Raw genomic sequence first — 243,793 nt, 5'->3', positions numbered from 1 at the left:
GTAAACAAAATCTCTCTCGGCCCACCAGCGGATTACCCTGATGGGCTGCGTACCGAAGGTTGCCGACCCCTGGACTACAATATTAAAAAAAAAAAAAAAAAGTTACTGTAGTGACAGTTTTCACTGTAAATAGCAAATTGTTATTGATTTATAAAGCTATATTAAATGTTACTTTTCATAAAAATAGTGTTCACTATATTGTATAGTTCTTTTACTATCATCATAGTTACTTTACAAGCTTCAAACTATGTCCCTGATGCTCCCACTAGATCCACATGGGTAGAATACAATGGGGTTCCTCACAAGAGCAGCTTCAACTGCAAAATTAGAGCCTATATCCATTCTGTTCACAATATAAATGATGGGTACGTCCTTAGGCAGTTAAATTACTTCCCCTATTTTTATATGCAGATTACTGTAATTATCTGCTAAGTGTCTGAAGATGATAAAACTCTAAATGATTTTTGTTGTGGCTCCTGCACTGTGGAAGAATCTACCACAAAGAAAATATTTATTTGGCTTGTATCATGAACACAATTTTTGGTGAGGTTGTTATAGACTATAATATATATTAATGGCATGATCTTAGCCAATATTTAAAAAAAATAGTAAAGGAATACTGTCCAAGAGATGTAGGAGACCAGTTACTGTATACATCCCTTCCTTGTTTTGACTCAATATTGATTATGGGATAATTCAGAGTCTTATTAATTCTTTAGAATTGTTGACAAAGTTCAAAAAGATTAACTCAATATATGTAAACTGTCTGAAAGACAATCCAGTGTTACCAGTGGAATTTAATTCAAAGTGAATAAAGCAAAAAAAATCACCTTGGAACAAGGTGAACTGATAATGTCATTACATGTTCGAACATGTTTTAAGTCTAGTGTAGACAAGGCACTGTATACTTCAGCATGATATAACTGCTCAAGTTTAAAATCTAGGCTCCCCAGTAGGCTTTAACTTTATCAGTTTAGCACATATTAATAGCAGAATGCCTTAACTGCATTAGATTTTTAAAACTAGTTATTAGTATGTATTAGTTAACACATTTTATCATCATACTTTTTAACTTAGTCTAGACAAGGCCTAAGAGGTCCTGCTGCCATCTCTGAGTAAAACAGATGCCCCAGATGAGGTTATTAGGGGTGGGATGGACAAAAGAAGAGGCTCAGGATTTACAGGTCTATGGGAGGGAATAGCCATTGTAGTATTGCAGCTTTATCACTGTGGGATAATGTTAGCATGTACTCTTCCTCCCATGTAGTCTTCCATACAAAACTCAATTATGCCGAGGAGTGAATTTCACCCTTTGTAAGTACATATAGTTGGCCGACGGTGACCTCTTTTTTTGCTATTTAATACTTTTATTTAAAGCTATAATCTGCAGGAACTCTATTCATTGTAAACAGATGCCTGTGTACATGGCCATTCTTTTTCCATTTTAAGATATAACTTGCTCCTTAATTCCAAAGATTTGACTGTTCACAAGTTATGACATTATAAAGGCCACTGAAACTGATTTCATTTAAAGCACTGTAATATCAATTCTTCCAGCTTAATCAAATGTGTATAAACAATTTGGATAAGTATTAATCATAGTTATTTATTTCAATAATGTAAATTTTTGATTTATATTTATTTTCAGTACCCACTGCATGAGCAAGAGGATGTCAGCTTAGTCATTTCCTCCTGTGGAATGAGAGGATTTGATAATCATTTTTACCAATGATTGTTCTAAAACTTTCTATTGGCTCTCCTAGGAAAGCAATAAATAAAGAGATGTGACTCAGTATGTGACCGTGGATGGAAAATTGTTCTCTGCCTTCTGGTAAGTAGTAATGACAGCCCACCAGAAAATTATTTACAGATTCTAAAGCAGATCACAAAGAACTTTGACTCACTTTTTTTTTTTTTTTTTTTGGTGAATGACAGCATTAAGAATGTAACCCCTCTTAACTCTGCTATACCCTGCTAGAATATAATTCACTCAGAACAAGAGGATGACATTGACAGCCTTCTCCAGGAACTTGTTTCACACCTACAAGTTTTTTTCTTCTTATCTCAGAGATTACATAGCACATTTAAGCAATATTCTGCATTAATCTAACCTCTGCCATTTGGACCACATTAACACACCAAGACAGGTTTATGTACCTCACACGTCAGACCCTATCAAGGAACTTGGTAGTGGCGGTTTGATAAGGACACCATTCCCTACTGAACTTGTTCTAAAAACGACAGCAGCAAAACACTCAACTACTCTCACTTTTTAATGACCTTGTTGTCCCCTTATTTAGTTGTTACCAACTGCTTTACTATATGTATGTGTAGCTTAGAAATTTATACAACCAAAAATGCCATATTCCCTGGGATTTCAGATATATTTTTCTTTTATACACACTTCTATTATGTGCTAGAGAAAGCTGCGTCATGTACGGTTATTTAAATTTGCAGCTTCCTCTAGTGGCTTTAAGGTCACTACATGCTAGCTGTAAAGTCTTTAAAAACAAGAGTCAGAGATTAGTTTTGCAATTTCTGTATCTCAATATTGAGATAAATAAACTTGCAATACTGACAAATCAGTAGAGAAGATGAAATTAGAGGAAGGGTACTTTGTAATAACTACTCTCATTCTGGGAGTCTAAGTTTCTTATGAACATGTGATTTAAATTATTGGTTTTTTTTCCATATTAATTGCTATTTAAATTTGGATTCTAAAATGTTCTCAAGCTTGTGAAATAACATTTCCAAACTTGTAGATTATCATGTCTTTCCAAGTAATTTTTTGGATATGTTTCTCAAGATGAAGAAAATTTAACCACACCCTCAAATTAAATTTTGATTGAGTTTCAAGAGAGCTGGGAACACTGTACACTTTGTGCTGGAAGTCTGGAATTTTTAAATCTATCTTCTGAACTTTGTGATACAATGAAGAACCCAATTGCTTAACTAAACAAAAAAATCAATCATCTGTAAATAGATTTAATCTTACAATTTTAAAAAATTAAATCTTAAAAAAGCCTGTACAGCTGGTGGGAATATTTTTTTTCCATTCTTTAACGTTTTCATTTTGGCAAATATCTTTTCTTCACTGTCTTGAAAACATACCTTCTAATTACACTATTCTCAGTATTTAATTGCTATACATTGATTAAAACGATGACCAAAACTATTATATATTTATTAAAATTTCAAAGTGTTTAAAGAGAGCTTGGATTATGCACTGAGAGCACTTGCTTATTTTACTGCACAATTCATAAAACAAATAAGATAGCTGTATTTCAAAATCAGACAACAGGTTCTTGAGAGATTCCTTTTCACACTTGCAAAGTGATATTTTTAGGAACCACAGCTATTAAAAGGCCAATACTTTATTACACTTTCCAAGCCAGCTCTGGACAGCTTTACATTCATTTCATCTCCTTTCTTTTTTCTCCCGCATTATCCTTTTGCTTTGTTCTCTTCTCCTCTTATTTACAGGATTCCGAGGATCATAGATTTCAAAAGTGTCTTCATCCTGCATACTTGCATCTTTCACTTTTCTGCTTCTGTCCTCAAACTGAAGTACATGTGACAACCTAAAAAAAACCCAAACAAATCATAGTTCAAACTTGCTGTGTGAAAGAAGTGACATTAGAAATTGTAATTACAATATCCCTGGCAAAATGTACTGTTGTGAGATGGTCATCAAATGCAAAAATGAATTTACTACTACTTCATATCACAGGGTAACCACTTTTACTTTCAAGTTTAAATGTTCTCATATCAGTGTTGTCTGATGGGCTTTTATTTCTAGTATGGAGTCCTTTTGTCTTGTTTCTATTTGATGCACCTTCCCAGATGAGTTAAATATAATCTTTCCAGAAACTGGGAGTGTTTTTCAAGTTTTCCTATTAGTCACTATGGACTTTCCTTTTAATACCTATGGTCAGCATGATTGTAGGCCTATTTCTATTTTTGCATTGAAAACTCCTACAGTAAGTTCAGGGAATGCATTCTACGGGATCACAACCTTTAAGATTAAACAAGGAATGCATCAGTCCTCCTGTTCCACTTTAAACTGAACATGCTTTCTCATTCATAAATAGGTTTGGAAGGCTCAGATTTTTATTGGTAAATGTTGGTAAACCCAGATTTCACCATACAGACAAACCCATGACAAAATGTTTCCATTGATAATCAAAATTTACAATAGACAAAGTCAGAAAAATGCTGCTTGAGAACTTAGGGTTTGATTTAAGAATATTTACTCTGTGTATTATGATGTGATTTTGACAGTTTGTTTTAATGCTTATAAAGCTTTAACTTTTTGCATTTCAGATTCTACGGTCATTAAATAAATATTGTCTGACTCCCTTAATTTCTCACAACCATGAAAACTTAAATGGATAACATTGAAAAAATGCATACATAAAATGGATATTATCTATCAACATTATAAAACATAAAAACTGAATTCTGCCAAGCCTTTTCTTAGATTAAGCTCTAATGCTGCTCTTCAAGTCAACTTTTTCTTTCTACTGTTGATTTGAAATCTTGACCACACCGATAGTTCTCCATTTAATAAACTTCCCAGTGGTCTGAAAATATCAACATGTTCTGGAGTCATAGATATCTCGTAGGCATAGTCGGTGGCAGGAAAGCCTGGACTTGATCAACTCTGGCCTTATTAGTAGGTGTCACTGAAGTGGGAATTAGTATGGAAGATGTCAGAAAACATGAAATTTTAGGCTAGCAAAAATAAAATCTTTAAGGGAATAAAATTCAATTGTTCTACTCTACTGAAAAAAGACAAAATGAACCATGCATATGTACGACAAGTTTACCAGTTGTAAAACAATGCTCTTTACTGACATGTCAGATACTTTTCCACCTTGCAACATGCTGAACTGGATGCGATTTAACTTTATACACTTAAGCTTGCCTATTGATTGTAACATTTTAAATGAAAAAACCTCCACTCCATTAATTTCTACTTCTGCCCACTCAGAAGAGAGATTTGCTATGCAAAACTGGTATTTTAGAATCGGTAACAAAAGACAACTTTAAAATTTGAAAGTTCCATACAAAAGGTGACAATTTCATTTCCATTCAATGTATAAGAATGAGTATAACAATGGAATACACTTAAATCTGATATATAAATGTTGTGTTCTGTTTCCTATCTGTGGATCCAGTACTGCAACCACTATTAGTTCACACTTCTGTGAGTAGTCTCAGGCCTGGGCTACACTAGGGGGCGGGTTCGAACTAAGATACGCAACTTCAGTTACACTATTCGCGTAGCTGAAGTTGAAGTATCTTAGTTCAACTTACCTGGCTGTCCTCATGGCAGCGAGTCAGCTGCCGCGGCTCCCCCGTCTACTCCGCTTACTCCTCCTGCTGAGGTGGAGTATGGGCCTTGATTAGCGGATCGATTTATCGCGTCCAGACGAGACGCAATAAATCAATCCCCCATACATCGAACACTACCCTCCGATCCAGCTGGTAGTATAGACGTACCCTCATTAAGTTTTTGGGCACTACTGGCAGTAGCAAGAACTACACTTAAAAGTAATGGCTTCTCTGCATGGGCACTTTAGTCCATACTAACTTGTGTTAGTGAGGATTGAAAAAGCCTGTGTACATGTGATGCAAACCTTTAAAGCACACCCTCTCCCTAGTTGGTGCAAGTTCTGGAGCCCTGTTATCTAAGTGTACTAAATTTGACACGAATTAAATTAGTGCAGATTATTGTTCATGTACACAGAATGCTGCTGCAGACAACTTTGATAGCCCTCCAGCAGCTTTACAATAGTTCTCAAGCAGCTGCTTGCAGCTGTAGTCAGAACCTTGATAATCTAGCCATCTGGGGAGAAATGGGGGTGCAGGCAGCTTTTGTGGCCAGCCACCATAATAAGAAACTGTTAGAGGAAATCTTAAAACAGATGGTTGAAAAGGGTCACTACCAAGATGCCTCTCAGTGCTGTATAAAAATCAAACATACAAAGACAGCAAGGATGACAGAAGAAGATCCATCGTTGGCCATTTGACCTGTCCATTTTTTAAGGATGTGGAAAGGCATTTTTAGCTCACATGACGGCCTTGCAGAGACTCAATGCAAGAGCACATGTCGGAGGAGGATGACAATGAGGAGGACAGAGAAGATATCTCCCTGAACAGCCAGGATCTCTTCAGAACTTGGGACTCAGAGAGTGGCCATACAGGAAGCCAGCCCAATTCCCAGTTTCAGACACAGGAAGAAGAACCTACAGAGCCTGTCAAGGGGACTCGGCATGTAAGTAATCATCCATGTTGTTATGTTATACTGCTGTGCTAATTTTTTTTCTAAGTGCCCTCTGGCTATTGCCATTTTGTGTGGATGTGACCTGGGGGCCTTTCTGAGTTTTTGGCCCAATCACCCAGGCATACTCCTTCTTCCAAACCTGTCCCGCTTCATTCTGTCATAGGTCTCACCCCCACTTAGAGCTGTTGGGTTCAAAAATGGGGACCTGCACTGGTTTCCTTCTAAACTAAAATCCTAGTTTAGATCTGGTAAAAGCTGCCACCACCCAATCAGGTACGTGGATTGGGACACAGTCCTTCCCCAAAATCCTTGGGGATTCCAAGAGCCCCAAATCCATGGAGTTCTTACACCCAGGAGAAATAAACCATTCCCCCCTGCTTCCTCCCCCCTCCCTTTGCCTAGGAGAGATACCGGGATCCAACTACAGAGGGATGCTTCCCTCCTCCCCTTTCCCTGAGAATCCACCCAAGAAAAGATCAACCAAGTTCTTAACAGAAAAGATTTATTAAAAAATAAAAAGAAAGTAACTGTCTCTGTAATACCCAGATGGAACAATACACAGAGTCTAAACTTATCAATCTCTGAAGAGAATCCCCCCTCCCTTCTTTCTCAGTAAAAGCAAACTAACAGCAAACAGGAATAAAGAATTTCCTTCAGCAAACACACAATTGCAAATGTAGAAATCAAATTATAAGACTAATCCGCCTTTCTATACTCACTATTGAATAGTAGGAACTACTCCAGGAGAACTTGGAGACATGACTGGCCTCTCTTAGATCCAAAAAGAGAACACTCTAACAAAGAACACAGACAAAGGCTTCCCTCCACAGAGATTTGAAATGATCTTGTCTCTGATTGGTCCTCTGGTCAGGTGGTCATCAGGTACTGCATGTTAACCCTTTACGGGTAAAAGAGACCTTAACCCTTAACTATCTGTTTATGACACTGTTCCCCAACACATTTATGAAATGACAACTGAGCCTGCAAGGCAATCTGTCACATTCTGAGGTCCCAGTCGTCGGCTCTTTTCAAACCCATGCCATGAAATGGGGGCACTTATCCATCTACTAATTCCCTTCTCTCTCCCCACATCTCTCCTGCCCAGTGATCATAGCCCTACCCCCAGCCTCTGGATAAAACAGGGTATTGGGAACACCAGCAGATGTTCCCATCTGTAGCCCTGCTCCTGTGCTCCCAGGGTCATTCCCGCCCCAGCCCCAGCACAAGCACAGAGCAGTGATAGCACCGTCATGTGGAAGCTCAGCATATTCAAGCTATCCAATCCACTTGGCAATGTTGAGCCCTAACACTCAATCTCAGGAGGACAAGAAGCAGCAAAGGCAAGTTGTTCACTCATCTGTGAATAGGAATTGCCCCCATCCACCACACTATATTTGAATTTTGAACTTTTTCAATTTAAATCTTTGTTTACAATTGTTAGCAAAATGTGTACTGTATTCCATTCTTGGCAGTTACGTACTGGCATATATTGAGCAATAAAAAAACCCTGAAAATTACAAAGAATCTGCAATCCAAGCATAGTACACAATAAGTACAAATTTTCATAGGTAACGTGGTCTTACGAAGAGTAACAACATAGGCTCAAGATAAAGAGTGTGACAGCATGCCACTTTTACCACCCAAAAAAGCAACTCCAGTGCTCACAATTCAACACCCTGCCCCACCATCCCTCAAAAATGGATAACAACTGCACATCTTCAGGCACCAAACTCCAGGTAAGAACAAAAAGCATCTCTGACAGCATTAACCTGGTGGTTTACACTTTTCAGTGGATGCCTTAATGGTTGCTTATGGTGTTCAGCAAATCTCTGTACCTCCACCTCCCACTCATTGTTAAGACTTTCTCCCTTTCATAGATATTGTGCAAAATACAACCCACAGCTATTCTCCTAGGCAAGTTTTGTTCTGCAGCTTCTAACCCAGTCATAAAGACAGCACCATATAGCTTTGTGACTACCCAACTACTGAGGCGATAGGTAAACTGTTCCTTTTCTTCTCTCCAATGGCCTGTGAGCAGCTTCATAAGCTAGAGAAGCAGATAATATGCTAAGGGCTCTCACAAAGACTGGAGCAATCTCTATACCATTATTGTCCACAGTGATCCTGGGGGGCAAACTTTCCACTGTTCATTAAAGGTAACCTGATGTGAGTTCTGAAAGATCCTAGCATTGTGGACCTTTCCAGAACACCCAGCATTTATGTTTGTAAATCTGCCATGGCAGTTGACCAGGCCTTGGAGAAATAGTCTTTTCTGTTTATAACCTCCAAGGTCTGATGCGGCAGGGAAAAGATAAGCACTTGGCTCTCATCAATTGCTCCAATACAGTTTGGGAACCCCACATGTGCAAAGCCATCAATAATCTCCTGAGCACCAAGCTGTACAACCTGGTTCAACAATACCTTCTGCACAGCAGCACACACCTTCATGACAATGGCCCCAACAGTCCATCTTCCCACGCTGAATGGTTGGCAATGGACCAGTTAACAGTCAGGAGTGGCTGTCTTCCATATGGCAATGGCGACATCTTCTCAACCGGTATGGGACACCGCATGTTGGCATGCTACTACTGTAGCCCCAAGGCCAATTCAGCACAGATCTCCAAAAAGCTGCCTTCACCCTGAAATTCTGTCGCCACTGCTGGTCATCCCAGGTTTGAAGAAAGATTCTCTGCCACCAATCAATGCTGGTTTCCTGGGCCCAGAAATGATGCTGCACTGTGTGAAGCTGCTCCAGGAAAAGCTTGTGTAGTAGCAGTTCCTCGTTGGTGTCCCCGCTTCTCCTACATCCCCTGTTGCTTCTGGAGGAGCCACTGTTGTAGCCACATCATCTGCTTGATGGCATGGCAGCTGAAGTCCAAAACCAAAGCCACTCAATGCCAACAGCTTATATAAAGCACAAACAGCCTTTGCCTATTTGCAGCTGCCAGCATAGCATATCTGCAGAGCATTCTTGCATCCATGCTTGCCAACAGGACTCTCAACTTGGTGCAAACTAAGTTCCCATATAGACAAGTGCTAAGTGTTTACAGGATTGTGTAATAAGGCTGTTCATGTTTTTAGTAATTTGTATTCATTAGCAGGTGCTTGGGAAAGACATGAAATCTTAAAAAAATCAGCATCAGTATGAAAGTTTCATCACAGGAGGAAATATTGTCTTATCATGCTTATATAACATACTAAAACCTGAATGAAAGAAGCCATTTTCCACAAAAGCTTGAAGCACAAATCTGAACATGTAACACTTTTTATGGATAACTTCTCTATAATTACATCTAATTTTCTCATTTAATAGAAATCAAAGTGTTTTAACTTGTTTTTCTTTCAACATGTCTTTAAAAAAAAAATCATCCATGACAGTGACTGATTTTCAGCACAATAAACTCCTGACCTATGTGCTTCTATAAATCACTGATTGTACTGAATTGAAAGCATGCCTACATTTTACAATGTCCTATGAACATATACGTGCATATTTGTTAGACTTGTTCCAATATATAACGTGTCAGGGGGTTATAATTCTGTGCATACTAATAACTCTACAATTTATTTTCTTTATAATATCTAAAATTCAGTACAACTTAATTTGCCCTTGTGGTGACTCATGATTGCAAATTTCTAGTTTAATTCTAAAAGAGACTGAACAATAATTTATTTTAGTTGACACACTTACTGCATTTGTCCTTCTCAATTTATTAAATATGGAAATTAGAGTACTGTTCTCTAAAATTAAGATACAACAAGAATGACAACATTCTTTGGAAGTGTTACATACACTTTGTATACATTTCATAAATTGGTGCTTTCAATTTTAGTAGATAACACCACATGTTTGCAGTACAGGATTGATAGAAAATGTGGGATTCTCACACAGGGCTTCTTCCTCAGCTTGCTGGGCTACTGATGCTGAGCTGGGTGTAGACTAGGTACAGTCTACTCTTTCCCAAGGCTGGGGGAAACCAGGAAGGAGATTGTGATTTTGAGTCAGCCTCTATCCTGAGACAGAGGAAAGAGAGGGCCAGGGAGAGAAGTATGAGAATGGCTCTGTAGCCTGGTGGTTAAAGCACAGTTGTATCAAAGGTGTTAACATAACTCAGTCACTGGCCAACATGGTTCGGGTTTAGTATACAGAGACTGCAATCTGCTTGGTAGCATGGCAAACACATAATTAAACATCATTTTTATTAAAATGACCTTTTATTAAAAACTCCTTGACAGTCTCTTAGATGGTATTAAAGATTGTAATTGCCATCTTTTTGGGGGAAAAGAGAAGTTAATTGAGATGGGTTATTGCTGTTAAAGTCTGATTCTGCTTCCTAGAAAATAAAACAAGACAAAGCACACAAAAGGGGAAAGAAAAGAATAACAAAGATAGAAAATGCACCTTCTATATCTGTGACACTCTGTGCCTCAAAACAGCACCCTGGAACCCCCCTATTCACCACTGGCATATAATTATGATGTTTTATACAAAGTATGCCTTGTGGGGTGTCATTTTAAAAGTTGATCTGTTGAACACTAATGTCCTATTGGATTATATGTACTATCATTGTATGTGAAGTTATGAAGTTTTGCTGTGTGTGTGATATTGAAATACGTTGTGAGGTTGGGATCACCCACAACTAGTCTTTCAGGTACAACAATAGAGTAGCCAGATGCGCTGATAGCCCATTAAAGGGAAGCCACTGTCCCAAGAACTGTATACAATGGAGACTTGTCAGAGAGAGCGCGTATACAGTGGAAACTGCTTGACCCATGTCATAGCAAAAGATCTTTCAAGCAAGCTGGGAGAAACTATGAAGTGGGGAAATGACATCATGGCTTGGCCTCACTCCCCCCACAACTCAACACTTGGAAATACGTCTAGAGGACAAAGACTTTGAACTGGGGAGAGTGGTCCCAGCTTGTGTACTGAAGATCTCTGACTTGCTAGTACCACCTATCAGGGTGAGACACTGCTTGATTCAAATCTTGTTTAGTTTATAACTCAGATTGTGAATTTACTTTTATTACTTAGGTAACCAACTTTGATCTCTACATGTACTACTTATAATCACTTAAAATCTATCTTTCTGTAGTTAATAAATCTGTTTTATATTTTATCTAAAACAATGTTTTTGTTAAAGTGCTTGGGAAATCTCAGCTTAGTTTACAAAGGCTAGTGTGTGTCTTCTCCACTTTGAGGGAGGGGTGGACTGGGTAATGAACTTACACTGGTCAGGCTTCTGACCAAGGAAAGACAGTATAGTTCTGAGGGTGCAGGGCTGGGGAACTGGGAGGAATTGGCTTGAGCCTCTCTGCTGTTGGTTCATGAGTGGCTGGGAGAAGCATTCATGTAACTCAGTCCCTGCCTGTGGATATCTGTAAGTACAGTATCTGCCAGAGGTCTGTAGCTTGCCAACAACATCAGTGTGAGGGATACCGCAGGTTGGTAGGACAGTAGGCTCAGCGGTCCCACAGCAGATTGCACCCCGGGAATCCCGTCAGAGTGTCTGTTGTTTATTTTCACTTACAACCTCACTGGTGGAAAAACAGGCATGAGTCAGTCTTGTCAGCCACTCTGAGACCTGGTAAACTTGTACCAGCATTGGGTTGTTTAAGTTGCATTTAACTGCCTCTTTCTGGTCATAGGCTTACAGCAGTGTAGCAAAATATACCGTCTTCTCCAGCTAAGCCAGAAAAAATAAGAGGGTTAGTAGGACAGAGAAGAAATAAGATGAGGAAGAGAATGGACAAAAGGAAGGAGGAGGAAACACAGTCTCACTGCTCCGCTGGTGTTCAGGATTCAGTCGGAACTGGTAGAATTAGCGGAACCATCTGGATCCCGCTCTTTGGCCTGATCTGGATCTCTCAGGATCAGGATGAAGGTCCATCATCGCAGGAGATGGTGGTGGTGGCAGCCATGATAGTGAAGCTCACTCCAATGGCCAATTTTTCTTCCAAAGTCTCTTTAAGGACCACAAAAGGGAATAATGCGTGGAATAGCCTGTCCTCCCATCATTTTGTCCACAATAGGTCTAATTTCCAACACACCAATTTTGGTTCACTGATTTCTGGTTCCACGTGTTTCTTGTTTCCCAAGCATGATCTTAACACTGTCCTTGAGTTATATCTATACTCCTTTTTGTTTGGACCAATCCAGTCTGTCTTGCTTTTGCACCTTTTACCATCAACATTTGTTGTTATAGGTAGCTAATTGTGTCATCCTATTAATGTAGTACAGTTGAGCCCACAATTAGGGTAAAACTGGAGGTCCAATGATCACAACAGCACTCCCTTGGGAGGTGGGAGACCCAGGATCCAGTCTCCCTGCTCCAAAGACTTTTTAAATTGTTTATCCACAGAAGAACAGAGACTGAGAGAGCCCCCACATCAGAATATCCCATAGTCCACTGGTTAGAGCACTCACCTGAGAGCTGGTAGATCCTTATTAAAATCCCCTCTCCTGCTCAAATGGAGCAGGGACTTGACCTGGGGATCACCATCTCCCAAGTGAGTATGCTAACCACTGGGCTAAAAGTTATGAAGGAGATCCCCCTTCTCCTCCTCCTCCTGCTGCTCTTTTGCTCCTTGCAAAAGTAGAGGAGGTGCCTAATCCCAAGAGTTTGCAACTGAGAATCTCAAACAGAGGGAGGCACAGAACTCCCTGAAAGGTGTAGCGTTAGGGGCACAACCCTCACCTTGGCATCTCCCATTGGTTAATTTAGTCAAGGAGCTGCTAGTGTACTGGCTTTTGTGAATGTCATTCACAGGTGCCTGTCTTTCCGCATTCATTGTATAGGGAGCCCAGGTGCCTCGCTCACACGTTGTGAATCCCAGTGATTTGCTAAGTATCAGAGGGGTAGCCGTGTTAGTCTGGATCTGTAAAAAGCGACAGACTCCTGTGGCACCTTATAGACTAACAGACATATTGGAGCATAAATTTTCATGGGTGAACACCCACTTCGTCAGACGCATGACATCTGTTAGTCTATAAGGTGCCACAGGACTCTTTGTTGCTTTTTAGTGATTTGCTAGGCACCAAAAAATTAGGCATGGTGATGCCGAGTAGCTTTGAATCTAGCTTGAATCTAGCTCCACATTTGCATTGCCAAGCAATTGGCTAAGTATTCTGTTCAACAAATATGCAGGTGGTCTTAAGAAAATTTTACATAGATCAAAACCCTGTATTTTTTTTGTGAAACAGCTAGTTGCCCTGATAATTTGTCTACAGTCACTGTGCTGATGGCTCCATTTTTTCATCTCCCAGAGTTAGTACTTTGAAAACCCCACTCTGCAACTTATGCTTATCACCAGTAGCTGACAGTTCACTCTATGCTATTATGACACACATGCCAACTGTTTGTTTTCTTCTGTATTTGAAAAGTGGAAGAAATCAGTTTCTTTGCAGAAAATTCTAGAAACGGATGAAGCACTTTACATTTTCAGCTCACAGTTGACTTCTAGTAGAGAGCTTGCTGAAAACATGTGCCAAAATATTCAGACCACGGAGCTAGATCAGGGGCAAACTATGGCCCGTGGGCCAGATCCGGCCCATCAAGGCTTTGGACCAGGCCAACAGGATTGCCACCTCTGTGGCGCTGCGGGGCTAAGGCATGCTCCCTGCCTGCCTTTCCCCGCGCCACTCCCAGAAGCAGCCAGCACCACATGCGGCCCCTGGCGGAGGGGGAAGGAGGGGCAGAGGGCTCTGTGTGCTGCCCTTGCCTGCAGGCACCCCCCTCCCCCGCAGCTCCCATTGGCTGGGAATGGGGAACCGTAGCCAATGGGAGCTTCGGGGGAGGTACCCGCAGGCAAGGGCAGCGCGGTGAGCCCTCTGCCCCCCGCCCACTCCTAGGGGCCGCAGGGATGTGGTGCCAGCTGCTTCTGGGAGCAGCACGGGGTCAGGGCAGGCAGGGAGTCTGCCTTAGCCCTGCTGTGCTCCGCTGCCACCCCGGAGCTGTTCAGGGTAAGTGGTGCCAGGCTGGAGCCTGCAGGTCGCCTGCACCCCCCACTGCAACCCCCTGCCCTGAGCCCCCACTGCACCCCACACTCCTGCACCCCAACCCTCTTCCCTCAGCCCCCTGCTGCACTCCTCCTGCACCCCAACCCCCTGTCGAGCCCCCTGCTGCACCCCAACCCCTTGCCCTGAGCCCCTTCCTGCACACTGCACCCTCTCCCACACCCCAACCTCCTGCCCCAGCCTTACATTCATGGCCCTACATGCTATTTCCCCACCCAGATGTGGCCCTCAGGCCAAAAAGTTGCCCACCGCTGAGCTAGATACACAAATGGGCTTATGTGCCCAAGTCCAACAACTAGGTGCCACCGACATTCTCAAACCCCTCCGCTCAGCTGCCACTTAACCTTGCAGGTGCCTAAAGTCTACTAGCATCAAGTTCTGCCATCTTTCATTTTGAGTGCCTTCAAAATTTGTCCACACCAATGTCTGCATGTCAAAATCAGGCCATTGTACATCTATTAAAGCTAAAAGCACAAATATGAATTTTACCTAAAAGTAGGTGCATATACAAAACCAAGACTGGCTAAGAATGTGGCTGTTGTTTCCGCTATCAAGAGACACTGAGGTAAGCAAGGCACAGCTTTTCACATTCTAATTAGCAATAGTCCCCCTATGGACCTGAGAGTTAAACTCCCACTAGCAGATACATACACACCTAGAACATGTACAAAAACTACAAATCCCTTCCACATTTAGATCAAATAAGTTCATCACAATAAATACCAAAGACATGAATATTGTAAATTACCATCAATATTTTATATGGATTGTCAGTTCACTCCGTCAGTGAGGTAAAAGAGAAAACAGCTGGGGTTTATAATATTCTGATCACTGTTTGAGTATACTTTTGGATATAACTACAAGGATTTCTAAATAATTTGTTAGGTAGAGCCTAACATGGAACTTAATTTTCTTCTATTGTTTATGTTTCTTCAGTCCAACGCTGACCACAAGCAAAATGCCAATTTTTTCAGAGTGATATTTGAGTGATTCCTCTTTCTTTAAATTATGCCCTGCTTATAACATAAAACTTTCCTGAAAATACTGTGAAATCAGAGTATTCAGAAAGTACAAGCATGAACAACAGAGAAAATGTTGCAACATTTTCCTCCTGTCACCCTCATGATATATAGCCAGGAGATAGAATTGTAGCCCATATGAACAGACAGACAAAACAGATGAGTGAGTCCACAGATCAAAGCAAAAGAGGTTTCTCTTCCTAGGGAAAAAAAAAAGTTAGCTGTTCTGGAAGAATGAACTCACTGGCACTCTTTTCACTTCCAGCAGAGTAATGAGTGGCATAAGAAGAGGAGAAACAGAAGAGACCAAAAAGAAAAATAAATTGAGGAAGAAAGGTAAAGAATGAAAAAGGAAAAGAATGAGTAACAAAAACAAAGAATAAAGGAAGGCTGACCCAAATGCAAATAATGGAAAATAAAAAGGAAGAAAAAAAGCCAGAGAAAAGGGTGAACGAATGAAAATCGAAAACAAGCAAAGAATTCAAATCAAGGAGAGAAAACACAGGACTGACACAAAAACAAACAAACAAAATAAAAACCAGAATGGCAAAAGAAACGTGAAAAACCAGAAGGTTTTAAAAGAGGAAATGTTATATAAATGTAAACCAAAACTAAGCCTGCAGCCCCTCTCCTCTAAGCTGATGTACCACAGCTAAGAACAAGGTTCTTAGAACTGCTCTGACTGCCAGTATACACTAGTGCTCCCACCATTGCTAGTACCAGTGGAGCTGATCTGGTGTTACAGCAAGTTAGAGAACTGTACAAAAATCTGAGTGTAGGCACAGCCCTGGTTTACTGGGACAGGCAATAAATGTGCCCTGTTCCCAGAGTCTGCCTTAGGGAAAACGGTGCCCTGGGAGAACTTTCTTTGGCACCCTTTATGTACTGCTTCCCCAGCAGCGGGCAGCCGCTCAGCAGGCAGAGCAGCAGCAGCTGGAGTGATGGTGGTGTTGCAGTTGTCATGCTGCTGGGAGGGTGGAGAGGGTAGGCATGTGAGTGCCTGGCTCCTGCCCAACAGCCCCTTTTATCCCCTCCCACTGCCTCCCAGGTGGGCATAGCCCTTCTGCAGCCTCTTGACCACAGCGCCCTGGGCAGTTGCCCATGTTGGCCACCCATAAGACTGGCCCTACCTGTTCCTAAGGCAGCCTGCATCCACCACTATTGCTCCTTGCAATAGAAGACTCTAGAGGAGTTCCATCACCATTTCCCATCTGTCATGTTTTAACATTATCTAGCTATCCATTTGGCTTTGGATGCTATACCCTGTGTGTGTGCACACACCACAAACTCCTACTTCCAAAATAATTAAACTATTTTCCTGAAAGCTGTGGAGAGAGGGAGGGAGAGAGAGCGCGAGCTTGTTAATCTCTGTTCTTAAATGCTTGGGAGGTGCTTAGATACTAGAGTACTGGGGTGGGGGTGACACACATAAGTACCTAGACCAGTAGACACCAAATCTGAACCTCACCTGAATACATCTGCTTGAGCGTGATCTCACTTGTTTATGTGAGCCATGTGGTGTTGTAAAAACCATGTCCCCATGCAGCATTCCTCCAGGACTTGCTGCTTCCTGTCCATCCATCCATCCACAATATCAAGCTATGAAAGCCCTTACCCTAGTAGCACCCATTCCATTGCCACAGAAGCAATATGGTCTCTCCCTATATCACGTTTCCATACATCATGGACATATTTTACCAATCACCATCTTATCATTTCCATAAGTTTTGCAGTTCACTGACACTAATTATCTATTGTCACATAATTCAATTGGTGACCACTATCCACTGCCAACTGATTTTACTTTATCTGTCTTGTTACACTGTCCTTAGTTTCACCTGTGTCCATTCCTGTGTTCCTCTTCCCCACTATCAGATTACCTCTCCTCTCCTCCAAGTTCTTGTGCTGTCACAGAACCTTCCAGCTCCCTTGCCTCAGTTTCACTAAATTGACAATTTCATTAAAAAGAATGAATTAAGGCTTTTTTGCTCACAGACAGCAGAATACTAATTTTCAGTCACTACATAAAGATGTAAAAAATATTAATCATGGTACCACATGTCCTGCAATGGTTAGAAAAACATTTCCAACATCAAGTAGTATGCTTTTCTAATCTTCCAGACTATTGAATTAATGCTGAGGCAGAATGTTTTTAGTCCTCTATATAAAATGATATATAAAATGATTAACGTGTGGAACTGGCTTTATTATTCCATATCCCAATACAATATTGAATAGTTTTTACCTCTTTTAAACAAACATAGCTCATTAACAAATAAGCCTTAATTTAGTAGATGGAACTAGCATATATTTTTTTGGATTTTAGACTGACCTCAGAGGATCATTATAATACTTACTCACAGAAATCACCTTAAATTGTCATAACAATTTCAGTCTAGACAAAGGTGCAATTTAAACACTGTTGGTGGGCTACATTACTTCTGCAAGACCTGAAAAGCTGAGCGCATATTAAAAAAGGCAAACTGGGTGTACTTACTTAATAAAAAGGCAATAGACTTTGAGTACAAAAACTGTGAAACATAATTAGTCGAACTAAAATAAAGGATGTACAGTGTCTGAAGTCCAAACAAGAACAATTACTGAATAGAAGATAATTCAAAACTAAAAATCTTGGGCTATTATTAAGGTTCATGCACAGAGCAAAAATCTCCCTAATTTTTACGTAAGGAAAACTGAAAAATTAATTAATAAACTTATATCTGTATTAAAGTCAGATCGTAGATGTCTCATAGCATTGACTAGCACATTGGAAGGGAATACTGTATATAACAAACACTGGTGAAAGATCAGATCAACTTACTTTCTTCAGAATATTTAGCATATAACCTCAGAAGAATGACTAAATATATCCATTTGGATCAGTTAATCATCAACAACTTTTGTTACTACTTCCTTTAGAGGAAAGACTTTGGTTTAGGCTGAATGAACATTTTTCTTTGAAGTGTTGAACAGATGATATCACCTAGGCTTGCTTGTTGAAGTAGTTCATTTTACTACAAGTCTTTGCAGGTGACTCCACTGCCAGAATGGATGCTGGAGGAAACAACATTATCACACCTGCAATTTGTAGGTCCTCTAAAATATCAAGGAAGGACCCTGAAAAAAAAAAGTTTTTTTCTGTGTTTTCTCCTGGCCTGGGCCTGTAGCATAAGATGTACATATCTTTTTGGACAAGTACTTTTTTAGGGATTCTTAACATAACATTCAGCTCAGATATTTTCATCAAATTACATGAATTCTCAGTTTTCACCACAAAAGTATTGCAGAATTAAAATTGAGAATTTGGAACGTTATGTGATCTCCAGGTTAAAACTAGAAATAGTCCATTGTTTGCAAAGAACAAGGTTGATGAGGGGGGAAAAAAAGCTTTCCTTTATAAGGATTAATGCACCAGAGGCTTGTTGCCTCATTTTAATTTTTTTTTTAAATGTTACTCAACATGGTCATTAAGGACTATTTTTCTCTTAAAATAAGATTAAAGTTGTGAGTAACCAGTCTACTGGGATACTGCATTTATCCACAGAAAGTCCATTAGGTCCAAAAGACATGACATGATGCTAGTGAGAAAATGTGACTATTTTGGTTTTGTAATGACCTCAGAATCACCCATATGTAAAAACAACAACGATTAGTTCTCTGTACAGCATGGAGACTACAGCTCCTGACCCAAAAGGGAGTTGCATGGGCGTCACTAGATTATTTTAGGGAGGGGTCACAGTATTGACATTCTTACTTCTGCGCTGCTGCCTTCAGAGCTGGGTGGCTGGAGAGTGGTGGCTGCTTGCTGAGGACCCAGCTCTGCAGTCAGCAGCACAGAAGTAAAGGCAATACCACACCATATAATCCTTACTTCTGTGCTGCTGCTGGCGGTGGCTCTGCCTTCAGAAGCACAGAAGTAAGGAGTAGCAGTATCGCAACTCCTTTTTGGGTCAGGACCCCAACAATTACAACACCGTGAAATTTCAAATTTAAAATAGCTGAAATCATGAAATATAAGATTTTTTAAATCCTATGACCATGAAATTGACCAGAATGGATCGTGAATTTGGTAGGGCCCTACTTATCAGTAATAATCCACACATACAACATATTTACTGCATTTCCCTATCCTCCTTCACAAAGTATGTTAAGTAGTTTGATGAAAGAAGAGGGGTGCTTTAAACAGAGAACACATGCTTGTAGAACAGATCAGTATGGAATACTCTAATGTAAATTCCAGATTTTGTCCCAGACAGTGTACAAATGTAGAGAAAATTTACAGCGTTTACTATAAGAACATGTGAACTGCCATTCCGGAACAAACCAGTGATGCATCTAGTCTAATATCCTGTCTCCAGCCATAGCCTGTACAGTACCTGATACTTCAGAAGGCAGCAAATCCCCTCCCCAAATGAACCCAGCCAACTGTGCAACACTATATCATGTGGGCCACAGGATGGGGAAGAGGGTAGCGTTTCCTTGGAACAAAATCACATTCCATTTAAACTGCATTCTGTTCTAGTTTTCATAACTTAAAATTCAAAATTTTATTTAGCACACCCCCACCCCTAAAAAATTCTGTATATAGCTAAATGCATGTTGCCTACATATGTTACAAAGCCAGATAATGTTGTGAGTGTATGTAGCAAAAATGGTATACAATACCTCGGATGCTTAAATTGGGCTGTTAGACACTGAAAATATATTATTTCTTCATCTTTCACTAGCTTAGCAATAAATAAACCATAAGATTTTGAGGCAGTAAATGCAATGCTAGACATCCCTAGAGTAAAGCGTGGATCATCTCTGAATGTGTTAAGTGAACAAGGAGCCAAATCCAAGCCCAGATGCCTGGCCCAAATAAACTTAGACATGGAGAAATAAAAACTGTATTTCTCTGGCATGGACAACTGCTAGAAACATTAGAATAAGTAGTATACCTTTGGCAGAAGGACCATTTTGATCAAATACAATCTTCCATACATTCAGCAGTGGGAGAACAATTAAATGATGGAGGTTTTGATCATATGCTGGCAGTGTGAGGTTGGGGTGGAGCAAGGATGAGGAAAGAAAGGAATTTACTGCTTATTTTTTACCAGCTTAGTGGCAATACTAAGACCCAAATAAACATTTATTTTTTGCCAAACAGAGTAGAAATCCCCCTCTTTCCAATGTGTTTTTAATACAGATCTCTGGCATTAATTTATTCTTTAAACGGGCCTGTAGCAATCAAAGAAATATTTTGATAATTCCTTTTTTAAAGGTAGCTTGGTAAATCAATAGCCTTAGCAAGAGAGATCCAATATGGGGCCTGATTTTCCAGTCTAGCCAAGGTACGTTTGCTTCAGTCTGAAAAGGAGGGGAACAAACGTGACTCTAATCCATCTTTGTGTTCATGAACTAGAGCAGCATTTTCTTTTTCATTCCCCAGGCTAGAGTAGGCATGACAAAGCAGCCTGACTCTTGGTTTTCAGGAACTGACTGCTGAGAGCACACTTAGGGTATGGCTACACTGGCGATTTGCAGCGCTGGAAAGCCTCTACCAGCGCTGCAATTAGTAAGTGGCCACACCTGCAGGGCACTTCCAGCGCTGCAACTCCCTGGCTGCAGCGCTGGCCGTATACCTCACTCGGCATGGGGAATAAGGATTCCAGCGCTGGTGCTGCAGCGCTGGTCATCAAGTGTGGCCACACACCAGCGCTGTGATTGGCCTCCAGGGTATAAGGTGTATCCCAGAATGCTTTTATAAATTACTCTCTTTGTTTTGTTATGCAGCCTCTCTTTGTTTTGTTGTGAACGAGCTCCGATCGGAGCTCCGAACAGAGCTCCTGTTTGCTGTGATCATCTGTACCTGGCTGTAAACAATCAAATGAGAGGCAGGGAGAGTGAATGAAACAGAACCAATCGGAGCTCCGTTGAACTGCTAATCTAAAACAAACACTGATCACAGCAAACACCACAGGGAGTGAAACAGCGGGGGGGAGTCCGTGTTGGAGGCAGGCTGTATGCAATTAAGAGTTAAGACTAAGGGCTCATGAACATTTTGTGATTTTTCCAATCCAGGAAGCTAACACACAACAGTGTTGGCTCCAAAAATCCACTCTATCTTCCCCGCTTCCTGTCACAGTACACCACCCTCACCCCCCTCTTTTGAAAAGCACGTTGTTGCACTTGAATGCTGGGATAGCTGCCCATAATGCAGCACTCCCAACAGCGCTGCTAATACTGCAAATGTGGCCACACACCAGCGCTGGTAGCTGTGAGTGTGGCCACACACCAGCGCTGCTCCTACACAGCTGGATGACCAGCGCTGCAAACTACCAGCGCTGCAAACCGTAAGTGTAGCCATACCCTTACCAAACTGAGCCCCAAAAGCAGCATAGGCAAGGGAACATTGTGAATCCCACTAGGGTTTTGGTGTGAGTTAGTGCTGAGTTGCTGGGTCCTGTCCAGCTCTAATTAGGACACAGAATGCCAGACCTAGCAATTTGAAGGTTTGGTTTCAAAGCTGTTTCTGAATCAAGTGGACAGTGCTGAAGATATCCTGGAATCTGTGCTAAGCCAAGTAGATCTTTGTGATAATACAGCCTGTAACTGGACATGATCTGCTGAGATCATGAATTGTGACTTTTCTAGGTTTATCCTCAGTCTTAGAGATTGAGCGAGCTGTCCATGTGTTGCACAGAGCAGACTGGAGCTCTTCTAGCAACCTTGCTTTTATGAGCAATATGGAAATATGTGGACACCTTGCCTTCTTAGGTGAGTTGCTGCCATTTTAACACATTTGTTAAGTACTTGTAGAGCAGTAGATAAAAATGAAAATTGGGCTAATTGAAATTTCCTCCTGCAAAACAGAGGAATTGTGAGGATTACTACCTACAAGGAATGGTGGCTCTAGACCTGGAATTGGATTCAGAATCTGTGATGGAGTATGAGGAGACAATTAATTGGGCAACACCATAGAATTCAATATCCACACCAAGATGTGCTTCTGCCATACAGAACGTGGTTCCTGTGAGAGGCTTTCCCTTCAGCTGCAATAGATCTCTTAACACCAATGGACTCATGGTTCCAGTCTTCTTGGAACCAGAGGAGGCATGTACACAGTCTTGGGAATGCTGCTGCTATCTCTTCTTTCTCTTCTCATAGATTCTTGGCACCAACGAAGAGCATCTTGGACCAGGGTCTGGGATTAGTATAGGCCCCTACAAGATAGTGTCAAAAAGGCCCGGAGAAAGTGTCTTTTAGCACCGGATTCTTTTTTTTACACTTCCAGGAGTGTGGAGAAGGAGGTGGAATCAGTCCAGAGTCCAGATCCATCGTACATTTCATCTGTTCCATAACTGGATCCCCTTGACTGATAACGCTTTATCCTCAGCTCTCATGCACTTTGGTGGAGGCTTTGTGATCTGTGTTGTACTGAGGAGCACAGGCATTCCATGGCAGTTCATACATTGAAATGAGGTCTTTAATGTAGCAGGACATGATCCATTAATTGCCTTGAAAATTAGGACCAAAGCCTTGAACTGTCATTGGAAGCTGACTGGGAGCAACTAGAGGGACCTGAGCATGGTTCTGATGTGCACACAGTGGCTTAATCAATGGAAAAGGTGGGCAACCACATTCTGTACTAGCTGGAGCTGGTGCATCATCTTTACATTCATCCTCAGACACTTTTAATTACAGTAATCCATGGTAGGTGGAGATGACAAATGTATGGATCACTGTGACCAGGTCCTCTTCTGCTATCTGGCTGTCCAAGGTTAGTGAAGAGTCAAACTGGACCCCAAGGCTTCACAGCACTTTGATGAATGGAGGCTGCATGCCTTCAATGGAAGGTGGAAACAGCTTCTTGACTAGTTCTTCAAAGCATCTCCCCTTTCTGACTGGTGTCACTTAACTTTTGCCTTGGTTCAGCTTGTACCAACTGCTCTTCATCCATAAACTTATTTCTTGTAGGTGTTCTGATATTTAGTAATGGTGGTAGTTGCATGAGTTGGCCATGAGATATATAGCTGAGTTTCATCAGCACACTATTCACAGCCAAACCCAACACATCTCACTATCTCTCCCAGTGGTGCATGTAGATGTTGAAGAGACGAGGGGACAGTATGGGTCACTGTGGGACCCCACATATGAAGGCCTTTAGAGGAGGGGGAACAGTCACACTTCATCACTCTATGGAGAGGAACAACTGAAGCCAATGTGATTGGCTTTGTTCTATCTACTGTTGTACCCTCCATGATCTCTGAGAGAGAAAAAACGTAGCTCCATCTGCTCCCTTCTATGGCAGGGGTGGCCAAACTTACTGGCCACATACAACAATTTTCAGAAGTTCAAGAGCCGGGGCATATCTGCCGGGGGCCGGGACTTGGGGCTAAAGCCCTGCTTCTGAGGAAGCCCTGAGCCCCAGCAGGTGCTGCCTGCTGGGCAAAAGCCCCAAGACCCCCTTCCCCGCTGCTGCAAGGCGGAGGTCCTGCGCTCCGCCCCCCCAGTTTGGTATGTGGAGAACTGAGGGATGTGGGGGGCTCCGCGAGCCGCACTTTAACGGTAAAAGAGGTGCATGTGGCTCGCAAGACACAGTTTGGCCGCCCCTGCTCAAGGGTCAGCAGGTAAGTAAACAGGACCTCATGATCAATGTTATTGAGGGCAGCTGATAGATTTAATATCAGCATGGACACCTGATCCTAATATACCAGCATCAATCAATGCAAAAACTGCAGACTCTGTGCAAACCACCCAAGTCTGTACCTAGACCCACCTACAAGCTTCAGCCAAAGCAATCTGACTTAGGCATCTAGGTGCTATGAGAGTTTTCTTGCCAAAACCTAAAGCACAACATGGTCTATTGACTTCATAGATATGGTCAGGAGTATCCTTTCTATCATTATGTATGGTGTATTTATATGCAGTAGAAGGTTTTTTTAATTATATGGCTACAGATAGGGTCCATTGCTGGTTGTAAAAATGTGAGACTCCCTGAATTTTGTAGAGAAGAATGGATTCTGCTGCTGCAGACAGTACATGTAATCACTGCCACAGAACGGTCATAAAGTTCTGAGGACCTCAGTATATGTCCCGGTAAGGATTCCTAAATTTAAAATTAAAACTATATCACGTATTTCTCTTTAGCTCTCTTAACAACACTCCAACTGCCTTGTTAGACAGTAAAATCTGGTAATAATTATCAAACACCATGCACACTATTTACAATAGAGTCATATTTCTTTTATTTCTTTTTTTGCATAAAAAAGTAGAATGCTGCTGAAAAGTACCCAAATGTCTGCTGTGCTCCATGCCAATACAGCAGCTCAGCCAAAAATGCAAAGAGAAAAGTTTGCCAAATAAAAGAAAACATAACAAATTTGTAATGGTTTCTATCTTGACAGAAAATGAAAATTATGCCTCAATGTGTGGCCACTCATGTGGACACATAAAAATATCTTAGAGACAATAATTTTACCTCAGATAACATACCCTGACAGTAGAGCACAGCATACTGGCTAGCTTTCACTTCCCTTAAAAGCAGCAACCATGACTGACAAAATGGCTTAGGAATCATATAATTTATGCCTATCACACAAGCACATGCCATGCACTCATAATATTTACTAGAAATCATCTTAAGAACAAACACTGCCTTTTGAGGGGTGGGCTGCAAGTAAGAGACAAGGAATTTTTAATGTGAACTTGCCACAGTTGGATCAGTCCAGCTGAGGACACTGAAAGAAAAGGAAAAGAAAGAGCAAACCTTTCTCCCAATAAAACAAAGTTTAATTTTAGTTTCCAAAACACTCTAGTGTTTGTGTATATATATAGTTTATATACTGATTAGGGCTTATCTACATTGCTCCTATCTGTGTACTACAGGAGTGCAGACGTTGCCAGTGCAAACTTAAAGGTTTATGTATTATTGTGGGCCAGGATTGTACGTAACCTCTCGAGGCGGGAGATGTGACAGATGTGAGTCCAAGGCTTTCAAAGGACTACACTGAACAATGTGCCAGACAACAACAGACTTTTGAAACAGAAAGTGTTAAGTGGTTTTCCTGGGCAATATGTAGGGGGAAGTGAATTCAAATGCTCCATCTTTGGTTATACAAAAACCCAACCTTTTGAAACTATGCCCTGTGGAGAGGGTCTTGTCTGCTGATTACCTGTTACAGAATACCAAGTTCAGAAGCCTGAGCTGTATTAAAAAATGGCTGCTCTGCCCAGCTTGGGTTCTGGTTCTGAATCTGAGACAGTTATGAACTTATAACCACGGGGAAAACCAGTGGATTTTGAAGGACTGACACCTACCACAGTCCCACGTTGGAGTTGGGTTGACTTCTAGTAAGCTTTTTAGCATGTGTGGAGGTTATTTTATGGTTTAATATGTTTTCTCTGTAATGCTCAACAATAAACATGTTTGCTTATAAAGAGCTGCTGTGTGGTAAATTATAACTACGGGCAATTGCGCTGTTCATAACCTCTAGAAAGAAAGCAAAGCACAGACACTGGCCTTTTGGGTGGTCTGGCTTGCTGGGGATATCACAGTGTAGGCAAGGAACTGTGCAGCTTGGAAAAAGCCCAATCAGGAGGAATAGAGATGCAGATCTCTGCCCAAGAGAGGTGACAGCTGAGGACCCAGGAGCCTAGACTGGGAGCCCTGAGGGACCATGGAGAGGAAATACAGAAGTAGTTGTCCTGAACTGTGACACACATTTACACAAAACTGGTGTAAATTGTCATTGTTCCTTTTAAGTCTATGGAGCTATACCAGGGGTGGCCAAACTTACTGGCCCTCTGAGCTGCATACGACAATCTTCAGAAGTTCGAGCAACAAGGCACACATGCCGGGGGCCGGGGCTTGAGGCTTCAGCCCCGAGGGAGGTGCCTGATGGGGCTTGGAGCTTCAGCTGGGCTGAAGCCCCGAGACCCACCTCCCTGCTGCAAGGCAGAGGTCCCAAGCTTCCCTCCCCTCACCCCGTCTAATAGATGAAGAATGGGGTGAGGGCCTGTGGGGCTCCGCGAGCTGTACTTTAATGGTAAAATAGCCAGATGTGGCTCATAAGCCACAGTTTGGCCACGCCTGAGCTATACACTAGCTGAGGATGTGCTTCCTGGCTTCTTAAATTAACATGCCTAGAACCCCGACCAGGAATATTCTATTTGCTACCCAAGATCCATAACCCTGGAAATCCTGGACGCCCCATCATCTCAGGCATTGGCTCCTTAACAGCAGGATTGTCTGGCTATGTGGACTCTCTCCTCAGGCCCTATGCTACCAGCACTCCCAGCTATCTTCAAGACACCACTGACTTCCTGAGGAAACTACAGTCCGTTGGTGATCTCCCAGAAAACACCATCCTGGCCACTATGGATGTAGAAGCCCTCTACACCAACATTCCACACAAAGATGGACTACAAGCCATCAGGAACAGTATCCCCAATAATGTCACGGCTAACCTGGTGGCTGAACTTTGTGACTTTGTCCTCACCCACAACTATTTCACATTTGGAGACAATATATACCTTCAAGTCAGTGGCACTGCTATGGGCACCCGCATGGCCCCACAATATGCCAACATTTTCATGGCTGACTTAGAACAATGCTTCCGTAGCTCTTGTCCCCTTACGCCCCTACTTTACTTACGCTACACTGATGACATCTTCATCATCTGGACCCATGGAAAAGAAGCCCTTGAGGAATTCCACCATGATTTCAACAATTTCCATCCCACCATCAAACTCAGCCTGGACCAATCCACACAAGCGGTTCACTTCCTGGACACTACTGTGCTCATAAACAATGGTCACATAAACACCACCCTATACCGAAAACCTACTGACAGCTATACTTACCTACATGCCTCCAGCTTCTATCCAGGACACACCACTCAATCCATTGTCTACAGCCAAGCTCTAAGATACAACCGCATTTGCTCCAATCCCTCAGACAGAGACAAATACCTACAAGATCTCTATCAAGCATTCTTAAAACTACAATACCCACCTGCTGAAGTGAAAAAACAGATTGACAGAGCCAGAAGAGTACCCAGAAGTCACCTACTACAGGACAGGCCCAACAAAGAAAATAACAGGCGCCACTAGCCGTCACCTTCAGCCCCCAACTAAAATCTCTCCAGCGTATCATCAAAGATTTACAACCTATCCTGAAAGACGATCCCTCACACTCTCAGATCTTGGGAGACAGACCAGTCCTCGTTTACAGACAGCCCCCTAACCTGAAGCAAATACTCACCAGCAACCACACAACAAAAACACTAACCCAGGAACCTATCCTTGCAACAAAGCCCGATGTCAACTCTGTCCACATATCTATTCAAGTGACACCATCACTGGACCTAATCACATCAGCCATAACATCAGGGGCTCGTTTACGTGCACATCTACCAATGTGATATATGCCATCATGTGCCAGCAATGCCCCTCTGCCATGTACATTGGCCAAACCGGACAGTCTCTACGCAAAAGAATAAATGGACACAAATCTGAAATCAGGTATCATAACACTCAAAAACCAGTAGGAGAACACTTCAACCTCTCTAGCCACTCAGTAACAGACCTGAAGGTGGCAATTTTGCAACAGAAAGACTTCAAAAACAGACTCCAAAGAGAAACTGCTGAGCTTGAATTGATTTGCAAATTAGATACCATTAACTCTGGCTTGAATAGAGACTGGGAATGGCTGAGTCATTACACTACTTGAATCTATTTCCTTATGATAACTATCCTTACACCTCTTGTCAATTGTCTGTAATTGACCATCTTGATTATCACTACAAACGTTTTTTTTTCCTGCTGATAACAGGTCATTTTAATTAATTAGCCTCTTAGAGCTGGTATGGCATCTTCTCTGTATGTATATGTATATACTCTTCTTATATATTCCATTCTATGCATCCGATGAAGTAGGCTGTAGTCCATGAAAGCTTATGCTCATATAAATTTGTTAGTCTCTAAGGTGTCACAAGTACGCCTGTTCTTTTTGCTGATACAGACTAACACGGCTACCACTCTGAAACCTGTCATATTAGCTGTGGAATTCCAGATGCAGGTAATGTAAATTTGCATGGGATTAAAGTACAGAATATGACTAAGGGCTTGTCAATACAGTGATTTCGTGCATGGCAAGCCAGAGGGTGAATCTACAATGCTGTAGCCTGCTGCATACTAAGTGGTCATGTGTTGCTTGCACTAAAAGTTCCCTAGTTTTTTCAAAACAGCAGTAGATCAAAGCATACTAGGGAACTTTTAGCATACAGCGGCAGGGTACACATAGCCATTTAGCACATTGCAGGATGGTGTGCTGTGCATTAAATCACTGTATAGACATGCACTTGTCATAGGTCTCACCCCCACTTAGAGCTGTTGGGTTCCAAAATGGGGACCTGCATTGGTTTCCCTCTAAACTAAAATCCTAGTTTAGATCTGGTAAAAGCTGCCACCACCCAATCAGGTACGTGGATTGGGACACAGTCCTTCCCCAAAATCCTTGGGGATCCTAAGAGCCCCAAATCCATGGAGTTCTTACACCCAGGAGATATAAACCATTCCCCCCTGCTTCCTCCCCCATCCCTTTTCCTAGGAGAGATACCGGGATCCACTACCGAGGGATGCTTCCCTCCTCCCCTTTCCCTGAGAATCCACCCAAGGAAAGATCAACCAAGTCCTTTACAAAAAAGATTTATTAAAGACTAAAAAGAAAGTAACTGTCTCTGTAACCAAGATGGAACAATACACAGGGTCTAAACTTATCAATCTCTGGAGAGAATTCCCCCTCCTTTATTTCTCAGTAAAAGCAAAGTAACAGCAAACAGGAATAAAGAATTGCCTTCAGCAAACACACAATTGCAAAGGTAGAAATCAAATTATAAGACTAATCCGCCTTTCTAATTAATACTCACTATTGAATAGTAGGAACTACTCCAGGAGAACTTGGAGACATGACTGGCCTCTCTTAGATCCAAAGAGAGCACTCTAACAAAGAACACAGACAAAGGCTTCCCTCCACAGAGATTTGAAATTATCTTGTCTCTGATTGGTCCTCTGGTCAGGTGGTCATCAGGTACTGCATGTTAACCCTTTACAGGTAAAAGAGACCTTAACCCTTAACTATCTGTTTATGACAGCACTAAATTTGAAGGAAACAGAATCTCAGCTGAGATGCTACTGGTTCCCGCTACTTACTCTAGGGAGAGGGCGACTGGCAAAGACAATGAACTACCTTGCTTCCTTCTGAAGAGGCCCTGAAGTAGGAATAGGGAAGCAGACTGTGTGACCTTCTACAGAAGAGAACCTACCACTACAGGTAAGTGAGATGGTGGGGGAAAAAAAAAGGGGGTTCTGGTTCAAAGATGAGTGAAAATTTGGAGTAGGCCTTATTTTTCCCTAATCAGATTTGCCCTTCCCTAATATAATGCATTAAAAATCCTTACCATCCTTCATCATCCTCTACTTCAGGTTCAGACATTTCATTTTCAGGAGTGTCTGCTATTGCCTGAGTCAGCTTTGATTTGAATCGGTCCAGCAGTGCCAGCGTCTGAAATGAAATATCTTTTGTTTTACTAAAGTTTTGTAACAATAAAATATGCAATACACTTATGTTTGGATTACCTGAGGAATAGTCAATTGAGGTGGATAAGAAATTGTTCAAAAAACATATTTGAGGAAGATACTCCCACACAGTTCACGAATTCCCCGTCCCCATCAGTGATTACCATGTTGCCTTTTTGACATGACCATAAGATGTAAGTGTTGGGAGGCAAGGTCTGGTGTAACAAACTTAATGAAACCATTGGCTTTTAATGTGGTCATTCAAGGTCATTTATTATCATTTTAACAAACAATAGATGATAAATTAATAATCCTTCTGCAAAGAACAACCTCCAGATAATTTATGAAAGTGGATATAAACAAACTATATATTGCTATTGGTATATTAGTAAGAGTTATAAATATTAATACCTAGAAGTAATGTAAGGAATTTGTTATAGGTTATGAACTTTGGTCAGTCATCTACAATGCCTTAAGCATATTTACTTAAAGAATCAATTACTTACTAAGAGTAAGATAATCAATAAACAACGCAGACTACTGAGGACAATTACACTGTGGAGATTTGTCATTTTTCTCAATGAAATCAATGAAATAAATTCAGGCTTTGATGTCGTAATTTGGTTGACATTTACATACTATGTTTTACAGTGCTGATACAACCATTCCTATTCTGTACTAACATTTTCAAAAAATTGTAACAGTATGTGAGGGGAAATATTGTGTGTGCGTGTGTGTGTGTATATATATTTTTTGTGATATATATATCACAAAAAATTCTCAGAGCAACGTAACTGACCAAGTATTATTTTACCAACTACAATTGGTTAATAACTTAGATAGGTTAATAACTAAATCACACAGTGTTTTATTAGCATGTGCTGCAAAGAGCCGCAGGGGGCACATTAAAGAGCCACCTGCGGCTCGCAAGCCTCAGCCTGAGTATCTCTGCTGTAACTGTACTGATACATTATATCATAATCACAGTCACTTAAAGCTGTTATTTTGTTCTGTAAAAGACCTCTGTATGACTGCTTTTATTTTTTAAATCTAGTTCTAAAAGTAAAAAAGAAAAAACTTTTTGAAGCTTATGAGTTCTTTCACTGCTTTAGTGTAGCATTAACAATGGGTTTTTTTTGTTTAGTTTGGTTTTTTGTTTGGGAAAGGCAGTTGCATTTAACGTCCATATTTTGTGTTTAAGAAAAATGGGAGGGGAAAAGAGAGAAGAAAAATTTCAGAACTAAAGATTTTGCACAGCATAATAGCTCCACAGCTTTCTCCAGGGATGCAAACAAGTTGCTTCCCTCCTCCCACTCCCCCAGTGGAGGCTTTGTCTGTGTGAGCAGGGGAAAGAAACCCCCTGGCCACTTTAAGGGTTGTAAAATTCATTTTGTTGCATTAGCAGATATCCAGTACAGGTTCAACAGGGGGTCTAGCTCCCTCATAAACTGGAGTTAGAAGTGGATTAGGAGAAGATTAGTTGGTGTTGGTCCTGCTTTGAGCAGGGGGTTGGACTAGATGGCCTCTGAGGTCTCTTCCAACCCTAATCTTCTATGATTCTATAAGACATCTCATAAAGAAGATGGGCAAAGAGACTGGGGCTCCTCATGTGTGGTACAGTGAGGAAACAATCTCCTTTCCCTAGCCCATTGACCCTCTGATGAGGGCAATGTCATCCCAATAGCAGTACTGGGACCCAGCAGAAGGGAAAGATGTCTGTGTGGCAGGAGGTGGGTTGGAGGGGGGCTGATGGCCGTCCTCCTCCAGGTAGTACACTCTATAAAGGAAGAATGACCTACACTGGATAAGTTATTGCTGGATAGTTCCCAGATATGTTACTTAATAAAGTTGTGGCCTTGTTAAACTATGTTCCTGGTGTCTTGCCTGTCTTCCTGCAGAGTCAAGGACAATGATCGTATTGTAGGTATTCACCTCAGCTGATTATGATCCACTTTGCCAATGGAGCTTTAATTTCTTTCACTGAGAGTTAATAGCCTTTGGAGCTACAAATTTCCATGAACTTTTTAGTTCAGAGCTAAATCGGCTTCATGAACTAAAAGCTCCATCATTCCTTGCTATGAAGTTATTAAACTTCAAGTTTCCAATCTCTTTCGGTAGCAGAACATTTATATTCATAGAATCATAGGACTGGAAGGGACATCAAGAGGTCATCTAGTCCAGTCCCCTGCATTCAAGGCAGGACTAAGTATTATCTAGACCATCCCTGACAGATGTTGTCTAACCTGCTATTAAAAATCTCCAATGATGGAGATTCCACAACCTCGCTAAGCAATTTATTCCAATGCTTGACCACCCTAACAGTTAGGAAGTTTTTCCTAATGTCCAGCCTAAACTGCCCTTGCTGCAATTTAAGCTCATTGCTTCTTGCCCCATCCTCAGAGGTTAAGGAGAACAATTTTTCTCCCTCCTCTTTGTAACAACCTTTTATGTATTTGAAAACGGTTATGATGTCCCCTCTCAGTCTTCTCGTCTCTAGACTAAACAAACACAGTTTTTTCAATCTTCTCTCAGAGGTCATGTTTTCTGGACCTTTATTTTTGTTGCTCTTCTCTGGACTTTCTCCAGTTTGTCCATATCTTTCCTGAAATGTGGCACCCTGACAGGACATAATACTCCAGTTAAGGCCTAATCAGCATGGAGTAGAGCGGTAGAATTACTTCTTGTGTTTTGCTTACAACACTCCTTCTAATACATCTAAGAATGAAATTTGCTTGTTTTGCAACAGTGTTGACTCATATTTAGCTTGTGATCCACTATGACCCCCAGATCCTTTTCTGCAGTACTCCTTCTTGGGCATTCATTTCCCATTTTGTATGTGTGCAACTGATTGTTCCTTCCTAAGTGGAGTACTTTGTATTTGTCCTTATTGAATTTCATCCTATTTGCTTCAGACCATTTCTACAGTGTGTCCAGATAATTTTGAATTTTAATCCTATCCTCCAAAGCACTTGCAATCTCCCCCCTGCCCTCAGCTTGGTATCATCTGCAAACTTTATAAGTGTACTCTCTATGCCCTTATTTAAATAATTGATGAAGATATTGAACAGAACCAAACAAAGAACTGATCCTCACAGGACCATACTTGATATTCCCTTCCACTCTGGGAATGGTTTTCCAACCAATTATGCACCCAGCTTATAGTAGCACCATCTGGTTTATTTATGAGAAGGTCATGCTAGACAGCATCAAAGTCAAGATAGCACATCTACTGCTTCCCCCCCCATCCACAAGGCTTGTTATCCTGTCAAAGAAAGCCATCAGGTTGGTTTGACACAATTTGTTCTTGACAAATCCATGCAGTTACTTGTTAACTTATCATCTTGTATCACTCCATGCATCTGAAGAAGGGAAAGGTGTCTGTGTGGCAGGAGGTGTTATTCTGGGTATTGAAGTTAAGATGACTGACTGGTCTGTAATTCCCCAAGTTGTCCTTATTTCCCTTTTTACAGATTGGCATATTTTCCCTTTTCCAGTGCTCTGGAATCTCTTCCGTCTTCTATGACTTTTCGAAGATAATCACTAATAGCTCAGATATCTCCTCAATCATCTCCCTGAGTATTCTAGGATGTATTTCATCAGACCCTGATGACTTGAAGACATCTAACTTGTCTAAGTAATTTTTAACTTGTTCTTTCCCTATTTTAGCCTCTGATCCTACTTCATTTTCACTAACATTCACTAGACGTACAATCGCTACTAACCTTTTTGGTAAAAACAAACAAAGAAGTCATTTAGCACTTCTGCCATTTTCACATTTTCTGTTATTGTTTCCCCCCATTACTGAGTAACAGGCCTACCCTGTCCTTGGTCTTCCTCTTGCTTCTAATGTATGTTTTCTTGTTACCCTTTATTTCTTTAGCTAGTTTAATCTCATTTTGTGCCTTGGCCTTTCTAATTTTGTTTCTACATACTTGTGTTATTTGTTTCTATTCATCCTTTGTAATTTGACCTAGTTTACACTTTTTGTAGGACTCTTTTTTGAGTTTCAGATAATTGAAGATCTCCTGGTTAAGCCAGGGTGGTCTCTTGCCATACTTCCTATCTTTCTTACACAGTGTGGTAGTTTGCTCTTTTGCCCTTAATAATCTCTTTTAGGCCTAGTCTACACTACGAGTTTATGTTGAATTTAGCAGTGTTAAATCGAATTAACCCTGCACCCGTCCACACAACAAAGCCATTTTTGTCGACATAAAGGGCTCTTAAAATCGATTTCTGTACTCCTCCCCGACGAGGGGAGTAGTGCTGAAATCAACATTGCCATTTCAAATTAGGGTTAGTGTGGCCGCAATTCGACGCTATTGGCCTCCAGGAGCTATCCCACAGTGCACCATTGTGACTGCTCTGGACAGCAATCTGAACTCGGATGCACTGGCCAGGTAGACAGGAAAAGCCCCGCAAACTTTTGAATTTTATTTCCTGTTTGCCCAGTGCGGAGCGCTGATCAGCACAGGTGACCAGGCCGTCCCAGAATCAAAAAAGAACTCCAGCATGGACCGTACGGGAGATACTGAATCTGATCTCTGTATGGGGACATGAATCTGTTCTATCAGAACTCTATTCCAAAAGACGAAATGCCAAAATATTTGAAAAGATCTCCAAGGCCATGATGGACAGAGGCCACAACAGAGACTCAACACAGTGCTGCGTGAAACTTAAGGAGCTGAGACAAGCGTACCTGAAAGCCAAAGAAGCAAATGGACACTCACAGAGGGAGGGGTGACTGACAACTGTAGCTATCCCACAGTTCCCGCACTCTCCGAAAACCATTTGAATTCTGGGCTGAGCTCCCAATGACTGAAGGGTCAAAAACATTGTTGCGGGTGGTTCAGGATATATGTTGTCAGCCCACCCCGTGAAAGCAAAGGGAAAAAAACAGTTTCTCGCCTTTTTTCAATGTCACCGTGTCTACTGGATGCTGCTGGTAGACGCGGTGCTGCAGCGCTACACAGCAGCATCCCCTTGCCTTGCAGACAGTACAGTATGACTGGTATCCGTCATCGTTGTCCTGTGGATGCTCCTGGCTGGCCTCAGTGAGGTCAGTCGGGGGCGCCTGGGCAAAAATGGGAATGACTCCAGGTCATTCTCTTTTTTAAGTTTTGTGTAATGGAGATTCAGTCCTGCCTGGAATATCATGCCAGCTGAAGGCTTCTGCCTCCGGTTGCTCTCCCAGTCAGCAGCACCGCGCGGTCATGCCTACCCCCGTCTGCCCCTTGCTACCAGTGCTCACAATCAGATACTTAGACCTCTACATTTTGCTGCAAATAAAAAAATTAAGCTGCCATTTAGAACTGTCCCCCAACATACATATCCTGGGACATTTTGTATTTTGCCAGTGTCAACCAAAGGCCCACACACAAATGGAGATTCAGTCCTGCCTGTGCTTCTATCCTAGTGCTTATCACAGATTCCCATTTTCAGCTATAGGCTGAGCAAGTGTAGAATGGTGGTTCACTCTACTTCGCTGTAAGCCAACCGCCCTGGTCCCCCCCCTTTGATCTCTGCTTGCAGAGGCAATAAAGTCAGCGTTGTTTCAAATTCATACATTCTTTATTACTTCATCACACAAATGGGGGGATAACAGCCACGGTAGCCCAGGAGGGGTGGGGGAGGAGGGAAGCAACGGGTGGGATTGTTGCAGGGGCACCCCCTAGAATGGCATGCAGCTCATCATTTCTGCGGGATGTCTGGGGCTCTGACCCGGAGTAGCCGTTTGCCTCTGGTTCTTTAGTAGGCTTGCCTGATATTCTAGGCAGGACAGACTCTCCATTAGACAAAACTTAAAGAAGAGAATGACCTGGGGAGTCATTCCCATTTTTGTCCAGGCACTCCCGACCGACCTCACCAAGACCAGCCAGGAGCACCCATGACGGCAGCAGACGGTACAGTATGACTGGTAACCGTCTTTGCTAACTTGCAAAGGCAAGGGGATGCTGCTGTGTAGCACTGCAGTACCGTGTCTATCAGCAGCATCCAGTAGACATACGGTGACAGTGAAAAAAGGCTGAATGGGCTCCATGGTTGCCGTGCTATGGTGTCTGCGCGGGCAATCCAGGGAAAAGGGTGTGAAATGATTGTCTGCCGTTGCTTTCACGGAGGGAGGATTGACTGACGACATTTATCCATAACCACCTGTGACAAATTTTTGGCCCCATCAGGCATTGGGATCTCAACCCAGAATTCCAATGGGTGGGGGAGACTGCAGGAACTATGGGATAGCTACCCACAGTGCAACGCTCCGGAAGTCGACGCTAGCCTCGGTACATGGATGCACACCACCGAATTAATGTGCTTAGTGTGGTCGCGTGCACTCGACTTTATACAATCTGTTTCCAAAAATCGATTTCTGTAAAATCGGAATAATCCCGTAGTTGGACATACCCTTAGAAAAACTGCCAACTCTTGAACTGTTTTTCCCTAGGCTTGCTTCCCATGGTATCTTACCTACTAACTCCCTGAGTTTGCTAAAGTCTGCCTTCTTGAAATCCATTATCTTTATTGTGCTGTTTTTCCCTCCTCCCATTCCTTAGAATCATGAACATAACCATTTCATGATCACTTTCACCTAAGCTGCCTTCCACTTTCAAATTCTCAACCAGTTCCTCCCTATTTATCAAAATCAAATCTAGAACAACCTCTCCCCTTGTAGCTTTCTCCACATTCTTAAATAAAAAATTGTATCCAATACATTCCAATAACTTGTTGGACAATCTATGCCCTGCTGTGTTATTTTCCCAATATATGTCTGGATAGCTGAGGTCCTCCATCACCACCAAGTTCTGTGCTTTGAATGATTTTGTTAGTTGTTTTAAAAAAAAGCCTCACCCACTTCTTCTTCCTGGTTAAGTGGTCTGTAGTAGACCCCTAACCTTTGTATTCAAATACATACATTTATAAAAAGTGTAATGTATGCATTTAGGACACATTATTTTCTGCTTCACAGTTTCACGTTTTAAAATATTCCAAATGTTGTTATCTAAAAGCCCCCTCTATTTTAAACTTAGCAAAGCACATTTGCAGAAGTGCATGGGAGGTCATGGCCACCACACAATGGCAACTCTATGTGGATAGTATCAGAGGGGTAGCTGTGTTAGTCTGTAGCCACAAAAACAATGAGGAGTCTCCAGTGGCACCTTAAAGACTAACAGATTTATTTGGGCATAAGCTTTCACGGATAAAACCCCCCACTTCTTCAGATGTATGGACTGAAAATTATAGATTCAAGCATATCTGTAATTTTCACTCTATGCATCTGAAGAAGTGGGGTTTTTTTACCCATGAAAGCTTATGCCCAAATAAATCTGTTACTTTTTAAGGTGCCACCGGAGACTCCTCGTTGCCTGTGTGGATAGCCCTTCTCTCCAGAAGTTTTTTGGGGCAAACTCATGGCACTTTCAAGCATAGCAATACTGAGGTTCTGACTGAAGAACTGACTGGAAACTTCACAGATTTTCCCAGCACCTATGCCTGAATAACCCACATAAGGGATCACTCAGTCCTCTTTTTTTTAATTAAGCCAACCTTTCTCTTGGATGAAATTTTGTGTAATACAGTTGAAGAAATAAGAAACTTTTCCAGAGTTTTCGGTGAAACAGATTTTCTTAGTGTCAGTTTTATTATTTTAAGCAACTACCTGCTCTTCACGAGATATCCCTTTCTTGGGCTGCTGCTTCCGCAGATCTTCATACTTTTTCTTCTCCTGTAAATATTCCGTAACTATGCTGTTTGGATCAGCTTCTTCCTCTGAAATAGAAAACAATTTTTTTTGCTAAACAAGTGCAGTGAAAGTATACTTTGTGATTTAATATCAGTCTCCAGGCTTGTCATGTCTTCTGAATTACCAGACAAAACACCTCATGAAAAGCTTTTGGATATATAACTTCCTCATCATTTAAGTCTCTTGCTGTAAGTCACTCTCTCCACCCTCAAATCATTTTTGTAGTTCCAGCTTACCAAATGATCCAGGTCAATCTATATGACTCCCCTGTCCTCATTATTTACCATTCCACCACCATGTGCATTATCCCAAATTTCATCAGCAATGATTTTATATTTACTTTGAGATCACTGATGAAAATGTTGAATAGCATCAGGCCTGTCCTGACCCCTGTAGGACCCACTAGAAACCCCATTCAATAATGATTCTCCAGTGACAATTACTTTTTAAGGCTGGTCAGTTAGCCAGTTCTTAATCCATTTAACGTGTGTAATACTGAGATTGTATAGTTCCAATTTTCTGATCAGAATGTCACGCAATAGTCAAATTTTTACAAAATTCTAAGTATATTACATCCATGCAGATACCTTTGTCAACAAAACTTGTAATCTCATCAAGCAATGAAATGAAGTTTGTTTAGCAAGAGCTGTTTTCTATTAAACCACATAACTGGCATTAATTATATTCCTATCCCTTAACTCTTTATTAACTGAATCCCATAACAGTGTGTCCATTATTTTGCCTAGGGCTGATGTCAAACTAACTGTTCTACTGTCCCTCAGGCCATCCTGCTTGCCCTTTTTGAATACTGGCACATTAGCTCTCTTCCAGACTCAGCTTACAATATAAAACAAGTGTATGAGACAAATTAATAGAGAGAGGGGGTGGGAAAGAAGACAAGAGTAAAAGAAATAAGATAGATAACTGACCGGCTAAGCCAAAAGTTCCTGATTGTTTCAGGTATTGTGGAATGTTTGGTTTTTTACATAGATAATTCAGTACAGGTTTGCAAAATAATATCCAATATGCAGCAGATGAAGTTTAGAAGCAGAAAAAGACTTGTTAAACTAGATAATCTATCTCCCTGCCGAAGACAATGCAAAGTGAAGTTTGCGTTCACAGTTAAGATCAAAGCATCCAGCCCAGCATGCCTGATTTGATCCCACAAATTGTTGAGGTCAATAACACTGGCTACTAATGTTTTTCACAAAGTACAGTCCCAACAAAATGGAAAACACACTGGATAAGCACAACCAAATTCATGCAGAAGCACAACCAAATTCACAGTACAACAATCTTTTTCTGGGTGTCAAATTTAAATCCTTTGAGAAGGTTATTCAAGCGGCCATATCACCTGTCTAGTTTTGCTGCTCACTGGTTCTTGGTCTTTTGAGAGATTAGTCACCTGGTTTAATAGGTTGTTTACACATCTCCCTCTGCCCCTCAATACATTTTCATTTCCAGCCAAAATGAACAAGCAAACAGCTTGAGAACAGCTGGGAGAACTGACTGCCTTTCATTATTGTGCATCTGTGATATCAGGATTAAATCCTGCCTTAGGGTCCATCTGGAATGCATAGAAATGTAGTACTGTTGAAATACTTCTACATGGTGCAAAGAAAAATTAACAAGTAAAGGCATCACAGTTTGGCAAACAAAATGCATAACATACATTTTTGCCCTATACAGTGGACTTTTTAAGACAATTTTATAAAGGGCAATCTTTTTATTGGGACTGCCACGGTGAAGACGGGGAAGTTACTTCCTCTATCAAAGATGTCTGTGAAAGTCTTTTGTGATGTTAATTGGAACTTCTATGGCAGTAATAAGGTCTTGTCATTTAGAATCTGTTCAAATACAACTGTCTTTTTGCTAGATTGTATGGTATGATTTTCAGTCATGTTTGAGGATTTGTGAATGCTTTGTTACCAAAAAGTTTATACACACACCATCAACAACTATTTAAAACAATCCTCAGTTCTTGACTGCAAAGAAAGTTGCTAGCTTGTTAGAATAACTTTCAAAGGATTCCTAACTATCTAGATAAGGAATACTACAACAAACATTACAATTCAGGTTCTGCTTCTCTGGCTATGAAATGGGATGGGCTGGATGTGGAATGTCTTGTAGGTAAAAAGGAATATCTATTCGCTGCCTGGTGTAAAAACCCATTTGGACTTTCTGCATTGCAGCATGTGTGGGGAAGGAAAGGCTAGGCTATGGGTGCTCTGGGGGAGAGACAGGGTTTGGGGTTCCATTGCTACTTGGTCCTCTTGTCTTCTGTTCTGCGGGGGATGGGGCAGCAGAGCCTACTTCAGCCAATAAACTAGACCAGGTTTTGTAGCCACTTTTTTTATTACTGACCTTGGCACAAAAAGTGGGAATGTGCTAATAAAGTTTGCGGATGACACAAAGCTAGGAGGTATTGCCAATACAGAGAAGGACCGGGATATCATACAGGAAGATCTGGATGACCTTGTAAACTGGAGTAATAGTAATAGGATGAAATTTAATAGTGAAAAGTGCAAGGTCATGCATTTAGGGATTAATAACAAGAATTATTGTTATAAGCTGGAGAGGCATCAGTTGGAAGTAACAGAGGAGAAGGAGGACCTCGGAGTATTGGTTGATCATAGGATGACTATGAGCCGCCAATGTGATATGGCCGTGAAAAAAGCAAATGCGGTCTTGGGATGCACCAGGTGAGGTATTTCCATTAGAGATAAGGAGGTGTTAGTACCGCTATACAAGGCACTGGTGAGACCTCATTTGGAATACTGTGTGCAGTTCTGGTCTCCCGTGTTTCAGAAGGATGAATTCAAACTGGAACAGGTTCAGAGAAGGGCTACTAGGATGATCCGAGGAATGGAAAACCTGTCATATGCAAGGAGACTCAAAGAGCTTGGCTTGTTTAGCCTAACCAAAAGAAGGCTGAGGGGAAGATATGATTGCTCTCTATAAATATATCAGAGGAATAAATACCAGGGAGGGAGAGGAATTATTTAAGCTCAGTACCAATGTGGACACAAGAACAAATGGATATAAACTGGCTATCAGACAGCCTTCCAAGGGAAGTAGTGGGGGCAAAAGACATATCTGGCTTCAAGACTAAGCTTGATAAGTTTATGGAGGGGATGTATAATTGGATAGCCTAATTTTGGCAATTAATTCATCTGACTATTAGCTGTAAATACGCCCAATGGCTTGTGATGCGATATTAGATGGGGTGGGATCTGAGTTACTAGAGAATTCTTTCCTGGGTGTCTGTCTGGTGAGTCTTGCCCACATGCTGAGGGTTTAGCTGATTGCCATATTTGGGGTCACGAAGGAATTTTCCTCCAGGGCAGATTGGCAGAAGCCCTGGGGGGTTTTCGCCATCCTCTGCAGCGTGGGGCACGGGTCACTTGCTGGAGGATTCTCTGCACCGTGAAGTCTTTAAACCATGATTTGAGGACTTCAATGGCTCAGACACAGGTCTGATACAGGAGTGGGTGGGTGAGATTCTGTGGCCTGCATTGTGCAGGAGGTCAGACTAGATGATTATAATGATCCCTTCTGACCTTAAAGTCTATGATTCCTTCACCACAGCAGCCTTGTGCATCTGCTTAGCATCTAACCTGGCTAGTCAGCTGGCTGCTGGGCAGAGATTTTAGCTTTCAGGGCAATTAGAAAAGTTCTGTTACAGTATTTAGAACCCACCAGAAAGAGTGAACAAATCACACAAAATCTGTTACTGCAATTCAACTAAACAAAAAACAAAAAAAACAAAGAAAAGAAAAGAGAAATACAGGTATCCAGTTGACATGCCTTATAACTAAAATGATCAAGGCAGGAGCAAAGAGGGTAACAAATTGAACTGGTATAGTACCTGTGCATAACTCTTTACTAAGAAGCAGATCAACTGTGATATTTTTGCTCTCATTATTGATACTCTATAATTCAGCTAATGTATATATTATATTAGACACACACACGATAATTTAAAATCCTGTTGTAGTATGAATAAAAATTCTAATTCTAGGTCACTGTTAGAAGTTTCTAACATTTTTTAGCTACAAACAGGTAAGTTTCTTTCCTTGCCAGGCCTGTACATCTTTACTCATGATACAAAGACACCCTGGTTTTAGGTGAAGGTATATGAAAGAGTCCTTACTTTTTTTTAACTCTCTAAAACAGTTCTAAAGGAGATTTTCTGCACAATATATGTAATAATATCAGAATACATGATGGTATGTTATGGAATACATGTTTTATTGACATTCATTTGGAATGACTATATAACTCATCACATTCATGGATACTTTGGTTCCTGCGCTGCAAGCTTATAGGGACAAAATCAGAAAGGCTAAACCACAAAAGGAGTTACACCTAGCAAGGGACATAAAAGGCTATAAGAACAAGTTCTTTAAAAACATTAGAAGCAAAAGACATGAAGGAAAGTGTAGGTCCTCTACTTAGTGGGAAAGGGAGAGCTAATAACTGATGAAATCAAGAAATCTGCATTGTTTATTGCCTGTTTTGCTTCAGTCTTCACTAAAAAGGTTAATGGAGAGCAGATAATCAACACAATAAATATTAACAAGGCGGAAGGAACACAAGCCAAAATAGAGAAAGAACAGCTTAAAGAATATTTTGATAAATTAGCTATATTCAAGTTGGCAGGGCATGATGAAATTCATTCTAGGGTACTTAAGGAACTAGCTAAAGCAATCTTGGAATCATTAGCAATGATTTTTGAGAACTCCTGGATGATGCATCCAAGAGAACTGGAGAAGGGCAAACATAATACCTGTCTTTAAAAAGGGAACAAAGAGGACCCATGGAATTACAGACCAGTCAACCTAACTGCAATACTTGGTAAGAGACTGAAATAAATTATTAAACCATGAATTTGTAAGCACTTAGAGGATAATAGGGTTATAAGGAATAGCCAGCATGGATTTGTCATGAACAAATCATGCCAAACCAACCTAATTTCCTTCTTTAACAGGTTTGCTGGCCTGGTCATGGGGGAAGGAGTAGACATGATATATCTTGATTTTAGTAAAGCTTTCAACACAGCCCTACATGACATTCTTTTAAATAAACTAGGGAAATATGGTCTAGATGAAATTACTAGAAGGTGGGTGCACAATTGGTTGAAAGCCATAGACATTACCATAGAACATCTATAGACATAAATTCTGTGCTTGAAGAACAAGTGTATAGCAGTAGGAATATTCTACCAACCATCTGACCAGGATGGTGATTGCGACTGTGAAATTCTCAGGTAGATTAGACAGGCTACAAAAATCCCAATAATAAGGGGGATTTCAACTATCCCCATATTGACAGGGTACATGTCACCTCAGGATGAGATGCAGGGATAAAATTTCTAGATACCATTAATGACTGCTTCTTGGAGCACCTAGTCCTGAAACTCACAAAGGGAGAGGCAATTCCTGATTTAGCCCTAAGCAGTGCACAGGATCTGGTCCAAGAACTGAATATAGCTGAACTGCCTGTAATAGCAACCAACATCTCTGTGGGGGGAAATTACCAAAGAAACCTATCACGATAGCACTGAACTTCAAAAAGGAGAACTACGCTAAAATGAGGATAGTTAAATGGAAATTAAAGGGAACAGTCACAAAAGTGAAATGCCTGCAAGCTGCAAGGAAACTTTTAAAAAACCACCGTAATACAAGTTCAAACTACATGTATACCCCAAATTAAAACAGTAAGAGAACAAACAAACAAAAAAGCCACCATGGCTAAACAACAGAGTAAAAGAGGCAAATAGAGACAAAAATATATCTTTTAAAAATTGGAAATCAAATCCTACTGAGGAAAATAGAAAGGAACAAACTCTGGCAAGTCAAGTATAAAAGTTTAAATAAGCAGGCCAAAGAAGAATTTGAAAAGCAACTACCAAAAGACAAACAACTAACAGAAAAATTGAAGTATATCAGAAGCAGGAAGCCTGCCAAACTCCCAGAGAGGACACTGGAAGATTGAGGTGCTAATGGAGCACTCAAGGAAGACAAGAAAACAGAGTAGGAATAAGTGGTCAGTTTGTGCAATGGAGAAGAGTAAATAGTGGGATTCCTCAAAGATCTGTGCTGGGACCAGTGCTGTTCAACAGGGAGGTGGCAAAACTTGCAGATGATACATTACTCAAGATAGTTAAGTTGAAAGCTGACTTTGAAGAGTTATAAAGGGATGTCACAAAACTAGGTCACTGGGCAACAAAATGGCAGATGAAATTCAAAGTCGATAAATGCAAAGTAATGCACACTGGAAAACATAATCCCAATTATATATAAAAATGATGGGATCTAAATTAGCTGTTACCACTCAAGAAGGAGATCTTGGCATTATTGTGGATAGTTCTGGAAAACAGTTGCTTAATGGGCAACAGCTGTCAAAAAAGCTAACAATGTTAGGAGCCATTAGCAAAGGGATAGATAATAAGACAGAAAATAATGCCACTATATGAATCCATGGTATGCCTACACCTCAAATACTGGGTGCAGTTCTAGTTGCCTCATATCAAAAAAGATATATTAGAATTCTAAAAGGTGCAAGGAAGGGCAACAAAAAATATTAGGCGTATGGAACAGTTTCCATTTGAGGAGAGATTAAAAACACTGGGACTGTTCATCTCAGAAAAGAGACAACTGAAGGGGGGATATGATAGAGGTCTATAAAACCATGAATGGTGTGGAGAAAGTTAATAAGGAAGTGTTATTTACTCCTTCAAATAACACAAGTACCAGTGGTCACCTAATAAAATTAATAGGCAGCAGGTTTAAAACAAACAAAAGGAAGTACTTCACACAACACACAGTCAACCATTGCCATAGGATGTTGTGAAGGGCAAAAGTATAACTGGGTTCAAAAAATAATTACATAAGTTCATAGAGGATAGGTTCAACAATAGCTATTAGTCATGATGATCAGGGCAAAACCTCATGCTCTGGGTATCCCTAAACCTTTGACTGCTAGAAGCTGGGACTAGATGACAGGGGATGGATCACATGATAAATTGACCTGTTCTGTTCATTCCCTCTGAAGCATCTGCCACTGGCCACTGTCAGAAGACAGGATACTGGGCTCGACGGAACATTGGTCAGCATGCCCATTCTTATGCTTTTATTCAGAGTGGCTCTCAGTGGTTCACTGTCAAACCGTGAGGATCTATCTAGTGGGGTCAATCTTGAGTCCAGTACTATTCAATATTTTCATAATGACTTGGATAATGGGGTGGAGAGTATGCTTATAAAAATCTGCACAAGGAACTACGCTGAGAGGGGTTGCAAGCACTTTGGGGGACAGAATTAGAATTCAAAACCACCTTAATAAATTGTGAAATTGATCTGAAATCAGCAAGATAAAATTCAGTAAAGATAAGTGCAGAGTATTTTACTTAGGAAGGAAAAATCAAATGCACAGCTACAAAATGGGGAAAAACTGGCTAGGTGGTAGTTCTGCTGAAAAAGATCTGGGTGTTACAATGCATCACAAATTGAATATGAGTCAATGTGATAGAGTTGTGAAGGCTAATATCTTTTTGGGGAGTATTAACAGAAGTATTGTATTTAAGACATAGGAGGTAACTCTCCTGCTCTTTTCAGCACAGGTGAAGCCTCAGCAATAGTAATGTGTCCAATTCTGGGCAGCACATTTTAGGAAAGAAGTGGACAAATTGGGGAGAGTAACAAATATGATAAAGGGTTTAGAAAACCTGACTTATGAGGAAAGGTTAAAAACAGTCATATTTAACCTGAGGAAAAAAGACTGAGGGAGGGATCTGCTTACAGTCTTCAAATATGTAAAAGAGTGTTATAAAGAGGATTGTAATCAATTGCTCCCCATGCCACTTAAGGAAGGACAAGCAATGGGCTTAATCTGTAACAAGGGATATTTAAGTTAGATGATAGGAAAAACTTCATAAGGATAGTTAAGGTCTGGAACAGGAATCCCCTTTATGGGAGGTTTTTAAGAATAGGTTGGACAAACAGCTTTCAGGAATGGTCTAGGTTTACTTGATCCTGCCTCAGAGCAAAAGGCTGGACTTGAGGACTTCTTCATGTACCTTCCAGCCCAACATTTCTATGATTCTATGTTTACCTTGCAAAGTGATGACTAATTTTAGTTTTAAAATTTCCCAAATTCATAATGGGAGTTTGTTTTCATTAAAATATGTCAACTTTTTGTATCAATGTGATAATTTAGTTTACAATGTCATAAGAATTAATAAACTAAAAGTTATTTGATCAAAGATTTCCAAAACAGCACAAAATACCCAAAAAAAGACCTATTAGATAGGGGATAGCTATTTAATAGGCCAAGTTAAACAAAACAAAATTAGGGCTATTTTGTTCCTTATCCCACAAATTCAGGCTCTTATATATGAATTTAAGACAAGTAAAGGCAATTCTATTTCTGTCATATAACCTGTCTACAGTTCAATTTCCTCATCTGTAAAGCTGAGACAAATTATATTTATAAACCTTTATAAAAAGCATTGAGAAACTAGGGGTGAAAAACAATATATAAATGCTTATATTATTATTATATTGTTTTATTTGACCATTTAAAGAGCTAATCTCTTACTATTATAGCTGTTTTTTTAGTTACAGTGAAATGTGAAATGTCACATATGGCACGTTAGCTTTTAAAATTTGCTTCTTGGTACCGGGGAAAATGTTTTTCATTATTTTTATTTATACAGGCAAGTGGTTTTCCAGAGGTATATGAGAACATGGTCCCTACCATGAAGAGCTTACAATTTAAACAGTTCCAATGAAGGAACATAGAGGATATAATGAAATCAGAGTGATTTACTAATGAAGTTTAGCATGCATCATATTAACATTTCTCTATTTATTTTAAATATAGAACTAATTTAATTTATCCTTTTTTTTCTTTTCAGGGAGGAGTCACATTCTTGAAATAAATGTGTAGGTTAGTAGGTAGGCGGGAGGCAAAGATAATGACAAAATTTCAAGCCTGAGAAATTGGTAGGAAAGTAGAATTACCAGTAGTAATAGGGAAGTAAAAAACTCGAAGGATTTGGATGAAAAGGCAATTGTATTATATATTCAATTAGACATATGTCATGTGAATTAATACATTAGGGCTGATTAAAGATATCATATAGAACATTGTTACAGGAAGTTAAATGACAAATGTCTCATTTTTATTTTCAAGGATTCCAGCTGTCAGAGATATTCCACATCTTTGTCTCAACCCTTTTTACTTTTTCATTTAGTACTTAAGACTAACATACAGGATGTTGAATGATGTTGCCTGAAGCACCACCGCTCCATCTGTTGTAACTACTGTTCTGTAGTTTGATGGTCTTATTGACAACTTTCCTGTTATGTCCTGTCTCCCAGGCTGAGGAAGCTACAAATCACATTCTCAGTGTTGTGGCAACAAGCAAAAAGCCCCTCAAAATTCTTTACCATAAACAGATTTCTTCTTGCCAAAAAGTAAAAACACCGAAGTAAAGTAATATTATCTAGAATAGCCTAAGGCTACTCTTTATATATCCAATTGAAGAGTTTGTTGTAGAATGTCAGTGTGACAAATATGCACATTAATTATTCCAATTGTTTGGTTACAGCATTCCTATGATATTGATTAATAACAATTGATAATTTAATAGTATACAAAGCAAAATTAAGAATATTGATCAGTATCTTCTTTTTTGATTTGTACAGCTAAACTATTTTTTTCCTTGGAAGATACTCAATAACATGTGAAATGTCTTAAAATGCTTACAAAATATTTTGCAGACATGAATAAGGCTTTTTTTTTTCAAGCCTGTCAGTTCCAATAAAGAACACAAACATAAATTTAACCCCCCCTAAACTCTCCAGACTCCTGTAGCAGAAGATCAAACAGAATATAATTATAGGGCAAAGTTGGTGCACTAGGTTTCAGAAAAGACAAACACCACTGAACTGTAAATCTAAACCAAACCCTGATTGTCAAGCCTTTTGAATGAATGGCAGAAAACTTAAAAGTTGACAGCTGTCTAGAGAAATTTTTTTACTTTGGAGTCAGAAATTGTTCTATTTACTCCTCCTATAATTTTCACACACCCTCCCCCCCTTTTTATTTCCTCATTGCTCCAGCTAATATGTTGAAGACCAACAGCTAATATCTGAACAGTCCATGCCACATGAGAGTTACAAAGAAAGATCTGGAACTGGAAATCTATCATATAGAAAGATCAGAAAAAATTAAGGTATAATAATACACAGAAACTAAAGGGAGGGAAATTGCAGCTGAATGGTATAAAACAAAATCTACCAGAAACTTCATGCACTATGAGATGGAATGAGCTGAAGAGTGTAATGAAGTATAGTATTACACCACTACATTATAATACTATGATCCTACCTCTTCTGTTTGCTTAGGTCTTGTCTTCTATGGAAAAAAAAGAGTAGTTCTTAAACTAGCTAACCTGAGGTAGAATCCTAGTGAAGACAAGACAGATGCAGTTTTCACATGAGTTAGCAGGTCAACTTAAAGACTATAGGAGAGTCTAAGCCCTGGTCTACTCTACAGGGTTAGGTCAAATTTAGCTGTGTTAGGTCGATTTTATAATGAATGCGTCTACACAAGCAACCCTGTTCTGTTGACCTAAAGGACTCTTAAAATCGACTTCTGTACTCCTCACCGGCAAGGGGGGTAGCGCTAAAATCGACCTTGCTGGGTCGAATTTGGGGTAGTATAGACGCAAATCGACATTATTGGCCTCTGGGAGCTATCCCAGAGTGCTCCAATGTGACCGCTGTGGACAGCACTTTCAACTCCAATGCACTAGCCAGGTACACAGGAAAAGCCCAAGGAACTCTTGAATTTCATTTCCTGTTTGGTCAGCATGGAGAGCTCAGCAGCACAGGTCACTATGCAGTCCCCCCGCAGAATTGCAAATGAGCTCCAGCAGGGAGCAAACGGGAGACACTGGATCTGATTGCTGTATGGGGAGAAGAATCTGTGCAGGCAGAACTCCAATCAAAAAGAAGAAACGCTAATATATATGCCAAAATCGCACAGGGCATGATGGACAGAGGCTACAACAGAGACACACAGCAGTGCTGTGTGAAAGTCAAGGAGCTCAGGCAAGCCTACCAAAAGACAAAGGAGGCAAATGGTCGCTCTGCATCAGAGCCCCATATATGCCACTTCTATGATCAGCTGCATGGCATTCTGGTGGGGACCCTACCATTACCCCACCACTGTCCGTGGACACCTACAAGGGGGGAGTCTCACGCAACATGGAGGAGGATTTTGCGGATGAGAAAGAGGAGGAGGAGAAGGAGAATGCGCAGCAGGCAAGTGGTGAATCCGTTCTCCCCAGCAGCCAGGACCTTTTCAACACCCTGGAGCCAATACCCTCCCAAGGTGGGATCCCCGACCCTAGAAGCGGAGAAGGCACCTCTGGTGAGTGCACATTTGTAACTATAGTACAGGGTTTAAAAGCAATGGTGTTTAAATGTTTTATTTGCCCTGAAGACTTGGGATGCATTTGCGGCCAGTACAGGTACTGGAAAAGTCTGTTAACATGTCTGGAGATGGAGCCAGAATCCTCCAGGGACATCTCCATGAAGCTCTCCTGGAGGTACTCTGAAAGCCTTTTCAGAAGGTTTCTGGGGAGGGCTGCCTTATTTCGTCCTCCACGGTAGGACACTTTACCATGCCAAGCCAGTAGCAAGTAGTCTGGAAGCACTGCAGCACAAAGCATGGCAGCAAATGGTCCTGGGTTTTGGTCACATTCAAGCAACATTCAGTCTATATCTTTCTGTGTCAGCCTCAGGAGAGTGATATCATCCATGGTCACCTGGTTGAAATAGGGGAATTTTTGTAAGGGAACAATAAAAGGACCCCATTCATGCTGGGCTGTTTGCGCTTGGCTAAAAGGGATCATCCCTGAGAATAGCCACGAGGCGGGGAGAGGGGTGAAGGGATCATCCTAAATAGCTATGTGGAGAGGTGGGGAGAGGAGTGTGCTGCACATCCACCCAAAAACTGCAGCCCCTCCTTTTAAATGGCAAACCCAACCGACATTGCTTGCTATGGGAAAGGAGGGTGCTGCAGTTTGAAAACATTCCCATATGTTATTAAGGTGTTAGAAGCCAAACCTGCATACCCTTTGGCTGACCATGGCGGCATGGAAACTGAATTCTGTTGCCCAGCCATGTGTAACGTGTCACAATACCAGCAGGTGCTCAATATAAAAGGTAAAATCCAACCTTGTACCTAAAGCACATGTGCTATCTGCTGTGAATTGCTTGATTCACTGTTAGTCTCCCTTTTGTTTTCAGAAATGTATCATCTTAAATTTTACTCTCCCTTTTTATCCCCTCGCAGGTGCAAATGTTTCTATGCTCCCCCTATCATCTCTGTCCCTGAGGTTATTGTAGATTAGAAGGCAAAAAAACCACACTCGGGATGACAAGTTTTCTGAGCTCATGCAGTCCTCCTGCACTGATAGAGCACATCTGAATGCATGGAGGCAGTGTCAGAGTCCAGGAAAGCATTAAGTGAGCTTGATGAGAAGAGGCAGGATGCAATGCTGAGGCTAATGGGGGAGCAAATGGACATGCTCAGGCATCTGGTGGAGCTGTAGGAAAGCCAACAAGAGCACAGACCACTGCTGCATGCACTGTATAACTGCCTGCCCTCCTCCCCAAGTTCCATATCCTCCTCATCCAGATGCCCAAGAATGTGTGTGGGGGAGGAGAAGGCTCTGGGCACCCAGCCACTCCACTCCAGAGGATGGCCCAAGCAACAGAAGGCTGTCATTCCAACAGTTTTGATTTGTAGTGTGGCTACAATAAGCAATGCAGCCTTGTCCTTTCCTATCCCATCTGGGCTACCTTATCATAGAATTGTAGAATATCAGGTTGGAAGGGACCTCAGAAGGTCATCTAGTCCAACCCCCTGCTCAAAGCAGGACCAAACCCCAGATAGATTTTTTTTCCCCAGATCCCTAAATGGCCCCCTCAAGGATTGAACTCACAACCCTGGGTTTAGCAGGCCAATGCTCAAACCACTAAGCTATCCGTCCCGCCCCGCCCCGCCAGTTATCTCCCTTTTTTTAATTAATAAAGAAAGAATGCATGGTTTCAAAACAATAGTGACTTTATTTCCTTTGCCAGCTATGATCAAAGGGGGAAGGGTGGTTGGCTTACAGGGAATTAAAATCAACAAAGGGGGGGGGGGTTACATCAAGGAGAAACACACACAACTGTCACACCGTAGACTGGCCAGTCATGAAACTGGTTTTCAAAACCTCTCTGATGCGCAGCATGCCTACCTGTGCTCTTCTAATCACCCTGGAGTCTGGCTGTTCAAAATTGGCAGCCAGGCAATTTGCCTCAATCTCCCACCCCACCATAAATGTCTCCCTCTTACTCTCACAGATATTATGGAGCACACAGCAAGCAGTAATAATAATGGGAATATTTTGTTGCGCTGAGGTCTAACTTAGTCAGCAAACAGCGCCAGCGAGCTTTTAAACATCTGAAGGCACATTCTACCATCATTCTGCACTTGCTCAGCCTAGAGTTGAACTGCTCCTTACTACTGTCCAGACTGCCCGTTTATGGCTTCATGAGCCATGGGAGCAAAGGGTAGGCTGGGTCTCCAAGGATAACTGTTGGCCTTTCAACATCCCCAACAGTAATTTTCTGGTCTGGGAAGTAAGTCCCTTCTTGCAGCTGCTCAAACAGCCCAGAGTTCCTAAAGATGTGAGTGCCATGCACCTTTCCCGCCATCCCACGTTGATGTCAGTGAAACGTCCCTTGTGATCCACCAGTGCTTGCAGCACCATTGAGAAGTACCCCTTGCGATTTATGCACTGGTTGGCAAGGTGGTCTGTGTTCTATTGCCCCACCATCATGCGCCATCCATGGGTGTCTAATTGTAGTGTAGACATAACCGTAGAAACTTCTGAAAATCCCTACCATTGTGATTATTTCAAAACCACAAGTATAATTTATTTCTTGAACATAGCCAAAATATTATTTTTTGTGAAGTAACACATTTTTGTAAGCAATATTTTTTTGTCTATACTAAAGAAACAAAACCCACTGGAGAAATTAACAGACCAAAGAAATGATTTCAGAGCAGATAGCCCTTGGAAGGGAGAATGCATATATGCAACACAGGCTTGGGGGCAACTAGTACATGTATAATTCTCCAAAAACCTTTTAAAATTGTGCAGAAAAAAAGAAGCACCAAAACATCATATTACGGTGTTTGTTTTTTAACTAGGCTCTGCTAACTTGTGACTGACTCATTGTTGATCCAGCAGAGGGATCGGATCATCCCTACATTGAAACACTGTAGTTTGGCTTCTGACTCCTCATACTTTGAGCAAAGGATTCCTTCACATAAAACAGTGCTGGAAAATGGCATTGAAGATGTGCATGGCATTGGAATAGCAATGATATTTTTCCATTCTTATCTTCAAAGAACTCCACAGCATGGGCTCAGGATATCTAAAATGCTGCCTAAAGGTCCACGACGAAGATTGTGATTGACAGCTCCACTCCACTGGCTCAATGGAACTTTCAACAATAAAGGTAAAACTTGTCTGTACGGGAGTCAGAACTTCGTGGAATGGGATAAGACTGTGGATTGAACTCTCCCAAGAACTAAGGACTATCACAAACCTCACCACTTTCCACTCCAAGTGCAAGGTGCATTTCTTTGAGTAGGCCTCTCTCATATAAACACATAACAGTATATTTATAAAAATCAAAACAATCCTCTCTCCTACCACAACAAGGTGCTCCTTTACACGTGCTTCTCTGGGGAGAGGATGAGAGAACAAACAAGACATAACAGATGTGTAGTCACATTGCTTAATGCCCTACTGGAAGGTGCTCAGGTACTATCGTGATGAGCTCAGTACAAGAGCTTACACAGAATAGAATTTTTACAATACTGTAGGATGCCAACAAGGCTAATTTAGATAAATAAAATAACTAGGTGAGATTCTTATATTTCATTTATCTAAATTAGCCTTGTTGGCATCCTACAGTATTTTAAAAATTCTATTCTGTGTAAGCTGTTATACTGAGCTCATCACAATAGTACCTGGGCCCCTTCCAGTAGTGCATTAAGCAACGTGACTACACATCTGTTACATTTTGTTTGTTCTCTCAATCTCTTGCCAGGGGCAGAAGCGTGTGCAGAGTGTCTTGTTGTAGTGGGAGGGGGAGTTGTTTTGTGTTTTTTATAAATATAGTGTTGCTGTGTTTACATGAGAGAGATGCCTGGTCAAAGAAATGCGCAATACCATTTTCCAGCACTGTTTTATCTGAAGGAATCCTTAGTTCAGAGGATGAGGAGTCAGAAGCCAAACTACAGTGTTTCAATATAGAGATGATCAGATCCCTCTGCTAGATGAACAATGCATCACAAGTTAGCAGAGCCTAATGAAAAGATCAAGTCCATAATATGATGCTTTGGCTCCTCTTTTTTTCTGCCCAATTTCAAATATCTAATTAAGGAATGATGAGAAAACACCACGTCTCATTTTTAGATTTACACTATTAAAAGTATGTTGTCTCTTACCCACCAACCTGATGCTAAACAGGGGTGTATGCCATGGGGTCCTTTATTCCTCTGGAATGGTGACTTCAGAGTTTGAATTAGTTTGTTTTCTTTTAAACAGATTCTGCTCTCCTAAGATATTTCTTCAAGGCATAACAGATGCTGGCCTCATGGTGTAATCTGTCCTAAAACCCAATGTCTGGGACAAAGTTTCCATTTATAGTCTGGAAATGAGATGATGTTTTAGAATTCCCTAAATAATATAGGAAATGATCAAATGGGGTTTATTTCCCTCACATTTACAGCAATAAAAATAAGGAGTAGTTCAGCTGAAGTCAATGCTGTTGCATACATATATATATATATATATATTTATATAGCTATATATATATATAAATCATATATATAAATATAAAATATATATATATATATAAATCATATATATAAATCAGTGTGAGGACCTTATCCAAAGCATATTGAACTCAGCAGGAGTCTTTTTATTGACCTCAGTGGGCTTTGGATCAGACCCTTAATTTCCAACTTATCTGATTAATTTAACAGGGAAATAAACGTGGACACCAAAATTCACATTATAGCTTTGCATTCACAATGCTACAATTAAGGTCTTGTTACAATTTCCATTAGAGTCAACTTTAAAAGAGGCAAAAGTGAATAAACTATTTATTTTAAAGGTTAAAATGCTTAATTCTTTGGTGCTGTAACACCAGGGCCGGCTCCAGACCCCAGCGCGCCAAGCGCGCGCTTGGGGCGGTGTCCCAGCGGGAGGGCGGCAGGCGGCTCCGGCGGACCTCCCGCAGACATGCCTGCGGAAGGTCCGCTGGTTCCGCGGCTCCGGTAGACCTCCCGCAGACGTGCCTGCGGAGGGGCCGCTGGTCCCGCGGCTGCGGTGGAGCATCCGCGGGCGTGCCTGCGGGAGGTCCACCGGAGCCGCGGGGCCAGCGGACCCTCCACAGGCACGTCTGTGGGAGGTTCACCGCAGCCGCGGGACGGCGACCGCAAGAGTGCCTCCCGCGGCGTACCGCCCTGCTTGGGGCGGCGGAAATGCTAGAGCCGCCCCTGTGTAACACAAACAGATTTTTAAAACAACTTTGCCGATGATTAGGGCTGAATGCTCAAAAGGAGTTAGGCACCTATGTCCCTGTTTAGGGATCACTGTGGTGCACAAAACATCTGTTGAAACCATATATATGCCCTCACTTCGTGCCAAAGTTTTTATAGAAAAAGTTCCCTGGGCGCTGAGGTTTCTGCCCGAGCATGCGCACACCTGCCTTCCTCTGGGATGTCTGAAAGCTCACCTCAGCCCCAGAGTGATTCACAAACCAGGATAGATAGGTGTCTGGCTACTTAACTCACTATAAGGCCCCTTCTAGTAGGCATGCTCAAAGGCTGCCTACCGGATTGCGGGGGCAACCCTAACCCTAACCCTCATAACTTTTAGCCCAGTGGTGAGGCTACTCACCTGGGAGGTGGGGAGACTGGCTATCCCTTCTCTCTGGCCTAAATTAGAGAAGTCATGTGTGTTTGAGAGAAAGCACAACTGAGAATAACTTTGTGGCTAGAACACTTAGCCATGATGTGGGAGTGCCAGGATCCAATAACCCTGCTGCAATGATTCTTTCATTATTTATCCACAGTTTCAACAGGAGATACTGAAGCCTGGGCGCTAACTTGGGCTTTGTGAATTGCAGCGATATTTCCAGGTCTAGCTCCTAGCATGGATTTGTCAAATTTATTTATTTTAATAAAAACTACTACTACTAAACTAATTTCATTCAAAACTAATGAGATCTCATAAAAGTGCATTGAAGTCTGAATCTTTTGATTCCTTCTTTTTAGAACATAAGAACGGCCATACTGGGTCAGACCAAAGGTCCATCTAGGCTAGTATCCTCTCTTTTGACAGTGCCCAATGCCAGGTGCTTTAGAGGGAATGAACAGAACAGGTAATCATCAAGTGATCCATCCCCTGTCGCCCATTCCCAGCTTCTGGCAAACAGAGGCTAGGGACACCATCTCTGCCCATCCTGGCTGACAGTTATTGATGGACATATCCTCCATGAATTTATCTAGCTCTTCTTTGAACCCTGTTATAGTCCTGGCCTTCATAACATCCTCTGGCAAGGAGTTCCACAGGTTGACTGTGCGTTATGTGAAAAAATACTTCCTTTTGTTTGTTTTAAACCTGCTGCCTATTAATTTAATATGGTGGCCTCTAGTTCTTGTGTTATGAGAAGGAGGAAATAACACTTATTTATTAACTTTCTCCACCCCACTCATGATTTTACAGACCTCTATCATAACCCCCTTAGTTGTCTCTTTTCCCAGTCTTATTAATCTCTGCTCATACAGAAGCTGTTCCATACCCCTAAATCATTTTTGTTGTCCTTTTCTGAACCTTTTCCAATTCCAATATATCTTTTTTGAGATGGGGCGACCACATCTGCATGCAGTATTCAAGATGTGTGCGTACCATGGATTTATATAGAGGCAATATGATATTTTCTGTCTTATTATATATCCCTTTCTTAATGATTCCCAACATTCTGTTTGCTTTTTTTGACTGCTGCTGCACATTGAGTGGATGTTTTTAAGAGAACTATCCACAATGACTCCCAAGATCTCTTTCCTGAGTGGTAACAACTAATTTAGACTCCATCATTTTGTACGTATAGTTGGGATTATGTTTTCTAATGTGCATTACTTTGCTTTTATCAACATTGAATTTCATTTGCCATTTTGTTGCCCAGTCACCCAGTTTTGAGAGATCCTTTTGTAGCTCTTTGCAGTCTGCCTAGGACTTAACTATCTTGAATAGTTTTGTATCATCGGAAAAAAAAGGTTGTAGTAAATGAGCTTTTTTTTTTTCAGCTGAGGGAAGTGTGAAGGGACATGCCCTCAATCTCATAAGAAGGCTAACAAGCTCCTCTGGGCCTGTTCCAAGCTAACGAGACACACCTGCAAGGCTTGCTCAGCCGGGAGGGAGAGGCACTTAAAAGGGGGAAAACTTACCACAGGAAGTGTGGTGAACGGGAAGAAGGTTACTCTACCCAGGGACGGTTGGGAATAGAGTGAGCCCAGTCAATGGGGGAACAGCTGCGAGACACACCACTCCCCAAGTTGCCCTGACTGAGGTCACCTAGTCCAAGCCCCTCCTCAAAGCAGGACCAATCCCCAACAAACCCCAGCAAGAGGGGTAGAAGGTAAACCCCGTTAAAGGGCAATAGACTGTCAGGCCTGGTCTACACTAGGACTTTAATTCGAATTTAGCAGCGTTAATTCGAATTAACCGTGCACCCGTCCACACCAGGAAGCCATTTAATTCGACATAGAGGGCTCTTTAGTTCGAATTCTGTACTCCTCCCCGACGAGGGGAGTAGCGCTAAATTCGACATGGCTATGTCGAATTAGGCTAGGTGTGGATGCAAATCGAACTTAGTAGCTCCGGGAGCTATCCCACAGTGCACCACTCTGTTGACGCTCTGGACAGCAGTCCGAGCTTGGATGTTCTGACCAGCCACACAGGAAAAGCCCCGGGAAAATTTGAATTCCTTTTCCTGTCTGGACAGTTAGAATCTCATTTCGTGGTTGGACATCGGGGCGAGCTCAGCAGCACCTGCAGCGATGCAGAGCTCTCCAGCAGAGGAGTTCATGTAATCTCTGAATAGAAAGAGGGACCCAGCATAGACTGACCGGGAAGTCTTGGATCTGATCGGTGTGTGGGGCGATGAGTCTGTGCTTTCGGAGCTGCGCTCCAAAAAACGGAATGCAAAGACCTACGAGAAGGTCTCCAAAGCCATGAGAGACAGAGGATACAGGCGGGATGCAACGCAGCGCAGCGTGAAAATCAAGGACCCCAGACAAGGCTACCAAAAAATCAAAGCGGCAAACGGACGCTGTGGAGCCTGCCACCACTGCCCCACCAGTGACCATGGACTCTGACGATGGGACAGTGTCGACGGCCAGTTCCTCGGCGATGTTCGCGGACGGGAAAGATGAGGAAGGGTTTGTGGAGGACGAGGCAGGCGACAGCGCTTACAACGCTGGTTTCCCCGACAGCCAGGATCTCTTCATCACCCTCACGGAGAGCCCCTACCAACCCTCCACGGCCGTTAACCCGGACCCTGAATCGGGGAAGGATCACTCGGTAAGTGCTTTAAACTTTTATTCTTAATATAACAGGAAGCTGAAGTATGTGAAAAGGAGGTCTCTATATATATGGGGATAGAACAGAAATCCTCCTGGGAGATCTCCACGAAGCTCTCCTGGAGGTAATTGAAAAGCCTCCGCAGGAGGTTCCTGGGGAGAGCTGCCTTATTGGGTGCTCCGTGGTAGCACACTTTTCCGCGCCAGGCTTTCATGAGGTACTCAGGGAGCATTGCCTCCCCGAGCACGGCTGCATAGGCCCCTGGTTTGTGCTGGCTTTCACGCAGCATGCGCTCTCTATCTCCTTCAGTGACCCTCCTCAGGGCGATCTCACTTGGCGACTCCTGCATCTAATTAGGAAAATTACCATAATGTTACGCCTGGTCCAAAGTATTTTAAAAAAATCTCCGGACAGACGGCGTAGCAGAGAGTCAGCACGCTGCTGCGTGACAAGCGTAACGGGAAGCCAAAGAATCAAATGGACGCTCATGGAGGGAAGGAGGGGGGGGGGGAGCTGAGGACGCAAGCTATCCCACAGTTCCCGCTGTGTCCAAAAATCATTTGCATTCTTGGCTGAGCTCCAAATGCTTCTAGGGTCAAACACAGGGTCCGCGGTGGTTCAGGGCATAGCTTGTCAATGTACAGCCACCCCCCACCCCCAGAAGGAAAAGGGAAAGAAATCCTCTCTTGACTCTTGTAAATGTCACCCTATGTGTACTGAATGCTGCTGGTAGATGCGGTGCTGCGGCACGCTACGATAGCATCCTCGCCTCCCCTGCCTCATGGGTGACTGATGGTGCAAAACGACTGGTACCCGTCCTCATCATCAGCCTTGCGGTAGATGATGTAGTGCAATAGGACTGCTACCTGTCCTCATCATCAGCCCATAAGTAGACGGCCTGCTAACCGTCTTCATCATAGCAACAGGGGGCTGAGCTCCATCAGCCCCCGCCCTTCATGTGTAAAGAAAAGATTCTGTAATGCCTGGACTATCATAGCAGCTGGAGGCTGCCTTACCCTCATTTCATTTCCCTAACAAGTCACTGTTTCTTATTCCTGCATTCCTTATTACTTCAGCATACAAATGGGGGGACACTACAACGGTAGCCCAGGAAGGCTGGAGGAGGAGGGAAGCAACAGGTAGGGTTGTTGCAGGGGCACCCCCTGTGAATGGCACGCAGCTCGTCATTCCTGTGGGATCTGACACAGAGCGGCTGTGCTCTGTAGTTCTCTGATATGCTAAAACCCTAGTACAGTTGCCCCATATTCTAGGCGGGACTGTTTCTATTTTTAGATACCATAAAGGAGGGATTGACTCGGGGAGTCATTCCCAGTTTTGTCTTTTGCGCCCCCGGCCGATCTCGGCCAGGGGCATCTATGACAGCAGCAGAAGGTGTAGTGCAATAGGACAGCTACCCGTCATCACCTTGCCAATTTACATTGGCGTGGTTGATGGTGCAGTATGGCTGATAACCATCTCTGCTGTCATGCAAAAGCAAATGAATGCTGCTGTGTAGCGCTGCTGAATCGCCTCTGTCCGCGGCATCTAGTACACATACGGTGACAGTGACAAAAGGCAAAACAGGCTCCATGGTTGCCACGCTATGGCGTATGCCAGGGCAATCCAGGGAAAACGGGCTCGAAATGATTGTCTGGCATTGCTTTCCCAGAGGAAGGAATGACTGACTACATTTACCCAGAACCACCCGCGACAATGAAATTTGCACCATCATGCACTGGGATCTCAACCCAGAAGTGCAAGGGTCGGGGGACACTGCGATGGGGTAGAACAGGGGCAGAGTTTATGCTTTCCGGATTGCCTGCTGCAGGAGTGCGGACGAGATAGGTGCTGTGCATGGTGTTGTTCACAGACACAGACTAGACTGTGTTCATTGTTCGCAGAAATGTATCTTTGCAAGGAATTCACTCCCTCTTTCCCATCACACAGCTTCGACTGTCTCCAGACCTGCCACAGCATCCCCCTCACAGAGGCTGGCAAAGATTAGGTGGCGAAAGAGAGAGACACGGGACGAGATGATCGCTGAAGTTATGGGGTGCTCCCGAGCCGAGGCGGACCAGCAGAGCCAGTGGAGGGAGACCCTCTCTCAGCCGCAGCGCTCACACAGCGAACGGGAGGAGAGGTGGCTTGAGGAAGACAAGCAAGCGACTCAAACGCTGCTTGGACTAATGAGGGAGCAAACGGACAGGCTCCGGCGCCTTGTGGATGTTCTGCAGGACCACAGCCAGGAGGACACAGCCCCCCCGCAGTGTATCTGCAACCGCCCTCCCCCGCCACAAAGTCCCATACTTCCCGTCACCCAAAGTAACCAGAAGGAGTGGTGCCAGGGGCCGTGAAAACTGTCACTGCACCCCAGCAGAGTGCTCAAGTACCCAAAAGCTCTCATACCCTAATTTTTGAGAATTCCTTCCCTTCCTGACTCACCCTAGCCCCAATCCCAGTTTCATCCCCTGACTGTCTGGTTAATTATTAAAAATACTTTGCTGTTAATTACTGTTTCCGTCATGCTTTTTTACACAACGCTGCGTTTGAAGGGGTGGGTGGGGAAGGGGGTAGGGTATTGCATAGGACAGTCACCTTTAGCAGGGTACAGAGACGGGGGCAGGATCAGCAGCAGGTCACACACACAGTGCAGTCAGTAGGCACCCTGGTCGGTATGGGAGGTGGTTTGCAGGTTCTGTGTGGGTGGGGGGGGGTACGTGACTTTGTAGCGGGGGAGGGGGGTTACAGATCTCATGCAACGGTCCCTGTCCTGGACCACAGAGCCACGCAGCAGAGGAATCTGTATCCGTCCTCCCCCGCCACAAGGTCACATAGCCCCCGCACACAGAGTCCCAAAAAGGAGGGATGGCAGGCTCCGTTGAAAGAATCAGTCCGGCACTGCAGACCGCTCTGGGAGCAGGAGCCTGTCATTCCTCGAGTTTAGAGGTGGTCTTTACATCACCCCACACCCTACCCAGCAAAGTCTGCGTCCCAGTTTCAACCCTTTAATGCAAAGTCATCAATAAAGAAACCTTTGTAAAGTTACAGTGGAACATGTATTTTATTTTTAAACGTGTGTTGGAAGTGGGGGAAGCGGGGTGGACGGGGTATGTAACTGCAGATGCTGGTCAACAGTAACTTGGTAAAGAAACAGGGGCAGGTTCAGCTTCTCTGTAAAGAAACTCAACAGTCACAGGTCACGCTGCTCGCTGGTACTTGAAGAGTTCATTGTCGCTGTGCAAGGTGCCTGCATAGGGCTTCACGAGGCAGGGCATTAGCGGGTAGGCTGGGTCCCCGAGGATCACTATAGGTATCTGCACATCCCCAAGAGTTATTTTGTGGTCCGGGAAGAAACTACCTTCCTGCAGGCGTCTAAACAGAGCAGAGTTCCTGAAAACACGCGCGTCATGAACTTTGCCTGGCCACCCGACGTTGATGTTGGTAAAACGTCCCCCATGGTCCACCAGTGCTCGCAGCACCATTGAAAAGTAGCCCGATTTCTCAGCAGCTGACTGTGGAAGAGGTGGATGATAAGGTGCGAGGAGTTGACAACGGCCATAAGTGCAGCGATGATCGCAGCGGGCTCCATGCTCGCAGTGCTGTGGCGTCCGCGCTGTCACTGACCAGAAAAGTGCGCTAACAGATTTCCCGCCGGCGCTTTCAGGGAGGGAGGGCGTGATTGACGGTTCAATGATGACAGTTACCCAAAACCACCCTCGACACATTTTTTCCCCCAGCAGGCATTAGGGGGAAATCCCAGAATTCCAATGGGCAGCGGGGAGTGCGGGAACTGTGGGATAGCTTCCCACAGTGCACCGCTTCCAAATTCGACGCTGGCCCCGTTACTGTGGACTCACACAGTCGAATTAGTGTTTTTAGTGTGGATACACAAATTCGACTTCGTAAGGTCGATTCCACAAATTCGACTTAAGTTGATTCGAAATAGTCTTGTAGTGTAGACATACCCTTAGACTGAGCCCTTAGATTGACTCTGTAGAAGAACTGCCTGAGAGATTGCTCCTTGTTCCATCCAGATCTTCCCCCAGCTTGCAAAGAGGAAGGAGGAACAGCCGCCAAACCCTGGCCTGGGAATGATAGCCTGCAGAGAGATCTCCCCCAAAGACTGCAAACTGGAGGGGGTAAACGAAGGTCAGTGGGGACCTGGGAGGGGGGGCCAGAGCGCCTGTCCTCCCCCACCTCACGATGCAAACCTCTGTTTTTTTGTGATAAGAGCAGATTATAATATTTGCTGATGTAGCTGTTTATAAAGTACAGAGCATCATCAGAAGCATTCTTTGCTAGATGAAATCCAAAAAATCTGAGTTCTAGTCCTGCTGATTGCAGTAGAACAGCAAATAAGGTTACTGTTCATGTTGAAGCCGGTATGAAGCTTATGATACTGACGTAAGTAACTCTGGCATCAGTGCTGGTAAGAATATAATTTCCAGAATTAAGGTGTGGCAAATATGATTTAGCATAAAGCAGTGGTATGAAAATGAATACTAGCATTGATGAAGTGACAATGATTTTGAACTTTCCACAGGTACTTGTATTCCTGACATCATACACATCATCTTTTACATTGCTTTGTTATCTAATTTACCCGTGTTGACAAAACTTGAAACAATGCCAGTCCCTATGATAAGGCAAGAGATGAAACTTGTGCTGGTTCCACAGATTTTGTTTCCTTTTTAGGATGAGGCAATCAGATAACGCATGAAACAGTTGTTAGAATAACAACCAACCTAGTTTTCTCAAAGTAAATCCCAGAGGTTCTGATTACTAGAAACAAAATGAATTGCAAAGTGAGGCTAATCAGTGTGCCAGTCTTCATAAATGTGAAAGAATATATTTAGATGAAAATAGCTGCTGTCCCTGTGGCTACTAATATGGTTTGCACAAATCTTTAGCTAAAATCGCTGATTAATTTTTGCTAGTGCCTAGACTGAATACTTTTGATGTGTCACAGTATCAGTGACACAGATGAAGCATTTTTTTAAAAAACATTATAACGGACATATTGGAAAGAAGTATCAAGAAGTTTAAAGTACAACTCGAGTAACCATCAAGAGAAAATGCAAACTAGAGAAGTGAGATACGTAGGCAACTTTTTCTTAGAACTGGAAAGGAGTTACGTCATGGAAAAAGGAAAACTTATTTTTTCCACAAACCTCTGATCTTCCTATGCTCAGAGCACAATTATGCACTTAGGGTAAAATACTCACCCCTGCTCTAGTTATTGTATGCAGGGTAAAAGGACCAGAGAGGTATAAAGGACCCTAAAAGAGGAAGTTACTTACCTGTAACTGGAGGTTCTTCAAGATGTGTGGTCCCTATCTGTATTCCACTGAGGATTATACGCATGTGCCATGTGCCTGGAGCCGTAGCTTTTCAAAGTAGTATTGCTCAGTGGTCCGCACATGCACCCTCGTATTTCACCCAAAGCAATTATGGGTGAGGTGGACTGGCTGCATCTCCAGTTCCTTTTCCACTGCAGACCTACGGAGCCACAGCAGAGGGGAAGGATCTTCAGAATAATCCTGTACCCAGACCCCAGAGCTTGTGGGGAGGGGAGGAAGAGGATTGTCCAGCATGAAAAATTGCCGAAGCAACGTCCCAAAAAGTCCTTAATTCTAAAAACTGCTAGGAATTGCCAAAATACAACAAAAAGCAATAAAATCCTAACTGTGAATGAAAATAAGAACTCTTTTTGTAAAAATTTTTGAAAATGAGTCACTAAGAACGAGAGAGGTTAGCAGAAGCTCTGACTTGGACCATGCAGCAGTGAGAAGAAACTGGAGACTCGGCCATTCCGCCTTGCCCTTCATCGCCTTGGGTGAAACCATGAGGTAATATAAGGACGCATGTGTGGACTGCCAAGCAATACTTTGAAAAGTTCCGGCTCTAGCTCCGGGCACATGGTGCACAACCTTCAATGGAATACAACAGAGATCATCACTTGAAGAAGCAGTCTTGGTTGGCCTCGGAGAGAATTCCCTGGCATAGGTACTGTAGAACAGTGGTTTTCAAACTATGGGTTGCGACCCAGTACTGGGTCTCGGAATGGAAGGCACTGGGTCACAGCGGCTCTGGTCAGCACTGCTGACCGGGCCATTTAAAGTCTCGTTGGTGGTGCTGCCCGGCTAAGGCAGGCTCGTCCTGACCTGTTTGACACACCGCGCTGCACCCCAGAAACGGCCAGGAGCAGGTCCGGCTCCTAGGCAGGGGGGCCACAGGACTCCGCATGCTGCCCCACCCCGAGCACCAGCCCCACACCAGCCAACAGGAACTGGGGGGAGTGAGGGGGGGCGGGCCTGCAGGTGAGAGCCACACGGAGGCACTTGCACTCCTCCGCCTAGGAGCTGGACCTGCTGCTGGCCGCTTCTGGGGCACAGCGTGGTCTGTGGTGCCAGGATAGGCAGGAAGCCTGCCTTAGCACCCCTGCTGACTGGGAGCCACCTGAGATAAGCCCAATCCCCTGCCCCAACCCTGAGACCCCTTCAAACCTGGAACCCCTTCCTGCACCCCAAACCTGTCATCCCCAGCCCCACCCGAGAGCCCTGACCCTCTCCCGCATCTCAACCCCCTGCCCCAGCCCAAAGCCCCCTTCCACACCCTAAACCCCTCATCCCCAGCTCCGTTAGGTTGTGGGCATCAACAATTTTCTTCAACTGGTTTGCCAGAAAATAAGTTTGAAAACCACTGCATAGAAGACAATCATAAGGTTGTATTCTGAGGACCTCCTCTCAAGTTCAGGTATATGAGATATACCAGGGGCAGGACTGGGAGTGGCATGTCAGGTGATGGTGCAGTAAGCAGCACTGCAGAAACTCTGGGTGGTCCTGGGATGCTGCTGTAATTCAGACAAGCCCCCCAGGGTGTCTAAGGTATTCTGCGAGCCTGTCTAGCTGCCAGCACGTCACACAACAGGAGGGGTCAAAGATGCCTTAAAGCCACCTCAGCCACATTCATCCTGGGCTGCAAGTTCTTTGCTTCTAAGAGGCACAGCACATAGAATCATAGAATATCAGGGTTGGAAGGGACCTCAGGAGGTAATCTAGTCCAACCCCCTCCTTAAAGCAGGACCAATCCCCAACTAAATCATCCCAGCCAGGGCTTTGTCAAGCCTGACCTTAAAAACCTCTAAGGAAGGAGATTCTACCACCTCCCTAGGTAACCCATTCCAGTGCTTCACCACCCTCCTAGTGAAAAAGTTTTCCCTAATATCCAACCTAAACCTCCTCCACTGCAACTTAAGACCATTACTCCTTGTTCTGTCATCTGCTACCACTGAGAACAGCCTAGCTCCATCCTCTTTGGAACCCCCTTTCAAGTAGTTGAAAGCAGCTATCAAATTCCCCCTCATTCTTCTCTTCTGCAGACTAAACAAGCCCAGTTCCCTCAGCCTCTCCTCATAAGTCATGTGTTCCAGCCCCCTAATAATTTTTGTCGCCCTCCGCTGAACTCTCCAATTTTTCCACATCCTTCTTGTAGTGGGGGGCCCAAAACTGGACATAGTACTCCAGATGAGGCCTCACCAATGCTGAATAGAGGAGAATGATCACGTCCCTCGATCTGCCGGCAATGGCCCTACTTATACAGCCCAAAATGCCGTTAGCCTTCTTGGCAACAAGGGCACACTGTTGACTAATATCCAGTTTCTCGTCCACTGTAACCCCTAGGTCCTTTTCTGCAGAACTGTTGCCTAGTCACTCAGTCCCTAGTCTGTAGCAGTGCATGGGATTCTTCCATCCTAAGTGCAGGACTCTGCACTTGTCCTTGTTGAACTTCATCAGATTTCTTTTGGCCCAATCCTCTAATCTAGATATATACTAGACTCACCCTTTTCTTTTGGTCATGTTTAATATATTTCTACATGCTGTTAGGCCTTATCTAAACCAGAAAATTAGGTTGGCATAACTAAAAGTCGCTCAGGGGTATGAAAAATCTACACCTCTGAGTGGCATAGTTAAGCCAACCTAAGTTTCCGTGTAGACAGCACTAGGTCAACAGAAGAATTCTTCTGTTGAACTAGCTACTGCCTCTCAGTGAAAGGCCTAAAATAGTGTATGCATGCATTATGTTACACTTTCACATATTCACTGATACTAGGTTATCTCATTCTTTAAAGTCAAGAAATGCATCTCTCTGTAACAGTAGAATGCAATTTAAATCAGATTCCCACATCAAATATTCCCAAAGAAAAAAACTGAATTTTTTAGAAAACAAATCTTTGCATGTTTTTATAGGTTACAAACAAAAAGTTCCTGATACTTGATGTTTTGTTGATTTCAATGGAATACCCTTTAATAATGGTATTTCAATATTACAGATTGGGCCCTATAGTGAAGGGGTAAGAATAATAAAATTAAAATCACGTTTAATTCCCTGAATGGGATTTAAGAACATGCTTAAATTCTTTGCTGAATCATTGCCAGTATGAGGATCAGTCGGCATTCTGCTGGTTCACAACTAGACCTCTCTTCCTCTTCTGCAGTGAGAAAGAAAAATGCATTTCATTCTTCCCAGCCAGTGGTGGAGAGAGAAAGGGGTTGACTGGGGCCTCTGGACACTACCTTAATAGCAATTAAACAACAACAACAATCGGAAAGTGGAAAAAGTGGAAGAAGTGAGGAGATCCTAAACCTTTTTGACAATCTCAAGTTTGTTCTTAAACTAAGCAACTGAAAATTCAGTTAATTTGTGAGAAGCCTAGAATGGTAAACTGGATTCTTAAAATGACTAAAATCAGTGCATGTGTTATATTTCATTTACCCTATTGTTCTTCCTGTGGTAGATTGCATTCACCTCTTTGAGTGCTCCCTTGCGTTCAAGAAAGGTATTGCCATTCTCTTCAGCTCCCAACACCTCCTGCAGGCCATCAGTCAGCCTCATCAGGTCTTCCATAGCTTGTCCCTCTGGACAGATCACTCAGTCCAAAACCCCTTCTGGGGTATAACACACACAAAACAGAAGCAGTTCCTTGCTCTTCAGGGCCAATTATAAACAAAATAGTTTTCTCACCCTTCTGGGCTGAATTCTCTCTCTGGAATTGAATCACCAGGGTTCTTTCTTGTGGCCACTAAAGGACCCTGGCCTAGCCTGGTTGCTCTCGCTGTGGCACAGGGAGCATCCTTCTACACTCCTCTGGCTCCACCTAAGAATTGTCTTACTGACAGCATCTTTTATTTTGGACAGCTGGACCTTGATTGGCTGCTGCTGATCCCCAGTCCTTCTGGCTGCTGGAAGATCAGATCTCACAGGTTCCCACAGTGGCTGCACTTTTTCTCACAGAGAACTGTTTCCCGGGGCAAGGTGCATCAGAGCAGCAGAGCCTCCAAGGTCTGGTAAACCCTGTCTCACTTCCAAAGAGCCTATACAAATTTTACCTAACCAGAGTGGAGAAATTATGCTACTGCTGGCCAGAAACTGGCTTCTTCAATCATCATATTTGATACCTAGAAGCTATGCTAATGGGTGCCTTAGAAATACCTACACTGAAAGAAATTTTTTAAAATTAAATAATGACAAAGATTTAAAGGCATAGGATAAAGACTGAGCCTTTACTTCAAAATGTAAGTTGTAGCTTACATAACCACGCCTGAAATATTGAAAAGGTTTCATAATAAGGACTGCAATCATCTTAAAATGTACACGTTTAGGATGTATAACCCAGGTACAGCTAGAATTCTGAATTTCTTATATTCACAACATTCCCTAGGTCATGGTAATTTTCTTATCCTAAAACCTTAGGCCTCAATTCAAGAAAGCCTCCATCTCTTCAGGATAGCACTTAAACACAACCTTAAGTCTTACTGAAATCAATCAGACTTAACAATAAAATGAATCATGGAACTTAAGCTCAAACTTAAATGCTGCCCTGAATCAAGGCCTTAGTTATTATACACTATTCTCTGATGCTATTACCATAGTTTAAACTTCATTATTATAACAGAAAAGGTTTTGTACCTAAACCAAGATCCTTAGATTTTGTTGTTAGTTTCTGAAGGTTTCACTGTTTCTTTTCTATTTATGGCATTATAAATATGCCCTATGTGACTATTTCATTTTTATTATTTAGAGATTAATGGGTTATTTTAAGTAAAGGTACTAATGTTCAAAAGCTGCAACTGAAACTATGACAGTTAAAGAAGATAATTTGATTTTTTTAAAATATATTCCTTTAAAACGGTCAGCATGTTGAATAAATAAAAAACTGTATAGATTAAATTTGTCTAAAATAACTTTCACTGTAACATTCACAGTTTTAGACTACAAAGCTATGAAACGAATGATAGATTTTTCAAATATTTGATTAAGTACTGGCAAAATACTGAAGAAATTCAGCATTCGAATGAATTATATGTTTGATGTAATTCTTGGCATCACTACAGTAAATGTCAGATAAAAGAAAAACATCTTATTTAATGTAAGGTCTTGACAGCAGTCTGGCATAGCTAACAACCTTATTCTCAAATTGGAAGGCTGGTTATAATCAAACTTGTAAGGAGGGAATTAGGTTTTTGCCCTCTTCTTTAAACCATGTAAACACTTAAATGCGCTCTCCTCTACCCCCCACTACCACACCACTCTAATTACGCTAATGCTTTGAATCTGGAACAAACACAAGTAGGCAAATACGTAATATGTATAGTTTAAAGTATTAATACCAAATGTGCTATTAATATTAATAAAGAACTGTCAGCAGCTGTCAAAGTAGATGTGTGATGGAAGCACAGACATCAGCCAGTAGCCTCATAACAGAATTGGGCCCTAATCCTGCAAGGAGCTCAGTATGACTAGACCCCTGTGCTTACACAGATCTCTAATGACTTCAACGAGGATCATCTCTTTCTCTCCCAATACAGTTATAGTATCTGACTTTTAGTTCTTTAATGAATGAAAAAGATTGGTGGCCTCCATGAACAGTATATATAATGTACGAACCTTCATGAGGAGAAAATATCAGCTACAATAAGGCTTTTAAATATTATGGAAAAAGGCATAACAAGAACCAGTGGCTGGAAGCTGAAGCCAGAAAAACTCAATTAAGCACAAGGTTTACAAGTGAGGGTGATTAACCTCAGGAACAAACTAACCAGGGAAGTGGTGGAATCTCCATCTCTTCATGGCTTCAGATCAAGACTGGATGCTTTTCTGCATGATATACTTTAGTCAAACAAAAACAACAAGGAGTCCGGTGGCACCTTAAAGACTAACAGATTTATTTGGGCATAAACTTTGTAGGTAAAAAAAACACTTTTTCAGATGCACTGAGTGAAAATTACAGATGCAGGCATTATATACTGACACATGAAGAGAAGGGAGTTACCTCACAAGTGGGGAAAAGACAGTTACCTTTTCTGTACCTGGTGTTCTTCGAGATGTGTTGCTCATGTCTATTCCACAATAGGTGTGCGTGCTCGCCATGTGCACCAGTGCTGGAAGTTTTTCCCCTAGCAGCACCCGTAAGGAGGAGCGCCCCTCGCGACCCCTGGAGTGGCACCTGCCAGGCGCGGTATAAGGGGAGCTGTGCGCTCCCCCCACCCTCAGTTCCTTCTTGCCAGACAACTCTGACAGAGGAGAAGGAGGGTGGGATGTGGAATAGACATGAGCAACACATCTCGAAGAACACCAGTTACGGAAAAGGTAACTGTCTTTTCCTCTTCGAGTGATTGCTCATGTGTATTCCACAATAGGCGATTCCAAACTATATCTGTTGGAGGTGGGTAGGAGTTCACAAGTTCCCAGGATGAAGGACAGCCCTGCCAAACCTGGCATCATCCCTGGTCCGAGGTGAACGTGTGAACCGAAGATCACGCGGCGGCCCTACAAAATGTCCTGGATGGGGATGTGGGCCACAAAGGCAGCCGATGAAGCCTGCGCCCGAGTCGAGTGTGCCCTCACAATGGGTGGTGGGGGATACCCACCAGCTCATAACAGGAACAGATGCACGAAGTGATCCAATTGGAAAGCCACTGAGTGGAAATCTGTTGGTCCCTCACGTGCTCAGCCGAGGCAATGAACAGTTGTGAGGACTTTCTGAACGGCTTAGTCTGCTCGAGGTAGAAAGCCAGAGCCCACCACACATCAAGCGTGTGGAGACAGCCTTCCTCACTGGATGCGTGAGACTTGGGGAAGAGGACCGGTAGAAAAATGTCCTGACCCATGTGGTAGGCGGAGACCACTTTCGGGAGGAACGCGGGATGTGGGCGGAGCTGAATCTTGTCCTTATGAAAGACTGTGTACAGCGGCTTGGAGGTCAGGGTCCTGAACTCCCATGAGAGGCGAGACCAGGAGCATGTGGCCACTGGTTCAAAATGGGGGCCCCATGAGATGAGCCAACACCAGGTTTAGGTCCCACTGTGGGACCGGGGGTCTAGAATACGGAAAAAGATGGTCCAAATCCAGGCTGGCGTAAGATCTGCTGCTGTCTCTGGACTGGGAGGAGCAGCGGTGCTGGGATCTATGACTGCCACGGGACTGCAAACTCGACATGGAGGACCGGTACCAACAGTAATAGCTGCTCCATGAACAGCCTCGATGGGCGGACTCGCGGCAGCGAGATGCCAGCAATCGACGCCCAGGGTTGCGATGTCTTGGTGGAGACTTGGAGCGGGAATCTGAGCGGGAATGGCATCAACAACCGTGCCGTGACCGACTGCAGTACCCTCTCCAAGACGAGGACCGACTGTGATGCCTGCTGCGGTCCAGTCAATATTCGCTCCTTGAGGATGAGCGCTGCCACGAGTCCTGGATGGACAGGACCCAGCCAGACAGTCTGGTCGGTGTTGAGGGCGATCCACTTGGACTCTGCCCCAAGTGGTCACTGGGCAGTGATTGGTGTCGAGACCAGTACCAGGCCAGAGGCGACTGTGGAGATGCCAGTGGCGGCTTGCCTCTGGAGCACAGGGCCGACATCAGTGGCGCTCTGGGCATGGACATGACATCCCGGGCCGCCTGGAGGGCTTGAGTCAGAAGCCTGGGACCCGGTGGGGATCAAGGACTGCCCGACACGGGCCTGGCCTCTGTCCCAGACTTCCCTTGGTGCCGCTGCAAAGAGGGAGTCTTTCTGGCCCTCTTGGTGTGCCTTGTGAATGGGGAGCGGTGCCAGCTGGTCAAGGGCACCAGCGGGTTGCGGCATACCGATGCTGTAGTGCCGGGTACCAGTTCAGAGCAGCATGTCGGGGCCGGGATCAAAGCCGACACCATCAGGTTTGCCCGGAGCCTAAGGTCCCTTTCTCTTTTGGTCCGAGGCTTAAATGACTTGCAAATCTTGCACATTTCGCTGATATGGGTTTCTCCCAAGCAGCGCAAACAGTTTGCGTGTGGATCACTTCTTAGCACAGAACGCCTACAAGAGCTGCACGACTTAAACCTCAGGGCGCAGGGCATGCCCTGGTCCGGGTTCACTGACTAACTAAAAACTAACTAACTACAGGTACTAACGCTGAACAAACCAACAGTTCTGGGGACGAGCTACAACAAAGCTGGAGCATAGGAGTTCCGACGCACCTTCACTGGCAGCAAGAAGGAACTGAGGGTGAGGGGAGCATGCAGCGCCACTTATACCATGCCAGGCAGGCGCGACTCCAGGAGTCGTGGGGGCATTTCCCCCCAAGGGTACTGCTAAGGGAAAAACTTCCAGCACCAGTGCACGTGGTGAGCACGCACACCTATTGTGGAATACACATGAGCAATCACTCGAAGAAGAACCAGTGCTGACAGGGCCAATTCGATCTGGGTAGATGTAGTCCACTCCCAATAATTGATGAGGTGGTGTCAATTCCAGGAGAGGCAAAGCTACTTTTGTAGTGAGCCAGCCACTCCCAGTCCCTATTCAAGCCCAAATTAATGGTGTTAAATTTCCAAATGAATTTTAGTTCTGCAGTTTCTCTTTGAAGTCTGTTTCTGAAGTTTTTTTGTTCAAATATGGCTATTTTTAAATCTGTTATAGAATGTCCAGGAAGATTGAAGTGTTCTCCTACTGGCTTTTGTATGTTACTATTCCTGATGTCTAATTTGTGTCCACTTATTCTTTCACGTAGAGACTGTCCAGTTTGGGCAATGTACATGGCAGAGGGGCATTGCTGGCACGATGGCATATATAATATTAGTAGACATGCAGGTGATGAGCTCCTGATGGTGTGGCTGATGTGGATGGGTCCTCTGATGGTGTTGCTAGAGTAGATATGGGGACAGAGTAGGCAATGAGGTTTGCTACAGGGATTGGTTCCTGGATTAGTGTTTCTGTGGTGTGGTGTGTAGTTGCTGGTGAGTATTTGCTTCAGATTGGGGGGCTGTCTCTAGGCAAGGATTGGCCTGCCTCCCAAGGTCTGTGAGAGTGGGGGATCTTTTTCCAGGATAGGTTGTAGATCGTTGATGATGTGCTGGAGAGGTTTTAGCTTGGGCCATGTGGGTATTGTAGTTTTAAGAATGCTTGATAAAGATCTTGTAGGTGTTTGTCTCTGTCTGAGGGATTGGAGCAAATTCAGTTGTATCTTGGGGCTTGGCTGCAGACAATGGATCGTGTGATGTGTCCTGGATGGAAGCTGGAGGCATGTAGGTAAGTGTCACGGAGTGTGGGGGAGTCCGGCCCTGCACCCCTCTTCCTGGGACTCACAGTGACTCTCAGCCAGCCAGTAAAGCAGAAGGTTTATTGGACAACAGGAACACAGGTTACAGCACAACCAGGACCCCTCAATCGAGTCCTTCTGGGGGTTCAGGGAGCTTGGTTCCCAGCGTGGGATTCCCTGAACTCTCCCCCCCAAGCCCCAAACTGAAAACTGACCTCACCCTCTCCACTCAGCTCTTATCCTTTGTCTAGCTCCCCTCCCCGCTCCTAGCTCATATTACAGGCTGACTACCTGTCTCTCACCTAAACTGCTCTCTGGCTCTCCCATCTCCCACACAAACAGCCCCTGCTCCATCACAGTAAGTACAGTGGTCAGTAGGTTTCCTGTACAGGGTGGTATTTATGTGACCATCACTTATTTGCACTGTAGTGTCCAGGAAGTGGGTCTCTTGTGTGGACTGGTCCAGGCTGAGGTTGATGGTGGGGTGGAAATTGTTGAAATCCAGGTGGAATTCTTCAAGGGCTCCTTCCCGTAGGTTCATATGATGATGATGTCATCAATGTAGCGCAAGTAGAGGAGGGGCGCTAGGAGACGAGAGCTGAGGAAGCTTTGTTCTAAGTCATATTGGTGTAAAGAGCTTCTACATCCATGGTAGCCAGGATGGTGTTTTCAGGAAGATCATCAATCAGGAAGTCGGTGGTGTCTCGAAGATAGCTGGGAGTGCTGGTAGCGTAGGGTCTGAGGAAAGAGTCCAAATAGCTAGATAATCCTGCTGTAAGAGTACTGATGCCTGAGATGATGGGGCGTCCAGGGTTTCCAGGTTTATGGATCTTGGGTAGCAAATAGAATACCCCTGGTCGGGGTTCTGGGGGTGTGTCTGTGTAGATTTGTTCCTGTGCTACAGCAGGGAGTTTTTTGAGCAGATGGTGTCATTTCTTTTGGTACTCCTCAGTGGGCTCAAAGGATAGTGGCCTGTAGAATGTGGTGTTGGAGAGTTGCCTGGCAGCCTCCTGTTTGTAATCCGACCTGTTCATTATGACTACAGCACCTCCTTTTTCAACCCCTTTGATTATAATGTCAGAGTTGTTTCTGAGGCTGTGGATGGCGTTGCATTCTGTACAGCTGAGGTTATGGGGCAAGTGATGCTGTTTGTTCACAATTTCAGCCTGTGCACGTCTGCGGAAGCACTCTGTGTAGAAGTCCAGTCTGTCATTTTGACCATCAGGAGGAGTCCACACAGAATTCTTCTTGCAGTGTTGGTAGGAGGGTTCCTGTGGGTCAGTGCACTGATTACACAATACAGGAATAACTGGTGAAATTTAATGATATGCAGTAGGTCAGACAAGAAGATCCAATGGTACATTCTGTCCTTAAAATCTATGAATCTGATAAAGTATGTCACAGCTCACGTGTACTGAGAAGAGATCCCAATGTCCATCCCACATACTCTTCCCAAAAGATTAAGAGAAATCAGGTGGTAATGGAAAGATCTCTCACTACAAACAAGCAATTATTTTTTGTGATAAGAAGCTGTTTTTAAGACACACAGATATTATTTCTTAGTCTGTGGATTAAAAAGAGTCTAGATGCACCAACATTTATTCTGCAAATTTAAATGCAAATAAATTTATTATGTGCATTAAAATTCAGATAGGTAATCAAACATGACCAATCGTAAGAACTAAATTATGGCTAGATATGAGCATACTGTTTGTTGGTCATAAAAAACTTTGAACATTTGGGCAACCAGAAGCAGTAGTTAAATTTTTAAAGTGAAATAAATTGGTAGGTTTTTATTTCCTCAAAACAAAGCAATATAAAGACGTTTATATGCCTAATAACTTGCAAAATTTAATCTTATTAAAAAGAGGATTTTTTTGGAGTACCAAACATACAACTATACCGAAACGCCTAATTTTGGCTCCTTTCCAAGTCCCAAGTATTTGAGACTGAGTTGTACAAACTGCAAAATATCATGTATACAAGTCTACACAGAATCTCTCACCCCAGATCTCAAACTGGAGAGGGAACATGGGAGGCCTTTTGTCCCCTACTGCCAGCAAGTCTGATGAGTCACTTTCACTGATTATCAGTCAAAGAGAAAAAACATCATCACTGGGCCATGTCACCTATTTAAAATTTTTGTTGAAAAAATACACATCAAGCAGGGATGAATCAGAACCGCATGTTGGGATATTACAATGAATACAGAAGTTAGAAAGCGAAAAGATCTATTTATTGTCAAAATTTATTTCTCTGCCAACTGAAAGTTGTTACAATACATTTTCTAATATTTAATCCAGTCAATTAAACATTTCAAGTGAATGGACATCCACTATCTCCTTGGGAGACTGTTTGGCAGCCTAGTATAATTCAATGTTGAGAAGTTTTTCCTGATATTTTACTTAAATGTCTTAGGTCAGGTCTACAAACAAAAGTTAAGTCGACTGAGCTACATCACTTAAGGGTGTGAAAAATCCACCCATCCCAGCAATGTACTTAATGTACTACCTCCCCGGTGTAGACAATACTAGGTCAACAAAAGAACTTTTCCATCAACCTTGCTACTGCCTTTTGGGAAGGAGGATTAATTATGCTGACAAAAGAACCCCTCCTGTTGCAGTACTGAGTGTCTACAGTGACGTGCTACAGCAGCACAGATGTACTGATACAGCTGTGTTGCTGCAGTGTTTCAAGTGTAGACAAGCCCTGAGATCCTCCCGGTTAGTCCTTCTTATACATGTTCATTTGAAACTTAAAAAATTCTTCTCTCTTCTTGGTGTTCACATTAAGTGGCACACTAACAGATAAACTAATCTATGTATTGATATCTATATACAACTTAAAACAAAGCAAAACTTTTTGTTCTTAAATGAGTCCTTCTAATCCTCTGATAATTTGTTACTCTTCTCCAAACTCTCTAATTTTTCATTGTCTTTCTCACAAGCTGCCATGAACTGAATGCAATAATTCAGGTCCTTCCTCCTGGGGGAATTATGCACCAAAAATTAAAAAATTATGTGCACAATATTTTAAAATTCTGCAAAATTCAGCAATTTTATTTGTCAAAATAACACAATATAATCACGCCAGTTTCAATTACAGGAACTCCTGACTTAAAGTCGTCCCGGTTAACGTTGTTTCTATGTTAAGTTGCTGATCAATTAGGGAACATGCTTGTTTAAAGTTGTGAAATGCTCCCTTCTAATGTCCTTTGGCAGCCACCTGTTTTGTCCACTGCTTGCAGGAAGAGCAGCCGGTTGCAACTAGCTCCCCACTCCCTAGCCCAGGCACTTGCACCCCGCCTCCCCCCGAGCCCAGCTGCACACCCCCAGCCAGACAATTGCACCTCCACCCACTCAGACCCCAGGTGCACCACACCCCACATCCCCACCCAGACACTTGCACTCCCTCACCTCCAGCAGAGCCAAGTGATCCAGAGGGAGAAAGCCTTATGCTGGGTACTGGGCTTGTGTGGAGATTTCTGCACGTCACCTCCTTTCTTCAGGGTGTGCTGAGAAATGCAGCTGCCAGAAAGCCTCCAGTTCCTTCCCCTCAGCAATGTCTTCTACTTGCATGCGCGCTCTTTTGGGTTCAACAACCCCTAGGGGTGGCCAGCAAATTTGCAGCCCATTCTTTGGAGGAAAAGGAAATTCTGCGCAAAACCTATTAATTTCTGCACAAATTCTGCATGTGCAGTGGCGCAGAATTCTCCCAGGAGTATTCAGGTGCACTCACATCAGACATGTAAATGAAGGAACTAATATTCCTTTGCTTCATGAGTACTGCCTCTGAAGCACACAATCACACTTTTTTTTAAACAGCCATAACACACTGCAAATTCATGTATAATTTGCTGACCACTACTATCTCAACATCTTACATTATCATTGCTTCTCAGATTTTCCCTACTGCTGGGTATGTGTCAATTTCAGTATACTTAACACAGTATATCCAATTTGAATGCTTGGATTCAACATCATTCCCTTAACTTACCAGCCATATAATACAATTTAGTGGGGTAGAGTGACTTATAGGGAGAGGTCGTAGATACCACACTGGTCCAGATCTTACAAAGACTTATATGCGTTTAAACTTATATGTATTATATGTGTTGAAATTCTGCTCACTGAGTAGGACTACTCACAATGAATAAAGTTAACCAAGCAGGTAATTCTTTACAAGATCAGGGCCACACTGCCAAATTAACATTCTAAAGCATCTAGCATGTGAGGCAAACGGATGCTCTGTCATGAAGGAGGGGCAGCTGGGCCAAACCTGAGTGGTGCTGCTACCCTATGCATTACAGAATAAGTGTGGGGTGGGCTTGCTCCTTCACTCCCCTCCTCACCAGGCAGCGATTAGGGTTGCAGTGTCAAGGTGGAGAGTGCTGCTGCAAGTGGTCAGTGCCCCTTGGTGGAGTGAGAAGGTGGCAGTGGTGTGATTTATGTATATTGTATTTACAGCAATAATTGAATTTTCATACCCGTGACTTTACACACTATTTCCTCCCTAAACTGTGACCTTTTTTAAGGTCTCCATGATTTTTGCTATAGAAGTGCTGAGAAAAATCTGCAGCCCTAATCATAACCAAGATTTTAAATCCTTTCTTTATTTACAAGCTCAGATTGCCCCACGTTGTCTGAATTTTGGCAATATTCACAACTGAGGCATTGTTTTGATAATATACCAGAGATAATCTGATACTTCATCTTTCAAAAGCAGATTAGAAAATTTGTCTAACCTTGCATCTCTGTATGGCTTCATTTTACTTGTTGAAGGTTCTGATAAAATATTTAAACTGAAAGAAACCTGTAGAGGGATTAGAGAAGCAATTTAGCTAAGAGGATTGGGAAAATTTATTAAAACACTGGACAAGGCCAACCCAGAAAAACTACTTTTGACTAACTATAAACCTTCACACAGAATTTATTAGACTCTAGAAATTCTTTCAAGGTAGAAATGGAAGATTGCAGTTTTTGTTGAATAGACTACAAGATACTGTATGATTTGAGATTATCCTACAGTGCCCACCCTCTCTTCCCCCTTGGCAAAACTATTTTTTTCCCTGGTGCTATAGTAATAGAAATAATAATACAAGAGAACATGATACTACAGTAAAGGTTTGTTATCTGGCATGTTGGAGAAATGGGGGTGGGGTGCTAATTAGTCAAAAATTCCAGTTAACTAAGAGTTACACATTACCAATAGAATACCAATTTTCAAAGAATCAGAACACAATAAAATTAATAAAGTATAAAATAATATGCAGGTACTCACTAATGCAGTAGTAGTACTGCACTGCAGAGTAGTTGGTTTCTTGAAGCGCTTAGTGTATACAGGTAAAGTTTTCTATACAGTAAGCTATCTTATGACACTACATATCACTATGGGCAGTGCATGGCGTACACCCAGATCACTAAAAATACACTTAACACTAAAACTATACTGAACATCATTTAATCTTTCTTTGATGATTCAAAAGGCACTTCAGGATCTTGCAGTGCCTCAAGGTCATCAATAGCAACATCAATTATCACTGTAGATGTAGAAGGTGTAGGAGATTGGGCTGAATCTGTAATGACCCAATGACACACCCTGGAAGCTGCTTTTTTGCGTAAGTCTCTTTTATCAGCTTGCCTATGTGTCTTCTGCCTCTTTTGCATAAATGGAGAGTGCAGAATGTGCAATTGCATAACCTCCTGGGCAGTATACTAGTCCCAGTTACTAGACTGAAGTCTAGTACTGGGAGATAGCAGAAATGTTGGTTAATAGAGTTTTCTGGTTGATAAAGTGCCAGATAACACAGCTTTGTATCTAGTTACTGTATTCAAATTATGGATTTGAGGTTTCATATAGACTTCGTTTTGCTTTTCCCCCACCCCTGAAATGGGTTATATTTTACATTTCTTTCAACCACAGAAATAACTAGAAATGTCTGCAAATTGATGTGTTGTTCAACAAGTGCTTGGATCTTTTCTAAAACCCATTTAATCCTTTGTAGAAAGTACATCCTGATTCTTAATATCCTCCTGTTGGTTAATCCATCACCTTGCAGGCTCACATAATGCATATAATTCAAAACAAACAAGTATTATTTTTCATGTAATATTTAAAAGATTTAATATTGCAGTAAGTTTATTAAAGAGATAGTTTGGGAATTTCAAAATGTTTTAAAACAATTTCCTGTTACTAATTTTACCTTTGACTTTTAAAAAGAAAAATTCAATTTATTTTCATTATGCTGTTTATTTATTACACTTTGGATTTGACAATGAAGAAAGACTATTCAGTTCTACTTGTATCTAGTTAATTTATATTCTCAGTTTAGGTTCCAAATTCTCATGGGATTGTATAATCTTGCAATGCCTGAAAGTGCTGAAAATTTAAACTGTTTTCACTTAAATTAAAAAAAGATTCACAATGACATTTCTATTAGTATTAGATTTTACAAAATTCATGTCCAAGATTAGGGAGATCCCCCCCATTTAAGGGTCTAAGCCGATTGCCTGCTCAGGTCAAAAGAACCCCAAAACTAAAATTGGGGTACGTAGTGTGATCATCAACTAGTTCATATACTGAAATGCTTTTTTTCCTAACACATAGCTATCGAATAGCGATAGTGACAATACTGAATGAAGGTTGCAAGAAACCGTTCTAGAATACATTAAGAAAAAGCTGGAGGAAAAAAGAAGTTTCTACTGAAGTCTTATTCCTATAGCTTATATCATGTGATATGAAATGAAAAAAAAAAGTTGTGCTATTGAATTATAACAATGTTGCACCAACTGCCCACGTGCCAAATTGTATAAGAACAATGCCATATCAAAAAAACATATAATTTATGATTTGTGTACCTATAGTGACCTGGTCAGGGAGGGGAAGTTATTCAATGCTGGGTTATAAGATTTTCCTGTCAATGCATTGGGCCAACTTCTATTGGGGCTTTGAGAAATACAAACAGGGAAGCAACACAATGGCTTCCCAGATTTAAGAAAATCTAGGTCAGGGTGGCCAGTTGTTTTAATCTGACCCTCAAGCTCCTGCTGGGGAGCAGGGTTTGGGGCTTCCCCATTCCACGTGGCTCTCGGAAGCAGCGGCATGGCCCCCCTCCAGCTCCTACTTATGGGGCAGCCAGGGGGCTCCGCTCTGAGCTCTGCCCCCATTCCAAGCACCGCCCCTGAAGCTTCCATTGGCCAGAAACTGCAGCCAATAGACTCATAGACTTTAAGGTCAGAAGGGACCATTATGATCATCTAGTCTGACCTCCTGCTCAATGCAGGCCACAGAATCTCACTCACCCACTCCTGTAACAAATCCCTAACCTATGTCTGAGTTATTGAAGACCTCAAATCGTGGTTTGAAGACCTCAAGCTGCAGAGAATCCTCCAGCAAGTGACCTGTGCCCCATGCTGCAGAGGAAGGTGAAAAACCTCCAGGGCCTCTGCCAATCTGCCCTGGAGGAAAATTCCTTCTCGACCCCAAATCTGGCAATCAGTTAAACCCTGAGCATGTGGGCAAGACTCACCAGGGGTGGTGCCTGCAGAAGGGACAGCATGCAGAGCCCCCTGGCTGCGCCTCTGCGTAGCAGCCGGAGAAGAGACATGCCTTCTGGGAACCGCTTGAGGTAAGCGCTGCCTGGAGCCTGCACCCCTAAGCCTCACCTCGTGCTCCAACCTCCTGCCCGAGCCTTGATCCCCCTCCCATCCTCCGAACCCCTCAATCCCAGCCCAGAGCACCCTCCTGCACCCCAAACCTTTCATCCCCAGCCCCACACCAGAGCCCGCCCCCCCAGGCGGAGCCTGCACCCCTTCCCACACCCCAGCCCCCTGCCCGAGCCCTGATCCCCCTCTCGCCATCCGAACTCCTTGGTCCCAGCCCGGAGCACCCTCCTACACATCAAACTCCCCATACCCAGCCCCACCCCAGAGCCTGCTCCTCCAACCAGAGCCCTCACTCCCCCACACTCCACTCCCCCACTTCAGCCCGGAGCCCTCTCCTGCACCCTGAACTCCTCATTTCTAGTCCCTGGAGCCCTCACCTGCTCCTGCACCCCAACCCCAATTTTGTGAGCATTCATGGCCCACCATACAATTTGTATTCCCAGATGTGGCCCTCGGGCCAAAAAGTTTGCCCATCCTTGATCTAGGTTCACACTGGACGGACAATGGGGCCCAGCTGTTAGCTTCAATGATCCTTTATCCTTTTCCCAACATGCTGTAAATCTTGCTTTGCAATGCTGAGATCTACTAGATTAAAGGACTACAAACTGTTAAAAAGGGTGCTGATTCCTGCAATGGTGGGGACACTTGCCAAGAAGCTGTCTAAGGGGACATGCTGATAGAGTGCAAGGCTCTATGAGTGAGTCTAAAGGAATTGGGCCTTCTCGTGCATTAGAGAGAAGCAGGTACTGTGTTTAGGCTTGTTTGTTTTTCATGATACATTTTTTCTTAAATGTTTTTGCATGAAATAAATTATTCTTTGCTTCAAGAAGGCTGTTTGGTTGCTGATTACTAAGCCTACATTTATGTCATGGAGGTCAGGGAAGTCATGGAATCCGTGACTTCCAGAGACCTCCGTGACATTCTCTGCCTCAGCCCCAGCAGCTCTGGGACTCTGGAGCTGGCAGCCAGCAGGGCCCTGGCAGGGTTCCAGCGACAGCAGTGACAGGCAGCCCTCTGCAAGGTTCCAGTGACAGACTCCTGAGGGGGCCTCCTCGGGGTTCCAGTGACAGGTGACAGCCTCGCGAGGAGGACGTCTCGGGCAAGCGGTGGGGGGTGTCCAGTTCTCTCTTTGGGAAATATGGTCACCATGCAGCTCCCAGCTGCTGTGGGCTGAGGGGGGTCCCCCTGGCAGCTGGAAGTTGCCGTGGGCGGAAGGGGAACCCTTCAGGTCCCAGCCCCCATGGTGCCATAGCAGCAAAAGTCAGACAGGTCACGGCTTCTGTGAATTTTTTATTGCCCGTGACCTGCCTGTGACTTTTACTAAAAATAACCATGACAAAATCTTAGCCTTACTGATCACCACCGTCAGTCTAGATGCGCAGTGTCTGAGCCTAACTCAGATCTGCTGAGATAATCACAGTTGATTACACAGGAGACTGCAACCCAGTAACTGTCAGAGTGGGAGAATCATGTGATTTCCATCCCAAGCAAAAGGTGATGGTCACAGACCCTGAGAAGGTGACCAGGAAGGATCAGAAGTGCAGGTCACCTGGTAACTACCAAATACATATATCTATATCAAATCGTGTACCATCTTAGTAATTTTCCTGCGCATCCACCTACAAACAGTTATATAAAACATTTCTCTACTGCAGAGTTAGATTACAACATATGTTACTAGTAATTCTAGGTACAGCAGAATAGATGCTCTGAATGTTTTCTTCATACTTTCTATTATCAAGGTTTATTATTTGTTACTTGTGTTACCGTAGCACCTAGCAGGATGAGCTGACCGCAACATCTCTTGTTGACATTATCTAACTGTTTCAATATTGTGCTTCACTTAATCACGCATTAATCAACATTTCTTCTTTGACTGGAACATACTCATGTTTAACTTCTTTCATACAGTAGTATCTCTGTTTTAATCTTGGGCTCGGTGATCCTGCCATGGACTTTTGAATGTTATTAAATCTTTCACAATCAATGAATACATTATTCTAATACACATTTGATCACAGTTCTTTGATATCAGTATAAGGAATAGATCATCAAGATAGTATTATAGTTCACATGGCCTATTTTTCATTTATCTATATTTTAATTCTACATCAAAATCTAAGCTCTGAGACAAGAGTATAAAGGGAGGAGCTCTCCGCCCATCCTTCTGTTCCTCTGTACCAAGCTCTTAGATGATGGACTCCGATGCACTGGGGATGGAGAGTGGGTCAGGTAATGGACATATGCAATACATCTTGAAGAACAACAGTTACAAGAAGGTGAATGTTTTTTCTTCGAGTGATTTTGCATATGTCCATTACTAGGTGACTCCCAAGAACTTTCCCTTTGAGGTGGGGTTAAGAGTCTCGTTGTAAGAAGGACTACAGAACTGCTTTTTTACATTCTCATCTTCCTTTGATGCGGTAGTAATCACATATCATCTAGCAAAGGTGTGGGCCACGTTGCTGTTCTGCACATGTTCCACGACAGGGACATTTCCCACAAAACCATAGAGGTTGAATGTGCTTGTGACAGGTATGACAATATCCTGGGCAAACCTTATAGAGTTAAGTTAAACTACTAAATTAAGTTTAATATCTTTGGAGTTCATTATATTGTAAATGCCAATGTTTGTGTACTATTATGGGATTTTATAGATGGAAGGATTTTTTTAGGAGGAAGGATTAATGCAATCTCTGGAAGATAATGTGAACTTCAAAAGACTACGCTGAACAATACAGTAGACACAATTGATCTTTTACGACAATGTGTGTGAAGTGGAATTCCTAGGAAGTATGGGGGTAGAAAAGATTGCAACCCCCCACCTACAAACTCATCCTTTGAAGCTTTTCCCTGAGGAGGGAGCATTTTGTCTGATGATCCCTTGTTATATGAGGGCAGTTCAAAGACCCAATATGGATTCTCCAGGGACCAATAGACTAAAAAAGGACTACTGAAAAAATAGCCTGAATTTAAGATGACTCAGAGCCTTCTTGCTGATCCAGCAAATAGACTGGACTTCTGGTCCACAGAGGGCTCCAATATTAGGGAAGCATTGGAAGGACATGGGCTACTGAGGCCCCATAAGATAGCATTCTAAATCTAAGTTGAGGCTGTTATGAACTTCTGACCACAAAAGGCCCCATGGGGGGTGGGGGGCAGGGGCAGGTTTGAAGGACTTGCCTGCCAGAGCCCATGTTGGAGCTAGTTGGGTGGATCTCTGGAAACTGGAAAGCTTAATAGCATGCATGTAAATTCTTTTGGATGTAAAGAACAATTTGGATGTTTGCCGAGTACTAGCTTCTCTGGTAGGACTTAATCATCTTACCAGAGAAGATGATTTTCATACCAGGGCCTCACCTGGTGAAGAGGACAATGTGATCAGAGGAGGCAGGTTAGAACCCACCTCGGACTGGACTTTCACTATTGATGCTGGAGGCCTGTCTGAAGCCGGTTGTGACGGTGTACCCCATAAGGCTTCATGGGAATATGCTTATGAATGTATATATGATATAACTGGCTTGGTAAGAAACTCCGTCATGCATGGACATTTGACTTGTCCATGTGACTCCAAAACTCCATCTTTGAGCTGGACTTTGCATAGGAGAGAGGAGGGAGTCTCCACCCACAAGAGGAAGTCTACTTAAACCCCTGAGAGACCCCTCCATTTTGTCTTCAGCTGGCTAAAGAGATAGCCTTTCCACCCCCAAGGATACCTGAAGGAAACTGGAACAAAAGACAGTAACTACAGAGGGGTGTGAGTGATTGCTGGACCCAGCCTAGAAGGAGACTAATCTGTAAAAGGAAGCTTACTGGAATTTCTCTAAGGGTAAGATTTTTATCTGTAGTCAGTTTTCTTACTAGATTAGACTCAGAATTGTGTGTTTTATTTTATTTTACTTGGTAATTCACTTTGTTCTGTCTGTCACTACTTGGAACCACTTAAATCCTACTTTCTGTATTTAATAAAATCACTTTTTACTTATTAATTAACCCAAAGTATGTATTAATACCTAGGAGGAGCAAACAGCTGTGCATCTCTCTCTATCAGTGTTATAGGTGGTGAACAATTTATGAGTTTACTCTGTATAAGCTTTATCGAGGGTAAAACCGATTTATTTGGGGTTTCGACCCCACTGGGAGTTGGGCATTTGAGTGTTATAGACAGGAATGCTTCTTAAGTTGCTTTCAGTTAAGTCTGCAGCTTTGGGGCATGTGGTTCAGACCCAGGGTCTGTGTTGGAGCAGACTGGTGTGTCTCGGGTGGGAGGGATAGCTCAGTGGTTTGAGCATTGGTTTGCTAAACCCAGGGTTGTGAGCTCAATCCTTGAGGGGGCCAGTTAGGGGCAAAATCAGGACTTGGTCCTGCTAGTGAAGGCAGGGAGCTGGACTCAATGACCTTTCGGGGTCCCTTCCAGCTCTATGAGATAGGTATATCTCCATATATTTTATTTATATTAAGACAGGATAAGCAGGGGCAGAAATAGTCTTGGCACATCAGATGGCAGCCCCAACGGGGTTTCTGTGATCCAACCCATCACACCGGCAGCAAACAGTACTGACCCTCGGTGCCTGACAGAACCTCAGGGATTTATTTCTGTAGTGTACTGGTTGCCAGGTACTGACTTTGGATGGTTTTTGGTATCAGAGAGACTTCCCTTCTTGGTAACTTATTTCTGTAGTACAGAGGAGACAAGGCTTTAGATGCTGGAGGCATTCCCCAGTGTAACCAATAGGACCAATGATGGGACTGGTGTGATACTAGAGGCCAATTGTTTCTAGATCAAAAAATTCCATTCAGATGACATCAGGGGCTTCCAAGCAATTGGTAGCATGCGCTGCAGCAGAACAGTTACTGTTAGTCTTGGAGTTGGCACTGAGATTGATGGAAGTAGTACCAGAAGTTGCTGGTGCCATAACAGATCCTCAAGTGGGAATCAATGTATGCACCACATGTGACAGGTCTGGCAAGGCACTGTCAGCCTGAATAATCAGCAAGGCTGGTACTGAGAGGCTTAGGAGATCCTTCACAGATGTGTATGCCTCTGAGGCAATCACTATTGAAGTGAGCCTGTGCCTTGCTTGGAACAGAGGTGAGGTTCCAGCATCTGTGACAAGAAAGTAATCCGTCTTGATGGCCCTGGAATCAACACTCCGACCTTGTCAAGCCACTAGTATATGGCTGTGACAGATACAATATGCTGCAATATCCTAGACAAACCTTATGGGATTAAGTTAAACCTTACTGAATTCAAGTATTTTAGGAGTCCACTGTATTAAAAATACAGAAGTTTATGTACTATAATAGGATTGTATGGAATTTCTTTCAGAGAAAAAACATCTCTGGGAAGTATTAGGAACGCCAGAAGCCTTTTTGGGACAATACGTGTGAAATGAATTTCCTAGGAGAAACTTGAGTGAAGGAATGCAAATGACCCACCTCCGAATCCATCTTTTTGAAGCTGAACCTTGAGCAGAAAACCACTGTATGGCTGATTGCCTACTCACGGTTTCTTCAAAGCCCCAAATTGGATAAATGAGTGACTTACAGAATCATGAGGGTTCTTGTTATGAGCCAAGGGTGTTATGAACCTGAATCTGTGAAAACTTTTGGGTGGGGTTTTTTGAAGGACTGCTCACCTGCCAGAACCCATGTTGGAGTTGGGGTGATCTCTGATAAGCTTATTAACATATATGTAGGTTCTTTTATTGTTTCTAATGTGTTTTATTTTCAATGTTTTCACCTTTAATGCTTTCTTAGAAAGAGCTGTGTGGTAACTTACCCTGTGGCAATTACACTGTGTATCATCTCTGAAGAGAAGACAAATGAGGTCTCTTTAGGCAGCCTGTCTTTTGCTGAAGGTTTCACAGTATAGTCAGGGGATTGTGCAGCTTGGAAATGCCCAGTCAGAAGGAAGAGAGATGAGTGTCTTCAATCAAGAGAGCCAATGATGGGGAGCTGGAAGCCTAGAGTGGGGGCTCTTGCTGGACCTTAGAGGAGAAATACAGATGCAGTTGTCCTGAAATGTGATGGCAGCACCAGGGAGGAGTGGGCTGAAGAGCGTGTACTACTTTTGGTACCTGAGTGGCTAGCCTCTTGGTTGAGGAGTCCCATACCAAGGACTCTGATGTGGAAGTCATTCTCTGTTTTGGCAGTTGCAGATGCCCCAAGCATTTGTCCCTCTTTGAGGTATGGCAAAGGGGATCTCCTCCCATCTCTATCCCCAGATAAGGCCGGGAGAGCACTCCTGGAGCGGAAGGAACTCTCTCTAGTCGACTGAGGCTGTACCAATGCTGGGCAGAGAGGGGCCTCCAAGAGGAAATACCTGGGGTGTTCTCTCTCCTCCTTAGTTCTTGTCCTGGGAAATCAAACACCTGTCCCTGATGTGACCCTCCCCTAAGCACTTCAGGCTAGGAGAGTGAGGGCCAGTCACCAGCATCAGTTTGTGACTCTTAGAGCAGAGTTTGAAGCCAGGGGACAAGGAGGTGAAGCGATCATCCCAGAGAATGGGGGAGGTTGGATTGTGCTGCACGTTCACCCTAAAACCACAGCCCCTCCTTTTAAATGGCCAACCCAACAGGCTTTGCTTGGTATGGGAAAGGAGGGTACTGCTGTTTGAAACCATTCCCACTTTATGAAGGTTGAAGAAGCCGAAACCCTTTGCCTTACCATGGCTGCCTCCAAGCTGAATTCTGTTGCCCAAGGCAAAATGCGACCTTGTATCGAAAGCACACGTGCTATGTAACGTGAATCACTTGATTCAGTGTGAAATAGTCTTCCCTTTGTTCACTAAAATGTATCTTTTTAAAAACTACTCTCTCTTTTTTCCCTCCTGCAGCTGCAAATGTTTCTACGCTCCCCCTATCATCTCTGTCCTAGAGGCTAGCGCAAATTAGAAGGCAAAAAAAATGCACTCGCAACGAGATTTTCTCAGAGCTCATGCAGTCCTCCTGCACTGAAAGAGCTCATCAGCAGAATGCCTGGAGGCAAACAATGGCAGAGTCCAGGAAAGCGTTAAATGAACGCGATGAGAGGAGGGAGGAGGCAGCAGGTGCACAGACCACCACTGCAGCCGCTGTATAACCGCCTGCCCTCCTCCCCAAGTTCCATATCCTCCTCACCCAGACACCCTAGAATATGTGTGTGTGCATGGGGGGGGGGGCACAGAGGGGGAGGCTACGGGCACCCAGCCTCTCCATCCCAGAGGACTGTCCAGGCAACAGAAGGCTGGCATTCATTAAGTTTTGAACTGTAGTGTGGCCTTGCCCTTCCCTCCTCCCCTCATCCACCACCCCAGCCGGTGCTTCCCTCCTCACCCACGCCTCCCGGGCTATTCCTATTTGTGTGATGAATTAATAAAGAATGCATGATTTTGAAACAATAATGACTTTCTTGCCTCTGAAAGCAATGATCGAAGGGAGGAGGTTGGTTGGCTTACAGGGAAGTAGAGTCAACCAAGGGGCGGGTTTTCATCAATGAGAAACAAAGAGAACTGTCACACCATAGCCTGGCCAGTCATAAAAATGGTTTTCAAAGCTTCTCTGATGCACAGGGCGCCCAGCTGTGCTCTTCTAATCATCCTGGTGTCTAGCTGTGCATAATCGGCCACCAGGCGATTTGCCTCAACCTCCCACCCTGCCATAAACATCTCCCCCTTACTCTCACAGATATTATGGAGCACACAGCAAGCATTAATAACAATGGGAATATTGGTTTTGCTGAGGTCTAACCTAGTCAGTAAACTGCGTCAGCGAGCTTTTAAACGTCCAAATGCACATTCTACCACCATTCTGCACTTGCTCAGCCTATAGTTGAACTGCTCCTTACTACTGTCCAGGGTGTATGGCTTCATGAGCTATGGCATTAAGGAGTAGGCTGGGTCCCCAAGGATAAACTATAGGCATTCCAACATCCCCAATGGTAATGTTCTGGTCTGGGAAGTAAGTTCCTTCCTGCAGCTGTTCAAACAGACCAGAGTTCCTGAAGATGCGAGCATCATGCACCTCTCCCAGCCATCCCATGTTGATGTCAGTGAAACGTCCCTTATGATCCACCAGTGCTTGCAGCACCATTGAAAAGTACCCCTTGCAGTTTACATACTGGTTGCCAAGGTGGTCCGGTCCCAAGACAGGGATATGTGTTCCGTCTATCGCCCCACCACAGTTAGGGAACCCCACTGCAGCAAAGCCATCCACTATGACCTGCACATTTCCCAGAGTCACTACCCTTGATAGCAGCAGCTCAGTGACTGTGTTGGCTACTTGGATCATAGCAGCCCCCACGGTAGATTTACCCACTCCAAATTGATTCCCAACTGACCAGTAGCTGTCTCACGTTGCAAGCTTCCAGACGGCTATCACCACTCGTTTCTCAACTGTGAGGGCTGCTCTCATCTTGGTATTCTTGGGCTTCAGGGAAGGGGAAAGCAAGTCACAAAGTTCCATGAAAGTGCCCTTATGCATGCAAAAGTTTCGCAGCCACTGGGAATCATCCCAGACCTGCAACACTATGCGGTCCCATAATAGTCTGTGCTTGTTTCCCGGGCCCAGAATCGGCGTTCCACGGCATGAACCTGCCCCATTACCACCATAATGTCCAAATTGCCAGAGCCCGTGCTTTGAGAGAAGTCTGTGTCCATGTCCTCATCACTATCTGGATCGCGCTGTTGTCGCCTTCTTGCCTGCTTTTGCAGGTTCTGCACATATTGCAGGATAATGTGCAAGGTGTTTACAATGCTCACAGCAGCAGCAGTGAGCTGAGCTGGCTCCATGCTTGCCCTGGTATGGCGTCTGCAGGAGAGCAGACTTGCAGCAGAAGCGTTGGGGGGATGACTGTTACCACCGCGCACATTTCCCGAGGAAGAACACACATACCCAGGAGCCCATGACAGACAACATGGATAAATTCGCAAGGCAATAGCAGCAGAGCAGAGTTGCAGTGGAAGTGGTGTAGGATGATGGTTTGCAGACCTACTGCACCATCTCCTGCCAGCAGCACCCAGGACACAACAGCAGCAGTGTCGGTGAGTTGAGCTGAGCTGAGCTGAGTGGGCTGCATGCTTGCCATGGTATGGCATCTGCACGGAAAAAAGGCGCAAAACGATTGTTTGCCATTGCTTTCACGGAGGGAGGGGAGACTGATGACATGTACCCAAAACCACTTGTAACAATGTTTTTGCCCCATCAGGCACTGGGAGCTTAACCCAGAATTCTAATGGGCAGCGGAGACTGCGGGAAAGCTAACCACAGCGCACCGCTCCATAAGTTGATGCTAGCTACGGTAGTGAGGACGCACTCTGCTGACTTAATGCGCTTAGTGTGGACATACGCAATCAACTGTATAAAATCGATTTCTAAAAATTGACTTCTATAAAATTGACCTAATTTCATAGTGTAGACATACCCTTAGATGCATCTAAAGTCCTACCTCTTTTGGGGCAACAAAAGCTCAAACTATTAATCAAAGTCTCTCAACAAATCTTCCTCTCTCTGGTCTTGGTCTTCAATCCACTTCCACTACTCTGGAGTCTTCTCCTCCAGCTCTGAGGTTGAGTACTGGCTCCTCAGAATGAGTCTCTCTGAAGGCTCTGCTCTTTGCAGATTCTGGCTCAGGCTCCTTCACTGGAGTCCCTTTGGGTTCTCCTCTTCAGACTGAACCATCTCCCCTTTTATGAGCACCAGGTATCTGTTTAGTTATCATCTGATGCCTTCCAGTGCTACTCATCTGGTTGAGATGCAAGTAATTAGGTACATATGACACCTGTCATAATTAATTAGCTATTAAATCCTTTCCAGCCTGTGATTGGGTTACAGTGGACAATTGGTAAAGAAAAAAAAGGACAAAAGAAAGAGCTCAAAGACCTGAAAATGAGTACCACTAAATAACTGACAACAAGAAACTAACTAAAAATGGTTTGTTTGCTGAAGGAACAAACAGACAACATGCTTTGACCACCAGCCATGGACAGTAAGAAGGAACTGAAGGATGGGTGGGGAGGCTCCATACTTTATATCCTCGGCTCAGAGCACGAGAATACCAGGGTAGAGGTGTGGCCCCCATTATGGGTACTACTAAAGAAAACTCTCCAGCACAACCTAGTTTAATGGACATACGCAATCACTCAAAGAAAAACGAACAGATTCAGGGGTGGCAACCGAACTGGATTCATGTTATATCAAATGTTCTTCCAGTTAAATTTTGCACGTAGGTGGTTTCAGCTGAACAAAATCATATTACAGCAATGAAAAATTTTAAGGATACAACAAAATACATTTTTCATTAACTTTGCCACAGCAGATATTTTCTATGGTCCCTATTCAGCAAGATACTTAAGCAATTGATTTTACACATGTGAACAGTCCCACTGCAATCATTCATAGGAGTTGTAGCAGTTTGAAGTCAACGGAACTATTAACATGCTTAAGGTTAGGCACCTGCTTATTATCTTGTTATACAGATATACCTTTTTTAGGGACTACAGTAATATAGAGTAACAACAATGGAAATTTCAGCTGCAGCAGCTCTCCAATCAATGTATATGCATGGAACAAACATACAAATACATTTGTTTGATATAGTTTTGTCATTTTATATTTTTGTACACTTGTATATTTTTGTTGCTACTGTTGTAAATTTTTAAGGAATTTTTTTTTCCTTGTAGATTATCCAATTCAGCAATCCTATTTAAATTCATCCACATGATACCCAATCATCCTAGATGTTGAAGATGAGAAATTAACTAAAACATTTACAGTTACCACCTTCTATGATATGTGCTTACCTTCATCTTTCTTTTCTTTTGATTTTGTAGAATTTTCTTCTCTCTTTTGCTTTGCTTCTAGTAGTTCACGTTTCAGCTGGCGTACTTCTTTGCGTAGTTCCTCACTGCAAAGAGAACAATATTTACATGAGTCTAATCTTCTAAGAATGTAAAGCCACTCAGGAGAAACAGAGTCAAAGTTAATGGGCAGTAAATCTCTGATGTAAACAAAGGGAATGTATTGCCTCACTCTTGTTAAGTTTGGTATGAAGAACTTGGCTTAAAAGTCAATTGGAACCTTAAAAAAAGCTCTTCTTTACATTAGCAAAGACAACAAAAGAGTATGATAAATGGTTTCTTTTAAGAGCCCATTAGAAATATGTCAAACGCAAAAGACAACCAGAACAGGGACCCTACATTTACACTTTGATTCATTAATTTAACATTGTATCATCCATAATACTTAACTACAAGAACCACACTTAAAGGAAATAAAAACCAGAGGGATCTCAAAACAAACATAACATTGTCTTGTGAAATGCAATTTACTGAAGTGATAATTCTTCCAATCTAAGATTTCGTAAATGGAGTTGATGAATCTGCATAAATATGATCCAATACCAGATTAAGTATTTTTTAAAATATATTTTGAGTGTTATGAACTTCACAAAACAATGAACATCTGAAAAAGGAAGAATGGAGAAAACCAAAAGGGTGAGACAGACGTTATATTAGCACTGAGTGATGAGCCTGTTTTGTTAGTTTATATGATGTTTTAAACGTTTTCTGCTGAACTTCCGTATTATGATCAGAATGATACTTGTTTTCTTTCAATTACTTTTTCATGGGGGATTGTTTCTTTGGTTCTTCAATTATTAATAAAATTACGTAGATGAATTATTGACTGTCCAAAGTTATCCCCCAAAAGTGTTTGTTCAATTCTTGCAAAAGACAATCATACTGTATGAAGGGATAATTCATTGAGTTCCAAAATGAAGTCTGGTTAGTGATAGAAAAAGCGTGAAAGCCCTGATTACTGGTCACTATATTTCAAGTTTTTTTGGTATTCTAATTTATATATTCTCTGTTTTGCTTTTTAAGTTGTAACTGATTTAGTGTTCATGAAAGTGACTGAATAGCAACATTGGCTAGAACCGAGCATAATGCAGGAATGTGCTGTGCAAGCTTCCCCCCACAGTTCTGTCAGTGCACTTTAATTCTGATCTGTAATACCCTGTTATTCCAGTCCTGGGCCTCTCGAGTCAAAACTTGGAATTATGTGCTGATTAATTCTTTTGATTTTTATTTTTAATTGTGTGTGAATGGGATGCTTGTGAAAAGTAGCAGAATAACTAGAATATGAAATCCCTGATTTATTTACAGAAAAGGTATAGCATGGTCAGGAATAGTGCAAATTCTGCCCTATTGTCTGAAGGGACCACTTAGACTTAGAGGACAGTCTCGACTCTATGTTTATTCTGTCCTTCACATCTGTAAGATACTTCTGTTGTTTCACTTTGCTAACAGGTGCAGGAACTCTTCAGGGCAGCTGCAAGTTAATTCTTGCTGACTCACTTAGGCTTTTAATGTTTACTCTGAATATAAAGGAGATTGACATATCCCCAAGACAGAAAGCTTAGATCTGGGATGCACAGACCAAGGAAGGACTCCTAAGTCAGCTAAAACTGGGCCATCTTTAATAACGCCAGCAACCACTTCCTCCCCGAGGGTAGCTTCACCCGATTTGCCGACTGGAGGTTTATCAAAAGGGGCCGGCTCCATTGCGTCCCACTGAACAGAACCGTCCGCCACAGGAATTGGGACAAGCGAAGTGTGGCTACACCAACAAGATGCTATCCCACATCCTGTGTAGCTGCAAGCCCCATTCGAGAGCTTGGTAGATGCGACACAATGCCATCCAAGATTACATGGCCAGAGCCATCCCGCCACCTGTGGGGAAGGTTGCCATAAATTCCGCCATCCCCAGAACCAACAGCCAACTGCAGCTGGACATCACCAACAAGGACTGGAAGATGATCATCATGATGGACGTCACAGTGCCCTTTGAGAACAGGACCCCGGGCCTTCTATGATGCCCAAGCTCAAAAAGTAGGGAAATATGCCCTTCTGGCTGAAACCTTGAGAGCTAAGAGTTACCAGGTCCAGACACAGGCACTGATCATCGGCGCCTTAGGTGCCTGGGACCCCAGTAATGAGCGAGTGCTGACAGAATTTGGAATCAGCCAACGCTATACTCAACTGATGCATCAACTCATCGTGTCAGATGCAATCAGGTGGTCAAGAGACAGCTACCTAGAACACATCACCAGACACTGGCAATACCAGGAGGGATGAGCTGGAGTGCCGATGAGAAGTGCGGTCAGGAAAGTAACAAATACTTTCCCTCATGGATTGTATTTTCTAAATAGACAACCAACCGCATTCTAAATTACTGAGAGAGACAATCTCCACTCATTGATATATTTTGCTTTCCACAACCAAATCCCTGTGTAATTTTTTAATGAGTGATGTACCTTGTGAACGAGCAGTATCGGTGGAAATGCATATAGGAGAGAACCTCCCCAATGGAGGAGGAACACATTGGCACTAGAGCCCAGGCTGTGATTCTGGAAGGAGCAGAACTGCTGTCACTTCCTGTTGCATCATGGGGCGATGAGGTCTATCAGAGGAAACCCCCACCTCTGGAAGATTGAAATTGCGATGTCTGGGCAAAGGGCCCACTTGTGGCTGTGGAACAACCTGCTGAGGTGGTCCGCCAGCTCATTCTGTACCTTGGGGAGGTATGATGTCTGCAGGTGAATTGAATGTTTTACACAGGAGTCCCACAGCATAATGGCTTCCTGACACAGGGGAGAGGAGCGTGCACTCCCCTGTTTGTTGATATAGAACACTGCTGTCGGATTTTCCGTCATGACTGATACACATTGTATAGTTAGGTAAGGACAATGTCTGACATGCTAGGCGCACCGCTATTAGCTCTCTGACATTGATGCGGAGAACCAGATCTGCTTGCGACCAGAGGCCTTGAGTTCTGTGGTCTCCCAGATGAGCTCCCCATCACCAATGACAGAGATGGCTGTAGGGCAGAAAAGGGGCCTGAGCACACCTCCTGAGCGTCAATCCACCACCAGAGGGAAACAAGGACTGGGTGAAGCAGGGTCACGATCCTGTCCAAGCTGTCCCAGGCTGGCCGATACACTGACATGAGCCAGGACTAGAGCAGTCGAAGCCTGAGACTGGCGTGCTGCACCACATAGGTACAGGCAGCCATGCATCTGAGCAGTTTCAGACAGTTTCTCGCTGTAGTGGTGGGGAACTGCATGACGCCTTGGATTATGTCGCTGAGGACCTGAAACCTTGCCTATGGCAGGTATGCTCTGGCTTGGGTCGAGTCCAGCACTGCGCCTCTGAACTCTATCCTCTGGACAGGAGACAGAGTCAATTTCACATTTAGGAGTAGACCCAGGCTGTCGAAGGTGGCTCTGATAAATGTGACCTGAGCTTCCACTTGGGTCCTGGAGCAGCCTTTCATCAGCCAGTTCTCAAGGTTTGGAAACACCTGTATCTGATGCCGCTGCAAGAACATAGTGGCAACGACTGCCATGCACTTGGTGAAGACTCGAGGTGTTTCTGACAGGCCAAACGGGAGGACAGTAAATTGGTACTGGGTACCGCTGACCACAAACCTGAGGTACTTCCTGTGGGGCTGAGTGATTGTGATGTGAAAGTACACGTCCTTCAAGTTGAGGGTGGCATACATATCTCCTGGATCTTGTGAGGGGATGATGGCAGCTTTAAAAGTGTTTTGGATAGAGGGGGATTCCAACTCCTCCACCTGTCACTGTCTGTCCAGGGAGTCGCTGGGCGCCGGGCTCAACGGTCCCCTCCAGGGAACCAAAGTCAACGGTGCCGATTCCTGGTCTTTGGGTGCTGAGTGCTCCTTCATGGGACGCATTGCTGTTGCGCTTGGCGCTGCCTTCGGCACTGGGGAATGACCAGTCAGTTGTCTTGTGCTGCTTGTGCAGCACTGGTGAGTGCGAGCAGTGCCTGGTTTATTTGCGCCGCCTGCAGTGCTGGGGAGCACCAGTGCCGAGGAGCACCAGTGCCGAAGGTCTCTTGAATCAGAGTCTTTCCTCGGCGCCATGTCCTGCACCAAGGCTGGGGTGCTACGCGCTGCTGCACTCTGTGCTGGATCCCGGTGCACCATGGTGTGCTGTGGACAGAGAGCGGACTCCATCAGAAGCTGTTTCAGAAAAAAATCCGGCTCTCTCTTTGTCCTAGGGTGGAAAGACCTGTAGATTTTGCACCTGTCTGTTTGGTGCTCTTCCCCCAGACGCTTCAGGCATGCGTCGTGGGGGTCGCCTGTTGGCATGGGCTTACCGCAGGTCCTGCAAGGTTTAAACCCTTGGCCCTGAGGCATGCCCCGGACCCGAGGGGAGGTAAGGGACAGGGGAGGACCCCGCACCCTTATCTGAACTACTTATATACATAGACATATATATAGACTCAAGAAGAAAGCTAAGGGAAGCACTTGCTAGGCAAGCGAATGCAGTTCCAACAGCCGTCACAGACAGTAAGCACAGTTGCCAACTTTCACGCGGTAAATACCGTATTGTTCCGAGTATAGGCCGCTCCTGATTATAAGCCGCACCCTTAAAGTTTGGTGCTATTTTAAAAAAATTAAATTTTTAACTTTTTTTAACTTAAAGAAAATATACACATTAGTAGAACAGTAAAACAGTATTTTATTTAATGAATAGGAAGACATGTACCAGTATTTTTAACACTTTTAACACTTTTGGTAGTCCTGCTTTTGACGGCATATGTTATATACTCAGAAATATTGAAAACTATTTTGTAGTTATACTGTAAATAAAGAAGGGAAAAGGAATGGACAACAAGGAGACTGATGGGAACAGTTCTCACCCTCTCCCCTGCACAACAATCAACAACATTAGCAAATGTTCTTAGGGTTAGGAATCATGGCCCCCCCCCCGAACTCCTGCCCCATCCAACCCCCCGCGTTCCTTGACACCTCCCCCCACCCCAGGGACCCCTGCCCCATCCAACCACCCCTTCTCTCTGTCCCCTGACAGCCCCTGGAACCCTTGCCCCTGACTGCCTCCCACCGCCCCATCCATCCCCTGATCCTTTCTAACTGCCCCACCAGGACCCTTGCCCCTATTCAATCCCCCTGTTCCCTGCCCTCTGACCCCCCCAACTCCTATCCACCCCCCACCCCGAACTCCCCTGCCCTCTCTCCAACACCCCCTCCCTGCCCCGTTACTGCGCTGCCTGGATGTGGCTGGCGGCACTACAGTCCGGCCGCGGCTGGAGCCAGGAGCCCCGGGATGCGGGGCCGGAGCCGGGCGGCGGGGGACGCGGGGATGGGGACGGGCAATGCGGCGCCGGGCGGCGGGGGACGCTCGGCCGGGGCCGGCGCCGGGCGGCCAGGCAGGGCCACCCAGAGAATTCCGGGGGTGCCCCCACTGCCGAGTTACCGCCCAAGCGGGACCCGCTGCCGAAGTGCAGCCCGGTCTTCGGTGGTAATTCGGTGGCGGGAGGCCCCGCCACGGGTCTTCGGGGAACTTCGGCGGCGGGTCCTGGAACGGAAGGGCCCCCCGTCGCCGAACTACCGCCGAAGACCGGGCTGCACTTCGGCAGCGGGTCCTGCTTGGCCGGTAACTCGGCAGTGGGGGGTCCTTCCGCCCCGGAGCGGAAGGACCCCCCCCGCAGGTGAAGACCAGGAGCAGAAGAAGCTCCTGCGCCCGGCCCCGCAAGAGTTTTCCGGGCCCCCGGGAGCGAGTGAAGGACACCGCTCCAGAGGCCCCGAAAAACTCTCGTGGGGCCGGGGGCAAATTGCCCCCTTTGCCCCCCCCTCTGGGCGGCCCTGAGGCCGGGGCCGGCGGAGGCGGGTACACGGGGCTGGAGCCAGGCGGAGGGGGAGGCGGGGACGTGGACGGGGTGGAGCCGGGCGGCAGGGGAGGCGGGGACGTGGCCGGCAGAGGCAGGTACGTGGGCCTGGGGCCGGGGGTGGGGGGGGGCACGCGGCCGGGGCCGGAGCCGGGCGGCGGGGACGTGGCCGGGGCTGGAGCCGGGCGGCGGGGGGCCGGCGGAGGCGGGTACGCGGGGCCGGGGCCGGGCGGCGGGGGAGCGGCCGGGGTCGGAGCCCGGCAGCGGGGGAGGCAGGGACACGGCTGGGGCAGCCCAGAGCCCTCTGATTCCCCGCCGCGGCTGGGATTTAAAGGGCTCTGGGCTCCCCGCCGCGGCAGGCAGCCCAGAGCGCTCTGATTCCCCGCCGCGGCTGGGATTTAAAGCGCTCTGGGCTCCCCGCCGCGGCGGGCAGCCCAGAGCGCTCTGATTCCCCGCCATGGCTGGGATTGAAAGCGCTCTGGGCTCCCCGCCGCGGCGGGCAGCCCAGAGCCCTCTGATTCCCCGCCGCGGCTGGGATTGAAAGGGCTCTGGGCTCCGCACCGCGGCGGGCAGCCCAGAGCCCTCTGATGCCCGGTCACGGCTGGGATTTAAAGGGCTCTGGGCACCCCGCCGCGGCGGGCAGCCCAGAGCGCTCTGATTCCCGGCCGCGGCTGGGATTTAAAGCGCTCTGGGCTCCCCGCCGCGGCGGGCAGCCCAGAGCGCTCTGATTCCCGGCCGCGGCTGGGATTTGAAGTATTTTTATTGTTGTTTTTTTTCAAGATCCCGATTATAGGCCGCACCCCTAATTTAAAGACTTAAATTAGGGGGAAAAAGTGCGGCCTATACTCGGGACAATACGGTAAGCACTCCAACTTTCACAATAAGCCAAAAATCAAGCTAATCCCATTTCAAAAGAAGGCCAAAACAAGCCAATCCCTAAGAACCCCAACACTCTATGTGATTAGACACCCCGCCCCCAGTGTGCAGTCTGGGACTGTGGTTGGCCCGCTGTGCACCCCTGACTCTCCCCACCCCCGCTTGCCCCTGCTTGCCAGAAGCCGATCAAAAAAAGAAAGAAGCAACAAATCTACAACAAGCAACTCACAGGCCAATTAAGCCAAAAACAAACCCAATTTCTACGTTTTTTTTCACTGGTTTGGCACGTCTGATAGTAAGAAGGAACTGAAGGGGGGTTGGGTCAACAGGGTCATATATTGAGCGTCATGAAGGCACTATTCCAGGGGTCTCCACAGCCGACCTGATGGGAGCTGCTAAGGGAAAACTTTCCAACAACCATGCATGTGGCGCGTGCACATCTGATTAGAATTGACACGAACAAGCAGTCGAAGAAGAATGTTATTTACATGCACAAGGTTAAAGTAATTGCCAAACAGAGATAAAGAGAATTTTTTCCCCAGAGTGTGATGGGGATTAATTTTTCATTGATTATAGGTTTGGATCAGGTAAATGTAAGTGTATTTCACATGATCAGTGCTCTGTGATTATACACAGACATTGCTGAAATTCTGTCCTCTCCACTTTCTTCTTCTGTGTTTGCATCTAATTTGCTTTGGAATGATTGTTCAGCCTTCATCTGAACTTGGATTGGCATCTTCAAAGAAAAATCCGGGGACTACAGGAAATAGGACCTCAATTTGTGGTGAATCAAGATTCTACATTTCTTTGCTCAAGATTTCAGGTGTCAGCTCGTGTGTCTTCATGACATTTTAATTACAGTAATTTGCAGTTGCATTTTGCTGATCTAAATTCCCCGTGCCTATTCTTCATTTACCAACCTAAAACACACGAATGTAATGTCCTTGGTACAGAATGGTTGCCATATTTCCACTCAGAGAACAGAGTAGATTACTGACAGTAAATAAGCCTAATGTAGTGCATACAACATTTAGAGCACTTTAGGATAATTTATCTATCTTGTCTATACTGAGTTAAAGAACATCATGCCTATGTGGCAGGCCTTGCCACACTGCTTCTGCAAATTATAGCGAGATATTCCAGAGAATACCTCTTAAATTCATTAATGAACATTAATCTTACCAACAATTATCACATTTAAAGAGCTTGCCATTTATTGCTGGTGATATATATTTCTATCCTTCCTAACAGTGCACTGCACCACTTCTGTAAGTGGATGTATATATTTTTTTTATTTTGAGGGGTGCTAAGTGGTTCTTATGACCACTGTAATAATTTTCAGATTGGATATTGAAATTACTATAATTAAACAACTGCTACTTTAGATGTTCAAAAATCACATTGTACTCCATGAATACAAGAATCTCACTTTATCTTTGGGACTGGCCAAAGGTACCTTTATTTTAAACTAGTGATATTACTCCTATTCGGTTATTAATATTTTAAGGTGGAAATATATTTTTCCCACAGTACAGTATCTGTAATTTAGTTCTTGTCTCTCTCAGCTTCTGTTTTTTAAAATACTTTTTTTCATAAAAAGTGGTTTGGTTGTAATCCATCCTTATTTATTTGCTATTTCACCAAACTTTAAGAATCTTTTTGGTATTTTGATCCAGTTGTTCATCCAATGCTGTTTTCTTCTCTAGAAATAAGAGTAGTAGAATCAGTTTCCAACCTGATTTTTTAAAATCTTGCAAGAGTTTAATTTCCATGAGACTAAGATCAAAAGAAAATAAGAAGTTAGTAAATGAACTCTTTTCATTCAGATTATAAAAGCAGACTATGGCTGCATAGTGAGCAGTTCTAAAATTTGCCCTGAGGTGATTACATGGTTGCCTCATCATCTGGCATTGATAACATTTGTAAAATAGGTTTGATGCTGTTCTACAACTCGGGCATTATGTACTTCCTGTGTAGATTATTGTTGCAAGAACAATGTTTAAATCACACTTTGTGCGCACACCATGCGGTGCTTTCATTTCTTCATTGGCAGTCATAAGGCCCTGATTATTATCTATAGATTAATGGGCAGTCACAAAAACACTTTAATTTGAGATACAGTTTCCCCCTCTTTTGTACAACTTATAACATATTGTATTTTGAAAAATTACATGATAGAAACAACTCTATGATGTTCGACTTTTTCACATTTCCAGGATATGACTGTTGCAGGACTAAGTCAGGACTATAGCAATGCCATTATCTGTTGACATGACCTTCCAAACTAAAGCTCTATTATTACATCATCTTTGTGTAAATTGCATTTTCCCCAGTTTTAAAAGACAACATTTGTAGAGCACATGGCTAACTTGAGCAGGGCACCCAAGCAAACATCAAGTTTCTCCTACTTGGCTGAGGCATAGACAGGACTCAGTTTTTCTCTAATCACATATTTCCCAGAATACTCAATGGCATGAATTCATCAGACGTCAACATTGTATCAGAGCAGTAGATAAAAGATTCAAGAACACATATAATTATTGACGGGATCATTATTGGCAGGTGAATCAGAAGCATGCAGAATAACTGTAGTGTAATCCTATCCATTCTAGTTTCACATTATTCATCTTAACATTAATACACAAATAACTACAACTTTGTCATATGGTAGATGATATAACACTGTAGAAATAAAGCCAGCCTTATTTCTGAATGTTTCAAAACCTGACTGTAAAACTGGCACTTTAGACGAAAGAGACTGTATTCTAGGTGCAACTTCATCAACACCTCTATGCTGAAATTCCAGCATCCTAATTATACTCCCCTAATCTTACATGCCAAACAACAAATGACTGTTTTAACACCACTTGCAAGGATGGTATGTAGCAGTGTTACTATTTTATTTTAATACCCTCTTATGTTAGACCATAAAACTCTGAAGTGGGATAATTAATTCAGTGGCTGTAGCACTGCCTGAGTGATATAGGACATACTGTTTTCTTGGCTGAGGATGACAGGAGAAAAAAATCACACACCTCAGCACAGCTAGGATTTATTTATGCCCTGAAGGCACTGGCACATGCTGGGCTGAAATGTAAAATACCTCCTGAATTTCCCAGGTGCAGAATAAACAATCCTGTCACTACTCCTCTTAAGGGAGTAGCATACACCTCTTTTCAGAGCCAGGGCCCTATTCCCTATCCTTTTTGGCTTGGTTAGTTCTACTAGCCGCACAAGAGCAAAGAGCAATCCTTTCTCACCAGAGACTGCAAGGATTGCAGTTGTGGGTTTCCTGTACAGAAGAGAGGCTTCTTGATCACCTATACTGGGGCCAACCACAACCTGGCCCTTAAACCAAAACCTTAAACTTCTTCTGATAACTATGAATAGTTTATTTTTTATATTGAATTGCCATCACTGAACAGTAGAAGTGTCGCAGTAGTAAACTGATGCTTAAGAACAACAGTATTCAATGAGGGTTCCTTGTATCTGAAACTAGACCCCCCATATATATGTGTATCCAACACAGTGTTTTTCATTTCAATTATCTATAAACTTGAACATTTATGACCTGCTTATGCCAAGAGATTTTTTTAAAAGTTGATATTTAGCCCCTTCTTTTTTGCAGTATTCCACCCACCTACTGTTAATGTATTACCAGGAATTCATCCAGCATTGCAATATCTTGTCTAAGCATTGTGGCTCTGTGATCACAGGACTGAACAGCTTTTACACAGAAGACTTCAACCAGAACCAACTTTTCTTTTTTTTGTTTGTTTGTTATTTCCACAGTAACTGTTAACTGCTCCTTTATAAGTCCCACAAAATCAGAAGCTTTCAATCATCAGCCTCCTGTAAAGTGCTAGTAAAATTTAAGAGTAATTTTAAACTGTTATGAGATCAGTGCAAGAAGAGCTTTAGAGTAATATTTTCATATGTGCCTATGTAACTTAGCAGCCTAAGTCTCAATTTAAAAAAACAACACTTAGTTCCTTTTAAAAAAATTACCCTTAATTTCTATTATTTTGTAGGCATGTTTCAGCTAAATATCATAGAGTAGGAATCCAGAATAAGCATTAAGTCCACTAAGGATTTGTCTACATGTTCGGGTAATGCCCACTATGGGGCTGCAATTTCTAAAGTGCACTAAGTTGTTGCACATTAATAGGTCCATCAAGATCCTGCTGGTGCACGCTAAATGTTCCCTAGTGCACTTTAACATAGGGCTATTTCAAACTATGAACCCGGTAGAGTGCATTACCCCACCACATAAACAAGCCCCAATTCTAAGTGGTAACTTTTTAAATACTGGCATTAGTATTCATGTAAACAGTTTGAAACTCTTTTGCTTTGTTTTTTTAAAGGAAACTTACCCTAATTATTTTTCTTAGAAAGCAGTGACAGTAGCTTCTAACCATGAAGCTCTTGCTTTCTGTGACTCGAATTGGATCTTAATGAGTTGAAAGATATCAGCCATTAAACTGCTTTATTAACAAGTAACTAACACCAATCCATTGCAGATGTATAATGGTCAGCAACTGACCATTTTGAATTTTATCACAGAACCAAATAAATGTATGGCTAGATGGGACCTGGAGAAGTCCAGCCTCCTACACTGAGACAGGACATAAGAACATAAGGACCAAGTAAACACAGTGTGCAGAGTTCCTCACTGAGAATTAGAAGTGTAAAAATTTCTGTACAGTAATAATAGCCACAGACTGATAAAGACCTGTGGGTGTGCTTAGAAAAGGATTACTACATATTATTTACTTTTTAGAGATCTCTTAACACTGGTTTAATTGGTTTGTGTGTGTGTGTGCATATTGATCAATAACTGTGGTGTTCCATCTTTATATTACCAAAATATCTTCAGTTCTTCATAACAGTTTGGTGAAGCTTTCTTCACAAGGCAGACTGTTCCATGTTTCTGTTTTTATACTAAATAAGCCTCTTATATTTGTCATCAATGTTTTGTATGATTAATAAAGGAATAATGTCAATTTGAAAATTATTCAACATAAAAAATAAACACCTGTCTCTAACTGACACATAATGGAGGTCTCATGTTGTATTAAAACATCCTTGGATTGTCTAAAAATTATGATTTAAATTTTTTTAACTCAAGTGTTGCATTCAACATGGGATATTCTATATTAGACTTTACGATGACTGATAAAAAGGACTGAGTCACAGAACTAAAATTTAATGATGGCTTGGGTGCAATTGATCATGACTTGATTATATTTGTTATGTGCACACACAAAAAAAGTCCCAACAAGTAACAAATATTCCTGGTACTTTAAAATGGATAATTTCATAAAGCTAAACACAATTAAGAGTTAAATCACCTGGGAAGAGAATGACATTTGGAAACTTAAGAACATTTTACTAGACACTCAAAAAGGCATAACAACACAATTGAAAAAGAAAGCCATACTGGTTAAAAGAATCTATGTGGCTTACAGGAGAAGTAAAAGCAGCTATAAAAAAAAATAAAAATATATAAAACCAACAGAAAACAGAGGAAGTTGAAAGCAATAAATATAAATTAGAATCTAGGAATTGTTAAATTGATAATGGAAGCAAAATGGACACAAGGAGAAACCTATGGTCAGCGGCGTTAAGGACAATAAAAAAGAGGTTTTAAACATATAGTAAGGACAAAAGGAATCATAACATTGATACTGACCATTACTAGATGAAAATGGTAGAACTGTCAACAGTAATGCAGAAAATGCAGGAGTATTCAATAAATATTTCTGTTCTGTAATGGGGAGGGGGATCAGAGACAAGTGATGTAGTCATATCATATGATGATGAAAAATACTTTCCATTCCAATAGTAACTCAGGAGAACATTAAAAAGCAGCTATTAAAGATACACATTGTAAAATCAGCAGGTCCAGATAATTTGCATCTATGTTTTAAAAGATCTGATTGAGAAGCTCTCTGGACCGTTAATGTTGATTTTCAAAAAGTCCTAGAACAATGAGAAAGTTGTAGGAGTGGAAGAAAGCTAATGTTTTTTAAAAGAGTAAATAGGATAACCTGGATATTTATAGGCTATCAACCAGACACCATCCTGGACAAAATAATGGTATTGCTGATAAAGAACTCAGCTGACAAAAAATTAAATGAGAGTAATACAATTAATGCCAATCAACATGTCTATGAAAATCAGATCTTGCCAAACTAACACCTTTTTTGATGAGATTCCAAATTTGGTTTACAAAGGTAAATGTGTTGATGTAATATACTTAGACTTCGGTAAAGCATTTGACTTGGTATCACACAACAATCTGAGTAAGAAACTAAAACCATATAAATATCCAGACGGCACACATTAAGTAGATTTAAAAAAACAGCTGATAGGTCTCAAAATGTAATTGTAAATGGGGAAATCATCGAGTGGGTGTATTTCTAGTGGGATCCCAGAGGGATAAATTCTTAGCCCTAGGGTATTTAATCCTGGGAACACTAGGACCCAGGTGGTGCATTCCCTCAATCCCACCACAAGGCCTTGGGAAACAACTGCAGACTGGATCCAAGCAGAGACTCCAGATGGTGGGGCTCAAACACCCAAAGCATACCTTTGGTCCTATTGACATTCAGAGAACTTTCTACAGTTTTGACTGGACTTTCTTTGCCCTATTTAGATTGGCTGCCCGCTCCAACAAATTCAGACGAACAATAAGACAAAATATTTTTAATAGTGAGAGTAAGTAATCATTGGAATAATTTACCTTCTGAGTTATGGTGGATTCTCGATCATAAGAAATTTTTAAATCAAGTTTCGGTGTTGTTCTAATAGACACACTTTAGGTTAAATAGCAATCAATATTTAAGTATTATGGCCTGTCTTATGCAGGAGCTCTGACTAGATAGTCCCAATGGTCTCTTCTGGCATTATAATTATGAATCCTCTTCTACTTTTATGGTTTTATAACAATATTTTCTTATTTTAAAAAATGCTATTTCTCTCCCTTGCTTCCATTGGTCTTTCACACACCAACATCAGTAGAAAATGACTAAGGGGCTATCATGACACCATCGTATCACTTATAAGGTGGATAGAAGGCTGGCTAGATCGTCGGGCTCACCAGTTAGTGATCAATGGCTCGATGTCTAGTTGGCAGCCAGTATCAAGTGGAGTGCTCCAGGGGTCTGTGCTGGGGTCGATTTTGTTCAACATGTTCAGTAATGATCTGGATGATGGGATGGATTGCACCCTCAGCAAGTTCGCAAGATGACACAGCTGAGGGGAGAGGTAGATACGCTGGAGGGTAGGGATAGGGTCGAGAGTGACCTAGACAAATTGGTGGATTGGGCTAAAAGAAATCTGATGTGGTTCAACAAGGACAAGTGCAGAGAACTGCACTTACGATGGAAGAATCTCATGCACTGCTACAGGCTGGGGACTGACTGACTAAGCGGCTGTTCTGCAGAAAAGGACCTGGGAATTACAATGGACGAGAAGCTGGATACGAGTGTGCCCTTGTTGTCAAGAAGGCTAACGGCATATTGGGCTGCATTAGTAGGAGCATTGCCAGCAGATCGAGGGAAGTGATTATTCCCCTCTATTTGGCAATGGTGAGGCCACATCTGGAGTAGTGTGTCCAGTTTTGGGCCCCCCAACTACAGAAAGGATGTGGACAAATTGGAGAGAGTCCAGCAGAGGCAATGAAAATGATTAGGGGGCTGAGGCACATGACTTATGAGGAGAGGCTGAGGGAACTGGGCTTATTTAGTCTGCAGAAGAGAAGAGTGAGGGGGGATTTGACAGCAGCCTTCAACTACCTGAAGGGGGGTTCCAAAGAGGATGGAGCTAGGCTGTTCTCAGTGGCGGCAGATGACAGAACAAGGAGCAATGGTCTCAAGTTACAGTGGGGGAGGTCTAGGTTGGATATTAGGAAAAATTATTTCACTAGGAGGGTGGTGAAGCACTGGAATGGGTTACCTGGAGAGATGGTGGAATATCCATCCTTAAAAACTCATAAGGCCCGGCTTGACAAAGCCCTGGCTGAAATGATTTAGTTGGGGTTGGTCCAGATTTGTGCAGGGGGTTGGACTAGATGATCTCCTGAGGTCTCTTCCAACCCTAATCTTCTATGTTTCTATGCAGAAATGATCAAATGTATTATACACAAAGTGTTGTCCATGACCAAATAAACTGAAAAACAGAAAAAAATATTTCCTCTCTAATCTTACAATTACAGTCATCTTAAATGTTATAAGTAACAAGTAGGTAGAAATTTTCAAACAGAAGTGTTATTTTTCATTGACACTGTCCTTTAAATATATTTTTTTGTACCTAACACAAGTTTTCCCTTAAACTATTCCCTAGTGTATGATATTGTGGAAACACTAAAAATAATTAATAAAATAATATGATGTCATATTTTAACATTGTGTTTTTGAATTTCACAGCTGAACTAGGTATACTAATTTAGTCTACATAAGACAAGGCAAAATGACATTGTGATGCAATTGCGATTGTCAGCTCTTCAGAGCCAGGACTTTTCAGTCTGTGTTTGTACAACCCAATGTACAAACACACTGGAGTCCTGGTCCATGATTAGGACTCATAGATGGTACAATGATGCAAATAATGAACATCATCTTCACATCATGTCAGAGGTAATAGAGACAAATTAAATTATACCCAATATATAGCTTTTGGGTTCTGCAAGATGAACTTGAAAAATGCAGGCTAGATCCATGAAATTCAGTATTGGTGTCAACTTTTCCTGAGAAACAGATAAGACCTAGAGATAACTGACAGACATGAGAATATTCTAAATAAAAAAATAGTGTTTAAAAATGTAGAAACTGAATGATATAACAAAGTGGGATCCAGAATGACACATTTGTAGGAGATAACCAAAGTACAACGTATGGAGGGGGGGAAAAATCAACAGATACTTTTTCTATAAAGTCATAATTTTGAAGGCTATCAGGCAACACCCTTAATGGGTACTTATGGAATGTACACTTCTTGGAATGAGGAGCAAGTTTTCACATTTGGCATGTAGATCCGAGTTTAGTTTTTTGGGTTCAATAATTTATTTTATCTGGATTATAGTACTTTTTGTTTTTGGCACTGTAAAACTGAGAATGAAAGTTATGGGTCTGGAAATATGTGCTGCTTCTTCCTGCCAAGCTAGGAGTTTGCTGTGGAGGTCAGACATACGTCTGTCCTTCTCCTGCAGATGCTACAGTATATCTGCATCTGAAATAAGACGACAACGTGAAAGTGGTGGAAGATATGGATTTAGAGGACCCATGAACAGGAGTTTTATCAGCTACACAGCTCTACACAATTCCTGGGGTTTGTGTGTACATGTACAATAGTTTGATACTGCCTCTTGAGTTTAACAGCATTAGACGATAATATGTAATTGCAATTCGTACAGTAACTTTTATTATTGTGTTAAAGGGGTTTTATGGTTAATTGCCAATATTACAGTTTCAATGATGCAGTTCATGCAACTGGCAGGCTTATGGCAGAGGATGCTGGCAGCCACCAAGTTTTACCCAAACTCAGGTTTACAGAATGGGAAAGTATCTCAAGGTTATTTAATTTTTCCATTTAAATAGTCAACTAATACTTTCTCCATTTGCGATTTTCCTTTAGAAACATTTATATCTAAATTGCATAATATAGAAAATTATATATTTATGTATATTTAACTGGAAACTATACATTTTGTGTACTTTACCAAGAAATTTTTGTGGCGTTGAATTTAGATTAAAGATTTCATTAGTCCATTCAATGAAAGATGTATCTTTGCTTCTAAGTTAATGAACAAAGCTCTGAGCAAAGAAACTGGTAGTTTGCAGCTATTTGGAGCATGATTTCACTTTCCCCCATGTGGTGGATTGGTTCACCATGTCACTGAAAGATACCAACAACTGGCATGCAGCAACACTGAACTTTTGAAAGGGAGATTTTAACAAAATGAGGAAGCTGGTAAAACAGACCCTAATGTCAAAAATAAAGGAAGAAAAAGTCTCAGAAGGCATGCATAGTTCTCAACAAAAAGGGAACCAGGAGAGCAGGTAGTAAACTTGTAGAACTAAATGGCAATTTCAAGATGTCATTCAAAACAAATAGAAAACCTTCAAGATTAGGAAATCTAACCTTAGTGAAGTCTATAAAAGGGAGCATAAATTACAAGAGGCAATTTGTAAGAAGGAGTATAGAGGGATAAGATGAATTTCATAGAGCAAATAGATTTTAAACCAACATAAAAAATTATTTTTAGTATAAAAGAACCAGGAAATCTGCAGAAGAGTCAGTTTTTGCTGAGTCCCAAAGGTTAAAGGGAACAATTAAGGAAGACAAAGACATGGCTGAGAAATTAAATGTTTTCTTCGCATCAGTCTTTACCACAGAGGATGTTGGGGAAGATACCTGCTTGGGACTTGCTCTTTTCTGGCAGTAGAGATGAGGTAGTATCAGAGATTGAGGTGTCAGAAAAAAAGGGTGCTAGAATAAATTTAAAAGCAATAGATCACCAGGCCCAGAATTGCTCTGAAGAAGCTTTAGGGAAGGTAACATTAATGATGGGGGAACCCCACTCTCTGCCTGCAAGATATTTGTTCACACTACATATATTAAGGCTGTGGAAATCACTGCAAGATTTAAAGAGAGACTGGAAGATGAAGAGGGATGACAAGGATATCCAATTATAACAGGTAATGCACAAATGAATTTTGGAAGGGTTATAAAACTTGCTGATTCAGGAATGAGAATAATCTCTAACTAATAGTGGTTAGGACAAAAAATTAATTCAGAGGGGTTGGGGGAAGAGAGAGTTGCACATTCATCTGAAGCATCTGGTTCTGGCCACCAGCAGAGACAGGATACTGGACTACATGGAGGATGGATGTGAGCTAATATGGTAATGTCGATTTCCCTATCTGTATTCTTTGCTCAGTGGGTGCAGCTCATTTTCCTTCCAGAGCACTGCACTTTCAGATTAAAGTGCAACAGGAATGGAGCATTTTAGCAGCAATGTGACAGAGCGACATCTCCTCCCCACCCTAAATAATGAAGATAATTAATTCAAGTGTGGCTTCACTTTATTTTAAATGGACTGAGATTCAGGGTGACTAAATAGCCAATCTTGCTCTCTTTGTAAAATATTTTATTTTTATGTTATTGTTTTATTTTTTGAGGGCTTAGACTTACCATCTATTTTTTCTCCTATTTGTAAGCCGGACACACCCACCCCCCAACCCAAATTGACTTTTACATCATCAAGAGAGGGCAGCTGTAGATGCTTGAAGAAGCTATTAGTGTAAGACTCACTCTGACTCTCCTTTTTATGAAAAGTATCATCAGTGATTAGAACCACACCTTAATTACTATGGTACTAAAATGTTGGAAGCAGCATCATATTCATCAAAGATAAAAAAATACACAAAATTAGATTAAAGTAGGAAATAATTTTTATATACTCTATTAATACCTAGATACCCTAGTCAGTGGATACATTGTAAATACCTAAATAGTAGATCAAACTAACTGAGAGCACAATCTATGCTTTTTACATATCACTGTTTCTTGGGATTTGGATGGAGCACTTACTGTTAGCTTATGTCTGCTGTTTCCCAACATCTGATAAGAATTTATAACACATGGAAATGATTGCAAAGTGAACAGCACTCCCTTCATGTTCTCTATTCTGCTGATTTAATCACAAACATACTGAATCTGATAGTAATGAAACAATAGCCTCGCTGTTGATGAGATCACCAAATGGCTTCCATAAAAACCTATCAGACACTGTAAAATGTAGTCCCTACAAATGTATAATCTTTTTCAGACCTGCAGTATCACCTATCTCTACAAAACAGTAAAACCTCTGCCCTAGAAAAGATCATACCTAAAAAGTATAGTTCAACTTGAGCTAGATTATAATCATGGTGGGAAAAACTCAGAATTTGCAAACAGAAAGACAGGCCAAAGAAGATTTCTCTAAGTTAGTAGGTCAAGAAATTTCCAGACTTTAGCAATAATGTATAATCTTTATTATGAAATGGGCACATTACTCCCAAAGAGTATAACCTTTATTCACCACACAATTATGTATTCTGTAAATGCCACAGGCAAACTACTTTCAAAGGCCCTGATACTGCACACACTTAAGCACATGTTTAAGCATGGAGTTGTCCCATTAACTTCAATATAACTACTCACGTGCTCAAAGTTAAGCATGTGCCTAAGTGTTTGTAGGATCAGTGCAAAAATAAATTAGAACCATAAAACATTACATTTGATCTATTTATTGTATCACTCCAACTGTAATGCCAGATTCTCTTAGTACTGTGAGTCTAATTATACAGACCTTTGAGAGAGAGAGAGAGAGAAAGTATAATTTTTTAAAACCTCAACATCACATACAATTGCTTTCCTTTACATACAACATCATCAGTTTAAAGCCTGATATCACAGACTTTCCAAATTTAGAAGCAATTGTTGTGTCTCATTCAAATTTAATGGAAATCTCTTCCTAATGTTACAAATGGCAGTTTTTAGCCCTGAAGGGCCACAAGATGTTGGATCTGAAAAAGCCATTGGTCCAGTACTGGATATTGCTCAACCTACCCCTCATACAAAGTGTAAGCTTTTTTCCCAAGTTTTAGGAGCAACAAGGAAAAATTACAGCTGTTTAATGCTGCTTAAAGGTGTGGAATATTAGAAACAGTCCCAGGAGAGATAGACTAACTGGCAGAATGCAGCTGAGGTGATCAGAAGTGCACAATGCATGTAATCTATCATTTCCATCCAGATGAAGAAATACAGGTACATATATGATGCCTCATTAATTCCTTCACAATATGTATACTACATATGTGGTGGTGATAATCATGTTAGTAGAGTCATTTAAATAAACTGTATCACATATTCAGTAATTTATGATATGTCCTTGATGTTTCACCTGTCCTCTGCCCCAATCGCTCTGCTCCAGTACTACTTCTAACTTTCTAAGTCCCTTGAGCAGCTTCAAACCACAATGTGCTTAGTGAGTTTCCTGTGTCTTGTTCTTTTGTTTGTTCAACTACAGAAATTCAATACAAAACCCACCAATATCAGCATAATGGTAAGACTGTAACTGCAATAAATTCAAATGTTTGCACCTCAGCAAACATAATTTTGTCATTTTGTCCATATATTTTAAGACAAAAATGAAAATCCATACCTCCCAAGAAAAGTCAGATACGGCGACACAGTGGCAATTATAATTTGAATTTCTGGCTCTTCTGCATTTATATTCTCTATTAGATCAAGGTATTTTTATAGCTTTTTTGTTTGTTTGTTTTAGCAGGGACACCTGAGTATCTGTGGTGGGTTTTGTAATGCTGACAGCAATCCAACAAACAGTAATTTGCACCTTAGATTAATTTGCAGTGGAATATGTGATATGATCCACTCCACAGAGCAGATAAGTTTCTCTTTTTGTAAGAGTAACTAATTTTTTAACCTCTGTCTCTAACCCATTCCCTTCCTACTTGACAAAAGAATAGTTCTAAGGAGTGTCTTGCTTTGACCATTCTACTCATCAAGTAAACATGGGTTAGATGTGAGGGAGAAGGGGAAAAAAAAACTACTGTGGGAACCATTTACACCAAATAAGTATTTTTAATTCAGCTAATGAGACTCTTAAAGTGACTCAGTACAAATGGAAATGATGGGGTTTTTTGTTGGGTTTTTTTTGCATAGAATCTTAAATTGGACTTGAATCATGGCTGATGAAATGAAAGGCCACTTAAGGCAATCTATATATCACTGCTAAATGTAATTAAGTGCACTTTTCTAGACAGAAAATGGACCAATAAATTGATTTTAAAACACTGATTATCATCTGTATCAGACAGAATACATATTGGACTCCATAAATCCATACTATGATACTCATTTAAAAAAAATTAATTCTACTTAATCTATTAATATATAACTAAGATGTACTAATTACAGCATAGAAACAATAAATGGCATTACTAGTTAATTAACCATTTACATTATAAATATAGGCCCCAATCCCACAGACACTTTTGCACATGCTGAACTTTATACAGGACTACTCCCATTGTATTTAAAATGTTTTACCTTAATACATCTGTACCCCAAAATAAAATTTAAAAATAACTGTAGAAAGAATATTAATGGTGTATCTTCAAGACACAGAAATTTGGAGTCCAAGACCCAAAATCTGAGAACACTTGGGGACATGCTTAACTTTAAGCACATAAGTAAAACAAAAAGTAAAGCAATTCACATGTATTTGCAGGATCAGAGTCCAAGGTGACTCACCCTTCTTATTTTATTTATATAAATATAAATGTGAGGTTCTTCTTAACGATTCTTACATATCACAATACTAAAATCAGTTACAAATGCAATTTCATCCTTAACTCTAAATTTTCTTGCTTTTATAAGTATTAATCCGACTCTTAACATTACTTTAATGTAGTTTTTTAACAGTCAAATTTATTATCAAATATGTTGTCTGAATCTATTTAAATTGGCTTAGAGAATATTTTTTTATACACAGTATCATACGAATAGTTCTTGTAACCTTGCCACTGGAGACATTAATTTGATCAAGGCTGTTATCACAATGTGTGGAAAAATAAAATGTAGAACTGAAGGAGTCTGATTTGTCAAAAGATAAACATTTTATTATGCAATTAATAGTTTTAACATGTGTAAGCAATATGTGCATAGTCAAAAAGCCAGAGTATTTTGAATAACGTCATTGTTTTACTATTGTTTAAATGATATACTATTCAGACTTATTTATGGTTCTACTTTTTTTTTTGTACTCTTTACAAATTCATACAAGTTTACTTTCAGCACAGATTAGTTACACTGAACTTGCAGAGAAAAGCACAGTTAAAGCAAAATTCTAATAAAATGTTTGTAGGAATTACTAAAGGTGGTCATAACTTGTAGTAAAAGAAAATTAACATTTATTATTTAGACTCCACAGTAGTCCTTGTTTGATTCTAATTTAAAACAATTTAACTATGAATATTTCAGTCTACAAATAAACCAAATAAAATATTCACACAGTTTTTAAGTGTCAATCAAACAAAGACAATAGGAAGTGATCTGCCTTTATAAATCAAAGGTCACATTCTTAAAACATTTTTCACTTTTCTGATCAAAACTATTGAGTGGTGAAAAAAAGCCTTGTTTCCTGTCCAGATTAACAAAAGAAAATTGTTTTACAAAAAAAAACATGAAAAGCAAAAACCAAGATATCATTGCAAGTGATATCTCTTATTGACACAAGCAAAAATAAAAAATGGAAGTTCTTGAGAACAACTCTCTTCTAAGGGCACATATTCCACACTAGCACTTTACCTGATGCAGCATACATCCCTTAGGGCTTATCTCCATTTACCAGGGGATCAACCGCAGATCACTCTCCCATCAACTCCGGTATTCCACCGGAACAAGAAGCATAAGGTAAGTCAATGGGAGAGTTTTTTCCGTCAACCCAGTGTGGTTTAGACACCGCAATAAGTCGACCTAAGGTACGCTGACTCCAGCTATGTTATTTACGTAGCTGGAGTTAGGTAACTTAAGTCGACTTAGACCTGCAGTTGTGTTGGCTGGAGCACTGTGAGGGCTCTTTCCCATCCATATTAATTGGGAGATGAAACACTGTGGCTCTCTTTGCAGGCTGTCCACTCTGAGGCGGTGGTCTACACTACACAGTTAGGTCAACATAAGGCAGCTTATGTAGACCTAATTATTAGTGTCTACACTACAGTCTTTCTCCCGCCAATGTAAGTGCCCTACTACATAAACATAATAACTCCACCTCCATGAGAAGCATAAGGCTTATGTCGGTGTAGTTAGGGTGACACACTGTATAGCCACTGTGTCCCTTATGTTGGCTGTCTTGTCAATCTCATGGCAGGAGCCATGAAATTGACAAGAAAGCTGGGCAGCTTCAGCCCAGCTGCCTCTGTTCCCCTGGAGAGCTGGGAGGCTGGACCCTGCTCCCAGCTGGAAGGCGGGGTGTGTGTGTGTGGGGGGGGAGGGTTGGGGGAATGGACTCTGCTCCCAGCTGGGACAAGAAGACCTGGCAGCTTCGGACCCCACTTTCTGTCAGGCAGCCTTGTCAAGGTGAGCTGTGAAATTGACAAGGCTGCCTGCTCTTGGTGGGGAGGGGGCCAAGAAGCCGGGGCAGCTGGACCCCACTCCCCAGGGGCAAGAAGCCCCGGGTGGCTTCCCCCGGCTCCTGCCAGGAAACAGAGGCAACCTGCAGGAGTCCGGGAGCCTGTGGGGCAGCTGAAAATGCTCATTCCATGAATCTGAAACATTCTGCGGAAATATATCAGTGTTGTTAAAATGTTCTATGGGAAGTTATATTAATGTTGAAAATACTTTGATATAATATAATATCTAAATATTTTAACTAATATATTATATAAAATCAAACATTTCAATAACGTTGAAAAGAAAATTTTGGAATGTTTAATTTCACAAAAATTTTCAAGCTTTCAACTTTTTGTCCTAATTTCAAAAGCTTGAATTTCCTGAGCAGTAAAATTTCTATTTTAATTCCGCCTCTACTGCCATCCGTGACACAGGCAGTTGGTGCAGAGGATTCCCCTGCACGGCTACGCTGGAAAAGCCACAATATGGCCCTAATGGATAACACACACACAGTCTCCAGCTTGCTTTTACACATCAACTTGCTTTTTTTCAAATGTAGGGCCAGAGTCCCAGTTACATTCCAACTACTTTGCATCGCTAAAGTGAACTAGAGAACCAGAGCGCACTAGAGAATGTAACCCATAGTCTCCAATAGCATGTTTTTCTTGCATCAAGAAAATGTACTATAATAAAAATAATACTATAGTATTAATAAAATGCTTATATTCCTACCAAGATTATAAAAGCATCACAATATCAAAAGCTTTTATAACATGTACTGATGACTTTCAATGTTATGGATACTCATACAAATATTAGGTACTTCTGCGCTGATCACAACAATAAAAAATTTAGCACTTTGGCACCTCGCTTTCAACTGGACATCAGTCTGTATGGTGACATTTCCACTTCTAATGCATTGTCACTGAAGTATCAGAAAAGAGTATGAAACAAATGCTAGTGGTTCAAATTTATCACAGTAATCACATTTTCTGTAAAATTCATCCTACAATATTTAAAGTAACCAGAAGTCACATTTGCATGAAAACCTGAGAGTCTTCATTGTGTTTATTTTTACTCTCATTTCCAAACTTATCCAAGGTTGTTTCCATGGTTGTAAAGTGCTGTGATTGTTTTTTTATTTGAGGTATTCCTACTCCAACTCTACTTTTAATAAATTCACCACATTTAATGCATGTGTAATATCCTTTCATTTTCCCTAGAAGCTCCTGATTGATTTCATTCAGCATTTAAAATGCTGCTCCTGTACAGTTATATAAGATGTGACAGCCCCTGCCCTAAACTGTTTACAATCTAATGAGATACAAACAGATGAAGGGTGGGGAGAGAGAAACACATGTAATTAGGCACATGACATGCATTTGTCTTGTTAGTACCATGGATTTGTTTTATGTATTATTTAAGTGCAAATATATTCACCTAACAGTTAACAGTCTCTTACATAAGAACATAAGAATGGCCGTACTGGGTCAGACCAAAGGTCCATCTACCCCAGTATCTGTCTACCAACAGTGGCCAATGCCAGGTGCCCCAGAGGGAGTGAACCTAACAGGCAATGATAAAGTGATCTCTCTCCTGCCATCCATCTCCATCCTCTGACGAACAGAGGCTAGGGACACCATTCTTACCCATCCTGGCTAATAGCCATTAATGGACTTAGCTACCATGAATTTATCCAGTTCCCTTTTAAACATTGTTATAGTCCTAGCCTTCACAACCTCCTCAGGTAGGGAGTTCAACAAGTTGACTGTGCGCTGCGTGAAGAAGAACTTCCTTTTATTTGTTTTAAACCTGCTGCCTATTAATTTCATTTGGTGACCCCTAGTTCTTGCATTTTGGGAATAAGTAAATAACTTTTCCTTATCCACTTTCTCAACATCACTCATGATTTTATATACCTCTATCATATCCCCCCTTAGTCTTCTCTTTTCCAAGCTGAAGAGTCCTAGCCTCTTTAATCTTTCCTCGTATGGGACCCTCTCCAAACCCCTAATCATTTTAGTTGCCCTTTTCTGAACCTTTTCTAGTGCTAGAATATCTTTTTTGAGGTGAGGAGACGACATCTGTACACAGTATTCGAGGTGTGGGCGTACCATGGATTTATATAAGGGCAATAATATATTCTCAGTCTTATTCTCTATCCCCTTTTTAATGATTCCTAACATCCTGTTTGCTTTTTTGACCGCCTCTGCACACTGCGTGGACATTTTCAGAGAACTATCCACGATGACTCCAAGATCTTTTTCCTGACTCATTGAAGCTAAATTAGCCCCCATCATATTGTATGTATAGTTGGGGTTATTTTTTCCCCAATGTGCATTACTTTACATTTATCCACATTAAATTTCATTTGCCATTTTGTTGCCCAATCACTTAGTTTTGTGAGATCTTTTTGAAGTTCTTCACAATCTGCTTTGGTCTTAACTATCTTGAGTAGTTTAGTATCATCTGCAAACTTAGCCACCTCACTGTCTACCCCTTTTTTCCAGATCATTTATGAATAAATTGAATAGGATTGGTCCTAGGACTGACCCTTGGGGAACACCACTACTTACCCCTCTCCATTCTGAGAATTTACCATTAATTCCTACCCTTTGTTCCCTGTCTTTTAACCAGTTCTCAATCCATGAAAGGACCTTCCCTTTTATCCCATGACAGCTTAATTTACGTAAGAGCCTTTGGTGAGGGACCTTGTCAAAGGCTTTCTGGACATCTAAGTACACTATGTCCACTGGATCCCCCTTGTCCACATGTTTGTTGACCCCTTCAAAGAACTCTGATAGATTAGTAAGACACGATTTCCCTTTACAGAAACCATGCTGACTATTGCTCAACAGTTTATGTTTTTCTATGTGTCTGACAATTTTATTTTTAACTATTGTTTTGACTAATTTGCCCGGTACTGACGTTAGACTTACCGGTCTGTAATTGCCGGGATCACCTCCAGAGCCCTTTTTAAATATTGGCGTTACATTAGCTAACTTCCAGTCATTGGGTACCGAAGCCGATTTAAAGGACAGATTACAAACCTTAGTTAATAGTTCCGCAACTTCACATTTGAGTTCTTTCAGAATGCCATCTGGTCCCGGTGATTTGTTAATGTTGAGTTTATCAATTAATTCCAAAACCTCCTCTAGTGACACTTCAATCTGTGACAGTTCCTCAGATTTGTCACCTACAAAAGCCAGCTCAGGTTTGGGAATCTCCCTAACATCCTCAGCCGTGAAGACCGAAGCAAAGAATCCATTTAGCCTCTCTGCAATGACTTTATCGTCTTTAAGCGCTCCTTTTGTATTTCGTTCGTCAAGGGGCCCCACTGGTTGTTTAGCAGGCTTCCTGCTTCTGATGTACTTAAAAAACATTTTGTTATTACCTTTGGAGTTTTTGGCTAGCCGTTCTTCAAACTCCTCTTTGGCTTTTCTTATTACACTCTTGCACTTAAGTTGGCAGTGTTTGTGCTCCTTTCTATTTGCCTCACTAGGATTTGACTTCCACTTTTTAAAGGAAGTCTTTTTTATCTCTCACTGCTTCTTTTACATGGTTGTTAAGCCATGGTGGCTCTTTTTTAGTTCTTTTACTGTGTTTCTTATTTTGGGGTATACATTGAAGTTGGGGCTCTATTATGGTGTCTTTAAAAAGGGCCCACGCAACTTGCAGGGATTTCACTTTAGTCACTGTACCTTTTAACTTTTGTTTAACTAACCCCCTCATTTTTGCATAGTTCCCCCTTTTGAAATTAAATGCCACAGTGTTGGGCTGTTGAGGTGTTCTTCCCACCACAGGGATGTTGAATGCTATTGTATTATGGTCACTATTTCCAAGCGGTCCTGCTATAGTTATCTCTTGGACCAGCTCCTGCGCTCCACTCAGGATTAAATCTAGAGTTGCCTCTCCCCTTGTGGGTTCCCGTACCAGCTGATCCATGAAGCAGTCATTTAAAGTATCGAGAAATTTTATCTCTGCATTTCATCCTGAAGTGAAATGTTCCCAGTCAATATGGGGATAATTGAAATCCCCCACTATTATTGGGTTCTTAATTTTGATAGCCTCTCTAATTTCCCTTAGCATTTCATCATTACTATTATTGTCCTGGTCAGGTGGTTGATAATAGATCCCTAATGTTATATTTTTATTAGAGCATGAAATTTCTATCCATAAAGATTGTATGGAACATGTGGATTCGCTTAAGATTTTTACTTCATTTGAATCTACATTTTCTTTCAGATATAGTGCCACTCCTCCCCCTGTACGACCTGTTCTGTCCTTCCGATATATTTTGTACCCCAGAATGATTGTGTCCCATTGATTGCTCTCAGTCCACCAGGTTTCTGTGATGCCTATTATATCAATATCCTCCTTTATCACAAGGCACTCTAGTTCACCCATCTTATTAGACTTCTAGCATTTGTGTACAAGCACTTTAAAAACTTGTCCCTGTTTATTTGTCTGCCCTTTTCTGATGTGCCAGATTCTTTTTTATGTGACTGTTTATCATCTGATCCGGCCCTTACATTATCCTCTTCCGTCCTCTGCTCCTGACTATAACCTGGAGATTCCCTATCATCAGACTCTACCCTAAGAGAAGTCTGTGTCCGATCCACATGCTCCTCTGCAGCAGTCGGCTTTCCCCCATCTCCTAGTTTAAAAACTGCTCTACAACCTTTTTAATGTTTAGTGCCAGCAGTCTTGAGATAGATGTGGGAAGTTCACACTTGATTTGACCAGACTGCATTAGGTTATGTCTACACAATGGGCTTTACAGCGGCACAGCTGTACCTCTGCAGCGGCGCAGCTCTAAGATCTCCTGTGTAGCCACTCTATTCCAGCTGGAGAGATTTCTCCTGCCAGCATAATTAAATCATCCCCAATGAGCGGCATTAGTTATGTCGGCAGGAGATGCTGTCCACACCAGTGCTTTTGTCGGTCAAACTTATGTTGGTCAAGGGCGTATTTTTTCACACCCTGACCGACAAAAGTTTTGCCAACAAAAGTGCTAGTGTAGACAAAGTTTTAGATGACCTTCAATGGGAGAGTGAGGGGAGAGGGAAGTTCTTCTTTAACAAGTTAAAATGTACGTGTGAGAGGGGCTCTATTAAGCAGGCTAGGAGATGAGAGTATTAGCATTCACCACATAACTCCATTTTCTTTTTAGCTTTGCAGTTCACCTTTAAAACAAAAGCTTAAATTCTGCTGAAAACAGCAAATATGTGGAAAATCCAAGGGGAGACTCCAAATCCTTGGGATTTGTGGGTTTTCTGTATGAACAGATTTCTATTGTTCCTGAAGATTGCCCACACATTCAGGCATCAAGCAGCATGAGTTATATTATCTGTGGGCATTTAAACAATACCAGCAGGTACCAGCTGGGCATTCCAACCTCATTTTTCCTGGAATGTAGAATGCCAAGTAACTATTTTGAAAGATGTGAAAATGTAAAAAAGAATGATCTTATCAGTTTTGTTAATTTAACTTGGTTTAATCACTGCCACTGACTTACTAGATATATTAAGTTACAAAAATATTTTTATATGGACTGGCACTTCTATTTTCATTCTTTTGCCATTGCCTGGTCATATACTATAGGTAAATGACTATGTCTGGGCCAAATGCCCAGAACATTTACAGAATTTCACACTGAAACAGTAGTGGTCTTTGTTGAACACCATCTGCTAACAGAAAATATTTTCTTAAATTGTGCATCTGTTAATACAAATGCACTGCACTTTCACAAACTGAATTACATTTATAGGCAGACTAAATACAAGTCATTTAAAAAGTGCTTCGCATTATGATTGATCTGCAGTTATGCTGTCTCATGAACACGGCACATATGAGATAAGGACACTGTATGTGGTAACATTCCCTTAGAATCTCCTTGGTTATAGTCTATTATATTAAGGTTCTTATTCTGCACTTTTCACCATGTTTTTTATAACTCAAGTAACTAACTTTATCTGGTTTAAAATTTAGCAGCTTTGTCCGACGCTGTTTATGTTTGTTCACTCAGTTACATAGTGAATTGATCTCGATAAAGTATGAATAGGCTTGATAAAATTCAATTTTTATTTTTTATAATTTTGATGGGATAATATAGATGTTAATTTTTAAGCTTTTTTATTTTTATCCATTTAAATTTTCACAGTTGCGGGTAATTATGGAGGATCAGACAATAATTAATGACACTAGATGTTGAGATTCAAAACATTAAAGTGTTATAACTGTTAAAACACAAATTATCAACATCACATCAAAATACACAAAGTGAATATCCTTAAAGCAAACTAATAAATTCTCAGGCAGCATTTTTCTTATTTTTCCTATCTATAAATATTGATTATTATTGATGGAAATATTTTTTCATTGGTTTCTACATGCACAGTGAAAATGACATTTATTGACGTTTACCAATAAAAATTGAATCCTTCCATACCTAAGTCAGCTGAACCGTGCCAGTCATAGGTCTTTTATCGCAGTGGAGATGTATCCTAAAAAGAGATTGATTTCTAGTTTGGTGCAAACAAATGAACCCTAGAATCAGAGAAGCTGGAGAATAGAAAAGACCTATTTGATTAGTTAGTCCATCTGCCTCCTAATGCCACACTGTCTCCTACAGAACAGTGTTTTGTCTAGTCTAATTTTAAATCACAGAAATTATAGAAATGTGGGACTGGAAGGGACTGCGATAGGTTGTCTAGCCCAGTCCTCTGCATTGAGGCAGGATTTAAGGATTATCTAGACCATCCCTGACAGGTATATGTCTAAACTCTTCTTAAAAACCTCCAAGGACAGAGATTCCACAACCCCGCTAGGTAATTTGTTTCAGGGCTTAATTACCCTTGCAGTTAGGATTTTTTTTTCCTAATGTCTAACTTAAATCTCCCTAGCTGCAAATGTCCCTTACAATAGGGCTTCCACTATTTCCTTTGAAAGATTATAAAATATACTAATATATTTCAATTATGAAGATTTTCCTGATATTCAGTTTAAATGTCCTCTTTCTTAATTTCCTTCTTATGCTTAATTACACCCCTTGTAAAAAAACTGAACTATTCCACTCCACTCTTCAAAAATCTGTAGGCTATTTTCAAAACTCCCTACTTATTAGCTGCTTTGCCATACTATACATATTCAGCTCTTCTAAATCATTTTTTGTCAGCCAATCCCTATCAAATATTGCCAAAAGACCTATTTCATGGTATTTATGAAGTGATCAGAACAAGAAAATATGTCAGGATACCTGGGAAATTTCCAGCAAAATTTTTAGACTAAAAAGGTTTGGATACATTCTGAATGCTTATTCAAACAGAAAATTTAGATCTTTTTGAGGTTCTCTCAGCCCTCATCGGTATTATACTGTTTTGAGAACACAAAAATAGAAAAATCAAAAACTCATACTGTTACTGGAAATTTTTGTAAATTACTCCTTCACGGGGAAATTAAATTAGTAACATGTCATGAATACAAAGAGTATGACAGGTTTGCTAAGCTACTAAACTGAAACAATAAAACATATACACAAACTCCAAATTATAAAAAGCAGTGTATAATCATATTTAATCAACAAACTTAAATACTTTAAATGGCCTATACAGAAGGATAGTCCTATTAAGTTACCCATACCTAATCTCAGAAATCACTAATAGTCAAGAATTACAACACAATTTTGTGGTTCATCTATCCCCCCCCCGTTTATGCTTCCATCAGTTTTTTCTACGTGTCTGTTATACTTCTCTTCAAGCTGTTCTATTTTCTACGTTCATCTTTAACAGTCTGCTCATATGCAAACTGTTGTCATGTGTTTTGTCTTCTCTCTATATATTTTTATCTTCCGTACAAGAAGACTAAGCTATTCAGGACAGGTAATATAACTATCACAGCAAAGTAGTTTATGGTGCTATGTAATTTTAATATTAAAAGCAAAGTTATCTGATGTTTGTTAAGCTTGCTGTGCAAAGGACGTAGGAAAGTTTGAAAGACCACTTTCATAACAGTAGGCTGTAGGGGCCATGAAAAAAGAGGAACAAGACAGAGTCTAAGACATTAGGTTGTGTATTTCTGTATGAAACACTACAAAAGCACTTATTTCTATTTTTAGTCATCGGCATTACTAAAAGTACTGTTATGGCTAATAATAAAAATGAATAAACTGAGACCTATCTATGCCCAGTAATAGTTAAAGATAGGTAGCTGTAAACAAACAAAAAAAACCCCAACAGAATCAGTCAGGAATTCTGTAGCAATACACCAATTGATTTTCCCGAAAGGCACCACAACTGCCTTTCTCACCCGTCACATGAAATAGAAATTTTGTAACCCTCTGTTAAAATAAAATAATTTCTGTCATGTTCTGGTGCAAGTAATCACATTTATTTAGATACAAATGCAAAATGAAATACTTCTTGTAATGGGTATATTTAAGGCTTATTTAATGCCTATGTCTTATAAATCCTAGGAGTCTAGTATGGAAGCAACCTTAATTAAGATAATGCACTACATCCTCTTGCCAATGCAGAATATTCATCATTCCCCAGATAAAGGATGTATCCAGTATTAACAGATGATACTTCTCTGGAACTTAACTAAAAGGCATTCTATGCCCCTAGAAAAGGTGTGAGGGCTTGCCTTGGAACAAGAACAAAACTCAAGTAATCAAATACAGCATTAACTTTGAGAAAATTTGATTAGCTTTCACCTTGAAACTTAAACCAAATGCAGCACATGAATCACAGAAGATAGGGGGTAGGAAGAGACCTCAGTACATCATCTAGTCCAACCCCCTGCTCAAAGCAGGACCAACCCCAACTAAATCATCCCAGCCAGGGCTTTGTCAAGCCGGGCCTTAAAAATCTCTAAGGGTACGTCTATACTACCCGCCGGATTGGCGGGTAGTAATCGATCTATCGGGGATCGATTTATCGCATCTCATCTAGACACGATAAATCGATCTGCGAATCGACGCCTGTACTCCACCTCGGCAGGAGGAGTAAGCGGCGCCGCCGTGAGGACGGCCATTTAAGTAGAGCTAAGATATTTCGACTTCAGCTACGTGAATAGTGTAGCTCAAGTTGTGATTCCACCACCTCCCTAGGTAACCCATTCCAGTGCTTCACCACCCTCCTAATGAAATAATTTTTCCTAATATCCAGCCTAGACCTCCCCCACTGTAACTTGAGACCATTGCTCCTTGTTCTGTCATCTGCCACCACTGAGAACAGCCTCGCTCCATCCTCTTTGGAACCTCCTTCAGGTAGTTGAAGGCTGCTATCAAATCCCCCCTCACTCTTCTCTTCTGCAGACTAAATAAGCCCAGTTCCCTCAGCCTCTCCTCATAAGTCATGTGCCTTGGCCCCCTAATAATTTTCGTTGCCCTCCGCTGGACTCTCTCCAATTTGTCCACATCCTTTCTGTAGTGGGGGGCCCAAAACTGGACACAATACTCCAGATGTGGCCTCACCATTGCCGAATAGAGGGGAATAATCACTTCCCTCGATCTGCTGGCAATGCTCCTACTAATGCAGCCCAATATGCCGTTAGCCTTCTTGACAACAAGGGCACATTGTTGATTCATATCCAGCTTCTCGTCCATTGTAATCACCAGGTCCTTTTCTGAAGAACTGTCGCTTAGTCAGTCAGTCCCCAGCTTGTAGCAGTGCATCAGATTTTTACGTCCTAATTGCAGGACTCTGCACTTGTCCTTGTTGAACCTCTTCAGATTTCTTTTAGCCCAATTTATCTAGGTCACTCTGGATCCTATCCCTACCCTTCAGCATATCTACCTCTCCCCCCATGTCATCCGTGTCATCTGTGAACTTGCTGAGCGTGCAATCCATCCCATCATCCAGATCATTAATGAAGATGTTAAACAGGACAGGCCCCACGACCGACCCCTGCGGCATTTCGCTTGATACCATCTGCCAACTAAACATTGAGCCATTGATCACTACTTGTTGAGCCCAATGATCTAGCCAGCTTTCTATCCATCTTATAGTCCATTCATCCAATCAATACCACTTTAACTTGCTGGCAAGAATACTGTGGGAGACCGTATCAAAAGCTTTGCTAAAGTCAAGGTATATCACGTACACCACTTTCCCCATATCCACAGAGCCAGTTATCTTATCATAGAAAGCAATCAGGTTGGTCAGGCATAACTTGCCCTTGGTGAATCCATGTTGACTGTTCCTGATCACCTTCCTCTCCTCCAAGTGCTTTAACATGGATTCCTTGGGGACCTTCTCCATGATTTTTCCAGGGACTGAGGTGAGACTGATTGGTCTGTAGTTCCCCAGATTCTCCTTTTTCCCCTTTTTAAAGATGGGCACTATATGTGAAGACCGAGGCAAAAAAGCATTGAGTACTTCAGCTTTTTCCACATCCTCTGCCACTAGGCTGCCTCCCCCATCCAGTAAGGGTCCCACCCTTTCCCTGACCACCTCCTTGTTGCTAACATACCTGTAGAAACCCTTCTTGTTACCCTTCACATCTCTTGCTAACTGCAACTCCAATCATACTTTGGCCTTCCTGATTACATGCCTGCATCCTTGAGCAATATTTTTATACTCCTCCCTAATCATCTGTCCAAGTTTCCACTTCTTGTAAGCTTCCTTTTTGAGTTTAAATTCACCAAAGATTTCTCTGTTAAGCCAAGCTGATCGCCTGCCATATTTGCTATTCTTTCTGCACATCAGGATAGTCTGTTCCTGTGCCCTCAATAAGGCTTCTTTAAAATACAGCCAGCTCTTCTGGACTCCTTTCCTCCTCATATTAGCCTTCCGGGGGATCCTGCTCATCAGTTCCCTGAGGGAGTCAAAGTCTGCTTTTCTGAAGTCTAGGGTCCGTATTTTGCTGCTCTCCTTGCAACCAAACTCTACTTCAGTTGTAACTTTGGCAATCTGGCACTCCAGGCTAGTGAAGTGGTTTGTGCAATGTAGGTGCTGTTTTTGGACTCTTAGCATTCTTCTACTTGATCCCCCATCATATTCACAGAGTTTGAAGATCTTTGTATAATAGGCAGGGGAAGAGAAAGCATATGGGCTATAAAGACATTGCTAACTAAACAGCCTGAGTTTTGAATGTGTGTGGGGGATGGATTCAGTAGGTGCTATCATGTAAAGGTATATTTTGCTACATAGACATTTTGAACTTAGGCTCTGATTCTATTTGGTATTTTTTTGTTGGCACCATTGCTTAGTGCTGGCATTAGATCATCATGAATTTAGACCATCAATTTCAACTGTGGTTGATTTGACTGTTAGTGTACTCTCCACTTCCACATTTGGAAATTGCAATTGCATTGGGGAAAATTTTGTACATTAAAATTAAGTATACTAAATAGAAATTTTAAAATAAAGCATTATTTTCTGGTTCACATTCTTTATTGAATTCCAAACCCCAAACAGAAACATAAATATGAGATAAACAATGTTGGAGGTGTAATACAGAAAATGCTGATTTGTGTAAAACTACAGAACTATGACAAAAATATATAGACACTATTGAATGAACTGCTGGATCAAGAAGATAATTATTCATTGGAACCAAGGGTAGTTCTTTTGAGCAGCATTCAAACAAAAGACTTTGCTGTGTTTGAGAAGTAATTTCTCTTGTCCAATTAACTGTATAGAAATAAGCACTGCCTTGACAGTACATAAATAGATTAATAAATTTTAAAGTGCATGATGGACTATCAATTTTATAGTGCACCATTGTTGATATGCTGGTTTAAAAAAAATGTTGAATCCTTGGCTAGATATATTAGCATAAAACAGAATTCTGTGCAGCTAGATGAGTCAGGATTCTCTATGATTTCCTTGTACACACACAGATTTAAAAATTAATCTTTTAAAACAAACTGACTAGTTAGAAATACATAGGAATAAATATATCACTACATTTGTGCCTTTTATCCTTTCATTTTTCAGCATCGTCATTCTCTAGGTTTTGTTTTTAGACTGGCCGCGCTGCTTTATTTTATACCCACTCCATGCACAAATGCATATCACTTCCCTAAATCAAGGGGTAAAAAAGCAAAGTGGAGAAGAGTAGCTTTTTTCAAAATGTTGTGACTTTCCTGTGCTCAATATCCAAGACATGAACTTCCTGATAGTATCTATATTTCTTAACAAAATACAGATTGAACGTCAACAAGGTGATTACTGTGGTATGTTCTATACAATGTATAATTATTCTTTTCTTCACCCATGGAAGCAAATGATCTCTTGCACATAAAGATGGCTTGTTTCAAAGACAAAGGAATAGTTCATTACATTTATAACTAACACTTGCACCTTGTTTTTTTTCCCTATAACGCTCACAAGTTGATAAGATTTAGCCAACATTGCAGTGATGTGATTTAAACTTTCTCCAACTATATTTAACAAGTTGTCTATACATTCAGCAATTAATAACATGTGCAATGTTTGTGCTAATTCTTTAACAAAGGTAACATTTATTGTATTTTCAAGAAAATAAATAAGGTGACTTTCAAAGTTCTTAAGTATTGTGTAATGTAATTATGACTAAGAAATCTAATATTACTACTACACTAGAAATGTGCATATTCCCCTGTTCTAAACAAATTGTTTGTAATTTAGAAATACATATTTTCTTTGTCACAGGTTAGCCACTCCTGCTTTCTCTGTCTTTGTCTCTTGCGCTGCTCAGAAAGATGCAGAAAGTTTCTTCTGCGGAAAGATAATATTTTGGGTGGTCAGATGGTTCCACAGGTCTTCAAATAGATCAACTCTGTCTCTCATTCTTCACTCATTGTGTCTTTCTTTCAATACATATAGGCAATGCCTCATCAGAGAATGTCTCCGTCCCTACTTCACAAACTAGCAAATCTAGCAATCTGATTCAGACCCAGTTAGAATTATTTTTAATAAATGGAGAAAAATATACAGAAAATAAAATATTTAGAATTGGCTGCATTAGTCAGGTTCATAAAAAGGTCTGGAAATCCTGTAAGAAAGCATGGTTATAGAAAAATGAATGTTAACTGACTCAAAGCGTTGCTCAGACTCATTCCCTTCAGACAGCATTAGCAGTCTTTTTCTGACCACACCTGTCCCTTAGGAGTCTCCAGTGGAGTAATGATGTTATGTTTTTGGTCTCAATTCATACAGGGGGAAAAACACTCTTTCATCTTCTTGGGGGGGCGAAGCAAGGACACGTGGGAGACACATTTCCAACATACATAGTGAGTTTTCATGAAAATGCATCCTTTCCCAGTAACTTCATTTCCTTGAAACACTCCAAGTTCTTCCCCCCACCCGCATCCTCTGCTGGGTGTTTATGTATTTCGTAAAAAATTCCAACACCTGGAAACTGTTTTGTCTGCCTTTTGTCCCAGGATCTTAATTAACAAGCCTCCACTCTTACCCCCTGACCCCGAAAGCCTCGCCACTTCAACTATCCAGCAATTATTGCTTTTTTGTGTGAGGCTTTCGCTGAGTGTTTTCAGTCTCTGCCATTAGGCAGATCTTTTACTACCCTCCTAATAGAACAGGATAAAATTGATAATTATAAGTGCAAATAAAATTGTGAACTACTGCAATGAAACAAAGCAATTACTTCAAATAAATTTCTATGAATATTCATCCAAATTAAAGAAAAAAAAACTTGTTCCAGCTGTGTTCGTGCCTCTTTTGTAACTGTTTTCTATTATTAATATAGCCAGCAAGTTTACTGCCAGGAGTGTTCATGGAAACAACAAACTTTACGTGAATATTTACCAAAAGCAAATTTTCTACTTGCAAATTCAGTTAATGGCATTTGGACCCTGATTCTAAAACAGAGAACAGAAAAATATCAATGTGTAATCAAAACTATATGTCACACATTATAAATACTTGCACTGAAGTGCTCATGACTGATGTATAACAATTATAAATATTTGAAAAAACATTTTGACTAGCAAATAAAATTTAGAAAATTGTGATTTGATTATAGATAAAAGGAAATTTTAAAAATTCTTCAAAAGATGTGTATGTGAAGTTGCTCTTACCCATGTGCAGATATGAGTTTCTGAAAACACACACACACTAACAACAAAACATTTACATTAAATGTTAGTAGGACCAAGTCCTGGAGGTTACCAGATGTGTAAAGAATCTGTTCAGCCAACAATTAATCCATTGGGTGATTTAGAATCAACACTGACAACAGACAATCAGAACAAGTTCAATCTGATCTTCTGTGGCGAAAGGGTGATGGCAAAGACATGGATAATAAGAAAGTGTTCATGATGAGAAAGAGAGAGAGAATGAATGAATCCTCAGGACTCCAACAGGGAAACAGAAGATTTCTGTTAGAAAGCTAGGGTAAATCTGTCTGGACTTCACAAGGTTCGTCTATCTAATAATGAAGGGGGAGGCACCTGACAGGAAATTGAATAGGTAGCTTTATTTCTAACATAGTTCACTCAGAGCCTCAAAGAGACCAAAAGTAAATAGAAGCTTAAAGTTGAGGTTCATTTAAATAAAAAAATCTACAAGTATTAGTGGATACAGATATCAAAGACAGAAGATTTTTTTGGATAGTAAAAGGAAGTATATAGCCAGTAGAAGTGAAATTCAGAAATTCAGAAATGGGAAATTTACCCTGAACAAAAAGTAACTATTTCCTGGCAGTTAAATAGTTAAATTAGGCTGTGGAATAATCAAGAGGAGTGGTGAAAGCCCCAATAATTAGAGAACTTTTTTTTCCTAGAATGAACAAAATAGTAGAAATGTACAGAAGAGAACACTCCTTCATAGGAAAGGTGATAGACTAGATGACTTAACAGATCTCCTCTGTCTTTAGCTGACATGAGTCTAATGTCATGCCCTTACTTGTAACTGGAATGATCTCATGTTCCAAGTACTTAGTGAGGTAACAGTAATTGGTATAATTGGTTAACTGAAATAACTGGCATTACTGAAACTTGGTGGGATTATATGGATGATTGGGATGTTAAAATCTCTTCTTATAACCTGTTTAGGAAGAATAGTGTGGGTAAAACATGTGGGGGGCACTCTATATTAAAGACACTTGTTTTACAGTTATTGAGAACTGAAAACAGGAGGATCTTGAATACATATTGATCAATGTGCTAACTAAAAAAGCCCAGAAGGCGATACTGGTGGCGGCCAAATTAAACTAATGAACAAGATGAGTTTCCCCTGAAGCAGCTGTATAATGCATGGAAAGAAAAAAATGTATCATTATGGGGGACTTCAGCTGGGATATGAAGGCTGGAAATCTCAAGCAGCCAGTTGTAAAACATCATTAGAGTTTCTAAAAATTATAGAAAATTTTCTAGCACAAAAAGTATTGCACCATTGCTCTGTATTTGAAAAGAAGCAGGAAGATGTACTCTTGTTATATGAGGATGATTAAGTATTTTCCAGTCTATTAGTAACCAAGGAAGATGTTCAACAACATCTACTACAGATAAACATTTTTAAATCAGCAGGCTCAGATAACCTGCACACAAGAGTCATTAAAGAGCTGGCTGAGGATACCTGTGGCATATTGATGTTCACTTTCACTAAATCTTGAAATATCAGAAAACTGGATGAATGCCAATGTTGCACTAATATTAAACAGGGCATGCAATATAACCTGAGTAACTCTTGACAGGTTAGCTTGACATAAACCCTAGGCAAAATACTGGAAAAAGCTGATATAGGATTCAATTAATAAAGAATTAAAGGATAAGAATGCCAGCCAACATGATTTTTATGGAAAACAGGTCTTGTCAAACAAACCTGATTAATTCTTTGATGAGATTAAAAGTTTGGTTGAGAAGGTAACTGGGTTAGATGTACTATACTTACACTTGTGTAAGGTATTTGATTTGCTGCATGACGATTTAAAAATTGGAACTATACATTTTCAAGAAAGTACTTCATCATCATGTCATACAAGCACATTTTTCTGCTTCTTTCCAAACACAGAATCGAAATACTTATTGAACACTTTTGCCTTTTCTGAATCATTATTAATAGTATTTTCTGTTTAGTTAAATGGATTAAGAACTGGCAAACTGACAGATCACAAGTAGTGGTCATCCATGGGGAATCATCACTAATGGGGGATGTTTCTAGTGGGGGTTCTGGTGAGAAAGGTACTAGGTCTGACACTATTCAACATTTCCATCAATCACCTGGCAGTAAATACAAATCACTGTCGATGAAATCTGTAATGCTGCAAACATTGGCAGAACAGTAGATAATGCTGAGGACAGTGCAGTCAAGCATACCTACTGGACCATTCAAACAAAATCCATTTTAATATAGCTCAATGCAAAGTTATACATTTAGGTACAAGGAATGCAGGCTGTACCTACAAGCAGGAGGACTGTATGCTGGATGCTTGGATGTATAAACGGGGGAATAGGGAGCCGAAGGGAGGTGATTTTACCACTGTATGTGGCATTGGTTAGATTAGTACTGGAATATTGTATACAGATCTGGTGCCATGTTAAAAGAAAAAAAAAAGGGAGGGTGTAGAAAAGAGCCACAAAAATGTTTTGAGAGCTGGAGAAAATGCTTTAAACAGTGAGAGACTTAAAAAAGAGGATGGGGAAGCAACTTGATAACAACGTGAAAGTATCTTCACAGGAAGAAAATATTTGGCTCTTTAACCTAGCAGAGGAAAGCATGACAAGAACCAATGGCTGGAAGCAGATGCCAGACAAATTCAAATTAGAAAATAGGAATGAACCACCAAGGAAAATGGTGGATTCTTCATCTCTTGATTTCTTCAGATCAAGACTGGATGCTTTTATGGAAGATATGATGTGACGCATGACCAGAAAGCATCCCGCAAAATAAATGACCGAAATTCAACACTTAAAGACATATTGATAGATAATGTTTGTGTTTTTGTGTGTTTACATATATATTGGTTGCACAGTTGCCAACTTTCACACAGTAAATAAGCACCCCGACTTTCACAATAAGCCAAAAATCAAGCTAATCCCATTTCAAAACAAGGCCTAATCAAGCCAATCCCTACGAACCCCAACACTAGGGGACTAGATCCCCCCGGCATGCAGTCTGGGACTGTGGTAGGCCCACTGTGCACTCTGACTCTCTCCCCTTCTTGCCCCTGCTTGCACCCCCTTGCCCCTTAATGCAGGGGAAACTTCAACCCAAGACTGAGATCTCCAGTCTTGACTGGATCTCCCTGAATATGAACTTTGGACTATAACCTATGAACTAATTCTGAAAGAACGCTTTGCAACTACAAAGCTTACCACCTCTACTATGAGCCTATATTCATGTCTGTATGTATACACAGATCTTTTAACCAATTCTCTCTCTTTTCTTTTTAAATAAATTTTAGTTTAGTTAAGAATAATTGGCTGTAGGCGTGTATTTGGGTAAAATCTGGAATATATATTAACCTGGGAGGTAATGTGTCCAATCCTTTGGGATTGGTAGAACTTTTTTATATGATGAATAAGATTTTCAGTAATCCTCATCATCTTTGTCTTGGGTGTCTGGGTGGAGGCCTAAGGCTGAGTTACTTTAAGGGAACTGTGTTGTTGGCTTCTGGGTAACCAGTGAGGTATTAATAGAAGCTGTTTTGTGCTGGTTTGGTAAATTAAAGTATTGGAATATCCACCAGCTTTGGGGATTGTCTGCCCCATTCTTTGCAGTTCACCCAAATTGAGTGACCGCAGTTGGCTCCCCTAGGAGTCTGGTCACATATGCATTAGTCAAGCACAAGATATTGGGCTCAATACAGGATTAATTGGGTGAAATTTAAGGACCTATGATACACAGGAGGTCAGACTAGATGGCTCATCCCTTTTGGCCTAACGCACTATGAATCTATCAACCAATCTATGACCAAAAAAACATGCAATTTTTTTCTATTTCTTATTTACAAGATGGAAAAATGTAAATATTTATGTTTCCACAATGTAAGACAAAATATATACACTGTTTGACAAACATTCAAGAATCTACAGAGCCCAAATGCAGGAAAGATCCATAGACAGGCCAAATTTAATTTATGCTCCCTTTTGTAAAAAGAAAGGAAGGTTTTTTGCCAAATTTCTGCCGCACACCAATCCTATAGCTCTGTTTTGGTTGCATGAAGGTGATGGAATCTGGCTCTATGTACTTTGTTTTGGAATTATCAGGAAGCACAGACCCAGTGTAGCCAACTCCTTCAGCCAACATCTTCCACAATTCCCAGAACAGATTTAGGAAGGGGTGCGACTGAAGGATAGCAAGAGCCTTTGGTAACTGCTGTCAGATGGAGCACATTAGAGAAGCACACCGGCTGTTCTAATCTGTTCTAGGACTGGTGTCAAGCAGAGAAACCACGAGCCATAACTGGCTCCCTGACATCCCACCCTAGTGCCTAGAGAGGAACTTAATGAAGCAAAAAATATGGACCTTTATCTACAATTGTTTGTAAATTTAATTTCAATTGTTAAGCACAATGGGAAGATTTCACTTACAAGATGATTTATAGGGCCCTACCAAATTCACAGCTGAAAAACGTGTCACGGACCATGATATCTGTTTCCTTCTGTGAAATCTGTTCCTTTGTGTGCTCTTACCCTATACTATACAGATTTAACACACACACACACACACACACCCCTCTCCTGGAAGGGGAGGGGGAGAAGACCAGCGTTTCTCAAATTGGGAAATTGGGGCTCCTGACCCAAAAGAGAGTTGTGTGTGTGGGGGGGTCACAAGGTTATTTTAGGGGGGTTGCGGTATTGCCACCCTTACTTCTATGCTGCCTTCAGAGCTGGGTGGCTGAAAAGTGGTGGTTATTGGCCGGGCGCCCAGCTCTGAAGGCAGCACCCCGCCAGTAGCAGCGCAAAAGTAAGGGTGGCAATACCATGCCATACCACCCTTACTTCTACACTGCTGCCTTCAGAGCTGGGCAGTTGGAGAGTGGTGGTTGCTGACTGAGGGCCCAGCTCTGCATGCAAGAGCATAGAAGTAATGGTGGCAATGCCATACCATGGCATCCTTACTTCCTCGCTGCTGCTGGCAGCAGCTCTGCCTTCAGAGCTGGGCTCCCGGACAGCAGCCGCTGCTCTCCAGCTGCCCAGCTCTGAAGGCAGCGTTGCTGCTAGCAGCGGCGCAGAAGTAAGGGTAGCAGTACTGCAACCCCGCCTACAATAACTTTGCGACACCCCCAACACTCCTTTTTGGGTTAGGACCCTTACAATTACAACACTGACATTTCAGATTTAAATAGCTGAAGTCATTAAATTTATGATTTTTATAATCCTATGACCGTGAAATTGACAAAAATGGACCATGAATTTGGTATGGCCCTAATGATCTACATGTAATTTGTGTGTGAGTTACAGATTTACTATGAGAAAGCAGTGACAACCATATTAATGAAGAGAAAAGAGGATCCTTTAAATCTTTCATCTATATTATCTTCAAGATTTCCCTCATTGAAAAGACCTGAAGCATATGAAAGCAGAAATATCCCTGTATCCAATGATCATTCAGGTTGAAGAGCTATGCTAGGCTTAATGAACAAATGAAAATGGCAATTTTGGGAAGTCCACAGAATTAAGGTGACTAACTTCAGTTACACCCTGAATGGATGGTAAGGATGAGTAGAAAATCTGGTTGCTGTTTTTCCACTAAGATGTTTCCCTTTTTAATATCAGCAATAAGGCCTCCTGATGTCAACAGAGATGTCTAAACTAGGATTGGAGGAGAAGCTGGGGTTGTATTTTGGTTTTGCAAACCTACAGGCAACCTTAAAAAGATACCTATTAAGCAGGCATATGAGGATGGGTATGGAAGTGCTTCCAAGAAGCAGTAAGACATAGGATTGATTCAGAGACATGTGCACAGCCAGAGACATGAAGAGAGAAACAAAAGAATAAAAGTTAGCTATGTGGACACCTTAAGGTAAAAGGCAATGCAGCGAGCTGCATCACTGTTTATGCAGCCTATTGTGAATAACTGCTCTTGCACAGAAGTCCCGTCTCCTCATATTTTTCCAGATACTTCATCCCATAGAGGGACTAGCTTCCACAAGACACAGACTATGTGTACACTACAGCCTATGTTGACATAACTCATGTCACTCAACGGTGTTAATAAACCACCTCCAAGCGACATAATTTACACCAACATAAGCACTCACCTTTGCCTGCTGACATAATTTCTGCCGTTCAGGGAGGTGGTTTTATTATGCTGATGGGAGAGCTTTCTCCCACCAGCGTAAAGCATCGTCACCAGACACGCGGCAATGGTGCACCTAAGAGTTTCTTGGCAATAGGCCTATGACTGGAATTCACCACCCCACAGGATCTCAGAATTATACAAAGCTTACACTCTTCAGAGCAAAATGTAAAACTCGCATTTTTGATTTTGCTTTCAGACATTTTAATGAATGAAATGAAATAGATCAAGCCCTGTCTTTTCACAGGAGGAGGAGTCCTAAGGAAGACAGCCTGTATTACACATTTTTATAGGATATTTTCTGAGGTATCAGACTATCTGTGTTTGTACAGCAACTAGCACAGTGGGGTCCTGGTCCATGACTGGAGTTACTAGGCACTATGATAATACAAATAATTAATAAACGTAATATTGGTCCTGTATGACTATACACCTATAATAAATGTTCAAGTGGCAGAACAAGGTAAACAGAAGTCTAATATAATGAAGAGAAAAGACAAATGAGCTTTAGGATGCTATGGAAGTAGAACTCGGACAAATGCAGTCTCCCTCTGTGAAAGCTGAATGTCAAATGGCATTGTTGTCTCAACCAGACAGCTAAATCAAGAACCAGAAAACCTAATATGTGACGTATAACTTCTTGAACTAAGTTTCACAATGAAGCCACAAAAGTCAATTTGCCTATCCAGATATGCAAAACACAGTTTTGTTATGATTAATCATTCACAGGCCGAAACACAGTTTCTGGCTTTACTTATCTGGCTTTGTTTCTGTTTTCAAAAATGGAGCTAGATAATTTCAGACAGAGGTTTCCACAGCACTTGAGATTTTCAGGAGCAAATAGATATTAAGAAAAGTATTTTATACATACATGTAAGCGACCTCTTTTCCAGGCAAATCCGCAATACAAAGCTAGCCTGCATACTTTTACGATTGTATTTTGAAAACCATCCCTTTATTCAAAATACATTAGGCTTCAAATTATGAGGCACTGCGCATGTATGTAGACAAGTGGGAAAAAGGGAGGCATTTAAGGTAAAAACAGATCAAATTTCTAAACCATATTTAATCCAGAACAGTCTTAATTTATGTTCCTAAAGTTATTTGAAAACCTTAGTCCCAGCCAAACATAGAAACCACAAAACCCACAAGATGACTGTTTTTGATATTTTAATTTGTAATATTTTCAATACACAATAGAAAGTATAATTTATTCAAACTGATTTGAGTGTTTATAATTAATAGTAGTGAATAAGGGCACTTTTATTGGCATTTGAAGACAAAATCACAGACTGGTTAAAAGGGTAAAAGTTCTAGAAACACAGTAAAATTAAGTTCCATAGCATTGTTTGGTGCTATGGAATACTGAATACCAATAGTCCAGGTATTTATTCAAAGCTGGGAAATAATTACCATAGATAAACTGATCTTTTGAAACAACCATATGCTTCTTTTTTTAAAATAAATATTGTGGAAGTGGAAGTAGAGCTATTTCTAGAGGAATTAAATTTCTCACTGAGAATTCACATGCCTGGTCCCATGTGTTACTTGCCTGAGCTCCTGTTCTCCACTAGCTTCCCATGCAGCTCAGGGCTTAACTTGGCAGCTCTGAAGGTTCTCACTGAAACTGGTTCAAACTGTTTACCATCACATCCATCCACCCACACACTAAAAGCCCAGAATGTCAAGTCATGGATATTTTTTAAAAAACATGAAAAATCATGGAATCCATAACTCTTGTGACAGTCATGACAAAAATGCAGTTTTTGTGACGGGATGCCAAAAGGTTCATGTAACCCTAGACTTTTGTGAAGGGTGAGTTGGAGGGCATAATATGGTTCATTCTGAATCCTGGAAATTTTCCCTGTTTTATTAGCTACAATTGTTTAAAGACGTGAACATGACTGGCTATTGAGTGCATACAAAGCCCATTTTATAATTTGTTTTGCAATTTTTTTTGAAGGATTAAGGGGAAAAAATAATCAATTTATATACCTCTTGCTACAAAAATTAAAGCCATAAAATATTTAAAATCTGTGACAGTAAGAGTTTAATGCATACTAGATCACTCTGCATATGGAGTTAGCTCCCAACTAACAAACTGATACAGAAAAAATTCAATATATTTTTTGACATCAACTCCCATAAATGGGTAAGTTCTGGAAGAGCAAACCAGTTTGAAAAAGTAAAAAAAATAGTTACAAAACTCATCTAAAAATGAAATAAAAACAATCAGTGTGATAAGCAAACCATGTATAAATGAAAACAAGTGGTATAGGGACGTGCGGCTGCCGCTTCCCAGAGATTCCATTGGCTGGGAACGACGAACCACGGCCACTGGGAGCTGCAGGGGCCATGCCTGCGGACGGTCAATGTAAACAAAATGTCTCACAGCTCACCAGCGAATTACTCTGGTGGGCCGCGTGCCGAAGGTTGCCAACCCGACTTACAACATTGACAGATTGCTTAATGGATCACCTTCCCTACCACTGCAACTGTGTGGACTAACTTTTTATTCCTTCTCAATTACATAATATTTCTGTTGGTAACTACAGCAATTGCTTTAATTGAAAAGTAACATTAGGAAAGTACATAATTTTTATTTTTTACCTGTTAATGCAGTTTGGCAGCTGGAGAGACGGAGAACCAGTGACCAGCTAACGCCCCATAAACTACAAACTGAGAACTGCTGGTATATATAGTCATTTTTTACAAAGAGTTTCTAATAAGATCTTGCTTTCATTGAGTAATCTGGTCAGGAGTATACTTTTCATATTTTAAAGTCACGCTGTAAGTCTGAAGAGACCTAGCACTGGGTGGTTTACAGTGTCTTCCAGTGTTGGTTTCTGTTTCACCTATATGAACCTGTATTCAGAGAATGCAGCTTTTGGCAAAAGGATGGAAAAAACAAGAGTCAGAGTAACTATCTGCAGCTAGCACCATTTTTTTCATTATACCGACATAGCTACTGTATACTACCAGTCAATGCATTAAAAGAAATTAACTATATTGCCATCTTGATTTTAATGGTGGAAACTATCAGTTTAATTTCCAAGAACCACATTTATTCTCCATTTCAATAACACATGAATGACTACTGATATGACTAGTGGGAAACCCATTTTGTTGACATTTAGAATCATGCGAATGGTGAGAAATAGGTTTTTTGGCTGTTCACATGAATGAATATTGACATGAAACATTTCCTGGCAGCTTGATGAGGAAAAAAGGAAGAGGAGATTGTAGGAAGAGACCTTGAGACATCACAGTATAATAAAATATATTTACTTATGAACCACAGAGGCTGGGAGTAACACACTTGTCCAACAACAATAATGCTTCATAACTTCATCTATGTATCCATTTTGAAAACTTTTTTTCTTTCCATTCCAGTTATAAGGCCTCAAACTACACAGACATTTTACCAAAATTAAACACAAGTAAAACATATTAATCTAATTAGTTCATACATTCTAAAGTGGAACAGAATTCTCCTGCTCTCTCTCTCTCTCAGTATGAAGTGGAGCACGGATTTGAGTGCCTTTTGTCCTGAGGTTCTATTGTCCCTAGCTCTAGGAAGTGCAAGATGCCCTTCAGAATGACTTGGCATTTCTCATCATCTCTCAAACTTGCAGAGAGGATAAAAAGGTTTTTTGCCAACACCATGGAGATCAGGGCTTTATTCACCATATTTAGTAGTTAGAAATTTTTTTTAGTATTAATTTGAATTTATCCCAATTCTGGTGTTCAGTGCTTTTTTTTTTTTTCGGTTATTTAATCAAGATACTGCAACTCTAGCTTAGTGGCTCTTAACTTCCCAGATCACTGTACAGCTTTCAGAAGTGTGATTTGTCTTGCATTCCCCAAAGTTTCACCTCACTGAAAAACTACTTGCTTACAAAATCAGACATAAAAATACAAACGTGTCACAGCACACTATTACTGACAAATTGCTTCCTTTCTCCTTTTTATCATACAATTATAAAATAAATCAGTTGGAATATAAATATTGCATTTACATTTCAGTGTATAGAATATAGAGCCGTATAAACAAGTCATTGTCTGTATGAAATTTTAGTTTGTACTCACTTTGCTAGTGCTTTTTATGTAGCCTGTCGTAAAACTAGGTCAGTGGTTCCCAAACTTGTTCCGCCACTTGTGCAGGGAAAGCCCCTGGTGGGCCGGGCCAGTTTGTTTACCTGCCGCGACTGCAGGTTCGGCCGATCGCGGCTCCCAGTGGCCGCGGTTCGCTGCTCCAGGCCAATGGGAGCTGCTTCCCTGTACAGACAAGCCCTCAGGCAGGGCAGAAAGGGCTTGGGCAAGCTCTGAAGCGTTTTTCATACACTTGAACTGTCTCCAGTATTTAAAGAAAGAGAGGTGCAACACAAATATCTCAACCTCTCACCAGTCTATCACCTAGAAAATGTTCCAGACTAAGATTTCAGTCATGGTCCAGGAACCCAAAAAGGCTTACAACTGCAAATCTGTGTCTATGTATAAATCTGAGATGTGTTTAGGTATACATTTCTCTGGAAATGAAGTTATGAGTTATATTCCATCTGTTTAGAATATAACATATAGTATTTGATCTAGAAATAAGAATTAGCAATCACACATATTAAGCCATTAAATTTACATAATGGGATTTCATCAGTGTAACTTAAGGCAGAGGTTGATTGAAGAACTTTAACTGTACAACAGTAAAAGCATCTTAGGTAACACAGAATACATTGATTATTTCTACTGAGAACAGTAATTTCTTTTAGCATTATATTTCTTTTGCATCGTTCAACATATTATTTGTATGTAGCCACAGCAGGGAACTTTTCAATTTCATGCATTTCAGTAAAAATAATGTACATGTTTATTCATGTGTTTGGGATAGAACATGAACAATAATTGCACTGTGTGAGATAGAAGACAGAGGAAAAAAATGATGCCAGTGCCCTAACTCAAAATGCACTCATACATTAGCAAGACAACAGTAATTGTTATAATCATAACCCATGATAGTGCATTCTTTAGATTAGCAGTGATCCATGCCTTTAGAAATAGTATAGCATTGTCAAAACTATGGTCTGCTCATAAATGTAATCTATTTTAAAACAGTATATGCAACTACAGTGTGCTGAGAAAGTGACAATGTTTTAGATGTGAAGCCATCAAAATATACAGATCCAAATAATTACAGATTATTATGAACAATTCTGTCAATTTTACTTTGTGAACTTAAAATCGAGCACAGTACACTGTAGTACTGTTTTGGCAGGCCTGTAAAAATGTAGTTTCAGCATTCCAATTTACAGTCCTTTTGGTGCCCCCATAGGAGACTGATCTCTGAGTAGAATGGCTAATTGATCAGCTGCCATTTAAAAAGTCTATTTACAACTCAAACAACAAATAAAAGCAGGTATAATCCAACCCCTTTATGTATTTTATTATTCCCTTTGTATTAAAAATGACACTTTTCTTAACGCTGCGGATCTCCAAGATACTCTTTCGGGACTAGTGCCAAGAGGGTAGTTCTACTTTAAGTAAAATATATTACATAACCACTCCATATATTTATATTTACATATACACAGGCTATATTTTCCTGCAGTATGTTATGGAGGAACCAGTCATGCACTTAAAGCAGCAGTTTTGAAACATTTTGAGCTGAGCCCACCTTTTGAGTTACAATTTTTGGTTGCGCCCCCTCCCCCAACCCAGACAAAAAAGAGGTGAGTCAGGGGATGGAGGTGGCACTCCCACCCTGAAGCCCACTGGATTGAAGCCCAAACTGCCTGATGTCACTGCTCACCCCCTCGAAACATTCCTCCACACCCCCTTAGGAGGGGATTGTCCCACAGTTTCAAAACCTCTGACAAAGCAAGTATTCAACATCTTTATTACGAATGAAAAATGCACTCATATTCCCCAAATTTACACTACTTACTCAGAATATTGAATTAATTTTCTGAGAATTCACAAAGCTGTTAGTTTCTGAGTTAAAATTAATTTAAAATGTATCCTATAATACATTTAACATCTGTGTCAGTCTTTTCTTTGTCCCAAAAAATCTTAATAACAGAACAAGTCAGATACTTCAAACTTTCCATAAATTTAAATGAATTATAACCTTATGCATAAACTATATGTGAAGAAATTAGATCATAATTAAGATAGGTTATTAATAATTAAAGTATCTAATTACATAGGTTATAGACAAGTCAGGTCAAAATCTCAGGTGACTCCTAAATGGGACCATTGTGACAGAGAAAACAACCACTCACCATCCTTCATCTACTCTTAATTTGCATGCAACAATTCTATTGATTGTAATGCTTCAGTGGTACGACACACAATGGACACTTATTGATGGATTAGTTGCCCCAACTGTCCCTGCTCTTTAAGTAATTCCATGGCTGCATGCTAGCTTGGGCATCAGTGTTGAAAGTCAAACAATCATTTAATAAAAATTACGTGCCTCCCAGTGTTCAGAGGATTAGTTAATGCCAAAAGACTGCGATAAATCCCTACTAGTTGTAAGTACTTCTAGAGCTACACAATATAACATATGCTATGCAAATAATAATGTCGTCATTTAAACAAGGTATGATCAGCACAGAACATATTTAGAATTCAAAGTCATAAATTTATTACATTTCTTAATACTTAAAGGGTGAATTAACTTTCAAGTGTAAAGCAAGGCTTTAGCTGAGTAATGTATTAAGGATATTGTAATCTCCCCCGCACTCAGCTCCGAAGGCTTTTCATAGTGTTATAATTCATTAGCAAGTTATTCTCATGAAATAGAGACATTGTCACTTAGGTTTAGCAGGCATTCTTGCTGATCCTGTAGCCAGAGGGCTTTAAGACCAAGAGAACAATAGCCACTATTCAAAATCCCTCTTCTCTGCCACAGGCAGGAACTACCATTTCAGCAGTCATTTAAAAAAAAAAAAAAAAAAAAAAAAACAAGAACACAGTGAGCCTAAAGGGCATTAGACAGTAAATTTGTGGAGGAAATGCCTGAACAAAAAGACAGACACCCGTGAATAAAGTTTTGCCAATATTGTGCAATTTTATTGATTATAGAGCAATCAAAACAATTGTTTAACCCACACTACTACTGCCTGCTGGGTGGTTTTAACTATAATTCTAAAGATCCCTTAGACCCATCTTTCCTTACAATAACTTCAGTGCTGTGCCAAAGTTCTGGAACCACTTTGTGCAACTCTTATGTTAAAAAATGTCAATCCCTCTTCTTGAGCAAGTAGGTCCTCCCTAGCGGGGGCACAATACCTCTCTATCCAATGGTTAGGATGACTCAAAGACACTGTCTCTCCCCCACCACCCTGGAGATTTTAAATGGTGTAATGTTATGTCCTCTCTCTTAACCTGGTTTGGTATGTGGGTTTAAGAGGAACAGATGCCCTTTTTGACAGCGTTCGTTTTAGAGTAAATTAACTGAGACTCTCTCCAAAAAACTACCTGAACAAGGTGGATTCCCAAGTGGAAGTTCTTGAGAAAAATGTATAAGTTAGTATGCAAAAATCATAATATCACATGAACCCTTACAAATACGACAAGACTCACAATAAAACTGCAAACATTTGTGACACTGTCTTAGGGAGGGGCCAAACACTGTTAAGCTAACTCTAAAATGAAAGAAAAAGCTTAAACTAGCCATGCAGGCATAATTATTTTTACTTCTGTTGATTAAAAGAGCATCAAACTACCAAGAGGGATGGTCAAGGCAGATTATCTGGATGCATTTTTGATCCAACCATATATATCAGGGGTCGGCAACCTTTCAGAAGTGTTGTGCCGAATCTTCATTTATTCAGTCTAATTTAAGGATTCGTGTGCCAGTAATACATTTTAACGTTTTTAGAAGGTCTCTTTCTATAAGTCTATAATATATAACTAAACTATGGTTGTATGTAAAGTAAATAAGTTTTTTAAAATGTTTAAGAAGCTTCATTTAAAATTAAATTAAAATGCAGAGCCCCCGGGGCCGGTGGCCACTGAAAATCAGCTTTTGTGCCGCCTTCAGCACGCGTGCCATAGGTTGCCTACCCCGATATATATGTATGATAAAACAGTCAATACAGAGGCAATTCAAGTATAAACATTGCCAAGTACCTTTAATACTAATTATTTCTTTGAAATCTGCACTGCTTTAACTAATTCTAAAATGGTTTTGCTAAAAGTAAGAGGATCAAAAGGATGGAGAATTTGAACAACAGCCTTCAGATTTTCTAATCTGGAACATACAGAAAATAAAGCCAGTACATGTCCTGGTATGTTACAGTATTATGGTATATATCAGGATTTTTAGCAGGAACACCATATGATCTGAGGAAAATTAAGACTAGTATCCACCAAGTAATGCAAAATAGTACAGCTTGTGTAATTGATAGTTTTGTTGTTTTATTATTCAAGTTAAGACAAATCATCCATACAAAAGAAGCTATATTTTATCATGTCTTTCACACAGCTCTGGTCTTCCAATGTTTGCCATATAATAAGTACTCCTGGGGGAATTTTGCACTATAGTGCATGTGCAAAATTCATGTACCCCCACAGATTTCTTTTTCTCTGCAGAAAATACATTCTGCTGGAGAGGAGCTGCTGTTACGTCTTTTGCCCACCAGGGGCTGCTGTGACACCAGAACAGAGGGCAGCCAGTAGCAGTCAGCAGCTGATAGTGAGGAGGAGAGGATGCATTCCTCATAGCACCCTGTCCACAGGACCAGGTGAGGAGACATGGGTTATGGGGAGACAGGGTGACCAGACAGCAAGTGTGAAAAATCGAGATGGGATGGGTAGTAATAGGACCCTATATAAGAAAAAGACCCAAAAATTGGGACTGTCCCTATAAAATTGGGACATCTGGTCACCCTATGAGGAGAACAGACAGAGAGGGGCACATGGGGCTGATGCAGGGGAATCACAAAAACTGGGGCAGGGGCTGAATGGGAGTGGGGATGCAGGGCCACATGGGGATGGGGGGCAGGCAGTGCAGGGCCACATGGGGATGGAGGTATGGGGTGGCTGCATGGGGCTGCAAGTACACATGGAGATGGGGGAGGGGTATGCAGGGCCAGATGGAGACATGGGTAGATGTGTCTTACTAAATGGGAAATGTTAGGGGACAGCCAGGGCCTGCATGGGGGATGCTCCCAAAAATCTCTCTATTGTCCCCCTCCCCTCAAAAAAAACATTCCATATTTCTCCCTCACATACCCAACAACCTCCCAGATTCACTCCCAGGCTCCTTCCCAGCAATTACTTCCTTCTCCCTCAGCTCCTCCGTTATCTTTGACTCTCCCAAGCCACTGCACTGATTGCCTGGGGTGTGGCAAATATGGTTCTTTATTGTAGTTGAAATGAATTATTACTCAAAGTTCTGTATTAATATGCCTAGTAAGGAATCTATTGTCAAAAAACATTTCCTGAACGAATTTTGCTGTCTGTATTGTTACACACATAGTTGCTGACAAGTACTTTGAAATAAATTACCAAAATAATTGAAACTGGCATGATTATAATGTATTATTTTGACAAATAAAATATGCAGAAGTTTGCAGAATTTTAAAATATTGTGTGCAGAATTTTTAATTTTTTGGCACAGAATTCCTCCAAGAGTAAAGAAGTAGCACAATGAATGTAATACAAAGTGCAATGACATGTGACTATGCAAGTAGAAAAAGCCCACTGAAGAGGGTAAGGAAAGTTGCAAAGTTTCCTTTACAGAAGACAAAATGATGTTTGCAACAAGAGCCAAGGGAGTATATACTATATATTAAGCGTCCCTTGCCTCTGTTTGCCAGAAGCTGGGAATGGGTGACTGGATGGATCACTTGATGATTACCTGTTCTGTTCATTCCCTCTGGGGCACCTGGCATTGGCCACGTTGGAAGACAGGATACTGGGCTAGATGGACTTTTGGCTGACCCAGTATGACTGTTCTTATGACAAGGGAGCTGGTATGAGAGGAAGCACTTTATCAAACAAGAAGTTGCAACTGCCCCTTTGTATGAGGCTTTTTCAGAGAACTAACTGCTGCAGTATTACTATTGTGGAGTACCAGAAAAAGGGGATGTCCATATGTAATTTTCATTAATAAATGTACAGTTTTATATTTCTACAGTTAAGGCATACTACTGAAATATAATAATGTGCCTAAATTCTGCACCTGTTAAAACTAACTTTTCAGAGTGCCTTCCGCATAAACTGTATACCAATCTCCTAGAACTGGAAGGGACCTTGAAAGGTCATTGAGTCCAGCCCCCTGCCTTCACTAGCAGGACCAATTTTTGCCCCAATTCCCTAAGTGGCCCCCTCAAGGACTGAACTCACAACCCTGGGTTTAGCAGGCCAATGCTCAAACCACTGAGCTATCCCTCCCCCCTTTGTAACAATAGAACTTGACACAACTTCTTAAATATAACCTAGCAATGAATCTCGTACAGATCATGAACAGGGGGGTATCAACGGCTTTGAAGAACTTTTATTTTTTCAAAATGTATTCATCAACCATACAAATACCAGAAAATGCTACTAATTGTAAAGTCGGGCCTGTTCTATTCTCTACAAGTTACTTATTGTGCCTGCTAATTGATATAGCAACATCTCAAAACTGCCCTTGAAAATGATTTCCACAATGATATTTCATTAACCTTTCTGAACTGTTTAAATTAGATAACTTGTTCCACATAAACAGCATGAAAGATGCAGAATACACAAGTTATCTGAATTTGGTCAGACCAAGATACAGTCTGGGCTACTTCCAATATTCATGATAAGAAGTTACATAAAAATTAAATATTTTCAAAAAAGATACAAAAATCTACCTATTTTAGAGAGCTAACAGAACAACAATAGAGATTAAAATAATCACCAAAACAAATGAAGTTTAGCTATGCAAATAAGAGGAAGCATCAACACAAATAGTAAGAGATAATATCCAAACACTGCTCCTAATGTTTCTATGTCGTATCTAATTAACAATCTAGACCCACAATCGGGTGGGTAGGAGCATAAAAGATGGCACAGAACTATCTTTTCCTATCCCACCAACTATGCCAGATTTCTTGAATGATATGGAAGTGACATATGTATATCAAGACCGACCAAGTTTCAGCAAAATAAGTTTTAACTGATTATGTATTATAGAATTACAGATCTCTGTAAAAATATAAAATTAGTTCCAAACATAATTTAAAAATATGAATGCATTTTGTAACAAATGTGAAAAATAAATCTACACATTAAAATTCAACCTTTTGTAAACAATTATACAATTAGTCACTATTTAGCTGAATATTACATTATGGGGGGAAACGGCATATTTTTATTTTCTTCAGAGTTATTTGCAACTTTTTCTTTCAGACGCTCATGTCATGATCTGAAAAGGGGCAATTTGAATTTAACATGCACAACAGGTTGCCAAACTAGGACTACATCTAACAATTTTCCTCAGTAAACTGAGCTCTTTCCTGATCCTCCTGACCTTTCAACACGTGGTTCAGAGACTATTGGATTATGGCAGTTAACAAGTGACAGGTGCAGACAATTAACCAAGCAATGACGTAACTGTGACTTCCAGTCTTTAATATGAGTCTTGCTCAGAAAAGGAGGCTTTTCCATCAATGAGCTCAGTATGGCTGCTTATCAGCCAAACATAAGAAGAACTTCAAAAGCTCTGCACTGCTGATATACTTCTAATTAAAAAGTGATTTTGCTGTGAAATTATCCAACTGTGACTATGGTATGCTTTACTGTTATTCAACTTGCAAAGTTGTCAAACAGTGTGGATTAACCCTTTTACTGCCAATATCATTGAAATTTCCAAGGCCACAATGAATCAAAATGAGCATTGACGAAAATGGTGATGAGAGTTACACATCAAATTAAATGGGTCAAAAAAAGGATCATTTAAGATGTTAATCCCCAGGCCAAAACAGTCTACAAATTCACAGATGTGAGAAAATGGTGCTGAATCACTTTCCTCTCCCCTACCCCTAAAGTTTGAAGGGGGGAAAAGGTGAGCAAAACTCGAATAAAGTTGCTCTGAAAGACTTGCCCTTTTTCTGGATTTGCAAAGCCTTTTTCAGGAAATTAGGCACTGCATGCTAATCTGTAAATAAGATCCATATGGTGTAACTTCATGACTAAAGTCCTTTATGAGAGTTTAAAACATAAAAGTCATGTACCTTGTTTCTAGTTCTCTACATTATCAATGGAGGTTAGACATTTTACAGTGTGTTTGCTTATGAGAGCATGGGTTTGTGTGGTATCTATATAGTAATATTCCAGGACTGTCACTTGTTTGTGTGAAACTCTGAAGTCTAGTGATGGAAACAGCTACAAGAATGGCTGTAAGCGATTTTTGTCTAAAGTATCACCAGGCTCAATCAACACTGAGATTTACAGTCTGTTACCATCCAAGTTCTCAGCCATTTTGATTTCACAAATTATACCAATGTGACAGCAAGGCATGCATCTATGCCATGCCAAGAGTCCTAGACCACTGTGATATCAGAGGTAATGCAATAAATCACAGCAATTACATTACAGCTTATTTGCATACAACAATTTAATTGGTTGTATGGGGAAGATTACACAAATAGTGGATTATCTGGCCCAAATGTCACACATGTTGAAACAGTAAGGGCTTTCAGTTACTAGTATTATCTGTATTTACTGTGCTACAAAATACCATTGGTCATTTTTCCCAATATTTTAATTTTGGTGCTATAAAGCTGAAGTTGCATTTTTAAGTTAGAAGTAGTAACTACATTCTCAACAAAAACTGGAGACCTCCCTTTGCTGGAAACATCATTAAAACAGGAGATGAACAAGTACTTCTGAAGTAGTATCTGGCACAGCCAGAAAAAGTTTAGTTGATTCTGCAACAGATTCAGCAAAAGAGAGGACTGGCATTTTTAAATCACTAATGAGGAACTTAGCTGAAGCTGCCCATCCCTCCCGCTCAGCCTTTCATTGCAGAAAGTTATCTCCAAAATATGGAAGTACAAGCATGTTAAATATCAATAGCTATCACATGTACCTTGAGTCTGATGCATCCATACATTAAGAAACAAAGCTCTGTATCATCTGAACCAAATATCTGCCTTAGATGTATTTGAAGCTATCACTGAAGATCAAATTCTTAGCAAATGTTAAGGATAACTTGTTTATGAAGTTTTTAAGTTACAGTTAAAGCTCCAAAGATGTTCTCAGATCTTTGGAAAATGTCCGATTTGTGAAAAGCACAATATTTTCATACTTCTGCAATTCAAATGGTCAAAACTGAGTTCTACCAAACATCATAAAAAAAAAGGAAATTAAGTTTCGAGAGAAAACAAGTACAGTAACTACTCAAGTAAAGTCGTACCCGTTAACATTGTTTCGTTGTTACGTTGCTGATCAATTAGGGAACATGCTTGTTTAAAATTGTGCAGTGCTCCCTTCTAACATCATTTGGCCGCCTCCTGCTTTGTCCATTGCTTGCAAGAAGAGCAGCCCATTGGAGCTAGCTGGTGGTGGCTTGTAACCAGGGTGGAACGGCAGCCCCCTATCAGTTCCCCACTCCCCTGTGCAGCAGCTGCCCAGCAGGCTATCAATTGCCGGGCAGTTCAGCTGTCCCTCCCCCCACTACCATGTGCTGCGCCTTCCCTCTGCCTTGGAGCTGCTACCCGAGCCTCATGCTTGCTGTGCAGCGGAGAGTAGGGGGGGGGGGGTTAATGTCAGGGTGTTCCCCTCCCCCCTGCTCCTACACCCTGCTTATCCCTTCTCCATATAGAGCAGGGTGGGGACACGGAGGGAGAGAGACAGAGAGAGTTTGGGGCAGCAGCTACTGTGTCAACTTCCTGATCCACTTAAAAAAGACAATGCACTTAAGACTGGGTCATCTTACTTAAAGGGGCAGTGTGCATTTTCTCCCTTTCTCCCACACACAAGGTGTGTGTCTGTCTCTGTCTGCTATGCTGTCTCCCCTCCCCTCCATTCCTGCTGTCTTGTAGAGAGTGAGAAGCTACATTAACAACGTGTTAACCCTCGAGGGCTCAGCCGAGTGCTAGTTCATCATTTAGCAGCAAGGCATTCCCTGGGAAATATCCCACCCTCTTCCACCCTCTAACTTCACCACCTCAACCAAGCTTCACAATCATCATAGCTGTGAACAGTATTAAATTGTTTGTTTAAAACGTATATTCTGTGTGTGTGTGTGTGTGTGTGTGTGTGTGTGACCCCTCCTATTTATATTAATTCTTATGGGGATATTGGATTAGTTTAACATCATTTCGCTTAAAGTCACATTTTTCAGGAACATAACTACAACGTTAAACGAGGAGTTACTGTAAGAGGAATTTCAACTTAAGTTGAGAAACGTCTACTTGCACCTAACCATAGGGCCTAATAAATATTTCATCCTTTATGAACAACAGAGTAACAAGAGAGTGCCAAAAAAACGTTTTATATCACTACATGTGTTGTGTGCACCACATATTTAATGTATATACACCAACAATCGTATTTTGAGTTTTTTGTGACAACTTTTTGTATCCCCTGCACTTATAAAACCAGCTCATAAGAACATAGGTATGGAAGGGACCTCCTGGGACATCAAGTCCAGTCCCACCTCATCATATAATCCTGTTCATAAACTTACCAAGCTTCATCTTAAAACTGGTTAGGTCTCTTGCCCTCATTACTCCTATTTGAATGCTGAACCTCACTGATCTGATGGTTAGAAACCTTCTAGTTTCCAGCCTAAATTTATTCATGAACAGTTTATACCCATTTGTTCTTGTACCAACATTGTCCTTTAGCTTAAATAGCTCTTCTGCCTCTCCTGATATATTTATAGAGAGCAGTCATACTCCCCCAGAGCCTTTATTTTGCTAAGCTAAACAAGCCAAGCTCTTTTAGTCTCTTTTCTTAAGATAGGTTCTCCATTCCCCTGATCATCCTAGTAGATCTTCTCTGCATCTGTTCCAGGAATTAATCCTTCTTGAACATAGGGGACCAGAATTGTACACAGTCCTCTAGATGAGGTCTTGCCAGTGTCTTGTACAATGCTATTAAGACTTCCCTTACTCCACTGGAGATACCTTGTTGATATATCTCAGAATTATATTTGCCTTTTTCACAGCCACATCACATTGGTGGCTCATAGTCTCTAGTTCCATTGGAATCTAACTGTACAGACCTCTCAGGAACAGAAAAAAATAACTTAATAAACCTCTAAAATGACCTAATATAGCTTACAATACATTAAAATGTCATAAAAGTCTGAAATTCTGAGACCTAGAAACAAGTGTCTTGTATCCCTTTGGTAAATTGGGTATCTCCCATGTGTATAAAACTTCAGTTTACAGTCCTTGATGGATCACAAGATGCCTACATAGATAAACATGGAAAGTCAGTTGTTTATACCATACACATCATGGTGATATCTGAGCATCTTAATCTAATACTAATTAAGGACTGAATATTGTTTGTCCTGCATCTGTATTTTTCTTTTTTTGGCAGGGGATTAGAGATTTCATAATTAAACAGAAAGGAGTGGAGGGGGGAACTGTGTCTTTTTTAAAATGGAAACTATTTGTTTTGATTAAGGCTTTCCCCAAAAATGACACCTGTTAACCACACTCATCCCCTCAAACTGAAAAAAGCATGGATGTCATTGTAGACAACTCAACGAAGATCTTTGATCAATGTGCAGCTTCAGTCTAAGAAGCAAAGATCTTAAATTGCATAAGGAACAAGATGGGGAATAACATGGAGAAGATAATAGAGCCTTTATATAAATCCATGGTGCAGCTGCACCTGGAATACTCTTGTTCAGTACTGGTCACCCCATCTCAAAAAGAATATTGCAGAAGTAGAGGTGGTTCAGGGGACAACAAGAATGAACAAGTGGCTGGAAAAAATTCATATGAAAATAGATTGAAAAGAATATGATGGTTTAGCTTATAACAGGAGTGTGTATAAAATAATGAATGGTAAAAAGAAGGTAAATTGGAAGCTTCTGTTCACGTCTCAACACAAGAGAAAAGGGAAATTCAGTTAAATAGAAAGGTTGGAAATTCAAAACAGAAGGTTTTTTTTTTTTGTTTTTTGTTTTTTTTTTACAGTGTGTAATTAAATTGCGCAATTCATCACTAAAGGAAACCACTGAGGCCAAGAATTTAACAAGGTTTTAAAAAGGGATTGAATATGGATATGGATATCAAGAATATCCAGAATTATCATAGTTCATTATAACTAAGTTTTGTAAAAGGGATATAAGGCTCATGCTCCCGCCCTAAGCCAACATCTACTAGCAGTCAGGGTGAGGTCTACGTGGGGGCCCGATAATCCCATATCTGTCTCCTCTGACAGTTCTTACACCCTCTTCTGAAACATCTGGTGAAGACCACTGTCAAGAGACAGGATTCTAGATTAGAAGGACTGTGCAAAAACCTTTGTACAGACAAACATACCGCACAACATGCTACCCAGAAGAACTGGAAAGAGGAAAATATTTTTGATTATTTTTTCAGCACTATATACTAAAGCAATAGATGATTTAGAATGACTTTAAGATTAGAATAAAAATAAGATTAGGAATATTAGAAATAGTCCCAGGGAAGAGGATTCAGTGAACAGAGTCAAATACAAATGATAAATACAATTTATCATGTGGCTTGGCAATTTATCATTTGGATAACACTACCACATACATGGTATGTCACTGTACCATAAAAATTTTTAAATGCAGTAACAGTATACTCTGAAAAATAACTGAAAAAAATGGCGGAGGGGAAATCCATGTTTATTACTGGAATGACTTCCAAAACAAATCCGCTCAGTTAACAAAGTAAAAGTTTTTTTCTAACTGCCAGCACTGCAAACTTAACCTAACTTAACCTTTCAACCACAAAGTAAGCTGTACCCTTTTTAACCATGCATCGTTACCAGTAATAAATATTCTACAACTGAAACTTAGTAATCAGTTCTTAGTTTAAACTTGTGCTGTGACATAATGTGAGATAGAATAGAATCCCAATAACTCTTATATGGCTATGTTAGCTCTTCAGTGCGGTAAGGAGTGTAAAATAATAAAAATATAGTAGATTAAGCTGTGACATGACTGTCTAGACACAGGCAGCAAATCTGTTGAGTAAAGGAAGTATACTTTTTTTTACATAAGATAGTCATCTCTGACCATAACTCTACTTTAAGATGTACTGTTCGTACTTACAGAAATATACAGCTTCAAAATGTCTTTCTTCCCATGCTACTCAACTCAATTGAAGGAAATGAAGGAAATGGAGCATAAACATTTTGCAATTACAAAGTGCATTACTATACCACTGCTAACTCCTTCCCAGTACATTACAAAAATCACACGTGCAGGTAAACAACTGAGAGCACTATAGTACTTAGAAATGATATCTTGCCCTCAATACTGTGCTAACAATCCACTATATAATAAGGATTACACATTCTCACCTTCCATCACACTAACTGCATTTTCATGGGTCATCTAAGCATCCTTTTTCCAGGTGACTAGACAAGTGCATACACAAACTTCACCTAAAAATACACTGACTCTTGCCAAGTAACAGCAGGATGCAATATACCACAGTAACAGTCCAGTCTTTGTCCCAGGCTAACACTATACCTATTAACATGCTTTGATGCTGAGCCAAGAAAAATCTCAGTGCCGGGATACAGTTTTTGTGCCTAAACAATCTATGCTTGTGTTTAATATACTATCGTCTGCTTTTAAGTCACTGCCAATCATTAACTCTACAAAGAGAATATGTCTGGGATTTTAAAAATGAATTTTAATAAGGTAAAGAATACAGAAAGTCTACAGTATCTTGACGAAATGAATGAATCATGCAACCCTTAAACTAAGTAGATGTTCTTATTAAAAATAAATAAATCAAGTATATCTAATATCTGTTCAGAACAATCTTTTTTCCCTACATTTTAGTTGCACACTTCTGAAGTATTAGATTTCTCAAACAAAATATTAAAGACGCAAATTAAAATAAAAAAAGGAATAGGCTTAACAACTCAAACTTATATGTTGCTTAAGAAGCGATTTTGACCCCAGGAAATAGAAGAATCTTCCTCCCTTCCCTGGTTCCAAAATGTTTAACCCTAATAAGTAACTGAACCAAGAGTTTTTAAAGGAGAAGTGGAGGAATTTTGAAACATGTAGCTAAATCAAACATCACAGCTTCCAGTAATGAACTTTACTTAGCCTGCAATTAGTGACCTTGAATTCACTACACACTGAAAAACAGGTGTTCTTTTTCTAAATTAAATCAAATAAAGTTTATCAACAAAAAATGCCTTTAGTGTCAATATTAGGATTTCATTTAGATTATACATAAAAGAAGTAAGACTGAAAAGACATAAGGTAGCAGAACTTTGATTAGATGGCTAAACATTTGTTAAAATAAAAAATAGCATAATGTTCGGAATGCCAACTGAGGTTCTAATTTAATCAGGTTTGACAGTCCTTCATTCTTTTCAATAGAGCTCAGTTTCACTATCTTGAGTTTACTCTGAAGGGGTCTTTTGGATGGGAATTTGAAAAGCACAGTCCTGTTTAAGATGGAAGTTAAAAACCTCATGAGACTATTTTATGAGAATAAGGTTGTTGCCCTTTGTATCACTGGCCAAAATGTTCTCTCCTCTCCTTTGCTGTACATCATACTGATTGACTGTCAAATTCCAAGCCAGAAGTGGCAGATTTCAACAGTACTGTAAGGATTAGGTGCCTGTTTCTAAAAACTTTTATTCACATAAGCAGTTCCACTAACTGAGTGAAACTATTTTTGTAAGTGTTTGCAAGCCCAGGCCCATAATTTAACTGGTTTTATATACTTGGGGTTGATACATGATTTATAAATGAAAAATATTGGTTAAAATTATGTTGAACTCACATATGCCACATGATGAATCATTTACAGTATAACATGCACATCAATATGAAAATACAATACATCAAATACATCTTCAAGTGACAGTAACTGGACCCATAAGTAAATGTGGGTGCAAAATTGTGATTGAAATAATTTGTATCTGAAGATTTCTGGTAGCAAAAGGAGAGAACTGTTAAGGTTGGTCTGAGAATTTGATCAGTAGTGCACATAATTTACTTATTGTAGACGGGACTGGTAGCGTCACCTAATTAGTAAGGTTGTCCAACTTCCCATTATAAGCCCCCGTTTTCAGTTGGTTATAAAATGTTGCCAAACTTTAACCATTTGGCTGAAATTTCCCATGCTGGATGTCTGCTTCAGGTTACAGTTTTTGGAAAATTTCATCCAAAACAATTCAACCATTTCCAGAAATGAGAGAGTTGGGAAAAATAGGCGGTTTTCTCCAGGTTAAAAAATTCTGGCAAGCTTTTCTTTGAACAGCCTTGGATCGGAACTTTGGATCGGAACTTAAAATTTGGCAAGGGGTGGCCTGTGTGTCAGTGATGTGCCTTTTGCTGTCCCCATGAAAATCCACCCAAATTTGGCCAAATTATAAGATTTAGAAAAATAGCAGTTGGCATATGGTCTAGCTTGCTAGAGCTTAGCTAAAACCTTTAAAGATTTCTTCCTCACTCACCACGCTCAAGATTCTCACAGTTCTTAGTGCTGACCAGGCTGCACATGAACCATTCCCACAAAGTAACTGAACATGTTCCAACCCATTACAACTCCTATGTGGGGATAGGGCTGTGCATGCACCAGCCTCACAAAATGATTAAGCATGCTCCAACTCAGGGTTAGAGGGGCAAAACTACACTTTTACTGTAATAGCCACGCCAGCCTGCAGGCACCCAGGCAGCATGAAGCAATTTGAATGAAGATGGGACAAAAACCAAACCAGAGGGAGGGAAAGGGCTATATTGGGACAAGGAGTCTGGCAGAACGGGAGTGGGGAGAGAAACTGGTACTGGCTGAGCAAGAAGACTGGCAGCAGTGAGGGAAATGAGAGGAGGATGGGCAGGGAGCAAGGAGAAAACCCTGAGATCGGACAAGGAGCTGGGGAGAGACTAGGACTGGCTAGACAAGGAGACTGGGACAGGCTTGGATTAGGAACCAGTGGGAGAAGATGAGGGGAGGGGAGGGGAGACAGATCTGAGAAGGAGCTGGGTTGTAGGGGAGAACTGGGACACGCTAGGCAAAGAGACTGGGACAAAAAGCCAGGGAGGTGGGAGACTAGGATAAGAAGCCAGAGGCAAGAGACTGATAATTGGATGAAGAGCTGGGAGCAGGAGATGAAGAATGGGAAACAGGAATGGAGCGGGAGAAGAGAAAGACAGATTGGAAGTGGATATGGAGACTGGGACAGGTGTGGAGAGGGAGTTGGGTATTGGGCATCAAGCCCAGATGCCAGACAGGAAGACTAGGGCTGGGACAAAAAGCTGGGGGGGGGGCGGAGGCACTGGAACAGGGACAGGTGGAAGGGGATAGGACAGAAGGGGTCAAGCTTAAGGGAAACAAGCAGAATGGAACCCAAGATTCCTGAGTCTCACCATTCCCCTGATATCAGCAAATATCTGTGAAACTCACTGCCAAAGGGTGTGTCTAGTACTGGTCCACACAGAGGATGACAACCTACCATTGTTATCAGGTACTCCATTAGCTGTAGCAGCAGAGGTCTGTGCAGTGGTTCTAAAGTTCTGACCCTGCTGATGAATTATGCGAGTGTCAACACGCTTTACAAAAACCTAAGAACGTAAGAACCGCCATACTGGGTCAGACCAAAGGTCCATCTAGCCCAGTATCTGTCTACCGACAGTGGCCAATGCCAGGTGCCCCAGAGGGAGTGAACCTAACAGGTAATGATCAAGTGATCTCTCTCCTGCCATCCATCTCCACCCTCTGACAAACAGAGGCTAGGGACACCATTTCTTACCCATCCTGGCTAATAGCCATTAATGGACTTAACCTCCATAAATTTATCCAGTTCTCTTTTAAAAGCTGTTATAGTCCTCCTCAGGTAAGGAGTTCCACAAGTTGACTGTGCACTGTGTGAAGAAGAACTTCCTTTTATTTGTTTTAAACCTGCTGCTTACTAATTTCATTTGGTGACCCCTAGTTCTTGTATTATGGGAATAAGTAAATAACTTTTCCTTATCTACTTTCTCCACATCACTCATGATTTTATTTACCTCTATCATATCCCCCTTAGTCTCCTCTTTTCCAAGCTGAAAAGTCCGAGCCTCTTTAATCTCTCTTCATATGGGACCCGTTCCAAACCCCTAATCATTTTAGTTGCCCTTCTCTGAACCTTTTCTAGTGCCAGTATATCTTTTTTGAGATGAGGAGACCACATCTGTACGCAGTATTCAAGATGTGGGCCTACCATCGATTTATATAAGGGCAATAATATATTCTCCTTCTTATACTCTATCCCCTTTTTAATGATTCCTAACATCCTGTTTGCTTTTTTGAGCACCTAGGAAATTACACACAAAAAACTACATTAAAAGAACATTAGCAAGGTTGCAAAGTCAAGCACTCACAAATTAAGAACTGGCAAAAATAAGGTTACCTGTGTAACCTTTATTTGGCCCCCTTGTGCATATGTATTATGAAACAGTCTTTAATTCCATGATACCGTAGAGGCTGAAATCACTTTTGCCCAAAGTGAACCTATTTTTTGTTTTACATTTTTATATTATCGTGGCACCGAGATGAGATTCTCCAGTTAGGATCAGGCCAGGCACTGTAAAAATACTTAAGCAACTATTCCTGCCTGAAGATCTTAAATTTAAATTAAACAAAAAGTGGATGTAAAAAACCAATGGGGAGGAGTGTGGAGGATGAGGGTAATAATTATAGGATTATGTGGCTACATAGACTAGCTATGCACACATTTTGTAGGATTTGAGGTGTTTTTTTTTTAAAAATAAAAGCAAAGAGATGTTAATGATATCAGTAATTCCCATGAGCACGGTTGTAGTTAGATGTTCAGCTCTGTGTGTGTGTGTGTGTGTGTGTGTATGCGTGTGCGCTGTGTTCTCCCTGTGTGCTGCCCCAGCTCTGCACAGACAGCCGACACAGCAGACCTCAAGCGAACCGCCTAATGACCACAAGATCCATCAAGGTACGAAGGCAACAGACCAGGCAAAGCATGGTACTAGTATCCCCACAGGCTCTACCAGACCACTACCACATGTATGCCCGTAACAATGGACCAGCTCAGTGAATGGCAGGAATTTCTGTTCTTCCTTAGGTTAGACAAAGACACTCCCTCAGATACATTTTTGTACCCCAATACAAACAGGTTATGTACTGCCCCTCTGACATTGTTAGTTACTGCCCCCTGACGTGGCTAGTTATTACCCAGCACCTTGTACATGTTGGTTCAATTAAAACATTTCTCATACATACATACTGTTATCTTTTAGCAGAGGCGGGGGGGACTACGGATGTCAGTGTGTTCTTATCGTCCTTTGGGAATGTTTTAGTACCATCCTTGATATCGGGAAGTTCTGGTACCACTTGATATCGGGATGTGTTTGCGTGAGTACTCTGTGCCTAGCACTTCTAAGGAATGTGTATTTCTGCAATATCAGCCCCGTTCTTGCCAGATTCTGTGAGCAGGTCCTGCATCTTGCTCCAGCAGCTGCCATTGGCCCGGAGCAGCGATCCACAGCCAGTGGGAGTCATGATCGGCCGGACCTGCGGACGGGGCAGGTAAACACACCGGCCTGGCCCGCCAGGGGCTTTCCCTACACAAGCGGCGACCCCTGTTTGAGAAACCCTGGCTTAGATTCTCCTTTAAATTTCAATTGAATATGCTGTTTTTCACTTACCATCCATAACTATGATATACTGTTGATGTACAACGCGAAACAGTAATTGCATTCAACTCCAGAAGTGATGGTATTTCCCCAACAGTATTTTAGTGCTGTTACAAAACTTATTTTTAAAGTGAAACCTAAACTCTTCACCCTGTCCTTGTTTTTAACTCTTTACATTCTGTTATCCAGAAGAGCGTTGCTAGGCCGTTCTGTCAATTTGTTATCATGCAGTCTTTTCCCATAAAGAGGTAGCCTTACAAATAGGGTGACCAGATGTCCTGATTTTATAGGGACAGTTCTGATATTCGGGGCCTTGTCTTATATAGGCACCATTGGCCTGGCCCCCATCCCCGTCCTGATTTTTCACACTTGCTATCTGGTCACCCTATTCACAAAGCACCCTAAATGTGATAAGACTTGATCTTGTGTAGAGAACCTTCCACCAAGAATATTCTGTCCGCAGCTCACATGAGTTTCACCCCCTGCTCTATCAACTGCAGTGTCCCAGTCTAAGATTGAGGCAGAGGTAGCCTCTTAATGTATACCTATTCTGCCCAGGGCAGCGAGCGTCCCAGTGCAGGCTGACAAACTTGGGCTAGTGGTGCTTGCGCTAGCATGCTAAAAATAGCTGTGTACAGGAAGCGCTTTGAAGTTGTGGCTTGGGCTAGAGCTCACGCTCTGAATTTTTTACTGCATCATTTTAAACCAATGAGCTCCAGTCCAAGTCACAACTTCAAAGCACTATCTACACAGCTATTCTTAGAGCTCTAGCACAAGCCCTGCTACCCCAAGTCTGTAGATAGGAGGTGGGAGGTTTGTAGACATACACTCCATAATATAAAAAACTTACAGTACAGTATACACCACACAGAGCTCTTCTGTTACAAATTCAAACTGACTAAACATATAGGGAAATGTCCAAGATGTTCTCTACAAAATAATTTCTTTAGTGGAGCTACACAAGGAAGATACAAGGTTCAAAAATAGTTTTGCCTTCTCGTTTGTTTACATGCTGCACAGTACAGCATGCTCCTATCAATAAAGCAAAATATATGAAAAAAAAATTTTTTAAACCTTAACAAGAAGAGCAATCATGGAGCAGCAAATTAAATAGGGCAGAAATTTTGTGGAGAATTTGAGCATATTTTTGGTAATAAAAATATGTGTTCCTCTCTACAAAATGCATGATAATGCACTACAGTTACTGTCCTATTTTCAATGCAGAGTAGAGTACACTCGGAGACCAAAAACACACGTTTATGATGTCAAAACTGTATAATTTTTGGTTTATTATAGCAATTACTTCCAGCAACTGAAAAATTATTTTCTAGAATTCTAATCTTTTTTTCTTATTTGCTAGGGAAACGCCACTATCTGCTGGTTTACGGCTGTGTACTATGTCCATTCAAGTCAAAAGACAGACTCCCACTGATTTCAATGGTCTGTGAGTGAATACATCCTTCAGGAATGGAGAAGTTAGAAAGACAAAAATTGTATTACTTTCATCTTTCAACTCACTTTCTCTATTACACTAAGTGACTACACAGTTATAAGCATGTATATAATTAGAAAATCTCATACTTCTAATCTTTTTAAAATACCTCTGCACGCTTGTTTGGTTTAAAAGGGTAGCACATAAAAGTTGTCAATGACTTTTCCCAAGGGGGAGGGAAAGGAAGAACGTCAATAAATTGTGCACTTTGCTGTATGAGCATGCATGGATCTCGGATTTAAGAAAATACTCATTCATATAAATGGAGCACAATAAGATACATCTTTAACAGTTATTCACACCACAAATCAAATGTGCATTTCTTGTAGCACACACAGGGGATGAATATCACTTCTTATTTTGTGTCAAACACAAACATTTTAAATTGGTTTTAATCAAAACTTTCACTGACAGCACTGAAATGCAAGTACCACGTTGTCACATATTAATATAGGTATGCAGAAATAAGAAAATGTTGCAATGAAAAATTCCAGGCACCACAGTAATGAAGAGTTGAACAGAAAAAAATTGAGTATTCTAAAATACAAGATAGAGTGTGACAGGAAGTGCTGGGCAAGTGTCACACTGAGTTCATGCGTTAATCTTTTGTAGTAATACAATGTTCCTGGAGTCATATATTCCCATCTGTTACTGGTTATGTGTGACATGAATTTGGTAATTTTAATAGTATAATACAGATGATGTAAATTTCACAAAACCTGGCATTCTTGTTGTCTCTGCCCATGAAAGGACTTGACAAAAGTTGGAGGTCAGGACAAAGGGCAATGACAACATTGCATGGATCACCCTGCATTATACACAGCTGTAGCTAATAAACTTCAGTGTGTTCACAAAAATATCAATTTAAATCTATTTGTTTAATTTTAAGTCAAATATTTATATATTTAATTAACAATGAAGCTAACATATTTAATAGTTTTTATTTGTTCTAGGACTAAAAATGTCCAGAATGTGGCTTGATGCTGAAACTGTATAAGAACCTAAACAGAACAGAAACTACACATGGTTTGCCTGATTTACTGTTCTTCAGACTGGAAAATGTTCTCAGTTGCTCAGTTAATATCAAACTTCCTTCCCACAAAGCATCATTCAATAAAGAGAGATTTTTTCACTCTATTAACAACGGTTTTGAAAGTATAACTACTGATTTCACATAACAGTAAAATAGGATATAAAATGAATACTAATAAGATATGACAAATCACCCAAAAGATAGGAGTTAGCTAAAATATCTGCAAACTCAGCAAGAGTAAACAAATTTATGTAGGGTGATCCTTACTGAGATAAATATATAATTCTATCATTTCTCTGTTTAGAATCTCAAGATTTTATCAAATTGAACAAAGAGAGAAATGTATTTCCAAACTACTGTCAATTATTAAAGCACATGTGCAATTTGATTAGAAGAGCTTTTTAAAAAAAAATTTACTGATGATTTGCTGCTTTAGTGTCCAACAATAACCCTTCCAATATAGCATCCTTCTACAGCCACACTACATCAGCAGTAGCAACTTCTCCCAAGGAGCTTAATTCTCATTTTTGCTATATTAGATGGTAATGAACTGGGTAAATAGAGATGAACTAGCCTGTGGCTAGCATGCCATACTCTTCACACATTCAATTCCTGGATAAAGAAATGCTTCCTCTCACAGTCCGCAAATGGCATTCTTTCTTGAATGCGTTTGACTGTTCAGCTCTCACATTAGCTACCCATCTTGTCCCTCTATCTAGTAATTTTTTTTTTTTAAAGATGTTGGTATGTAATAAAAAGAACCTGCTTCCTAAAGTGCCTGACAGGAATAATTCAATGCACTGCAAATTAAGGGTTTGTCCGCACATGATAATTAATCCAGAATAAATTAGGAGTGTTAATTTAAATAAAAAATAGTTAATCTGCTTAACTCTGTGTGTGGATGCGCTTATTCTGGAATAGGAGTGTCTTATTTGCTCTTCTCTTGTACATAGGCATCAGATCTTGATGCTCCGGATCCATAAGAAGAGAATAGCTTATGTATCAAGGGAGGCTAGGCATTGTAAAATCCCTTCTAGATGACAGGCTGGACATTCTTCCACTGCATGAGTTATTGTCTGCAATGCTGCTCCAAATTCGGGAGCGACGCCTCTCAATGACGTCACTTGTCGACAGCAAGTGGCGTCATCGAGAGGCGTCCCCGCCGAAATTCGGGAGCGACGCCTCTCGATGACATCACTTGTTGGCGACAAGCGTCGTCATCAAGAGGCGTCCCCGCCGAAATGCCGCTGAAATTCAGCGGCATTTCAGCGGGTGCTCTCCTGGGGGCCAGGACGTGGGCACATTAAGATGCGCCCGCAGGCACCACGTTGGGGACCACTGAGCTAGAGAGTAGTCTGTGGAGCCTGGTCCAGAATCTACAATCAAGTGGATAAGGAGACGTGCAGCAATAGACTCCTGAATTTACTTAGTGTATTAGACTCTTTTCCCCCTGATGCTTCCACTCTACATGGACATAGTTTTCAGCTCCCTGGTGGCACTGATCATCCACGCATGGTAAAGAGCCAGTGGCACTCTTGTCCAAGAGTGTGTGAGCTGCCGTAGCAAAGGTATGTCAAAAGATCAACTATGGTGTCACACTCCAGTCTGCAGAAATGGAATTCCTCCTCGGAATACAAGCAGATCTCCAACTTGCATTTCAAGTTGTTTCCTGCCTGAGAATATGGCATAAGTCAGCCCAAGCTGCAATAGGTTTGTTTCACCTGTCTCAGCTCTCCAGGCAGATTTAACAGTAATAGCATCTTGTCAAAGAACTAGTGAAACTAAGTGAGCTAACACATACAGACTGGAGGCTGGTGTATAATTCAAGCAGCCACTAATAATGTGAGTGGCCGAATTCAGCTCCATGTTGACAAGTTGAGTGTGGTGGGTGTGCCCCCAAACGGCAGAGCAGTATTCAGCTGAAGCAAACAGCAGGGACAATAGAGATGTATGAAGGACCCAAAGGGTCTGCTCTTCAGGAGGTTCCTGAGAGTTTTTGTATTTTTATCAAAACACTATAGGAAGAGAGTCATTTTCAGTTATTCTAGGTGAGACCAGTAAGTCAGGCTATGGTTGAGTTTTACTCCCAAGTGAGTGACAACTGGATGGAATAGCAGTAGCTGTCAACTGATACAGATCAGTAAGATGATTGTTTAGATGCAAAGTAGCTGCCACTGTCTTGGTTTCACTGAGAATTTCATTACTAGGAATAAGTGGTCAGAGCATCTTCGCCTTGACTGAGATTCTCTTCAATCCGATGGAAGTCATTACCAGTGCCAGCAAAAAAAAGATCATCGGCATACACATTTTTCTCAGCCTGCATTTCAGGAAGGTTGCATGTGTATACATACACATTGAACAAAAGGGAAGTCAAAACTGACCTTTATGGAAGGCCATTATAGAGCCAGTTAAGCTAATGAATTTTCTCCCCAACTTGCATGATGAAGCTTTGACTGGTATCATTTCTTGAATGAACCACACCATTGGCCTACAGTGAATAACTTGCAGCAGTTTAGCAGTCTGCCTGATGTGCCACCAAGATCACTGGCTGCTATCAGACCAATATGGACTCCACTACCTTTCCTTCCTGATTCAAATGCATTTTCTGTCTTGAGTCAGAGAGAGAACCTTGTTTTGGTGGTATCATCCCCTCCTGAATCCAGCCTGAATATGTCAGAATGCATTAGCTCTTTTGGCCACAGCATCACAAGGGGAACTCACGTTCAGCTTATTATCCACTTCAGCCCCAAATCTTTTTCATTGCTTCACTGAGTAGAGTCCTCCTTCCTGTAAGTATGGCCTACATTTTGTTCCTAAATGTATACATTTACATTTAGCCTTATTAAAACCCTTTTTGTTCTCTTGAACCCCCATTTAACAAGAGGTCCAAGTTGCTCTGTATCACTGACCAGTCCTCTTCATTATTTACCACTCCCTCAATTTATGTTTTCATCCACGTCATTGATAAAAATGTTAAATATGTAGGACCAAGAACCTCTGAATCTTTGAGGGTATACCCATAACTAGTTTTTGCATTTTTAGGAGGAAAGGATTAAATAAATGTGTCTTCATTTAAATCTGTTTGCAAGGACTACATTAGAGGTTAGAGAGATTCCAGCTACATCTAGGAATAATTAATTTCACTGTATTCCCTATGTTTGTATAACAGAACTTGTGAAATTCATTCACATACTGTTGGGAACTTTTCCAATGTCTATTGCTGTGTGATGTACAAAATTGCACAGGAAGAATGATTATGCAGAACATTTGGTTTATGACAGGGGTTCTCAAACTGAGGGTCGGGACCCCTCAGGGGGTCGCGAGGTTATTACATGGGGGGGTCGCAAGCTGTCAGCCTCCATCCCAAACCCCGCTTTGCCTCCAGCATTTATAATCGTGTTAAATATATTAAAAAGTGTTTTTAATTTATGGGGGAGAGGGGGTCACACTCAGAGGCTTGCTGTGTGAAAGGGGTCACCAGTACAAAAGTTTGAGAGCCACTGGTTTATGAGAAGATGTACAATCATTTTAATGAGATACACAACCAAAAATTTTTTGTGTTCTTTCACTATTAGCTGTATATTTTACCAGCATTTTTTAAAGATGTCACAATATCAATGTACGAAGTTAATGTTTTCTGTATTACAACTAACTTTTTTCTCCAACATGTTTAACAAAAATGCACATTCACACATCTGAACAAGTATGTTAATTAGAACTGAGTTTGTATAATTGAAGTTACTTCCAAAAACAAGAATCAGTGTTGCATTACTTCTTTTACATTTTGAATTAGTAATTAGAGCCTCTGGCTCAGAATAATTTCTCAGTCACTTAACTGAATAGGGATTTAGGAGACACTCATATGTAATATACTTAAACTTCTTTAAGGCATTTGACTTGGTACCCCCACAACATTTTGATTAAAAAAATAGAATATAAAATTAACATGGAACACATTAAATGCATTAGAAACGAAGTGATAAGGTCTCAAAATAGAACTCTAACAGGGAATCATCCCTGAGTGAGTGTGTTTATGAATAAAAATGACCTAATGTTGTATTTATAGATATTGATGAAATCTTAGGAAGAGTAAACGGGGTCTTGACTTAAAGGATTTAAAATAATTCAATTAAAAAAGCTCCTCCATGAAATTCACTTTGGCTACCTTACATTGCAGTATTAAAGGATCATCCTACAAGGGGGCTTCAAGAGATCTTTCTGGCATGCCCAATGTGTTTTTAATATTTATTCAAATTCGTAGAAAGTATTACGGTGTTTTAAACGTATACACCTTTTAAAAAATATTACTTTATTCTACCAGAGATTCTGAAATAGGCCTAGCATAGAGCAGGGCTTATGTGCTAATAATATTACCCTACCACCCAGGAGCCTAAGTCATGGACCAGGATCCCCATTGTGCTAAGAACTGTACAAACACAACAAAAAGATGGTTCCTGCCCCAAAAGCTTACAATCTAAGGGTATGGCTACACTTGCGAGTTGCAGCGCTGGTGGAGGCTTTCCAGCACTGCAATTAGTAAGTGTCCACACCTGCAGGGCACATCCAGCGCTGCAACTCCCTGGCTGCAGCGCTGGCCGTACACCTGGCTCAGCATGGGGAATACAGATTGCAGCGCTGGTGCTGCAGCGCTGGTCATCAAGTGTGGCCACACACCAGCCTGTTATTGGCCTCCAGGGTATTAGCAGATATCCCAGAATGCTTTTATAAATTACTCTCTTTGTTTTGTTATGCAGCCTCTCTTTGTTTTGTTGTGAACTCAGAGCTCCGTAGCTCCGTTGATCCCGGAGCTGCTTATCTACAAACACAGCTCCTGTTTGCTGTGATCAATCTGTGAACAATCAAATGAGATAATGAGGCAGGCAGGGAGTGAGTGTTTGCTTGACAGAAACGGGGCAGAGGGGAGAGAGGGAGTCCGTTGCCTGCAGGCTGTTTGCAGTTAAGAGTTAAGGGTAAGGGATCGGGAACATGTTCTGATTTTTCAAGGCAGGAAGGTAACACACAGTGTTGGCTCCAAAAATCCACTCTCTCTCTCTCGCCCTCTCCCTGCCACACTACGCCTCACCCCACCCCCTCTTTTGAAAAGCACGTTGCTGCCACTTGAACGCTGGGATAGCTGCCCATAATGCATCACTCCCAACAGTGCTGCAAATGTGGCCACACACCAGCGCTGGTAGCTGTGAGTGTGGCCACACACCAGCGCTGGCCCTGCACAGCTGGACGACCAGTGCTGCAACTACCAGCGCTGCAGATTTGTAAGTGTAGCCATACCCTAAGTATAAGACAAGAGAATAGATGGGAACAGACAGAGAGATGGGAGAGTACAAGAAACAATGAGATGGCTGCAAATGGTACTATTAAAATACCATCTTTTAGACAAAGGTACTGGCCTTGTTATAATCCAAGCAAAAGAAAATAGACATTTAATTTTTTTAACATGTGGCTAAAATGATTACAGGATATGACTAAGAACAGAACTAGGAAACATCCCTCCCACCACTAGTTTTCAGATCTGTGTGGTTAATTCCAAAGACATGAGACCTTCCATTTGATTTTCAGATGTCATTATTCAGTAATCTCAAACATTTCTTCCCATTCCTTTACTGTCCAGTCACTCTGGACAGCTATTTCACTGATGCTGTGCAGCATAATATTGCCTTACTAAGGATGTTAAGCTCTTAACTGACAGCAAAATTGATGACATGCACTGTGACAGTACTTTTCAGCCTACAGAACCCCAAAATGCTATGCAATTTTATCAAGAAATCTGGAAGTGATACGGAGAAATCATTTCAGCTGCCACAGAAATGCAGCCATCTCCCAGGTGAAACAAACATGCAACGTCTATTTAGCAATTATAGCAATTTAGTATGCAGCAATTACAAAATTTTAGAATGTGAAGTGAAGTATTTGGCTCAGGATACTGAAGTTAAACACTTCTACCCATTTAAAAAACATCATGAGATCTTTAGTGACCAGAACTGGAATAGAGAAAAAATTCTATTTAATACATCTTGAGTCATATGAAGATCTTCAGATTTCCTTCTAGAAATTTCATACACATGAGGGGACTATTCCTGCAATTTTGGGACTTAAACTATTTTTACCCATGGCCACATCCTCTCTGTTCCTATAGGTAACCAATGCATCTCTGTATTACTTTGCTTATTTTTGTACTGTGGCTGAATGTTGTATGACATGTAAATAAAAAGCATGAAAAATAAATGAAACTACTGTATTTATAATGTGTAGTACCCGAGCTCCACCTACAGGATGAAAATAAATGTACATAAAGAAATTATTTTAATGATTCACTATTCTAAAGAACCATCTCTCTCTATAAAACCTCCAACTGATCCGCTCAAGCCTTTAACAAGCAGAGGACTGACATTTTTAAGGCCAAGTTGATGGAATTCTAAAATTGAATTTGATTCCTGATGCACAAGTCTGACATTTTCTTTTATCTGGAAGTATGCTTTTGATGTAACCAGCTGTTCTGAACTTAGGAGCTTAGATATGACAGAGTCTAAAAGACTAAGACTTTGGCATTTCCCTTTCATACACCAAAGATATAGATAACTTGACAGAATTCTTATCCCTCATGCTTCAACACTAATGTTGAATTAGATGGTCTTCCAAGTCAGAAGATTCATATACCAAAGGTCTGACACATACTGAAGCAAACAAAATTAGCTTAAACCATTCTGAGTATAAATTGTATTTACAGGAAGTGGTGCCTTGGATGTTGGTGCCATGAATTTCAGAATGTGTCTATTGTTTCCACATTGTTTCCTCTATTCCATTTTCTGACTTGTTTCTTTTAATACAAAATCCATTCGACAAGACAGACAGATCCAACTGACTGTAGATTTGCTAAAAAAGTTACCTACTTAGAAGCCATTATTCTGAATAAATTACTTTAAAAGCTCAAACACTCTGCTTGCATATTTAAATTTCTGATGAGATGAATTGTCTGACTATACCAAAGGATTTCTGTATTCTGTATAATTTCTGTATTAATGCCATAAGGAGATGTATGGTAGATAGATTGAATGTAAACCCCCCCCCCCCCCCCACATAGTTTAGAGATCCCAAAGTAGTGTTAATTAGAAGGTCTTTTTCTTCTTCTCCCTGTGAGCAGTTTACAAGGCCAAACTGCTAATTGTGTCATCCTGGGACAGAGAGTCTGCTCTCAGAAAAGATAAGACCTTGCAGAAACAACTGTTCCTCGGAACAGCACACAGACTCCCACCCTTCTCCCCTTCTTTATCTTGCTTGTGCTATGTGGAGATAACCGGATGACCCCCGGAGGGCAGACTGGAATCCACCCAACAGCCCCAGGGATGGGAGAACCAAAGAACAAGAATCAGAGGGGTAGCCGTGTTAGTCTGGTTCTGTAGAAGCAGCAAAGAATCCTGTGGCACCTTATAGACTAACAGATGTTTTGCACCATGAGCTTTCGTGGGTGCTCATGCCACGAAAGCTCATGCTGCAAAACGTCTGTTAGTCTATAAGGTGCCACAGGATTCTTTGCTGCTTCTAAAGAACAAGATAACATCTGGCAGCCGTCGTGGAGCCATCATGGATGTGCCATCTGCTGACTGATTCAGCAACAGCATGATGAAGCCACCTCCATAGACTAGCATAGGAATAAACTCCTATAAAAACAGACCCTAAAGACTAAGGACTTTGAGTCTGGTTCTGCAACCACTCTCGAGGAGCACATCTGACAAAGGCTCAGCTCCACCCTCATGCCCAAGTTATCTGGCCAGTAACTTGGCATGAGCAACCTCTAGGCTGGTAACTACAACTACTTTGCAGAACTTGTATGTGTATGTGTGTGTGAGTGAATGGAATGTAGTAAATATAATTGTCTACTTGCTTTGCTTCTTTTGGTATTTTGTGTGAGTACACGGGATAGAATATTTATGATTACTTGTTTACTGTGCTTCTTTTTGTATTCACAATAAATGTGGCATTTTGCCTCATCCCCTTTTAAACGATCCTGTTGGTTTTTATTGTATTGGTACAACAGAATAACCATGATAGAGAGCAGATGTTCCTTGCCCCACTAAAATGCTACTAGAACCTCCCACTGAAGTCATGCACTGTTGATTCAACTCCCTGTTTACTAACAGACAACTCCTGCAGCATTGCCCGCTCTGAACAACTGAAGCCTGGACTGGACTAGACTAGGTGGAGAAATCTCATGAGACTGTCATATCACTTATTTCCAATGCATTCACATGAAGAATTCATTCTTCAAGACAGAATCATCTAACATGATAATGGGCTCGCCATATCATCACACTGGGACCTAAGGTTAATACAACTGAATTTGGATAGAACAGAGGTATGCATTTAATTTCCATGTCAGAGAATGTCAGATTCCTATCAGTTGGAAAATAACAGATTCTAGAGTTTAATGTTACAGGTACAGTAAATAAGACAGTGATGACAATTGTACACACATACCTATGGCCACTAATGCTTAAAACTGATGGAATCATACACAGACTGTAAAGCACCTATCCAGGGCTAAACATATGACGCAAAGATTCTTCCCAGTGTCCTTATATCTATTCCAAAGACCTTCTTTGTTTGCCATCCCTATACCTAAAGAGATGTTGTTTCAGAAAAATGAAGAGACATTCCCTTGGATGTTCCCAGTTCTGGGATGGCTATTTAATGTGGAACAGATAACAAGGCTGGAGAGCTTAATAATGAATCAACTAGATGTGTCAATTTGACAAATTTTCCTGAAAGAAAGAGAATTCAGCACTTCTGCTTTAAAAGCAACCTTCAGTAAGTTCTGATAGGGAAAATATCCCCCCCTACCCCACTTATAGGCCCAGAATTTTAAGCATACCTTAACCCCCCATTGCTGCTTGGCGTAATTTGTAGGCCTTAACCCCTTGTCCTACTAGCATATATAAGCAATGAGTTTAATACTTCTGCAATTCTTGTTTGTCTATATAAAGGGCACCAGGAAGTAAAGCAAAAAGAGGAACCAAGCGGCCCTAAGGTGCCCAGCTGTAATACGCAGAGTCTAGCTAGAGCTTTCGCAGAAGTAACCGCAAGCAGGGGTCCAAAGGCAGGCAGACTACCAACGAAAACCACATTTGGGACAATAGCAGGAAAAGCCCTAGATGGTGACAGGCTCGCTAAAAGTAAGAAAGTATGCCAAATAAGGAGTTGGTAACGTGTAATGTGTGTGATGTGTAATTATGCTTTGTGGTTTTGGCCTTTATAAGCTTGGTGAAAGTCTGTTAAAGACAAGGCGGCTAACCCCCCTTGCTTGGGGATACGCCGACCTTCCCTTTATGCATAATTGTATTGTGTACCCTAATAAAGGTGCCTCAGTGTGTCTGACCCAAAATCAACGGTGTGGTCAATTTTTCCACGACAGTTCTGAGTGTAAATCTTCAGACATTGTTTATATGCAGGGTTACCAGATAGCAACTGTGAAAAAATGGGACAGGGGGTGGGGAGGAATAGGCAACTATCTAAGAAAAAGTCCTCAAAAAAATGGGACTGTCCCTTAAAAAATGGGACATCTGGTCACCCTATTTATATGTCCTATAAGCCCTGTATTTAAAAGAAAAAGAGAGAAGGTCCTGCTTTTAGTGAATTAACATCAGTCTCACTGGGTAGTCTTTTGATGCAGGACAATTTTACAGAAAATGTGCAGCAAATCAACATAAAATGAATATGTAAAATAAATCTATAGTTTAAATGAACTTTTGAGAGTTAAACCATGATATCTTTATAGGTTTTGTGGGGGTTTTCCCAACTAATGGGAGGCTGACTTTCTCTGATGTGGATATTAAAAGCATGCTACTGTTTGATCTAAACTGGGTTGTTCTAGTTAAAAAAGAATGCAAATTTATTTGGTAAATAAATCTATTACACATTGACTGTCACTGAACAAAAATTAATGAATAATTGTAATTCTGCTATGTGTCATTTTAAAAAAATTGTTTTTGCTATTTAATGGAACATAACCTACTATGAAAAACATTTCATAAATATTTAAGAAAAAATAGGAGAAAAACAATCTGAATGGTTTTGTCAATTTAGAATGTTTTAAATTCATATTAATGTAATGTCCAAATGTATAATAAATACCAGTATTTCTTGAGTTTTTCCTACCCTGTCCCAAGCTGCCACTGCCAGCTATACAACTTCCAGCTTCTATGAGAAAAAAATGCCCTAGTGGCCCAAGAAATGCCATTAAAAGTGACATGTGTGTCCATTGTGGGAAGGAATGACTTCTGAACTGTTTCTTTCTTGCTCTGGTAGTTCCCTTCTTCCCAAGGCATTACCTTCCTCTGTGGACAGCCAACATCACTTTCAAATCTAAGTTATTGAAATAGCTATATTGAAAGCTCACTACACCCACTGATGTAGCTGGTTCTACAAACAATGCTTTTAAAATGGCTTCACCACCTTTGGAGCAATTGAGATAGGTGACTGAACAGGATGAGAGAGTTAAAGGAGAACACTTTGTTCCTCAAAGCTACACAAGAACCATTGTTAAGTGTGGAAGCTGAACCTGACGGAGGAAAACCAACTATTGTCTGCACTCATCAACAATTTTCTGGTAGCAGGGTTGGGTAAGTTTTAGTTTCATTTCATAAGCTACATTAAGAGCACATAAAACAGTGAAATTCGAAGGAATTTAAAATTAAATTAAAAGTTACTTTTTTGACAATTTTAATTTGTAGTCAACTTAATACACATATAAGCTGATCCTGTGATAGCTGATTAGTGCTTGTGAAGAGAAAATTATTTGGCCAAGAACCGTTGGAGTCCACATTTATTGACATATTGTGAAACAATCCCTAATAAGTTTGATATTATCCACCCATAAGATCATCTCTCTGATCATCATCTCAGGCACAGATTCTTAAAATCACACATACATACACATGTATAACTTGTTCTGATAAATGGTAATGGAGGGCTTTTCTTCACTACTGGGGTAAGTCGACCTAAGTTACACTCCTCTAGCTATGTGAATAATGTAGCTGGAGTCGACATAGCTTAGGTCGACTTACCCCAGTGTCTTCATTGCGCTGTGTCGACAGGAGATGCTCTCCAGTCAACTTATCTTATTCTTCTCGGGAGCTGGAGTACCGGAGTCAACTGGAGAGCACTCTGCCATTGATTTAGCATATCTTCACTAGACCAGCTAAATCGACACCCGCTGCATTGATTGCAGCAGCGTTGATCTCCCTGGTAGTGAAGACAAGCCCTAAAGTGAAGATTTAGTCACAGGTATTTTTAGTAAAAGTCATGGACAATAAACAAAATTTCAGGGCCTCTGACTTGTCCATGACTTTTATTATAAATACCCCTGACTAAATCTTAGCTGCTTCTAGAGCACTGCTGCTCCAGGGAGCTCCCACATCCTCCGTGACAGACTCGCAGCCTTAATGATCTGTTATACTGGAGATATGAATATTCTTCAGATATTTCTTTCTACTTGGTGGGAACAGGCTTTAACAGGTGACTAGCAGGTATAATATATTTAGCCTATATATTTCTCAACAGGGATCACTACAGCTTAACATTTCAGTTACAAGATAAACTTGCAGAATTCATATTTAATAGTTTTTAGCTAGAAAAACCTGTAAAATGTTATTGTCACATATGAAGTGGACTAATTATACACCTAGATTATCTTGCTACTTTTCACAACGTGCTATTATAATCTCTGACCACATCACATTCTCAGCAGTTCTCAAACTTCATTGCACTGTGACCCCCTCTCACAACAAAAATTACTACATGATCGCAGGAAGGGGAACTGAAGCCTGAGCCCACTCAAGCCCCGCCGCCCCTGGTGAGGGGCTGAAGCAGAAGACCAAGGGCTTCAGCCCCAGGTGGAGGGCCTGTAACCTGAGTCCTGCTGCCCAAGGCTGAAGCCCTCGGGTTTCGGCCCCAGACAGTGGGGCTCTGGCTCCAACCCTGGGCCAGCCATGGAGACCGCATTAAAACCTGGTCCCGACCCCCTTTGGGGTCCTGACCCACAGTTTGAGAAAGGCTGAGCTGAATTCACTCTCTATGGTGAATCAAATAGTAAACTATTACATCAGAAAGACATCAGCAAAGTTACAAATCCCACGATTTTAACACAGCCACCTTATTCTTGCATATGGGAACAACATAAACCCACACAAAATTAATACAAATTATATAATTACCTTAACACTATTCCTGCTGTAAATCAAGTATATAATTCAACTGCAGGATGAAAAATCAAGAAATGTGCTTATCACTGAAGTTAATAAGCAATTAATTCTTAGGGGAAGGGAAATAAAATTTTTAACTACAGCAATTCAAATGATATGTAACTTTCAGCATAGTAAAAAGCAATGCTAAAGATTAGCAGTTAAACATCTTATTGTAAATAAATAATTTCAAATTAGGAAAAAATTGCATGTTGCTTACCTGCGACTAGTAGTTTTCTTTTCAGTTTCGGGTTCTTCTTTAAATGGTAGCTTAACATTTTCATTTTTATCTTTTCTCAACTTCTTAGCTACGCGTTCTTTCACTTGATATTTCTCGTCACTATCCATTTCACCTTCTTCATTATCACTATCATCCTGATCCTCCTCTTCTTCCTACATTGATTTAAACAGACAGCTTTAACTTTAGCTCTATTTTACTAGAGGATTTTTTAAGTTGGGAACAACTTCTTAGCAAGAGAGCTTATATAATGCTTACATTTATAATTTATATGCACATATATGCTAATATGTTGTAATTGCCTCAAAATATGAACTATGTAAATGAAGGAACATATCCTCTATATCTCTCAGAGATACCTTAGAAGGTGAACCAGTAGTACCAACAAAGGATGTACATTTTTCAGAGCTATAATCACAAATAATGCATGTATTTAAATATTTAAAAAACCCACACTATTTAATATCCTAAATCATTTATTCTTAAACTGTGGCCTGTGGACCCCTTGGGATCTGTCTGAAACCAAGGTATCTTCACTGATTCCAGATTCTAAACTTTATTAAAAAGACAAATTAATATTAAAGACAATATTTAATTTTCCATGTAAACGATTACTGTGTATTACATAACAGGATTTTTATACAGTCCTTTATGGAAGTGGAGGTGGTTCAATATAATAATCTCTCTGTTAAGATACAGTCTATGCTATGAAAAAGTTTGACAGTCCATTATTAACATACAAAAATAGAATTTAAAATTACAAGTCAATACATTTTTAAATAAAACGTGAAAAATCATTTCCTTTCTAACAATGTGCTAGAACCTCAGTTAAGGGTTTCAAACCAGATTTCAGTTGGCAAGCATTCACAATTGGTCTACACAGCAGAGAAGATAACAAATGAATTGTCATGGAAACTAAACTAACCACTCAACTCAAGAAATAGCACCAGCAGTGTTTACTCCTGGGGGAATTCTGCACCACTACGCGTGTGCAGAATTCATGACCCCCAGATTTCTTTGCTTCCCTGCAGAAAAGTGACTTTCTGACAGGGAAGCAAAGGAAGCTGCAAGAGTGGTCATGTGCCCCTCTCTAGCAGTGCAGGTACATCATTTCAGGCACCTGGAGCAATCAGCAGTGAGGTAAATCACTGCTGAGCTGGGGACACCCCAGCCGATGGCTCCTCCCCTGCACCGGGATCAGCTGCTAGTACTGGCTGAGCTGGAGGTGGGAGAGGACGGGACTTCCTCTTCTTGCAGAACTCTTTCTCAAAACTTGCAGAATTTTAAAATATTGTGCGCAGAGTTTGTAATTTTTCAGCACAGAATTCCCTCAGGAGTAAACGTTACAGCTGACGCTTGCTGATGAAGTGACGTGAGCTATCTCACATTACTGCTAAGTCTATCCTTGATGAAAAAGGCCACGCAAGAGAATTGATCTAAATTTTATTGTATTTTATTATTTTAATTTACAATTAAAATAGTGGGTAATACCTAGGACTGCAAACTCTCTGTACTTCAAAATTTTCAAAATAATTGGTGCTATAGAAATATCATAATGTATGTCCAAAATATTTTATAAACAAACTGACATGACTTCTGATAAAAGGAAATAACCATCAGGTCCAACTGTTTTAGATGTCTCTAATGGTACTAAAGATAAAGAAAGAAAGGACTGAACTTCAGTGCCTCTAGTTTTTCACTGACAGAATCTTTACTAGTTTTGAATCTCACATGTTCTAAAAGTGAATGCCGTCTCTCTCATAATACATATTTATTATCTGTTCAGACAGATGCACACATATGTACTTGTATACTGAACCTGCGAGAGTGGCAGAAGATGGAGATTTCCATTTTGTGAGGTCTATAGGAGTGATTATGTTGTAATTTCAATAATCCAAACATTGAAGAATTATCCTTGAAACTAGATGGACAGACAATATTGAAAATGCAAAGTTTCAAGTATCTGGATTTCACAAACCAGGAAAATGGGGAACGTAGGGTGAAATTAGAGTTAGAACAACAAATGCCTGGCTCAAACGGAGAGAGAAGTGATATAGTCCATGACAGGAAGATACCAGTAAGATTAAAAGAAAAGGTCTATAAAATAGTGGTCTATCCTGTTTTAATGTATGGCACTCAGTATTGGGCAACAAAGAAGAAACATGAACAAATTATCTGTTCCACAGACATGAAAATGTTGAGATGGTTGAATGGTTTTATCAAGAACCACCACATATGAAATGTGTTGTTAGAGACACACTCAAAGTAATACTCGTAGATGAAAAAATGAGGGAGTGTAGGCTCTGATGGTTTGGACATGTAAAGCACATTGCTGACAAAGAAGTCCAACAAAGCAAGACTGAAGGAAAAAGAGAAGCCCAATCCAAGAAGACATGGTAGCATGTCAAAGAAAGATGCTAGCATGTGGTGTGATATGGTATTGAACAGATCATTCTGGAGGGAAAGCAACTGTAGACTCATCTGATGGGTTTAACACAAGGAAGAAGATGATATAGTACTTATTATGTTGAACTGGCCAGCCTTTGGGTTGACTGGCTGGTATCCACCTCGAATCTTCAAAGCTTCTGTAACCTACGCTGTTTATTCAAACAGATTACCTAAACATAACTCAACGTTCCTTCAAAAACTGACAGTGTCTCGGGTTTTGGCACCAGTTATGTGAGGTTTATGGCAGCTGTTCTAAGGACCACCACAAGATGGGACACAGAATTGACTCTTATTTACCCTCAGGCTCCTCAAGTCTGATACCCTAATATCTGGGGAAGAAATAATCAAACTACACAGATTTCTAACTATATACATTTTTAGTTTGTATATAATTGTATTTATAACTAAATCACATCACTATCCAAAAAGCATAAAATAAAATAGATAAGAAAATTAAAACAGAGTGGCTTAATATAAAACCAAATTAATTCTTAGGTTGATGAAACCCTATCAAATAAATCAACATTTATAAGATTTATCTAACAATTTGGAAACGCAGCAATCTTGTTTAATTATCAGCCCCAAAAGTAACAGGGCATTACACTGGTCTACAATTTTTGAGAAGTCGTCTGCTTCAGAGATAAAATGTGCTATTTATTATGTATTTTGATGTGCTGAATTCAAATGTGACAATTAAAACAACTGATTGGCTTCTGTTTCTAAGATATTTAAGTTTTTACATTTTATGTCTATGTATATTGTGTAGATAGTAGAGTTTTAATCATAAATTGTAAACCTAGGTCTTTTCATGTGTTATAACTTCACCTTTTTATATGTTGGTACATTGTAGTTCAATTTTGAACAACATTTATGATACAAAACGTGTGTGAAACGTTAGACTTTAACTTAATAGGAGTGAAAGTCTTTTCCTCCTAAAAATCACAATTTTGGGATTCAATATTTAAATGCAGGCCTAGATGTCTCACAATTTATTGGTAGATAAATTAATAACTGAGAAAGAGGAGTAGGGAAAAATAAAAAATTAAATAAAAGAGTATATGTACATACATATAAATATAGCACTGCTAAACTGAAGGCTGTCAGTCACCACTGACAAATGTAGCAACTCTGTACTAGTGAAATATTTCCTATCCACAGTGCTTCTTTGCACAGTATGAAAACACAAATCTGTGATGCAAGTGTCACTGGCATGTTGCAAATATAAACAATTAATTTTAACATCTACTTTTTATAAATATTATAAGTAATTTTGTTATATGTGGTAATGAAAATTATGTACCTGAAATTCTGCTTCTCTGGAGATACCTCTCTGAGGGTATGTCTACACTACCCGCCGGATCAGTGGATAGCGATCGGTTTAACGGGGATCGATATATAGCGTCTCATCTAGACGCGATATATCGATCCGTGAACGCGCTCCCGGCGACTCCGGAACGCCACCAGGGCGAGCGGCAGTAGCGGAGTCGACAGGAGGAGCCGCGGCCGTCGATCCCGCGCCGTGAGGACAGGAGGTAAGTCGAAATAAGTTACTTCGACTTCAGCTACGCTATTCCCGTAGCTGAAGTTGCATATCTTACATCAACCCTGCCCCCTAGTGTAGACCAGGCCTAACAGGATTCTCACTTTGATGTCTCAACTTTCTATTTTAAGACCAGCTTATAAGATAACTCCATGCAGGTCATGTGGCCAAAAATGAATGAGTGTCTCTGTAGCCTCTTCTCAGTTTCATGGAGGGCTTGACATTTTTCAAAGCTCCCATTAAAAAACCTGTGATGCTGACAAAGCTGATAAAAGCTCCTTTTGAACTACCTTATTCCTCTGAACTTAAGTTTCTTTGGCCTGGTCTACACTGGAAGGAGGGCGGGGGGGAATCAATCTAAGATATGCAACTTCAGCTACAAGAATAGCATAGCTGAAGTCGACGTATTTTGGATTGACTTAGATTGACTTACTTCGCATCCTCACTGCACGGGATCGATCAATACGGCGGGTAGTGTAGACGTACCCTTAAATTCAAGGTCATTTTCCTAGTGGCTGTGGCTTTGGTTTGAAGAGTGACTAAGCTACAGGCCCAAGTGACTGACCCACTTAAAATAAATTTACAGAAATACAGTGATGTTTCAAACTCATTCAAGATTTCTCCCCATAATTATGTTGGAAGTCCACCTTAATAAGCCTGCTATCCTGCCAACATTCTCCACATACATGCATGCTCATCCCAGGAACACCTTCAGAAACATGTCATGTCATCATACAGTCCTGGGGGTTCTATTTGGAGTGCAGTAAAAGCCTTGGAAAGTGCTCCCAACTTTTTGTTCCGTTTGTTAATTTACTGGGCATTGCTGTTTTCAAGAGTATCCAAGTGGATCTCTTTTTGTGATATGACCTGACCGGCCTGAAGCTGGAAAGCCAGGCAATAACAGCAGCCTTGACGTATCTCACAGGTATTTTTCTTTCATATATCTGCAAAGCTGTGACATAATCCTTTCTCCATACATTTACAAAGCATTATTGTTTGGATTTGGCCTCCAGAAGGGAATCACATTTTGGACTCTCAGTACTTGGATTTACCAAGAATAAATCAGCTTGATTTCCTTCTTTGACAAGGTAACTGGTTTGGTCAATAGGAGAAAAGCAGTGGACACAATATACCTGGATTTCAGCAAGGCTTTTGACACAATCCCACATGACATTCTGATAAGTAAGTTGGAGAAATGCGTGGTTGGCAGAACTACCATTAAGTGGATACATAATTGATTAAACAACCGCAAACAAAGAGTAACTATTAATGGAATGATATCAGATTGGAGGGATCTCTCAAGGGGGCTCCACAGGGATCTGTTCAGGGTCCAGTGTTGTTTAACATCTTTATTAGTGACCTAGATGTAGGTACAGAGAGCATACTGATCAAGTTTGGAGGATAGAGCTAAAATTCAGAAGGATCTGGATAAACTGGAGAACTGGACTACAGACAACAAAATGAAATTCAACAAAGAAAAATGTAAGGTGTTATACTTAGAGAAGAAAAACCAAATGCACAAATACAGAAGGGGGGAAACTGGCTTTTCAGCAATGTTGCTGCCAAGGATCTGGGGGTTGTGGTGGATCACAGCCTCAACATGAGTCAACAATGCGAGGGTGTTGCCAAAAAAAAAGTGCAAATGCAATTTTAGATTGCATTAACAGTGGCATAGCATGCAAGTCACAGGAGGTGACAGTACTGCTCAACTCGGCGCTGATTAAGCCTCTGCTGGAGTACTGTATCCAGTTTTGGTCACCAATGTATAGAACGGACCTAGAGAAACTGTAAAGGATCCAGAGGCAAGTGACAAAGATGAGCAAAGGCTGAAGGAATTGGGTATGTTTGGAAACGAGGAGATTGGGGGTGGAGAGGGAGCATGATAGTGGTCTTCAAGTACTTGAAAGGCTGCCATTAAAAAAAAAAAAAGATGGATAAAAGTTGTTCTCTCTAGCCACAGAAGGCAGGACAAGAGGCAATGAGTTCAAATTACAGCTCAGCAGATTTAGATTAAATCTCAGGAAAAACTTCCTAACTGTAAAACAGTAAGACAATGGAACAGACTGCCTCGGGTGGTTGTGGAAGCTTCCTCACTGGAGGTTTTCAAAAGGATGCTGGATTGCCATCTGTCTTGGATGGTTTAGACATAACAAATCCTGCCTCTTGGCAGGAGGTTAGACAAGTCCTTTCTAACCCTATGATTCTATTCTGGAACCTTTTCCAAAAGAAGGAGTGGGGGAGTTCAGCCTCCCCTAAGAAGGTGTGTTGTATGGATGGATGTCCCTTAAGTTTAAGGTGGTCAAATATTGTTTGTGCTTCCATCTGTTTCCTGCTCAAACTGAGTGCCAAATCATGGCAAGAGAGCCAAAGACCAGTCACTCATACCATGTGCAATTGTATGGGCTGGAGCAGACTGTACAGAGCTATCTCCCCCTGCCCATGAAAGCTTCTCCAACCCATTTACTAGCATTGGTATGTTGGGGCAATTATACTCTATCAGGCCTATACTTGGCACATGGTTTTTCCCTGCCTGGAGCCTCAAAGTCACAATTTGCTCTAAGGACAGTGCAACAATATGCTGCCCTTGCTCAAAGACTCAAGCAAAGCCACACTTAAACCCAAAAGTTTTATTCTCCATAGTAAATGTAGGAAGGAGCTTTTTTGTAGTTAAAAAAACCTCCATGTTCCACAGTTGGCTCTGGACTATATTATTAACGTTCATTGCGGTTTGTTTACCTTAAGGACATCCCTCAAGTTTCTGATTCTCAGAAGTGAGAATCCTGATAGATGCAGTAGTTGTAACCATGATAGATGGCATTTTTAGTAAAGGAAAAGTTACTTGAAATTCTCCTTCTATAAATACATCTTTCCACTCAGATTCTCACACACTTACATGCCTCCCCTCAGTGTCTGGAGATTTTTCATTTGTGGTATTTGTTCCATTACATAATTTTTTTTGGAGGAATTTTTTTTCTTCTTGATTGGTTTATAACTTTGGAGGAGCATTGTCTGCCACTACCTAATTTACTGTCTGAAATATTCAGACACTAGTCTATGCAGAATGTGGGAGGTGGTGTGTGGCAGGTCAGGGTCACCCTCTACCCTGCTGAGATGGCTCATACTGGCCAAAACTTAAAAGCTTTGAGAGTTCCATTAGTTTTTTTGCAGGAATCTGAGACTCACATTCAAAATCCTAGTGGAGACTGTATCTTTAAAGTATTACCTCACCCTTAAGAACAATAATTCACATGAAATACAGAATGAGTATCTACAATGAGTCAAAACTTTCTGTTTGCAGAAGAAGTGCCACTCACCTCATCTGAATCTTTCACTTCATTTGCTTTTTCACTAAAGGGGGAAAAAAAGGAAAGACAATCCATATAAGATGATAGTTCCTTCTCTAAAGCACTCTGAATCTGTTGATAAGAGTAGCATTTAAAAACAGTACAACAGTAGTACACTAACCAAGAATTCACTTAGGTTATCTATTTAAAACTATGCCAGAACTCCCCCAATCTAGCCATTTTCACCATGATCATCACTATAATATCAGTTGATTATATTTTCCCACCATTTGATTGTCACACCCACTAGCTAGAAGAGTTTGAAAAATGTGGGACAGACCAGCAAGAAAACACAATGCTACCATGTAAGGGGTAAATTCAGTTAGTGAGCACTGTGACAGGGTGCTGGGCAAAGAGTTGCTGATTCAGCCCTCTGCCACACCTGCTCCTATTTAGGGGAATAAATTAGAGCTGGCTGGAGATAACCTAGTCCTACTCGGGGAAGCAGAGACAGCTGCTGCCTAATTAGCCTGGGGCTGTATAAAAGCCTCAGGGGAAGGAAGCCAGGGGAAGAGCAGAAGGAAATGGAAAAGGCAGGGAGTGGAAACAGGGAGGTAGCTCTTCCCTCCCTCCTGCCTGCAGACGGTGTAGGGCAGGGGTCTCAAATTCAAATGACCACGAGGGCCACATGAGGACTAGTACATTGGCCCGAGGGCCGCATTACTGACACCTTCCCCCCACCGCCCTCGGCCACGCCCCCACTCCACTCCTTCTGTGAGGCCCCGCCCCTGCCCCGCCTCTTCCCACCACTTCCCTGCCCCCATTCCAACCCCTTCCCCAACATCCCCACCCCAACTCCGCCCCCTCCCTGCCCCAAGGGGGTGCAGGAGGGGTGTAGCAGGGGCTCAGAGCAGGGAGTTGGGGTGTGGGGTACAGGAGGGATGAGGGGTGCAGCAGGGGGTCGGGCAGGGGGTCAGGGTGCAGGAAGGGTGCGGCAGGGGGCTTAGGGCAGTGGGTTGGGGTGCAAGAGCGGTGCAGGGTGTAGCAGTGGGTTCAGGGCAGGGCGTCGGGCAGGATGTGTCAGGCGTCGGGCAGGGAAGGGGGGTCAGGGTGCGACAGGTGGCTCAGGAAATGGGGTGCAGGAGGGGTGCGGGGTGCAGGAGGGGGTTCAGGGTGGAGGGTTGGGTGCAGGGTGCGGCGGGGGCTCAGGGAAGGGGGTTGGGGTGCAGGGTGTGGCGGGGGCTCAGGGCAGGGGGAAAAGGTGCAGGGTACAGCAGAGGGTCGGGGTGCAGCAGGGGGCCAGGTGCAGGGTACAGCAGGGGGTCGAGGTGCAGCAGGGGGCTCAGGACAGTGGGTTGGGGAGCAGAAGGGGTTCGGGGGGCAGGCTCTGGCCTGGCGTGCACTGGGGGTGGGGCAGGCTCCCTGCCTGCCTGCCCACCCTGCCCCTGGGAATGGGGAACCACGGCCAATGGGAGCTGCTGGGGGTGGTGCCTGAAGCAACAGCAACACACGCCCCCTGCGCCTCTCTTCCCCCACGTTCGTTCCGCTTCCCGGAGCAGCGCAGGGAAAGGGCTGGCAGGCAGGCAGGGAGCCTGCCCTGCCACCGGTGCATGCCGGGCTAGAGCAGCTCTAGGTAAACGCTAGGGGATGGCGGGGGCGGGGCTGTGAGGAGGTTGCGGGCCACAGAAAATAACTTTGTGGGCCGCATGCGGCCCTTGAGACCCCTGGTGTTGGGCCAACTGTATGTGGTGAAACAGTGGTGGGAACAAGCCTGTGAATAAACTGCACCAGTGGATATTAACCCCAGGGTCTCAGAGTGACTTTGGGGACTTAGCAGAGGCAGGAGCCAAGGAGGAACTGCCACACACTGCTACAGCACATTTCAAGACCTCCAAACCAAACAGCAACGTATGTATTTTCTGGGAATCTGGTGGACCACTTTGTGCTCTTAAACCAAGCAATTCTGGCCCAAATGAAGACCACAACTGGCAAGTGGAGAGAAGATGGTGTGGGTATAATCCCTTAGAGAAATTATGGTGGCCCTAGAGACCAATTTGGAAAAAGATAAAGTAGCATGATACCTCATCTACACTTAATTTGAATAAGAATGAAAAGAGGTAGCTCCTGAAAGCAATAATGGCATTCAAAAGAATTATACTGAAAACACAGAAGAGCAAAACTATGCTATCTGTTGATTTTTGGACTAGTGGATATACTAGAATGAAATGTAAAAACAAAAAACCCAAACTTTATTCATACTAGTAAGATGGACATCTATGATCCATTCCTGGACTCGCAGTGTGAGTAGTTGGCATTTGGGACAGCCTTCTCTCTAATTGCACATTTTATTGGGATTTAGAGGAGAACAGCGACAACCTGACTGCTTTCTCCTGCTTTTGTTGTTGTTACTGTGATTCTTATCTATTTTCTTTCCCTCCTCTTTACCATTCATCAACAAATAAATAAATGTATTATTGATTGATGGGCAATCTGGCATAGATCAGGCATTAGTAGATAGTTACTAATCATATATAATCTCCCAATATCCAATTTTCTAAACTGTAAACATGTATAATATTATGAATATATAATGTATTATGAGCATTCAGTGAAATTTCTTTAAAGGAATCCCAAAGGCCAAGATCTTCTGAAGTGCTCCAAGCCAATAAGAAGGTTCCCATCACCATAGACATGATGAGAGAGGGCTGGGAAAGAAAAATTTTGGCACACCAACAATGACTTGAATTTAATGACAAAATAGTTTTATTCACGAAGCCCTGTGTGGAGAGAACTGTTACTCAGAAAAAGCAATGGGGTGCAAATGAAAATGCATAGTGCCAATGAGATCTAACATATTGAAACTGAAGCAGTTCTGTAGATTAGAACTACTGTATTCACCTTTTAACAGCAGGAACTGAGCTTAGATGTGGATCATCCTTCAGCAAGTCATGACTACTTTTACTTTTTCCCTTCATGCTCTATATAAAAAAAAAACAAAAAAAGAGAGAGAGGCAAAAAGGGAGTTATTGTGACATCACTCTTCCTATAAAGGAGACTGGCTAGTTGATTCTACAAATTTAATAGCTCTTTCAGCACTAAAAATGCTATTAAATCTAAAAAAATTAGATCATCACAGTTTCAGAGAAACAGTCCCACTGCCACCAACACAATACAATAGAAAAGTGGGATGCCCCAGCTGGTGTAGACAAACTTGGGTAACCAAACAGGTAAGAAAGTCTGTCATCTCTCCTTGCCAACTCAGACAGTTGCCACTTATAGCAGCAGTATCCATCACTACACTAGACAGACAGTAAATACCTAGAAAAACAGAGATTGAACAACTCAGAGTGTAGCATGCAGGAACCACCTACTGAAGGTTCTACAACATAGAACCTGACAGAACAAATTTAAAGATCTGACAACACGCCCAGGTCCTTATATACAAAGGTTCTAGTAGGAAAGCATTCCCTTCTCAACTGAAGAGACAGGATGAATGTGAACTAAGGCTTGACAGACAGTGGAGCCTTTATTCAGCATACGTTTCTATAATGTAGTACTTTAAGGACTCAATATCAGCTGCTTGAAGCCTCAGGAAGGTGCCACTGAATGAAGGAAAGAATGTCAGAAAGATCACATCTAGAGATTTAACTTTTTATCCTGAATTAAGCCCTGTAGATGCCCTCAACTTTGTATGATGTGGAAGTCAGACTCTTTAACACATTTAGCTATGTGAAAAATTACTTGTTCCAACAAGTCTCTTCTTCTTCTTAATGTGTTCAAGAGCCAGGCCAACAGACATGCCGTAGTCTAGGAAGAGAGTCAGCAGTTTAGAAGACAAAGGCCTACTGAGTCAACATGAGGTGACCAGGAGAGCTAATGTGAATAAGCAGAGTGTTTACCCCACTTTTCTGAACCACCTTCTGAATTGGCAGTTTTGGGGAAGGAAAGCATCTTCACTATCTATCTTCTAGTGATGGCTTCTCAACCTTCTGTCTCCTGTCTCACACCACAGTCCTACTGTAATAATTGGGGCCTGACAGACCCACTCCAGATGTGGGCTCAACTGTTGGAAAGTGAATAAAAATTAATAAAATGTTCCAATCACTTACAACAAATAAATGTTCATAGGCAAAGGAACAAAAAGACTGAATTAGTCCAAACAGAAATGCCTACTGATATAACTGGAGGGATATAACCAGGAGATCATGCCTGGTAAACAAAAGGAGCATGAGACTGGAAATTAGTGGACCAAAATTGGTGTGTTGGAAATTAGGCCTAACTGGGAACGAAACAAATTAGAGGATGGGCTATTTTACCCATCACCACTTTTCAAAGTCCTTACAAAAAGAGACTTGGTGGCGAAATGGGGAATGGACAGTCTGAGGAATCCCTAGAAGAGAGGAAAAAGCCTGCAGGCCTCCCCTTCACACCAAAGACTCTCTCTTTCATTCATGCATCATCACATCACTGCAGTACCCAGAACTCAGGGTGCTAGTTGGGACACCTGGCCATCATGAGTAGACTAGTTAAAACTACAGCCTGAGACCTCCAAAACCCTGCTCTGTCCTCCCTTCCTATGTCCATCCCCCACTATTTTCCTCCTATCTTATCTCTCTCAGCTTTTCACACAAACATGAAACCTATTGTACCACACAGTACCAGCACAATGAGATGAGACTGCCCATCCAGCACTGACCAGCCTGAGAAAGACCTGTAAGGAGATGGATCTGACCAGACAAGCCAGATGACATCCCAGACCAGGGAAGTGAGCCTGAGTCCACAGGAACAACTGTTGTGGTGCCAGGTCAGAGCGTCCATCCGTGCCTGACCACATGGTTGGTATCCTGACAACATCAATAAAACCTGTGTTTCCCTCATCTTTATTATCCTCTCTCTTTTTCCTCCTTGTATCTGTTTTGTCAAAGGCAGAGAAGATGACTGACATTCACACCTCAGAAGCACACAACAGAACTAATCCTTTCTTCCCCACCAGGAAAGATTGCCTGACAAAATGAAATCCAAACTGATTGCCTCTCTCTGAAAAGGTGACTTAAACAGGTTTTGATTAAGTTTGTTCTGCATAAGCATTCAATTTCAATTCCAAGATATTGATGACTTATTCTGATTCTTCTTCTCTTACGTATCCTGATCAATAAACTTCCAAACTTTGGCATGAATTTTCTAGTGTGCTTGTCATGTTACTAAGCAGACTGAGGTCTCAGTACTGAAAACCCCAAGCCATGTTTAATGGTTTGGTATTATACACGGTGACAGGGTCATGTTAACATCTTGACTCTCTGGGCCTATATATTCCATCAAAATGAATACAAAACAGTCCCTTCGACTATCTACCTTTTTATTCTCTTGAGTTGAAGCCAACAGGACCCATCCTATTTGGCTACCAGATCAGTTGGCAGAATAGCCCTACATCTGCATGCAGCATCTTAGAACCTGACATCCTGCTATGCTCAGCTCTGACCTCTATTTTCTTAACAACTCCAGCTAGCAGGATGTCATGAACTACAGGTCTCGAACCTGGGTCTGCTGGGTTCATGGGAGTGGCCACGCTCCAACTCGCCACCTGGCAGACAGCTAACAATCACTTACCTGGGACCCGTGAAGCTCAGCCCCAATTTGACACGCCGCCCATGAGGTCCTATTGGCAGAGTGCAGGAGCGCTGGCTGCCCTACTTAAGCAAGCAGCAGGAACAGGAAGCTGTCCGAACAACAGGGTTCCACCATGTTCTAGACTGTGTGCTTTGTGCTTCCTGCCCCCCCGAGCTTGATTTCCTGGCATCCAGACCTAGCATGATTCCTTTCATCTGACTCATGGTTCTGATCTTCATTTTGTCTCCTGCTCCTGCCCCATTTCCCCCGGTATCCGGCCCCAGCTGATACTTGACTTCCATCTCATGACCACAGACTCTGGCTCTGACTACTAGGTCTGGTCACCCATGATTCGGCCAAGACACAGGGACAGAGAAAGAAAGTTATGTGGCTAGGCCTAACTACCAAAAGTGAAAGAATACCCATTTCTAGGGCTATGGGGATGCAGAGCTAGAGAGAATCACGTATTTAATAGGTAGGCAACCAGGTCTAAATGTGGAGTTTTCCCTCGTTTACAACAAATAAAGAAGAATGCTGACTAGTGCAACTCTCATTCCTTCTTGCTAGATGTAGTCCAGCTCAGTCAATCTGAATACATACGATGAAGGAGTAGTAGTCACTAAAGATAGTAATCAGGATTCAGCCCTGAGTGGAGGAAAGGATGATGATGTTGAAAACATTGACAATGAGGGGAAAATCAGGGAGAATTTGGGAAGAATGAGGAGATCAGCTTAAACTGATGGCAAGTCATCCAGGTGGAGGTGTCAAAGTGACAATCTGAGATGCAAGAAGAAATGGGTCAGGAATGTAAAAGTAGATGTGTGAGTTGTCAATATAGTGATGATAGCTGAATTTGTGTAAGTGGTAAGACCCACCTAAAAGAGAGAAGAGGAAAGTACTTACAACATAACCCTAAGGAATGCCATCCCCAGAGTGGCAGAAAGAAGGATGAGGACTCATCAAAAGATGCAGAAGGACGAAGCAGAGAGGTAAGAGGAAAACCAGTGAAGACAGTATTGAAAAACCCAAGGCAGGGTAGGTGTTTGTGAATAAGGCTATGATCAGCAACATCAAAACACAGAGAAGTCAAAGGATGAAGATGTAGTAGAGGCCCTGAGATTTGGCCGAGAAGAGATCATTAGTGATCCTGATGAGAGCATTTTAGATGAGCGGAAAGGGTAGAAGCTAGATTGGTGGGAGAAGAGGAGGAGAATGTAGGAGAGGAACTTGAAGCAATGGTTAATTTAGAACTATCCATATTTGAAATTACCCGAGATTTTCAGAAATATGCTGCTCTTTTTGGATAATGTCCCTTTTGACCCTTTGCCCTCCCTGGCACAAAGCCAACTGATCAGTGTATCCAGGCAACTAGACATCATAATGGACAGTTACAGTGACACAAAACTTTTTTTTTAAATAATCTTTGCCACCTAAACACTTGAAAGTCGGGAGAAACCTGAATTATGGTACCAGTGTAACCTTAATTCTGCCTACTTCTGCATATTCATCATAATACAGCCTTTAATTACATGATCACATGTTTTTTTCCATAGGCTCCCTGCCTCAGTCACAGTGCACAGGATAGATGCACAAAGGGATAGAATTGCGGTTAAATAGATAACCATAAATCTAGCATTTCCTAACTTTTGAATTTTTCATTTTGCAAGATAAACAACTTTTTGAAAGCTAAACAACTTTCTTTTAACACAGTTTACACACACACACACACACACACACACACACACACACACACACACACAGAGTATATATGGGCTTTGAATGGCAGAACCACTAATATGCTATGAAGTATAACAATACTGTGTTTAAAGAAAGAAACAAAAGAATTGTAAAAGTGAGAAAACTAAAATCATATTCAAAATTACACAAGACAAAAAAAATAATTTAATTGAAAAGACTGCAACATCTGAGAACAGAATGCTGCAAACTAAGTATGCAGCTCCTCCCTACCCCTAAATTGTTATTGATCAAATCTAGAAAAACTACAAAATGAATAACTTTCAAGGTTTCAAACTGATAGACTATCACTATAAAACAATGATGCCAAAAGAAAACCAATAAGAACAGGAGATGGAGAGAGACTAGTAATTGGGAACTGTACCTGACTAACTCTGTTGACTTCCACTTCTTCCTCTTCAGCTTCCTCTCCAAATGAAAGCAAATTAAAATTTCTTTAAAAAACAAAACAAAAAAATACATTTTGATCCACTGACATTTTAAACATGCAAACAATAAATATGAAATTTCAAAATTCCAATAAATAAAACATCTAGTAAATAACTGGCATGATCTCATTTAAACCATTAGCTACATATTTGCTACTTCACCTCTATTAAACAAAAAGGTATTTTTAGTTGCTTATAACTTTGCCAAACTTCAACTTTTTGGGCCAAAATTTTCCATTCCATTCTGCCTCAAGCTGATTTTTCTTTCTTTTTTTGGAGGTGGGGGGAAGGGTGTAGTGGAGTGTAAATTTCAGCTAAAAATCATCCAGACGTTTCTGAGAAAGAGAATAGAGAAATAAGCATTGTTTTGCCCATGTTACAAAAATTCTTACAACTATTTTATTGAGCGGCTCTAGCACTTCTTGCTTTAAAGAAGGAGCTAGAAATATAAAAGGGGGTTGGTTGTCCTAGTGTCAAAGAGCGAGCCTTTTGCCGTCCTCACAGAAATTCACCCACAATTAGCCAAGTTATATGCCTCTGAAAAGACTGTAGTTTACACAGTTGCGCCTCCTGGCTCCAAGAGGCCAATGTGCCGCAAGGCATAGGAACTGAGAGCAGGGAGACTGCTTGTACCTAGGCATCTAGGAAAAGAAGCCAACTGATAGAAACGGGATAAGGAAAAGAGGGTGGGGAGGAAGGAGAGGGTTACTCACCTTAAGCAGTAATTGGAGTTCTTCAAGATGTGTCCCCTTATGGGTGCTCCACTTTAGGTGCACATGCACCCCCTGGGCCTTTCATCAGATTTTCTCAATAGCAGTGCCTGTTTGGCCCACACATGCGCCCTACTAGGTGGGTGAACTGTCCTCAGTTCCTTCTCCACTACAAAGTCCCAATAGGAAGAAGGCAGGAGCACCCATAGGGATACACATCTTGAAGAACCCCAGTTACTGCACAAGGTGAGTAACCTCTCCTCCTTCTTCAAGTAACGTCTGGATGTGTTCTCCACTTCAGGTGACTCCTGAGCAGTATCGCCAGAGGAAGGACGGATCTTCAGAGCAGAATCCAATACTGAAGACAGAACTGGACTGCCAACTGCCACATCTGATCTAGAGACATGAACCAAAGTACGTATTGAAATCCAGGTTTCAGCTCTGCAAATGTCAGCAACTGGAGCATCCTTTAGTAATGCCATAGACAGATTGCAACATTGTAGAATGGGCTGGCACCTTAGAATGTTGGCAGAGTCATAATATGAAATAATACACCCAAAGAGCCACCACAAGACTTTGAGTGGAGCCTGTGGATCCATTAGATCTGTCCTCAATCAAAACAGTCTGGGAGACTTTCAAAATGGTTGGTCCTGTCTAGACAGAAGGCTAATGCCCTTCTGGAATCCCAAGTAGGGAAAGCAGCTTCCTGTTTGGAGTGATGTGGTTTTGGGGGGAATGGTAAATGAATGGTCTGATTAAGATGAAATTCAGAGGGCACTTTGAGTAGAAACTTGGGATGTGACCGTAATGAAACCTGTTCCCTGAAGAACACTGTGGGGCGGGGCAGGGGAGATCCGTCATTAAAACCCTCAATTCTCCCACTCTCTGTGTAGAAGTGATGGCAACCAAGAAAGCTGTTGTCATGGGCAAGTGGAATAGCAAATATGTAGCTAATGGCTAAAAGGGGTGTGTCATAAGGCAATTAAGGACACATTCAAGTCCCATACTTGGGTATGTTCCTTAACCTATAGATAACGATTCAAATCTTTAAGAAATCTTGAAGCTGTGGTGAAAAATCTTCCACAAACTAGTGAAAGGCTGTTATTGCTGCCAAGTGAACCTTGATAGAACTCATAACAATACCTGATCTTTTTTATTCTAACAGATAATCCAGGGTGGTGGAAAGAGAAGCGTGGTCAAGAGATAGTTGCCGACAGATACACCATAGGTTAAATTTCTTCCATTTCTAAAGGTAAGTACTTCTCGTAGATGTTTTTCTGCTATTTAAGAAAACCTGTTGTACCTCTGTTAAGTGGGAAGTCTCTATCCTGAGAACCATCTAAGAGCCTTGCTTGAGGTCACAAAACTTCCAAATTGGCATGAAGTGGTCGGCGACCAGAACCCTGAGATAACAGGTAGCAACCAACTGGAAGTCTCAGCAGTGGATGAGAAGTGAAGTGAACTTGTAAGGGTACCAACCTGCCTTGGCCAAGTCAGTGCAATCAAGTGACCTAATCCTTGTCCTGCTTGATCTTGTTGAGAACTTTCAAGATCAATGGCATTGGTGGGCAAGAATAAAGACGACTCCTGGCCCATGGAATAAGAAAGTCATTTCCCAGTGACTGAGACACGAATCTCTCCTCTCCTCCCCACAAGAGTAAAACTTCCTGCACTTTGCATTGGCAGCAGTGGCAAAAAGTTCCACTTCTGGAAACCCCTAGGTTAGAAATATGCTGTGGAGGATTTGTGAATCCAACTTCCTGTCATAACTCTTAGAGAAGTGTCTGCGAAGGTGGTTGGCTGCGATGTTCTGTATACCCGAGAGGTAAGAGGTTGAGATACTATCAGGTTGGTTACATGCTAATTTCAGAACTTTGTCTCCTTGGCACAATGTCTGTCATGATCTTGACTAATTTGGCTTTGTTCAGTAAAAGAAAATGGGAGCAAGCATTCCTGACTGCCCTCAACTCCTAAATGCTGACATGCAGGAGACTCTCTTAGGAAGACCATTTGCCCTGGATGGTGTGAGGACCGACATCCACTCCCCATCCCAAAAAGGGATCTGTCTGAAGTGATAATGGTAGTCAGAGGAGGTTGAAAGAAGAGAATTCCCCACACAGACTTTGGAGGAGTTCTTCCACCAATTGAGCAAGTCCAGAACCCAAAGGGGAAGAGAGACTTATTTGTCAAGTCTATGCTTGTTTGGTATATAGACTGTCCTGAGCCATCCCTAGAAATACTGAAGATGCAATCTCGCATGTTGGGTCATGAAAACACACTCCACCATATGGCCCAACAGCTGAAGACAATTCCTTGCTGAAGTCGGAGGGCTTAATTGAATCTTTTACTAAGATTCTGCAGATTCGCAAACCTGTCGAGGCTCCTATAAAAATCTATCCATTGAACCAAGATCAAAACAGACTTTTCATGGTTAATCTGGAGGTCTCTGGTATGAAACAAAGACCTCATCATTTGTACTGCCAATGGACCTTGTGATATAATCCACCCCAATCATTGAGAAAAAGGAAGACAATTATGCCTACACAATGTAGATGAGTGGCTTGGACTGCCATGACCTTTGAGAATATGTTTGGGGCAGAGGAGAGGCCAAAAGGGAGCACTTGGTATTGAAAGTGGTTGTGGTTGACTATAAATCAAAGTAACTTCTTGGGAGAGGGGTAAATTGCAATGTGGAAATAAGTGTCTTGAAGGTAGAGAGTCACAAACCAATTCCTGAAATCTAGAGAGGGAATAATAGCTGTAAAAAAGAGTCACCATCCTGAATTTACATCATTTCATGCAGTTGTTAAGACATCTGAGATTTAATATTGATCTCCATCCTCCATTCTTTTTGAGGATCAGATAATATTTGGAACAGAACCTTTCGTCCTGTGCTGAACTGGAAGTGGTTCTATAACCCCTAAGCATAGGAGAGAAGCAACTTCCTGACTCAGTAACTAATTGTGAGATGGGTCTCTGAAAAGAGACAGAAAAACGGGATGGGAGGTGAAATGGATGGAATGACCAAGATGGTACAATCCCCAAACCCCCGTGTTGGATGTTAGTGTCTCCTATGCAGATCCAAGGAGGGTATCCAAAGTGGGAAGGAGGATGGAACATTGCAGAGTCAGATTTATTTGGAGCAGGTGGTGCAGACTCTTGACAAAGCCATCAAAGCTAATGCTTGGATTTCGCAGATGGCTAAAATGAAGAAGAGGTAGTAGCAGGCTTTTTCTTGGAATATCTCAGCCTCTTGGTCAGAGCGTCAGTTGATCTACAGAAAACAGAGAAGTGTGTTGGACGAGATCTTTGTGATGTCTGGAACCTGCTAAATTTTCTTTTATTTGCAAGTGTGTATATTCCAAGGGATTTAAGTGTGGCCACTGAGTCCTTCAAAGTGTGAAGGCAATCACCAGTGGACTCCAAAAAAAAAAAAGAGACCGACCATCAAAAGGGAAGTCCTCAACATTGCTCTGTATCTCCTAGGAAAGCCTGACAACTACAGCCAAGAAGCTCAGCCCATAACAATCACAGCAGAAATGGACCGGGCTGTTGTATTACCTGCATCTATGGAGGTTTGCAACAATGTCTTTGGTAAAAGCTGACCCTCATGTACGATAGCCTTAAATTGCTTGTGGTGTTCTTCTTGCAAATGGTTAATAAAAGTGTTAAACTTGTTATAATTCAAATAGTCATATTATGACATGAGCGCTTGATGGTTTGCTATTCTGAACTGTAGCACTGTGGAGGAATAACCCCTGCAATCAAATAGATCTAGTCACTTCTGGTCCTTGTTATAGGGAATAGATTTTGTATTGTGTTGTCTACCACATACATCCATGACCAGTGAATTTGGTGTTGGATGTGAGAATAAGAACTATGAATCCTTGGCTGGCATACAGTATTTTTTGTTGGCACTTTTACAACTGTGTGCGGCGGGGGGCATAGCTGGAGTCTGCCAGATTGTCTTGGCAGGCTCTAGTAAAGCTTCATTAATAGGGAGTGCCACATGAGAAGCTGGTGTGTGTAAAATGTCCAGTTTATGATGGGAGTCCTGGGCTTCCTCAAGCAGGATCTGAAAAGTATCTATGATATACTTCATCAGCTTCTGGAAATGTCTAAACATCTGCCAAGGGCTGTGGTACAGGCATTACTACCTCATCTGGCAATAATGAGGAGATATATGTAGAAGGTGTAACCGCTTTGTCAGCTCTTGCTTCTTTTTCCTCAAACGTCTCCTCTCTGGGTTCTGGCTGGAAAGGAGAAAGTGAAGGCACAAGAGAACGTGTGTCTGTGATTCCTGTGAGGACTCAGTGCCCTTAAAAACTGTTGTCAATACAGGGCTAGGGATCCTAGTGAGGTCACTGAGAGGGATCACAGGGCATGAGAGGAGGCATCCATGGTTGATCACCCCAGGTGGTCAAAGGTCAGTGTTGCCTATCCTCCTCTTTTTCTGTATGTGAAGAATAATGACTCAGAGTAGACAGGAGATCTGTAAAGAGAGATCCTCAACATAGTGCAGGGGATGTGATAATTGTTTAATCTGGGTGGTCAAAGTTGGAGAAGCAAGAGAAGAAGTGTTGAGACAGTAACCCAGTAGACATTGGTAGTGAAAAATGTGTGGTCCTCGTAAGTAATGGAGATGCTAGCCCCTTCGATACTAGGATGACTCTTGAGTATTGAAATTCCTGCTGTAGCAGGGGAAAATAAGCAGGAGCCATGCAGAGTCCTGTGGAAGTCAGCATTGGTACTGAGGTAGGTACACTGGTAATATGAGTCGGTGCAGCCAGTCTTGTGTACACAGAACAAGAATGTCCTGACTCAGAGGCAAAAGGTCTGAGGCACTGGGATAGCTACAGAAGGATCTGATGACACCAACCTCTTTAAAGTGAATGTCCACTAAAATAGGCATGTCACTGGAAGCAGAAGTAGTATTCAGTATTGTGCCTTTCTTAGTAGTATAATGGTTCTTGGAAGTAGGTTCCTTCTTTGTGGTACCGGAAGTACTTGGAGTCTTAGTAGCAGTCCCTTTGGGGCCTGAGGTCCCCAGTGACCAAGACTTCCTGGAAGGAGAACTAGAGCTCAAGCCAGTATCTGTGGACTAACGAGTGTGGGACTTTTGGTACTGCTGTGACAAGTGACAATGCTGGATCTCTCGAGGCTCTCATTGACTGAGTCTCTTGGTGATCAGAATCTGGAGGTAGACAGAGCACTAAATTCAGGGGTTCTTGAAATCCAGGTCAGAAGTTGGTCTCAGGATTAATTCCATCATGAGGCGCCTGTACTTTATCTCTGTTTTTTCCAGATCTGCTCTTGAATGAAGAACAGATCTTACACTTTGATGGTATATGGGTGTCTCCCACACACCGGAGAAACTGAGATTGTCCATAGTAACTGGCGTAGCTTCCCAGCATGAAAGACAACACTTAAAGTGTAGGGACCCCATCATATCCCAGAAACAAAAACCAAGTCCAAAATAATCCCTCAAATGGGGAAGACCAACAACATGTCTAAACTAAACTATGTATACTGAATTAATTAAGTATGCTAAGTGAAACTAAGAGGGCATGCTAAACGCTTTGTCTCAGGGTGAAGGCAGCTGAGAATGAATTGAAGGTGATTCGCCCAGGCAGCCCAATATAACCTCACTATGAGGCACAGAGACGTGTAGGGTGCATGAGCAGGCCAAACAGGCACTTCTACCAAAAATCTCTAATCACAGGTGTAGGGGGAGCATGCGCACCTGAAGTGGAGCACCCATCAGGACACTACTCAAAGAACAGAGAGATAACAGGAGTCAGAGGGGAAGACGGGCGACAGGAACAAGTGGGGGGGGGGCGTTGAGGGGAACTAATTAGGGAAATGGTTAGGATCTGAGGGAGAAGCAAGCTGGTGCTGGGATCGGAACACAGGCCAGGAGGAGATAGGGACAGAGACAGGCCACTCAGAACAGCAAAAGGAATCTAACACCACTACACCACACTCCCCTCCAGAACCTAGAATTGAATCCAAACCAGGAGTCCTGGATCCCTACATTTCTCTGTCTGCAAATAGATGTGAAACTCAATGTCAAATTGTGTGTCTGTCATCCCCCTCCAAAGCACCTGATCTACACAGAAGATAACAGGCTTCTACTACTATCAGTTACTCAGGTGGCTTAAGGGATTTGTGCTGGGATCTAACTGAATCTTGCTGATGACCCAATATACACAATTTATTTTTTCATGCTGGCTTTTTTTTTTTTTTAAACTAAGAATTTACTCAAAAAAAAACTTGTAACAAGATTGTTAAGGTTGCAAAGCACTCGTAAGTTAGAAAATGCCAGTATTAAGGCTGCCCAGGCAAACTTAATTTGCCTCCTTGTGTATATGCATTATCATACAATTTTTAAATTACAAATCAAATACTTTTTCCCCCCCTTAGACCTCTACCTCATTTATTGAAGGGCTAGCTAGTTATTCAATATTTCTTTTTAAGCTCCTCATTCAAAATACGTAGCCACAAGCCTTTTTTCATATCCACCATCCAAACCCTGCACTGAATACAAAACTATTAATTTTCTCTTCGATGTTGATATGGTACTCCTACCGTAGTATCTTAGTGCTTCACAAATATTAATGAATTTATCAATACAACAACTCTATGAGATTAAGTGATGGTATTATCCCATTTTACAGTTGGGGAACCAAGGCACAAAGATATTAAGGCTAAAATTGTCAAAAAAGTGTCCACTAATTTTGGGTGCTAAACTTGAGACGCTGAAAGACTGATCTTTCCAGAGTACCTAGCATTTTTATAGCACCTTATACATTCAAAACACATCTCCCAAACTTCAGCTGCAGATGTGAGTACTCTACACTTCTGCAAATTTGACACCAAATGTGTCCCACTTGACATCCAGAAAATAAGAAACACATAATTAGTGGCCAATTGTGAATATTTTAGTTTAAATGATTTTCCCAACATCACAGAGGAACTCTGTGGCAGAGGCAGGGATAGAATCCAATTCTATAGAATAGAATTCAATTTTCTTGACCATAAGACCATTTTGCTTGCAATCCCTTGCCTTATTAACTATACACTTTCCAATTCCTGCACCAAATATGGAGTCCTACAGAAAACTTTGTCACTCACAAGAGTATTGATTCATTCTGAGAACACCATCAGTCTGATGCACAGAATGAGGTGACGGTGCCTTGGACAAAGTAGTATATAATCATGAAACCAGAGACTTTATCATGATGCATACATACTAGGGGCCCATATTAAGCTTGCATATGCACCCGTTATTCTTGCATTTCTTAATTTATAACTGCTTCACTTTGCAACCTTACTGTTCTTTAAACAGTTTTTTTTAATTGTAGTTTGCACATATAATGCTGAAATCTTATACCTGCAACTGTATGTAAACAATCTTTTTACCAACTATAATATTCAGAATTAAGAAATAAAGGAAAAGGGACAAATTGCTTAAAATATGAACACAATTTTTATGCACTCCCATCTTGAAAAAATCAGGTACCACATTTACTATACAAGGTACTATACAAGGGCACTAGCATATCATAGAACAAGACTGAAATAATTTTATAATTAGAGCTGTATACAATTTTTAAAAAGCCCACGTATGAGGTATAATTACTTTGTGCCTTTGGATTTTGACTTTTTTACTTCTTCCCCTGGTTTGTCTTTTTTCAGCTTTTTATTTGTTCTTGGAATGATGTCATCAAAAGGATTAAACAAAACCTAAGGAAAAAGTTAAATATTTGTATAAAATATTTAATGAGCATTTTGCTGTCATTTAGAATGCTTATGTCTTTAAAAATATGACTTTCTTAAAAAACATACTATTTTGAAAATTATTTATTCAGCAATAATACATAACCCTCTCAGATAAATTAATGCCAATACATCCTACTAGAATATAATTGTTTGAAGACAAAAAAAATAGAATATTTTAATTAACCGCATACATACCTCACTACTTTTTATTTTGTGTGGATTGAGTGGTCTTTCTTCTTTGTCAATTTCTACTTCAGTCAGTCGTAACATATTGTATATGGTATCCCCAGTAATCTAGCAAATTCACGAAAGTTTTTTTAAAGTTAGTTATTTCAAAGCCTATCAATTTTCAGATTGCTTGTTAATTATTCTGCAAAATTTAAGGAAATTGTTATGTAAATAATTTTGAATATATGAAAGAGGGATATCTAAATTTAGATTACATATGGCTACAGATATTTTAAATGCAACACGACTCTCCTCTTTAACAACCTGATTCTACGTTTAAGAACTATTTAACTGCCACAAAAGTTAGTGATGGGACCTGTGAATTGAAAATAAAACTAAAAAAATTCTGTAGACTACAGAACTAACCTACTTGACAATTTCCTTGAAACCATCATCATTTTATTGCTTTCATTTGTTTGGGTTGTTCTTGAATGATATTCTAATTGTATTTCTAACTTAATATTTTATTAACAGTAGAAAAACAGTATATATGCAACAATCAGAGCACTTTTAATTTTATTAGATTACTCTGAAAAAGTGTATTGTAAAGGTTCAATTTAGTAGAAAAGCAATGGAATATTAACTATTAAGGGACACTACCAATTGAGATCAATGTCAGGCATGGAGACAGACAAAAACAGAGATGTTCTTAAACACTAAAATAACTTTGAAAGTAGCAAAAATGCATTTGAGCTGTGTGAAGTACTAAGATAATATGAAAACATTCTCTGAATTTAGAAGTACGTTTAATTGCCTCTGTCAAAACCATGATTCAAGTCATAACTCTAACGAACCTTTCCAAAAATGGTGTGCTTGTTGTTAAGTTCATCTGCACGGCCCAGTGTAAAGAAAAACTGACTGCCATTATCATGAGCTCCAGCATTTGCCATAGCGACCAGTCCTCTTCGATTAAAACGCAATCGTGAGTGGAATTCATCCTTCAAAATAAAGAGATGGTTTAGTATGCAATTTTAATTTTGCACTTGTTTAACCAGTAAACAGCCACCCTAATATACATAAGGCAGAATTTCTTGGGTTTGAAAAATTTACAGTTGTACCAAAACAACATTATTTATGGGTGTCTTTCTACACAAGGATGGTGCTTAATGATAACACCTGGAGATCTTGAATTGAAAAGATTTTAAACAAAATTTCCATTCTTTCATCATTTCTCTCAATTTTCTGTTATACCAATATGAATAAGCACACATACTCCTCTTGATGGAAACATCAAAAACTACTCCCAGATCAACAATGCAAACAAATACATGATTTTTTTTTTTAAAAAGTGCAAGCTTAAGAGCTTCTTGTTAACCAGGCTCAGAAATGGAAAAATATTTGTCAACTTCAAAGCAATAATATAGATGTGATTGAAAAAAAAAAAAGAAAAACGAAACCTAGTATTTAAACACAATCTCTCCTATAAGGAGAAAAAAAAAAAGACTAAAACTTGCATTTTTCTTGTGACATCAAAACTATCATTTTTTTAGGCTAAATGTTGCATCTCGGAACAAATCTAGTTCCTATTAAAAAAAACAATAGGAGCTCTGCAATAGATTTTTATAGTACCGGTATTTCGAGGGGGCTGTGGCAGGGGAAAAGCTGGGCTGATTGGGGGAAAACAGCCTCAGCTGTGGCCATGCCCCAAACAGACCCAGATGGCCCTACAAATGCCAGGGAAGCCAGGAGCAAATACTCTCTTTCTGCCTTTAGAGGGAGAAGGGCATGGCTGCTAGGGAGAGCATCTGGGTACCTAAGGTGGAGCAGGGCTGGGGGAAGGCAAGAGGTGCTGGGGAGCTCTAGCCTGGAAACCCCCCAGGCTGCAGGCCTAGGGTAAGGCCAACTGGGTACTGGGGTTGCAAAGGAGAAGCCCACGGGTAGGCAGAGGCAGCAGGTCCAAACCCCTTTGCCTGTGATGAGTGGCTGATACACTGCAGTTTGCCACAGTGAACGGGGGCTAAATGATGACTGGCAGTAGCCAAGACTGAAGTGAATTGGGGATAGTGGGTGGGGGTTCCCCTGGGAGGGGGAGACCCAGAACTGTGGGGTTACTGCCAGGGGGCAGCACCCCAGATAACAGGGCACCAGATCCTGGGAGGGACATGGGGGCCAGAGTGAGGTAAGGTTGATCACCGGCCTGCAGAGGACACTCCAATGGCTGGAGAGCTAATTCCTGGAGACGACCAGCAGGAGGCACCGCAGGGGTGAGTCCACACCCTTACACCCCCGCGCTTGTAATCAATAAAGGAGCCTCGGGCTGATCTGATCCAAACTCAACGTGTGGTTGAGTTTCCACAACAGTACCATGGGTACAATACAGACAGATTCTGGAACTGTGCATGCAAAAATGGAGGCACAAGATGTGCAAGCAATCACTGTACAAGATAAAAGATTAATTTCTTGTGTGAGCTTTGTTTTAGCAATCTCTTCTATTAGTAAAGTCACTTGCAAATGAATATGCAGTAATTAAAAACAAGCTATACAGATACCTACCTTGAAGGGGAGCCCGTAGATTGACTCTCCACCTGATCCAGTACCAGTGGGATCTCCCCCTTGCACTATAAAATCAGGCACAACTCTGTGAAATATTGTGTTGTCATAATAACCTGCAAAGAAAAAGAATATTTACTATAGATATTTTTAAATTATTCTAAAAGTACACGTATAGTGTAAGCAATGTGGCCTTGTGGCTACAACACTAGAGTGGGATTCAGGGAACCTATTTCTGGCTCTACAACTAGCCTGCTGGGTAAGTCACTTTGCTGCCCTGTGTCTCAGTTTCTCCCATCTGATAATAGTGATACTGACCACATTTATAGAGTGCTTTGAGATCTAGGGCTAGGTATTATTATTATGTGTACAGAAGTTAGAACTTGAGCTTTGACTCAAGTTTTGTTGATTTTCAACTTCTGTTTCAATTTTCAATGTTAAAATATTCCATTTATATGAACTGGGAAGTACCATAAGATGTGTGATCACGTAAACATCTTAAAATTTTCAAGACAATGGTGTCAAAATTAAACACACTAATATACAATACAGAACAGTTTGCTGTGTTGCGGTACACTTGAAGGCACTGCATGTCACTGAAAGGATAATATTGATGGATAAAAGCTGGAAACAAAAGAAGCCATCTCCCAGATAGTCTTAATAGACCTGGTTCTCCTGTCCCACATACTTCTTTTACCAAGGACTTTGCGTTATTACTGACGAAGATCAGCATAAAAGGAGAATTAAGTCCAATGTGTCTGTGTTTATTCTACAGTATCTCCTTATTTTTTAGACTTCGGCTTAATATAATCATCAGGAGCTTAAAATAGTAGGAATATTCTAGCACTATATTTCCATCAATCACTACACAATCAAAGTTGTGGGGTAATTCTTAATTTACTAACCTGAAGATTAGTTTATGCGGATTAAAGGAGCTAAAAACTACATACAAGCTATATCAATAAATGTGAGAAAAAATAAACTGCATACTCCAAATTATGTGTCACAATGCTGGGGTTTTCCATGCAAATAATTTCTTATTGTCAGTTATCAAGTGTTCAAGAAAATAAGTATAACACCACTATCACGTAAGTGACCGGAAATAAAAACAGCTGTGTTAAAAAAAATAAAACAAGAACATGAGAAGGCATGTTGCCAATATTGCTAAATTAACTGCCACCCTGCCATAATAGATCAGCTGTTAAGAGTATAAAAGTTCTTAAATTGACAGAACAGGGCTCTACTCTCACGCTTTGAGCATGGAAGGTTTTCCTCCTTTCTTCCATCTCTATGACCAAAGCTTTACATATACATCTATAATTTAGTATGGCCAAACAATGGTATTAGCTACACATCAACACTGACAAGTATTCATCAGTTTCACCTTATATGGTGCTCCAATCAGACTCTGAAATACTGAGTCTATTGTGCTTCTTGGTTTTATTATAGGGAAATCAAAACAGCTTCTGGGAGCTGAAAATTTAACTCTGCTTGACATATGTAGCAGGCCAATTAAAAAAACATGATATTTTTAAGACAATGGATGACTTACAAATTTTATACTGTAGACAGAGATATCTCCATTTAAAATATGCCAAGTTCAAGAAGTCTTCACATATTTTAAACATTTTTTCACCATATTAGTAATGTTATTATTCTGACTACTGAAAACAAACTTTACTCTTTCTCTAATAATCTCATTTAAAACATGAACTTTTGCTCCCTTCCCAGCAAGCCTCATAATTATGACATAGTTATGTACTATTCCAGCACTCTGTGTGTTTAGGATAGTGTTGTAAACTGGGTGCCATAAATCAGATATTCAAATTAATTATCAGCGTAAAATTGTTACTTCATAGCATTTGGCCAATTTATGTTTCTTGAGAAGTCCCTCTCATTATTTATATTTTAGCAGTGCTCAAAGGCCCCATTGTTCAAGGTGCTGAAGAAATAAATAGGAAGACAGTTGTTGCCTTAAAGAGATAAATTCAAAACAAACAAACAATAGGAGGGCCAGGGAGAGGAGGGGGAAGGAAGATGAAAAACCTAATAAAATGATGCAGCAACTTGGGCTAGCTATAAGGGTACAACTTGATGATTCCAAACCATTTAGAAGGTGATTGGTTTTTTAAAAAATTTTGGGAAAAAAAAAAACACACAACAAAAACTATCCTCATCTGCCCCTGAACCTAAATATCCTTATATATAGATTGGTTGTCAGTCTAAAAGATATGCTATAGCTTAAATAGAAGTTATGGACTTGATGCAGAAATCACTAGATGAGGTTCCTTCTCATGTGTTAATGAAGAAGTCAAATTAGATTACCATAATGGTCCCCCTGGCCTTAAAAAACTATTAATCTAACGGTCAATAATTGCTTATTTTCTTGTAAGCATCACAGCACTGGTGGGTCTTAAAAGGAGAATTGTATTTGCCTTTCAGATGATTTCAATGAAGGCATTCCATCTATAAAGGGCAGTATGGAAGAACACCCGGAGGCATATGTAGGATTAACTTGTATCCATAGCTGGCATAATTAGCAAAGCACATTGGAGCAACACAATGCGATGAGTGGATAACTAAGGAAGAACAGATTTATTTAGGCCCATGAAGAAATTGACAAGAAAACTGAACTTGATGCCTGGACAAAGGCAGGTCTATGGAGGGTTTCGTTGGGGAAAAGAACATATATAAATCATAGGAAGGGAATGAAGCCAGAAAGATAGGAGATGCCTGGGAGTAAATCAAGATGGGATGCGATTCAGACTTGGACAAGAGCTTTTGATGTCTAAACGGTGTTGAAGGGTCAGATAGGAAGCCATGGAGGAAGAAGTGGCAGGATTTGGACAAAGCATAAATATGGGGATGAGGGAATCAAAAATAACTTCTGGGTTGCAGACCTGACTAGGTGGATAAAGATGGCGTTAATCATGACAGATTAAAGCACTGTGCTCCTTGAGCTAAACCAAAGAACCATGAAAAAGACAATGTCAATCTCTGAAGCACAGACAAAGACATTACCTTTTTCATGGGTCGCTGCCTTAACTCATGGAGCACAGTGCTCTTCTTAGTGCTCGGAGCATCAACAAATGTGGAATTCACTGCTATAATAGTCTCATCTGGGATTGTTTTCTCCTTGGTCCATGGTTTAGGCCTCGAATACAGTCCTCCATCCAGGGGGGTACTGTATCCAGAAAATAACGACTGAAAAGGACTTCAAGATCATGGTGGATAACCAAACAATCATGAGCTCCCACTGTAATGCAGCTGTTAAAAGGATTAAAGCGATCTTTGTCTATATAAACAGGGGATTATCAAGTAGGAGTTGGTGTTACCTCCGCATATGGCATTAGTGAGATCATTACTAGAGTACTGAGTCCAGTTCTGGTGTCTATGTTTCAAAAACAATATTGACAAATTGGAAAGAGCTCAGAAAACAGCTACAAGAATGATTTGAGGTCTGAAAAATTTGCCTTACAACTAGAAAGGTAAGAAGCTCAATCTATTCAGATTATCCAAGAGAAGACTGAGAGGTGACTTGATCATCATCTATTAGTACCTACAAGAGAAGACTATTTCCAGCAGTAGAAAGCTCTTTAGTTTAGCAGACAGACAATGGCATAATGAGATCCAATGGCTGGAAGTGGAAACTAGACAAATTCAGACTAAAAAATACTTTTTTTTTTTTAGGGTAACTGACCATTGGAACAACTTACCAAGGGATGTAGTGGATTCTCCATCACTTGAAGACTTTATACCAGGACTGAATGCCTTTCAAACAGATATGTTCTAGCTCTACAAGAAATGATGGGCTTGGTTTATGCTGGAGGCACAAGACAGGAGTGAAAATCTCCTGAACAGAGGCTATCTTCAAGAAACAGTACATATCAGAAGGGGTCTTGAAAAACCTTACCCTTAAAAGATACATACATAGTGGCACCAGCTGGAGATACTGTGTAGCTACAAGCGCCTTCATCCTCCTATGGTGTGGTTTTCCCAAGGCAGATCCTTTAATTCCCAAACCCCAATTTCTTTGATCTGGATTACAGTGCTCCCACCACTCTGAAATGGCAGCACAATGAAGTATTAAAAATCCCCAGATGTTTTTGAAAGAAAACAGGAAGCCATAAGCAGGGAAAGGAAAGTGATGCACAAAGTAATTTTTCAGGAGACTTCCTTGGACCGCTTGGCTATCATTTCATGAGTTTACTGAAGAACATAGTTACATGTTACAAAATACCCACAAAGTAAGTCCTCCTAAGTCTCTCATGTATTTTAGTTCAGTAATAACCTGCTATCTATTGGATTTGAGAAACATATTTAAAATACTTTTTAAAATTCTTTGTCTAAGGTCTCTTTCAATAGCTTTGAAAAACATCGTATTTCTCAACGCTTCTAGTTTTCCCACACACTGATAACTATTTTAATGTCAATTCCCGTGGACATTAGTGTAATATTCCTCTGATTCCTATTTTATGAAAAAGCATAAAATGTAAGAAGTCACCAATACTGTACATTGAATAATATTAACAACACCTACTGTCCAACTCAATCATTACCTTCCATACAAAGCTGGATGAAATTTCTGCATGCTTTTGGTGCTTCTTTTGACCATAGCTCGATGTCAATATCTCCAGCTGTTGTTTTCAATAAAACCTATAAAAATATATGAAAATATACTATTTAATTTTATTGCACTTAAACATTTACAGGTGAAGTCTCTGATCAAATAATACAGTCATGAGTAAAAAAAATTCTTCATCCAATTTTAGGAATGCAAGAACAAAATTAGGAAGTTGGTCTGGTTTTCAGTGGCAGCTTTTGTAATGTACTAGATGTCAACTGCCCTACAGTTTGTCTGATACATAAGATACAACTCAAAGAATAGTTTTCATAAAACTTTATTGCCAGTGGTCCACTGTGTGAAAATGGACAAGTTTCTTCACTTTTCAGTATTTATTTCCTTTCCCACTTTTGTCTATCTTGTCCATTTAGGCCCAGAACCTGCAAACACTTATGTATTTGCATAACTTTACTGCCAGGAGTGTAGTAAAATTAGGTCTGGTCTACACTATAAAGTTAGGTTGATGTAATCTACTTTTTGTCAACCTATTTGTACATGTGCCTACACTCAATTTTTTTCTCTGGCCAACGTAAGAAGCTCATAAACTGTGATGCAGTAAAAACATCTCCTCAAACGGCCTGGAGCCACAGTCAACCTACAGAGGTTAACACAGTGAATCTGACACTGTGTCAAGCTATGCTACCCTTACCCCTCCTCCAGCAACTGTCCCACAATGCCCCCACTGTCCCACAATGTTCCTTGCAACAGTGACCACTCTAGTCTCAGTTGTGAACTCTGCTGCCCAGAGGTCACGGGGACTGGAAGGCACCCCTTTTATTTTTGAAATGGCTTTTCCTGATTGCCCACTTTGGTGAGCACACCTAGCAGCTCTCCCTTGTTGTGTGCAACTGCCAACCATGCCGGCTCCACATACTAAATGCATTCCCACCTGGAATACACAGAAGGCATTACATCTCCTGGGCCTATAGAGAGAAGAGGCTGTGCAAGAAACATAGATATCTACAAAAAGACTGCACAAGGGACACAGGTTAAGGGATACAATAGGGATTAGCAGCAGTACTGCTTGAAAGGGAAGGAACTGAGACAGGCATACTACAAGGCTGCATAGGCCAACCATTAATCTGGTGATGCACCACCACTAAGGTGACCAGATGTCCCAATTTTATGGAGACAGTCCCAACATTTGAGGCTTTCTCTCATATAGGCACCTATCACTCCCCACCCCATCCTGATTTTTCACACTTGCTCTCTGGTTACTCTATGCACCACAGACCTATCACTTTTACAAGCTGCATGCCATGCCACTCCACAGGAAACCATGGATACCTTGGAAGAGCATGCTACAGTGACCCCTGCCGTGAGAAGGGGAGAAGGAAGTAGAGGACACAGGGCACGGGTGTCCAGATATGCCACAAGCCAAGACCTGTTTGAGACTCCACCACAACCTAGTCAGTCCTGTCAGGATGAGCCTTATGAAGGGGAAGGGACCTCAGGTAAGTGTGTGCATGCATTTTTCCTTACAATATTTAAATTTAAAGCTGGTGTCCAGCCCAGTCCCAAGTTAACGAGACCACAGGTATCTACTTTTCATTGTTTCATTCACATGGCAAGTGGAGGCAATACAACAAATAAAGGTGGTGTCTTTATCTCCTTTTTATTCCCCTATAAGATAAGGCAGGGGCGTGGGCATGCAGAGCAATCTGTTGATGTACGTAGGGATGTCCTGTGTATCCTCCTGAGAGAGCTCACTAAAAGTTTCATAGAGATGCTCTGCAATCCTTTCTCAAAGGTTTTTAGGGATAGAAGCCTTATTTCTTCTACCATGGTAGGACACTTTCCTATACCACTCCATGATGACTTCAGCAGGCACCTGTCTAGCGGCACACAGGGCCGGGCGGCTTTGGGACACTAGCAGCAGCTGTGTTCTCTATGCCTTTGTGCTCTCTCAGAAGGGAGATATCAGTTAAAATCACCAGGGCTTTGGAGCAGAGCCCGTAGCTGGAGCGCGGAGCAGCTCTGGAGCAGTGGAGCTGCAGGTTTTTGCCTGGAGCTGGAGCAGAGCCATTTCACAACTCCAAAGCCCTGAAAATCACCACCACTTGTTGAAAATAGTGCCAGTACTCAGTGCCACTGTCCTATGAAAATAAGGGCCACAATTTTATTGCTTCATGCAGCCAAAAATCTTAATTCCCTCCTCATTCTCCTCTCTTCATCTCCGGCAGGCCATACTCACCCTGGCTAGGGCTGGAGAGTGGTGCTGTCTGTACACGCCAAAGCTGAAGTATCAATAAGCATTACTTATTTAAAAATGTTATAGGAATAAGGGAAGGGAGTTTTGAGACTCATCCTACCCTTTCTGTTGTGACTGTCAATCCAATGATACATCTGTTTTACCTGTACCTGCTGCCATTGAAGCCTTGAGAGGTACCCCCTCCACACCTGCAGAATGCCTGATCATGATAAGGAGGAGAAAGAAGAGGACTAGGAAAGACACGTTCAGCAAGATCCTACAAGCCAGTTCTGCATCGGACCACGGACAGAGGCGCCTGGAGGGTAAATATGGCAGACAATATGGCGAAGGAAAGAGCGGACAGGAGGAAGGCCGATGAGTCTCAGCAGGAAAAGGAAAGGGAGATGCACCAGGATATAGTGGGGGTTCTCAAGCAGAAAACACACATGCTGCAGACTCTTGATCTACAGGTCCAACAATCATGCACTCACCAACCTTTGCAATCATCTGAGAACAAGTGTGGCAGTTCTCTACACCCCCACCACATTCTACATGGCATCATGGACCACATCCTTACCCCTACCAACTCCACACTGGGGAGACAATAAGGACAACCACAGCTTCACATACACTGACCTGAAAGAGAGACAGTTGGTGCATGTGTAGCCAAAATTACTCCTGGGGGAATTCTGTGCTACTGCACGCATACATAATCAATGAGCTGTTCATATTTTTAATTTTTTGCACAGAAAAAAAACTTCTGCCAAAATGTTTTTGCAGTTCCACCTTTTGCCCACCAGAGGGCACTGTGGCGCAAGAACAGCAGCAGCTCCCAGCCAGCTAGGGAAGAGAAAGAGCCTGCCTTCTTCACAGCGCCTGTCAGGCCAGGTCAGGAGACAGGGGTTATGGGGAGACAGTGTGGGATGCTGAGAGGGTTAGACAGGGGCTCATAAGGGCTAGTGGGGGAGGACAGACTGAGGCAGGAGCCAAATGGGAGTGGAGGCGCAGGGCCACATGTTGACGGGGAAGAGCTGCACAGGGACAGAGGATGGCTGAGTGGGGGCACAGGGACACACAGGGACAGGGGAGTGGGTGGGGATATAGAGACACATGGGGAAAGGAGGAGGAGGTGCAGGGCCACATGGGGATGTGTAGAGTGGGTGTCTCAGTGGGGCTAGGGGTCAGCCAGGGTCTGCATGGGGGAAGCTCCCTAACAATCCATTCCCCTGCCTTCCCCCCCCCCAATAAAACAACAAATGGTTCCATACTTTTCTCATCCATACCCAACAACCCTCCAAGTTCACACTCAGGCTCCTTGCCAGAAATTTACTTCCTCTCCCTCAGCTCCTCCATTACATTACATTTGTGCAATGAACAGGACAGGGATGTTTCGTGTCTTTCTAATTCTAAAGTTTCATGCTTTAATTTCTGTTCAAACTTGAGGGGGTTTTTTTGTTTTGTTTTTTTTATTTCAGCATTGGATTTCACAACACATATGGCAGAAGGTATAAAGTACTCAAAACACACTACTTGTAACTGTACAGTATCACAGAACTCACAGGTTCAGTGAAACACAGTGTAATAATTATATATATACACACAGCAAGCACCTCATAATTCACAGGTTCACCAAAAGACATGGTATAATATTTATAAATGTATAACTTGCTGTATAGAATTCCTAAAAGCTCCCAAAACTTCAGGACCAGAGCACACTCTAATACAGCACATTACTGTACCTGGCCATTAATGTGCTCTTTCAAGCTCTTCCTCAACCACAACAGCTCCATGTTGAGCTCTTGTAACAGCCCTTGTGTCTGGCTGCTCCACGCCAGAGGTAGTTTTTCCCCATTTGCAGATATTATGCAAGACACCACAAGCAGCTATAACCGTTGGAATATTATTCTCACTGAGATGCAATTTTATGCCAGCATCCCTTCAATCTACAAAAAGCACATTCAATAGTCATTCTGCATCTGTTGAGCTGATAGCTGAATCTTTCGTTGGTGCTGTCAAGGTGGCTGGCGTATGGCTTCATGAGCTGTGGAACGAGGGATAGGCTGGGTCCCCCAGAATCACTATTGACATTTTAATATTGCAAATGGTAACCTTACAGTCAGGAAAGAATGTCCTTGCTTGCAGCTTTCTGAACAGTCCTGTTCTTAAAGATGCAAACATCGTGCACTTCTGCCCTCCCCCGCACTTCTCCCGTCCACATTGATGTCAGTGATACGTACCTAGTGATCTGCTTGCATAATCCCCAAAAGTAGTCTTTTCTATTGATATATTCTATGGCAAGGTGAGCTGGTACCAATATAGGGATGTGCGTGCTGTTTATCACTCCATCACAGCTTGGGAACCCCATTGCTGCAAATCCATGCACTATGTCCTGCATATTACTGAAAGTCACAGTCCTGTGCAGCAGAATAAGATTAATGGCCCCACATACTTGCATGACAACTCCAAAATGATTTCCCACTGACCAGTAGCAATCTGACATCACAAGCTTCCACAGTGGAATTGCCACTCACTTCTCAGCTGCCAGCGAAGCTCTCATTCTGGTGTCCCTTTACTGGAGAGCTGAAGTGAGTTTCGCAAATAGATCCAAGAAGGCGGCCTTTTGCATCTGAAAGTTGTGCAGCCGCTGTTCATTGTTCCAAACCTGCACTATGATGTGATCTCACCAATGTGGGCCTGAGAAATGAGCACTGATGCAGTGCTCCATCAATAACCTTGAATCATTTTTTGCTATGACCCTCAGTAGTCTCTCCTCAAAGAAATCATCATGTCCCCTGTTGCTGCGGTTCTTCCTGCAGCTCTGCTATTACTAGAGGATTGTGCGTTCTGTATTTGTAACGTTCATGACAATAGCACAGAGTTCTGCAGGCTCCATCCTTCTGTCAGAGATGGCAGGCAGCTATAAGTGCCATGCAGGTTTGTGGGTTTTAAAAAAATAGCATAAGAATTATGGGATAGGGATGACATTACGGGATGGAGAAAGTTTAAAGTAGATTAAAACTTCATAGCCATAAGAACAATGGGACAATAGAACAGGCTGCCTCAGGAGGTTTTGGAAGCTCCTTCACTGGAGATTTTTAAAAGGAGACTGGAGAGCCATCTGTCTTGACTGGTTTAACCACAACAAATCCTGCCTCTTAGCAAGGGGTTAGAGTAGATAACCCTTGGGGTCCCTTCTAACCCTATTATTCTAAGTTGCATGCTAGGAACTTGACTCATCTCCCAGAGATCACTGAGTGAGTCATTTCTATCCCACCACAGGAGAAAACTTCCCAAAAGGCATCACGCTAGAATAGTGGTTCTCAACCAGGGCTCCAGGCCCCATTGCAGGGCCGCAAGCAGGTTTCAGGGGGTCTGCCAAGCAGCATTAGACTCGCTGGGGCCCAGGGCAGAAAGCTGAAGCACCACCGCATGGGGCTGAAGCCGAAGCCTGAACAACTTAGCTTTGTAGGGGCTTCTGTGGTATGGGGCCCTAGGCAATTACCCTGTGTGTTACCCCCTAACGCTGGCCCTGGCTTTTATATGCAGAGAACCCATTGTTTTGGCACAAGTGGGTCATAGAGTTTTTAGGGGGTGGGGGAGGGCTCAGAAAGAAACAGATTGAGAACCCCTGCGCTAGACGGTAGCGGTTTGCAGGCTGGGATACGCACCCATGGTGCGCGCACTTTGCATCGACCCAAGCACTCCTGGTGAGTATGCGCAGCGCCGAAGCAAGCAGCCAAGCCTGCAGCTACAGGAGCTATAGGCTGGCGGAGGCCACTGTCCGCCAACGGAACTTGCACCTGCAAGAAGCGTAGCACAGGCACAGGGTGCGGGAACAATTTGTATCATGGGGGTCGGGGCGATGGTCAGTGGCGCTGCCCCTCTCGCTCCTGGCTCCCTGCGCCTTTCCCAGCCCCACGCTGGTCCCTTGCCCCATCCCACCTCACGCGCGCCCGGGGCGGGGGCTCACCTTGCCGTTGGTCGGAGGCTCCTGGATGTAGATGTTGCTCATGCTGGCGGCGGGCGGGGGCGGGCTAGGGCGGAGGGGAGGGGGCGCCGCGAGGATGGACCCGGCTCCGCTGTCGCTCTAGTCCCGGCGCTGCGGAAGCCCCGACTAGCCCCGCGAACCTCCCGCCATTTTGGACCCCGGGATCCGGCGCCGCGACGCGGGGGGGAGGCAGCCGGGGCGAGAGGCCGAGGGCGGAGTCGCCGCACAAGCGCAGAGAGACGCGCCGCCTCCGTCGCGCCTCTTAATCCTGAGGCTGACCCGGCTCCTCCGCCCGTCAGCGGGGCGATTTCACTCAGCCCTCCTCGCCCTGTCTAATGGTACGGCCCGGAGTGCGCCGCCCACAGGCCTCCGGCCGGGAAGCGCCACCGCCTGGGTTCGACTGCGCTGGGGGAGACGCTGCAGGGCCCTTGGCCCCATGGCGCTGCCAGGTGAGAGGCCCGCCCTGGCGTGGGGGGAGCGGGCGCCCGAGGAGACCCTGAGACACCTGGCGCGGGAGGCAAGGAAGGGAGCCTGGCTGCCCGGGGCCGTCGGCTCCCCGCATGGGCGGTGGGGGCGCCCCACAGTGAAACATCCGGTCGCCCTTACTTGAAGGGGGCAGGACCCCTCCTGGGAGAGTGAGTAAAGAGCAGGGGGCGGAGGGGAGGGTGCCCCCATAGACGAGATGGGAGACCAGACCAGGTGGGGCAAGCCTACAAAAAGGTGCCCAGGGTGAGAACACAAAGTGAAGCTTTAAAAGAGCCAGAAGGCGAGTGGGGACCGTGTATCAGCCTGGAGGGGAAGTGGCCACAAAACAAAACAGACTGAAGGAAAGAAACCCAGATTTCATCTTGTGGAAAAGTTGGTTTATATTGATAGGTTAAAGCCAGAAGAGCTCATCATGATTATCTAGTCTGGCATGCACATTGCAAGCTACATAATCTCACCCGCCCATTCCTGTAATAAAACCATAATCTGGCTAAATTACTGAAGTCCTTGAATCATGATTTAAAGACGACAAATTACAAAGAATCCATCATTTACAGTACTGTAACCCAACAAGTGACCTGAGCCCCATGCTGCAGAGGAAAGTGAAAATCCTCAGTCTGGCTCCTTTCTGATTGCAAATATGGCAATCCGTTAGACCCTGAGCGGGTTCATGAAACACACCAGCTAGATACCTGCGGAAAAAATATGCTCCCGTCTAATGACAAATCTCTAGCTGTTGAAGTGGAGATATTTGTTGCTAAGAGTTGTAGATAGGCCATATGCCATTGTAGGCAATTTCATCATAGCATCCCCTCCATAAACTTATCATGCTCTGTCTTGAAACCAGTTAGGGGTTTTGGCCACACCTGGAGTATTGTGTCCAGTTTTGGTTCCCCCACTATAGAAGGGATGTGGACAAATTGGATAGAGTCCAGGGGAGGGCAACAAAAATGATTAGGGGGCTGTGGCACATGATTTACGAGGAGAGGCTGAGGGAATGGGTTATTTAGTCTGCAGAAGAAAAGAGTGAGGGGGAAATTGATAGCAGCCTTCAATTACCTGAAAGGGGGGTTCCATAGAGGATGGAGTTAAGATGTTCTCAGTGATGGCAGAACAAGAAGCAATGATCTCAAGTTGCAGTGGGGGAGGTCTAGGTTGGATATTAGGAAACACTGTTTCACTAGGAGGGTGGTGAAGCACTGGAATGGGTTACCTAGGGCAGTGGTGGAATCTCCATCCTTAGAGGTTTTTAAGGCCCTTAAAAAGCCTTGGCTGGGATGATTTAGTTGGTGTTGGTCCTGCTTTGAGCAGGGGATTGGACTAGATGACCTCCTGAGGTCTCTTCCAACCCTAATATTCTGATTCATTGATTCCAGAACCTCACTCTGATAGTTAGAAATCTTCGCTTAATTTCAAACCTAAATCAGTTGATGGACAGATTATAGCCATTTGTTCTTGTGCCATCGTTAGTCCCTAATTTAAATAGCTCTTCTCCCTTTTTATTCCTCTGATGTATTTGTAGAAAGCAGTCGTATCTCCCCTCAGCCTTCATTTGGTTAGGCTAAACAAGTCAAGCTCCTTAAGAGCAGGGCCGGCTCTAGGCACCAGCGGGCCAAGCACCCGCTTGGGGCGGCATCCTGGGGAGGGCGGCAGATGGCCCCGGTGGACCTCCCGCAGGCATGCCTGCGGGAAGTCCACCGGAGCCGCCGACCCGCAACCGCCAGAGCGCCGCCCCCGCCCCAGCAAATCCTAGCCGCGGCTGGGAGTTAAAAGGCTCCGGGCTGCCCGCCGCGGCGGGGAGCCCTGAGCCCTCTGATTCCCGGCCGCGGCTGGGAGTTAAAAGGCTCCGGGCTCCCTGCCGCAGCGGGCAGCCCGGAGCCTTCTGATTCCCGGCCGCGGCTCGGATTTAAAAGGCTCTGGGCTCCCCGCAGCGGGGAGCCCAGAGCCCTTTAGACACGCCTGCCGCCCTAAGGGCGCACGGACTGCCCCCCCCCCCCCCCGCCCAGGGCAGCAATTCAGTGTGCTGCTTGGGGCGGCAAAAACTCTAGAGCCGGCCCTGCTTAAGAGTGTGTCTATGCAACAAAGAAAATCCTGTAGCTAGACCATGCCAGCCGACTCGGGCTGCGAGGCTGTTTCATTGCTGTGTCGGTTTCTGGGCTCGGACCGGAGCCCAGACTCTAGGACCCTGCGGGGTGGGAGGGTCCCATAGGTTGGGCACCAGTCCAAGCCCAGAAGTCCACACAGCAATGAAACAGCCCCCAGCCCAAACCCCTCCCCCCCCCAGCCCAAGTTGGCTGGCATGGGTAAGCCAGGGTTTTTTCTTTGCTATGTGGACGTACCCTAAGTCTCCTCTTGAAAGTATGTTCTTCATTCCTCTGACCACCCTAGTAGACTTTCTCTGCACCTGTTCCGGTTTGAATTCATCTTTCTTAAGTATTACAGATGAGGTCTCACCAGTAGTTTGTAATATGGTAATAAAATTTCCTTATGTCTGCTGTAAATACCTTACCTGATGCATCCTAGGATTGAATTAGCTTTTTTGATGGCCGCATCACATTAGTAGCTTATGGTCATCCTATAACTGACCAAAACTCCAAGGTCTTTTTCCTCCTGTCGTTTTCAACTGATATGTCCCCAGCTTATAGAAAAAAATCTTGTTGTTAGTTCCTAGGTGCATGAGCTTGCACTTTGCACTTTTAAATTTCATCCTATTGCTATTGTTACCTAGGGTTTTCAGAAGCTAAAGAAGTGGTAATTTAACTGTTTCTCTCCAAGCAGTGTCAGGAATAAATCAGTGGGGACACAGCTTCTCCATCTGATCAATGATTGGCACAAACAAGAGTGTTTTTACCTCAAACTACTTTTTTATTAGGTCTCAAGCACATGCGCACGCACACACATGCTGTAGCAGTAGATTCAGATTTAGGTCTGAATCTACCAAAGTTTAAGATGGTTTTGAGGAATCAACAGCCAGCCTTCCTGGGGCCCTCCTTCCATCTAGCTACTGGAGAACTTAGGTGTCAGATCCTTGTCTAAAGAAAAGCTTCCTCAGTCTGATCCAAAGCATATTCTTTCACCTGATCTTTTATAGCTAACTTTAAACAAAGCATATAACTTACAGTGACTCCTAGTGGGTCACCATAGTAACCCCTAAAGGGTCACCAATTCTCGTAATTTCGGCAAACTACTTATCTCGTATCAAAGCATTTCTAGTCATAACAATAAAACGTATGCGTCAGAGACACTTAAAACCAAGGTCGGCTGTCCAAACAGTCCTTCTATTTTCACTAACTCCTTGTCCCGTCCTCCCATTCAGATTAGTTGAACTGCAAACATGCAACTGCACGTTCTTGCCTCTCAGGTCCAAAATTATTCCTAGCTATGCTATGTGGAGTTTGGTTTTTCAGCTAGCAGTGACTGAACATACAAGATGGCTGATGGCAGTATTGCCACATTCTGGGGTTACCACAGGAATGTCAAATTCTGGGTAACACTATTACTCCAGTTTTCAAGGTCATCCACCCTTCTTGTATGATGTTCCAGTCCTCCTCCATATTGGCAATACCTCCCAACTTTGTGTCATCTGGAAATTTTATTAGCGTACTCCCATTTTTTGTGCCAAGGCCATTAATAAAAATGTTAAATAAGACTGGTCTCAAGACTGATCCCTGAGGAACTCCACTAGTAACCTTCCTCCAGCCTGACAGTTCAGCTTTTGCTATGGCCAGTTGTAGTCTCCCGTTTAACCAGTTCCTTATGCGTGTTTTAATTCTCATATTCCCTATTTTCTCCAGTCGTAAGTTTCAAAAAGAGAGACAGGCAGACACAGCATTTGGCTTCTTGGATGATCTATTCCTGATCATAGGCAAGGGAAGGAGATAATTCCATACTAATTCTGATGGGTCTCTCTGCAACATCACCAAATACTCCTATTGCAGCCCAGTAAGTGTGGGGATGAACAGAAATATCCTGAAATGACTACAGTCCTTTCTCTCAAACCAAATCCAAAGGGTTGTTATGAGCAACGGTTTCTCCACCTCCATAGCCTCTGTCTGCAGTCCGTGTCTCACAAGGCTCAGTTATTTTCCTTACCTTATTCCATATCTATGTGAAACCACTGGGAATGCTGGTGACAATGTACAGGCTGAATTGCCAACAGTATATAGATGATATCCAGCTCTGCCTCCGCTTAATGTAGACCGTAAATAGCTCTGTATCCAAATTTTCTCAGTATGGAAATAAAGTAGAAGAGCAGTTGAATAAAGGTGAAAGCTTGCATCCAAGAGTTTCAGCTATTTGGACCTACTAATTTAAAACTTTAATAGCTGCCGTCTAACATCCTCATGAGAGATCTTTATGGAAAGAGTGTAATCATATGAGATGACTAAATCATCTGGCTTATCCCCAAATACAGAAAAGAAATATTTATTGAACAGTTTTGCCTTTTCTTTGTTATAATAATAATTCCACCATTTCCATTTACTAATCGTCCAAAACCATTGTTAGGGTTATTTATGTTCTTATATACTTTAAAAAAAAAACTCATCCTTTTTGTACTTAACTCTGCTGGCCATAGATTTCTCCTTGTGTTCATTTGCTTCCCTTATCAATTGTCTGCAATTCATAGCTTCTGATTTATATTCATTATTGCTAACTTCCCCTTTATTTCATTTGTTATATATTGTTTTATCATTATTATTATTTTCTATAGCCCCTTTGACTTCCCCTTTAAGCCAGGTCAGTTTTTTAACAAGTACGGCTTTTCTGGATTGTGGTATTATGGCTTTTGGGGCATCTAGTAAAGTGTTCTTAAACAATTCCCAATTATCATTCACATTTTTGTGATTAAATTCTTTCAGCTGATATGGCTCATAATTGTTTTTAGTTTTGTGAAATTTGCCTTTTTAAAGCACCAAGTGTATATATTACTGGTTTGGACTTTATTCTGCCTGCATCTAACAAATGTGATCAAATCATAATCACTTGTACCTAAGCTACCACTAATTTTTAGTTCTGTGATGAATTCCTCTTTATCTGTAAAGATGAGATCTAATATAGAATTTGCCCGTGTTGGATGCAATACTTCTTGAGTTAGGAAATTGTCATCTAGAATATTTAGAAATTCTGAAGATGTGTTAATACTGACAGCATGTGACCTCCATATGTCACTCAAACTTAAGGCCCCCATGATCACACAACTTTTTTTTCCTATATGTTATAGATATGTGTTTAACAAGCAGGTCACCCTGTTCCTTAGTGTGATTTGGTGGTCTGTGTAGCAGACAATAACTAAAAGCACAAAATGGGAGTATATCTGTTAGGATATTGACTCTGAATGCATATGGATCACTTTCTTCTGAGTTCTTATTGACTTGGAAACAGATAATGTCATTTTTGACAGAGTGCTACTACCCTTTCCCTTTTGCCCACTTGATATTTCTTAAATAAATTATAGCCATTGATTTTTGCATTCCAATTGTGCAAATATTCCCATCAGGTTTCTGGCACCAACTGGATCAAATTTTTGTTCATAAATGAGCAATTTCAGGCTCCTAGCATTGGCATATACATAATTAAAGATTTTTTTTTCTCTTCTTGTCCTTTGGTTCCTTGATTAATTGTGTTCACAGCATCTCAGTTTTGTGCTAAATGAAAGCCCATATCTTCCCTCTTCTTACTCTCTCCTTTTGTTATTAGTTTAACGTCCTCCTAACTACTGTAGCCAGCCTGTCCCTGAGAAAATTTGGTTCCCTTTCTACTGAGATGAAGGCAATCCAAACTGTACAGCCAATTCTCCCCATAAATGGACCAATATTCCATGAAGTTAAAACCCTACATCCTCACCACTTGCCTAGCCAGAGGTTCACTTTCAGATCTTTTGACTTCTTGGAGATCCTCCATGTCCTTTGGTGAAGGAAGACAGAGGATCACTTGGACATTCTCTTTCCTCAGCAGCGTTCTGAGTTCCCTGAAGTCATCTATAATCTATGAGATATACCACAGTGCAGTGGCATTAGGGCTGATGTAGACTATCACCAGTGGATCCTTACCCGTCAACTTCAGAAGCCTCTCCAATCTTAGTGTGACATGACAGTTCTTGGCTCTGGGAAGGCAGCATGCTGCCTTTTATCTGTCAGTCCTTGGCAGAATGTTCTTTCTATTCTTCTTGTTGTAGAGTCCTCAACAAAGATCATCAATCTTCCTTGGCCAGTTGAAGATCTCTTTGTAGGCAAGCTTGTTTTCTTACAAGTTGGGCCAAGCAGACATTCACAGGTGTGTCCTGTACATCTCTCTGTTCCATGGACCAGCCAGATCTTCTGAGAGATCTTCCACAGTTTCCACATTGAGGACCTGGTATCAATGGTAAACTTCTAGCTGTGTGGAATTCCTCCTAGGTCCTCTTCTCTCTGGTGGCTGCAGCCTACCCATCTTTGTCAGCCTCCGACTGTGTAGAAAGCCACCTTGACTTCTGCCTTTGGTCATTAAGAACTGCTACGCCTTTGCTGAGTTCCTTTCTCTGTGACTCCTTGGTGGCCAGTTTGTCTCTTCCAGGAACCTGAGATATTTATGTTTCCTGAACTCCTTTCAAAACTATCATGTTAGCTACCTCTGTTCACAGCTCTTGAGTTCACCTCGCAAGTGACTTTTTATACCAAGTCTCCCGGCTTAGTTCAGCTCAGCCCCACCCATCACTACCAGGGAGTAATTAACTACTGAGACTTCAAACAGCAGGGCTGATCAAAGGTAAAAGGGTCAGAACCACATGGTTCAGGTCATGGTTACCAAGACACCAGCAAACAGAGCTGTCTCAGCTGATTACTCAGGAGCCCACAGCCAGCTATGCAGCCCATACACAGAGAACAAACAAGGATGAGAGATTGCCGCCTCCTCAGCAGTCTCTTCCCTCTCTGCCATTCCTAAGTCCTGTGGTCTTGCAGCTTGCCACATCTCACCATCCTTCTAGGCAAGTGTCCCACTTCTGAAGACCTCAACCAGTGTACTGAAGTGGGAATCCTCCTGCTGAATTTAGGGAGTCTGAACGAGATGTGTGTCAGGGAGGAAATGAGACTGGCAGAAAACTCTGCTTTATAATATGCATGTGCCCTGTATTGCATAGCTTGTCAATGTCCTTTAATACACTGGCAAATTAGCTTTCTAAAACTCTTACGTGTGGATTTGATGGGTCCTTGGTGTTCTGCAGAGCTTCATGAAGACAATGGGCTTTCCAGCAAGCCAAAGATAGTTTGCTAGGAGCTGATGTACTATTTTGAAGTTCCCATTTAAAATCTGGTTATTTTTATTTTATTATTTTTATGAGGCCACTATTTATTTTTCCATTGCAGGGCAGGAGGAGTAGGAGGGGAGTTTAAGGGGGAGAATCAGTTTATAGTTGTAACCTATAGTTGAAGTGCCAGCAGCTGCTCCATAATGAAGTTATGTCATGTCAGTGTAAGCAAAGAAGAAATGGGCAGTCAGCTTGTTTTTTGAGAGTTCCTTGGGGACAAAGAGACTATCTTTTTGTTCTGTATTTGAAAATCACCTAATACAGTGGAGTCCAGATCCATGACTGGGACTCATAGACACTAGGGTAATATTAATAATATATGATAATGGGGGGGGTGTTTTTTTTTGTGTCAAGAATTTTGTATATGTAATTTCAATTTAAGTCTGCAGAAGTATTCTGTTATTAATAATAAGCTTTGAATATCTTCTGATGTCTTTTCAACTCAATTAAGCAGCCATGACAAAAGAATCAGAAAAATACACAAATGAAATTATTGTGCAACTTTAACATCACTTTCAGAAGGCTAAATTCTTCAGATTTTTTTGTACAGAATATCCTACCATAGGCAGAATTCTCAGTGTCTGATTTCTGATGTTATCTGACCTGTGCTTGTTTCTACCCTCTTTAATTTTTTTACATCCTAGCTTATTGCTTTACAAAGTATATAACATATTCTACTTTAATACCACAAATGAAACTATTTCTGCATGAAAGCATCAGCTAAGACGCTGAGTTACTAAATTAAAATATAAAAAACAAAATATTAAAAGTAGGGCTGTCGATTAATTGCAGTTAATTCACGTGATTAACTCACGTTTTAATTACACTGTTAAACAATAGACTACCAAATGAAATTTATTAAATATTTTTCGATGTTTTTCTATATTTTCAAATATATTGATTTCAATTACAACACAGAATACAAAGTGTACAGTGCTCACTTTTTATTCTTTTTTCAGTTACAAATATTTGCTCTATAAAAATGATAAAATAAATATTAATTTTTAATTCACCTCATACAAGTACTGTAATGCAATCTCTTTATCGTGAAAGTGCAACTTAGAAATGTAGATTATTTTGTTGTTGTTGCATAACTGCACTCAAAAAGAAAACAATGTAAAACTATAGAGCCTACAATCCACTCAGTCCTACTTCTTGTTCATCCAATCACTAAGACAAACAAGTTAGTTTACATTTACAGGAAATACTGCTGCCTGCTTCTTATTTACAATGTCACCTGAAAGGGAAAACCGGCGTTCGCATGGCAGTTTTGTAGCTGGTATTGCAAGATATTTACGTGCCAGATATGCTAACCCATTTGTATGCCCCTGCATGCTTCGGCCACCTTTCCAGAGGACATTGTTCCATGCTGATGGCGCTCGTTTAAAAAAAAAAAAGTGTTAATTAAATATGTGACTGAACTCCTTGGGGGAGAATTGTATGTCTTCTGCTCTTTTACCTGCATTCGGCCATATATTTCATGGTATAGCAGTCTCAGATGATGACCCAGCATGTGTTGTTAGTTTTAAGAACACTTTTGCAGATTTGACAAAATGCAAAGAAGGTACCAGTGTGAAATTTCTAAAGATAGCTACAGCACTCGACCTAAAATTTAAGAATCTGAAGTGCCTTCCAAAATCTGAGAGAGATGAGGTGTGGAGCATGCTTTCAGAAGTCTTAAAAGATCAACACTCCAATGTGGAAACTACAGAACCCGAACCATCCAAAAAGAAAATCAACCTTCTGCTCGTGGCATCTGACTCAGATGATAAAAACGAACATGCGTCAGTCTGCACTGCTTTGGATCGTTATTGAGCAGAACCCATCATCAGCATGGATGCATGTCCTCTGGATTGGTGGTCAAAGCATGAAGGGACATTTGAATCTTTAGCGCATCTGGCACGTAAATATCTTGCGACACAGACAACAACAGTGCCATGTGAATGCCTGTTCTCATTTTCAGGTGACATTGTAAACAAGCCGGCAGCCTTATCTCCTGCAAATGTAAACAAACTTGTTTGTCTGAGCGATTGGCTGAACAAGAAGTAGGATGGCGCTGACTTATAGGCGTTAAAGTTTTACATTGTTTTATTTTTGAGTGCAGTTATATAACAAAAAAAACCCTACATTTGTGAGTTGCACTTTCATGATAGAGATTTCACTACAGTACTTGTATGAGGTGAATTGAAAATATTACTTTTGTTTATCATTTTTACAGTGCAAATATTTCTAATAAAAAATAATATAAAGTGAGCAGTGTGCACTTTGTAGTGTTGTATTTGAAATCAATATATTTGAAAATATTGAAAAAATCCAAAAATATTTAATAAATTTCAGTAGATATTCTATTTAACAGTGTGATTTATCACGATTAATTTTTTTGAGTTAATCGCATGAGTTAACTGCCATTAATCGACCGCGCCCTTATTTGTGTTTAACTCAGTCTAGAAATCATAATTTAGATTTCGTATCTGTGGAAATATGTATGTACAATTAAAGCATGAATGCATATGACAAATTTTATATAATTTGTAATGATTGTAGGGTGAATGAAAATCTGTTTTGTGTTTTCTTAAATCATTTTTTTATTTAAATTGGATTTTGGATTTAAATCGGATTTTTTTTAATTTACATACAGATATAGTTAAAAAAATTGGTTGAAACTTATTTTTTAAATTGACAATCTATGTTAAGGCCTAAACTTATTGTAATCTATTAAAGTCAAAAATACAAGAAATACTGTTAATCAGTACATTTCCTGATAAAGTATTAAAGAAAGTCAAAGCTCTGAACTGATGGAAGTCACTGGCTAAGCACCTGGAACCAGTTTTTGCTGAAGTGCTAAATCAGCTTTTGACAGCAGTAGCCTCTTCTGTAGATGCAGAGAGAGTATTTTCTTCGTTTCAGTTTGTTTCAACTAGTTCAGTTCAATGACTACTTCATTCAAAGTTTAAAAACCTGTTGGGAGTTGGAAATGTAGGAAAGCTTGTTTTCCTCTTCCAATCTATAAACAAAAAACAAGGTGTAAGAGGATGATCTCTACTATTTAGTGATATTTCAGAATCACATTCAGTAAGACCCACAGGTTTACTCACAAACCCAAGGAAAGCTGACAGACTGCTGCTATCCCTGAGTTCTTGAATCCAGTATCCAGGTTTCATTCACACAGGTACAGAGTGCCACACCTCAGTGATCAGGTGGAAGGTAGCAGGCTAATGAATTATCTGTCAGATATGTTGGGACCTGAGGTCCCTGTCTGATCTTTTATATACAATATTACAGATCACTTTTTATCAGCACTCCTTATTCTTTAGCCCAATCACTTCTTTTCTATTTGGTAATATTTACTACCCTATATGATAATCCTTGATTACATACTAAGTTATATAACATGTTTTTCTAAATTTTTAACAATAACAAAACTATCAATTCTAGTTATCTGACAGAAACTTCCCTCATTTTCCCTAGACACACCAAAAACTCAATAACAGAATGTCCAGATGTTACAGTTCATTGCCAGGAACCTTTGTTCATGCTGTCCTATCTCGAAAGATTATACAGAGGTCATAACCATACTCAATTATGCAGGCGTTCAGAATCTACATATATATTGCTCATATATTACTTATGCATCTATTTATACACTAATTGCTAATCAATTATCCACTGAGTAAGGATTAGGCCTTTATCATGTTATATGAGGTAAGCTTACCTAACTGATGCTTCATTTACTTATATACTAGTTCTAAAATCTTGAAGGACATGGCGACCAGAAACAATCAGTTAAATTCACTAACTATAGATAAACAAAGAATATATTAATAAATTTGTTAGTTTAAGGGTATTTCTAAACAGAAATTAAAAACCCCTGGCTGGCTCATGCCAGCTGACTTAGGCGCACAGGGTTTGGGGTAAAGGGCTGTTTCATTGTGTTTGGGTTCAGGCTGGAGCCTGAGCTCTGGAACCCTGCCCCCTCGCAGTATATCAGAGCCCAGCTCCAGCCCAAGCCCGAATGGCTACGCTGATTACTGAACAGCCCTTTACCCTAAGCCCCGTGAGCCCAAGTCAGCTAGCACAGGCCAGCTGCAGGTTTTTAATTGCAGTATAGACATATCCTTAAAGACAAAACATATTATGATAAACTTTTTTTTCCTATGTATCCAGCACATTTAAGGTAGTTTTATTTAATTTATTTAATTTAAAATTTTGTTTTGGGAAATTCTTAGTTGAATTTTATTGTCTATCCAACTAGAGCTTGACAAAAATCATTAGTGACAAAATCTAGTAAATAAGACATGCATCATTCACCATTTTCTAAAATAAAAAAGTAAAAATTAAGACTCTAAATGTAAATAAAGCTATATAATTGCTTGAATAAATGTATATAGATAGCAAAAAGAAGCCCCACATTTAGTTTAAAAGCTATATTTAGTTGTAATCGATACATTTTAATGGTAGGCTGATTTTCATTTGTTGCCATGCTTTAGGAAAAGAACTAAAAAATAAAAATGCAAAACATCATTAAAATAGATTATTCCAGTCATTCAGAGTGGATGTATTTAAAAGTACTTGGCACTAATTGTTTTAACATAGAATATCAGGATTATTGTGATAGGATACACTGTAGAAAAGTGACTTTGGAGATGTTGTAACACCGTAGTATTCTGTTTCCCTTTACATTACCAAAATAAGTAAAAAGGGTGAGAGGAGGTGCATGTTATGGGAGCAGCTTATGCCCCTTCTGAAAGTGTGGTAACCTGTGTGCAAGCACCAGATATGATTGTCATTCACCTCGGGGGAAATGGTTTAGGAATGGGTAAAGGGGTGGACTTAATGTTCAGAGCTAAGAGCGACTTGAGCCAAATCTGAAACTTTTCCCAGGAGTAAAAACTATTTGGATGGGCAGGTTGTGATACTGGGTATGGCAGGAAGCTATGAAGCCTCCATGAGTTGACAAGGGTAGGAGGTCTGCGAACAGGGAAGTGGCCAAAATCATTGATGGCAAAAGGGAGTTGGTGATTTCTCGTCCTTACGTAGCATATCTGGCAAGAGTTATTCAGGGCGGCTGGGGTTGACCTGCAGACTTAGAAGCTGATATGTTTTTGGCTGGTATTGAAGAAGGCATCAGAAGATTTCTGGGAACCAGGCTAGATATGGGGGAAGGCAGCCAAGCTAATTGCTGGTGCCTCCTGGTGGCAGACGTCCAGTGCAGGTACTCCATAGGGAATGGATACAGTGATCAGATAAAATAGATTGAGAGGATTTAAAGGAGGTATTCTTTAAAGGAGTGGAAATGGGTGTTTAGGGACTGGTACGACAGGGAGTAAGCCCCCCTCATTTGGGGAGGGGGTGAGAGGTCCCAGCAGTGGGATTGCTGAGAACCAGGAGGGGTAAAGGGGAGTGCTGTCCCCGGGTGTATGTAAATAATTAGAGAATTATCTGCACTGTAAACTTTTATGTGCCAGGTACTCCCAGACATTTAGGAATAAAGTTGCAGCCTAATTAAAACACATCCAGTGTTGCCTGTCCTTCCAGCATAGCCAGACAATAGACCAGATACTAGGTTTTCTAATAGACTTTTCTAATGAATAAATCACTACAGAATGCGTATGTACTTTAACGCGGTGTGAAGTCAAATAGAAAAAGGATTAAAAGAAACTAAGTTCTAATTAGTAACACTCAATATTAATGGAAGTTTGTTTGCTTTCAGGTGGAAATAAGGATAATATCAGGGCAGGATGCAAGAAGTGTGGCTATCGTAAGTATGAAGGCAGTATAAAGATGCCAAGAGTGCAGTTTCTCTCAAACTTCTGAAAGCTGAGCTCTCTCTTTGGGAAAATGAAACGGCTCCCCCTCCACATGCACACATACACAAACACACCTCCTCTGCAGTTCGTTGTTAAAAGCCTGCCTATCATAATTTATACTTTTTTTAAAAAAATCTGCTCCCTACTCCCACACTGTGGGAAAACTTAGTGTAGATCTTCATCATAATACCAATTTCACGTCCATGAAAAATGTGTCATGGGCTGTGAAATAAGTCTTTCCCTGTGAAATCTGATCTCCTCTGTGCTGCTGGGAGCACCCCAGCCTGCGGCACCTAGTTGCAAGTCCTGGCTGGGCTGGGGAGGGACAGAATTTGTCCTTCCCTAGCACAGCCACTCTCGGGAGCAGATCAGACCACCTCTGAGTGCCTTCCCCTGCTTCAGGAAGCTTTGGTGTGGGTCCCCATCCAGTGCAGCCAGAGGAGGCGGGTCTGATCTACCCCGCTACTGGGAGCGCCCCTGCCAGGGGCTTCTAGCTGCAAATCCCTGCTGGGCTGGGGAGGGACAGGACTTCCTCTTCACCTGAAGGGCTGCTCAGGGGCAGGGGGATCAGACCTTGGGTTGGGACCTCCAAGGTTACAACACAGTGAAATTTCAGATGTAAACATCTGAAAACATGAAATTGACCAAATTTAAAGCCTTCTCACTGTGAAATTGATCAAAATGAACCGTGCATTTGGTAGGGCCCTAATAATGAGATACTACTTCTTTCCTACATGTTTCAGTGAGAAGTGAAATGGCTAACAAATTTGACATTTTAAAGTATCCTCATTGGTATCTGAGTTGGCATTTTGATGAATGAGCAGTTCACATCTGAGAACTATTGTATCAGGCTCTCTGCAAGCTCAAACAAGAATTTTTGAATTGGTTACAGTCATTTCACGTTTTGAATGTTTTCTTCACAACTATATCAAATATACATTTTTTTTTTTTAATGAAAGCTGAGACTTTAAAGAACAATTCAAGGGCTCTTCCTCCCCTTCTTCCTGCCCAAGAACACTGTCCCTTTACATGCCCACACTTTGGGCACATAACACACTACCTTGCAAGTACTGTAGCTGTTCTTTATCATTTCCATTGTATGTTGTGTTGCATGGGGAGCTCAGTGATTATGCTCTCTTAACATCTTAGCACAGAATTAGTTTTGATCTGGTTTATAGTCTATCTTTAAAAAAAAATAATACTAAATCTTATTACATGTTTCAAGTATCAGAGGGGTAGCCATGTTAGTCTGGATCTATAAAAGCAGCAAAGAGTCTTGTGGCACCTTATAGACTAACAGACGTTTTGGAGCATGAGCTTTTTGTGGGTGAGGCATGCATCCGACGAAGTGGGTATTCACCCTTGAAAGCTCATGCTCCAAAACGTCTGTTAGTCTATAAGGTGCCACAAGACTCTTTGCTGCTATTACATGTTTGATACTATTTAAGTAATTAATTATTCCCTTAATTATTAATGAGCATTTTGTGGACAAACCTTTCAAACCATTTTAATTGATTTAGTAAAAGGTTACGTGGTGAGAGAGGTAGTAGACTTTCTTCCAGCAAATTTTGACACTGCGTTGCTTTACTTGTCAACGCCTCTGAAGGCAATTAGATGTTAGTATAGAATTAATTGTTTGATATGTCCAGTGTTCTAAACTTTCTGGATATGAAAGAAATTAGGAAAGCCAAGTAACCTATCCTGTTTTAATGTTCCCTACTGCTTTGGCTTCAGGAGATTATCTTTGATGTGAAGAAGCTGTGTTTGTAGCAGTAACTAGCCTGGTTCCTTTTGAGACTTCTAGCAGCCTTTCCCTTTTGTATGGCACTAAATTATTTTTTCAACTAACAGCTTTACAAATTATCATAGATTTGGAGCTCCCTTTATTCACATTTTTCCCCAGGTCCATTATTTCAGATGAGTTAGGAGTTTCTGTTGCCTGGATACAAATTTAGGATTTTTGGCCCCTAATTTTTTTTAAAATACACATTGCTACGGATAACTGCTGCTACAGACAAAGTGTTCTTTAATGAATAGCATTTCTAATATTGACTGTATTAAAAAGGAATTTAGTCTATTTATTATCTCTAAGCTAGAAATGTTATCGCTTGTTACAGTAATTGGGAGAGGGTCGTAAGACAGTTCACTTCACATTTATCCTGGAATTTTGTTTTTGAGCTGGTCATAGAAAGAATATATTGAGATTTTATTTTATTTTTATTTTTTTTAAATGGCAAGCAGTCGCTTCCACCCCACATCTACCTTCCTGGTTCAATCCTCTATGTTTCAGTATAAGTTCAGTGTAAGCTAGCTTCAAATTCCTTTTTCCTAATGTATCTGTAACGCACTAGAAACACACACATGTTTTAGAAAATAATGAATGACTTAGTATGCATACACATTTTTAGTTGATAACCTTTGGTTACTGCAGGTATAATTTGTCACTGGAAAGGAGTAGACTCTCACATTTCACTCTTTTTAAAAAAAAAAATTAATTTGGAAAACATTTCACCTTCCTTCAAATCAGTTCATCAGGGAAGGGTATGCAACACATTCACAAATAATGAAGATGACTATGCAAAAGCTTTGAGGAAAGTGATTCTAAAAATAAATTGATGATTGATGGGAATAGCACTGGATGCTAATTGGAACCCTCACTCCCTAAGACAAAAACATCTCTGCTCTGTACACAGCCCCAAACTTTGCAATAGTTTTTTTAAGTGATATTCCTTTATTTTCCCACTGACAAACCAAATTAAAGTCCATCCCTTTTGTAAAATCTGTGTAATACTAAAATGCATATTTCTCAGCACAAAGCAGTAACTCTTTAACATTATTTTATAATTTGAACTATTTCTGCTCATGGCTTACTCTTTTGATTTTTATTCAGCTGGTCATCTGACATTTGAATGCAGAAATTTTCTCCGTGTGGACCCCAAAAGAGACATTGTTTTAGACGTTAGCAGTACGAGCAGTGAAGACAGCGAGGAAGAGGAGCTGGGGAAACTGCAGGCCTTACCAGAGAAAAAGAGTATGTTTTAAGTAACAGAGCCTAATCCTAAATTGGGAAGCTATCTTGTTTAAAGTCCTGTAACTGTCATTTAACTCCTTTAGAGTTCACTTTTTACTCTATCTTATCCGGTGACCTAAAAAAATTGCTTTTCTGGCATGGCTCCAGGCTGAAGAGATTTGAGACCCCCCCTGACACCTTGTGGAAAAATGAGAAAAGCTTCTACTTAAAAACATTTGACCAAGGTTTTCAAGCATGGGTGCCTACATTTAGGCTCTTAAATCCAAAAGATTGTGAGTTTTGGAATGTGCAAATTCTCTTTTCCTCTCTCCTTTCCCCAAGTAAATGATGCCTCTTTAAATGATTTTCTTTGTTCAGTCTGTTTCTTCTCTCTAGTTCTTAATCATTATTATGTTTGAATGCAGCTAGTAGTTTTGATTTGACAGTTAACATTTAGAGGGATAACTGCTCGCTCTCTGTCTTGGGGAAATGAGGCTCAGCCTCTATAGAGAAAGAGAAAACAGGTGGTGTTAATTAGTCCACAGTATGCAAGTTCATCAGAAGATGATGCAGGAGGGCTAAGGTTTCAGCCTACAAAAAGGTCCCAGATGGTGGATGGGGGGGGGCTGTTCTAGCATACTATGAGCCCCCAATTTAGGAATGCTGGGGCATGATATTCTGCTGTTACTTTGCAGTTAGTCTTTATTATTCTGGGAGCATGTGTTTTAGATATGGATGCACTTTTCTTAATGTTTTTTACTCATTTGCATTATTATTGCTCTCTTATTCTAGACCCTGCCTCCACTTCATAATCAAAATCCTATCTGTGTGCATGTCTACACTGCAATCGAGGTGCAGCAGGTGTAGTCATACCCAAGCTATCTTTAATCTAGCTAGTGTGAGTAGTATGGTGAAGCCACAGCAGCACAGGTGTCAGCATGGGATGTGCAGGCACACCTGGGACTCTAGTACTAACTCGGGCAACTAGCCCATGCTGAAATCCTTGCTGCTGTGACCTCACTGCTATTGGTACTCTAGCAAGATTAAAGCTAGTTTGGGTATCTCTACATGAGCTAAAGCCACACCTCTAACTCCTGTGTAAACATACTCTGTGAAGTGGATATTCTGATGACATTAGGAAGGCAAGTTAGAGAGATGTGTTCCAACATAGCCGCCTGTGTTGCTAGAACACTTCAAAAGAAATGCTTGGACCTCTCTTGGCAAAATGAGATGCTGAATTTGCTTTCCCAAAAACCCTTTCTTTTGAACTTGTGAATAGGAACTAAGTTGTTCAGAAAAACTACTTGTGGACCTAGGGATTTTTAAAACTATGGCTCTAAATGGACACTCATTTCGGGGAAAAAATGGTAAATGTAGCCCTAGACAGAAACAGTTAGTTGTACGTAGATGTTTAGAGGATATTGTCTAGTATATGTCTAGTATAAATGTTCTTCCTTAAGTTGTAGCTGCTCTATACAGCATTTCTGAAAACTCATCTAGGTTTTTTGGGAATGTTTTCTCTCCCATTTTTTTAAATATGTCTCCCACTTCCTGATGCTTGTTCCACTAAACCTCAAAAGTAATTTTGACAGAAAAGAATGATGGTCACACCCGATTTTAATTGGATGGACAAATTCAGCATTAAAAGGTAGATGTTTCCTGGGAAAAATCTAATTCAAAGGCTGAAGGAAATATTATAATCAGATACGATACATCCTTGCATCTGGTGTCATGGTATTAATGTTATGGAATTACTTAAAATAAACACTGGCAACCTTAATATTATGAATTTTGAATTTATAAGTTTTACATATCTTTATTACTAAGATCTCTTAAAACTGAAATCTGTTGTCACACAGGCACATACAACAGGATCATTGTGGACATTGCTCCACCCATCAAGACTCAGGTTAACAATTTTTCCCTCTAGACCTTTTGCACACTGCTCAATTTATCTTTCATACACTTTATCCAGCAATTTGCCTGTAACATCTGCTCTGTTGGGTGGACTGTATCCTGGTCTTAATGACTGAACCATGTTAATGAAGTGAGGGTTCTCAATCATACAGAAAGGAGAGTTTGTCGCATAAACAAACTGAGAATTTTTTTCATCAGTTACCTCTTTTTGTAATCTGCTGGTTCTTATCACAAATTTATCTATGGCTGTTTCTGGATGAGGATTTTTTTTTTATTTTTTTTTTGCTACAGGTGATATACTGTGGCTATGTGACATACATGATGTGACTGAAACATTATCATTGGGAGATAACTCTGAAACTATAGAAAATTATGGTGATCTTGAAGGTGGATAGTCTTCAGAATCCTGTATATTCAGGATGGATTCTGCTAAACAAAATAAGTCAGTGCAGTTATTTAATCATTATTATCATACTGCTCATTTAGTATTACTCATTGCATTCACTGACACTCAGTACTACTTTAAAGGCGAAATTGTAAAAAGATCTGCCTATTTCAGCTATTTATTTTTTATCACAACTCCATCTAAAATCATAGTACCATAGAGTAACAACTATATTTTTTGCTCAAACGTGAGAATTCAAGAATAGTCCAGAAGGAAGACAGGCAGTCTTTAAGAAAGAAGCATGAAATAAATAAGTTTACCAACCTGAAGATCCTGCATGTTCAGACATGTTCCTTTCATCATCTTCAACACAGCTTCCTCCTGAGAAGGAACACTTCTCATGATGTTGTTTCATTTGGGCAACCAGGCCTTGCATTTCTTTGTTGCACTGTTTGCATTTTGCACGCATGCCTATCTTACCCACAGGTAGAGGAACTTCATTCAAATATTCCCAAACTGGGTCTCTTTTATGGCCTGTTGCCATTATAGGTTTTCCCTTCTATTGAGAGAATCGTATGGTAGATCTCAAATCAATGAAGGCTGCAGTCAGAAAGACCTCAAGACTTCTGGAATATGCTGCTCAAACAGTTTCACTTTTGTTTCTACTGCCTGTCCCTCCCTTCTCACATTTATCTCCAGGCTTCTTCACCTTCTCCAGATCTATTCCTCTTCTATTCATTCAACTTTTTGAAACTTTGCACTTTTAGACAGCAGTAAGGGATTGATTCTGTGTATGCAAATTTTCAGAGGGACAATAGGGTTGAGGTCTGTTATTTCTCACCTCTATATATTATTTATTTATTTTTTAAAAAATTTGCGGTTAACAAGCATGTTATCTCTGGAGAAACAAATCCACAGTTAGAGAACTGCAAAACTAAGCATCTCTGACAATATCTTCTAGACTTAGCACTGAGTCCCATTGGGTAAATAGAAAGATTAACCTAAATAATCTGTACAGAAGCCTGTGGAACCCCATAAGATTGGGTCCCTAATCCATGAACTATTGGAACTCCATTTACAAAATTTTTCTTAAACATTACATAAATATATTGTCTCATACTATAGAATTAGAATTTATAATCCCTATTCCATGATGAGATCTTTGAGCTATAATGTATCTTAATTAAAACTATCTTTTCCTCAAAAAGCATTTTATCAAAAAAATCCGATTTAAATAAAAACCGATTTAAAAAAAAATTCATTTATTTTTTTTCCACCCTTTTTCCAAGGGGTTTCTATTTGATTATTTTCCATTACTTTGACAAACAGAGGTGACTGCATATCCTTCATTGACATAAAGGATGGCCCAGCTTACAGACTTCTTTAGCAGTTTTCTCCTGATCTGTGGGACTAGACACAACCTGGTTGGAGGGAATTGGGGTTTGGTTTGGGTGAGTGTTCCTTCTTGGAAGGACCCAGATCAGTACAGTACTCTTGTTTTAAGGTTCTTCCATTGTGGCATTCTCTTGTTTGGGGACTGATGTGGTCTGTGGCCCCATTATCTGTCCTACCTTCTTCGTAGGCCTTGTTGTTCTTTTATGAGTTTGCATAATTCTTCCACAAGGAAATTTTAAAGGTATTAAGTATCAGAGGGGTAGCCGTGTTAGTCTGGATCTGTAAAAGCAGCAAAGAATCCTGTGGCACCTTATAGACTAACAGACGTTTTGGAGCATGAGCTTTCGTGGGTGAAAGTGGTATTCACCCACGAAAGCTCATGCTCCAAAACGTCTGTTAGTCTATAAGGTGCCACAGGATTCTTTGCTGCTTTTAAAGATATTAACAGCAGTTGTCACCGGCTGCCAATTTTTCTCAGTAATGACACTTTGCCTTTATCTAGTATGTTCCATTTGAATATTTCAAAGTGTTTGATGAAGTAATTTGCCCGCAGTCACCAGCATAGCTGGGAATTGAACTTAGGTCATCTAGGTCACAGTCTAGTGCTCCATCCATCACTGTATCCCTTTCTGCCATGTGTTGTTTCCCACACACACTTTAACATAATTTAGTACTAATGAAATATACTAACTGAACTGCCTTAATCAAAGTTTGCTTTTTTGTTTAGTTTTTTAAACCAGTGGTTCTCAACCTTTTGTACTGGTGACCCCTTTCACATAGCGAGCCTCTGAGTGTGACCCACCTTATAAATTAAAAACACTTTTTAATATATTTAACACCATTATAAATGCTGGATGCAAAGCGGGGTTTGGGGTGGAGGCTGACAGCCCCCATGAAATAACCTTGCAACCCCCTGAGCGGTCCCAACCCCCAGTTTGAGAACCACTGTTTTAAACTAAACAGAACAGGAAAAATGAGGGAAGCTACAGTGGAGGCTTCCCCACCAGTGTTTTCAGTCACTACCTTGACAAACTACGTGACTAGAACAACAAACATTTGATTCTCCATGCCTGTTCAGACCTTTGTACCTCTGGTGAGACTGCCAACAAAGGGGTCAAATATGCTATTATTTTTTATGATATGTGCCTTATACAGTATCCAGGTTTATCAGTACCAAGGTGGTTGCTGCAATATGCTGATGAGCCACAACAAGTGCTTTTTGTGAGAGTGTCCATATACAGTCTAGACTACACACACAAATATTAAATGAGATGGGGGGGACATGTCTGTTGTATTCGATACATGTGGAAAATAGGACCTCCTTTCAGGTCTTTGAGTTTCAGATAAATGAGGCTTGACTGTTACTAAAGAGTTAAAAATGACATTAGCATGGAAACCCCCTGAAGGGGATGTAAGCACAGATATACTGTTTTGGAGGAAGAAGGGCAAGGAACTGCCTCTTATGAATGTAGCAGTTTTTACCATGTTTCACATACCTAATTTCTCGGTACTTAGATGCAGGTCCTTTACAATGTAAGTTGTGTAACCAAAGTGTGGCTGCTCTGCAAAATATTTGAAATGAACCTGCATAATACCACTTGGTTACAAAATGTTTTGGTCTTGAAACAAACATTAGCAATAAAAAAAAAATTACTGATTTCAGTGAGAGTTTTTAAATTAATTTTGAAGTTAAAAAGGAAAAATATTTTGTATAAAATGCAATTTTTATATCCACAGATACAAGTCAGGAGGAGGAAAAGAAGAATCTAAAAAGAATAAGCAAAGAAAAATCCAAATCAAAGAAATTAAGGAAAAGGTAACTTACAAATACCTAATTAAGCCCAAAACAGAATTTTCTTAATATTTTAAAGTCCAAAATATATTTACCAAATTGTTATATCCTCTGCACGTTAACCTTTATTTTTGCTTCTACAAAAGCACATATACTAAATTTGAATGTCTGATACAGAATTTTTACCCTATAAAGCTAAACATACTAGTAATCTTTTGCATACAAATCAGGAACATGGCTAAAAAGTGATAGACATTGCCATTACAAATGCTAAAAGAAAACTCTTGTTTACTCTAAATAACAAGATAAAACTATGTAGAATGAGAATTTAAAATAATACTTTATTTGCTTGATATTCTACCAGTCACCATACTAAGATTCTGTTCCTACAAAGATTTATGCAGGAGCTTAACTTTATGCACTGTGAGTACCCCCGTTGAAGTCAGTTGGGGCCTTAAGGTGTAGCTATGTTAATTCTGCACACTAACTGTCCTTGTGGACCCTGCTAGTGTGCACTAAAAGTTCCCTAGTGCACTTTGACTATTACTACGAAGAAGCCAAATCCTGCGTACCTTACTTTCACAAACAGTAACAATGAAGTTTATGGAGCTATTCTCAAGTAAGGTAAAGAGGACCGCTTCCCCCCCTCCCCCATTGTATTGTTAAATTTTGTACTTAAAACCAAGTTACTACATATTCATGAAATATTCTAAATGTCACACCAGATTTCTCTCTTATTAAACAGACAATTCAGTTTAATCAAAATGTATACATCTTTTGCATCTGGTAACATCTGCTCTCTGAATTGGCAGGGATTGTGGAAACGGGAACGGTAGTACAGCCATTTGTTTTAAGATATTAAGTTAGATTTTATTACTGTAGGTTTTTTGGTCAAGGTTTCATCTCCTTATGTGCCTTGTTTTCATGCTTTCTGTCCATTTTTTTAAGACCTAAACATATAAGATCATTTTCCTATCAATAAAGTTTCAACCTTGAAATGTCTACATTCCATATTTTGGAAAATGCTGTAGGCAGAGCAAAGAAATAAAATTAACATTTAAACCAGTAAGATACAATTAGTAATTAATTTACAAGCATGAGTCACTAACTCTTTCCAAACATAACGAACACATTTCTGAACAATGTTAGTTAAGGAGTGCTTTCCTTGCTTTCCTGGTGAGGCAGCCTCATCAGAGAGGCCAAGGTTTGGATGAGCATGGATATGATTGGTTTACCCATTACAGGCTGGAGTGGACAACCTCTATACCTACTGCACGAATTCATGTGTTTATACAATCTCCAGCATTAAATTCAGTGTAGAAAGAAAAATAAAGTGAATAAATGATTCACCCATACATACCTGATTGATGTAATCTGTATTAATTTTTTTAACAGATCTTATTCATCAAGTGTCACTGAAGAAGAAGATCCAAAACCAAAAAAACAGAAATCTCACAAAAAAGAAAGGAAAAAGGAGAAAAAGAGTAAATCTAAGAAAGGAAAACATCACAAAAAAGAAAAAAAGAAGAGAAAAAAAGAAAAACATTCATCATCTGATAGTTCAGACTCCTCTAGTAGCGACTGAGGAGTTAGTGCGTTCAGCTTTCATTACCCTGAAAGATTAGGATTGTTTACCTTTCAAATCTATCCTATATGTGCTTTACAATACTGTCAGGTTAAAAAAATTATCTATATATTTTAAAAGTACATTTATTTACAAATATCCACACCTTAGGTTATTAAAATGAAATATTTGGAGGTGGGAGGGAAATCTACATGTTGTTTTTTGCGATTAATGGTGTTTCGCTATTTTCATTCTATGCAAGTTGGACCAAGAAAATAGACTAATTGTTTAAACTTTTGTGATTAGTTCATTTCTAGTCAATTTTTGATTGCTAGCTCCCAGGCATGACCAGAATATTCAGATTGCTAACACGTTCAGGGAAAGATTTGAACTAATTAAAATGTGCTTTCCACTGGAATTTTTAACAAAATTTGTTGAAACATTTTTATTAATTTTAAGTTTTCTAAAATCTTGATTTTTATTAAAATAAAAACATACGTGTTTGACATAATTCCATATCAGCCACCACTTAAAAGCAATAAATAGAGACATTGATGAATAAAAATAAGGACATTGAGCTAGAAGAAAGGTGGGGGTTTTTTTTTGTTTGTTTGAAGGGACAGAGTAAGGGAAGAAATAGTAAATATTTGCTACAAATAAGAACAGTCTTTTAAAACTGATCTGGTAATGTACTTTGAAACACATTGTCGAAGAAAAACTCAGTTCTCACTTTTTGTTTGGATGCAGCAAAATCAAATACTTTATTATTTCTCCAGTAATTACCATGGAGGGAGAGAGTGCCATAGGACACAGGGTCCTGGACAGGTCTCTCCACTGGTAAACAATCACAGCAAGCCTTTATACCTTTTACAGACAATTTCTAGCAATAATACAGACAGTAAAAAGCAACAAATACATTTTGTTTATACATAAGCTTTCCTGCTATCTCACTAGAAAAACAAGACTGCAAGACTGCACATTGCAAGGTCGTAATAACTTTCACACAATTCACTCTGTCTTACATTATCTTGCTTCCTCACGTAACCAGGGTCACAGTTAACCTAACTCATGCTAACTAACATTCATTAAGATCTCTTCAAAACCTTGTTAATTATTTACTGGCTTCCACAACATGGTGATTGTTTTCCATCATACTCAGAAAGTGGCCCTATATATACGTGGACAAACATAACACCTATCATTCTTTAGTTTCCTTTTCTTCTTTGTAAAATACAAAGATGTACGGCTGTGTCTACACTATGAGCTATGGGTGTGATTCCCCTGCTCATGTACACATACATTTAGCTCTCATGGAACTAGCGTGTGTATAAATAGCAGTAGAGCCATGGTACCATGGCAGCAGCAGAGGCACTGCTGAGCTCGACTGAGTATGTACTCACTGATTTCAGGCGGGTGTGTATAAGGCATATACTGTTATCTGTATTAAGTGACAATCCAGCAATGTTTTCTACAGTAATGTCCCAGTCCTTTGTCAATTTATTTTGTTAAGATTACCTACTCACCTTTTGAAAATGGGGTAAGGGAAATCAAAGACTGGCACTTTGGATGCTCTTGATAATTTCAACCCCCATTCACCATTCTCTTCATAAAATTCACAGTGGCTTTATAAAACCAAAAATCTTTTCTTCTATTATGTAACACAGCATGTGCCCTGTTGTCTAAAGACCAGCTCCTGCTCCATTGAAGTCAGTGGCAAAATTTCCCATTGGCTATGATAGTTGGATGATCAGGAACCTAAATAGTAATATTTCTTGTTTCAAATTACCTCAAGCCCATTGAGGTATAGAGTCAGTGTGTCAGGATTACTCCATTTATACTGGTGTAAAATCAGTATAAGTGAGTAGAATTAGGTCCATAGTCTGAACCTTACCGCTGTACCTCCTTAACAAGACATAGGACTTATCTATACAGTATGGCAAAGCGTGCCATGGGTGTGATTTGTAAAATGCACTAATGTGCTATGCTCTAACTGCCCCATGTAAATTCTGCTGCCATGTTCTAAAAGGTACCTCGTTTGTGTTAACTTTTTCCTGTTTGAAAGACCGTTAACTTGAATTAGGCACTTTTGGACAGTGCCAGATTTTACTAGGGCCAGTTAGAGCACAACACGTTAGAGCACTTTTAGAAATTACAACCAATAGCCTGCATTGCCTGTGCCATGTAGACAAGCCCATACCTAGCTAATATATTTCTAAGTAGTTTGTTTTTCCTTTATTTTTGGACATAATAGGACACTTTTTTAGGAATACTGTGATATTGGCATATGTAAAATTTATATCTGAGCCTTTAAAATTGGCCTATGAGCAAAAAATAAATTAAATCTCCTTTTATCCAGGAGCAAAACATTTAAGAAATTTATTTCTAAAGAGCAGTGCAGAGACTATTTTAAGAGTTAACCTATATTGTGCTTTATGTCTGAAATGCATTTTTAAAATATACCTAAGAAGCAGATGTTTGACATTGATTTTGTGCTTCCCTTATGTAACTGATTTGCAGATTCTTATTTGACTTCTAACCCTTCGAATTTGCACAAACAATATTTTGAATTCAGGAAGTGATTAATAAAATGTTACCTAGACTTTTTGTGCAGCCTTTTACAAAACTGCAAACAATGTAATGTCTTTATTGTACAATTGTAGTTTCTGTTTATTTGCCACTACCACTATGCACTTCAATTTTCATGATTTATTACCAGACTCTTTAGTACATTTAAAAACTACTTGGCATAAGTGTGGTCAGGTAATCTTCACAGATGCAGTGGTCAAAATATTTTTGTGCCCTCAAGGTTTTTTAATTTCTGACGATTGCAGGTATTGAGGCTCCATCCTACAAGGCATTGAGCCCCTCCTTCAATATGCTGAATGCCGTGAATTACCATTGATTTGGGACTTGAAGGCAGTCAGTACCTTACACCAAACCTTTAGAGTGAACTCTGAGTCTTATAAATTTATTGCAAAAAAGAAAAATGTAATGTGATCAGGGGCGGCTCTAGCTTTTTGGCCGCCCCAAGCAGTCATGCGTGGGAGGCGCCCCGGAGCCGCGGGAGCAGCGGACCTCCCGCGGACATGACTGCAGAGGGACCACTGGTCCTGCGTGGCTCGGCTGGACCTCCCGCGGCTGCGGACGGCTCGCGGGTCCGGCGGCTCCGCTTGAGCTGCCGCAGTCATGCCTGCGGGCGGTCCAGCCGAGCCGCGGGACGAGCGCCCCCTCCACAGTCATGCCTGCGGCAGGTCCGCTTGTCCCGGGGCTCCAGTGGACCTCCCGCAGGCATGACTGCGGCAGGTCCGCCGGCCCAGCCTGCCGCCCCCCCCCCCCCCCCGGCAGCAGGGGACGCCCCCTAGATTTGGCCGCCCTAGGCACCAGCTTGTTTTGCTGGTGCATAGAGCCGCCCCTGAATGTGATGGTAGTTTGGAAACTGAGTGGCTCAGTGGATTAATAGAGTAGGGGGTCACACACTTTGTAGCTTGTGGAGGCCAAGCTTACTGCACGCATCAGGGACTCCTTGTATTCCTCCATTCCACCCAACAAGCTCTTTGTGTATCCCTCTTCCCTGTGTGCCAGTGGCTCTAGGGATGAAGAGGGGGCGTTCCCTCCTGCCTTATACCATAGTCCAGTGTTCTGCTTCCCCACACACATCAAAGGTTCTGTGTGACCCTTTTCTGCATTATCAGGGTCCCCCCTTCTCCCAGGCCAGTGGCTGTGTAGAGCCCCATTTCCTCTCCCCTATAGCAATGGTTGTGTGCACACCTTCTTGCCCTGACCCCCATTATTATTTTTCTGAGATAAGTCATTCACATTGTCAATGTGTTAAACTCTGTTGGTGGGATGCGATGCGATGAAATGGGGTAATGTTATGCTGGAAGACATTAATGAGTGTCATCAGCCAGTGTGATTTATAGACAATTGCAGATGTCCTTGAAGCTGTGGCTGTGCTAAGCAGAGGGCAGGAGCTCCATATATTCCTCATTTCCCCTTTTTGATTTTCAATTTTCCCCAACAGGAATAGGTTTCTGGCCACTGAAGCGTAGAATATTCCCTGAAATTTTGGAATTGATCATATTTGGTGTTTGAAAGTTACCATGTTACATACACACATGAAATGGCATCAAGTTGAGTATATGCCCTTTCAAGCTCAGCTAAATATGGAGCATTTCATCTCTGTGATGTTGTTAGGAGTTTGCCCAGGGCAGCACTCACTGGAAGTTGTTGCTATTTGATGGTTGTTTGACCTATGTGAAATGAGTTGGCAGTTAGTCTGGTTTAACTGCATATGGGTGTACATCACAGCAGGCTCAAAGTACCATTGTTGGCAGCTTCAGTAAAGAGACCAAGGAGTTGAAAGATCATCGAAACTGAATTACTTTCTAGGCCTAACGTGTTCTTCTACATGACAGTTGGACTTATTTGAGAACGCTTTCACTGCTGCTGCCTAAGCTTCACTTGTTACATGGATGGAAACAAGATTTTAGCCTACAGAACGGCCAAGCCTGCATTTTTCACTAACACCAAATACTCTTTATAACATTTATTAAAGAAGATTGAGAGATTCTCTAGAATCTCTCCCATGTAATGTTAAATAATAGAAGCTCTTCTCCCTCAAGAATAAAATACTAAGTTGTTAATTTATCTTGATCAGGAGAGAGAATCTGCACCTCCTTGCTTCAAATTTGCTACTTGTGAAAATTTGGCAAAATCAGAAATTAAATATTGGATTTAAATGTATATACTAAATAAATCTGGATTTTTTTAATGGTAAAACTGACATACTGAAAAATTAGAAGTCAATCACATTCAATTAGCTTTTTTAAAAAGTGTAATATCCCACGTACTTAGTTCTTTTTGTTTCATATTGAATCTTTGCTGCTAATGGGTTTTTGTTTTGAAAGTTCAGTGTTTCTAGTTACTTTCAAGATGTTTTGCTTGCATTTGGTCCCTGAAACTGTTTGTTTATGATGGGCTCAGCAGCTTCTTGGATACAAAGGGGCAGCAGAAGAATAAAATGTGTAGTGCAGCCTTCGCTAATTCTGATTTAGCAAGATGTGAGAGTATGTTTAAAATCTTTTTTACCTGTCAGTGAATTGAAAGCTAAATGAAGCCTAAACAATTTAGTCCAGATATCAGATTGGTTAAAACCAATCTTTCAGCTAACTGCTGACACTGGGTAAAATTCATCTTTCTACAAAGGGCCAGCACAAAGTCTATTTACCTTGTTAAATTCTACTCAAGTCCTATTTTAAGGGCTTAAGTGATGTTTAAGCCATGTGCTGGCTCTCTTGTTCTCATGCTATGCCTATCACCATGGAACTCAGAGAGCAGTGCAAGGATTTCAAAGGGAAGGAACTACATTCCATTCCAATTGCAGATCTCAGCAGCACTGGAGATGGAGATGGGCTTCTTTGCCATGGTCCCTGACTATACAAACCTATTGTTCGGAGCTGCATTTTTTTCAGAACGATTTTTTTTTTTAAGGAAATAGGGTGAAGATATTAAAACATTTTTCTCATTTCCTTGTACAAGTCTTTTAACATAATAGGCATAGGGATGTTTGTGTTTCACTGAGATTTGCTGCACACCTTTGATATTACCAAAAGGGCCCAGGTTCCCAGCCATTTCAACAGGACATGGCTTTGGACAATTTGTTTCCTGAATCTACTCTAAAGTTTATTATTTGGCATCCCCTTCATGGATGACCTTCGTATTGCTGGCCTGAAATACAGGTTTGGTCCAAGTTGTGCCTATTCCAAAAGGATAGGATGGTTAATGCAATCTGATCTCCCTTAATTTTTTCTACCCATGCCCTGGATCCTGCTAGCTCCCTTTTGAGGCAGATTTCTCTTGTTGCTACTACTTCACATATTAGTGCTTTGTTAATGACAGTCTGTATGTAGTTTGAAGGGCTTTTAGTTTAGAAAAGTAACTGGTCATGTTTTTTAATGGCCTGCATGGTACTTCTGTATTTTTGTAATTTTCTGTCTCCATTAGACTTTTTTGTTCTAATTGTACATAGGCAGTCTTTTGATTTCAATAGACGAGGTGCAGTAGTTATTGTTTATCTATCATCATGACAGTTCCAATGATAATTATATGGTATTTTATACCAGGAACCCAATGACCCTGTTCAATGTTAAAGGCAGCATCTCCTAAAAAGTACGAGTTACCCGTGCTTCCATTGATATATTTTTTTATCTAAAGGAACTGTGGAACTGAGAAAGCATTAATGTACATTTGTTTTTTCTTAGTGTCACAGTGAAGAACTGGCACAATTCCACCTTACAGCAAGGAATGCCCTCATGATATTGTATGAATGTTATTCCTTCAATTCTACTATCAGAACAACAGAAATTGAATACAACGATGTATGTATATTAAAATAATGTTAAGGATTTTGTTTAAATGAGCATAGTTAGGGCCACAATTCTTTCATTCATATTTTTCTGCCTCATTGCAGAAAGCCTATCCAAATATTAGCTGGTTTTTCACACTATGGGCCAAATTCAGCTCACTTAATTCATGCAAAAAGTCCCACTGAAGTTAACAGGACTTTACTCACCTGAAAAATAAGCACCATTTGGGCCAGGATTTAAGGAAAGGAATCCCAGCATTAGGGGAAAGCTGTAGTGAACAGTTCCCCTTTAGACATATACTTCAGCTAAATAAACATTTACATTACTTTAACAGATTATATATTAAAAATGAATAGTCTAAACATTTATCACTGTTTTAATATGCCCATAGCTATGAAGAGCTCTGATGTCTCACAGTCAGCATCACTATTTCACCTCTGTGTCCCAGCAGGAATTCCAGTCTGCTGCTCTAGTTTGTGACAAAGGGAGTGCTGTTCAGCAGAAAAATGCATGAAGATACAGAAGGGTTGCCAGTTATGAAACAGAAATATTGAGGGGCGAGGGATGTTCTTCATACCAAGTGACTGAAATCTGACACTTTCACAAAACAAGCTTTCATAAAACCTGTTGTAGCTGATAGCTATTACTTATATTAATGTATTTTTACTTATATTTATTGTAAGTATTGATGGCACAATATAATAGATTAGATGTACTTAAAACAGGGCCTGTTCCAGAGAACTTACTATCTGAAGGCACAGTCAGGTATAATAAACATATGTGATCATTAGAGCTCAGTTGCATAATTGAACAAGTATATTTTCAAAATTATTTGAAGGGAATGCTGGGCTAGTGAGTAGGAAGCTGTCCCAAGCCTAATGAGCAACCTGAGAGGACAGTCCAAACACAAGAGTCTTTGTGTTGTAGAATGGGCAGTGGCTGCCATTTTATTGTCGTGAATGATGAATATTTTCTTCAATCATTTATAATCATCCTGGCCCTGGCATGGTCTGGGCATAGAGCCTGTAAGACCTAGCCAGAATTTGTGCCCTACACGTAACCTGACGGTTCCTGACTGCAGATGGAGTTCATGTGAAAGAAGACCTCACAGAAGCACTTGACAGATGCATCGACTGCTGGTCATTAGGAATGACTGTTTGCCAGTCATTTTCATTAGTTGAGCACCTCACTCCCTTAAACTGAAAGAGAATCCTTTCTAATCCCCCTTCATAGCACAGCAGAGAATACTCTCTAATCCCCCTTCTTACAATCATTCAGCCCAATGCATGTTAAGTGTAGGGCACAAATTCTGGCTAGGTCGTAGTTTTTATACCAGGGCCAAGATTCAGCCACAGATTAAAAAATCAATAGTGAATGAAGTAACAGTTTTATAAATGATTGAAGAAAATACCATTTACAAAAAGAAAATGGCAGCCTCTAAACATTCTGCAGAACATATAAAATGCCACAGGAAATGTACAGTCCTCAACTTCCAATGCACACCATAGGAGAAACAAATTTGCTTTTCAGTAGGGTAAAATAAGCTCCAATTATGATGTTTGAGCTGTGGATGCAAACACATAAAACGGACAGGAGACTGTGGCATGTTCCAGAATGACAATTTCAAGCAGTGTTATTTTGTTATTCAGCCTTCACTAAGGCCTTGGCTACACTTGCAAGTTACAGTGCAATAAAGCAGCACTGGGCACCCTAACTCACTCCCCGTCCACACTAGCAAGGCACATAGAGCGCTCTGACTCCGCAGCTACAGCACTGCTGGTACTCTACCTCGGCGAGCAGAATAACATTCGCTGCGCCCCCACTGGAGCGCCACAGCGCCAGTGTGAATGAGGTGTTGCGTTACTGCACTGTGATCAGCCTCTGGAAACAGGGCCGGTGCAAGGATGTTTCACGCCCTAAGCAAAACTTCCACCTTGCGCCCCCCCACCGCGCCCACCCCTGAGGTGCTCCCCCCTCCACAGCAACTCCCCCCCTCTGCCCTGAGGCGCCCCCCCAGCGGCAGCTCCTCACACCCCACCCTCTGCCCTGAGGCACCTGCCCCGCCCCAGCTCACCCCTGTTCCGCGCACGAGCACGCTGAGCATGCCGTGGCTGCTTCACTTCTCCCACCTCCCAGGCTTGTGGTGCCAATTAGCTTAGGTGCCGCAAGCCTGAGAGGCGGGAAAAGTGAAGCAGCCACGGCGTGCTCGGGGAGGAGGCGGAGCAGGGATGAGCTGGAGCAGGGAGTTCCCCTGCGTGCCACTGCCTCCCCACGCCCCCCTGCCCCAGCTCCCTCCGCCTAAATGCCAGTGGCAACCGGGGCGGCCGAAGATCTGGCTGCCGCGGTCGCTGCTGAAGAAAATGGCGCCCCCCAAATCCCAGCGCCCTGGAGGTCGCCTAAATGGTTGCACCGGCCCTGTCTGGAAACATCCCATAATCCCCTTAAGTCAAGAGGCCACTCTTGTCATTTTGTGAAATTGGCTGCAGGAATGCAGAAATGCCCTTTCAAAACTCCATTTCAGTGAAGCCGGCTGCTCATCAGGTCTGAGAAAAAACAAACATTTACTGTTTGCTTTAAGTGAGTGAGAGAGAGGTGGGGGAGGGGGATCTGAACTTACAAGACAGCATGCTGACACTGTCAGCACCTCAAAAACCCACTCTCTCTCCCCCACATACAACACACTCCCTGTCACAATCCACTCCCCCCAACCCCCTCATTTGAAAAGCACGTTGCAGTCACTTGCATGCTGGGATAGCTGCCCATAATGCACCGCTTCCAATGCCGCTGCAAGTGCCGCAAATGTGGCCATGCCAGTGCGCTTGAAGCTGTCAGTGTAGACAGACTGCAGCGCTTTCCCTACTGTGCTCTACAAAGGCGGGTTTAACTCACAGCGCTCTACATCTGCAAGTGTAGCCATGCCCTTAATTTACACCAATGCTCTACTGAACTGGAACTTTTACTATCCGTACAAGGGCACTTCATCAACATGAGACTCTCTAACTTATCCTTTAAGAAAATGTTTCCATGAGCCATTCAAATTGTTATTTTAGTTCCCAATGATCTCACTGCAGCATTAGAAAAATGCAGCATGTAGCATTAACCTTTTAACATGTCAATTTTACTTCCTGTGTTGTACTCATATTACTACATGAAACAGATTGAAAATCTTATAGTACAGCACCAGTCATCTGTACACATTTCTTTACAAACACTGACAAGTACATGTTTTAATTTCATTGCCCCACCATTCCTCAGCAATTGCCCACCATTTATAGTCAACAACACAGTCGTGGATGATAAACTTCAGTAAGGTTAGTTTGTGTAACTTCCAGCAGCGTTTCTTGAATTATATCACCAGATTGATCAGACATTTGATTTGCTGAATTCTAATTTATATTTGAATATTCTGCCTTAATTTTTCTATTTGAGCTGCCTGCAAAGGAACACAGATGAGGGAAAAGAGAGAATTAGCCATTTACAACTGAGGCATGGGAATGAAGTCACATAGGTATTCTGAGTAATGGATAATATAGCAAAACACATCTTTGAAAACAAGATGATAACTTCTGTGTTTTAAAATACATCATTATCACAGAGTCAAGATTAGTATATAATTTCTACAAAAATCGTTAAACTGAATACTGTTAAGTAAAATTATCTGTAATGTGAAGAAAGTTAATAAATTTGTGTTCTCTGAACAGATCAAAACTGTGTTGAGATAGAACATTATCAAGGCACTGAACAGTACCTTCATTTATTCAGTGCTTCTATAACTGACAAAAGCAGACTAATACTCAACTGCATATTAGAGTCTGAGCAGGATTTACCTGTTACAGTGCACAGTAAACTATAACAAAATATTCTTTATCCTTATTTTTATGGAAAATAAAACTAAGCTACTTGATAAAGGATTTACAAAAATAATTTCTACATGAGCTGTAAGAATATTACAGTTAAAAGTTGGTGACTATTGCAGGGCTGTTCCAAATCAAGTTATATGTATATGACACTGTCTTCACTTTTTCCATAGATTATGAAACCAAAAGGGACCACTGTGATCATCTACTCTGACTTCCTGTATAACACAGGCCATAGGATTTCCCTGAATTAATTTCTGTTTGAACTAGAGCTTGGCTTATCTTTTAGAAAAATCCAATCTTGATTTAAAAATTGCCGTTGATGGGGGAGCCACCATGACCCTTGTTCCAATAGTTAATTACCCTCGATGTTAAAAAATTGTGCCTTATTTCTAGTATGAATTTGTCCAGGTTCAACTTCCAGCCACTGGATCTTGTTATACCATTATGAAAAATTTTGTTCCCCATATAGGTACTTATAGAGCTTATAGAGTGTGGTCAAATCACCAGTTAACCTTCTTTTTATTAAGTTAACTAAATAGAGCTCCTTGAGTCTAAGTCATGTATTTCCATCTTTTAATCATTCTTGTGGCTCTTCTCTCAACCTTCTCCAATTTATCAACAACCTCCTTGAATTGTGGACACCAGAAGTGAACACAATATTCCAGTAGCATTTATACCAGTCCCAAATTCAGAGGTAATATAGCGTCCCTACCCCTTCTCAATATTCGTGCATGTACATCCAAGAATCACTTTAGCTCTTTTGACCACAATGTTGCATAGGGAGATAATGTTCAGGTGAATATCCATCATGAACTCCCAAGTCCTTTAGAGTCACTTTTTCACAGGATAGACCCTCCCATCCTGTAAGTGTAGTTTACATTTTTTGTTCCTAGATGTATAATTTTACATTTGACCATATTAAAATGCAAATTGTTTGCTTGCACCCAGCTTACTAACCAATTCAGATTGCTTTTTATTAGAGACCTGTCCTCTTAATTATTTACTACTTTCCCAAACTTTGTGTCATCTGTACACTTTATTAGTGATGATTGTAGGTATTCTTCAAGGTAATTGATAAAAATGTTAAGTAGCATAGGGCCAAGAACTGATCCCTGCAGGACCCTATTAGAAACTCACGTTCTTGATGGTGATTCCCTGTACACAGTTACATTTGAAGATCTGTCATTTATCCAGTTTCTAATCCGTATAATGTGTGCCATGTTAATTTTGTATTATTCTTGTTTCTTAATTCAAATGCTGTGCTGTACTAAGTCAAATGCCTTATTGTAATCAACACTATTAATTTAACAACCAAACTTGAAATTTAATCAAAAAAGTTGTTAGTTTAATCAGATCTATTTTCTATAAATCCATGTTGATTGATATTAGTTATATTATCTTCCTTTAATTCTTTAGTAATTGGGTTCTTTATCAGCCATTCTATTATTTTTCCCAGGATCAATGTCAGGCTGATAGGCCTACAATTACAGG

General features: G+C 41.2%; 2 protein-coding genes across 4 annotated transcripts; one reads left to right on the top strand and one right to left on the bottom strand.

The window, feature by feature from the left end:
* Nucleotides 1–1,586: 1,586 nt before the first annotated feature.
* Nucleotides 1,587–208,597, bottom strand: CWC27 (CWC27 spliceosome associated cyclophilin). Of its 3 annotated transcripts, XM_045020822.1 has the most exons (14): nt 208,419–208,597; nt 202,193–202,289; nt 197,637–197,749; nt 195,938–196,081; nt 195,111–195,209; nt 194,776–194,879; nt 186,360–186,429; nt 181,532–181,611; nt 178,664–178,697; nt 171,344–171,516; nt 90,372–90,475; nt 37,539–37,648; nt 29,770–29,873; nt 1,587–3,581 (listed from the first exon to the last, which is right to left on the bottom strand). In XM_045020822.1, the coding sequence occupies exons 1-14, from the start codon at nt 208,458–208,460 to the stop codon at nt 3,419–3,421; spliced, it is 1,437 nt and encodes a 478-aa protein (XP_044876757.1). In that variant the 5' UTR covers nt 208,461–208,597; the 3' UTR covers nt 1,587–3,418. The 3 variants fall into 3 exon arrangements, with proteins under 3 accessions (XP_044876757.1, XP_044876758.1, XP_044876759.1); XM_045020823.1 differs by lacking the exons at nt 1,587–3,581; nt 29,770–29,873; nt 37,539–37,648 and adding an exon at nt 85,448–85,581; XM_045020824.1 differs by lacking the exons at nt 1,587–3,581; nt 29,770–29,873; nt 37,539–37,648; nt 90,372–90,475 and adding an exon at nt 157,764–157,803.
* Nucleotides 208,598–208,736: 139 nt separating this feature from the next.
* Nucleotides 208,737–232,780, top strand: SREK1IP1 (SREK1 interacting protein 1). Its single transcript, XM_045020825.1, has 5 exons — nt 208,737–208,885; nt 221,918–221,965; nt 224,905–225,045; nt 230,459–230,537; nt 231,909–232,780. The coding sequence occupies exons 1-5, from the start codon at nt 208,873–208,875 to the stop codon at nt 232,096–232,098; spliced, it is 471 nt and encodes a 156-aa protein (XP_044876760.1). The 5' UTR covers nt 208,737–208,872; the 3' UTR covers nt 232,099–232,780.
* The last annotated feature ends 11,013 nt before the right edge of the window (nt 232,781–243,793 follow it).

This window comes from Mauremys mutica, chromosome 6, assembly GCF_020497125.1.
Source record: "Mauremys mutica isolate MM-2020 ecotype Southern chromosome 6, ASM2049712v1, whole genome shotgun sequence".
Lineage (NCBI taxonomy): Eukaryota > Metazoa > Chordata > Testudines > Geoemydidae > Mauremys > Mauremys mutica.
Note: the sequence above shows the minus strand (reverse complement) of the source record. Positions and strands in the feature narration are given on the sequence as shown.

Excerpts from the sequence above, each read along its gene's own strand:
- CWC27 (XM_045020822.1), bottom strand. The coding sequence starts at position 208,460 with ATGAGCAACATCTACATCCAGGAGCCTCCGACCAACGGCAAG. Across the intron at positions 197,750-202,192 it reads CATCCAGCTTTGTATGGAAG|GTTATTATGACAACACAATA; the intron begins GTAATGATTGAG and ends TTTTCTTTGCAG. Across the intron at positions 171,517-178,663 it reads AAGTGAAAGATTCAGATGAG|GAAGAAGAGGAGGATCAGGA; the intron begins GTGAGTGGCACT and ends AAATCAATGTAG.
- SREK1IP1 (XM_045020825.1), top strand. Across the intron at positions 225,046-230,458 it reads GGCCTTACCAGAGAAAAAGA|ATACAAGTCAGGAGGAGGAA; the intron begins GTATGTTTTAAG and ends TTATATCCACAG. Across the intron at positions 230,538-231,908 it reads TCAAAGAAATTAAGGAAAAG|ATCTTATTCATCAAGTGTCA; the intron begins GTAACTTACAAA and ends TTTTTTTAACAG.